Below are 264,374 nucleotides of genomic sequence, written 5' to 3' on the forward strand. Positions count from 1 at the left end.
CCGAGCCCCGAGCCCCCGAGCCCGAGCCCCGAGCCCCGAGCCCCGAGCCCCGAGCCCCGAGCCCCGAGCCCTGAGCCCTGAGCCCTGAGCCCTGAGCCTGAGCCCTCAACCCTCAACCCTCAACTCAACCTCAACCCTCAACCCTCAACCCTCAACCCTCAACCCTCAACCCTAGACCCTATACCTAGACCTAGACCTAGACCTAGACCCTAGACCCTAGACCCTACCCTACACCTAGACCTACCCCTACACCCTAGACCCTACACCCTACACCCTAGACCCTAGACCCTAGACCCTAGACCCTACACCCTACACCCTAGACCCTACACCCTAGACCCTAGACCCTAGACCCTAGACCCTAGACCCTAGACCCTAGACCCTAGACCCTAGACCCTAGACCCTAGACCCTAAACCCTAAACCCTAAACCCTAAACCCTAAACCCTAAACCCTAAACCCAGACCCCGGACCCCGGACCCCAAGCCCCGGACCCCAACCCTAGACCCCGGACCCGAGCCCCGAGCCCCGAGCCCCGAGCCCCGAGCCCCGAGCCCCAAACCCTGGACCCTGGACCCGCTAGTAATATTCTTGTGATAGGTCCTGTTCCTGGTCAAAAATATAGTGAAATCACCTTTCCTATTCTTTCCCCAGACCCTGCTAGTAATAAGGATGTTCATTTCTTAAAATATCCCATATACGTAGGTGGAAACAGCAAGAGACGTCTTTCGACCTGAGTTCATGAATCATGTTGATGAGTATATAGTGTTCCAGCCTTTGGAACACAAAGAAATAAGCAGCATTGTGAGGTTAAAGGTAAGTTTATTTGATGACTACCTTTTGCATAATAAGTTTTCATTTTAAGAAAATTTGAAAGATTATTAGTAGACATTTGTTGTTACAGTGTATGTTAAGACTTTTTCTTCGCAATAAGGATTCTAAATGTGTTATTCTTCTTGTTGGTTGAAATTGAGCGTGAAATGTGGTCATGTAGAGATGTTTTGCCTTTTGTAAATGTTAAGTATTTTGATTTTTTAACTGGAAACTTTCTGTTAAATTTATGATAATAGAGAAAAGCTACTGAAAATCATAATATATATAGAGTATTATTAGGATGATCTCATGAAAGAAAATATTACTCTAATATGATTATCCAAATGGAAATTTCATGGAGTAGTAATTCAAAAGGCATTACCTTAATATGCTTATTGTTCTGGGCACAGTTGGCAGTAAGATATCTTTTACTTAATTGAACTACTTGATATATTTCTCAGTCTTGATTGTTCATATTTTTCTTCGGCTCATCATAATATGATTAACTTTCGCTGTTTAAACTGTTTAAGCAGGTAATATTGATAGTCTTCCTCAATTGCTCCCCGATCAAGTTTTGAAGCTAAAGCAATTGACTGTCATGACACTTGCTGAGGCAAACAAGGTATTCTCTGAGATACGAGGCATTGGCTCATGTAAATATGCTATTTTCTGGTCTAGTTTCATTGTAGTGTTTATAATGTGTTTTGTTATTCATCAATCATGCCACTTTTATATAATTTACTTCATGAATTGATGAAACCGGTTCTTTTGATTCCTGAAAAAGGTTAATTTATTTTATTTTCAGAATTATGTTTCCCCTTCCTAATTGAAAGAGATACATGTATATTTGTGGGGAATCTTTTTATGATAATTATTTTATAGGTTTTCAATGTTGGTTGCTTCAAGTTTGTCACTTATATTAGATATCTTCTCCAGGTTCTACCATACGATCAACTAATGCTGGAGTCAGATGTTTGTGCCAATAACTTTGATCCTTCTTTGAAGTTGATTCTGTTAATTTGTTTGTGCCAATAACAGGAAGTAAAACCTCTGATTCTCGATGTTGTTCGAAAAGCAGAACACCTTCTTGTTAATGACCAATAAGCCGATTAATTATTCTGTTTTATCCATGTCCCGATTGTGTTTCTCCATGGAAGGTTTTGCGTGGTTGACAGTCGTTTGCCACTGATTGAGAATAAACGCTTCTCCGCCGTCGTCGTAGTAGAGGTTTCAATTCAGTCACTAGGGAGGCTGTCCACTTAGCTGTGGTTCTGTTGCCCAGTGGTTCTTAGGAGATTTATGTTTTCGAAAACAAAGTGTGGTTATGACATGATATATCTAGGACAAAAATGTTTATGTTATCTGAAATTGTCTTTGATAAATTACTAGTGTCACATGTGTAAGGAATAATGCCTTTGTGTTTCAATGTTCCAAATAGGTGGAGAGGATAGAACTTACCATAGCATTGACCATTTGGCAAACGTAAAGTAAAACTTTGGCATCCATAGGGGTCTGAAAATGGTCGAGAAGGAAACTGAAAAAATGAGTGAGGGAATGTACATAAGCTGTCCATTCTTCATTTATTTGATATATTATTTGAAAAAAAAAAAGTCGTGTAAATCTAGTTGAAGTTTTTTTGATAAAAATATAATCTTCATTCCTTCTTATTTTTTGTTTCTGAATCTGCATGCATTAGTTTGTTTGCACCAAACCTCATCCACATCATGATATTCAATCTAATAATCTATGCTAAGTGGGGTGTGTCAAGGGTACTAAAACCCTTATATTGCTTGAAATGCAATGAGTGAAAAAAAGCTTTCACTTCGTGAAGGTGCAATATTCTATCGATGTTTTTGTATTTATGTGTTTACGCGCACGTGTGTATAACACATGCATTATATGCAAGTGTATAATGCTTTTTTCTGTGCTCATGTTTAAGAAAGAGTTGAACATGTTATTCTGGTGTAAATTTAAGCCTCAGATAGTATGTATTATATTTGGTTTTTTATGAGCACTTTCTGGTTTGTTCCTAACATTTGTGTCTCTGAGTGTTTTATGCATAACTTAAATCAGTTATATGCGATTGCCAATGCATTTTTTCATGGTAACTTGGCAGGCTTAGCAGATTATTGGAGCACTTTAAATGGGTGCTAAAGCATACTTTTTTGTGTGGTTCGTTGTTGGAAATGTTTGGCTATTTGGAGGTAACTCTTCTTCAGGGGATTCAAATTTGCACAGGTGTCAACACTTGCCTGTATAAGTATTATACTACTCGTTGGCTTTTCTCTTATCTGGAAATCAACCGGTTTCTTTGGCTCCATTGCAGGTTATGCGTAATGTTCCTTGTCTTCGGTTATCTCGATTTTATTATGCCCTTTATCCTGTGTCTGGTTTTGGCATGCTGTTGTGGGGACCTTGGTCCAATTAGAGGAGCTTCTTCAGAATGCATTGATTCTCTGCCAACGTACACATTCAAGTTGCAGAAAGATGGTAGTGGCAGCATAAAGAAAATTAATTCTGAAGTTAATGGTGGGGCTGAAGCAGCAGGAGCCGAGAAGGACTGTTCTATTCCACGGGATGATGTTGTAAGTTCAGGAATGCCTTGCTCATAAGATTAATTACTTCTGCTTAATGCTCAAGGAAGCATTATGATTACATACTTCACATTGTTTTGTTTTCAACTGGGCTAAATCTATATTGACAATATGCAGGTTTGCTGCATTTGTTTGACGAGTTACACAGACCATGATGTGCTGAAGGAGCTCCCTTGCTCTCATGTCTTCTATAAAAGCTGTGTAGATAAATGGCTCAAGATGAAAGCGCTCTGTCCGCTTTCCAAATGCATTATTTTGTTGAATAAATAAGGGATACAGTAATCTTCTTATCCTCCGTTCAAACGAGGTAAACTACTTTAAATTGATCTACTTGAAGCTGATACCTTTGATCTCAATTGCTTCCAATCCCTTACTGGTAAATTATGTTTTCCGAAATATCAATAAGTATTATCTTGCTTTATCTTAATTAATGGGAAATTTGAAATGTGAAAGAACAACGGAAGAAACTGATTTATGGATCTAATTTTCCCATTGAAAAGTTGTAGAATTAGTTCAACCATTTGTTTGAATGCTTGGAGATGCGGTAGAAATTTGGCTCTTCCTCTTCTTTTCCTAAAACATGGAATTAGGAATTCATATCATCTAATTTGACCTACAAAAATATGAAGTTTCTGTGAAAAATTACTTATTTTTTATTCTTATGTCGATAAAGGAAGCCTCCATTATGTTCTGGATGCAGTTTGCAATCCTCTGGTTTGAAGCTTAAATCAAATAATGTACGACTACAAATGTTGCCTGTTAAATAATCCGTATGTTAATGTTTTTGGGCAAAGAAGTAGGAATTGCATCTCCCTAACTTCTAGTTTAAGCACCCATCTTTACACGAAAGTAATTTTCGATAGGATTAGGAGAGCAACCCTTAACTGATGGGGCGACACCAAATTGTATTATACTCCAGTAACATTTGATGTGCCCTTGGTACTTCCCTGTTTTACATAATGTTAAGACTCATTTCAACCTCTCACAAAAGCTTAAATTACAGTTGATTTACACACTGCTGTGTCATTTATGTCACCAAAACTTCTGGAATCCTGTCAATACTGCATCAAAAATCTATAAACTTCATTTCCATATCATCCATACATTTTCAAGCAAATAGAAAGTAGTTTACCATTCATTCATTAGAAAACAGGCTCACATTCTTACACAAATATCATCATAGCATATTCTGCTATAGCAGAAAAACTGACATACACATAATCGATAACTAAATACTATAATTCCACCATATAGCTATGGCAAATCCAGATGATGATTTGCTAATACACACTAAATCATAGAATTATTTGATAATACTAAGAAGGCCAGTCTGCTTCCATTGATGGATCTATTGTTCTTCATAATCTCATTTACAATTGCAGGGGTTGCAGGTGCAGTTGTCTCCACACTTGCATCCATTCTCAGCCCCAACTCCCATCTCAGATCCCTCAAAGTGCCTGCATGTATTCAAAAACAGTAAATCAAAAGCTTTCAAAAAAAAGACCATAACTTTGCTCTGTTTTTTATGTAGCTGATACGTACGTTTTCTGGGGTGCCAGGCCAAGAACAAGAGTCTCAGTTGTGGTCCTCTCGTCAACTATGTCGGGGAACATCTTGCATCTACAATATCATAGACAAAAGAAGCTTTAACAAACTTGAAATAAACGATTTTGAAAGGAAACGGGGAAGGAATAGGAGAAAAGAATTACCCTCCACAGCCGTTGCCGCACTTGCAACCAGAGCCGCAGCCACAGTTTCCTCCGCAGCAAGACATTACTTCTATTCTGATGAAATGATTTTTGAAGACTAGTACGGATTTACAGGGCACATAAATCATTAAATTTATACAGAGTGAGCTTCACTGTCAACCGTACACGTGTCATGAAATGGCTTAGTGCACATCCCAAGGGCATATTTTGAAGCTACGTATCCGTGCTCTCTTCCACGTAACCCCCAAAATTATCAACTCCTAGGGTGGGGGTGAGAATGAAAGATACCTGTATGTATCATGTGACTGAGTCTAAGGGAAAGAGGTGTATTAATTTCAATAAATCTAGATATGAGGTGTCACTGTATATATAGATATTGATATTCTCTTGTTTACTTTTTTCTTTATACGTTTCCCTTTTCCCTAGGCGGGGCCACCATGCAATCATGAGTTAACACCATGGATGGTACCAATTTTATTTTTGCTTTGCTTTCTCCTCTCTAGGATTAGAATGATGGAATAATTACCAAATAACTTCTTCCATATGTCTTTCCAAGTTTGGGTAAAACAATATGAAATCAAGTGGAAGAAGATTGTTGTAAAAGATGTTGTAAAACAAAATGAAAACAAGTGGAAGAAGATGTTCATCTCCCATTGGGGGCATAATACCTTACCCGGATTTGGAGGTCAAATACCAGCACTCGCTCATTTTAGTTCCTTTGGATTGGCTATCTAAAGAGAGAAGGCTGAAATAGATGAGAAGGGTAAAAGGTTGAAGCTACGTATCCGTGCTGTCTTCCACGAATCACTCGGAATTATCTACTCCTATTATGCTAGGCGGGGCCAGCATCCAATCATGGCGTTAGCACCATGGATGGTTCCTTGATTTTAAAGACGCGCCTATACGCGAGTCGCAATCAGGTACTGAAGATGGTATCCACTTAGGATGAGATGAGACGAGATACAAGAGAGGCGCGCTTCTGGGCTTTAAACGCCGGGCGACTTTTGATTTTTTTAAAGATATTACTAAAAAGTATAACATATTAAAAAAAAGAAAGAAGATAAAAAAAAAAAAGAATTACAATAGTAAGAAAGGAAGAAGACGGTGAAGAAGATTAGAAAACTCTTTCTTTTATCACATTTTTTTCATTTCTTAACCCTAATATTTTACATATTAATAAACTCAACATTATAACCCAAATTTATAGTTCAACTCTAATGTTTATTTATTTATAACAAACCATTATAACTTCTTCCACCTTTTGTCTCATCTTAACCCAAAGTATATATTTTTTTTAGAAATTTCGTTATTTGATAATACATAATTAATTTTAATTTTTAAAATAATAAAATTAATTACTTAATAAATTTTATTAATATAAAAATTATTATTTTTATAATAATTACAAAATTTAAATTGATAATAAAATAAATTGTATCATTTAAAAATAAATGAAATAATAGTTTTAAATATTAAAAACATTAAGTATAAATCAATAACAATGTAGATTTTAGTGAAAGGGATTAAAATATATTTATAAAAATAAATAAAATAATAATTTTAAATATTAAAAACTTTAAGTATAAATCAATACACTTTATACAAATATTTTAAGAGTTAATCAGTGGATAATGAGTATAAATATACTCGTATAATTAATTTATAAACTTTTTAGCATATATATGTTTATAATATTGTTTTAAATATAAAACATATTCTATAACTAATTTATAAGTTTTTTAGTATAAAAGTGCGTCTAGGTTTCAGAGATTTTTTACGCATCTTGCGCCTTTTAAAACCAAGGATGGTTCCAATTTTTGTGTTTCTAAATCCTTGTTTAAATTCTATAATATTTCTGTAACTCAATTATTCCCCCGCCAGCCACCTTAAGGGATAAGGGTATCCTTCCATTTTCGTTGCAGTCGAGTTCGTCGAAGCTTTGCCGTAGCTCTATATCTGCTTCTTGAGATTAATTAGTAAGGGAAATGTATATTCTTTGCATAGTGTTCAAAAATATCAAACAACGGGGCATGTACCTTGTAATGCACAACTTGCTTCTTCCATCAGCCTTGCTGTCTTGTTCATATTGTCCGTAGACCGTATGATCACTGGCTTACAGTTTACAGATGAGCTTGAAGATAAGTGTTCTGATGCAGACATCCGAGGCTATCTGCTTCTGAACTATAACCCAAATTCAAGCAATTTTTGTTCATAATTCAACATTGGTTGCCATATCTGAAGAAAATGAAAATGCATCGATTGGTTGGTTTCGTGTTTCTTGTATACTATTGGAGATACTTTCGTCTTTACTGAAACTATATTCATACAGTCGTGCATATCCATCTATAGACTTATTGAAAGACGTTCTTCGCTCGACCCCACTGCGGACCAAAGACGAAGAGAAAAGCTTTCTAGACCTTGAATGAAATGATCAACAATGTGCGGTGCAAAACCCTTTCTGGAGGTCTTTGCTTCTCTCCTGCTTCATGTTTTTGGTTGGACACAACGCTACAATCCTGTCTCAGATACCTACTTACATTTGAGTCTAAACAGGCTCTTATTTCATCAATCTATATATATATTAACCTCTTATAACGAAAATGATGTATGTGTGTGAATCTTGTCTTCAAACAATCAATCAATAAATGAGTGTTAAACCTTTTCTTGAGTTATTAAAGACAAAGCTCATACATGTTCGTTGTCTACGTCGTACAACAGTTCTTATTCGTATTAACACGTGCTTTTGGTATGTATTATACGTGTTTCTTTTTAATAAAATTTATATAATATTTCTTGTTGATATATTATTTATTTTTTCCACTTTAATCCTATAATACATTTTTTGAAAACCAAAAAGGTCAAAAACACATACGTAAATTTTAAAAGGATTGGTGCTGCGTTTTTCAAAGGTTGTAAGTTGGAATGAAATATTGGGCAATTGCTTGCATTCTCAAATATAACAATTAACAAATGCTTAAAAAGATGGGAACTTGCAGAATGTGGAATTTAAAAAATGGGGTATTTTGGTCATGTAGGCTATGGAGCCAAGAGCCTGAGATCTGGTCCCGCTTTGCAGTGCAAAGTTGTCCTTTCTCTTGCCCCGGGACTGGGAGGGACAAATATGATTCCTCCATTCCTCTTTCCCTTATGTCCCCTCTACAGGGGAGATAATGTCCAAATCAAAATATCATTTGTCCCTTTCTCTTCTCTTCTCTCTTTATTCATCATCTCTTTTTCATTTTGAGTTTCAAATGCCAAAATCTTACTCTTTCCCTTTTGGATCATCATTAAATAACCAACCTTTCACCATTTTCATACCAGTTCCACCATTCTTTTTCCACCAAGTCCTAGCCATTTGACGATGGCACAAAGGGTACTACGTACTACTAATTTGTCTCTCCTTTGGAAACTTTCATTCTTCTGGTTTTTTCATTTGCTTGTGTTGTAAATGCAGGAACAAGGGTGGCCTCTAGGCCTTGAGCCATTGAATGCAAGAATGGGGTTGGTGAGGAACGCTGATTTCTCTGGTTCCATCTCATTCACCACTTTAATCACTGCTTCTTCCCCCAGCTCCTCCTGCATCTCTTCTTCGGATCTTGATACCCAGGTCAGCATGTTTCACCCAAAATTCTCTTATATAATCAAAACCCATAATCCATATCCCATCATATGTTGAACAAGATGACAACAAAAAGGAAGATTACCGGATTGATTTGTTTAAAGTGGTTTTGTCATGCTTAGGTGTTTTTTTTGGGGGTGGGCCACTTTGGGGTCCCATAGACCACGATCCAACACTTGTTTAAACTCACTTCCTAGCTTCACCGGTTATTCCTGCATGTATCCCATCTTTATTTGTCCAATGTTTAAATATTTTCACTCTTTTATCTCTTTCAAGTATTCGTATTTGATTCATGTTAGACGAATGCATGAATATTAGTATGGATCATCGAGTAGAGTAGTATTTGACAAGTTGAATTGAAATGCCGAGCCGAGGTGGGTTTTGGTTTTGAACAACTTTTGATTATGTTGCAAATGAATGATATCAGTCGACAGGGTCATTCTACCATGACAAGAGCATGACACTGGGGAGCCTCATAGGAATATCGAGCTTTATCGAGCTGTCAAGGACATCAACCAGGAGAAGAAGAACGCAAACCTCGAGAGAAGAGAAGAAGAATTGCAAATTTAGGACCTGGTTTTTCTCTTTATGTTCGAAACTAAGCACCGATGCAGTGGACACAAACATCAAATCTCAGTCACTGGGTCAATTTCTTCAAGTAGAAAGGCGAGCGGCAGCCAACACTTGCACAAGGAATCATCACCACACCAGTGTTTCATATGGACCGGCAGATTTCTTACCTCTCATGCTTACTGCCTATTCACTCTTTGTATCCAAGACTTCTTCACGAAAACATTTATGATGGTTTCCCTTCTTTCTAGTTTGATATTAAAAAGCTAGTTGCAAGGGCTGAACTTTCAAAATAATTAAACAAGGGACAATTATTTTGAATTAAATTAAATAAGGAACTATATAATATATACGATGTTAATTGCATCGAAGTGATGTACTTGACCCTCTCCTTTCCAGGGTAAATACAAGTCGTCATGGGACAATGTCCCATGGAGATTGAAGAGCAGAGAGTTGTATCTGATTGGATAAATGCTGCTAAGTTGAAGGAGAAACAGGCCAGTGCTTACTATGCAGGCCATGATTGTGCAGCAGAGTTAGGTGACAAATTCCCCAAAATAATGGTGTTCGATGGTGTCTTCCTTATCGAGCTGTTTCCTAAACTTGGTGGATTGGTGAACATAGAGCTAGATGACCTGATTTTCTACATTTCATATATGCTCCAAACTGTGACTTGATTTTGCTAGAAAACCAATCCAAATCCCTTGGTTGGTGCTTTAAATTTTGTTTGACCAAACCAGGCTCCCTTATGAAACCAACTCCTTGATTGAACTTGCCCTTTTGTTCTTTGCTGATACGTATCCCGGGAAGCTGCGTTGGTAGCCTGTGTGTTGGAGATAAATGTTAGAAACGGTTGTCTCGAAATCCCACCATTGGTGATCAATGGGACTACCGGAACCTGATCGTGTAGGAGCAATGTTTACCGCATTGTATTCACTGTCTAACCAGATGGATACCGGCAATGACATGGAGATACTATCCAATGGCCACATCCGGTTGAGTCCCAAAGATTTGCTCCACTTTTTCAATAATCTCGACAAGATTGAATACTTACTATTATTCTAATCTCACACACAGATTGCAATCGATGGTGGCCTCCAAACTATTTCAACAAGCCTTGGGCTGTCACTGCTATTTTTTGTTTCTTATCATACAACATAAAAAGGGACTGGTTTCTGTCTCCTCTTGAATAATAATAAAGAACCCCCCCAATTCGAGGTTTTCAACGTAAAAGTGTAAGTTAAATTACGCACTTAATCACTCAACATTTATCTTGTTTCTGTTTTAGTCACCCAACTTTTAGAATTTTAGATTTTATAACCCGATTTTCTATTTTTTTTTTTTTCATCCAGTCCTTAGTTGTTTATTGATAATATCAAATTGTTACTTTTAGGTAATTTTATTTACAAAATTAATCTATATTTTACCATTCTTTTCCATAACCAACATCCTTCACTGTTTTTGACCGTGGTCTGGTGTCGGTACCAAAACCTCTTTCTCCTCTCTATTCGATTTTCTTTTGACATTCACAGAACTCAAATCGAAGTTTCGACCTTATCTTCGTCCATTTACAATTTCGAATATCTAATCATTATGAAATCAAGATATATTGTTTTTCTCCTCTCTCCACCATTCCTTTTCGTACAAATTTACCTATAAAATGCAAACCACATTAGACACTTGACGACTAGATAAGAAAAACAAATTTTAAAAGTTGTATATTTTCCTTTTTCTTCTTTTTTGATATTAATGTAAAAAGAGGGAAAAATGAGAGATTATTTTTAGATCTAAAAATAGTCACTAGATCAAACCCTTTTCTTTCAATTGCTGTCCCTGAATGGACTAAATTTCGGGTCCAATGATCCCAAAATGGAAACAATTCAGCTCCTGTCATTAACAATAGGGTGGGAGACTTCTGCATTATCGCAAAGCTCAACCCTGCAGCACCAGCAGTTGAAAACTGCTTTCCTTAAAACTTTTAAAAAATTCCTACCATTTTACTCAATCTTCAGTATTTCATCCACAAGTCCTCAGAAAACAAAAACAAAAACGGAATCCCCCCAAGCCTCCCCCCTCATTCCAATGTTAAAAATCATATCAAGAGATCTCGAAAGAGATGCAAAATGATTCCATACTTTTTTTTCCCAATGAAATAACAATGTACAGGTACCAAAGATTTAGTTTTACATGTGTTTGGTAGAGGCTATAGTGATACCATTCATCTCTCCGATATACTTTGTTTGACGGTATCTGTTTCCAAAATCCAGTATAATGGTTTGATGGCTCCAGATGCTTTGCAAGAGCTTGAAGATGAATGAATTGAAGAACTTTGCGAGAGATTTCCACCTTCGGGTTGTTTGTAGTAATGCATTAACTTCAGAACATAAGCATCATCATGCAAGTGGAACGGCGTACTGCGATAAACATGAAACAATAAGAAAAGATGAGACTGCCATGGTAAAAATCAAAATTATAAAACAAAAAAGGAAATGGTGTATGTTTTCCATGGTACAATGAAATATACTTGCCTGTTAAAGTCAAGGTGTACCAGTTGCATATCCTCAGAAATCTCAATCTCAACAGTGACATGTGGGCTTCTCTATAAATGGAGGAGAAAGTAAATGAGTAGTTGAAATTAATAACAAACCTGAAAACAAGTTCTCTCAACACATACACACAAACCAAAGCAGTTCGTTATTGTTTATGTAAACAATGAATACAAGAACTTTATACCAGTTGCAAAGATAGAAATACACATACTTGAACCAATATAAATGGCAAGGTAAATCCTTCTTTAGGAGTTGTGTTGTTCTTGGGCATCTGCTGGTTCCGTTTGATTACGTTCTCGAGACCTGCAATCTTTTTATTTTTGCTGACATTTTAGGATGTTTCCGATAAACCCATTTTGAAGAACAAACCACAGTAAGAAAAGATGAAAAAATATCATTTACGAAATGTCTTAAATGGCTCACGAGTCATGTCTGTAGTTCTGTTTTTTTCTCCAACACTAGACCACAAGCAGGTCTTCTATAAATATCAACATGTTGTCTGAAAGTAATAAGAAAATAAGAAAAAGAAAGAGTTACTTGTTCTTCTAAATCTTTCAAATAAGCTGCCTTCCGTGAGACCCTTGTCATTAGTTGAACCTGCATTGCCTGCAGGCATTGAAAATAAAAAGTCATGGCCATCTGATTTGTAGAATAATCTTCCTCCTGTGAATTCATGTGTCCACGGTGACATGTGCGAGCTCTATAAAAATATGTTGTTACATTCCATAGCTCAGTAGATTATCAACCTTAAGTTCTTCGAAATCCTTTGTTTGTGTAGGAGAAAGTCCCTTCCACCTGATTTCTTTCTTCTCACTCGTAACAATATCCATTGCCATGAGTACATTTAATGCATCATACACCCGCCGCCGAACATTCTTCTCGTGGAACTGAAAAACCAAAATGCTTACTTGTTTTTGCAATACATTTAAGAGGCAAGCATCGGATGATTAAAGAATAGGAACTTAAAATTCATAGGAACTAAACCTCATCCATAGATCATGCTGTATTAGTCTGAGAGGTGGCAAACTCTTCTATGATTTCATCTGCATCCTGAGAATCATAAACAACTCAACTCGTGAGATTCATACTTGGTTATAATAGAAAAGGAAATCATCGTCTCTCAGCAAAGAAACTGGTAAGACTGCATATTCCACTATTCTAGAGCATTATAACAATTTCTCGATTGATAAATTACTTGAAAGATGTAATTCCAGTTTCAAGAATGCAACATGAAACCATATATATTCATGTTTATAAGAAAGCTAGAGTGATCAAGTTACCATCTGCTTGGAAGTTGGAACATATAATTGTAAGCATATATATATATATAGCTTCGTACACTCGACAAAATTCTCATTTGAGTCGTTATATCACTCACATTCACATGACAAATCTTGAACCTACTCTGGCAATAGACTTGAAGAGAAAACATATACTACCAAAAATTTAAATACATTATGTGGTGCTCCCCTTACTCTCCAACTTCTTGCAAACTGATAAAAGTCGTTCAAGTCGATCAAGACGAACATGGGATCCAAAAGTAAGCCATCAGTTGTTCCAGAAAAAATTTATAACGTACACAAATTGACCTCTAAAACTAATTTGAGAGAAGCAAAAGGTAACTGCCAAGATTTCTTATATTTCTCAAGGAATGTATAAAGAATTTGACATATATTTAAAAATTATCAAGTAAAATAGATCAAATTCAACTTATTATATAAAAATCACTAACCCATAACACTGAACTGGCGCAGGACCCCACCAGGCATTCTTGATACCTTCTTCTTCCGTGTACTGGTCATTTTGAAGGAAAATCAACAACAGAAATTTGAATATCACTTACTGGCTGAAGTGTTACATATATAGACACTAAAACAGATATAAGAAAAAACCGATTAAAGCGAGAGCAAAGCAATAAAAATAATCAAAATGTCAAATGTAAATCCCCCGTCACCAAGACCAGCAGCGGCATTCTTTTGCTCGACTGCTGATTGATTCATCCTATGAGAAGTTGGAGTACCAACCGGACTCTGCTCGCCATAAGGACTATCTTCTAAATGTGGGTCGTCCACCATATTCACTCAATAATTGTAACTGCAAAACGAAGCTAACCCAAAATTATCAAAGCAAATAAAAATCAATCAACGCAAGAATTGGCTAAAAAAAACGACTTTGAGCTAACACTCTGGTTGTAATATTTCGGAATCCAATGTCCACATTTTTTAACCCAGTCTATGACTATATGCCAATGATGAAACTTTGCACAATTTTTAGATTCACATCACGTAAAATTTGTGAAATTAAAATTACCCCTATAATATTTGTTCACATTACTTCAATTTCTAACCCTTTCTGGTGGAGTATATACGTCAATTTCTACCTATTTTTCACGAGTTATTGTATTTTATAAATTAATAATATCCAATAAAATAATGACTCATATTGTATCCTTATTGATTAAGTCAAATATTACGTGTATTGTATCACGTGAAATCGAATATTGAATGATGATCACATTAAGCACTACATGGTGGGGGGCGTTCCGCTATGAATCATGTCGTTGAAATGTTCCAATGTCAGTGTCATGGGATGCTGCTTTGGAGGATTATCCCATCTTATAAAATGCAGGTCATGATTTAAGGTTGTGTTGTGATAGTCTTTGTGATTGCAGACTACGGTGTGGAAGTAGCCTTCCTGAGATGACGGGAAGTTCGTGTAGTGCATGAGGAGTGAGCGAGGAAGATTATCCCATCCCCGGATGCAGAATTCGAGAAACGATTTTGTCAGTACCACCCATTCAGTTCCTGGAGATGTATATAAAAATTTCAGGATATAGCATGGGGTAAAGATTCATGAATACACTAGATATGCTATTTCCAGATACAATATGATACTTCCAACGCACGGCAATCAAATTTTTTACTTATCGACTATACTGAATAGCTAAACAAAACTAAAACCGCCATTTACTTCCATCACAAGCTTATGGATCGGTATCCAATGTTACAGAAGGATCTAGAAACAGTCTAGTGAACATGTCTAATTAGCAGGCTTTTTTCTTGTTATATTAAGATGGCCTGATGAAAACCATATACCAATCTTCAATGCCAAAACTAAGATCAGAGAATCTCAATCTTTTCTCTAATGATCGTTCATTTACCGTATCCACGTCTACTTAAATCGAATGAAAACCATATGCAACAGCCTTCAGCAGGCTTCTATAGACTCTCTAATAAGTGTCAACTTATTTGAGAACTTTCTAACAAATAATTGTAGAGAACGATGAGATATACAAAAATAACTTGAACGAAGCGGGCAATGACCTTTTCTCCTTAGCTCAAAAGACATCGGATTTATTCGAATGATATAAGCCCGGATCTATAATGATTGGTCTTGCTCTTTGGTATCTGCAAGCTAGAAACAAAGTCGAATTCGAAGAAAGCCGTTTAGAAAGTGGGACAACATGAATCGAATTCTCACTCTTTCCAGCCAATGCTACTCGTATGCTCGAGGAAGTCGAGATCCCTGGGCAAATACGAAAAGATTTGCACAATATCTGGGGGGAAAATAAGCAATCAGCAGCAGGACTACTGGAACATGACTGGGCCTGTCAACTCAATCTGTTATAATTTTTCTCCAAGAGAGTGCAAAATCAAGAGTTGCTGCACATGCAACTGCAGATGGAATTGATTGTTAATTCACAGCAGGAGACAACCTGGAACCATGCAGTTAATTGCCCAGTTTCGTCAATGGCAAAACCGTCAACGGTGCATCCAATTTAAAGAACATAAACTAGAGGCGAAAAAAGCTTGAACTTAGTCATAGATATACTATAAGCAATTGCTTTCTCCTTTTCGACAATCGTTTCAGGCAAACATTAACACCAAATATATATACTATAAAAGTGTCTTTACATCCCAAGTCCCCAACTGTTAAGTTATCGTTGTAATTATAAATACACACAAATGATACTAAGTGCACCATGGTTCCATGCTCTATCACCATCAACCACTGCTAGAGTTCCATCAACATCATCAAAATCCTACTTATTACTATAAATATCAAGAATATTACTATATTTTACTCTCATTTCAGTTCATTCAACTCCGAACTATGGATCCGGAGCTTAACTGGATTGGCTCCTAGTTTCAAATCCCGATATCTGTATTTCCCTAATATATATACCTATTATCCAATCATGTTTTAAAATAAATACTTTTATTAAAATTCAAATAAATTTATCATCAATTTATAGTTTGATTTATATTTATAATTAATAGAATAATTCGATTTGTTATTATTCAACAGAAATGTTATTGAAGAGATGATTAAGGTACTTCGTATTTTTGTTTCACAAATCATTGATCAAATTCATAACCAAACTTAATTGTCCTATAGATTGAAGTGAAAGTAATGTAATGTGTGTGCACTTGACCCCATATCTAAGCAATCCATGCTGTGAAGGTATTTTAGATTTTAAGCATACCTAACACCTACCAAAGCAGGACAGGCAACTGACATCAAAACTAGATTTGAACCACAACAAAAATTACAAGATTCTTAATATCATAAAACCATCTTCGGATAGAGTGTAACCAAAGATAGAGCAACAAACCCCAAAAATGTTCATTTAAATCCGATTACGAAACAACAAAAGGAAAACATAAAACCAACAACTAAGACACCGGAACAGCAGACGAAAGATATCAAATAAGATTCTTAGTCGACTTCCTCAATCTTTGGGCCAGCACCGCTTCCACCAGCTGGGACATCATCATCCATGCCGCCACCCATGTCACCGCCAGCACCCTGGTACATCTTAGCAATGATGGGGTTGCAGATGCTCTCCAACTCCTTCATCTTGTCATCAAATTCATCTGCCTCAGCGAGTTGGTTGCTGTCCAGCCATTGGATGGCTTGCTCAATTGCATCTTCAATCTTCTTCTTATCTTCTGCAGAAAGCTTGGCACCAATCTTCTCATCCTTCACTGTGTTCCTCATGTTGTATGCATAGTTTTCCAACGCATTCTTTGACTCGACCTTCTTCTTGTGATCTTCATCCTCCGATTTGTACTTCTCCGCCTCCTGAACCATCTTCTCAATTTCTTCCTTTGAGAGTCTACCCTTGTCATTAGTAATTGTGATTTTGTTCTTTTGTCCTGTGGTTTTGTCCTCCGCAGACACATTCAAGATACCATTGGCATCGATGTCAAAGCACACTGTGATCTGTGGAACACCCCTGGGAGCAGGAGGGATGCCAGAGAGCTCAAATTTACCAAGCAAGTTGTTGTCTCTGGTCCTTGTTCTCTCACCTTCATAGACCTGGATCAACACACCAGGCTGGTCGTCGGAGTAGGTAGAGAATACCTGTTCTTTCTTGGTCGGGATGGTGGTGTTCCTTGGAATCAGAACAGTCATCACACCACCAGCAGTTTCCAAACCAAGTGACAATGGGGTGACATCCAAGAGCAGGAGATCTTGCACCTTCTCATTACCCTCACCACTCAATATGGCAGCCTGGACAGCAGCACCATAGGCAACAGCCTCATCAGGGTTGATGCTCTTGCAGAGCTCCTTTCCATTGAAGAAATCCTGCAAAAGCTGCTGAACCTTTGGAATTCTAGTGGAACCACCAACAAGAACAACATCATGGACAGAGCTCTTGTCCATCTTGGCATCCCTCAAACATTTCTCAACTGGTTCCATACACTTCCTGAATAGGTCCATGTTAAGTTCCTCAAATCTGGCACGGGTAATGGTTGAGTAGAAATCGATACCCTCGTACAAGGAGTCAATCTCGATAGTGGTCTGGGCAGTGGATGAAAGGGTTCTTTTTGCCCTCTCACAAGCAGTCCTCAACCTCCGAAGAGCTCTGGGGTTACCACTAATCTCCTTCTTGTTCTTTCTCTTAAACTCCTGGACAAAGTGGTTCACCATTCTGTTATCAAAATCTTCACCTCCAAGGTGAGTATCCCCAGCAGTGGCTTTCACTTCAAAGATACCCTCTTCAATGGTTAGAAGAGAGACATCAAAAGTACCACCACCAAGATCAAAGATCAATACATTCTTTTCACCGACACTGGTAGCTTTCTTGTCAAGACCATAAGCAATGGCAGCAGCCGTGGGTTCATTGATAATTCGCATGACATTAAGACCAGCAATGACACCAGCATCCTTTGTTGCTTGACGCTGGGAGTCATTGAAGTACGCAGGGACAGTAACCACAGCATTCTTAATTGTAGACCCAAGGTAAGCCTCAGCAATTTCACGCATCTTTATGAGTACCATTGAAGAGATCTCCTCAGCAGCAAACTGCTTCTCTTCACCCTTGTAAGTAACAACAATCATTGGCTTGTCACCAGGTCCAGCGATGACCTTGAATGGCCACAGTTTCATATCACTCTGAACAGTTGTATCACTGAATCTACGTCCAATCAATCTCTTTGCATCTGTATAGCCAAAAAACACATTAATTCATCAAATTCAAGTGATAACAAAATCACAGAAAAGACTAACCAGAAGAGTTCAATCTATCATAAGTATGAATATTAATCCAATCGGAAAAGTACCTAGATTTACAAGTAACTAAATTCAAAAGATGCAGATTCACAACATATAGTAAACAATTCGGGCTTTAAAGTAATGCTGTTCAAATCCGACAGATCTAAACTGGCTATAAATAAAATGAAAATTACAGTATAACTAACCTAATAAGAAGTCGAAGTCACATTCAATAAATAATCATCAGCACCGCGGAGACCATAATACAAAAATCTAATCTCAAGCTACAACAGTTCTTAATAAATCTAAGCTCAAGCTACAGCAGTTCTTAGTAAATCTAAGCTCAAGCTACAGCAGTTCTTAGTAAATCTAAGCAATCTTATCTCGCAAGTTCAGATCTATATCTTTTTACTTAAATAAAAAACCTTTTAGCATAGATCTTACTAAAACTAACCAGGGATCGAACCAGAATACAAGATCTAAACAAAGAGCTAAACAAAGCTCAATATTACTAACTATAATAACAGAAAGAAAGAGAACAAAGTCAAAGATTACCAAAGACGGTATTGATGGGGTTCATGGCGACCTGGTTCTTGGCTGCATCACCGATCAAACGCTCAGTGTCGGTAAAGCCGACATAAGACGGCGTCGTTCTGTTACCTTGATCGTTGGCGATAATCTCAACACGATCATGTTGCCAAACACCAACGCAAGAATAAGTGGTTCCGAGATCGATTCCGATGGCTGGACCTTCTCCTTTACCGGCCATTACTTTCTACCTTTTGTTGTGTCGACGAAAAGAATATAAAAAAGAATGAACGAGGAAACAGTAAACTAAAACGAACCAAAGAGGAGAAACAGCTAATGACAGCTAGGGTTTCAAAAGGCAGAACGAGGCGGGAATAAGTTGCATTATAAAGAGGTATTTCTAGATTCGAGAATGTTCTGATCCCTGGACTGTAGGAACCGTCCGATCATAGAAATTATTTCAACGGTCCCAGATTTTATGTAAGAAAAGGCCAAGTTTCTTATGGCTGTTTCTCATTGGACCGTCACTGTCCAGGAAGATTCAATAAAAGAAAAATGTGTTAACGAATAATTAGTTGGTTTAGTGGGATAAAGTATTAGATCACTTAAATAAAATTAGAGGTTTAAATATTGACGATTGCAAATGAAATAACCTGAGTTAGGAGGGGCTCTCTTGTCTTTCCAATATCCGATTTATATTAATCGATCAGTAGATCAAATATAGGTAGTTATGACAAAAAAAATGTACTTTTTTTGGCTTCGTTTTAAAAGGACATTGTACAAGTTGTGAAACCTGGAAATTACGAAGAAAATGCTGAATTATTTGAAAATGTGCGAACACTTAATCTCTAATTTAATTAACTTTTAATATAATCTCTGAGTTTTTTACCTACCTTAATCTTTGAACTTAACAACCTTATCAATTTAATCATGAACTTAAATTTTTAAACATTTAAATGACATAATGTAATACTAGAATAACATGTCATCAAAAGAACTAAAATTACAAATTTATAGATCAAATTGAAAAAGTAATTAAATTTTTAGATTAAGATAGACAAAAAAATGACCGATTAAGTTTAGAGAAATTATCAAATATAAGGATTACATGTTTATCTCCTAAAAAGAGGCTGACAACACAAGCCAATAAGAACAATTTTGACTCCTAGACTCTAACCATCAATGATCTGGGCTCATTTGAGTCCCACCATGTTTTGGTCCAAAGTGAAATTAAGGAACTTTGGTAGTCACTTGGACCAAAATCTTTATAAAATTAAATGATGGTGGAAGGAACAAAAACTAGGGAAGGTAGAGAGCCAGGGCAGTAACGACGGCACCGCCGGTTTCGGCTGAGACTGTGTAGGACCAAACCATTCCTTGCATAAGATTAGCCGGCCCGGGACATATGTCCTTAATCAAACAATAATGCTTCTCCATCTCCTTTGTTGATTCTATCATCTTACCTTATGTGTTATTGTCGAGGTTTGATGAATACTTATCAACATGCATTATTTGAACAAGAAACACTTGAAAACATACACAACATTCCTGGTTGAAGATGGGGGTGCCATTTTAACTTCCGCAGGGCTTCAAACCTACGGCTCTCAGCCTCTCACCGGACCCCTTTACAAGGGAGGCCAACCTGCATGACTGCAGTTTGAATCTAGTCTCATGCAATAAAGCTCATTTCCTGTAACCCCACAGACCGTTAAGGGTAACCAGATCCGATCCGGGGTGTCACATTTGGGCCACCGGAGCGACCACTGTAAAAATAGTGGAAAATTTAAAACTTTTATTGAAACGTGTAACTTATAAAATCAGTTGTCACTATTTTAAAAATAAAACAGATTTCCAGACTCGTATATAAATCAAAATACAATTACATGCCCCCTAATTACATGTACCATACTCTGCAACAACGCCGGATGAACTCCCTTACTAAAGTCGATAGATGCACTGATACAATTCTTTTAACTTGAAAAGGTGAGTAATAGAGTAAGCTTTGGAAAGCTCAGTAATACAGAACTACCAGATTATGTTGATGAACGTGCAGATACAGATAAATATATATTTCCTTATTGTTTCCGAACATTGACAGATTTTTTTTATGCTGAGCAGAGATCCTACTGATATTTCAGGTGGTAACGGACAATGAGCTTTCAGTTCAGAGAAATATTTCTGATGACTGAGTTCAGGAGATCAGAATAGGTTTTCTAGTGTGTTTCCAAAAACCATGTAACTTTTCAGATCTTTTTAAAACATATATATATATATACCCCATCCGTCACGAACAAAATGTGTAAGTTCCCCAGAACCATACAACCCGTCACATCCAGTAAGGCCATGAGCACACAGCCGAGGAACCGGTAGTAAGGCCCTGAGCACACAGCCGAGGAACCTCCAAGTAATCTTCCTCCAACAATACCCCCCCAATAAAACATGTTCCGTCCGTAAACGGATATATCAAAAATCAAAACATAATTCAAGTCAAGTATCATATCAGAATCCAGGTCATGTATCAGATTAGAATCCATGTCAATATCATATCAGAATCCAGGTCAGGTATCATAACAGAATTCAAATTTGAAATCAGATAAAATATTCATGTAATTAGGGAACACACCAGAGTTTACAGGTATTATTTAGAGGTATTGTATCAGGCAGAGAAACACAGTTCTTCAATATGTCGATTGAATGTTGGAATTTAGAATCACTATTGGAAGAGTTCATTAACTGACAGAATCATCAGTTATTCAGAATATGAATTATCAGGATATTATCTTATTCGGACAATTTCAGAAGTTGTATGTAACCAAAAGGGTATTCAGAATCCTTTACATCCATGTCAATTGATCGGATAATCGAACAACTTGAGAACGAAGATTCAGAACCTTAACAATCTATGTCGACTGGTCAATTCATTTTCCTTATAGGGTATTTACTCTTTAATACCACAAATTCTTGTCCGTAGACCATTTTCGGAATCATCGCTGAATAAATCTTCCAATGTCTTTATTTCATTTCCACGCTTCCACAATATCATGAAATGCTGACGTACGTGATTAATTTGTTCATAACCCATTGTAATTGTACACTACGTAAACTCATCAGAGTTTCCAGACTTATCCAAATCACTTATTAAATCCTCAGTCATTGAGGATACCTAGTTCATTTAGCAGTCATGTCCATTCCAGTTACTTCAGGATTTTCCAGAGTAATTCAAACGTTCCTGAATTTCAGATACATGTTGTACTTCCATTCCATTCAATTTGGTCTTCGTGGTTGATTTGTCGAACAAACATCCAATTCTTAGTATTGAATACGATCTAGAGCTGAGCTGAATACTTCCAAAATTTATCATCGAGCCAAACTTGAGAAGACGAACACATGTTCCAGTAATAACTATGCCATTCAGGTATTGACATAGCTTTAGGGTTGATCTATTCACTTAAATTGTTTTCCATTACCTTTAAAGGTAGTCCAATACTTATGCTTACTTGGATTCCTTAATTAATCCAAGACATTTACTTAATTTAGGCCATAAGGGTATTTTGGTAATTTTGATGTTCAGTTTTATTCAATTCATTTCAGAGCTCGAGGATATTCAATCATTCCTGAGCTTGGTGATATTCTTGAGTCATTTACATTACAGGGGTATTTTGGTCATTTTACAGATTCAACGTATTTCAATCATTTCATTCCGTCCGATCTTACTATTAAATTCAATCTTATCATTTATTTCAGTCCTTTCAAACAATTATGACATCATAATACCCCCGATAAATTACTCTTCAAGTATTTACTCATTATTCGAATATTTTCGGGTCAAGTGTCTTCTCAGATTTTACAAACGGAAAAATCAGGAATTTTCCTGAACTAAGTCAGGATCTTAACAATCAAATCCGTACTTAATCGAGTTAAGTACGAATCCCCAAAGTATTTTCTCATTCAGCGTTAACTGGGACTATTTTACCTCTCAAGGGCATTTCCGTAATTTCTTAACCAGATAATTTCGATATTAGCTCTTAACGAAAATAATTATAATTTAGAGATCCTATGATCAATTGCTTTCCCGAACATTATCTTATCTTGAAATGATTCCTTAATAGAATTCTAATATCTTGCACAAACCCTCTAGGGTTAAAAACCGGTTATCCAAAATATCCAAGTAAAACTAACATTTCTTATGCACATCAATATTTTTTTATCAGATCAATATGTCTGTAAAAACCTCTTATCCAACTTCCATATTCCAATATTGTCTTTTTATAACACAAGGGTATTTTCGTAATTTTATCCTACCGGAGTATTCTCATAATTTCTCATCCAAATACCTTTAACATTTAACCTTTGATGAAATAAATTATAATCACAAATCCAGGTTGATTTCTTTATCACTAAGCACATAACTTGTAATTTAATTCTAACAATTCCTTAATTTCTTATAAAAGTCATCTGAACCATAATCAATTAATGAACCTTTTTACTGTATTCAGATCGAGTGTAGAACTTCATTAATTAGACATATGAGACCAAACATTTCTATTCATGCATTTACCAATACCAACATGTTCTATAAAGCATAAAGAGATAGTAAAGTATTACCTCGATTTTCGTACAATACTGATCGACCATAAAATTCCATTCGAACGCCCTCGATCTTGAAATCATCATCTAATATTTCCTCGGATCCATATCAACATAAATTACATAAAAAACGGAGCTTAATTGCGATAAACAGATCGAATCGGGTGATAAATCAGTGAAAAATAGCTTACCGGGTTCGAATTTGGCGAAACGGACTTTGGATTCGGATTTAGGACGTCGAAAGCATAAAATATAACTTTTCGAAAATTTGAAATTTTCGATCAAAGTCAACGGGTTTGACTACCAATTTCAAGGTCTTCGGGTCTGAATTTCGAAAACCGAACTGCGGAATCGGATTTGGAACGTCGAAAAATGTCAGGATAGGTATACTCGGTCAAAGTCAAAGGTCGTTTAATGCCGGTCAAAACCGGTCAAAGTTTTGGTCAACAGTGGTCAACGCCGGTCAATGGTCAACGGGTCGGGTCGGGTTATGACCGGTCAAACCGGTTAACTATGCACCAAAACCGGTCAAACCGGTCATTTGGACCATCCCCACGCGTAGTGGCGGCGAGTGGGGGCGCGTGGGTACTGTTCCGGCAGCGTTAAATTCTCAGAAAAATTTCTAAAAATTATTTTGAGTGATTTCGAGATACTTACAAAGCTCGGTTCAAATTTTTGAACGACGGAGAGCTCGATTTCAACAAATCGAAACTTTGACCGTTTCACCTCCTCACGCGCCGCCGTCAACAGAGACCAAGGATGACACTGGCAGACTCGGAACGATGCAAGGAACATGATGGTGCGGGAGGTGTCGTAAACGGATGACCCGATCGTCGTGAATCGATGAAAAACCAACTAAAACCGAGTTATTACCGACGATACTTCCGACTGAAATTAACGACGAACGGCGACGATTCACGACGAAAGGTTTTAGGGGTTTTGTTCATCGGTTGATAACGAACACGATGATGGTTTCGGCTCGTCGATCGGAGGTCGGACGACGAGTAAATCGGAATTGAAAGTTGGTTCATCCGAGAGGAAAAACTGGAAAAATTTATGCTGATCGGGGAGTTTATAATTCTCTCCTATAGAAATTGGCTAAATTAATAGTTTAGCCATTAAATTTTCTGCACTTATTAAGACGGTCTTCAACTTTGAAAATTTTCAATTTAATCCTCAATTTCTTCCAAAATTTCAATTAAATTCACCACTTTATAATTTTTAAATTTAACCCCTAAATTGGGTGTTACATTTCCTGAGTCAATAATCCCCTCAAGGAAACACCAGAGAAAGGAAGACAAACAGCTGAATTCATATATGAATAAAAAACAAAGTGAAAACTCCAATAAGACCATATTTATTCAAATTGGTGAAGGTAACTCATACAAAACTGTAACAGCATCTGAATTCTATTATAGGAAAGCCTCAAATGCTATCATCACATGTATCGATTGTCACATACTATTTCGCGTCTACAGACAGAAAATGATTAAAAAGAAAAATAAGTAAATTTACAGTCACTGTGGTCCATGCACTGCAACTTCTTCATTGCAACAACAGTCCAGAATCCGCCTATAAGCCCTTTTAGCTGCTCCCTCTTCTTTCAATAGCTTAAAAGGCCTATGCAGCTAGCGATCTATAAATGACTTATTCATGAGGTTGACAGCATCGTCCATGAATTGCAATAACAGTAGCAAGTGACCAAATGAATCATGAAATATTATCAGATACCCTTTTTGGGGGTAAAACTAACAGTAACGGAAGCCCGAGTTATAAATTACTTCACTAAACAATGCCTTTTAAACCAATCATTTGTGGGCTCCAGACCCATGTTACTCGGACTTCATTTGTCAAAGATATGACCTCCCAGAGATCCTATATATATATATATATAAACTTAGAAAAATCTAGTCATACATGTGGTGGATACATACTCGTATCCGACATTCACATCTGATTGCAAGTAACATGTCTGAACTGCCTTAAAATGCCACAGCATGACATATTGGAACAATCCCATTTCCAACTGCCAAGCCTCGGTGTTAAAAACAAAAGCTATATGAATGTCTTGGGCCTATTGGCTACAAAAGATATAGGTTTCTACATCATCACACAAACATCTCCATCTCAACACTTCAAAGCTTTTCTAAATTGTTTTTATCGATTAATTTCAAATTGCAAATACAACTTTACTATAAAAAATGGTCATTAACGCCAAAAGTTCCTTGTAATGGATGCAAGCGACATGATAAGTGGATTATTCCATGTGTGCTAGAAAGAGAGCGCAACAAATTTTTCACCTTTCCAAGCAACTTTAGTTCTTTACCGATCGGTTCCAAAAAATTTGTGTTAACTTCAATCAGCCATACCTGCCAATATCGGAAAGAGGAAGCAATTAACAAAAATGTGTAGCAGGCAAGGTTTACACCTCAGACACGCAAAGAAGATATTTTCTTATAACATTACAAAGGTTAATCAAATGATAACATTAAAGATAGATAAATTTAGGGAGACCTAGTCGCTATATGATCCAAAGTCAACTATAAAGAGGAAAAGGACCATGAAACAAAGGTTGCGAACACAACATACAAACATGCCACAAGTCTGTGCAGCTAAAACCAAATGCAACAGCCAACAAGACGTCTTCAACCGGCATACCACAGATAAATCCTTTCGTGGTAGAAGATTACTTTTGGAGTAAATAAGCTCAAAATTCCTCAACCGTTTCATATAAACCCCAAACCACAAGGATTCCCCTTAATCGTACTTAAGCAACTAATACTAATTGTCATAGATGATGATGATAAATTGATCAGAAACCACCTTTTGCGTTAAACTATCCCCAAAAAAGGGAAAATAAATCATATTTTTGCCAAAGGAATGAAAAAATACCTTAAGACCAAGTAATCTATCTAATAGGTGCAATCTGGCCTGGGACAATGCATTCGGGTCCAGCAGCTTCCACAATGGCCTCTGTGGCTAACCCACTTTCTATAGGATCCGAGTACTGCAAAAATCTCACTTCTTAAAACAAAAAGGCTAAAGGGTAATAGACTTAATTTTCCCGTATCATATTTTTTTTTAAATTTAACCCTTAAAATTAATCAATTACAATATTATATATCTCTTCCACTCACTTAAAACTCTAAATTATAATCAATAACCCTTAAATTATAATTTTATTATCTTTAAGCACTAACTTAAGGTTTATAATTTATGATTTTAAGTAATAAAAATAATATAAAATAATATAATTAAATAAATTTATGAATTAAATTACGAAAATAGGCAAACGTTGCCCTTTTAAGTCTAAAAAAATAAAGAAAGAAAACACAGTTGATTATAAAAGCGGTGACCTTCATGACGGCGATGACATAACTGGAGTTAGGTGTTTGTCGTAGACGAAGAACAAAGGAATGGAGGATTCTGGGAATTGATTTTCCAGCTGAGACTCGCCATGGAACATCCTTCTGCAACGAAGCTCCTCCTTTCTTCGACATGATTTTTCGTTTTTAGTTGTTTTTGTTAAGAATTGAAACGAAATAAACTCTGGGTTTTGGTCGAATCTTGATTGGATTAAGATAGTGATAAGAAATGAATGGAAATTAGTAAATTAGAGAAGCTGTGGAAAGTGTGGATAGCTTTCTTCTCACCAGGTTTCTAAACTGTAGCTGATCGAAGCTGCTTTTGGATTTATTTTGAGGATATGACGAATACGATATTTTGCATGGATTTTATAGCAATGGTCGAATCGATTTGATCGATCGGAAGAATCGAACGACGTCATAATTATTTAAAAAATTAAATAAAAATATCAAAAATATTTAATAAAAAACAATTTTTTATATTACAAGTCATATTCAAATATAAGTTAAAAACCATAAAATCAAGTGAAACAAAATGATTTAAATTAACTACAACATAATATTTAAGGTAAAACATATTAAATAATAATTATATAACTATAATTAAAAAATAAATTTGTGGTTAAAAAAATCATAACAAAATGATATTGTTTGGTTTAATTTTTTTTAAAACAATCTCATATGGCTAAGAAACATAGAAGAGCATCCTAAAAGTCTAAAGAGTAAAAATATGAGAACAAAACAATCTCACATTGCTAAGAAACATAGAAGCGCATCACAACTAACTTCTATAAATAATAGAGGTAATTTGACATTCAAAATCATGGAGTCTTTTGGTGAGCATTGAGTGAACTATTCTTTCACTTCAATTAAGCTCGAATTTTAGGCTTCAATCGAGCTTCTAATTTTTTTTTGAGTTCAATATTATATTTCGAATTTGAGTTGAACTTGATAATTTTTAGCTTGTGAGTTTGAGTTGAGTTGAGCTTACTTTTAAAGTTTTCAAGTTCGAGTCGAGCTCAGCAATACTCGAGTTCGACTTGGCTCGTTTAACAAACGACGTTGTTTGGTTTAATTTTTTTTTTAAAACAAAAATCCCGATTTTTCCAAATTTTTTCCGGTTTTCAGCCGGTCTGGTTCGAACGGTTCAACGGTTCTGACCGTTTACTAATAGCGGTTCAACCGGTTTAGATTGAACCGGACTAAACAATAGTTCCTCGTTGAACCGACCGATCCGGTCCGATTTTCAAAACAGAGATATTTTGAGTGTATGGGCTTCCATTTCATAAATATTTTTTTAAAATATATATTAATTAAAAATATTTATTAAAATGATTTACAGATAAATAATTAAATTAATATCAGTTGTAAAATTAATTTTTAATAAAACATATTTTATTTCTAAATATAATTATAAAAGTAATTAAAAATATTAAAATTTTGTATGAAATATTGAAACGTATTATGGGTTAGTATTTATTTATATAAGTCGCTATTAATCAGAATTGAAAATAAAAATCTAATGATTAAAATAGGTTTTCTTCTATTCTTTTGAATTCTAAGTTTTTGGTTAGACAAAAAACAATTGAAAGAACATCTACTCCCATTTATATGCTTTACAAAAATTAATTTGGAATTACCATGTATCAATTATTATTTTTATTAAACAATTACCACAATTAATTTAGAATTCAATATGTTCCGTTTTCCATGTAACTATAATCTTTAATTTAGATGGATCCAACATAAATGTAAACATAAATATTTAAAAAAATGAAAAATAAGATAAGCTTACTATGCATATTTGCAATGAGAATGTCAGGTTTTACTGTGTCGTTAAACCAACCAAACCGATGCATGTTAATATCCAGCATGTCTGATTTTTGTGTAAAGAAGAACAAGAAAATACGAGTTGTTCCTCAAAATCATTTAATCTGCAGCATGTTGCTAACAAACCCCAGACATTCTTAACTAAAATCGTCCGCGCTCCGTCTGGGGTTATCGTCGATGATCGAATTCAGACCAAAAATATATAAAAGTCTGAAAAGAAAAGAAAAAGAAGCGTACCATCAAAATTGAGAAGGGAACAGCAGAAGAACCCTTAACCGGAAGCTGAGCATTTATGGTGTAGAAACCAGCTCCGATGGATGGATCAGCTAGACTTTCATAGCCGCCGCTTCTTCCTCCAGCTTCTTCCATGCCATTTCTCGCTGCTCTTCCGCCTCTCCGGCTCTGGCCGTTTTCTCTTGAAGCCGTCTCTCGCACTCGTCAACTAATCTAGAATCCATCTCCACGAACATCTTCCTCACATTCACAGTCAACCCGTTAACTTCCGGATTCCAATGACTTTGGATATTCTTCTCCAGCGCCTCCAACACAATCGGTAAGACCACCTGCCGGTTCTGGGAGATTAACCCCACGATGCGCTCACTGTTCCAGAAGAAAAGGGCTCTTTCTGCCACCTGGAAATTACGGCTATTAACACAGCGTGCAATTCGTCGGAAGAGAGGAACCATGCAACGCTGGAACTCGGTGGAGTGCATCGCTTCGAGTACTTTCTCAAGCTCCCCGAGAAAAAGAACTTCCTTTTGACAATTAACCACCGGCCAATACCTCAACAACCCTTTAACAACCACATCAGCCAGCTTATAATCCTTATCCACAAACTGAACCACGCAATAAGATAATTGTTGATGATACAGAGAAAGCTGTTTCAGTTTATGCAAAGGGATCAGTGTTCTCACTAGGAACAGCTTGTGTTCTTCTTTTATCGGCACGGAGAAGCCATTGATGACACTTCCTAGAATCTCTAAGAGTTCTCCGACTCCGCTGTGCCTCTGGGATTCGTATATAAACCTATAGAATATATTGTTTATGCCTTTCCTGATGCATGGACGATGCACCACGAATTTACCATAAATCCTATGGAGAACCGTTTTCAGAACCAAACAAATCAATGAGCTTCAAGACGAAGGTCTGATCGATGTATCGCTTGGCAGCCTTGGTTTCTGTATCTGAGGAAACAACGTACCTCAAGAGAAGCTCGTACACAATCTGTAGATGCTGCCACGCGGGTTTCCAATAGTCTTCCTCTTCTTCGGGATCTCCGCCTTCCGATGCGTTGGTCTCGTGGGCCGGCGGCGGGAGGGGCCGGAAGATGTTGATTCCCACCATCTTGATCATCTCCCCCAGGCAGGCCTCCGTGATCTTGCTCATGCCGGTTTGTATGAAATCCACGAGCTGGTTAATTCTTTCGTTTTAAAGTTGGTTTTGATTCTTGAGATGATAATAAAGCTTAAGTGAAGCTTAAGGTAGCTTAAAACTCTAAGATGATTAAGTTAGAAATGATTAAAGATGAGAGGTTTATAAGTGAAATCTTGGAAAAGAGTTAGTAATTGAAGTTGAAAGCTAAATTTGACTTGTCAATAGTTGAATTAAAAGATATGAATGCTAATAATGTTAATAATGATAGGATTAATAAGAAAGATAATGAAACGATATGGATATGTATGTATTTATGTTTCGGTGCATAATATGTTTTATAGTTTAATATGATTACTTGAAGTGTGCATAGTAGGAAATGGTAATGAAATGTTATCTTTAAGTTTAGTTATGTCTCACTAAGTCATCGACTTAGCGTGTGAGTGTTTCACACGTAGGTTCCGGAAAGCAAGAAGAGAAGTTAAGAGGAGCAATACAGGTCAGCCTCTCCTCTACTATGATCAGATCAGATAAGAGTTTTTGAATCACATGTATTTTGTTTATTGAAAATAGTTTACATGTAATTAATGTTTTGAATTATATACGCTCTGATCAATTTTGAAGATATTTTATTTGTAATAATATGAATTATGAAATTTTATTTAATGTAATTCGATTTTTTTTCATATTTGTATACAAGTATAAGTTTTGAAAAGTCAATGTGACACCTCGGACTCGGATCCGGGTCGGATACGGGTTGGGGTGTTACAGTTCTAATGATATTTTGGATATTTAGAAGTATTAAGTTGAGATAAGTTGGTTTGGATAAGTGAAGTTTAGTTTTAAGGCATGAAAGGAGATAAAAGTGGGAGATTTTGGTAAGTTTTGGTTAAATTTCGAAATCAAAATGGTAATTTCTGGGTAAGGATATCAGTACTAGAAGAACAGTACCGATACTTCAAAGTAAAATTAGTTTAAATTCGAGGATCAACATCGGTACTGATTGAAGGAGGTATCGATACTGAAATGGGGGTATCGATACCAATGGTAAGGTATCGATACCATTATCAAGTTTGAAATTCCAGAATGCCAAAATGGTATCGGTATCGAAGTGGGTATCGATACCATAGAAGGGAAGTATTGTTACTGTAGGAGAGGTACATATACTAATACGCCTGAAATGATGAACTAAGTGTTTCTTTCGGCTTAAGTTATTATGATTGGTTATAAGCAATATGAATTGTGATATTCATTTTCGATTGTTCTTGTGTAGACATTGAACCAAGACAAATTCCGGACAACTCAACGTTATAGATTATCGATCAAAAGTGATAAGGATTTCGTTTAAGACTTTTGTGAGGCAAAGGTGAGTGCAACTCATTTGTTTTTGTCGTAACCGTCTTTCGGTTTGGGCCCCAGAATTGGGCTTCGACTTGAAAAATGTGGATTGGAGTCGCCACCGACCACTTTAAAACGAATTTAGGTGGGTCGGACACCATCTTACCTGATCTGCGTTGTACCAAAAACGTGTCGGGTTCGGGAGTCGGTTACGGCCAAGGAATGATTAACACCCTCGAACCTCCCTTTCGGTACCAATTATTTTACTGGTTGTCTTTATTTGCGAAAATTAAAATTAAAATTTAAAAGCATTCGATTCGAATTGTTTACTTTTGATAGATTTGAATACCCTTAAAAGATAAAAATGTTAGATTCGTAGCGGAGTATGAAATCGAATTAGGATAGCAAGTGTACAAACGTGAGAATATTAAATAAAACAAGAAAAATGGAAAATAACAAAACACGTAAAAAGATAAAAAAATAATAAAAATAAACAAAATGAATAAAATGTTAAAAAACAAAAATACAGATAAAGGAAAAAATTAATGGAGTAAAAATAAAAATAAAAAAGGGTAAAAGAAATTAAAATGAATAAAAATAATGTGTACATATAAAGTAGTATTTACTAAAACAAATAAAAATAATAAATATATAATACTAAGTAAAACAAATAAAAAATAAAGATATACATAATATTAAAAAAATAATAGAAAAAATAAAATAAAGTAAAAATATAATATATATATATATATATATATATATATAAATAAAAACAAAAATAAAATATTAAGAATTTATATATATAAAAGTATAAAATATAATATTAAGAAGAAATATATATACATAGTAAATGGAGAAAAGTTAATACATTTATACATATTTATATATATATAAAATGATATAAGATATATATAGAATAAATAATATAATATAAATAAATAAAAAAACAGAGGAATATAGTAAATAAATAAAAAAATAATTAAATATATATATATATATATGTGACGAAATTAATAAAAAGTAAAATTAAAGGGTAAATTTCAAGGTAAATTAAAGATTAAAATTGACTTAGGGGAAATATTAAATACTTTTAAAAAATGAACATGTCTCGGGTGTAGATCTAGGTTTGAAACTTCGAAACCTCACCCTTTTTTGGTCATCGGCGCGACCCACGCTTTGGGTTATTCGAACCAAATCTCAAGAAAAATAACATGCACATGCGAGAAATGAACGAATCAAGATAAAAAAAGATGTTACATTTTATTTCCTTTTCGAATCATTTACAATAGCTTTGCCTTTGTATTTTCCGTGCTTTCCTCTTTATTTTGTGTGTAAATCGTGTCTTACAAATGGGGAGGATTACATGTACTTATAGTGAAAAAAACTAACTAACAATAAAATCCTAATGCAACTAGACTCTTTGCTCTGTTGTTGCACGTTTGCTGGTGTGGTTGTTGCTTTAAAAGATATGGTGGTGGAAGAGTCCTCTTAGAAGAGGAACTCTTGCTAGTTCTATCTTTTAAGAAAATTGGTGTCTACAGCTGCCCCTCTTTGTCCTTTTTTGTGGAACAAAAAATAGGACAAAGATAAAAATACACAAATTTTCGTTCAGTGGAGTTGAAGAATAACTCCCTGTCGAATTGAGTTGAGGATGGCTCCTCCTTCGCGAAGTTGAGTCAATCTTGAAATGATTTGAATCAGAATGTGGCTTCTCGTTGTAGTCCACTTTGGTCTTCTTCTCGGTTTAAAGACCTTGACTAAAAATTTGACTGGAAAGTAATCTCTTGAGTCCACAATGTGGTTGATATGCCCTCGAGCTGAATAAAACCGAACTCAAAAAGTCTTCGCTGACAGATAGTTTTTCCCGACTTAAGCTATACTGACGGAAAAAAGGCTTCTTACTACTAAGGCACGGCTAACGCAGATCTTCTTCTTGGCTTGAAAACCTCGATTGCAGCCGGACAATAGTGTGATTGAGGTGTTATCGAGCTGAATGGAATCAAACTCGACAATTTTATTGACATATAGCTCTTCTTGCCTTGAGTTATGTTGTAAATGATGTTCCTTGGAGCTGAGCGTAGTCGAACTCGAAGGTCTTTTGGTGACAGATAACCCTTCTAGCCTTGAGTTATGATGTAAATGATGTGCCCTCGAAGCTGAGTGTAATCGAACTCGAGGGTTTGGTGTTTTAAGAGAAACATTTTCAAAGGTTTTTTTTTGTGTTTCAAGAGAAACAATCTCAAAGGTTGAAGTTTCAAGGAAAACTGTCTCAAGAGAGACAAAACTTGTTTCAAGAGAAACTGTCTCAAGAGAGACAAAAACTTCCAAAAGAAACTGTCTCAAGGGAGACGAAATTTGTTTAACGTAGAACATATTCAAATATTTTGTTTCAAAGGAAACTGTTTTCAAAGTTTATGCTTCAAGAGAAACTATCTCAATGGAGACAAAATTTTGTTTCAAGGGAACATATCTCAAGAGAGACAAAATTCATTTCAATGGAAATGGTTTTCAATGTTTATGTTTCAAGGGAAACTGTCTCAAGGGAGACAAGATTTTGTTTCAAAGGAACCGATCTCAAGAGAGACAAAATTCATTTCAAGTGAAATGTTTTCAATGTTTATGTTTCAAAAGAAACTATCTCAAGAGAGACAAAACTTAGTTCCAAAAGAAAATGTCTCAAGGGAGACAAAATTTGTTTCAAGGGAAACATATTTGTTGAAAACATTTTGATATTTCGATATAACAAATTAAGTTAAATGAATTTTAAGATTTTCCAAATGATTTTCTAAATATATTCGATATAACTATTCGAATATCAAAACATTACTCCAAATATTTCAAAAATCATTTTTAATCCTTACTCAAGTGTAAAATTAAGTTTTAATCTTAAAACAATTTCAAAATAATTTTACAAAGTATTTCGAACCATTTCAAAGCCAACCAGATTGCTCAGAGGGAACCGATTACCCCCCAAGGGGGTACCGATTCCCCCCTGAATGGTTTGGCTCCGAGATTTCCAGTATGCTCGGAGGGAACCGATTCCCCCCAAGGGGGTACCGATTCCCCCCTTGTATAACGGTCGAAATATTTAAATTTTACACTTAGAGAACCGATTCCCCATAGGGGGTACCGATTCCCCTCACGCTCTAAGTTGTTTTATTAATTATTTTCACACTAAAACGGCTATATTATATTCTCTAATCATACCAAACGTTCAGAAGTGATTCAAGGTGTATTTAAGCAAGCTTAGAAGCCATTGATCAATAATAAGAAACATCAAGCAACTAGAATCAAGAGAGAATCAAAGAGAAAGCATCAAACCTATTGTGTTCAATTATATTTATTCTTGAGTGTTCTTTCTTTGTTCTAGAATTATGCAAACATATTTGCCTTGTGAGGTTTTTCTTGTAAGTTTGCAAATTTGTATTTCTCTTTGAGAAAAGAATGTTCTCAAGAATTGGGGTATATTCTTGAGGGAGTTGTAAGGTTATCTCTTTGGCCTCAAAAGAAAGAACAAATTAGTGAATTTTTTGGAAAATCCTTAGTGTGGATAGCTAAGGTAGTGGACGTAGACTTTGTTGATAAAGTCGAACCACTCTAAATAGATGTGCAATTACTTTTAATTTTCTGCAAAAGCTTCCACCAAAATTTTTAATTGCCAATTCACCCCCCTCTTGGACGATTCCATCAATCGATTAACTCAACAATTGGCATCAGAGCCTAACTTATTTGAAGGTTTAATCTCCTCTTGAGTTGATTCGGGAAGAGTTATATCGATAATCAAAGTCATCAATGGCCTTAGCTTCAAACTTCGACTCCGGTCTCGATTCGATGCCCGTCAACAAGTCTCCTTTCTTCAATGGGGCTAACTATGCCTATTGGAAGAATATAATGATGTACTTCATTAAAGCAAGTGACATGGGAGCATGGAATGTCGTAGAAGAATGATACTTCAAGCCTCTCACTCATCAAGATTATGGAGTGAATGAGAGACAAAAATGTTCCAGCTCAACTCCAAAGCCATCCATATCATATTTTGGGCTCTTGGACCAGATGAATATGGAAGAGTTTCATCTTGTACAACCGCCAAAGAAATATAGGACAAACTTCAAGTCACTCATGAAGGTACCGATGAGGTAAAGAAATCTAAAATTAGTATTCTAACGCATAGCTATGAAAATTTCAGGATGAAACCAAATGAAGATATCAAAGCTATGACGGATATATTTTCAACGATTGTCAATGGTCTCAAATCATATGGAGAGATCATTTCAAATGAAAAGCTTGTGAGGAAGTTAGTCTACTCCCTCCCAAAATCGTGGCAATCAAAGAAGACGGCAATCATCGAGTCTAAGGATCTAACATCCTTAACTCTTGAAGAGCTAATCGGTTCACTCTTCACTCATGAAATAATGCTTGAAGATGAGGTGGACCTTGATAAGATTGAAGAGACACCAAAGGAGAAGGAGAAGAAGAAAAACATTGGAGTTGCTCTCAAATCCTCAAAAAATGAGAGTGATTCGGATGAAGATGACGATGACGAGGAAATGGCATTGTTTGCCAAACGGTTCAGAAAAATGATGAGACCTTACCGAGGAAGAAAATTCAAACGAAATGAAGGCCTCAAAAATGAACCAAAATAAAAGGACTCGATTATTTGCTACGAATGCAAAAAGCCAGGGCATGTCAAATATGATTGCCCACAATTGAAGAGAAAGGGTCAATCAAAGAATAAACACAAGGCTCATGTGGCTACATGGAGCGATGAAGAAGGTTCCGATGAAGAGGAACAAGAAGTAGCAAACTTGTGCTTGATGGCATTCGGGGAAGATTCTAAGGTAACCTCTAACTCATATGATTTTGATGATTTATCCTATGATGAGCTATTAGAGGAATATAATGGGTTGGCTTTGGATTATGAGAAATTGTTTTTAAAATATAAAAATGATGTTTCAAAATTGAAAAATGAAAATAAACTCATATCCAAAACCAACAACGATCTTGAAAGTAAAATCAAAGATTTGCAAATCAAACTAGAAGAGTTTGAAAAGAAAAATTTGGATTTGCAAAATTTACTTTCAAAGGTCAATAATGATCATCAAAAGAAAATTGATGATCTTAAAATTTCTTTTGATAAAGTTGGAACAAAATGTTTTGAAAATGGAGAAAATTCAAAATCCAACTTTGTTAGAAAAAGTTTTAAAAACTACACTCATAGAGGTCCCCAAAGAACCTCTAATGGAAAAATCGTTAGAAGTATATGGGTTCCTAAGGAGCTCATTACTACTAAAGATAAGGATATCCTACACAAATGGATACCTAAGGGGACTAGGATTTTGGAAACTAATGAATATGGGCCCAAAAGAATTTGGGTACCAAAAATCAAAAATTAATCTATGTTTGTAGGGAAAGGAGCATTGCTACAAGGCACGGGAAACAAATTCAAATTCATGGTACCTTGATAGTGGATGCTCAAGACACATGACCGGAGACAAAAGCCGGTTCATTGAGCTAAAGGCCAAAAATGGAGGAGAAGTGACTTTTGGAGACAATTCAAAAGGTCACATTGAAGGTATTGGTACAATAGGTAATACCTCTTCCATACAAATTAAAAATGTTTTATATGTGAATGGATTAAAGCATAATCTATTGAGTATTAGTCAATTATGCGATAAAGGATTCAATGTCTTATTTGAAATTAATGGTTGTAAAGTCGTTGACATTGCATCTAATCGGATTATGCTTGTTGGTCATAGAATAGGAAACATATACATGGTGCATTTAAATTCTTTTGATATGACTAATTTATGCCTAGTTGCTAAGGATGAGCATGATAGTTGGTTATGGCATAGGAGACTAGGACATGCTAGTATGAGTGTTTTGCAACGGTTAATTCAAGGAGACCTAGTAAGAGGGTTGCCTAAGCTTAAATTTGATAATGATAAAATATGTGATGCTTGTGCTAAAGGAAAACAAAAGCGAGTTTCTTTTAAATCCATTAATGATGTATCAACTAGTAGAGTTTTACAATTGATCCATTTAGATCTTTTTGGGCCAACTAGAACTACTAGCTTGGGTGGAAAACAATATGCATTTGTCTTGGTAGATGACTATTCTAGATATACTTGGGTTCTATTTTTAAGTACTAAAGATGAAGCATTAGAACAATTCATCACATTTTCAAAAGTAATCCAAAATGAAAAAGGTTACTCTATAACTAGTGTTAGGATTGATCATGGAACTGAATTTGAAAATCTTGGATTTACTGAATTTTGTAACTCTAACGGTATTAGCCATAATTTTTCAGCACCTATAACCCCTCAACAAAATGGAGTTGTTAAGAGAAAAATCGAACTTTAGAAGAAATTGCTAGAACCATGCTTTGTGAAAATAATTTGCCAAAATATTTTTGGGCGGAAGCCACAAATACCGCTTGTTATGTTATAAATCGAGTAATGATTAGGCCAATTTTAAAGAAAACTCCATATGAAATTTTCAAAAATAAAAAGCCTAACATTAGCTATTTTCATCCTTTTGGATGTAAATGTTTTGTTTTAAACAACGGTAAAGAGAACCTTGGCAAATTTGATGCTAAAAGTGATGAAGGAATTTTTTCTGGGTTATTCCTTAAATTCTAAAGCTTATCGAGTATTTAATAAAAGAACTTTAGTTGTAGAAGAGTCTATACATGTTGTTTTCGATGATAATCCCCTTCCGAGGAAGGATTCTTGTGTAAATGATGATGTAGGTGTTATAAATACAAATGACGTTAGACATGACGTTGGAGAACCATCATCAAGGGAAGAAACGAAAAATGAGGAAACTCATGATCCTCTTGAGAATCCAACCATTGAAGAAAGGGAAATATCTTATCCAAGAGAGTACAACTATGTCAAGGATGGTGAAATTATAGGTGATCCATCCAAAGGGGTAACAACTCGATCTTCTCTTAGAAATATTTGTAATTATGTTGTATTTATCTCATGCATAGAGCCTAAGAATATTAAAGAAGCATTAAACGATGAACATTGGATTATGGCTATGCAAGAAGAGTTAAATCAATTTGAGAGAAGTAAAGTATGGACATTAGTTGAAAGGCCTAGCAATAAATCTACTGTAGGTACTAGATGGGTATTTGGGAATAATCTTGATGAGAGTGGTAATATAGTGAGAAACAAGGCTAGACTTGTTGCTCAAGGGTATACTCAAGAAGAGGGCATAGACTATGATGAAACATACGCTCCTGTAGCTAGGATGGAAGCAATTAGAATGTTATTAGCATTTGCATGTTTTCATGAATTTAAATTATATCAAATGGATGTTAAAAGTGCATTTTTAAATGGTTTTATAAAGGAAGAAGTGTATGTGGAACAACCTCCAGGTTTTGAAGATTCAAAATTTCCGGACCATGTTCTTAAATTGACAAAAGCTCTTTATGGTTTAAAACAAGGTCCTAGAGCTTGGTATGAAAGATTGTCAAATTTTTTAATTGAAAAAGGTTTTTCAAAAGGGAAGGTTGACACTACATTGTTTTTAAAGCATAAAGGTAAAGATTTATTAGTAGTTCAAATTTATGTTGATGATATAATATTTGGTTCTACTAATGATGTTCTTTGCCAAGAATTTTCTAAGATAATGCAAAGTGAGTTTGAGATGAGCATGATAGGGGAGCTCTCATTTTTCTTGGGACTCCAAATAAAGCAAAGAAAAGATGGCATCTTCATCAATCAAACTAAGTACGTCAAAGATATGCTCAAGAAGTTTGGACTGGAAAATAGGAAACCTCATGACACTCCAATGAGCTCTTCAACAAAGCTTGACTTAGATGAAGGAGGTAAATGTGTAGATGTTAAATTATATAGGTCAATGATTGGCTCTTTGCTTTATCTAACTGCAAGTAGACCAGACATTATGTTTAGTGTTTACTTATGTGCTAGATTTCAATCATGTCCTAAGGAATCACATTTACTAGCTGTTAAGAGAATCTTTAGATACCTTAAGGACACTCCTAGTTTAGGACTTTGGTATCCTAGAGACTCTAGCTTTAGCTTGCATGATTTTTCTGATGCGGATTATGGAGGATGCAAATTAGATAGGAAAAAGCACCTCCAGTACTTGCCAATTCCTTGGAAATATGCTGATTTCTTGGTTTTCAAAGAAACAAAATTGTGTTGCATTATCTACCACTGAAGCCGAATACATTTCAGCTGGTAGTTGCTGTGCACAAGTTTTATGGATGAAACAACAACTTTTTGATTATGGAATTGAAGTAGGTACTATTCCTATCAAGTGTGACAATACTAGTGCTATTTGTCTCACTAAAAATCCCATCCAACACTCTAAAACTAAGCACATTGAAATAAGACATCATTTCATTAGAGACCATGTCACTAAGGAAGATGTAGTTCTAGAATTTGTTGATACTTTGCACCAATTAGCGGATATCTTTACAGGGGAATCGATACCCCCTGGGGTTCTGGTTATACACAGGCAAAACCCTTCAAAAATCCTCAAACCCTCATCTTCTCTTCCTTGCCGCCTATCACTCCTGTTCTCTCTCAAATCTCCATTTTTGCCTCAAATCAACGACATTAACGGAATTCACTTCAAATATCATCTTCTAAACTTGTTGGAATCATCACAAACGTGCAAACTTCATCTAATCTCACTCAAATTCGAAATCCTTCAAGGTATTTTTTTCAAAACTTCTATTTCATCAATTTATGAACATAGAACTAGTTTTAATTAGTTCTAGGATGAACTTTAGATCGGGCATTGATTGTTTAGTGATTATAATCTAGATATCACAACTAATTTCATAAAAAACACAAGAATTTTCCAATTTTTTTTTTAAAATTTTGAAATAAAAAAATTGTTGATTTTCAAATTATTGTGTTTTGATTGAATTATGTTGTTATTATAAAAACTATACGTATATTGTTTCTCAAAACCGTATTTTTTAAAAGTATTCAAAAACTTTGCCATTAGGATTGATTTAAGAACCTTGAAATATTGAGGACTCAATTGAGTTTTGGGATTGATTGAATTGCATACATGTGTTTTAAATTACAGGTTATCCATTTTATTCCGATTTCCTAAATCATGTCCAATCCTAAACGTGCTAGGTCATCATCTAGTCGCTCACACCGTCAACCAAATTCACCTCCAAATCCTCCTCATATTCCAATTTCTAATCATAATCCCATTGATCCTAACTTGACTATCCAAAATTCGTGTTTCAATCATCCTGGTCCTAGAAATTATCGTTTTTGGTATTATCAATATTTCGACTCTTACAAAATCCGGGAAGAACGTATTCCTTCTCGTCAAGCTATGTTAGCTATTAATTTTAAATATCTTCCTCTTTTACAAGAGTGGAAATTTGAAAAACACTTTAACCTTGAACCCATCATTTATCATCAACTTGTTCGTATTTTCTATTCTAATGTCATTTGTGTTAAAAACCAAACTGAAACTGAAACCATAGGAATTCGTTCCTACCTCCTAGGACAATTCTTATATATTGACTTGGCTTACATAGCTAATACATTCGGATTAGATAACGATGATATTTCAAATGAAAAACAGGTTTTAGGATCTCATTATAAAAGAAGAGATAGTGCGAGTGTCTTAGACCTTCATGAACGTTTTCTTCATCTAATGATTTCTTGGTGGTTTCGACCATCCGGAGGTCGTTATTCTACTCTTAGAGCCTTAGATCTTTGGTGGTTACATTGTTTCGAAAATAATATTAAAATTAACCTACCTCAGATTATTTTTGCTGAAATTGTTGAAGCCGTAAATCTTGTTCCTAACAAGAAACTTTGTTCATCTTTAGTTTACGGTTATATTTTGAGTAATCTGTTTTCCAAAGATGGGCTTAGAGTCGGTCTAGATGCCGTTTTTCCCCTTAAGAAACAAATTAATCTTCTTTCCTTAACTAGAGCGGGATGGATTAAGGATAAGGAAACCGGTGAATGGGTTCAATCTTCTGCAAATACTTCAGGAGCTAGTTCTTCACAAGCTCCACCCGAAGCTGATGAAGATCTCGAGCTTCAGCAATTAATGCGAGACATCGATGAAGCCGAAGATGAGCCTGAGTAGCCCGAGAAGCAGCTCGAGGAGAAAGCACAACAAACACATCAAATTCCTCCATATTTTCAATCCTTTATGGAGACATTCGACTTCCGATATGCTACCATGGATTCGCGCTTTAATTCTATAGAGTCCCATTTATCCACAATAGGAGCTCAATAATTAGCAATTCTTCGGGAGATGCGTGCAAACAATGAAGCAACCAATGCACGTATTAATGACCTCACTCACAAAATGGCCGCTATGCGAGCTCGTTTTCCTCCTCCTAATCCGGATATGTGATTCTGTGCTTAAATTTAAAACTTTGAACTAAACGATTATTGCTTCAACTTTTTGGATTGTTTGATTTTTGTGACTTTGGATTTGTTTGTTTGAATTTAAATATTTTCTTTTGATGGTTTAGTTAAATTTATTGCATCATTTACATCATTATAGCAATATGACCAATTTTGCCATGTCACATTAATTATGAATATTGATTATGAAACTAATGGCTAACGGTTTTATTGCTTGTGATCTTAAAAGCTTAAAATATAATCAATTGGTTAAATAATTTCAAACACTTGTTTAAATTCTTTAAAATGTCTTTTTGATTTAACAGAAAAGGGGAGAAGTGTTAAATGTGTTTTTAAATGATAAATGGGAGAAATGTTAAAGTAAGGGGGAGTAATTTCAAAACTTGATTTCAAAATCTTAAAAATTACTAAAATGTTTTGTTATGTCAAAAAGGGGGAGATTGTTGAAAACATTTTGATATTTCGATATAACAAATTAAGTTAAATGAATTTTAAGATTTTCCAAATGATTTTCTAAATATATTCGATATAACTATTCGAATATCAAAACATTACTCCAAATATTTCAAAAATCATTTTTAATCCTTACTCAAGTGTAAAATTAAGTTTTAATCTTAAAACAATTTCAAAATAATTTTACAAAGTATTTCGAACCATTTCAAAGCAAAAATTCCATATTGCTTAGAGGGAACCGATTCCCCCCCAAGGGGGTACCGATTCCCCCTGAATAATTTGGCTCCAAGATTTCCTGTATGCTCGGAGGGAACTGATTCCCCCCCAATGGGGTACCGATTCCCCCTTGTATAACGGTCGAAATATTTGAATTTTACCCTTAGGGAACCGATTCCCCATAGGGGGTACCGATTGCCCCAACGCTCTAAGTTGTTTTATTAATTATTTTCACACTAAAATGGCTATATTATCTTCTCTAATCATCCCCAATGTTCAGAAGTGATTCAAGGTGTATTTAAGCAAGCTTAGAAGCCATTGATCAATAATAAGAAACATCAAGCAACTAGAATCAAGAGAGAATCAAAGAGAAAGCATCAAACCTCAAGTTTGAGCATTTCAAGCCTATTTTTTCATTCAATATTCATTTTGCTTTCAAGAACACTTATTGTGCTCAATTGTATTTATTCTTGAGTGTTCTTTCTTTGTTCTAGAATTGTGCAAACATGTTTGCCTTGTGAGGTTTTTCTTGTAAGTTTGCAAATTTGTATTTCTCTTTGAGAAAAGAATGTTCTCAAGAATTGGGGTATATTCTTGAGGGAGTTGTAAGGTTATCTCTTTGGCCTCAAAATAAAGAACAAATTAGTGAATTTGTTGGAAAATCCTTAGTGTGGATAGCTAAGGTAGTGGACGTAGACTTTGGTTGATAAAGTCGAACCACTCTAAATCGCTGTGCAATTACTTTCAATTTTCTGCAAAAGCTTCCACCAAAATTTTTAATTTCCAATTCACCCCCCTCTTGGCCGATTCCGTCAATCGATTAACTCAACAAGATTCAAAGATTTGTTTCAAGAAAAACTATCTCAAGAGAGACAAAATTCATTTCAAGGGAAATGTTTTCAATATTTATGTTTCAAGAGAAACTGTTTTAATGAAAACAAAATTTAGTTCCAAAAGAAAATGTCTCAAGGGAGACGAAATTAGTTTCAAGGAAAATAAATTCAAATATTTTGTTTCAAGGGAAACTGTCTCAAAAGAGACAATGGTGAGCACGATTTCCTTCATCGTGAAGTTGAAACCGTGGATGGCCCCTTTGTCGTGAAGTTGAAATCCAAGTAAGTTGTATTGTTCAGAGTCCAATATCCTCCGCCGTGAAGTTGAAATTGGCTTCGAGCAAATTACTCCCGAGCAAATTATGTTGCTTTGAGTCCAATATCCTTCGTTGTGAAGTTGAAATTGACTCTGAATGAAATTGGAAAGTTATTTGTCGACAGACAGTTGCCTCATTCGCTGTGAAATTGAGCAACCACCATCAATTTCTGAATGTGCTTTGAATCGAGTATCTTTCGTCTTGAAGTTGAAACTTGACTCTAAAGCTACAAAAATTATGTATGTGAAAAAAATGATGCTCCAAAATGCATGCATAATGAATCAGTTCTTGTTTTATTTTTTATCTGCTGGTTCCTGCACGTGGAGGAAAGACCTTTGAAGATTTGATAATTCACATCAGGATATTGAATTCCCAAAGATGCCCCAATATTCGATGTTGAATCTAAAAAAATGCCCCAACATTTGATGTTAAATCTCAAAAAAATTCCCCAACATTTGATGTTGAATCTTTAAAGATGCCCTTATTGTTCCTCATTTCTTGCTTCAGCATTGATTCTAAGCATGAGCTTTGTGTTTGAGGGCCACATGTCATTTACCAAGATCCACTATAGAGAGATTGTCTTGTTTTAAAAAATGTTTTTCTTTCTCATTTATTTTCAAAGTTCTGAAAATATCGAAAAAGAGTTTAGAAAAATGTTTAATCAAAAGTTTTGAAAGTATTGCCCTTTTCACGGTTTTACAATTGAGACAAATCATAAAACTAGAGATCATTGGATATCAAAGAATTAATTACATTGTTAATCATTCAATAAATTATAGCTATTTGACACGTGTCAAGATCAAATCTATTTTTGGGAAATGGTTAAGTAAGGAAATGATAAAAAAGTTTTTGTTTGTTTGATGCTCAAAGGTTTGATGGGGTAGCTTGCATGCTCTTCTATTGGAAGTGTTCTCCGATTCCCAGCTTTCTTGGTCACTCTCGGATTGTGTGATGTCTTATCAAGGAATTTGTGCGATCGCCTCAGTTGCCCAATTTTTGTATTCGAGTCGTCTTTTCAGGTTTTCAACTCGAATCCTCCTCTGGTTTCAAGACGTCATAGTGGGGGACATTGTACCCAAATCGACTACATCCTGGTTCGAAATCGGGACCGATGGGCTTGCATTGACTGTAAGGTGCTACCTGAAGAGGCATGTGCATCACAACACAGATTGTTGGTTTTGGTGTTCCGCGTACGCCACGGGCGGAACACTCATAAAAGGACTAAACTAGGTAATCCAAAGATACTTTGGAAGAACTTACATGGAGCGACAACTGATGACTTTAAGAGTAAGGTTTTGTCTCATAAGGGTTTTGGAACTACAAACTCAAATAATGCAGATATGCTATGGAAAAATATGGCAAATTCCATCAGAGAGGTGGGTAAAAACACCCTTGGGTTATCGACAGGGAGGGTCAAGGAACATAAAGAATCGTGGTGGTGAAACGACGAAGTACAAACTAAGGTGAAGACAAATCAAATTTGCTTCAAGGAGTTTCTACAATACAATGACGACGAAGAAAGATTGAGAGCTAAACAAAGATACAAGGAGGCAAAGCGGGAAGCCAAGAATACAGTGGCTAAAGCAAAGGATAAGGCATACGAGGAAATGTACAAGAGATTAGACACCAAGGAAGAATAAAACGGCATTTTCAGGCTTGCAAAATCCAGGGAGAATAGGAAAAAGGATCTAGGTAGCATTAGGTTTATCAAGGATAACAATGGTGTTCTTTTAGTGAAAGATCATGATATTAAGAGGGTTTGGGGTAATTACTTTCTCGGATTATTTAATAACGGTGCCTCTCCCTATAGAGAAAATATCGTTGATGGATCATCCGACCATCATACTACGGCCAATGACTTCCCTACAAGTAGGATTGAGATTGAGGAAGTCAAAATGGCTCTTAGAAAGATGGGGAGGGACAAAGCTGTCGGTCCAAATCAAATTCCTATCACTGTGTGGTTGACCTTAGGAGAAGATGGAGTTAAGTGGTTGACCAATATCTTTAATATTATTTTAGAGATTTCCAAGATGCTAGAGGAGTGGAGAGAGTCTACGGTGATACCAATCTATAAGAATAAAGGAGATCCCCAACGTTGTGGTAACTACAGAGGCATTAAACTACTCAGTCATACCATGAAGCTATGGGAAAGGGTGATAGAGGCTAGGTTGAGACAGATTACTAGGATTTCGGAAAACCAATTTAGCTTTATGCCAGACAGGTCTACTACGGAGGCGATTTATCTACTTCGACGGCTTATGGAGAAATATAGGGAAAAAAATAGAGATCTTCACATGGCGTTCATTGACCTTGAGAAGGCGTATGATAGCGTTCCACGCGATACGATATGGAAGACCTTGGAAATGAGACAGATCCCAACTGCTTATATCCGGGCGATTCGTGATATGTATTGTAGATCTACTACATATGTCAGGACTACAGTTGGCGACACCGAGGCTTTCCCGGTGGAAATTAGACACCACCAGGGGTCTGCTCATAGCCCTTACATCTTCGCCTTGATTATGGACGACATCTTTTGTGCGACACCAGACGGTGTTCCATGGTGTATGCTTTTCGCTGACGACATTGTCCTAGTTGCTGAAACAAAAACTGAATTGGATAGTAGATTGACTTCCTGGAAGACTGTTTTGGAAGAAAAAGGTCTAAGGATCAATATTGAAAAGACAGAGTATTTATGTTCAAACTTAAGTGGGAACCAAAACGATGAAGATCTAGAATTATGCATAGAAGGACACGTTCTCCCCACAAGGGATTGTTTCAAGTACCTGGGGTCTATGATACATAAAGATGGGGGTATAGATGATGACGTTACACACCGTATAAAGGTGGGATGGCTAAAGTGGAGGGCTGCAACTGGAGTTTTGTGTGACAAGAAGGTACCTCTAAAACTTAAGGGAAAATTTTATAGAATGGCAATAAGACCAGCGCTACTGTATGGATCAGAATGTTGGGCAATCAAGAAGGATCATGTAAGGAGGATGGAGGCCGCAGAAATGAGAATGCTTCGATAGACATGTGGTAAAACTCTGTGGGACATGACACCAAACTCTGCAATTAGGATATCCTTGGGGGTGGTTCATGTATCCGAAAAATTGAGAGAGGGAAGACTACGGTGGTTTGGGCATGTCCTTAGGCGACAAACGTCGGATACGGTCAGGAGGGTAGAGTCGATTACACTCGACGGTGCCAGAAAGAGAGGATGGCCAAGGAGGAAGTGGGTAGACTGCTTGAGATCTGATTTGAAGGAATTAGCCCTTACCGAGGACATGACCTCTGATAGAAAAGTATGGAGACTTAAGACCAGGGTAGTCGAGTAGTGTGGGTCACAACCATAGGGTGTAGTATCTCAGTCTCCTTTTAATGCCTTCGTAGTAATCTCCATGACTTCTACTTTTTATACGCTTCTGTTATTAGATTTTATGAAGGCTTAGAACTAGGATAACGGAGTAGTGTTGCCTTAGTTTAGGTTTTAAACCATTTGACTTTATTCCTTCTCGTAGCTTGCTATCGCTGACTCCTGTGTATCCTTATCTTCAGTTTTCCTCTTTTTATATGTAAACTGGGACTTACGTTTCTATCTATAAGCAGAGATTTTTACGCAGGGATTTATTTGCAGGGATTTACTAACCATTACAGACGCAGATATGAAGACAGCATATGAAGACTATTCAACTATGTATTTATTGATTTATTTATGCAGGCATTGTATCTTATCTTTATTTTTAATTTTCTTAGTGCCGGAGGTCTTCCACGGAAGCTGCTCTCAATCTGGCGTTGGGGGCAGCCTACTACCCCACCTCCCCCTTACCTCATTGCATATGGGAATAGGGTTTTGTTGTTGTTGTTGTTGTATGCATTAATTACACTGTTTTTTGCAAATAACGATTAATCCTGATGGGCGGGATGAAATTTGAAGATAGTCTATTCTGTTTAGAAATCCATGTATGATTAGAATAGACTTTTAAGACACATAACGTAGGTCATGGTTCATGGTTATGAAAGAAAAGAATAAAAGGCCCAAACAAGTGTTTAAGGGTGATTGAACCAATGATCAATTCATTCTGATGTCTTCAATCCTGTCTTGCCCAATTTGAATCTGCTCGTATGTGTCTCTCTCTTGATGCTCTATGATCTTCGAGTGGAATGATTCAGTGGTTTAAAAATGATTGTGCTTGATCAATCTCATTTGATGCTCTATGATCTTCGAGTGAAGTGGTTCAGTGATTCGGAAATGATTGTGCTTGATCAATCTCATAGTTTGAATCTTGATGCGTCGTTTGAATCGAGAGAATCTTTGCATATGCATCTTGTCTTCTTTTTTCTTCAATTTTCCTTTGTTTTTTCTCTTTTTATTTTCTCTTTGCTTTTTTTCTCTTTTTGTTCTGATTGAATCTTCGCAATTGGCATTTGGTTCACCTTTCGGTATCTCATCTGAATCAATGTCTTCACTCATGCGAGCAGATTTTTTTACCTTGCCCCCAGTGTGGAGGGTGATCCTTGGTTAGGGTTGAATCAGAAGAAAAATATTATAGGCTCAAAAGGGGACACAAGGGATATATTTTTCCTGTTGTGAAGGGATAAATAAATAAAGTTGTTCATCATTTCATACATAGAAGTCTTCACAGAAGATGTATCCCCAGGGGGATAGATTTTCAGGATTAATTTTATTCACATGAAAACAATGTAATTAACGCATGATAAAATTATTTCGAGTGAATTCTTCTTTTTGCTTCTTGCTCCCAACATGTCTCAGTGTTCAGGCTCCTTGCGAGATGCCCCAAGATGTGTCTTAGAAGAATGCTTATGTTCAAATGAACAACTCAATGCATTGGGTTTTAATGATATAAAAATGTCAATTTTGAGTCTAAAAAGACAATGGTGTGACTTTATTGACTCAAAGAAAGGTATGGGTGTATCAAAAAGATAAAGGCATTGTTTAAAAAAATTTCAAAATGAGGTAATGTCAAAATTTGGTCTTTTTGGTAATGACCATGAGTTATTTTGGTAAAGAATCAAGGTATTTTATTTTGGGGTTTGAGACAGGATAAGAAAGGTCTAATCTTGCCATATGTCAAAAATCTATAATTCTTGAAGAATTAAAAGAATCCTTAATTCATTTAATATTCGAAGAACTAAAGATTAAAATTTGTTCAATTGCTCCACCTTAGAAAGTAGCATAAATTCAATCGTTTAAAATATTAAGCAAACATGAAAGATCAAAGACGTGTTCAAACAAAACAATCCTCTAAGTGCAAATGATATATGCAACGCCCCCTTCTTCGGCTGTCCATGCCCCTGAATCCATCAGGTTTTAGATCTTGCGCTTCAGCGCCTTATAGTTCTCAGATGAATGTTTGGAGCATCCTATGTGGCAACTGCAAACATCTTCAACATCGTAGCCCTTAGGATATGTGGACTCTTTTCTCAGATCATCCTGGCAGGATTAGTCGTACAACCAGCTGATCGGGCTCATTCGTTGTGATTTCAGTTTTTTTCTTTTGATGTTACAATCTTGCTTCCATGTGGTTAAAACCACTTCATCGAATTCTCCATGAAGAAATTTCATGTTTATGAAAATGCTTAAAAAATGAAATGTAGATGCAAAATGCAAAAATGCATGAAATGTTTGAGGCATTGATCCAAAAACATGTATGTTATTATAAATAATCTTTATTGGGACAAAAGTGGTTTATCTTTTAAGAGACAATAAACATATTTAAAGGTATATCTGGACTAAATCCTCTAGACCCTGAAACAAGTTGACTAGTCTTCTACTTTCGTCTGTCACCAGTTGAATGCCCTGTCAAACTGCTCCGGCTTCTCTGGCTAAATCGTACAAGTGACGAGATGTTTTTTGTACTTGTTCCCAAAAGTATCAAATGACTGCATCTCTGGCTTTCATCCTTTGCTGAATCGGAAACTCCATTGAAATCCTCCATCAATGGGATTATCTGAAGTTCATTTGCTTGTTTCTTGAATTTGTCGACAATGACTTCCAATTCAGCTATCATTTTGCCATCTTGTTCTTGTTATCTTTGAATGGACTCTCGAGGTTAGTAACTTTTTTTCTCGTCTTGCCCCTGCCACCTTTGTCAACCATAGCCGGACCCCTGCGTTTTTCACCTCTTGTATTACAACCCCTTTTTCCATTAATGCGAATTATTTATGTTTTAACAAACACATTTTTGATGGATCAACACCTCTTTCGAATGATGCAAATGATAAAAAAAATGCCAAAGAGCAAAAATGAAAGGAAAAAGTTAGTGAGATAAGGATAATAATAATAAAAAAATGATGAAAATGAAAAGTCCTACCCCTCATGATATACCCCACATGCTTATTATTCCTACCTGGACATGATCTCTATCCCACATGCTAATTTCAAACAAATCCTAACCGCATATTTGTTTAGTTCGCATGCTTTGAACAAAAAATAAAGCAGGAAACAAAGCAGCCCAGGGTTTGGAATGAAATTTTGGGGTGGGCTCTAATTCTCCATAGTTTCCCGGTTTAGGTTCTAAAAACGGTACCCGAGTTCTCCTTGCTGGTGCCCCCTTGGGCTTGCCAGACCCTTAGTCCTAAACCCTTCACAGGCTTGTGTGGACTAAGTTAAACTCGATAGGACACATTCACTTATGTCTATGTGGAGAATAAATTCACACGCAGACATAAGATATATGAATCCCGAAAGCTACTTGCTAGGCCTATGCGGTGAATAAATTCACACGAAGGCGTCGCTTTCACCCCCACTTAAATAGGGTTCGGAGCTCATGTATAGAGCCTTAAGTGAAAAACAAGCTTTGAAGGCTGAAATCATTAGAAAACCATTAGTACAACTATTTACTCAAAAATAATCAAAGGTAAATAATTGAAATCGAAAAAATAAATTAAAATTAAAATTTACCATTTTCACATAAAAAGACAACCAAAAATTAATTATGGCCTGACTCACTTACCTGTCCCCAAAGGAGTCGCCAAGCTGTCATAACCGTCTTTCGGTTGGGCCCCAGAATTGGGTTTCGACTTGAAAAATGTGGATTGGAATCGCCACCGACCACTTTAAAATGAATTTAGGTGGGTCAGACACCATCTTACATGATCTGCGTTGTACCAGAAACGTGTCGGGTTCGGGAGTCAGTTACAGCCAAGGAAGGATTAGCACCCTTGAACCGCCCTTTCGGTACCAATTAATTTATCGGTTGTCTTTATTTGCGAAAATTAAAATTTAAAAGCATTCGATTCGAATTGTTTACTTTTGATAGATTTGAATACCCTTAAAAGATAAAAACGTTAGATTCGTAGCGAAGTATAAAATCGAATTAGGATAGCAAGTGTGCAAACGTGAGAATATTAAATAAAACAAGAAAAATGGAAAATAACAAAACACGTAAAAAAATAAACAAAATGAATAAAATGTTAAAAAACAAAGATACAGATAAAGGGAAAAATTAATGGAGTAAAAAGAAAAATAAAAAAGGGTAAAAGAAATTAAAAGGAATAAAAATAATGTGTACATATAAAGTAGTATTTAATAAAACAAATAAAAATAATAAATATATAATACTAAGTAAAACAAAAAAAATAAAGATATACATGATATTAAAAAAATAATAGAAAAAATAAAATAAAGTAAAAATATAATATATATATATATATATAAATAAATAAAAACAAAAATAGAATATTAAGAATATATATATATAAACGTATAAAATATAATATTAAGAAGAAATATATATACATAGTAAATGGAGAAAAATTAATACATCTATACATATATATATATATATATATATATATAAGATATATATAATAAAAATAATATAATATAAATAAATAAATAAAAAACAAAGGAATATAGTAAATAAATAAAAATAATAATTAAATATATATATATATATGGGACGAAATTAATAAAAAGTAAAATTAAAGGGTAAATTTCAAGGTAAATTAAAGATTAAAATTGACTTAGGGGGAATATTAAATACTTTAAAAAATGAACATGCCTCGGGAGTAGATCTAGGTTCGAAACTTCGAAACCCCACCCCTTTTTGGTCATTGGCGCGACCCACGCTTTGGGTTATTCGAACCAAATCTCAAGAAAAATAACATGCACATGCTAGAAATGAACGAATCAAGGTAAAAAAAGATGCTACATTTTATTTTCTTTTTGAATCGTTTACAATAGCTTTGCCTTTGTATTTTTCATGCTTTCCTCTGTATTTTTCGTGCTTTCCTCTGTATTTTGTGTGTAAATCGTGTCTTACAAATGGGGAGGATTACATGTATTTATAGTGAAAAAAAACTAACAATAGAATCCTAATGCAACTAGACTCCTTGCTCGGTTGTTGCACGTTTGTTGGTGTGGTTGTTGCTTTAAAAGATATGGTGGTGGAAGAGTCATCTTAGGAGAGGAACTCTTGCTAGTTCTATCTTTTAAAAAAATGGTGTCTACAGTTTTATATTAGATTTGAGGGCGACTTGTGATAAACCAACCTCAGAGTTTTCGATCGAAAACCTTCCAATTTGTTTTATGTTACATTTTACAATGTTTTATTTAAGCTATATTACTTAAGTTATATTTTGATGTTTATGTGTACATGATTATGAAATGTGACATGTGAATATGTGTATACGAAAATACTCTATGTGAAAGTGCTTATGTGAACAAGATACACTTCGAGTAATGAATGATAAATAAGTATGTGGTTAACACCTAAGGTATATGTATTAGGATTAGAGGTATAGTTGGTATGCTAAGAGTCGAGGGTTCTATGTGGTCATTCGGGATAAATATGTGGCACTTCGGTGCAAATTATGTGAGATGTGGTGACAGTATTAGTGCGCAACCTCAATGTACTCAAATACCTAGAGTTATCAGTAATATACATTGGGCCTTTGAAAACAAAGTTATATTAATCGAACAATGTATAAAAGTATACATTCTTGTTATGAAAAACAATGTAAATCCCTTATGAAATGTTTCTATGAAATGAATAAAGATTTCGCTTATAAATTTTTTTATTTTGGTTCGTACTTGCCTCACTAAGTCAACGACTTAGCGTGTGATTGTTTCACAGTAGGTTTGAAGAAATCAAATGTTGAAGATAGTCGAGGATATCATACTCTCGCAAAGATCAGATCCGAACAATTTAAATGTGAGTTCTTGTTATTTTGTAAATAGTTGACATGTACTACAAGTTTAAATTGAAATGATCTGATCTATTTTGTAAACTTATATTTTTGTATTTTTGTAAATTATTAAAGGTTATTAAGATATGAATGTGATTTTTTATTATTTACTTTAATTTAAGGGTTCCACCATTTTATTACAAATAAAAACTTAAATTTTCCCTATTTTTTAGAGTAAATGTTTTGAAAAGTCAATGTGACATATTGGATTCGTATCTGGGTCGAGTACAGGTTAGGGTGTTACAATGCCCAATTGATTTCTAGAACCAAACATGTTTGTATCGCATCTAGGGGTGTGCAAATCTGGTTGGGTACACGATTACCGGGTACCCGCAACATCTGGGTCAGTGATTTCTCGGCCCGTGTCTCGACCTGGATGTTGTCGGGTACCCGGTACCCGTTTTTTTCATTTTCAAATTATTAATTTTAAAAAAAATACATAAATTTAAATGTTCGAAACTTCGAATTACATACTCCAACATCCGAACATAAAATTTAAAAGTTCGAAATACAAAATCTAATAATCCATCATATAAATGATCCATTATATTATATATATATATATAATAAAAAATAAAAAACTAACCGGGTACCCGGGAAAACTCAATTTTGTGACCCGGACCCGACCGGGAAATGTCGGGCAGGGTACCCGGCCCAGTCGAGTAATTTTTTTAGAAAATTAAGAGTTAGTTTGATTAATACATTAGTTTAATAAATGCACTAGTTTGATTAATAAACTAACTTTATTAATTAACTAAATGCATGAATGTAGTAGTTTATTAAATGACTAGATATGAACTACTTCCCTAAATGAAATACATGCTTAAATGCAATGCATGTTTTAATGAACAACATACTTATTAAATGCAATGAATGTCATGCAACTAATAAAACTCATACAAATTCATGCAATGAATGATATTATATGATAAACATATCCTAAGAGGTAAATACAAACATATGATAAAATATAGTGCATAAATGAACATATATAGGATGAAGTAAGGTAGAACTTCATTTGAATCACCCTTAGTGAACTTCATTTGAATCACCATTATGAACTTCAATAATTTAATAAGATCAAGAAGAAAGTTACCGCTGATTGAGATCACATCATAATTTCTTCGAAATAAAGTGTCTCCGATTTGGAAACATGTTTGAATGAGGGCAACGGTTCCACGGTGGTCATCGGAGGGAGGTGTGGTAAACCATCACGGGGACTCGGTAATTGGCCTGATCCGAATGCACCGGGTCCGTTTACAAATGCATACGGTATGTCCGATTTGGAACGCTTCCGCTACCCTCCTTTCCTAAAATTCTTGAACATTTTGGATCAAAAACAAATCAAAGGATCCGATTGGTTAATCGATATAGAGATTAGTAATTGGATGATGGTGATTTTTGAGTTTTCAGTGGAATTGCTTGCACGGAATCATTCTTCGTTCATGGATTGAAAGTCTGTTAAAAATCATCCGATCAACTAATCAAACAACGGTGACGGTGACAGTTTAACGATCATTTCAACTTACCGTACAAGGACGGTGACGGTGACGTCTTTTCTACACGTTTGCTTAGAGCTAAGAATCGGCAAAATCCGGAGCCCACGAACGGGAATTCCACGTGGAAGTGAAAAGGGCAACCTATAACTTAAAATTTTCGAAGAAGTACCGAGTAAACTAACCCACTTTTATTATACAACAAATAAATATAAAATCCAATGAATAAATAAGTTGTACGTTTATTGAAAATGGCAACTAAAAACAACACACTCAAAAACCAAATGATATCCATTTCTCTTCTTCTTTTATATATTTTCCCCAGGCTGTTATTTAAGTTCATCATAGAAGCTAGTTCCAACACTCTGGTGTCAAGCCATGGTTCCTCTTGGGGTCCTTGCAGTAGTCATAAACCATATGGTATCTTTGAACCCATCTCATTGCTCTATATTGTTGTCCGGTTAGCCCGCCGGACCGAAACGAGGATACCGATATCGGCCTACACCGAGGTGAAGAGTAAGCCGAGCAACCGCCGGCTTTGAAACCGGTGAACTTTGCAACAAAGGGTTGGTAATTGTAATCAGCCTTGTATTTGCCGTCTTCAGTTGCCCATGAAGAGGCATCCCATATCGAACCATATACCCACATTGGCCTCAGAGGAAATGTTTCCGCGCTCTTCCTTGGGTATCTTCTTATGGGCACATCATCCACTAGGAATCTAATCCACAAATAATCATCATTTCTTTTTTAATATTACCTTTTTATACAAATAATACCGAAACCAAAATCTGATTTTAGAAAAATTATCCACCCATTGTGAGAGAAAAAAAACCTCCATCATTAAAGAGTTAGTAGAAACTTACATGATCTCTTTGGGACTCCAAAAAATGGCGTAGTGATGGAAGTTTTGAGTTGGATCGAACCAAAGATGAAATTTCATTTCCCTTCCGATGATTTTGCCATCTCCACTCCCTCTGACATACACGTTTGTTTGTAAAGTATAAGGTTTACCAAATGTTGTTCCAAGGAACTCAATGTCCACCTCATCATGAAATCCTGGATGAACTTCACTATTTGATAACTGTCATGTGTTTGATCTTTTGATTATCAGAGATCAACAAGTATATACAAAAATAATCAAGACGTAATTAAAATAAGCATAGAATGAATTCTCACGTAGAATGCTGTAATGACCCCTGCAGTATAACCCGGATGAACTTTGATAGAAGCTCCAAAATAACCCGAACGAAATGGTCGGTTTGACTTGAACCCACTTCCTAAAACACCAAAAACTCAGATTACAACAATCAAATATGTACAGTTATAGTCTAGTTCAATAGTGGTTATATAAAAATAAAGTTTTTAAATAAGAGTAAGAAGAAGAACCTGAGGTTCTATCAAGCCAGATCGTCAGTGCATTTTGATCCAAACTCTGATGGTTAAAACCCCAAAGGCTTTTAAACGCATAATGGAAGCTCATCGGCCTAAACTTAGAGCTCGGCCAGTAGTCCGGCGACGGTGGCCACTCGGCATTTGTCGAAGGAAACGAAAGAACAAGAAGAAGTAAGAGAAACAGAGCCATTAAAGCTTTGAAAGAGTGAAAGGGAAACTCAATATGAGTGGGGTAATTTCACAATGTTTCGGTGAGTATATATAAATGCCGGGGATGTGACTTATAACACGAAAAAATTTCGTATTCATATTGTTTATTTTATCGTATCATAATAGACTTTTTGTGTTCGGGTTTTTGTTTTGTGTTTTTGAATCTTCCAATTGCAAGATCTTGCGGGTCGCACAGTGATTTTCAGACAATCTTGTGAATGAAAATTTTGAGCAGGGGTGAAAATCTGAAGCCCTTAAATGGAGTGGGGCATCAGATATATTGCATGGGGACTTGTGTTTGATTTTGAGTGAGTGTCGGAAAGAGTATTATCGGTAAAATTGATGTACAAATCCTTGTATTATATTTACAATGTATTTTGATTTTTTGTATTTTTAAAAAGGCTTAAACGTCTAAAAGATGCCCAATGTAAACCTTTTTTATAGTTTAGTGCTTAACGTTTTTTCGTTTCAGTTTAGTGTCCAACGTTTCATTCCGTAATTCAGTTTGGATCTGGTTGTGACGGACAGTTAATTATGGTCGTTAAATGCCACATGGCATTTATTTAATATTAAAAAAATAAATTTTATAATTAATATAATAATAAATTAATTAAACCTCTCTCTTCCCTTTCTCTCTCTTCCCCTTCCCCCTCTTCCCCGTCACTCTGCAACATCCCTTCATGCCTCAACTTTCCCTACTGTTATTTCTTCTTTTCATACTCCAAAGCTCTCCAATTGAACCCCGAAACTTCCATAAACAATGAATCATTTTACTGCATTAACCCCGAAACCTTTTCATACACAAAACTTTGTTGGTCCGGTGATGATGCAACCACGATTATCGGAAACAAAACACGGCCATAACTGGTCGATTCGACCTTCCACACATGAGCCCGACAATGAGAATGAATTGAACGGTCAACGGTAGTGTAACACCCATAACTCGTATATGTCTCGAAATACGAATTATAGAAGTTACATTAATCTTTCAGACATTCCTTGATTATAATTGCTTAAATTTTTTTATTCCTTTTTAAAAAATTTCTATTTCAACTTAAATTTTTTCCTTATTCCTATAAAATCATAAAATAATATTTGATCATTGAAGACGAAATAGATTTCAAGCAATAATTAGGCAGTCTAGTGTTGTTTCATAACTATATAAAGTTGCCTAAATACTACTTAATTTAAAATCCATTTAAAACATAACGTTTATACTATTCATGCATAAATACGATTATAACTAAAATTAGCCAAGTTTACTATTACAGTAGTTTACTATTACAGACCATTTTAAAATAAATTCAATAAAACATATATCAGGTGTAATGTACATACCACTAATAAGTCAAAGATAGGATGTCTTATTGCTTTTTTAGGTAGGTTTCACTTCCAAAAGATGCTCAGAAAGCTCCACACTTCACGTCATTTTCTATATTCGAACATACGCATGAAAATCATCACGCGCTAAGTAAAACTTAGTGAGACAGTAATATAATTAAAGTGATATAAAACATAAATTCCATAAAGTATAAAACATAAAAATGTAATTTAAATAAAAACATTAAAACTTTCAAACCAAGCTAGTCAAGTCGTTTTCTTCTTGAAAACCTGAAAGGCATCATCTCATGATTTTATCAAAAATCATGCAAATTAACATCAAATATCATAAACAAATCATGTTCTTTTAATTTGAACATATTTCAGAACTTTCATTTCAATTCCATATTCCTTTCTTTCATATTCTTGTCATAACTTTCACATTTACTTTTATAGTACAATGTATATGTAAGAGAATATAATGTACGTGAGTCAGACGAGTGTACGCAATAATCACTTTAGTGCTATCATCGTAATCCGAATATGCACTCCAAGTTCATTCATATCACTTGCACCAACAGTGCTACACAAAATGTACACAAATGTATCAGATCATAAGCATCATCATAATCACTCCACCTCATGGCATGTCAATTGTACCTACGACTCTCAATGCAACATACAATGGGTTTTCAAATTATATCTTATTCGTTTCATAATCAATATTTCAACTCAGAATCATTTTCCAATCATTCTCATAAAAATCATAATTTGGGTAGTTCATACCCTAAACATTCATAAGACTTTATATAAATATTATGAAAACAATTCGTACTTAAAATAGAAAACATACTTTAAATAATACAAAGTTGACTTATCACAAGTCGTCCTCAATCAAAGTAGCTAAATAAATAAATAAACTGAATTCACTTTGATACTTTATTAATAAATCAAAATATAAGAATCTCTAAGCTTTAAAATTAATCATTTGTTTTCAAATGTTTTAACTACACAATTTATCAAAATTTCATATTACGACAGTTTGTACTACATTCAAAGAAATATTATTCTGTATTAATATACATACTTAAAAATTATTTTGTTCATACCACCGAAAACTAGACTCGAATACGAATCAACCATATAAGTCACTCCATCTAGTTCTACTTGTACAATTTATAGTAAACTTTCGAAATTGACTTACAAAGCTGTTTTGAACATATTTTGCTGCTCTGTTTTCTGACATATCATCGATTAAAATTCATATATCTTTGAACACTACTCAAAATCATTAGCCGTTTATTTTAAATAAAACTAAATTGATATACGAATTCATCGGTATAAATATCATCATCTAATCATTTTCGTATAATTTATAGTGATTTTCTAAACTTACTGTTCAAATCTTGAATTCTAGGCACTTTCCTCAATTAACTTCCTTAACTCATTCCATACTTCTATTACTTACCGAATGAACATATAGGTTTGAATCACAATTCACATAACATTAGGAGTCACTTATTAATGTATTAACTCCGACATTGGCTCATCGCAAGCCAATGTTTGTTTGATAACATAAATACAAATTAAATGCACTCACCTTGCCTTATTATCGAACCTTCTCCACGATAATCTTCTCAATCCCGCATCTTTTCCTTCCCTTTTTTAGTTACTTGGATCACTAGATTTATCATGGTTTGACGACATTATATAATAACATCAAATATTAAATTATATGTTAGTATCAAACTAATAAAATCTAAGCTTAAATATTAATTCAATAGAAACAAAAATCGATACTTAAATCAATATAAAACTAAATCATATTTTTCATCAAAATTTCAAATTTCTCAAAATGCTTATTCGATCTCATAAATATTTATTTCCACTATCAGCCCTTCAACTTACGCCAAATACACAATCAATCCATTAATTATGAATTATTTCTAAAATTCACCTTATATTTTCCATTAAATTCATAATGATCATTCACTATGATCATTGCACTTTAATTTCTAAAATTTCAAGAACCTTAATAAAATTTCCAAATCAACACTTTAGCATTCAAAAACTTGCAATTCCATCCCAAAGCTTCTTAGACTTTTCGAATTTAACCATCCATCTATATAAACTTGTAATTTGATCCCAACTCAATAATTTTAACTCAGGAATCAGCATGCTATTAAAATTTCCAGAATTGTTCTATTTTACCCAAATGATACTTTAACATTTAATAAACTTGCAATTGAGTCCCTAAAATATCAAGACCTTTTGAATTCCACCCTCAAAATTTACCAATTTGTAATTTGGTTCCATCCATCTTTCTAACTTAGAAATTCCTGCATTTCAACATTAAACTTCAACATTGAACACCCCAAATTAACACACTTATGCAATAATGTCCCACAATTCTCAAAACTTGGAAAATAATCCTTTTCCTATTTCAAGCTTCCAAATTGACCTCCAAATCACATTAGAACACATCTAATATCAATAATAGACCATAGGAAAATTTTCCATATTTTCCCCTATGGCCGAAAATCATAAAGTAACTAGGGTAAACTTTCCATTCAATTTCAAGCATGAATTCAACCTCCTAACATTAAATTCATGATATTTCAATCATCACAACATCAAAAATCAAAATTCAATCAACTCTATAAACCCTAACCATGGCCTAACATGATTTAAGCTTCTACACTTGATTTTAATCATCACTCATGCTTTAGAAATATTCAACAACTTTAATAACATAAAAATCTTCCCTCAAATCTTCAAAATCAAACATGTTCTTCAACCACCCAATTCATGAATCTCAACATCTAAGCATCATTTCCATAAAAAAAAATTATACCAAATGATAGAGAATTTCAAGAGGATTAATTCTCTATCTAATAGCTTAGTCCAAAAATCAACCATAAAGCTTTGAAAATCAAAATAAAATTCTCACCTATTTGGCTATGGAGCTCACGACAATTGCTTGGGGAAGATGATGATTTTTTCTTGATTTTTATCAAGAAATTATAATTTAAAACACTTGGTGCTTTCTAATAAAGTTGAATTTAAAATTCAATTTATGAGAAATTCTAATTTCACCCTTAATAAATTATGATAATTATCAATTGACATTGAAATATCTCCCATTAAAATATACCATAGTCAAAGATGAACCAATTTGGCTTTGACTTTCTACTTTAGCCATACAATTTTTGAAAATTGCATTTTAGTCACTAAATCCCACTGTTCGACCAAAACTGAAAATTTGACTTCAATTCCATTGATTCATACTAAATTTCACTAATCTGAAATATGGACATGATATTTCGAACCCTTATCTAACATCCTTCAATTTTTGTGAAATTCCAGTTCGATCCGATTATCAAATTTCTATACAAGACTTTATCGATTTATAGCTTTTAATACAAATCCCGTATAGAAAATCTGATTATCACGAAAATTCTTGTTTTAGGCAAAATTGTTCATTTACGGCTAAAATATATAACTTTTTAAAATTACATTTTTGGTCTCCTAAACTTTGACAAAGTTTATACTTTAGCCACCAAACTTTTAAAACTTATAAAATTTGGGGTATTACAGGTAGCATAGCAAGAATAACGGAAGCACACATGTGTGAAATCAATGTTGTCGAAAGATGGTAGTAGCACCCCAACAAGATATAACACACCAGTTTATTACCGAGAAAAAGTGAAAGATGATCGAACGACCATGCGAGGGAAAGTTCGCAACGTGGGAACGATGGGGCGATGTATGGCTTCGTTGGTAATGAACTATGACGTGAACGGCGTAGACCCTTTTGAAAGATGGGAACGATGCATGATGGGAGAAGGAAAACAAAGAAAGAATAATGGTTTTACCGATGATGAACCATTGTTACTCAATTGATGAACTTTAGTGCCTACTTGGTGGAGTTTAAGCTCTTCTTCCATGCTAATAAAGCTCAGCCTTGGTCATTAATGGAGTTAAAAGCTTCACCGGTGATGAACCATTGTTACTCCAAGGCTCCCCGTGGAAGTCCGGTTACCGACCAGATTTTAACCCTAATGAATGTTGAACCGATTGCATGGGAAAAGAGTGAAGGGGAAGATAGGGAAGATGAGAGAGAAAATCGTTTTTTTGTTTTGGTTTGAGGAAGATGAGAAGATAAGATGGAAGAGAAGAAAGAGGGGGAAAATATTTTTTTAATATTAAAAAATATGTCACGTGGCATTTTACGGCCAAAATTAACGATCTGTCACGGTCATACTCAAACTGAATTACGGAATGAAACGTTAGACACTAAATTGAAACGAAAAAAACATTAGGCACCAAACTAGAAAAAAAACATATGTTGGGAACCTTTTGACGTTTAAGCCTTTTAAAAATGGGTGGCATACGTTAGAAAAACGAAACTCATCGTGGCACTATTCTGTCGGTAAAAGCTAATTCGAGCTCTCTAATAATAATAACATATTAAGTTTTTCAAGCAAAAGCATGCATGTACAGCTTGTTTTTATTTTGGGTATGGGAGACAATGTATTTATGAGTGTTATCGAAGGTGTTGGACTGCTGGCCTTACTGGAAGCAACTTACAAACAATATGCTGAACATACTGTTTAAATCCCACATCATAGAGGTGTGAAGGCATGCGGCGAGAATCTGGCTATAAAATCAGCGGGCTTTAGTATAGGCATGACATACTTTTCTCGGCCTCTTTGCTATGATCAAGCATAGTATCTGTTCTTATCAGTTAAATATTTGATTTGTAGGCCTTTGGCTCACATGATATTATATTTATATTTTGAGGGGGAGAGCCCGTTTCAGTTCCTTACTACTGGGGCTTTCGGGCGTTGCACTGTTGTTTGGCCTGGCGCATCCCACCCAATCCAAGTTCAAATAGTTTTAGTAGACGTTTGTTTACTGTAACACTGTAAAAACAATGGAAATAAGCCTACGAAACAAGTGTCATAGGATAACATTTTCGATATATGATCTCAATATCTATGGAAAACCCAGAAGAAAAGTTGAACATATTTATACTAGTCGTGCAGATGTGTATTATCTATGGATAAGTAATGTACAAACACATACTTTTTTTTTTGGATAAGTTAAAATTTTATTATTCAAAATAGCAAAAAAGCTACAGAATACAAACAGGGTCCAAAACAAAACAATACATACAAATAATCAGCAATCAACTATTCCCCAATGGTTGCAAAGAGAGCTATCCTCAACTCTTTTAAAAATCCTACCTCTAAGTTGTAAACTAATTACATCTTTAACAGTCTTTAATAATTCACTAGCAGGCCTTGAGCGACCTTGGAACATACGTTTGTTTCGTTCCTCCCAGAGTAAGTAAACCAGAGCATTAAGAAGCAGCTTCATGATCGTTGTTAGCATAAATTTACCCCTCCATGTTGAGCATGCCCTCTCCACAAAGGCATCCTAAGAGAAGACTGTGAACTGCAGACCAGAAAGAGAAAAAGCAGTTTCCCACAGAAGGGTAGCAGTAGGGCAATGTAAAAAGAGATGTTCTCTAGTTTCCAGTTCAGTATTACAAAAAACATATAAGCAATCATTAATAAGACCCATTCGATGAAGCCTTTCTTTGGTGCGGAGTTTATCCAGAAAAGCCATCCAAGTTATCAAACTATATTTAGGGATATGAAGGGGAAACCAGATTAGTTTCTGCCATGAGACTTTAGGCCTTATCACCCGAATAGAATCCCAGATTGAACTAGCTTTGACGATACCAGAGGAAAAGAGATGGTGCACTTCTGGTCTCAATTTCAGAAATTTCTTAAGACTCCAACTAGCAGAGGAGTTAATTTCAACAGACCAGAAGTCTTTGCCCTTGAAAGCGTAATTGTTGAGCCAAGCAACCCAAACGGATCCTTCACCCGCGAGGATTTTTTTGATTAACTGGATCATGCAAGCTTTATTCCAGGACTTCATGTCCTTAATACCGAGACCTCCTTCAGATTTCAAACAACATATGTTATTCCAGCTAACCCTAGCTCCTATAACAGCTTTGTCAGACCCTTTCCAGAAGAAACGAGAACATAATTGTTCAACTTTTCTCAAGACAGAGATAGGGAGAAAGAGTTGTTTGTACCAGAAGTTAGTAATAGAAGAAAGAACAGTTCTAATAAGCTCCAACCTACCTGCGTAACTAAGCATTTTACTAGACCAGTGATGCAATCTAGATTTGATATTGTCAATGAGGATCACACAGTCCTTTTCAGAAACTTTTCTAGTAAGAAAATGAATACCTAAATATCTTACTGGAAGGGAGCCATGTTTAAACCCTGTGATTAAAGTTATATTTTCAATAGCAACAATGGGCATACCAACAACAAAGAATTCACTTTTAGAAGCATTCAGTTTGAGACCAAACATTTTGTAAAAATAGTCTAAAACACTAGTCACCCCTACAACCGATTCAACACAACCTTTACAAAAAATAAGAAGGTCATCAGCAAAGGAAAGGTGAGTCAACCCAATTTTTTTACATTTGGGATGGTAGCTAAACACACCTTTGGTAGCAGCCACATTGAGAAGCCTGGAGAGGATGTTCATGGAGAGGACAAAGAGAATAGGAGAGAGAGGGTCTCCTTGTCTTAGGCCTTTAGCTCCTTTAAAAAACCCTGACAAACTCCCGTTAATGGATACATATAAGCTAGCTGTGGAAAAACAAGTTTCGATCCAGGTGGAAAAAATATTTGGAAGACCGATAGCTTTTAAAATAGTATAGATGAAGTTCCAACTAAGGAAGTCAAAAGCCTTATGGAGGTCTATTTTCAAAGAACATCTTGGAGATAAAGTTTTCCTACTATAGCCTCTAACAAGTTCCTGAGCCAGAAGAGTATTTTCAATTATGCTTCTCCCTTTAACAAAAGCAGTTTGATTAAGAGTAACTAAATCAGGCATTAGACCAGTCAATCTTCTGACGAGAATTTTGGTGATGGCTTTGTAAACCACTGAGCAACAAGAGATTGGTCTAAAATCCTTAACCTTACTCGGATTTGGAATCTTAGGAACCAATGCAATGATAGTGGCATTAAAGGCAGGGAGAATGAAGGACTCTTGAAAGAAATGAGAAATTGCAGCAGTGACATCACCTTCTATGATAGTCCAAGTTGTTTTGAAAAATAAAGGAGAGTAGCCATCTGGACCAGGAGATTTATCATTACCTTGGCAGAAAAAAGCTTCTTTAATTTCCTCCTTAGTGACAACATTCACTAGGGCAGCAGCTTTATCAGCAGAATAGAAACTTTTATTAAGTCCTTTAACAAATTAGGATTAGTATCATTAACAGCAGAATCAACAGTGCCTAGCATTGTGGAAAAATATTTATTGACCTCATCAGAAATATCATCAAAGGTTTCAAGCCTATTGCCTTGGTCATCTAGGAGAACTCTAATAGTATCTCTTTTATTTTTAAGAGCAACAGCAGAGTGAAAAAATCTGGTACATTTATCCCCCTCTTTCAGCCATTGAACTTTAGCTTTCTGTCTAAAAAATAAGGTTTCAGCTTCCTCAAGAGATTTCAGCTCATTTTGAAGAATAAGCTCTTTTTCTATTCCCTCCTCACCTCTAAGGGTTTTAAGCTGCTGAACCTCTAAGTCAGTTTTCAATTGTTTAACCCTGGCGGAGAGGTCACTATAGCAAGAATTGTTAAGGGTTTTTAAACTGACTTTCAGTCTCCTAAGCATAGTGAAAAGAATCTGCATTGGGTTACCGTAAGATAGTCTAAGCCAGGAGTCTTTGACAATATCTTTAAAATCAGGGTGATGAGTCCAATAGTTGAAGAATTTAAAAGGCTTAGGTCTATTAGCTTGAATTTCCTTTTTGAGCCAGACTTTAGCAAGACAATGGTCAGAGATGCCAGGGGCAAGAAATTCAACATGAGAATCATGGAAGGTGCTCGCCCATTTAGAGTTAATTAAAACTTTATCCAGTTTACGAGCAAGAAAAGTATTTTTTTTGTTTATTGCTCCAAGTGAAAGAAGGCCTAAAGAAAGGGTGATCAAAAAGTTCAAGAGATTGGAGAACATCTTGGAAATCTCTTATATCAGAAGAAGATAGAGGGCCAAGGAGGTCACTATCAGAGCTTTCATTAGAATGGAGAATAATATTAAAGTCTCCTCCAAGAACCCAATGGAGGTGACCTACAAAAGACTCAAGATCATGGAGATGCTGCCAGAGGAGTCTTCTAGTAGTGCCATCATTATTACCATATATAGCAGAGATTACAATGGGATAGTTTTGATAAAGGCCTTGAATTGTAATACACTGGTCTGAAGAATGAAAAACCGAGAAATTTAAATATTTTTTCCAAGCAACCCAAATCCTACCATTTAAGGCAAAATCATAGTTATAATGAACATTCCAGTCAGAAAACTTACTATCTATTATAGTAACAGATTTTTCAGCTTTCACTCTAGTCTCTAGAAGACAGAAAACATTCACATTATTATGGATTGCTCTTCTTAAAACCTTTTCTTGTTTTAGAGGACAGTTAAGTCCTCTTACATTACAAAAAGCTGGAATCATTGGGGATTGGCGTTTGAACTACCCCCTCCACTACTAGTAACATTTAGATTTGAGTTATCAATTTTATTTTTCTTTTTCGACTTTAATTCCTTGACTATAGCAGCCACTCCTTGAGAAGAAGCTCTAGGTTTTCTTTGATAGACAACTAAGTTAGGGGTGAGTTCCTCAACATCATTAAGAACCTGAAATCTGTTTGTTGTAACTGGTAATTGTTTTTTTGTTTTTTCTTTAGGTGGCCTGCCCCTTCCCTTTATAGGAATAGTACTAGACTCACCCTTTACTCTTTAGTAGAGTATCATAAGGAGCAGAAGAAGACTGATTTTCGGGCTGGTTTTCTACTTGAACATAATTTTCCTTTAAAAGTTCCTCAGCATTAACAGTAAGAGCATGAGAAGTAGTAATCTACTTCTCACAATAGACTGTTAACGCATGATTATAGTCAACCACAATAGAATCAACAATATTACTAGAGTCGGATTTAATAATTGTGCTAGAATCAGATTCTTTACTTGAAGGTAAGGCATCTTTTTCTTGTAATAATTCTATTCCACCTACAGTAGGTTCTGAATCAGTCTCTTTAGTTATGTGTTTTTTTTTCTTCCAAACTTGAGATTTGACATGAACTGAAGTTTTAGACTTAATGTAGCCCTTATCACTATGGCCAAAAATTTTACATGTTTTACACCGGACTGGCATCCAAGGGACCTCTACCACAATTGAAGCTTTATTCCCATCCTTAAGTTCTACTTCAACAAAGTTAGGAATTACATCATTAGCTCCTATTTCCACGCAAAGCTTTGCATACTCAAGGTGAGATTTTCCTGCAGTAACAAAGTCCATGGAGAGGGGTGTTCCAATAGCACTTGCAACATAGCTTAGACCTAGACGAGAGTATAACTCTAAAGGGATATTATAGAGGTGAACCCATATAGGTAAACTAGAGAGATCAAAACTAAGTTTTTCAAGGTTTGGCTCCCATTTTCTTAAGATTAGATGTTTGTTCAATACATGCCAGGGTCCATTTTCTAAGATCCAATCACGAGCTTTTACAGAAGAGAATGAAAAAACAAAGAGGTTATTCCCAGCATATCTTACCTGAACGCGTTCTCCTACGAGGGCTTTACTCCACAGATTATCCATGAGTCTTTGCATCGAGGAGAATCTTGGGGTTGAGCCAAGAATTTATCCCACAAGCGACAGGTTCCATTCCTGAATCCCTGCTTCGAGCACTTCCCATAGGGGTTGAACAATTTTGACTCCGTTGCAAACCCTAAGGGGGGGAAATTCGAGGTCGTAGCCCGCTGAACACCCAAATAGTTTTCTCCAATCCATAGGGATTTCGCAAGGGAAGCAGAATGGGAACGAGATGAACAGAACGGTTTGAAAAGCACCGAAAATCAGAGAAGAACGACGGACGAACGGCGAAGAAACTCAGGGCCGTTAGCCCAGCTAACGTGCACTGATAGAGACTCTTATCGTGCGCCGAGAGACAAACAATACTTGAATCTAGGTATCAGATTAGTATGATCTTCGACCACTCATGGTGTTGGAACGTACATGTTTCAGGCATGAATTTGTTTTCAACACCCGCTAATGGGGAAATAATAGTACCGAATTGGTTAATATCAATGATAAGAAATATACATACCATGCTTTTGGTGAAGATAGCATCGAGCTTCCTTGCTTTTCCTCCCAGCTGCTGAAAGAAAGATGAATGAGAGATTTAGCTATCCGACTTGGTGATTAGATTTGTCATGCCGACTGATTTCATTTTGCAGCTTCCATAGTTAATTTGTAGAATGGGATCAAGCACAGCAACTAGATTCGGCGTACCTCTTTAATTCGTTTAACTTGCTTTCTGATTTGATCAATTCCTTGTTTGCATCAGCTTCTGTGAAAGCACCTTTCTTGGCATCTTGATTTGCTCGGCGTAGTTGACTTAGCATGGCCATCGCCTTACAAGATGCAGACAGTGGGTAGGTGTTTGGTTACAAAGCCTAGTCCAATCAATCATTTACTGGTGGATGACTTTAAGGTATTGTTGTTCCCTTTAGAGGGGAGAAGGGAGAAGTGTCATAAGTAAATACATGCTTCAAATAGAAATTTCTACTGTCCGACAACGATAATACAGGTGGAATAGTTCCACCCTGAGCTCCGTTGTACATCACCGTTCTACAGTTCCAATGCCGTGCCAAGAATCAGCTCCTCTTTAAATATTTTGAGGATCAGAAACAATAACAAGCAGAAGCTGAGCGACGCAATTACATCTGCAGCTCAAACCAGTATCATTTAATTAAATAATTGAATGAATTAGCCGAATCAGTTTTAATATCGAAATTTAAATAATTAAATTATACCGTTATTATTTAATCAAAACCAAAATGATTAAATAAAGAAAAAGGTCCAATTAGAAAGCGAGCAGTGCGTAAATCGGTACTCGAGAGCGTGGTGTGTTAGTATCTTTTAGTTTATTTTTTTATTGGCTTAGGGAGTTTGTTTTCTGTTGAATAAAACCATTCAACGTTAAATGTTAAACCGTTTAGCATTCAGCGTGTTTGATTCTTACATCTAAATGAAGACTATGCGAATGAAAAATCAAAACACTGCTGAATGATTTATCATTAAAATACATTCTGAATCATTAAGCACCCGATATTTTATTATAATACTTATTTTTTCATATGTTTTCTTATTAAACAATCATATATTATAATATAGTAAATCATTATGAAAGTAAAAATGAAAATATTCATAATTCAGATTGTACATTCAGAACTATTATCAAACAACATGTCACATTCAGAGCCAATTCATACAGAGCCTTTGAATCATTCAGGCCATTGAATCATTCAACGCTTAATTATTTTATTTTATCAAACAACTCCTTAATATCAAAATAAGTGTTCAAATTATATCGTTTTTCACGAACATATGTCTAAAATATTTTTTGACTCATCCGGTGCCTAACATTACAAATGTTATCACTTTAGGTGTTCGGGTCATCTACGGTGTTAATTTCCTCCGTTAAATGACATGTGTCATAATCTGGTGATTTTAAAAATTTTATTTAAAAATAAAAATCATATATTTTTTAAAAAGAAAACATAAATTTTTTTGAAATAATCTCAAAACTTTGAAAACCTTCGTTTCAACATCATTTTCCGTTTTACGAAACTCCACATGACCTCACTTCTCCTGGCCACCAAAACCCATATGAAATCGTGATCGATTGACGGCCAATTGACATTTTATACCTCGCAAACCTAGGATGAAAATTGCGATTCTGATTGTTAATCGATGGTAACTACGACTACGTATAACTAGAAGGATGACAGGGAATACATCGAAGGCAATGATCATGGTCGGAAAGTGCAACAACGATGGGTTAAGATTAGAATTTGAGAATTTTTGGGATTGAGGCTTTTTATAATTTAAGGGAAATTAGTGTTTTTTTTATAAATATAATATTATTTTTAATATGTTTTTTAAAAACTAAATTATAAAATCACCATATTGTGACATATGTCGTTTAACGAGGGAAATTAACGACGTTGATTGTCCAAGTACTTAAAATATTAACGTTTGTAACGTTAAACACCAATATGAGTTAAAAAATAATTTAGGCACCTATTCGTAAAATAAATGTATAGTTTGAGATCTTATTTTGGTATTAAGCGTTTTTATTAGTTGAAACAAACCGTTTTCTAAATGCTTTATAAATAAACACAAATGAACTTTTCACTGCATCGACCTCTTCACTCTCCCCTCTGGACTCTTGATTTTGCCTAAATTCCCCTGATTTTCAGTTTATCAAGTTCCCCTAATTTCCCTCCCTTTCCACTCACCCTTTTTCTTCGAAACTCTTATAAACCTCTAGGAAAGTTAAAGTCTTTGTTGTGGGGTTCGTTTTGTATTCGGTTTGATTCGCTTCGCTTCAGAATCTGGCTTTGTTTCTTTGGTTTCGGCTCAAATTGTTCTCTTTTTCCTTCAAATTCTTGGATGTCTGGTAAGGCTTCAAATTCTGCTATTTCTCTAAGACTTTGATTCTTCTTTGTTTGTACGAGTAGAAAATTAAGTCCACTTCTAGGGTTTCTTGGAATAAGCTGCCTTTCTTTGTTCATATTTACTTGTTTCCTGAGAAAATATAGACTGAATGATGTTCTTGGGTTTTATGAGTAATTAGTTGGGGATTATTGGCATGAAAGAAAAGATAGTGTGAGAATTTTGAGGGGAGTAAAAAAAAACCTGTTAAATTTGATATGAGTTTTTGAACATGAACAATGGAGGTGTGGAGAGTACAAAAGATATGAGGAAGGGTGAAGACGTACCTGGCTCTTCGTTGGGAATACCAAAAGCTGATGATTTTGGGAGATCGGTTTCAAAGATTGCCGTGGCGCAGATTTGCGAGAGTGTTGGTTACCAGGGATATAAAGAGTCTGCTTTGGAGGCCCTTGCAGATATCTCGATTCGGTATCTCTGTGACTTGGGGAAAAATGCAAGTTTTCATGCTAATTTAGCTGGTAGGACAGAATGCAATGTGTTTGACATAAGGCTGGCTTTAGAAGATTTGGGAGATTCACATGGGTTTCCAGGTGCTTCGGAGATTGGTAATTGTCTTGTAGGCTCTGGCATAGTTAAGGAAATAGTTCAGTTTGTGGACACGAAAGAGGAAATCCCATTTGCTCAGCCGGTGCCCAGGTTTCCAGTTGTTAGGAGCGGGAAGCTGATTCCTAGTTTCGAGCATATGAATGAAACCCCACCTGGAAAGCATATCCCAAGTTGGTTGCCGGCTTTCCCTGATCCCCACACTTATAATCATACACCTATGTGGAATGAGAGGGCATCGGATCCTTGTGCTGATAAGATCGAGCAAGCACGGCAGCGGAGAAAGGCTGAGAGAGCTTTGCTGAGGTTGCAACAGAGACTGGTGTGTAATGGCTCTACCGGAACTTGTGCTTCCTCGGTTTTGGATGCTAAAACGGAAAACATACAGGAAGCTGGAAGTAACCCCTTTCTCTCTGCCCCACTGCAACAGGGAGAGAAAGATGTTTCAGAGGTTGTTTTGCCAGCTAAGCTTTCCAATGAAGTGAGCAAGGGCGATCATATTTCTTTGCTGGATGCATTTGTTCCTGCCATTGATGCAATGAAAACTGGCCCATCCGACAGATTAGATGGTGAAAAGACGTTCCTGCCTGAAAAAAGGCCTAGCGTTCAATTCAAATTCAAAACTGGTAAGAAAATCTTGGGTGAGTCACTAGATTTGAGCTTGCAGAGAAAGGGTGAGAGGAGCTCAACATTCCTTTTGCCCGATGACGAGAGGGACGATAAGAAAAAGAGAGCTGAGTTTATACTTAGACAGACTACAGAGTATCCCATGGAACTTAACCAGTCTTGAAGTGTATTTTAGGTAGTTCTTTCTCGAAATCTCGAACTTTTTTTTTCTGGTAAGCAAACATTTTAGTGAGGTGTTGTAGCGTTATCCTTGGATCATGTTGACATGGATTGTAATCACACTGTTGGGAGACTCACTCTAACAGATTTTAGGGGGTATGAAAGCTACTGTTTTGACATCACTAGCTCTAGTTTCATTTAATTCATTGGGAATGATTCTTCACCATTTGTGTTGTACTGAATACTGACGTTTTATATTGGAATTATGCACCGAAGTTTTTCTGCCTAACTGTATTCTTTAACCGACATATCAGCATTTAAAGTTAGGCCAATTGGTGCTGTTAATAAGCTCCTTCTGATGGGAAATAATCCATGTTCTTGATGTTGGTTAAAGACGGATGGATTCTTCGATATGCTCGAACCCGAATAATCTATTATAGTTGTGAAAAACACATGCCTTTGCGTGCACTTGTTTATCTGAAGTATATTGATTTACCGATGCTAAGAATGCTCAGAAGCTGTAAAATGATGTCTTTAAGTTCACCAGTGTGAATTCATGACTTGCATGCTTCTGTTATGAAATAGTCGGTGCCTAGAGCAAACTTCGATTGAAGCCATATGCATTCTTGTTCAGCTGCATATTGCTAAATCGATAGATGGTGAATATCTTCGATATTAGCCGTCATTTTCGAACACTAAAACTTGAAAGGGTGCTCCTCTGCTCCCTCTATCTTGTATTCCTTAAACATGTCTCTGTCCTCTAGGTTTTGTCTGTAATGTGAACTTATGCATGTATGTATGAGAGAGAGTTAAATGTTGTCCGGACTTAAAAATAGAGTTAACCCGTACATGACGGCCATAATAATATTTTTTTAATATTTGATCATTCAATTTTAATATTTTTCAAGTGAACTTTTAAATTTTTTGAATAAATTTATGTAAAATCCGAAAACTTTCTTCTTAATCCTAATTTTTCAGATTTTCTTTAATTTATTGAGGTCGAAATATTTTTTTTCAATTCTAATAAATGGGGAGATTTAGGAAAAAAGAAATCAATATATCTTGATTCTGCGATGGATATTGTAAATTATATTAGATATTGTAATATTAGTTCCGATTGAAAATAAACACAAAATATATGGATTCATAATGAACTTTTACAAACAAGCACACATTGGATAACAAATTTACAAGGACCAAATTGAGAAGCCTTCAAAACTAGCAAATAGGGAGAGGGCAACCGTTCCATTCTTTAAGACATTCAAGCATTGGATCGATGATCTTCCCTTGGCACATGGCAACGAACACCTTGTCAAATCCCTCACCAGGTGACTTCACATTTTCCCCGCTTAGCAGCCCAGTTCCGAGCTCTTCCCTCACGAATTTATACAATGGATAAGATCGGCAGTGATCTTGTTCGGGATTGCCGGCTTCCCATTCTCAATCGAAACCCTCGAGTTCTCAACCTCCTTCGGCAATACGGCCTTTAGTTCCTCTTCAAAAGCCGTAATCTTTTGGAAGATCGATGTGCTTGCGTTGTTCTCATTGTCACCGTTTCTCAATGCATGCTCAACAAATACTTGCCTCAACTTTTGCACCAACGGATACTTAGCGCTGCAAGGATCGTCGATGTATGCAAAAACATATTCGCAGTCCACGGCTTTGAGTAAGTCCTTCTCGCCGAAGGGTGAAGCTCGCCGTTGGGGCCAGTCGTCAGGATCTTCTTAGCTACTTGGCTCACGGTGTTCTTCACTGTGTTCCTTAAGTTCTCCTCTAAATGTCTCAAATCAATAGCTTGGCAAAGCGCAACCAAAAACGTTGACGACATAAGCTTCAAGATATCAATGGCTTCGGCAGCTTTCCGGGATGAGATTAGCCCCAAAGAGTTCACATCTTGGTTGTGCTGCTCGGCGCTTTGAACATGGTTCGTGACTGGATTAGCCAAGAATTGGAGCTCAGAACAATAGGAAGCCATTGCAATTTCGGCACCTTTGAAACCGTAATCGAGACTTGGGATTGGACCGCCGGAAAGATTTGATGGGAGACCGTTGTTATAGAAATCATTAACGAGTTCCGAGAATTGAGCGAACATAAGTTTTCCTATAGCCGCAAAAGCCAATCGAGCATTGTCCATTGAGACACCAATTGGGGTACCCTGGAAGGCGCCACCATGCAAGGCCTTGTTCCTCGAAACATCAATCAAAGGGTTATCATTGACGGAGTTAATCTCTCTTTCGATTGATTTGGTTGCGAATCGGATCACTTCAACTTGTGGACCAAGCCATTGCGGAGAAGTCCGTAAAGCATATCGATCTTGTTTCGGTTTCTGCAACGGATCCATTTCATGCAATTTCTGAGATGCTTTAACATAAGAGCTCCCTTCAAGGATATGTTCCATTATCGCAGCAGCCTCGATTTGTCCAGGATGATGCTTCAGTTTATGTGTCAAATGATCCGTAAACTCGGGTTTACCATTCATTACTTCGGCAAAAATTGCAGACAGAATCTCAGACAAAACAGCAAATATGTTAGCTTCAAAAAGAACCATGGAAGCCAAGCCCGAACGGACAGCAGTGCCATTGACAAGGGCCAGCCCTTCTTTAGGTTGCAACACGAAGAACCCAGAATCAATACCGGCAACACGAAAGGCTTCCTCAGCATTAATGGATTCTCCGTCGGGTCCGATTACCTTGGAATTCGGCCTACCGGTGAGCAAACCAGCAATGTAGGAGAGCGGGACGAGATCGCCGGAAGCTGTAATGGAGCCACGAAGGGGCAAACATGGGGTAATGTTGTGGTTTAAAAGCTTAGTGATGGCTTCCAAAATCTCGAATCGGATGCCAGAGTATCCCTGGAGGAGAGTGTTGATTCTAACGAGCATAGCTGCTCGAGTTGCTGAGTGAGGAAGTGCGTTGCATGACTCAGTTCCATTGCCGAAAATCCCTGCATTCAAGAACCTACAGTGGCAGCAAACAAACAGAACTAAAAGTATTCTTATCAGACAAATATAAAAATATAACTTCTCACGTTTTTTTAAAAAATATATGGAAAAAACAAAAAATAAATATATTTGTATTAAAGATGCATCTATATAGGACAATCACCCACCGGTCTAAATGTACTATAAGTTTCATGCAAGGATAGTCAAATTACTCAAATTTAACGGGTCGAAACTCAATCTCGTAAGATTATTTTTTTGAGTAAATTACATGTTTAGTACCTATATCAGTTTAGATTTTTTTTGTACTTAAATTTTTAATTTTTTAAATTATATCTAAAATTTAATTTTTGTTTCATTTTAGTACCCTATTCAAAATTTAACATTAAAATTTTGAAGTATAGGTACTAAAAGAATTAAGTTTTTAACAATAGGTACTGAAATAAAACAAAAACTAAAAATTAAGTATGATTTTATAAATATTGAAAATTTAAATACTAAAACGATTAAAATTGATAGTTTAAGTACTAAATGTATATTTTACCCTATTTTTAATTTGGATTTGAGATGAATTTTAGGCTTAATACAAAAATAGTGCCTAAACAATGCATTGAGAAACGTTTTAGTACCTAAAGAATTTTTCGTTAAAAATAAGTGTCTAAAGTTTTCTCCGTTATATTTTTAGATGATTATCGTTAAAAAAACTGTTAACTGACTCGTGTCATGCCATATTTTTTTTTAAAATAAAATATTATTTAAAAATATTCTTTTAAAAAAATTTGGACATGACACGTATTATTTAATGATTTTTTTTAACAATAGTCACCTAAAAGTGTAACAGAAAAACCTTTAAAACACCTATTTTTAGCGAAAAAATCTTTAGAAACTAAAAATTAATTTGAGTATAATTTAAACAGTTATTTTTATATTAAGCATAAATTTTATGAAAAATAAAATTGAAATGGGGATAGAATTAGATTTTGCATAATTACCATAATATCATCATGTATTTTTTAATTAATCATTGATATTCAATCTATTTATTGATTAATTAATATCACATACTCTCCTAACTAGATTTGTTTCATTCGTAAACTTCATGATTCAAACACTTCAATATGAAAGTATTTTTTAATTAATTCTTAATATTCGATCTATTAACCGATTAATTCAAATTCGATATTATAGAGCAAGGACAATGTTTATACATTGTATAATTAACTTTAGTGTTATCGGAAAACAAAAATGGTAATGCTAGTTAAGTACACCAAACTTAAAAGGAAGTTCATTTCAACTCACCTAATTAGCTCCTTTTGAAGCGCGGCGCCTTGATTGGTCCTCCGATGAGAAGTGGCGCCGAATCCAGTGGTAACACCATAGCTATCGGTGCCTTTATTCATCCCATCAAGAACCCAATCGGCGCTCGCCTTCACGGCGGCTCTCGCATTATCGGAAAGTTCACATTTGACGCCCGAGTCGCGCGTGGCTATCGCCGCCACCTGAGAAATCGTCAGCGTCTCACCGCCGAGTTTCACCAGTGACCTCCGATAATCAGCCACCATGCGTTTCACTTCGTCCAGATGACTCCCCTTTAGTGAATTCGCCGCGAAGCCCCAGTTCAAAGGATCGGAGCTGCCGTTTGTAGCGGCGGCGGTGCCTCTCCGAAGAAGAGCCGTTGTGAGTGACTGGCCATATTAGAAACAGGAGTGCGTGGTTTCAAAGAGGATATGCAAATGTATCAGCTCAGAGGAAGGATTTTTTTTTGGCTTTGGTTTTGTTTCCTTCCCGAATTGGAAGGGAACGAGAAGCGGTTTAAATAGAAGAGAAGAGAAGGGAAAAGAGACAGCAAAGGAACAAGTGGACTCGGTTGGTGGAAGAAAAATATTAAGGCTAAACTATGCATTTAGTACCCTAACTATCAGTTTAATCTGTTTTAGCATATGAATTTTTATTTTTTTTAAAATCATACATATTGTTTAGTTTTAATATCATTTTAGTACACCGCCATTAAAAATTTAACGGGTTTAGTATCTAAACTATCATTTTGATCCGTTTTAGTACCTAAACTTTCAATTTTTTTAAAACTTAATGTTAAATTTTGAATGAGGTATTAAAATGAAATAAACACTAAAGTTTTTAATGACGGATACTAAAATGAAATAAAAATTAAATTTTAGGTAAAATTTTGAAAAAATTAAAAATTTATATACTAAAAAAAATAAAAATTAATAGTTTAGATACTAAACGTATAATTTACCCAAACATCAATAAAATTGTGTTAGTTGATATTCAATAGAAAAAATTACCTTTTCTGAAACCAACTTTATTACTTATTATTTTTAAATAACTTTTTCTTATAAAATCATCGATCAAATATCAAATAGGTTACGGTAAATTTCTCAAATCGGTTTATTTTATTTATAATTTATTCATAACGTTATAATTTAAATTGTTGCATTTATTTAAATAATTTAATGTTTCATCTTATTAAATCAAATTATAGATAATAATAACTTCTTTATTTAATCTTAACTCAAACTGAAGTTACAAATGTGAGTTTAATTGGCTTGTGTTTATTACAATTAATGGATGTAAAAAATATTAGGATTTAGGAATAGCATATTAGAAGCTATTGAACTACATTAAACTTACATTTATTATTAACGAACTTTTAAATATTATAAAATAATTATTAAATTGAATGAAATGTTATAGAATTGTTTAAATAGTTTGACAATTCAAAATCAGTTAAAATATGATAATAATATTTTTAAAATTATTTTAACATAAAACTATGAGTTATAAAAAATATATAATATATTTTAAGTACAATATATGATACGATAAAATACAGAAACAGAATATGAATATGGACAGGTATACACAAAATTGAAGATGGGCGTGGTTGGTAAGAAATTAACTGGAAATGTTAGCATGCATGAATCTGTTAACTTTGCATTAAATAGTTTTCAACTTATGAGATAGAATTTTGCCAAGTGTGCAATGCTTACAAATTTGACCCAAAGTACGAAGTTGCGTCACATTTGGGACACGTCCTATAATAAGACAATTATTAAATTTTATCTCAACGTACGAATTAATGTAAGATTTTATGTTGGGATAAATTTAATTTGTAAAATTTTAAGGAGTGAACTTAAATTTATAAAATTTTAAGAAGAATAAAAATAAATTTTCAATAAAAAATACATATTATAAATTGACACTACTATGTATCATATTATTAGGAAAAACAAAACTAAATTTAATTTTTGTAAAATTTTAATTCGACTCAAATTTTATAAATTGGATTTAATAATTTTTATATAAAATCTAAATCATAGAATAAAAACCATCAACTCAATTTTTTAACTCCCCTTGATTTAATACTCTCTAATATTTACTAATTATGTTTCTTAACGACTTCTACCAGTGTATATATATATATATATGTGTGTGTGTGCATGTCCGTATGTTTCTTAAAAAAAATTAGAAGATTAAATATATTTAGTTGGTTGGTCAAACTACTCATTTTTTTCTCTAATATTTATTTAGGTCATGAATTCTATTAGAAATATTTTTGAGTATTTCATAGGTAAGATTAGGATTAAAATTAAGAATTGGTATAAAATTCTTTTTAGAGAAATGCTTGTACTTTCGTGGTTTTGTCGAATCTAAACATTTAGTGGTTCATTTATTAAATTATAAAAAAATGTTAAAATAACATTTTTTAAAAGGATATAAAATCGTCCCATTTCTAATAATTCCTCATATAATAAGTAAATAGAAGTAACTAAATAATGGAAAATGTAAAATAATAAAACAACAACAATAACTAAATAATAGAAAATGATGGTTTTTAGCTCAAAGGGAAAAAATAAAACAGAATAATTAACAATCCTTCCTAATCATAATTTTTTTTCTTTCTATTTTTTTAATTCTTTCTTTTTGTTTGTTTCTTAGGAAAAAGAAGGAAAACCCATAAATATTTGCATGAAATGGATTCAACTTTGCAGTAAAAATTTTCCTTCATATATAAATTTACCTGAAACTTCGTAAAAATTCATGGGAAACGCCACGAGTAACGAAGTAAATGAGTGTCGAAGGAAAGACATCCGACGAATGGTCGACAAACCATATCTAATGCCGCCTATGGGGCAATCGGAACTCATAATCAACGCCAACCCATACATCTTCGTCGACAGGACGCCATACACGCCACAAGATCACCAGTATTCCCCGGGGTACCACTCGTCCCATTATCCCATTGCGCTAGTCAATTGGGTTGATTATCCTCTATGAAGCACGGGTACGATAAAGGAGTTCGTTTCAAGTGCCTGATACGTTTCCGGTACGGGGACGGCTGGGGTACGTACCGGAGACGTGTCACGTTGGCAGGGTACGGTTGATCGAATTCGGGGACAATCAAAGCGTATCTGGGGATGTTTTAGGGACGTCCCCAAGGGTTAATTTTGACAAAAAGTACATAAACCGCAAATGAGACAAAAAAAGAGACAAGGAAATTGAAAAGAAAAAAAAACGAGTGAACGAGTTGTGCAGACAATGATATGGTATGAAAATAAGTAAATAACAAACAAAAATGGAGAATAAGGGTTTATAAGCATGCGAAACAATGTTTACTGTAAATGGAGAAAATAAAAGGAAGAAGAAGCGGCCACGTGGATAGAAAATAAATAAAAGGAAGAAAAGTGTCGGGGAGAGTTAGAATAGGATTTAAGGAATTTTTGGTATAATTGCCAGTTGATCCCTCATCTTTCTAGGTCTTTCGAATATGGCAACAAGTTTTATAGTATTTTTAAATTAAACACTAAAATTAATTTAGTGGTTTGGAAAATTTTCTCAAATGTTAGGATTTTAATTATGGTTAAATTAGGGTGTTACACCAATTTTCTATGAAGTATTGATTTTATTTGTAATTTTTTTATATCTATTTATAATTTTAAAAAATTTATATGTCGTACTTTATCATCCCCGTACCTTGTATTTTTAAAAATTATCGTTTCTCGTCTCTGTATCCGTCCCCATATTTGTATAGGTTATCCTTATGGGCAAATGATAGTGTCGCCGACACCGGTGCCGTATGTAGAGCATCAAGAGGTGGTGACCGTAAAGAATGGCGTTAATTTGAAGAAGGGAAGTTTGAAATTGGCGACTGATGAGAAGAATCCTGGCAAGTTTCTGGTTACGTTCATGTTTGATGTTACTGCTCCCGGAAGGTATTCGGAAAAAAAACATTTTTATCATTAAAAATTTAAAATTTGTTGGTTTGTTCATCTCCTATGATCCACAAACAGGATTATTGTCGTTTCTTCGCGAAAGAATGTGAAGATTGTAATCTGATACCGACGAGGGAAAATATTCTTCCATCGGTAACTTTTGCTTTCGAACAAGATGTAGGATAGAAGTTTCGACAGCCATCAAGAACAGGGATCAATTTCATCCTATTGGAGGATTCAAAATTACTGAAAGTAAACGATGAAATCTATCATTTGATGGTGAAAGTAGAGGCATTGTCGGTCGACTAGGTATTGGCCGAAGGGTGGAATTATCAGCTGACTCAGGCGATGTTCGAGAAGAGCACGGTGGTGAAACAAATACTGTGGGTGAATGAGATGAGATATGAGTTGGTAATATTGACTGCAAAATCACACCGTTAACACTGACTGAAAAATTAAATAAAAATAAATAATTCGATCAACCGAAATCGTGTCATGGTATAACCATTGCCTTAGAAACGAATTCGCCCCGATGTGTGTAATCGCTCCAATAGACGGATCGTCCCTTGAAGTTAACACAATCGCTTCAAATATCGTACACCCGGAACCAGAGTGGATTGCTAGTGGTACTGCTCCTCACTAGAAATAATCAGAAGCTTAGAAAACTTTGAGAGTATTGAGACATTTTTTGGTGAATTGAGAAGTTGTAATAGCCTATCTATTTGTAGGCTTCACATTAAGGGAAAATTTTTGTCTGAAACCGTTGTAACCTCACAAATGAATCTAGCCTCAAATCAGTCCAGGTTCAGGTAGTAACTCTCAGCCTTTTGTAACTCTAGGTAGTTAACTTTGTATCTATTGTAATTACTGAGTAACTAACACAAACATTCTTTCACAATTGCACTATAAAAATTTGAATCTTTCACAATTTTCTTTAAAAAGATAGAAACCGCGCGGACGTGTCAGAGACACGTATTGCCACAAGCCACGAGCACTAGCACGAGCATGAGCCGAGACGAGACGAACGGACGGTGGAACGGCGGTGCGCGAGAAACCCCCTTGTTCCCTATCACTCAACAAAGAAGTGGAGAATGTAAACCTTAAATACCCAATCCCAATGTATTTCCACTCAATGTGGGATTGAGCATTACCAACATTCTCTCACTAACGCGAAAGAATTCTTCTGAAACTCAAAAATACTTTTTTCAGAAGAGCAATAGCAAGATTAGTTGCTTAAGCACTAGTGAATGTATCTTAAACTAGTACATAGTGATTATGAGCAATCCTTATCTCGCACAAGTGAAACTAGTCTTGAACTTTCTAAGACAGGGGTAAACTCATAACACACAACTAACCCCTTCATCCACCTGAGTCCTCGATGAGTAAGATATACATATACAAAAGTATATATTTGGCCACTTATCTTAGGATTCTAGTTAGTGTACTAGAAAAATGGCCCATCATTTTTCATAGAAGGTGACTAATCTTTCTCACTTATGTATGTTATTTCATCAAGTTTATATCGACATAAACCATCCAAAATCGGGCTATGAAATAATTAAGAACTTATACAACAGCTCAACCTTACAAAGGGTATGGTGACTTTCTTCAAGTTCACTATAAGTGAACCACCCAAACTCTGGGATAAGAAGTCATTAAGAATAAATAAGAAACCTCATTATTCGATAAATTCAATAAGTCCTTCTCACTAGGACCATCCAAATCCTGGGTATGAATTTATTAAGAGTAATTAAGCTCAACCTGGGCATGTACATTATTCGTCATAGGAATGTGTAGACACCCCCCATTTCATCCATTCATTCGTTACATATGTATATAATAAACATATTTTACAGGCCCAAAATCACATGTGTGGCCCAAACACACCCAAGTCCCACGTGACCCAACACACTCCAGCAGCCCACTGTGCGAAACCCTAGCACTCCTTCACTCATCCACAGCACCGCAATGAGGGAAACATGTCCCAGCTGAGAAGCCCTCATGCAGCACGCCTCCTTCCTCGCAAGTCCTCACCGTGTACGCCTCTCCAGCAGTCCCCGAAACGTCTGGCAACCGAGACTCATGCTCATCATCAACAACCAAAGCAACAACCCAACATTAGACTTCTATTAGGATTTAAAGATGTAATCTAAAAACATATTTTTCTTTTGCTATAAATAACATGTAATCAACACCATTGTAACAGAGGGGGATTACACAAAATAAAAGCAGAAATTTCAAGCAAATATCAGAGCAAAATCGAAACTTTTTTTTTTTTGAGTTTTTGAAGAACTAAAGGTAAAGTTCGAACCTTTCCTCATTTTTGGTTGCTTGCATGTCGTTTTCCTCGTGTGTTCTTGATTCAAATCCCAAAAGGAGAAGTCTTTGGCCGATGAAGCGAAGCGAGGCCCTTTTTCGAAAAACTTATCTCCAGATCTAGCCCTCGGGATTTCGATTTTTAAGAAAAGTTTTGATTTTTTAAAAAGAAGGTACGAAAAGCTTTTAAAAAAAAACAAAAAACAAAGATTTTTGCCGCGATGAACGGCGGCAGTGAGGCGGCATGGGGACCGGATTCTGGGAATCACAGCGCCTGTTATCTCTCGGATGAATAAAACCAGAAAAAAAGGAAGGGGAGGAGACTCTCGTATGGGAGAAGAGAAAAAAAATGAGATTTTCCTAAAAAATTAATTTTTATACTAAAGCCATCATGCTTCCAAGATCCGTTTCCAACCCGCGTGTCGACCCTTACCCGAATCTGGACCCGCATTTTTTTTTAAATGGGGATATCTTCATTCGGCCCTTATATGTTTTTAAAACTTCTATTTTGATCCCCAAATCCGATTTTCAAATCCAATTTCCTTTTGATTTCGGCCCTAATCTAGGTTTTCTTTCAATTTAGTCATTTTTTATTTTAATTTTAATTTTTTTTATTAAAATATATTTATATATATATATTAATGTATATGTATTTTATTTTAATATCTTTTTTTCTACAAACTAATATTTATATATATATATATATATATATATATATATATGTTACTTTTGATTTCTATTTCTTATTATTATTATTATTTTACTTATATGTATATACTGTTACTTTTTATATTTTACTTATTTACGTGTCTATTTTCTTTTTATTTTTGTTTTCTATTGTATATTTTTATATTCCTTTTACTTGTTTTATTTATTTATTTGCATTATCATCTTATTTTTTTAGTTGTTTATTATGTATATATTAGCGTTATTATTATTTTTTTTATTTTATATATTTTATTCATTTTATATTTACTTTATTTTTCTCAATTTTCTTATTTCATTTGTTTTACTTTATTTTTTTAACTCATATTTTGTCTTTTAGAGAGTACATCTTCAATTAGTCAGAGGTGAGCAATTGGGATCATTATTTTACCTTTTAATTTAAAATTACAATTTTTTTAAAAAAATTTAAGACAACTGGAAATTACATAGTACCGAAAGGACGGTTCAAGGGTGCTAATCCTTCCTTGACCGTAACCGACTCCCGGATCCGACATATCACTGGTAAGACGCAGATAAGGTAAGAAATAGGGTATCCGATCAACCCACTTTTCGTAAAGTAAATGATCGGTGGCGACTCCCAATCCATTTTTCACGTCGAAGCCCAATTCCGGGGCACAACCGAAAGACGGTTGCGACAGCTTGGCGACTCCACTGGGAACAGTAAGTGAGTCAGGCTAAGGTAATTTCCAGTTGTCTTTTTAACGAAAAGGGTAAGCTTAAATTTTGAGGTAATATTTCGATCCCTTTTACTTACTTTTGATTATATTTTCGAGTAAATAGTTGTACTAATCGTTTTCTCATGATTTCAGCCTTCAAAGTTTTTTTTTACTTAAGGTTCTAAACCCGATCTCCAAACCCGTTTTAAGTGGGGGTGAAAGCGACGCCTTCGTGTGAATTTATTCACCGTATGGGCCTAGCAAGTAGCCTTAGAGATTCATATACTTTATGCCTTCGTGTGAATTTATTCTCCGTATGGGCATAAGGGAATGTGTCCTCTCGAGTTTAACTTAGTCCACACAAGCCTGTGATGGGTTTAGGACTAAGGGTCTGGCAAGCCCACGGGGGCACCGACAAGGAGAACTCGGGTACCGTTTTTTTAGAACCTGAACTGGAAGCTATGGAGAAATAGAGCCTACCCCAAAACCACATTTCAAACCCTAGGACATTTTTACCCTAACCATGTTTTTGTTTCTTCTTATTATTTTTTTTTCTTTCGCCTTTTCATATTTACTTATATGTTTTCATTTTACTAACGTTTTTACCTTTGTGTTTGTTTTCTAGCATTTGCATCATAACAAGAGGTCTTTGATCCCTAAAAAGCATTTGCATCATAACAAATGGAAAAAGGTGATGTAATACAAGAGATTAAAAACCCGGAGGTACGACTGTGGTCCGAGAAGACCCAGAAGGAAAAGGGAGACAGTCTTCAAGGAAGCTATATGTCAGAGCTGGTTAATTATGCCTCTATCAGCCTAAAACAGAACAATGTTCAAGAGCTTCGAGACATCTGGGACAGTTGGAAGAATGATCGAAAACAAAAGTTCAGCCAACGGTACGGTGACATTGCACTTCTACTCCAGGTTAAAACTGATGAGCCATTAATCAGAGCCTTGATTCAGTTCTGGAACCTGGGATATAGTTGTTTCACTTTTAACCAGGAGGATATGGTGCCCACCATTGAAGAATACACTGTATTGTTGCATTGTGAAAACATCAAACTAGAGAGAGCCTACATTAAACACATTAAAAGTCAGCCTTTTAAGAATACACTGTCCAGAGTTGCGGGAGTAGACGAAAAATGGGTAATTGACCGAACTCAGCGCAGGGGCAAGGGGGAAGGAATTGAATGGATCCACATAAGGCAATTAATGAAGAACCACCCTGATGAGTGGAAGACTATAGACCTTTTTGCACTAGGTCTATATGGGTTGATTATCTTTCCGAAGACATTGGGTTGCATTGACGCAGCCGTGGTAGAATTGTTTGAACAACTTCCGAGATGAATCAACCCCGCACCGACCATCTTAGCCGAGACCTTTCGGTCTCTTAATCATTGTCGAAGATCTGGTAGAGGTAGGTTCGTTGGGTGTATTCAGCTCCTTCAAGTCTGGATTCACAGCCATTTCTGGAAGACTAACGGGGTCGCCTACCGCCGATTTAGCACCACATATTCACCTTTAGGGGAGTTCATCACAATGAAATGGCATGAAGGTACTTCAAAGGAAAAGTGGATGAAAGTTTTTACACATCTTCAGGATCGAGATATTACCTGGAGAGCCCCCTGGTTGTTCCTCGGTGACGTTCTTTTTCGATGTGAGGATTCTGATAATACTATAACTTTACTCGAACTTTGGGGTGCAGTTGGGTATGCTCCATTGTTAGCACTAAGACAGTATGGGGCACGTCAGTTTGTCCTCGCAACATACGGACTAATTAAATCAGAGTTTGTATATAGCGGTGACAGCTATAAGAAAATGATCAGGGAAGCATCTGAGTCATGGAAGAAAGTATTTCGAATGGATGTCGTTGCTTCCAGAGACATGCTTACTCCGGATTATGTGGAGTAGTGAAGATTGAGAAAGAATGATAACGTCCTGGTGCTAGACTGTGAAGATACTCGGACTATGGAAGAACATCTCAGGCATGTCCCTTCCGAACTAAAAATAGCCAAGGCAGAGTTCGAAGCTGTGAATAGTGAGCTGAAGCAGAGGATTAAGGAACTTGAAATTGAACGTTATCAATGGAAACTCGAGGCTGACTCACAGAAAGATAAAGCAGACAAACTAGAAAGAGAACATAAAAGAGTCCGTTTTGAGCTTGAAGACTTGAGAAAGGGGTATCAAGATACGGTCAATGATAACTTCAAGTTGAAAGTGTCTTATGAGTACTGGAAAGATGAATCTCATAGCTTGAAAAGAAAGTTTGAGGGGCCTGATGAGAGAGCCTGGAAAGAACAGATAAAAACTGCCCAAAGACGCTTAGTAGACAGCCAGCATCAAAACCAACGCTTGAAAATCTAGACGGCTGATCTGGAGAAACAACATGAGAGAGATGGTAAAACAATAGCTGAGTTAGAAACTATTGTAGATGGGTTCAAAAAGCAAGCGAGCAAGCTTCAGATAGTACCCTTCGACGGAGGTTTGCAGTGGCGTTTCCGTTGGGAGCAAGCACAACAAAGGGTAAAGGCCAGAGACGCAGTTATCCGAGACTTCCTAGATCAAGTACAAAAGGTAGCTCGCCATCTACATGGCCTAGCAAGGGAAGCTGGAGTGGTTCGACAAGGTATACAACCAGTGACAAATGAAGGAAGAAGACTTGTCAACCTATTAGAAGCTGTTTGGGGTTTAGAGGATTTAGTTCGAATGTACCTTTGATTATTTTTATGTCTCTTATAAGATAAAACATTTTTGTCTAAATAAAGATTATTTATAATAATGAACACTTTTCTAGATCAGTGCCTTTAAATCGCATACATTATGCATTGCATACTTTTCATTTTATATTTCATGTTTATTTTTATATTTTCCATGTTTTTACATTCATATTAACTATCAGAACATGTCTCAGAAAGGGAAAGAGAAAACACCAAGATTACCACCAAATATTAAATACGCATCACCCACACAATACCCGAGCAAAGAAAAGACAAATGGAGGCCAGAATGGAAACTCGAGGAGAACATGGTAAGACTATAAAAAGAACTGGAAGATAAGATGGCTCAAAACAGTCAGAGCACTCTAGAGTCCATCAAGAAAAACCAGGAATCCTTGGTCGACCAATAGTGGCCAATTATCATGTTTACAGCAAGCTAGTGCAGTAGGGGGAAGTCCTTCCGAAGGGGTAACCATATCATCAACCTCTCAGGTGATTATGTCACCCGAGATCTTACCCAGACCACAAGAAAATTCTTCTGCTGTCAAAGGAAAAGCACTATCTGCTGTAAAGGTGCAAACTTTCAAAACTAATCCTGATAATCATCCGGATGATTACAATATCCCGGATTTAAATGAAGATGACAAAGCGAAAAAGATGGAAGAGAAGATCAGGATGATAGAAGATCGAATGAAGATGGTCCAAGGGTACCATGATTATTATGGAGTGGACGCAAGGGAGCTGAGCCTGGTTCCAGATTTGGTTCTTCCACCAAAGTTTATAGTTCCTGAGTTTGAGAAGTTCGATGGGAACAGCTACCTATCAGCCCATATCACTATGTTCTGTCGGAAGATGACAGGATATGGAGGGAATGATCAACTCCTGATCCACTGTTTTCAGGAGAACCTATCTGGTTCAGCTATCCGGTGGTACAATCAGCTCAGCCAAACTCACATCAAGACATGGAAAGATTTAGCTAAGTCTTTCCTAGAACAATATAAACATATCAATGATATGAGACCAGACCGGGTTATGCTGCAAAGCCTGGAAAAGAAGCACAATGAGAGTTTCCGACAATATGCACAGCGATGGAGGGATTTGTCTGTGCAAGTTCATCCACCCTTGGATGAAAAAGAGACTAGAAAGTTGTTTATACAAACCCTGAAGACACCTTACTTCAGACACCTGGTGGCAATTACATATGGAGGTTTTTCAGATTTAGTCATGGCCGGTGAAATGATTGAGTTGGCCATTAAACAAGGAAAAATCGAGGGAGGAGACTCTAGTAAGAAGCCTTCCATGAAAAACAAAGACCGAGAGATCAACAATGTCAACACTTATAACGTCAACAAGGGTGTTACAGTCTCAAGCTCAAAAACCACTGCAACTGTACCATCTGGTACTTCCACCCAAACTCAAAGAGATCCAAGGAGGGAAAGGGAAAGAGAGCAATTCGATCCCATTCCCATGACATATAAAGAGTTATATCAACAACTCCTCGACACACATGCAATTTCACCTTACCCAATGGATCCGATGAAGCCCCCATATCCGAGATGGTATGACGAGAACGCAAACTGTGAATACCATGGTGGTGTGCAAGGGCATTCGATCGAAGGTTGTCTCACATTCAAGAGAGGCTTGTACAACGAATGCGGAACAAAAATTGAATCCCTTGCCTAATCATCCAGAGACCGGAAATAATGCAGTCATCACCAAAAATGGCAGGAGAATCAAAACCAATGTTTCAGAAGTCAAAGCTCCTTTGGCTTTGGTATGGAGCCAAATGGTAAAGGCATGGCTTCTTACACCGCAATCGTATCTAAAGAATGAAGGTGGTAATTATTGTTGTTACCATAATAAAGAGGGGCATAAAGTGCAAGAATGCTCCGAATTCAAGACATTAGTCCAGCTCATGATGGACTAGAAGGAGCTGGAGTTTTACGAGGAAGTTCAGGATTCCCCGGAAGCAGACATTTGTGCTACTGAAGGATCATCAGACAAGAGATTCGGCAGGGGTAGTCCGTTGATCATTACCCCTAAGGCAAAGATGACAACGACAACTCCACAAGCAAAAGTGGTGATTACAGCACCTTGACCTTTTCAGTACAAAGACAATCGGCAAGTGCCATGGAAGTACGGATGCCAGGTAAGTACTTCCAAAGGATGTGACAACAATGTGGGGCAAAAACAACTAGAGTCCTTCAAGGAAGATGTATTGGCTATCAATGAGCCTATAAAGGAGGAAGAAGCTAAAGAATTCCTCAAATTTCTGAAGCATAGTGAGTATAGTATTATAAAACAGGTCCACAACTTGCCAACACACTCTTCAATATTGGCACTCTTATTAAACTCAGAAGCACATCGGGAGGCACTGTTGAAGGTTCTGAATTAGACATTCGTGCCACAAGACATACCAGTCAGCAAGATGGGTCGACTGGTAAATAATATTCAAGCTGATAATCTCATCTCATTTTCAGATGATGAGATTCCATCCGGAGGAAGAGGTCGAACGAAGGCATTGCACATCACTACCTACTGCAAGGGCCATGCTCTGCCAAGTGTATTGATCGACAACGGATCAGCCTTAAACGTGATGCCTCTAATAACATTGAAAAGGATGCCAATAGATACCTCATATATGAAAGCCTGTCAGAACGTGGCCCGAGCATTTGATGGGACCAAAAGAGAGGTTATTAGTAAGATGATGCACCTATGATGTCGAGTTTCTGGTAATGGATATCATTCCTTCCTACAACTGTCTTCTGGGAAGGCCATGGATTCATCAAGCTGGTGCAGTACCATCCACACTGCACCAGAATGTTAAATTTGTTATTGACGGGGCCTTAGTAATCGTCGATGCTGAGGAAGATATTGTGGCAAGTGTGACCACGGAGGCCCCATACATCGAGGTGGACGAGGAAGCGATGGAGTGTTCGTTCCGCTCCTTAGAATTTGTGAATGCCACCTTTGTGGCAGAAAGAAGAAGGATTCCTAAACCCCGACTTTCCAAGTGTACCAGGATGGAAATCATGCAAACATTGGGACGAGGTGCCAAGATTGGAAGAGGGCTTGGAAAATTTCTACAAGGAAGGATTAATCCAGTCCTTCCTATTTCAAAGCCAGACCGATTTGGGCTTGGCTTTCAGCCCAGTTACCATGAGAAGAGAAAAGAAGTTTAGAAGAACCGAGAGAGAAGACTAGCCAGGTTGACTCGAAGTGAACTTCAATGGGAGACCATGACATTCCCGCCTCTTTGCCATACATTCAAGTCAAGTGGTTATATGTTTGAGACCACATTGTCAGACTTAGAAGAGGATTTGGAAGATTTGAGCATCAATGTTTTATCCACTGGGAATGCTGATGACACAGTTAGATATGGGATATGCCCTCTGCCACTTGGGTTCGTGCCTAGCCGTTGGTCGGTCGAAGAACTACCTGTGGTTTACAAGAATCTTTCAGAGTAATATTCGAACTATCCCTATTCGCCTATACCCGGGGCAATAGGTGATCTTTTGTAAGGGTTAATAAACATTATGTTTGAGTTCAATAAAAGATGAATTTTTCTTTTCTCATGGCAAACAAATTTTCCTTTGTTCCTTTTTGAATTCATTGTCTATCTTCTTCATTTTGATACTCCGTTTCCACTTTCCCTCAAATTTAATTCTTGATTATTTCGTGTGGGATATTTTCCTCTCACACATGCACATTTTCACTTCTTTCAGATTCCCATATAATAATAATGTAGGCACTAATGATCCTGATCCGGAGTTGGATTTTGAATCGGCCATTTGCCTCAGAGAATTTGATGAGTGCGACACTGAAGAGGAGTGCAATTTGCCTACTGAATTGTTGAGAATGGTAGAAAGAGAAGATAAACAAATACTGCCCCATAAAGAGACAATCGAAATCTTGAATCTGGGTATTGAGGAAGATCGAAAGGAGGTTAAAATTGGTACGACTCTTTCGACGGAAGCAAGACAAAACCTGATAGTCTTACTTCAAGAATACAGAGAGGTGTTCGCCTGGTCGTATCAAGACATGCCTGGATTAGACACAGATATGATAGTCCACAAACTACCAATTAAACCAGAATGCAAACTAGTGCAGCAGAAACTGAGAAGGATGTGACCAGAAATACTCCTTAAGATCAAGGAAGAAGTTAGGAAGCAATTTGATGCTGGTTTTCTTCAAGTGGCCAAATATCCGGAGTGGGTGGCCAATATAGTGCCCGTGCCTAAAAAGGACGGGAAAGTACGCATGTGTGTCGATTACCGGGACCTTAACAAGGTAAGTCCCAAGGACAACTTTCCCCTACTACACATAGACACTCTGGTGGACAATACAGCCGGGAACAACTACTTTTTCATTCATGGATGGATTTTCGGGGTACAATCAGATCAAAATGCATCCCGAAGATATGGAGAAGATAACTTTTGTCACGATATGGGGAACTTTCTGTTACAAAGTGATGCTTTTTGGATTAAAGAATGCTGGGGCAACATATCAGAGAGCTATGGTGACCCTGTTCCATGACATGATACACAAAGAAATCGAGGTTTATGTCGACGACATGATTGTCAAGGCACAGACCGAAAATGAACATGTCGAGCATTTGAGAAAGCTATTCCAAAGATTAAGGAAGCTCCAGCTTCATCTGAACCCTAGCAAGTGTACTTTTAGAGTAACATCCGGGAAACTGTTAGGCTTCGTGGTAAGTAGAAAAGGCATTGAGGTTGATCCTGACAAAGTTAAGGTCATCCAGAATCTACCTCCACCTCGAACACAAAAGGAGGTCCGAGGTTTTCTGGGCAGATTAAATTACATAGCTCGGTTCATATCTCAGTTAACTGATAAGTGTTATCCAATCTTTCAACTTCTCCGAAAAAATAGCCCTGGGTCATGGGATGAAAACTGTCAGATTGCATTCGAAAATGTGAAAGAGTATATGTCTCATGCTCCTATCTTGATGTCCCCCATCCCAGTCAAACCTCTGTTCTTGTACCTATCCATATTCGAGAACTCAATGGGGTGTGTCTTGGGTCAACATGACGAGTCTGGAAGAAAAGAAAGAGCCATCTACTATCTGAGTAAGAAGTTCACCGATTGGGAGGTCAGATATCCTCTCATCGAGAAAGTTTGTTGTGCTTTAGTCTGGGCTACAAAAAGACTCAGACAATACATGTTGTATCACACCACTTGGTTGATTTCCAAGTTAGATCCTTTAAAATACATGATGGGGGTACCTGCTCTATCCGGATGGTTAGCCCAATGACAGATGCTATTGTCCGAATTCGACATTGAATACGTGAGCCAAAAAGCAATCAAAGGAAGTTCCATATCGGATTTCTTAGCAAGCAGAGCCAATGAGAATTATGAGCCATTAGACTCTGATTTCCCAGACGAAGGCTTGATGGCTTTATCCTTAGAAGAAACAGGTACTTCAACAGACAGTTCCTGGAAAATGTACTTCGATGGGGCATCTAATGCATTAGGACATGGCATCGGGGCAATACTGATCTCTCCAGAAGAAATTCATTATCCATTTACCAGCAGACTGAACTTCGATTGTACCAATAACATGGCAGAGTATGAGGCCTGTGTCTTGGGAATTCGAGCTGTACTGGGGCAAAATGTAAAGACCTTGCGGATATACAGAGATTCAGCATTAGTAATCTATCAGCTCTGCGGAGAATGAGAAACCAAAGATACAAAACTGATAGAATACCGGAAGCTAATACTGGATCTGCTCGAAGATTTCGATGAAGTCACTTTCCACTATGTGCCAAGAGAAGAGAATCAAATAGATGATGCTTTGGCTACCTTGGCAGCCGCATTTAAAGTTGGCAAAGAGTCTGAGATGATGCCAATTGACATGCAGTCGTATGAGTACCCAGCTCATTGTTACCAGATTGAAGAAGTAAAAGACACAAAGCCTTGGTACGATGACATTTTGCAGTATATCAAACATCGAAGCTATCCAGAGGAGGCAATTGAAACCGATAAAAGAACCATTAGAAAGATGGCAGTTGGGTCTTGTACAAGAAAATCCATAATCAAGTTCTGTTAAGGTGCGTCGATGCTGAAGTGGCAAAAATGATAGTGGAAGAAGTACATGACGGAGTTTGTGGAGCACATACAAATGGACATATGATATCGAGACAGATAATGACATGACGGAGATAAAATAAATGTTCCACCACATCCGCTTCATGTCATGACGTCACCATGGCCTTTCTCTATGTGGGGCATGGATGTAATTGGACAAATCCATCCAAAGGCTTCGAATGGTCATCGTTTCATCCTTATAGCTATTGATTATTTCATTAAGTGGGTAGAGGTTGCTTCCTATGTCAGTGTCACTCAATCTGTTATCTGTAAGTTTTTGAAGAAAGAAATCATATGTCGGTATGGTTTACCTGAAAGGATCATTACCGATAATGCTACAAACTTGAACAATAAAATGATGAAAGCTGCTTGTGAGCAATTCAACATAAAACATCACAATTCTACTACCTACAGACCAAAGATGAATGGTGCAGTACAAGCAGCAAACAAAAACATTAAAAAGATAGTGGAGAAAACAACCGAGACCTACAAGGACTGGCATGAGAAGTTGTCTTTCGCTTTGTTCGCTTATCGAACCTCAGTACGAACCTCGACTGGGGCAACTCCATTTTCACTAGCTTATGGAATGGAAGCAGTATTGCCCATTGAAGTAGTAATTCCATCACTACGGGTCTTAACAGAAGTCAAACTAGATGACGCATAATGGATGCAATCCAGATACGATCAGCTTAATCTGATAGATGGAAAGATACTGAAAGCCATTCAACATGGTCAAATCTATCAAAAACGAATGATTCGAGCACATGACAAGAATGTACACCCAAGAATATTCCATGAAGGAGATCTGGTGCTAAAGAGAATTTTGCCAGTTCAGAAAGATTTCCGAGGAAAATGGACGCCAAATTGGGAAGGAACCTATGTCATAAAGAAGGCCTTTTCCGGAGAGGCCCTTGTCCTGGCTGAAATGGACGGACCTGACCTGCCACATCCCATCGATTCAGATGCAGTCAAGAAATACTATGCTTATGATGAAAACCCGAAAGGGCGTCCTAAGTCAGAAAAAAAATGTTTAGGGTGAAAACCCGAAAGGGCGCCTTAGATATAAAAAAACAAAAATGTGAGTTCAAGGTGAAAACCCGCGAAAGACGTCTTACAACCAAGGAAGGATACAAGTTGAAAACCCAAAAGGGCGATTTGGATAAATCAAGAAACCCAGACATTTGAAACTCCCCGGTATCTGAATTTCCGCAGACTCAGCGAGTCAGAGAAAGGTTGCACTCTCCTGAAGATTGTCGCATTTTTCAAAGATCCTTTGGCAAAGGCTGTATTCAAGGTCACCTAACGGCTTTTCAGTTCAGAAATGCCCACATTATTGAAATCTAAGACATTCATTTATACCTCATCATGTCTTCATCCTCCAAAATATTTGTCGTGTATTATTTGTTCTTTTTCCCTCATGAATAAAAGACAATCCTTTTCTCTACACCAATTCCTTTTGAGCATCTTGGATTGAGCTTAAACTTAATGATTTATTCACTCGTGCAAAATATATTCGTATATTACTGCACAAAGATTCATTGAAAAACATAGGTACTTGGAAGCTGATCAGTGCTCATGCATATACTTGAGATGGTAGAGAGGCGGTTCTCGGATCAAGGATAAAAAAACATCAGATTTGAACATTTGAAGAATTCAAGACCAAGGGTCGAAATTTTCAAAATTCCATACAGACAACCAAAGATCGAGATTTCTCTCCAGATCCCCATAACTTTTTCAAGTTTTAGCCAGAGTCAATTTTAACTTCGCGACGAAGGGTATTGAACTCACAATTTGCTCGAAAGTAGATTTCAACCTCACAATGAAGGATATCTAGCTCTAAGCCAAACATCCACGATTTCAACTCCACGACGGAGGATATCACTCCAGACAACGCAAGTTCAACTTCACGACGAAGGGACCGCTGGTTGTCAACAACAACTTCCCAATTTCGGGGCCAATTTTAACTTCACAGCGAAGGATATTGGACTCCAGACAATGCAAGTTCAACTTCACGACAAAGGGACCGCTGGTTTTCAACAACAACTTCCCAATTTCAGAGCCAATTTCAACTTCACAGCGAAGGATATTGGACTCCAGACAACGCAAGTTCAACTTCACGACGAAGGGACCGCTGGTTGTCAACAACAACTTCCCAATTTCGGAGCCAATTTCAACTTCACAGCGAAGGATATTGGACTCCAGACAACTCAAGTTCAACTTCACGACGAAGGGACCGATGGTTGTCAACAACAACTTCCCAATTTCGGAGCCAATTTCAACTTCACAGCGAAGGATATTGGACTCCAGACAATGCAAGTTCAACTTCACGACGAAGGGACCGCTGGTTGTCAACAACAACTTCCCAATTTCAGAGCCAATTTCAACTTTACAGCGAAGGGTATTGGACTCTAGACAACGTAAGTTCAACTTCACGACGAAGGGACCGCTGGTTGTCAACAATAACTTCCCAATTTCAGAGCCAATTTCAACTTCCCAGTGAAGGATATTGGACTCCAGACAACGCAAGTTCAACTTCACGATGAAGGGACCGATGGTTGTCAACAAAGTTTCATTCAGAGTCAATTTCAACTTCACAGCGAAGGATATTAGACTCGAGACAACACAAGCTCAACTTCACAGCGAAGGGGTGACTGACTGTCAACAAACAATTTCCCAATACCAGAACCAATTTCAACTTCACAGCGGAGGATATTGGACGCGGAATAATACTTGGATCCCAACTTCACGACGAATGAGTCATCTATAACACCACAACATCAAAGTCTTCAGTTCAAGTTTCACTTTCACGACGAAGTATCTTGACCAGAAGATGATTCAGAGGCCACTTGCCAAAAGATTTGAGCTCGTTTTCGACTTCACGACGAATGAGTTCGTGCTCAGAATTTTCCAGTTTTGACTCAACCTCACGACAAGAGAGTCATTTCATGATTGACAAACCAGTTTCAACATCAGTTTTCAACTCTACGACAGAGGACATTCGATATGGATGAAATATGTGTCTATTAATCTTTGCTCCATTTTCGTTACATAATAATAAGCAAAGAGGGGCAGCTGTAGACACCCCACATTTCATCCATTCATTCGTTACATATGTATATAATAAACATATATTATTATTTTTTTACAGGCCCAAAATCACATGTGTGGCCCAAACACACCCAAGTCCCACGTGACCCAACACACTCCAGCAGCCCACTGTGTGAAACCCTAGCACTCCTTCACTCATCCACAGCGCCGCAATGAGGGAAACATGTCCCAGCCGAGAAGCCCTCATGCAGCACTCCTCCTTCCTCGCAAGTCCTCGCCGTGTATGCCTCTCCAGCAGTCCCCGAAACGTCTGGCAACCGAGACTCATGCTCATCATCAACAACCAAAGCAACAACCCAACATTAGACTTCTATTAGGATTTAAAGATGTAATCTAAAAACATATTTTTCTTTTGCTATAAATAACATGTAATCAACACCATTGTAACAGAGGGGGATTACACAGAATAAAAGCAGAAATTTCAAGCAAATATCAGAGCAAAATCGAAACTTTTTTTTTTTGAGTTTTTGAAGAACTAAAGGTAAAGTTCGAACCTTTCCTCATTTTTGGTTGCTTGCATGTCTTTTTCCTCGTGTGTTCTTGATTCAAATCCCAAAAGGAGAAGTCTTTGGCCGATGAAGCGAAGCGAGGCCATTTTTCGAAAAACTTATCTCCAGATCTAGCCCTCGAGATTTCGATTTTTAAGAAAAGTTTTGATTTTTTAAAACGAAGGTACGAAAAGCTTTTAAAAAAAACCAAAAAAAAGATTTTTGCCGCCGATGAACGGCGGCGGTGAGGCGGCATAGGGGCCGGATTCTGGGAATCACAACGCCTGTTCATCTCTCGGATGAATAAAACCTGAAAAAAAGGAAGGGGGGGAGACTCTCATATGGGAGAAGAGAAAAAAAAATGAGATTTTCCTAAAAAAAATTAATTTTTATACTAAACCCATCATGCTTCCAAGATCCGTTTCCAACCCGCGTGTCGACCCTTATCCGAATCTGGACCCGCATTTTTTTAAAAATGGGGATATCTTCATTCGGCCCTTATATGTTTTTAAAACTTCTATTTTGATCCCCAAATCCAATTTTCAAATCCAATTTCCTTTTGATTTCGGCCCTAATCAAGGTTTTCTTTCAATTTAGTCATTTTTTTATTTTAATTTTAATTTTTTTTTATTAAAATATATTTATATATATATTAATGCATTGTTAGTTTTTTTTTAAATAAATAATATTTTATTATTTATTTTATTATATATATATGCGTATATGTATTTTATTTTAATATCTTTTTTTCTACAAACTAATATTTATATAAATATAAATATATATATATATATATATATATTACTTTTTATTTTCTATTTCTTATTATTATTATTATTATTATTTTACTTATATGTATATACTGTTACTTTTTATATTTTACTTATTTACATGTCTATTTTCTTTTTATTTTTGTTTTCTATTGTATATTTTTATATTCCTTTTACTTGTTTTATTTATTTATTTGCATTATCATCTTATTTTTTTAGTTGTTTATTATGTATATATTAGCGTTATTATTATTTTTTTATTTTATATATTTTATTCATTTTATATTTACTTTATTTTTCTCAATTTTCTTATTTCATTTGTTTTACTTTATTTTTTTAACTCATATTTTGACTTTTAGATAGTACATCTTCAATTAGTCAGAGGTGAGCAATTGGGATCATTATTTTACCTTTTAATTTAAAATTACAATTTTTTTAAAAAAATTTAAGACAACTGGAAATTATGTAGTACCGAAAAGACGATTCAAGGGTGCTAATCCTTCCTTGACCGTAACCGACTCCCGGATCCGACATATCACTGGTAAGACGCAGATCAGGTAAGAAATAGGGTATTCGATCAAACCACTTTTCGTAAAGTAAATGATCGGTGGCGACTCCCAATCCATTTTTCACGTCGAAGCCCAATTCCGGGGCACAACCGAAAGACGGTTGCGACAGAATAGATAGGGAGAAATGTATATTATGAGTCTTTTCACAGTTTTGTTTGACCACATTAAACTTAGATAACTACGTTAGGTATCCACCATGAATTCCTCAACCAATGGGCTTTAGACCCATCCCCCTCGACGAATCTAGGACCAACTTCTGGCTTAACCCTTTGGTAAGCAGATCTGCTAGGTTCTTTTCTGACTTCACATACTCTAAGGAGAGTACTCCATTTCTTATCAAGTGTCTAACAAATTCATTCCTTATGTGAATGTGTCTTTTCTTACCATTGTAAGCTTGGTTCTTTCCCACACATATCGCAGCTTATGAATCACACAGTAAGGAAATAGAAAGAGTCAATCTTCCCTACAACGGAATTTATGCTAATAAATTTCTAAGCCACTCGGTTTCTTGCCCAGCTAAGTCAAGAGCTATAAACTTTTACTACATAGTGGAACGAGCAATACAAGTTTGCTTTGCAGATTTTCACGAGATTGATGCTCCATCCAAAGTAAAAATATACCTGATTGTAAAGATTACTTCATCATTGTCAAAAACCTAGTTGGCGTCACAATATCCTTCCAGTACCACAGGATAGCAAACAAACTCAAGTTTTCAGTCCATTGTACCCTTAAGGTACTTAAGTAAGCATCTGATAGCAAACCAATGCTCACCACTCGGATTATGGGTATATATACTAAGTCCACTCACAACGTAGGCAATATTAGGTCGAATATAGTTCATTAAGATCATTAGGCTCCCAATCACTTTAGCATATTCAGTTTGGGAAACGCTACTTTCTTTATTCTTAAAGAGATGTATGCTAGGGTCATAAGGAGTTCGAACAGGGACAACATCAAAACTGTCAAATTTCTTTAACACTTTTTCAATATAGCATGTTTGATTTAAAGAAAATCTCTTTCAGTTCTGGTGACTGTGACTCCTAAGATTACGTCAACTTCTCCCAAATCAGTAATCTTAAATTTATTAGACAATAAATCTATTGTTTTGTTAATAAACTCAATGCTAGTACTAAAAATCAACATGTCATCAACATACAAACTTATGATGATGCAATCAGCACCAACCATCCTCGAATACATGCATGCATCCGAACCATTCACAACAAAACCAAAACTAAGGATAGTTCTGTGAAATTTCTCATACCACTGTTTAGTAGCTTGTTTGGGGTCGTAAAACGATTTTTTAAGTCTGTATATTTTGCCTTTCATGCCAGACACCTCGAAACCAAGAGGTTGCTCTATATAGATCTCATCATCTAAGTCTTCGTTCAAGAATGCAATGTTTACATCCATTTGATGTACTTGCAACTTGTGAATAGAGGCTAAAGCAAATAATGTCCGCATCGTTGAGATTTTCGGTACGTGAGAGTAGGTATCGAAGAAGTCTATACTGAACTTTTAAGTGAACCCTTTGACGACTAGCTTTGCCTTGTACCGTTGAATAGAACCATTTGACCTCAAATTCTTCCGGAAGACCCATTTGTTGCTGATAGTTCTAAATCCCTTAGGCAAGTCAACCAATTCTAAAGTATGATTAGATATTATCGATTCTAGTTCATCATTGATAACGCTTTTCCAAAAATTAGCATCGATAGATCATATAGCTTCCTCATAAGTCTTAGGATTGTCATCTAACAGAAATATTTGAGCTATAGGATCATAAAGAGAGTCTAAATCATTTATCTCAGAAATAAAGAAAGTTATGAAATCTGGTCCAAAAGAGGTTTCAGTTATTTGTCTTTTACTTCTTTTAGGTTCGAATTCAATTTCTTGAGTAGACCTAGCAGGTATACTAGAAGAAGTGGATGGAAAGTTTTTTATTTGTGTTTCTTCATTCAATTTAGGTTTCTTTAAAGGAAAAGAATCTTCAAAGAAAAGGACATCTCTCGACTCACAAACAAAATAGTATTGTAGAAGCATGAATCTGTATGCAACATTGTTTGTAGCATACCCTATGAACACTACATCAACGATTTTAGGTCCGATGATGGACTTCTTAAAATTCGACAATCCTACTTTAGCCAGACACTCTCACACTTTCAGGTATTGTAGGTTTGGAGCGTATCATTTCTACAACTCATATGGAGTATAATCTAATTTCTTATGAGGTACTCGATTTAAAATACAATTTTCCGATAGAATTGATTCCCCTACATGTTTTCAGATAACCCAAAACTTATCAACAATGAGTTCATCATCTTTTTTAAAGTTCTAATATTCCTTTCGGCTATATCATTTTGTTGATGAAAATAAGGTGCTGAAGTTTCGTGAATTATGTCATTCTTCTCACACACCTCTTTTAAGAAATTTGATTCATATTCACCACCTATCTAAGATCTAAGTCGTTTGATTTTCCTATCTAACTGATTCTCAACTTCTGTCTTATAAATAAGGAATAAGTTTTCAGCCTCGTCTTTAGTTTTAAGGAGATAAACCTTTGTGTATCTCGAGTAATCATCTACAAAGGTCATGTAGTAGTTTTTTCCTCCTTTACTTTCAGTGTTTCTAAAGTATGCTAGATCGGTATGAACAAGTTCTAACAATTCATTCTTTCTCTTAGAAATAGTCTTAAAGTGAGGTTTAACATGCTTGGCTTCTACACAAATTTCACATTTGTTAAAGTTAATTAAGTCTAGTTTAGGCAGAATATTCATTTTCATCAATTTCTTTAAACCATGAATGTTTAATATGTCCTAATCTAACATGCTACATATCAAAAAATTCAACGATATAAGTAGAAGTGGTAGCTTTATTCTCATTAAGAGTTTCTATGACAAATAAACCCCCATTTAAAAACCTTTCCCAACATAATCATCGTTTCGAGAAAGTACAAGTTTATATACCTCAAAAACTAACTTAATGCCTACCTTATTCAGAAGCCCGCCACTTATTAAATTTCTACACAAGGCATGTGCATACAAAACATTATTTAAAGCTAAAGTTTTACCGAAAGTTAGCTTGAGTAAAACTTTTCCTTTGCCCAACACTTCAGAACTACTGGAGTTCCCTTGTACACTCGTTCACCTCCGTTCTCATCCTCAAACTCGGTGAAAAAAATATTTCCTTGCGCATAATTGTTTGGAAGCGCCAGTATCAACACCCACTCAGAACTGTCCTCCACTAGGTTGACTTCGAAAACCACCACAGCAATGATGTCATCATCGTTCTCTGTAACATGCATATGTGGTTTGTTGTCATTCTGGCGATCTGAGCGATGTTGGCATTGGTAGGCTTTGTGACCATCTAGACCGCAAACATAACACTTGAGCTTCTTTCCATCAGATTTGGTATTTCATGGCTTTTTGAAATTCACGCCTTTCTGAGGTTTCACCTTTTTGTTTGGATTCCCTCGTTTCATGGTCTTTTTGAACTTAGACCCTAAGACACCACCAGTTCCAACCAAGTTAGACTTAAAATACATATTACTAAAGGAACTTGCAACCTTATCCTTTAGATGGTTGGCATATTCGATCTTCATGGGGCCCACCTGCTCCTCAAGTGAAATATATATCTTTGTATGCTTGCGATAGTCAGACCAGGACTTGGGTAGCTTTTTGATGAGGACATTGGCTTGGACTACTTCACACATTTGTATTCTTTCGACAATGATATCGGCCACCAGATTTTCATAGTCATGGACTTGATCTATGATTGGCTTATCGTCCATCATCTGGAATTTGAGCCATTCTCTGACAACGTATTTCTTTATGTCTGCATCATCAGCACCGTACTTATTCTCTAGAGTGTCACAGATAGCCTTGGCGCTTCTCTCCTTAAGGAACATGTCAAACAATTTGTTAGAAATATGGCTGAGAATGTGTCCTCTCTCCGTCTTGTTGTCATTGTCGTATTTCTTGGTGGTAGCGACAGTCGCAGTAGTAGCGACTAAAGCAGCATCAGACAGAATTACATCAGTATTGTCTCCAGAAACTGAGGTGGTAGGCGGCATGGAAGGTACTGGCTTAATCAATACGTAATCCAGGTTAAGCTGCTCGAAAAATATTAGTATCTGCTGGGACCACCTCCGGTAATTCTTTTCATCGAGTGCATCGAGCTTGGAAAGGTCGAGGATCAGCTTGCTCAAAGGTGATGTCATATTTACAGTATATGAATTCATTTCTAAATTGTTGATAATATTGACTGCAAAATCACATTGTTAGCATTGACTGAAAATTAAATAAAAATAAATAGTTCAATCAAACAAAACTGTGTCATTGTATAACCACTGCCTTATAAATGAATTCATCCCGATGTGTGTAATCGCTCCAATAGGTGGATCATCCCTCGAGGTTAACACGGTCTCTCCAAATATCGTATACTCAGAACCGGAGTGGACTATTGGTGGTACTGCTCCTCGCCAGAAAGAATTAGAAGCTTTGAGAGTATTGAAAGATGTTTTTTTGGTGAATTGAGAAGCTGGAATAGTCTCTCTATTTGTAGGCTTCATGTAAGGGGTAAAATGATCCAACGTAAATTAGATATAATTCTAATTTAATTTCTACATTAAAATTTTGTCTGAAACTGTTGCAACCTCATAGATGAATTTGGCCTCAAATCAGTCCAGGTTCATGTAGTAACTCTCAGCCTTTTGTAACTCCAAGTAGTTAATTTGTAACTCTTGTAATTACTGTGTATCTGACATAATAAATAGCTTTGAACACAGGTGAAAAAAACATCCAGAATCATCCAACGTTTATTGTTCTTTCAGAGAAAAATTCCTTATGAATTTTCTCTAAAAGATAGCAACCGCGCGGACGTGTCGAAGACACGTATTGCTTTACGACCATGACCACGAGACGAGACGGGACAGACGACATCAGAGCGCAAAAAACCCCTTGTTCTCTATCACTTAACAAAGAAGTGCAGAATGTAAACCTTAAATACCCAATCCCAATGTATTTCCCACTCAATGTGGGATTGAGCATTACCAACATGAGCTACAGGAGATATATGGGATCGAAAGTTCAGTCGGTGATGATGTGGGAAAACTGAGGGGAAATACTGCCTTATTTGCCTTCCTGAGCCACGCCACATAACCGTTATGCCCTGCAGACACATGGTAAAATGCTTTAGGCAAGAAGGCATTAGAAAATAACCAATATAACCTCGTATTTTTTTCAATGTGGCGTTTCGACTCAGAAAATAAATCTTATGTGATCGTTTGACCAATTTTTTTGTCTTTGACCGATACTGTGTTGACGTGACAATTCACAATACTGACACGACAGTCTATGGTGTTGACGTAGTAGTCCATCTGTCATGTTTGAGTTACCAATTTAGCTCATCTGTCATGTTATTCGTCACGTTATCAACCACGTAAACTGTCACGTTAGTACCGTGAACTGTTACGTCAATATCGTAACGGTCAACGATGAAAAACATTGATCAAATGGTCATATTGAGTTTATTTTCCGAGTTAGAAAGTCACATTAATATCTTTAAAAAAAATACGATAACCTCTAATACCTTTTTGTCCATGCTTTAACCTATTTTTGGATTGGAATTTGGAAACAATTCATTTCCTCATCTTATTTTCATGTGCTGGTTGTGCAGTGCATGTGCAGCTTGTGCGCAAAGATTTCGAGACACCACACAAATCGGTGCCCCGTTTGTCGGCAACCAGTCGAGAGGCTGCTGGAGATCAATCCATGCATCACACAATAGCATCTGATTTGTAGTGTTCAAAATTATGGTTTCGTACTCTCTGATGCAACAAGGGCATGTCATGTATTTTGGTTTCTACTTCTTTTGTGTGTTATTACATGTCTGCGTCTATTTGCCTAAACCAACAACCTTTAACACTTTGGTTTCTAATCGTGAAAAAGATTGTAATTTCAATCATCAGCTTCTTTTATGGTTATCCTCATAACAAGCAAAAACAAGACATTCAACAAACTTGGCCCCTTCGTAAAAATTAAAAAAATATGAAAGCTAGCTAGGGTTGAGTGGGAAAACTATCCAAATGGATAGAATTATGTTTGGTTTTATTTACTGTTATATAATAATTTATAATTTTCTAAAATAGATCCGAATCAAACCGTTATTATTCTTATCCCATGTTCTAAGCTCAAATTAAATTTCGTTAATTTCATTTTTTTAATGTTTATATTTGGTTCACCAATCAACTAATTTGAATAGAATATTGTATAAAAAGAGTGTCGAAATTTGAACATATTATATTACTACTTGAAAGACATGAAATCTCATTCAACTATATTAACTTATAATCAGTTGCTTTTCTTTCTTTATCGTAAAGCAATATCTCCCCATTTGATTGAAACATCTTAACCCCCAAAAAAGAACAAAAAAATGTACCCTTCCACCTAACATTTACATTGACAACCATCTCCTACGCGCGCGCGTGTGTATATATATATATATATATTCAGTTCAAGAAACAAAAGCAAAGCATAACAAAAGACGAAGAGCCTAAAGGAAAATGAGAAAGCAGTTAGTGTTTATCTTTGTTTTCCTGATAATCTTCTTCCATTGTCATGAAACTTTAGCTCAAATAGCTCCGGCGCCGCCGTTAAAGGTGGACAACATCACATCCATCCTCGAAAAAAGTGGCCAATTCACCACTTTCATTAAGCTGTTAAAAGCCACACAGGTGGCCGATCAACTAAATAACGAGCTGAGCACCCCCAACCCGAACGACGGGCTAACGATCTTCGCCCCGGGTGACAACGCGTTCAGTGCGCTCAAACCCGGGACGCTGAACTCGCTGTCCGACCAAGACAAACTCAGCCTGGTTCAGTTCCATATTCTCCCCACGTTGATGTCGACGTCGCAGTTCCAAACGGTGAGCAACCCTTTGCGCACGCAGGCGGGTGACGTTAAGAGCGGGAAGTTCCCGCTCAACGTGACTTCGGTAGGGAACCAGGTGAATATAACGACCGGCGTGGTGAACGCGACGGTGGCGAACACCGTGTACTCCGATCGAAGGATCGCGGTTTATCAAGTGGACCAGGTCCTTCTCCCGTTGCAGATCTTCGGGACGACTCCGGTACCGGCGCCTGCACCGGATGTGCTCGACAAAGATGTTTCGGTTCCGAGTCCGAAAGCTTCTAAGGGTGCTGACACTGATTCTTCTGGTGCAGTGAGCTTCAAATTTCATCACCTGGCAATATTTTCTCTTGGATTTGCAGTTTTTGGGACAATCTTTTGGGGACTTTGATTTCTTTATTTGCATGGGATGCACGTGTTATTATCGTTTGTAATTTGTGATCATTTCGTATGATTAAATATATTAATTCTTTGTAATATATTCTCTCATTATCTTTATTTCACGATATTTCGATTGAGGATCGATTTTAATATAGTTCGTTATCTTTTATCATATTATACAAAGAGAGTACTTGTTTGATTGGTTTTACTAAAAGTAAACAATTCAATAATACAAAGACTGATTTGAATTAATCTCCACAATAGAAGGACCAATTAGATGCTTTCACAATATATGATTCATTAATGGTAATTATTAGTGGGGCTGTAAATGAGACCAGACATATCGCGGGCTATTAGAGATTGATTCGATAAATATTAGACTCGAGCTACTTGATACTCAACTCGAAAAGCTCATGAGTAGCTCAAAAATATAGTTAAGTTTAAGGATTTTTTTTTCCATTTCGAGCCTTTGCAAGCTTTTACGAGCTTCAGTTCATGATATCGAGTTCTAATGGAACTTGAAAATTTTAAACTCGCGAGTTTTCGAATCGAGCTCGACTCAACTCGTTTACAGCCCTGATTATTAGTCAAGTGAAGCCCACTGGAATGGTATATGAAATCACTGAATTTCTAAGCTAAGCAATATTGCTAACTTTTCTTTTCTGATCAGCTTCCTTTATCTATCAGTATGTCTTAATCATATTCTCGTGTGTTGTCTAGTAACATGCACGAACAAAAGAAATCTAATTTTACTCGATTGCCACTGACGTTATATATTGCCCGTGGTGTGGATTTCAACTGTGTGATTAACGAGGATTTCAGAGTAAATTGAACCCATGGATTTTCATTTGGAGCATCGATTATTAATTGATATCTAGCAGAGTGAGACGTTAAATTTTTTAAATAATATTCATGATTTGAATTCTTACATTATAAAAAGATCAAACTGAATTAACTCGTATAATAGACCTATACAGTACACAATTAATTTTTTTACTAAGGGATAGAATTTAAACTTGGACAAAGAGAAGCCGAGATCCTAAGTTTTCTAGGTGGCTTATTCTAGTTCCACTTAAAACCAAGAGCATTTTAGCGATCCGAGTTTTTGAAAATATATTATATTAAGCTAAAAGGTTTTAAGTTTCACTTAAAAAAAATTAATATATTTATGTGTTGCTCAATTTAAACCTTCTAAAATGTTCAACTTGAAAAGCTCGTGAGCAGTTTGAAAATATAATATATTAAATTTTATTTTTTTTAAAATAAATTATTAGCATTTATGTGTTGATTTTTTTAAATGCAGTATAAGGTTTTCATATATTTAAGGTTAAGTTCGAGTTTGAGGCTTTAATCTAGTTAAGTTTAAGATTTTTTTTTATTTTGGAGCTTTTACGAGATTCAGATCATGATTTCAAGTTCGAGTCGAGCTTGAAAATTTTAGACTCACGAGTTTTTGAGTTGAATCGAGCTTCAATTTATAGTTTTCGAGTCGAGTCGAGTCAAGCTCAGCAATACTCGAGCTCGACTCGGCTCGTTTACAGCCCTGGATCCGAGACCTCGTTTTGTCCATCTTCGACCCCCAAGTATTTTATCCATCATAAGTTGAGCACAAGTTTAACTTAGTTTTATCGATCAAGCATTTTTGGACTGTGTTTTATCGATCCAAGCATTTTATTGATCATAAGTTGAACATACTCTTGCCTTCAGCATACTAGTAAATGATATTTATGCTTGAGTTCGAATAACATGCAATTTAACTCTTTAAATTTTCATAGGGAATTTACAAGGGGCTGTTGTATTAAAAATTAACAAGTATATTTGGGAGAGGTTGTACCTTAAGAAACTCTTGGTTGTTCTTTGGCAAGGCTCTTGAAGCACGATCGTTGATCCGAATAAAAACTGGTATCCTAGACTAATTAAGAAAGGCATCCATAAGCCGGAAGTAATTTCCGAAATCGCTGCATAAGTGCAAGATGAGAACCAGTTATCGATCGTTTCGGAGAGTGAATTTATTTCAGCAATTGATGTTCAAGAGTAGCTTACCAGTCTTCTGATGTACGAGTGTTGTCTGGTTTTTAAGGAACTTCATTTGATGTGATCATGTTCAGAACCTCGGACTCATGAGCTACATCAGTCATCCGGTGCTGCAAGTGAAACCACCTTGGTATCTTTAATTCGAGAGCCATTCACAACCAGTCTAGGCAAACCTCTTCCCCCGATTTTTTCTGCAGAACCAATGCCCTGAGCCTTTGAGTAACTTCCTCGGTCGGTTTTTCGGGAGGGTTTATTCTGAAGTTTAAGGGATATGCCATGGCTTAGTTTGGAGTTTCTTGAAGCACTTTGTACCTTTGTTGCAGCAGATGTTGATTGTTGAAGAGTTCTAGGAGGTGCCTTGTTTGAGCCACCTCTTGGATTAGTGCTTTTTGCTCCAGTTTTAGGCATGCTAATAGGTGCTTCTGGCGGGGAAGGTACACTTAGAGTTCGACTGTGTCTAGATTGTACCTGCCTTCATCACAAATTCACATTGGTTATATACTAGACCAGCAAAGCTAGTTAGAGCTAAAAATTTGTTCATTCAGTTGTAGAATAGTATGCTTTTGTTCTGGAAAAATGAAAACAGTTTCAGCCAAAGTCACTTCCCATACAGAACAGATCGATTTCCAGAAATAAGAACTAACCCCATTGGAAAAGGCAAGTTTTGTTGATGGCGGTCGAAGGCCTGAGGATGTTTTCATCGCAGCTGGATGAAGTCTGGTACTTCCATCCGAAACTCTTCTTTTACTTTCATCAAGTGAACCAGTAACCTCAGCACCATTTCCCAATGAGGGCCGGCGTGTTGGATGACTCCGAGAATCTGAAACTTGCTGGGCATCACTATCTGCAACGAGTCCTTTGAGAGAGTCAGAACCAAGGGTATCTTTTTCAAGCTTAGACCTTTTATTAGCAGTAGACGTTGATGACGCAAATGATGACTCCGACGACCATTCACCGTATGAGCTAGCAACAGACATACTGGAATGGAACTTGATAGGAGACTTCAATAAAGTTGAGAGCGCTGAAGGTCCTGCTCGACTTTTACTAGTGGCTGCACTTTTGGATGCATTGGTGGTAGTGTAACCAGAGGAAGACAAGTTAACTAAGCTGGAGTCATTATTTTGTTTAATCATATCCATGGAAGAAATAGAAATCATGGAAGAAGATAGGGAAGAAGATCCAGAAGATAATGTAGTCCTAGGCACAATATTTCTTGAACCATCCAAAGCAGGAGTTTTTGATATTGTGGTCCCTCTACCTACAACATATAGAAAACATGAGCAAGAAAGTCGAGAACCGTCCTAGACCGTCACAACCACATCCTTGCACCAATTATCGTCATCTAAAGAAAGTGTAGTTTGAATTACCTGTCACACTTTTTGCATCCTTTTCTATTTTGATATACTTTGCACCCAAGGAAGCCCCCTTGCCCTGTACCTTTGGTGTCTTATGAAGAGATGAAGTTGATACTGCACTTCTACCAACAGACTATAGGGTCCCAGTTAAAAACAAAATCAGAATTCGCAATGAATATAACTCATGTGGTAAAGCATATTCAACAGTAGCAATAAGTGGATGTTTATAGGCATAATACATGCCTGTGAAATTTGAGGTCGGGCAGGAACCTGCTTCCATGTCTTCCCAGGATCTTTCATAGCTGTGTTCTTCTTAGGAGCAGCTTTCTGCTTCACCTGAAACAACGACATGAAGTCATTGGAGAAACAAAACAAAGGGACTAAGTAATGAACATTTCTTGAATGTACCTTGTCCCGATTAGAATACACTAACTTCGAAGCTGAAAAGAAAAGGAAACGGAACTTTCGGTTTGAGATATTTCTTCAATCATAGCTAACAAACTATCAGGTATCTAAACGTGGTATGGTATAGACCAAAAATAAGAACTGATGTAATATAATTTTATGTTATGCTGACTCTTGTAAATATCAGATACTAGTACATATGCACAGCATTAGTATATTCAATCGTTTCTAGGAGTTATATCCTTGTATCAATGTTCGAAAAAACGAATGGAGCAACATAGATGATGACACATACATTGCCCCATCAGATCATACATCTTCCCATCTAAGAGAGAATTGATATTCTATGGAGTTATATTTTGTGGTATCAGAGTAAACCATTGGGTCAGACAAGACAATGCAGGTTCAAATAAAGAAAAAGAAACTATACTTACATGACACAATCCTTGATTCTTTTGTTTCCAATTCCTTCTTAACCCTAGAACCTGCATTGCCAGGCATTCTTTTAGATTTCTGGATTGAAGCTCTTCTGTCCTCATTGAGATCAGCCTTGAGAACTTCCCGTCTCGAAATTTCACCGACGGACACTGTCGATGAGTCACAAGATCGGTTCACATACTCTCGGCTGGAGAACTTCTCTGACTCGAGAAAATCTATAAAAACAAAATCAAAACAGGAAATTCCAGAGCCATAAAGCGTTAATCTCAAGTGAAAATAGAAATCGAAGAATTAGTACCTGCACTACAAAAGAAAGAGCTATCCCATGTCATACTTTTGTGTAATTTAAGTCTTCCACTTCCTCTTGTCTCGTCTTCCTCTAACTTTCCATCTAACTTTCCATATTCATCAAAACAGCCTAATCAGATTTCTATAAAATACACAATATCCAGTTTATCCAGAAAAACAAAAGAAATGGATTATTGATCAATGTGAAGCTTTATTCGGAAAGTTTGGTACAAAAATTATCCAGAGAAATCTATGAAATGTGAAAAACTGGCATAATATCTATGAATCGGCAGCTAATTTTTGTGATAAACCGATTAATTCCATTACTAAACCGTTAAATCCATTATTAATTACCGAAAAGGCAGCTAATGCTAATTGGAATTTACATTCAGAAAAGGGGGGAATCCTCTACTGATCAATTCGAAGCTTTATTGGAATTTTTTTGTATGAAAAAAAGTTGAGAACCCAATGAAACATGAAAAATCCAAGGACAAATTATGACAATGATGATAAAGGGAAACCTGAGAACTGATCAATGAAAGGCGAATCAATGAGGCAATCGTCTTCAGACGAAACGTCGATGAGGCTCAGTCCTTTGATATTGAAATCGCTTTGTAACTTACGATCACGCATTTTCGGAAACGGAGATTTACAATTAACAGATCGAATCAAAAGAATTTGATAATGCAGATGGAGAATTGGAGGTGTGACGAGAGCTAAGAGAGAAAGGAAAAGAAGGAAGTTAATTTTGTTTAAAAAAAATTCGGGAAAATTAGGCGGTTCAAAATTATACTATTAAAGGATTAAGAAAAATTAATCATAGAGAGTTGAATGTAACTATCAAAATAAGTTGATGAGTTCATACTTTCTTCCTTTGATGTATCACTTATCTTTTGATAGGATTGTACATGTCTTCTTTAATCTCAATCAATATTTCAAATCGATGGTTGATCAATTTAATATTTAAATCAACAAACCAACTACGTAGATAAACAACCATAACGTTATCCATTTGACTCGGCAATCAACCTTACATTGTTCCAAGTCATATAAAACAGAATGTGCATGAGAAGTTTCCTAACCGATGTCGTTACTGGAATATAGTACATGCTCGCCACGAGCTCAATCCTACGATACCCTCTCGACATTTAAACAATTCTTTGAAAAATGAATCTATTCCAAAGAACGTATGATTGGAAAATAATACTACAAAATAATAGCTTACAAGATAAGATGATGCAGACCGTCAGAGATGTCGGTCCTTCACATAAGATGGATTATTTTGAAACTATTTGTTGTGGCGCCGAATTATGACATAGATTGAGGATTTAGATAATGGAACTTGCAGAAGAATGGCGTGATCTCTAATCAGTTCCTTGCATCGGAACCATCATATGGGCCTGTCATAACAAGTGTTGCAGGATATTAGAACCAATGAAACAACCCTTCTTTGGTATAATTCTTCAAGAGTACAAGGCAAAGGACAAATGCAGTGATTGAAGATGATACATCATAGCAACAACAGGCGAAACTAATAGCTCGGGGGGGGGGACCCCAAAAGAAGCTGACACAAACTTAGCCAGAGATGATGAAAGAATTCTAGTAAAGAAACTAGCAGGAGTAAAAAGGTGTAACTAGAAGCAAATGCAAAGGTGCCAAAGCATGCAGAAAAAATATAGAGAAATATGACACGATTCTTTGGTGTATATGCCATGATTTTTTGGTGTAAGGGTATCCAAATCGAGAGCTCCATATGAAGATAGAGAAATATGTAAAAAAATAAAAAGTGTTATGCATTGACGTGTTAGCACAGTAGAGAGAGAGAGAGAGAGAGGTTACTTGAGAATTCCCATAATTAACGCCTTGTGAGAATGAACCTTGATGAACAAGCTGCATAATATTTCAAATTGAAAGATCAGATAACAATATAGCATAGTTTGAGTAGGCATTAAGTTAATCTATCAAATAAAGGTGGAATGCATGACAATCTAAACAATTAATAAAAAAACTATACTCCACCTGGGCATTTGGGCTTGGTTGGACATCTTTCTTTGCAGATGCATCTCCGCCTTTGGCCGAGCCCTTGGCATCACCCTGTCAATTTACAAACAAAGCCATGTAAGAGAGGTATCCTGGAGGAGACAAGTGAGAGATGATAAAATATTTAATAAAGTTGCAAAAAAAATTGTAGAAAGCCTTAACTCACCTCCATCTACAATGTCCCAATTGACCATAAAAAAGACCGGGATGTCAAAAAAAAAAAAGTCAATCAGTTCATTGAAACTAAGCAGCAAAAGCAGAGAATACCAAAGTATTTAGTCCCTTCGTTGCAAAGAAATTGCATGTAAAAGGGGAAAAATGATGTCTCACATATTTTACCATCCATAAGCTAAATTTCTTTACCAATATTTCATATAGATAAACCTTTCGGTTCTTAAACGAAATTCAATGAACAGATGTATTATGTGTAAGATTGTCATACTCAAATGCCCATTTTTCTCTTAGATGAAACTTACAAATAAGGAAATCCAATTAATTACTCAGGTAGCACAATTAATTAAATAGATATATAGGATAATAACCCTTTTTCTCTTAGTTGAAAATTACAAAATTTTAGATCCGAAACTATTATGACTTGTTTTAGTTACAAAAAAATAAGAATGAAGAGCTTGTAGATAATCACCTCTCTATACCGGGAAAGGTAAATCTTAAGCGGATCAATGTAATCTTCAAACCCCAAAGTTGCCATAGCCCAGAGCAGATCATCCCCGTTAACAGTCTTCCTCTTCTCTCTCTGACACTTATCGCTAGCTCTGTACATCAATTCATGACCAAATTCCCGAATTACACAACAAATTTCACATATAGAGCTGATAAATTCAGCTAGAACAGTAAAGTAAAGAATCTTACTCGCTGGTGATGAAGCTGATAAACTCGGAGACGCACTCTTGAACGGTCTCTTTAGCATCTTTAGCGATCTTACCATTAGCAGGAAGAGCCTTCTTCATAATACGGCTGATGTTAGCGATAGGAAGATACCTTTCCTGTTCTCGCACATTGGATTTCGGGCTATGATCGCCGCTCTCATTACTTCCTCCGCCGCCGGGACTCGACTGTGCCTCCGCCATGGAGAAAACCCTAACTCGAACAAGTCAACGACAATCATAATGAAGGGAATTTAGTTCAAAATCCTTCAATCTCTGAACACGAAACCCTATCAATGATTTGAAAAAGAGAGCTAAATGAAACAGGAAAATCTTACCTTAGTAGAAACGAAACGAAACGAAATTAAAATAAAATAAGTAGAAAAAGGGCGGGAGAGAGGGAGATTGGATAAGGGGGGAGAAAGAGAGGGAATCGGACGTTGGAGAGGACAGGAAAGAGGAGACACTCAGATGAGAAAACGAGTTTTATCAACACCGTTCGTTTTGAGTTTCGCTTTTCTCTGTTAATTGGAGTATGTTTTTTTCCGGCTTAATACCAATATAAGTACCCAAACTATACCTAAAATTTAGAATAGGTGTCTAAACTCTAAACTATTTTTTGATTCATACAGGTGTCTAATGTTACAAACGTTATCCATTTAAGCGTCCGGACTGTCAACGGCGTTAATTTCCCCATTAAGTGACATGATTCACAATCTAATGATTTTGAAAGTTGTTTTTTTAAGTATTATATTCATAAAAAACCGTAATTTCTCTTAAATTATAAAAACCCCTAGGATACCTAAGATCCCAAAATCCTATCCTTAACCCCCGCCGCCCCTTTTCGGCCACGACCATCATCGTCTACGATGTCTTTGCCATCCTCTTAGTCACACGTCGTCGTTGTTGCCATCGATTGGCCGTCGCGTGGGATTGTGCTTTCATCCTAGGGTTCGCATGGTATAAAAAATCGATTCGCCGTCGATTGGTCACGATTTTATGGGGGTTTTGGTCGTGGGGGGAGATGAGGTCGGGTGGAGCTTTGCCGATGGCAAAGGGTGATGGTCGACTTCGGTTTAGGGGTTAAAATGGAAGTTTTCAAAGTTTTTAGGGTTATTTCAAAATGTTTATGTTTTTCTTTATATATATATATATAATTTTAATTCCTTCAAAATTTAAATAATTTTTTTAAATCACCATATTGTGACACGTGTCACTTAACAATAAAAATTAACGTCGTTGATAGTCCGAACACTTAAGTGGGTAACGTTTATAACGTTAAACACCGGGATAAGTCAAAAAATAACTTAGGCATCTCTTTGAGATTTTAGGTATAATTTGACCTTATTTTGGTATTAACCCTTGTTTTTGTTAAACAAAGTGATATTTTCCACTATACTACAGTGTAGACTTGGTTAAAATATCATGACAGTATTAACCCTTTAACAAAGTGGTCTTTTTCCACTATACTACAGTGCAAATTTGGTTAAAACATCCTGACAGTCCCTGCATTATAGTTAAATGTTATATTTAACCAATATATTTTGAAATTGAACAAAATTAATTAATGAACATTTTTAACATTTTAGGGGAAGCCAAAGCCCTTCCTGTTCACCTAACTTAGCTCTTGGCCTATTTGAATGATCATAAAACTAAATGGAACATTGAAGAGAATTAAATTAACCTTGAGCAGTGCAAGACAAGCATTTCAATAATATAATGATCTGTCCAATCAGTTCTGTAAAGTATTTCGTTATCTGTTCTCATTTAAAAAGAAATTACTCCGATGAAATAAAAATGTCACCACCAAAACATAACTGATACAAACAATCGTTCTTGCAAAATTTCTAAAGCGGAACACTAAATTTACTGAGACACGCCCAACCACTTGGAGAAGTTGTCGAACTCGGTGTAATCACTGTCAGAGATCATGGTTTGATACCATGCTTTCCCAGCCGACTTGATTGCAGCTGCTTCCTCCTGAAAGGTCCAACAGACTAGGAAAAAGGAAGAATAATAGGGTCAATGAACTAACATGGAAGTCGAGAAAACATAAATCGAATGCCGGGAAAGATAACTGAAGAATGCCATTATAATTCATTTTGAACACTGACAAGAAAAAGAGACCAATAGGTGCTATCATGGCTCATTTCGGACCCAAGGTCATGCTCAACATAAGGTGGAAATATCAATAGCATATGGCTTTAACTAAATGGTTCAAGTCAGATAAACATATATAACAAACCAATAGTCCTCCCACTACCTATCATTCTCTCAACAAATTTGCTTCAATCGATGAAAATGGAGAAAGAGTCTACTCAAGAACATCCATAAGTAGAACAATCATAAAGTTACCATATGAATAGCTTCGAAGCATGATTTTAAACAGTGTTTGTGGCATCAATAGAACGTCATTGTATAGTACAGGAATCTATCAAAGACTTAAGAAGCAAAAATGGGTTCCATTAGTCATATAAATCACAATCAAGACCAGGAAACAAAGCATCCAAAGACAACATATAACTCCACTGGCATATACTATAATGCATCTGGCTAAACCACAGAAAAGTGCAACTATCAAAATTGAGAAAATCACAAACATATCAGAACATAATCTATATTACTTAGAAATAGGCTTCCTCTTCTTATCAAGCTTCTCCTCAGCCAAAAGAGACATCCTTTTAGGTGTCTTCGCTTAAGGGTTCAACTTCAGCATAACATTCAAGTTCTTGAGGGGATTCTTCTTCATAGATGCCCTCTCGACCTCCTTCTTGACGGGCTTAACGACAGACTGGACCTCATCAGAGACATAATGATCCTAACAAGGTTAGCGTTCACCGTCTTAGAGCGAGGTAAAACGTACCCTTTCTTCTTCTCTGAAGGCTTATCAAATGACCCGTAAATTGAGTCCAGCTTCTCGTATGCAGATTTGGTCCAGAAAACGAACTTTCCAAGGTGTCCAGATAACATGTACTGTTTATAGTACTAAACTGTGGTTACAGTGTGTTTGTCTGTATATATGGTTGTGGTATAGCGAATACAATGTTTCGAACTATGCATTATAGTGTGATTTGTTTCTTAAAAATAATTATGTTCTTAAATTGTAGATGTAGTTGTAGTTTTTGGAAACTATTATGATGCATCCCTTATATTATGTTGCGGCTATAATTTGAACAAAAATCCTCTGCCCCTGCCTTATGTGTGCTCTTCCAGTAACTTTTTTATACCTGTCAACTTTACTTTTCCAGCAAAACTAATGTACAAAAAAAATTATATTTTACTTTATCTTCTACCTTCCAACCCATGTTGTAAAATTCAAATTACTAAAAAACACAGAGAAAACAATGCTTCTTCATACAAACATTCATTAGAAGGATTGATGGCCTCCATTTCAGCGTCAGCTGTCTTGTAGTCGGGGCGGATGTATGTGGCTCCCTAGCGGAGCCACTACACACCCATTATTCGAGAAAAATGTTAAATTTAATTTAATTTGTTAATGAAAATAGAAAAAAATTACATACTAAGTTGGATCCCATTTTTTAATTTCTTGATCCGCCACTGCTTGTAGCTCCAAGATAAGCTCTAGCGTGACCTCCATCTCGCCCATCCCTGACATTTCGTTTCCCCTATGGTGGACACAACTTGAAGCGATTATCAAATGCTTGTTCAAACATTCCAGAGCTACCCTTCCCTTGAGATAAGGATCAATGGCATGATAAATGATTCCTTCCCATGGGATGATAAATAGGATGATTTTATATAAGAATTCACGTACTCAAATTGTACATAAAATCATTTCTCTTTCAACAAGCCAGCAATAAGAGAAATGGGTTCGAATCTGTGCTTTACAACAATAACACAGATGTTGGAGGACTAATATGTAAAAGAAATTTTAAAAAACCGTTATATAACTACCTAACAATCATCGCCGATTTTTTCAATGATTAGAGAGAAAAATCGCGTCATAAAATAAATATAAAAACTCTAAATGCTTTCGATGAGATTACGGAGAAGACGACGGTGAACTGCCCGGGCCAACCGTCCTTAAGAACAAATCCGACAAGTAATTCCCGACATCTTCAGGGTAAAATCTGATGAACAGTGTGACGCTCCTTTCATCGCCGATTGTTGATTTATGGCAATTGAAAAATTTCAATAAACGGCGACGAGCTTCCTTCCAATGGATGCTTTGATCTGGTCTCGGAGCTTCGAGTCGGGTATGACGCATGAAATCTGCTTCAAATACGCTGCTTCGAAGCTTATATTGAATTTCCTGAAACACTGTTTGGCTTCCGCCGGTGTCATCGGCGCAGTTGGATTCTTAGGCAAGGATGCGAAGACGTTTCCGAACGCTAACCGCTCGTAGTTATCCACCAACCGATTCACTTTAGCTTCTTGCTTCACGATCCATTCCTCGCCGAGTAAGCAGTGGAGATTGGACTCATGGACTACAGAGATTACATGTTGGATATTGTTGGCTAGAAATAGGTATGAAACGGCGGCGTCTTTGTAACACTTGGCTTTGCTATCGAGTTTGCAGAGTAAGACGAACATTAGCCACGAAATGCGGGCGGAGATTGCAGAAGCCGGAGATGCAACGGGAATCGGACTGTAAAAGTAGGATTCACGTGGAGGTGATTTCGCCGGCGGTGACCAGTCGAAAATGATGTCGGCAAGAATGTTGCTGTACTCAGCGAAGGAAGCGAGGTATTTCATTGAGTAGATGGTCAGAGGATGAAAATCGCCGCCTGGAACCATCGCTTTGGACGAATCTTTTCGGATTGTGGACTCAAAATCAGATAACAACGACCTCACTGACTCACTGAGTCGAGTCAACGATTTGAGAGCTTGTGATCGAACGGCAGAACTCGACTCAAAGGAAAAGATCGTTTCAATCTCTTTCCGGTTGCCTGAAATAGCCGTGTACATAGCGAGGAGACGGAAACTTTTCTCCGGCGGCCATTTTTTCGCCTTGGCGACGAGTTCGGGAAATCCAAACAGAGCGATGGCGCCTTCTTTTGTAATCTCCGAAAAGCAAGATTCTCTAATGGAATCCGACGAGGAAAATACGAAGTCGCAGAGGATTCTTTCTCCAGGGAAAAGCGACCTCATTGAAATCTCTATGGCTTCTAACCAGTCCTTAATTTTCAAATTCAGTACATCCCATTCTATCTTCTTGATCTGAGAAAATCTTAGTTTTTCGATCCCCAGCTTGTAAATACCTTCATCGATAATCGATTTTCTAATAGAATTATAAATTTGGACGCATTCTTTAGCGTAACCACAAGCGATCATGCAATCTGCTATCAGTTTCAGATCGGACATCGCCATGAAAGAAACTTCTTGTACTTCAGAGATGGAATCCCCGGCGGCGCGGATCTCATTGTCCGGTGAAAAGTTGAAATCGTAATCTGAAAAGCTCGATTTCGTGGAGGTTCGTGATGATCGAGATGAAACCGATTCCGGATCCAAATGGGCACGGTTCATCGATAAAATCTGGTAAAACTCCTTTTGAAGCCTCTTCATTGCGATTTGCAGCAAACGTTGAACTTGAGAGAGCTTCTCCGAACCGGAACCTCGATCATTAAGAAGAAAACGCATGATTTTGTGCAGGTCATTGACGGATCTTATAAAATTCACGGCTTCTGTTTTGCTTTCGTAGAATAGAGTAGTACTTCTAGCGTACGAAGGCCTTTCAACATCCCATTTCGCGAAGATGGTGGCGGCGGCGTCGATGGTTTGCTCGACCGTCACTTCGGATAATGTCCGGCGATTATTCCTGCATAGCAAGGCTAATGAATGTTGTGTCACTGGCCTCCGTAACGGCGGCGCTTCAGGGCTGAAGCAAAGGCTCCGCATTCCTTTTCGCGGCATCCTTCCGGAGGAAAGTTCTTTTATTTATTTTTAAATATAAGAAACTGGAAATTTGAGCCTAAGCTTCCCCTTCTCCGGATGGGATTTTATAGGCGTTTTAGCAAACGGCGTCGTTCTAAATTCTGACTATTCTCACACGCGACCCAGCTAAATTACTTGTACGTCCCCATAAAAGTATCCAGTAAAAAGACATTTAAAAATTTTAAAAATTTTGAAGGCATACTAAAAAAACATTAATTATTATTATTATTTTAAGTAATAGTCAATAGAATTCATTTTAGGATTATTAGAAATAAATTGCATTTTTAACATTTCACTAATTTGAATGACGAATTGTCTATTTTGGACTTGATAAAAAAATAGTATACTTTATAAAAGGACAGTATGTTTTAAATTAGATTTTTAACTAATTTAATAAATATATATTCAGTTTTTATATTAGATTTATTTTCAAAAAAGATACTAAATTTATTTTTTCAAAATAAGAGTACAACTTGAGGAATAATTTGTGGTTGTAAGCAAAAACAAGTTGGCCACTTAAGTTCTAAATGTTGTGGAAAATATAATTTATTTTTATTAATTTCTTCTTGACTCTATACTCCAGACCAATATCAAGTTGAGTGAAGCTGAGCTCTAGCACTTAATTAGGGATAAGTATGGTTGGGTGGGGTGATTTTATTTTTTTGGCTACTTTAAACTTAATTAAGTGATATTTTCATTTGCCATTTGATTTGATTTTTAATTTAAAATTTTTTTAACTTTAATATCGATTTAAATTTTGATACTAAAATTTAACATTTAATCTAATCCAAGATATATATATATATATTTATAATTATCACCTTTATTAGTAGAAATAAACACATAATTTTATATTAAGATGACGAACTTGTAAATTTTTAAGAGGGGTGGGTGAACTCATAAAATTCTAAGGACGAAAATAAATTATTAACAGAAAATACAAAGGAAAAAAATTTAAAATATATGATAATTTGAAATTTTCAGGAAATGACTACCCCGGGACGGACATCCCTCCTAGGTCTATCTTGTTTATCAAATAAAATAGAGATTTATTTGAAAAAAATATGATAAAATGTATAATTAAAATTATTCTTAAATATAAGAAAGATAATTATACGATTATCACGTGTTGGGTCAAAGATGTTCATCTTAAATTTGAACTTGACCCGATATTATGTATAAAAAAAATAACCTACTTGACCTTATTTTTCGAGAAAAAAATTATTCGACCTGATTTAAACTCGTTTAAAAAAACCATCATAAAAATTTAAGTCAAATCGAAACCCCTAGCCTAGACACCATATGTAACTCATCCCCGTACTTAACTCCTAAATGTTGAAAAATTATAACTTATTTGATTTCTTCTTCATCATTCCTTATTACAACATTACACGGTCTAAATGTGATCACAACTTATTCAATATAATGATAAGTCAAATTTAGCTTTGAACAAGTTGGAGAAAGGCAAGTGCAATTTGCACATGTTTATCACGATTTCAACATCTCAGTTTCTTTATCATCTGAAATTAAAAGGCAATTTTATATGAATAACATCCTTTTCTTTATTATTTATGTAAACAGTATTAAAAAATATTTTAAAAAATTGATCAAAATTTTAATTTTTATTATTATAATTTTTTAAAAACAAATAATACAATATAAAAATTTTATATTTTGAAAAATTAAAATCAATGGAGCTAAGATGGAGTCAAATTTTCAATTATAAATTTCAAAATTATAACAGATTCAAATACATCCTACATGACAGCCATAATTTTGAAACGTAAAAAAAGTCTTGATAAGTTAGATACAAGAAGACTAGAAGTACATGAATTTAGCTGTTTGTTGCCGGCGAGGGCTTGATTGGATAACAAGGTTAATGATGATTTAATGTTCTAGGGTTGAATACCCTAATTTATAAAATAAAATAAAATAATTAAAAAAATATGTAAATCTTCAATGATTTGTCAAACGCACCCGGTGGCCGACCCACATTGATATTAGGTAGACACGTATCCACTCTGAATTTTTTTTTATTAATGTACGTGTGTCCATCCTAAAATTATGTAGTGTCCACCCTGAAATTTTATCGTATTCAAAAAATTATATTATTAATATATATGTGTTCACCCTATATATATATTTTTTAAATCCACCACTGAATGCACCTAGCTTGAAAAATAAAAAGAAATCAATTTTTAATACGTAATGTCGTAACCGGTTTTCGACGGGCAAGAAATTTTACTTTGGAGGGAAAATGTGATGCGAATAAATGGTTTAAAATAATTTGGGGAGTCGTCATCGGCCTTTTGGGTCAGGTAGGTCGAATACCTAAAAAATTATCTTTTAAAAGAGTTTTTAAGAAAACATCAGTTAAAAGATAAACTGATCTGCGTTTTAACCAAAAATTCATTCTTTTTAGAAATAAAAAGGGATTCGTGGTCGGTTACGTTTAGGGAAGGATTAGCACCCCTACAACGCCTAAAATTGGTACTTTTTAATTATAAATTGTCTCTATTATTAGAAATTAAAAATTCAAAATATATTTAATTTATAATCCTATTATTTTAAAATTATAATTATGAAAAATATATATTAATAAAATATTTATTTATTTAGAAATATCAGAAAAGGACTTCTAGGTACCTTAAGACAGCTCTTTTCTTCGATATTAAAAAATAAATAATTAAAACAATTAATATATAATTTATAAAATTTATTTATTTAAAAATATCAGAAAATGGACATCCAGTTGTTTTAAGACTGTCCTTTCTTAATATTGAAAAATAAATAAATATTAAAACAATATTAAAATAAGTTAAAAGTAATAAGATTTTAATAAATAAAATAAATATTATAAATATATATATGTTTATGGCTAAATAATAATAATAATAGTAATAATAATTAAAAGTAAACATATAAAATTAACATATAATGAACAAAATTAAAACTATATAAATAAAAATTGAAATTAGTGACTAAATTGTAACTTAATAGAATTAAATACCTAATTCATAATTAATTATTTAAAATTTGATTGACTAAACATGCTATTCTTCTTATTTATTAATTTAGTGACTAAACTAAAATTATATAAAATTCATATATCAAATTAAAATAAATTGAAATATGTTGTTCGGGGTTTAAAATATTAATTATTAAAATTAAAGGACTAAATATGTTATTTATCCTAAATATATTATTTAATATAAAGGACTAAAATAAATAAAATTAAAATTAAAGAACCGAATTAAAAGGATTATAAATTGATTTAGTGACTAAAATGTAAGGATTACAAATTAGGATGGCTGTGGAAAGGGTTTAACTTTTAATTAATTATAGACAGACCCCTCCCCAAAACGGCGTCGTTCGGGGAGGGGTATTTAAGCCCCAAAACGGCTGGCCCGAAGGGCCAGCTCTCATTTCTCACTTTCTTTCCTCTCTCTAAAAGCCGAGAGAGAAAAATTCTCTCTAGCTTCCCTCACCGGAGGGAAGCTGGTCATCGGCAGGCAGCCGTATACCGCCGCCATCCCCGCCGCCGGCCACCGTCTCCGGTGGCCGGAAAGTTTCGTTTTACATGAAAATAAAGGCCTTCTCTTCCTAAGGCCAAATCTGGCTTTAGTTTACCCTAAAAAACTCCTAATCGGAGTAAATCTAAGAAAATACCTTCGGTATTTTCTGTTCTCCGGCAATGTTTGGCTTCCGGCGATGATCGAGGCTCAAAGGGTAAGTTTTCTTTCTTCTCTCTTTTTTTAGTTTCTTTTGTTGCTTCCTCTCTGTCTCCTCCTTTGTAGGTGGGTCGAGGCTTTTATAGCCTCGACGAGATGCTTCTCGGACCGGTCACAAGAGTGAAGGCCAGTGAGTCACCAAACCTATGGTGGTGACTCAAAAAAAACAAGCGACGTGTGCGGCTGTAATGGATCTTCTGGAAACTTTGACGGGGCGTCATGGCAACGGCGGAGCGAAGTGGAGCGGCTAGAAGTAGAACGGCGCCGCGTGGTCCCTAGGGTATCATCACCCTAGGGTTTGTGCTGGATGCGTGTGGGCCGTTGGATCTCTCAGATCCAACGGCTGTGATGCTGAGGCGGCTGGATGATGATATGGAAACCCTAAATTGGTTTTAGGGTTTTCTGATAGGTTTGGGATTGGTCTCTTGTAACTGGGCTTGTCTGGGTTGGGCCGGACTTGGCCTGTTTGTAATAATAATAATAATAATATATAAAATAATAATAATAATAGAAAATGGAGAAAAAAAATAGTATCTTCACGTAATTAATGAAATAGGTTTGTTACATCCCATGCCGATTAAAGGACTAAACAGGAATGGAGAATTTATTAAACAACATGAGCAAATGGTTGAAATATCAAAATGCGTGGTTTATATGAAAATAATATAGAAATGGTTGGTGAGTTAAACAAAAATAAATAAGAGAAATAATACTCACAAAAGAACTTGTGTGTATAAAATGAATTTACTTTACATTAATATAAATATATTTAAATGTATGTATTATAATATGCATTTGAGTTTGTGTTTATTTTTAATTTGATTTAATCGAGTCAGATTTTTAAAAAGAAATCGAGTTTATTTTAAATGATGGGGTTGGATCAAATCGGATTTAGCTTTAAAATAAAAAAATATGACTCGAAATAATATTATAATTGCATCTCATATATTTAAAAATAATTATAATAACATCCATCTCCATAATGTAAAAGTTGCTCAATTCGACGTTTGATACCAATCCTATCTCCTAAACCCTCTTGGGAAATCTCATGTAAAATTATTAATATTAATATTAATATTAAAATTAAAATTATTATTATTTAGCTTTGGCCTTCGAGGAATCTACATATTTAAGGGAAAGTAAGGGTAAATTTCAAATTTCATCATTAAACTTTATTATCTCTCTTATTTTACTCACTAAACTTTAAAAGTTTTTAATTTCTTCAATAAACTTAATACATTGAGTTTTTTAGTCATTTTGCCGTTAAATAATTAATGGTGTTAAAACGATGTTGTTTTTAAAAAAATAAAATTTTCAACAAAAAGACATCATTATGTATTTATATAAAAGCCCATTTATAACGTCGTTAGTGAGGAAACGACTGATTGACTAAAAATCTAAAAAAATCCAATGTATTAAGTTCAACGAAGAAATTAAAAATATTTAAAGTACAGTAAGTGAAATAAACGAGATAATAAAATTTAGTTAGCAAATTTGTAATTTACCCGGAAAAGAGGCAATAATTATAACAAAATTACACAAAAGAGAGGACATGAAATGGGTCTATTTTAGTACCATACTATTAAAAATCTAACGCGTTTAGTATTTAAACTATTAGTTTTGGTATACTTTAGTATCTAAATTTTCAATTTGTTTCAAAACTTTCAATTTAGTACCTTAAGGTTATTTTCAATATGTTTTAGTACTTAACGTTAACTTTTTAACAAAAATATTAAAATTAAACAAAAACTAAATGCTAAATATAATTTTGAAAAAAATTAAAAGTTTAAGTATTAAAAATAGACAAAATTAATAGTTAAGATACTAAATGTGTAATTTACTCAAGTAAAAATAATACTAAATCATAACCCTTGAAACAAACTGCAGGGCAAAATTGGCCCAACAGGACAGACAAGTAAAAAATTGACCCATTAGATCATCTTCAAAAATTATTTTGGGATATACAACATTTGCTACAATGACCTATAACTCATCTCATTGACTTGACAAAATTTAATAAAATATATTTTTAATAGAACTTGTCATCCCAACGTAACAAATTTTGATAAAAAATATATTTTATTAGAATTCATCATGTCGATTTGACGGATTTGAGTAAAAAAAAATTATTTGGACAAATTCATCATGTGAGTGTGACGAGTTTGCCCTGTACTGTAACATTTTTGTTGAACTATGTTTTATAATATTTTGATATAACAAATTAAGGCAAAATGTTTTTGGACTTAATTGAATTTATTCAAAGTTTCAAAAGTTTTCAAAAAATAATTCAAAGTCCAATAAACTAGAATTTGAGCAAAACCAAGTTTTTCACGTACAAAGTATTGATATTGTTCTTACGGTATCAATACTATATGAACAGTATCGACACTGTTCATGTGTTATCGATACCCTAGGTAAGAGAAGTATTGATACTCTTAAGGTAATACTGATACTACCAGCTTGCTAAAATTTCAGAATGCAAAATAGCACCGATACCCAAAGGGGTACCGATACTATTTTACATAGTAGTATCGATATCATGAAAGATAATATCGATACTGTCATGCCCAACGGCTAGTAACAACTAGTTTTATTTAAATATTATAAAGGTAGTACGGGATACTCCCTATAGGAGTATCGATACCCTCTGTCCTAGGCAGTTTTATTTTGCAGATAAAACATCCCCAACGGCTCCAAATCACTCTCAACGGCTAAAAACGGCCACAAACTCATTCCAACATATAAATACAAGTTCAAGACACTTGAAGAATGGTTAAAACACCTATTCAAGCAATCAAACACAAGAGAAGAGCTTTTCACTATTTATTTATATTCTCTTGTACATATTTATGTTTTTGTGAGGTTTAATTTTATAAACACATACCTTTAAGAGGTTTCTTTGCTTACTTCTTTTTACCTTTTGTAAATGAGTTTTGGTTCTAGCTAACCCTTTGAAAAACTAGGGAATTCGTAAATGTTATCTATTTATCATTGAAAAAAAACAAATTAGTTGATTTATTGGAAAATCCTAATTGAGGAGATTAGGTAGTGGATGTAGACTTTTGTTGAGAAAGTCGACCCACTAGAAATTTTTGTGCAACCAATTTCCTATTCCTTTAATTATCTTTACTCCCTAAAATTCTCAAAAGTCAAATCACCGCTATTGGAAATTTATTTTGATTGTCATTTAAGCTTCAACAATCCTAACAATTTTTCGTAGATCCCAAAATAAAATTTAACATGACCTAATGAGCTAATTACTCTAATAACTGCATCATGCACGAATTAAATAGGATCCGTAATAAAAAAAAATTGTTATTCTTTAAAGATTCGAGTTCAAGCATCACACATGTAAAAAATATGAAAGTTCAATATAAAAAAATTTAAGAATTATATTTAAATAAATACGGTCTTGTATTTATTTAAAAAAAAGTGCGTCCCAAAGAGAACGGACCCATTTCGTGTATTCTCTTCGATATCAACCTTTCACTTCACCTTTTTGGGTGGAAAACAACAATCTTCCGGACACTCATTTACTATATTTTCAAATAACATAGAGACGCGTTTTATTTACATGTAACTTTGACATTTATAGAGACAAAAAAAAAAGGAAAAACTTTGACATTTATTTTACACATATATTCTCCATGATTAGAACGTGAATCATGTAATGTGCTTTATTATTTTAAATTAAATATTATAAAAATATTAGACTAAGCTCACATTTGCCAAATATACATATAAAAAAACAAAAGATAAAAAGTAATTGTCGGACGATAGTACATGCATTAAATTTTAGGGTAAATTATGCATTTTGTATTTAAACTTTATCTAAATTTTTATTTTTTTAAATCATACCTAATGTTTAATTTTTATTTCATTTTAATATATCGTCATTAAAAAATTTAATGCGTTTAATACTTAAACTATCAATTTTGATCCATTTTAATATCTATACTTTCGTTTTTTTTAAATTTAACGTCAAATTTTAAATGTAATACTAAAATAAAAAAAATTAACAGTGTAATACCAAAATGATAATTTAAATACTACATAAATAATTTACCCTAAATTTTAGCACTCACTTCAAATTCATTGATCAAAAAACAACAAACCCAGAAAACGCTTTCAACTGTGACACTATTGACACAGTCCTCAATCGTCATTTTCAAACGCATGGTCCGAAAATCCCACCCCTTACACTTCATTTATTATAGCCTTTTTTTTTTATATATATTATTAATATGTCACATATTTATTTAGCAGTTTAAACGAAAATTAATTCAGTCGAATTGGATGGAAAAATATTTAAAAGTTTCCGGGTTCATGGGATTTGTGGGGGGAATAGGGTTAATCCATTTTTTAATCAATGTTTTCTTTATTTTAATTTATTTTTTTATTAATTTTAAATACGACTATATCTTAAATGATTTTTTAACAAATCAAGTGAATGGATTTGTCGGTGTTGTTGAGGTGATATTTTTAATATTATACACTAGGTTTGAGTATGTTTTAGTATCTAAATTTTTGATTTTTTCAAAATCATATTTAACGTATAATTTTTGTTTCATTTTAGCATCTTACTGTTAAAAATTAAAGCATTTAGTACATAAATTATCAGTTTTTGTCCGTGCTAATACCTAAACTTTCAATTTTTTTCAAAACTTAATGTTAAATTTTAAACTGGATACTAAGATGAAATAAAAAACTAAACTTTAAATATCGTTTTAAAAAATTAAAAGTTTAAGTACTAAAACAGATTAAAATTGATAATTTAGGTGTTAAACTAGTAATTTACCCTAAAAAACTACACAGTACGGGAATTTATCTTCGAATTTGAAGAGAGAGTAAAAAGCAAGGAGAGGGAGCCGGGACATGAGGGCATTGCCACGTATACGCAACGTGCCGTATCAAAGCCATGCAATCACGCTTCCCACTGCTTCTTTAAAACTCCTATTCTTTTTCCAGTTGGTCTAATTATGTTCTTAGTCCATGTATTCGTTGTATATCTGAAATTTAGGCTCTGAAATTAGTACTTCATTATTTTGTTTCCATAGAAAATATTTGTTCTTTAATTTAAACTCATAAATAATTATATATAATGTTAGATGGTTTGATAAAATTAGATGTTTTAACTGACATTTCTATAATAAATTAATGATTCTTGAAATAGTTTCTGAAACTATTATTAATATCTTAAAAACCTTTTCGATTAAACATCACGACTTTAAATTTCCCACTTCAATAATTCTTTTTAAAAAAATACCATCTAATCCAAAGAAATGGTTTTTTAAAGGTTTTATCGGTCAATTATTGAAATTAAAATAAGATTACCTTCAAATGTACTAAAAGTATAGGGACTAGGAGAATAATTACACCTTTCTTCGTTTATCAAACATAGAGGCAAAGCGAAGTACCGTTGTTCATCCCGTCTTCCATAATAACGATAAATTTTGAACTAAATTATTATTCAGAACTGCTTCAAGCTAACCTTTGATCTTGCCATTATATATATATATATACACACACATATATAAATGTTAGTTCTTGTCATTGGGCTCCATGGAAGCATTAAGCTTGCCTTGGATCCTCTGCCTTTGCTGCTCCATCTCAGTTGCTCTTTGACCCCTGCCGTTTGTGTAAGCTTCAAAGAACTCCTTATTCTCTTTCTGCAATTCATTCCAAACTGTAACCAAAGACAACACACACACACGTATATATCTATGTTTTCATTGTGTGTTTAATATTTTTCTTAAGAAAAATGAAAGAAGTTATATTAATTAACCTGTTGAAGTAATGACTGGTTTAATATCTGCATGCTTAGACAAAGCTTCCATGCACTCTTCTTTGCTCATGTTGAAGATCAAACACTCTTCTATAAGACGGTGCACCTGCATATAAATCATCAGGGGTGTGAGAGTTTAATGCAAAAAAAGTCGAGATTTAACTTAACATATATGTCTAGTACTTACAATCAATTTAATTAAAAGTAAAATTTAAATTTCATTGATATCGTTGTTGGTATAATAACTTGAAAAATTATAAGTTGGAGTGTGTTGGAGAATTGACGTATTATATTGCATATAGCTTACCATGCGGATATATGAAGCCGAAGATTCACCCATAAATCATGCAAATATTAGTACTCTAGACCTAAGTGCTTGAAGGGTTGAAGCTTGGAATATTTATAGAGTGATTGATCTGAAGGATGAACCTCGGAAAATGAAGGCAAAAGCTTGTAAGATTGGGAAAGAAATTAAAAGAGGAGGAAAGAATCAGTCCAATATCATGAGCTGGCCAAAAGTATTCAATTTATAAGCTAAAAATATGGAAGTGGACAGGGAAGGACCAACATGTGTTTGGGTAGTTTACCTTGTAATTTATTTTTATTAATCCATGTAAATATAAGATAGTATATGTTCAAATAAAACTTTCAACTATTCGACATTAAACATTCATATTTATGTATTTAGGATGTTCGAATCCGGTACTCCAATGAATAACAACTCCTCCTCTATCGTCGAAGTCGCTTGGTTCGTACTATCTTATAAAAACTTTAAATTTTCATATAATTTAAATATTTTATATATGTTATAGTGATATTTTAATTTTATATTATTATTATTTTTTAAAAATTTTAATATATATTTTAAAAAATTATATTCTTGATATATAATTATGTTTTTTTAAGAGTAATAAAACTTTTAATAATATTATTTTATAATATTTAATCTGAATTCAGTTATTAATAAATTAAATATAAATATTTATTTATTTGGTTGTTTTTGAAATTGAGAAAATATATTTACATCTATTTTTTTTATTAAATTAAGATGATTATAAAAGAATATATATCTTAAATACACTCAATTATTTAATAATAAATCACATATGATGGTTAATTTATTCTATAGGTAAATAAATGGAAATTATTGTTTGATGTGATCATAAGATTGTAATAGGGTGTTGGTGGGGTCTATGTCCCCACGTGGGACGACATCTATGATTGGTGGAGAAGAGATGAGGGTAGATTCTGTAAGAAAGCTAGTCCTCTAGTTGTAATCACATGTGCTGACTAGGCCACCCTCCACTAGAAACGTGGGACCCGATCACCCTCCCACTGTGGGGTTGTGGTGATATAGGGTCCCACACTTGCAAGCTTAAAACGACCTGTGAAACTGCCGTAATAGCATCACCAGTTGGTGGGTAGTACTCGCTACCAGACGTAACCTACTTCGATTCCACTACAAAAACTTGAATTAAATTCCGTGGTTATGGTAGTACGCGGTAAATGCAGAAATAAGATGATTGGCATGTTATTGAGAAGTGAAAGTTACTTCTAAGGCGTAGGTGTTAGAAGTTAAATCTAATGAGCCTGAATTACATTGGAAATTGAGAATAACATTCAAGTTTTAAATAGCGATTCATGATTGTGATAGTGTCTGTGAAATAACGATAGTGTTACCTTTCGATATACCTACTATATCCATAATAGCGTCCGCTATGACTGTAATCGCGGTAAACATGACATGATTAAAAACGCGATCACCATTTAAATCCCTGATTCAAGCCTTAGAGAGATTGTATTGTTTTCCGGTAATAACAGTGGGATCCAAACTGAGATTAAAGCCTTTAAAAGCAAACTCTGGTCGAGGTATAGGAGAGAAGAAAGAGAATGGCTACATAAATCTAGGTTGAAGTGGTTTAAGGCTAGAGATCGCCATACAAAATGTTTTCAGTCAACTGCATGTTTAAGAGGTCGGTCAAATCACATCGCCTGGATCCGAGTGAGAGATGAGGTGTACTCGGATCCGAATAAAATTTCTAAGGTGTTATGAATTGTTGTTTTCAGTGATTTTATCTTAGGACAAAGAAGCAATAATATGGTGGGATTTTAACGAGAATTAGGTGCTCCAACATAAGCATACAATCATTTATATCAATCATTAAGTATGAATTAATTATAGTTGATCTAATAAAATAAAACATTAGATGTCGTAAATTATATTAAAGGTTTAAATTTTAATATTATGAAACAAATTATGTTAAAACATAACATAATTATATAATGATCGAATTATATAAAAATGATAAAATTATGTTAAAATGATATTTTAATTAATATTAATAAAAACAATATTAAGTTAAATGATATTTTATAATCAAATTATATAATATATAGTAATATTAATCATGTGATCGAATTAAAGTCCGTCCTAGTAAAATTTATAGCGACAATACGGTATATTAACACGAAATATCGAGATTTAAGTGCATACGGTTTGTCTCATTCTAAATTTGTACTACAAATAGTTGAAATTTTCACAGCGTAGGTATCTTCAAAATTTGGCCAAACATCTGCAAAGAGCGAGTAAAGAATGAACATCAATTATCAAGAGCGACGAGAATTAGATTAAGATTCGATCGGTTTGGATTCGGTTATTATTTTTTTAAAAAAATTGTTGTCAAATTTAGGTTTAAGATGAAAAAATTATGATTTGGAATGAGATTATAATGTAATATCAACTATATATTTAGACATAATTACAACACATCTCTTTGAATTTTTTTCGATTTTTTTAGATGAAATTTTGCATGGGTTTTATTAATTGAAACACATACAAAACCAATCGCCGATATAGACTTCGTTAAAAACTCCCTAAACTTAAATGAAGAAAATAAAATAATTCAATCACGGATCACAACCTGTATGATACCTCCAATAACTGTTGCAAGCGTAGGTGGCACTCAGTAATTTATAAAACTCGCACTTTTATTGATATGAGGCAAAATACGTTACAACAACGTTACTCAATATTACAATATTACAACACTAGTTGTGACTAGTTTACAAACACAACCTCGTATTCTAACCTTTACTCAATTCTCTCATAGCTTTGCTAAGCTTTCAATCATATTCCTAAGCTTTGCTAAGCTTCATCCTATCTCTTTAATAGTTTTGCTAAGCTATTTTTCATTCTTGCTTTTCTAAGTTTTTCCTCATATTCCTTCTCTTTCTCACTTGCATACATTTATATTAATGCTAAAGACATATATTTATAAGGGTAATTAACCTCCTTAATGAAAGATCTAAACATTTCCAAATTCTTCTTGTATTGTCACATGAAGTTCTTGTCTTAATGAAATTCTCTTCCATCATCAATTGTCACATGTTTAGTTCTTAAGTAATTCAATATCATGCTTCGTTAATCAAGAATCTTCTAACTTTTGCCACCTTAACGTTTTCTTAATAATTAAGTATTTCAATGTGTTGTTGCTGCCATGTTTCCATATTGCTAGTTGTCACCATTCTTGACTTTTCAAAGTATTTTGTTGCTAAGTAATTCATATGCTTCTACATTCTTCTTGCCGACATATGGTTGCAAAGTTGAGTTTGATTTCTAACACTCCCCCTCAAACTCGACTTTTCATTCTGAGCTTTTCTCCACTTGTCATCTCCAATCGATTCTTCATTTCTTGCCAAGTGCACGCTGCTGCGGCTATGTATTATTCTTTGCTTTTTCTACATCTTGTAGAGATTTTTGCAGAATTTCCCACGCTTGTTTTGCGGTATTCGCATCAGAAATTTTTTCAAAGGTAGATTCATCTACTCCTTGAAAATAAAGAACAACACTTTTTTCTTTTTTCTGAGATTCCTTCAATACCTTCTTTTCTTCATTGGCCAGGGCTGTTTCTGCTGCTACATTTTCAGGCTCGGTGTAACCATCATCGATGATATCCCAACAATCTTGGGAGCCTAGTAACGCCTTCATTTGAATGTTCCAATTGCCATAATTCATCTTTGTCAATCTTGGGATTTGAGGTTGAATCATGTTGGCCATCTTCTCCACCACGTTAAACTCGAACCAAGCTCTGATACCACTTGTTGGAAGCGTAGCTAGGCACTCGAGTAATTTATAAAATTCGCACTTTTATTGATACGAGGCAAAATACGTTACAACAACTTACCTCAATAGTACAATATTACAACACTACAACACTAGTTGCGCTAGTTTACAAACACAACCTCGCTATTCTAAGCTTTGCTAAGCTTCACTCAATTCTCTCATAGCTTTGCTAAGCTTTCAATCATATTCCTAAGCTTTCAATCATATTCCTAAGCTTTGCTAAGCTTCACCCTCTCTCTTTAATATCTTTGCTAAGCTATTTTTCATTCTTGCTTTTCTAAGTTTTTCCTCATATTCCTTCTCTTTCTCACTTGCATACATTTATATTAATGCTAAAGACATATTTATAAGGGTAATTAACCTCCTTAATGAAAGATCTAGGCATTTCCAAATTCTTCTTGTATTGCCACATGGAGTTCTTTGTCTTAATAAAATTCCCTTCCATCATCAATTGTCACATGTTTATTTTCCAGGTTTAGTTCTTAAGTAATTCAAGATCATGCTTCATTAATCAAGATTCTTCTAACTTTTGCCACCTTAACCTTTGCTTAATAATTAAGTATTTCAAAGTGTTGTTGCTGTCATGTTTCCATATTGCTACTTGTCACCATTCTTGACTTTTCAAAGTCTTTTGTTGCTAAGTAATTCACATGCTTCAACATTCTTCTTGCCGACATATGGTTGCAAAGTTGAGTTTGATTTCTAACAATAACAAAAAACATTACAGCTTAAAAGTACAGACATAACAAAAACCGACTACACAGTACTGGGATAACCAAGAAATTAATCGCACCATACCAAATCAACCCTTCCACAGCTCTGAAATAGCAAGAACCAGACTGCCCATGCAGCAACAAGGAGCATTTCTAGCAAACCAATCCAGATCTACGACCTTTGAAACAACACCCGCGCTAATAAATTGACAAGCTACATATAATTTCATCCTAACCAAATATGATACATACCGCTACCAAGCACCTGCAGTAATAGGATTTTGGAATCACAGCAGCTACTCACAAACCAAATTTCACGAATCCATGGCGAAAAAGTCAAAATGCTCTATATGAAACAGAGCATCTAACCACGATACTTTGAAGAATAGCCTTCCAAGCGAAAGCTTACACTTTCGGTGGAGCTAAGTTTGCCCACATCAATTTCCACACACTGTCCTCAATCTCCCCCTTCACAAGTCGCCAACAAACAGAAATTCTTTGTCGAATACTGACCATCCGGCCATCTCAACTAATGAACTCTATCTACACAATCGGCACTACTTTGGACTCTGTTTAGGACATGCAGAAATTCGATCTAATGATTAACTTCCCAGTTGAAAAGATGCCTTCTGATCTCAATATTCCATTCCCATCTTCCATTTCTCCTTTGGCTAAAATCTTTAACTTTTCCAGTTTTTTATTTTTTTTTTAAATTAGATTTTTATTTTATCAAATAGAATAATATTATATATATTTATGTTTAATGTAAGGTTTTATCCTAAATATTAAATTGGGTTGTAGATAAATTACAGTCTTCTTAAATCTAAATCAAATAAAATAATTAATAAAAGATATAATACTCAAGTTAAATTCAAATAAACTAAAAATTTGATCTAATTTGATGCATGTCAATTCCTAAATATCATGCAATAAAACCCCTCCTTTTGATACTTCTAGCCATAGTGATCCTCCTCCACATGATATAAAGGAGACATTTCAGCCGCTATTTTTCAAAAATTAGGATGTATGTTTTTTTTAATACAAAAGGAAGAGCAAAGCTCAAGAACTATAAATACGTAGGACTGCCTCCATACAAGCCAAGCTAGCAACCTTGACGGGTGGTTCTACTAAGAGCTCGAAATGACCCGAAATACTTCATGCCTTCCTTGCCAAACCATCAGCAACCTGGTTCGAATCACCCAGTCCCACTGCAACTGCTGCTCAATATGCGACTGTAACCCCCTAAATTCAGCTTGGACGTTATGCCAAAATCTAGAAGATTACATATCTTATTCAGAATTTTTTTCATATTTAAAATAACATTTAAATCCATATACAATATAATATGAAATTAGTCATAATAAAAGTTCATACGATAAACGTCCATATATCAATATATACATGTATCAAAAACATCGTATAAAACATATACATAGCAAAATACCGGTAATACAAATATATCGAAACGGGAGCAAAAACAAATGTCACCAAAGTATAACAAAAAGGTATATAAAAATATACAGTGGTACAAAAATAGGAGTAGTCGGTCCTCCTGATGCCAAGTCTGTTAGCCTACGGTCTGCTATTATCTGAAAATGTTAAAATTTACAAAATGAGCTAAAAAACTCAGTGTGCTCCTTACGATGTATAAAAACATACAAATAAAATGCTTCAGTAAAATCAGTTTATCAAACATGTTTTAAAAATATGAACACTACCCCCATCCGATCACCAGAATGTGTAGGTTCCCCAGAACCATACACCCACCTGTACACCCGGTAAGGGTCTTATACAGATAACATAAGGACATGCGTAAGGACTTATCCTGTGCACAAAGCCGAGAAGCCTGCGGTAAGGACTTACCCTGAGCAAAAAGTTGAGGAGCCTGGAGCCTGCGGTAAGGACTTATCCTAAGCACAAAGCCGAGGAGCCCACGGTAAGGACTTACCTTGGGCACAAAACCGAGGAGTCAGCGGCGGTAAGGACTTACAAGTCATAGACTAGGCCTGAGATATTTCCACCAATAATACCCCAATGACAGTAAATAACATGTATGTATTCGAGTGAAAACGATAGTTTAATTTAGTAAAACATGAACATATTTCAGACTCAGAAATCATATACAGAAATACATAATTCAGAGATCATATCAGAAATGTACAGTAAATCAGATATATATAAACAATATTAAAAAAATCAAGTATCGCGTCGTAAAAATATTTAGTATTATCATAAATCTAAAACAATTCAGATAAATATTTTAAAACAGTAATGTAACACCATCAGGAAACACACATGTACCGGTCTGAGTAGTCTAATAAAAAACCTACTACTGAGTTGCCGATCACGATCAGCGGCAACGCTAGATCATACGACTCGAAAAATCCATATCGAAATCCTAATATGAAAAATAATAATAAACCCTATTTAAACATTTTACATATGCCTACGAGTAACTCTCGAGGAACGTAGATCGTGCGGGTCTGACGGACGGGAAGCACCAGATCTAAAAAACCCTCGGTCGGGTGAAATACGAGTATCTTCATAAAAAAATATTCTTGAATCAATTCCATAATCAAATCCCAAATAAATAAGCAAAAATGCTAAAAATATAAAGCATTTTCGGATTATCAGGCTCGATTCGGGCTTTCGATTCAGAATTTGCCAAAACGGATTGCGGAATCGGACTCAAGACGTAAAAAATGGCAAGATGAAGGTTTTCAAAAAATTCAACGTCAGTCAACGGTCAACGATTGACCGGTTTGGGTCGGGTTGGATCAGGTTAGACACGGGTCAAGTCGGGCAGACGTATTGGGTCGGGTTGGCCCATTATCAAGCCATAGTGATCCTCATTCACATGATATCAAAGGAGACTTTTCAGACGCCATTTTTCAAAAATTAGGATGTATGTTTTTTTTAATACAAAGGGAAGAACAAAACTCAAGAACGGGAAACACGTGGGACTACCTTCATATAAGCCAAGCTAGCAGCCTCGACGGGTGGTTCTACAAAGAGCTCTAAATGATCCGAAATACTCCATGCCATCATTTCCAAATCATCAGCAACCTGGTTGCTTTCACTATGAATATACCTGCTTCGAATCACCCAGTCCCACTGCAGCAGCTGCTCAATATGCGACACCAACGAGGAGTTACCCCACAACTCTACATCAAAGACCGAGCAACAACCAATTTTCTGTGAAAACCCAACTCGCCAGGCAGCAGTCGAGTCTCATATCACACCTCTATAAGTTGCCAATCCCGAATCCTTACGCCACCCGTCATCAGTGTTGAGTTTCAACTCCCGATCGAAGGGGCACACCAAACAGTCGAGCGATTAGTTCTTATCCCTTGATCCTGGCGTTATAAAACACGGATTCTATACGCGCAAACCGCTTCCTCCCTCATACGCAGACTACTCTGCAAAATACTTTCAGATGCCACAAAATCTGTATTGAAAATCAGCTGGTTGTGGCGATGTCAGATGCACCAAACTACTATTCCAAAGAGAATATCCCAATCCTCCTCCAGAACCAGAAAATAACGTGGATAGCGAAGGTTCGGGTCCACCCAAGCAACAAGTTCCATTTCTAAAAATTATGCTAACCTTTTCGGTTTAACCAAAACTTTCCAAGACTCCAAAGCAATCGGGCATTCTCGCAAGATGAGAGTTGCTTTCGACCATTAAACCGCATATAGAGCAACTAAGATCTGACGTAAGGTGTCGTCTGCCGTGCTCCTCATTGGAAAGTAGCAGTTTGTGACAAATGGTCCATAGGAGCATCTTCACCCGTGGCAGACCTCTAAAGGCATGAATCATATCCCATGGAGCGGTTCGAGCACCAAACTCCAAACACATCATGGTACAATATGCAGAGGAAACAACAAATCGTAGCTTGGTGTCATGTTTTCAACACACCATATCAGATCCCCCTTCAACAATGAGAGGCCGAACTGTAGACAAATAAGAAATCACCGAATCATGTAAATGAGACGTGATGTAGCTCTAGTTTCATTCGCCTTCAGTCGTAACCAGCTAGTTAACAGTGATCCTTTGGGGACGAACTCCCATCCTCGAGTCATACAAATTGATTAACAACCCTAAGTTACTAAGCCAAGAATCATACAAAAATCTATTTGAGAACCATCACGGAAAACTCGAACTAAGTTACGAAGAAAACCTTCCCAAATGACCAAAAATCCTCGCCAAAGCCGAGAACAAATATTCCTAACAACAACAAAAGATGGAACCAACTCATCAACTCTATATTTTGTACGCAAGATTCGTACCCAAAGTTGATCAGGGTCCGTAATAAGGCAAAATGCAATTTTCATTAAAAACACATTGTTATTAGCTTGAACCCGTTTAATTCCAACTCTCTCCAAACCGGGTGGTTGACAAAGCCGCTCCCAACAAATATGGTGCATAGCCTTTTGCTCTGACATACCGCTCCAGATGAAGTTTCAAATCAATCGCTCAATCACATCACAAATATTTTTCGGGAGATAAGATGTAAGTAGTGTTGAATATTCTAGATGGCAGCTAACATGCATTATTTTATTGAAATAAAAATAGGGTTAATTATAATATTAGTTCCTAAGTTTCAACTATAAATACCCTATCTCATTTAGCTTCAAAATCATCCCAAAATCTTTCAGTTCTCTCTCAAGTGTGTTTTGTAAACACCTGTAATTTTTCTCTTTATTAAAAGATCTGCAGCAGTCCGGAGACGTAAGCACAAATTGGCTGAACTTCGTTATCAATTTTCGGGTATTATTTTTCCGCTTTTATTTCGCATTTCACTAATCTGGTTATAGGGAAATTACTTGTACTCGATTTATTTCCTAACAACTGGTAATCAAAGCTTTTGGTTGTGAATTTTGTCAATTTTTTGCGAGGTTACTATTCATTACTATTCACGTGAATAGTAAATTTCGTGAATAGTAAAATTTTGTCGGCGATACGAATTTGTCGACGAAGGTGTTATAATACACGGTGGTTCGCATAAATTGTCAGAAACGATCCGAAGTAGCCAGATTCGAGTGGGAGCGATGGCTGCAGACAAAGGGAAGGTGAAAATTGTAAAGTTCGATGGTGCGGACTTTGCTTTTGGAAGATGCAGATTGAAGATTTTTTGTACTAGAAAAATCTATATCAACCTCTCTCAGGAAAGCAACCAGAGGGCATGAAGGATGAAGATTGAGCTCTTCTCGACAGACAAGCCCTTGGAGTTATCCGACTGACGTTATCCCGCAATGTTGCTTTCAACATAGCAAAGGAAAATACCACGGCGGGTCTTATGACGGCTCTCTCCAGTATGTATGAGAAGCCATCGGCCTCAAACAAAGTTCATTTGATGAGGCGATTATTCAATTTGTGGATGACGGAAGGGACATCGGTGGCACAACACCTAAATGAACTCAACACAATCACAACCCAGTTGAGTTCAGTGGAAATTGAATTCGATGATGAAGTTCGACCTTTAATTCTCTTATTATCTCTACCAGACAGTTGGAATGCTACTGTTACAGCAGTTAGCAGCTCGTCGGGAAATAGTAAATTGAAATTCGACGATGTTCGGGATCTGGTACTGAGCGAAGAAATTCGACGGAAAGAATCGGGTGAAGCATCAACCTCCTCAGCCTTGCACACGGAGTCCAGAGGTAGAACTTCAGAAAGAAATTCAATTCGTGGTAGATCCAAATCCAGAACGGGGAAAGAAAGATTTTACCTGTTATAATTGTGACAAGAAGGGTCACTTTAAAAGAGACTGTCGAGCACTAAAGAAAAATACCGGCGCACATGAATCTGCAAACATGACAGAGGAGACAGGTGATGTCATGATTCTAAGCGTCAACAGTCCGATTGAATCATGGATCTTGGATTCAGGGGCATCTTTCCAGTCTACCCCATGCCGAGAAATAATGGAGAACTATGTCAGTGGTGATTTTGGGAAGTTCATCTAGCTGATGATGAAACTTTGAAGATCGTCGGAAAAGGAGACATCCGACTAAAGTTGTCAAACCAGACCACCTGGAAGCTGACAGGAGTGAGACATATTCCTGGCCTCAAAAGAAATCTGATTTCTGTAGGACAGCTTGATGGAGAAGGTTATAGTACAACCTTTTCAGGCTGTGAATGGAAGATTACCAAAGGAGCACTCGTCATTGCTCATGGTAAGAAGACTGGTACTCTCTATGTAACCTCAAATTTAGAGAATATCATTGCAGTAGCAGATGCTGATGGAAAATCAAACCTATGGCACCAAAGGCTTGGTCATATGAGCGAGAAATGAATGAAGATACTTCTGTCAAAAGGGAAGCTGTCGGATCTAAAGAATATAGATGTCGGACTATGCGAGGATTGCATTTTTGGCAAACAAAAGAAAGTCAGCTTTACAAAGATTGGCAAGACTCCCAAGGCAGAAAGGTTAGAATTGGTTCATACTGATGTATGGGGACCATCCCCAGTTCCATCTCTTGCAGGCTCACTATATTATGTCACCTTCATCGATGATTCAACAAGGAAGGTATGGGTTTATTTTCTGAAGAAGAAATCAGAAGTCTTTGATACCTTCAGAAAATGGAAGGCCATGGTGGAAAATGAGACTGGTTTGAAAGTCAAGCGGTTGAGGTCTGACAATGGAAGAGAGTACAGAGACAATAGATTCAGAGATTTTTGCGCAAACAATGGGATCAAGATGGAGACAACAGTTCCCATAACACCGCAGCAGAATGGTAGCAGAGCGCATGAACAGAACTCTGAATGAACGTGCCAGAAGCATGAGAATACATGCCGGATTGCCCAAATTTCTATGGGCTGAAGCTATCAACACTGCAGCTTACCTGATCAACCGTGGGCCCTCAGTTCCTTTGGATGGCGGAATACCAGAGGAAGCTTAGAGCAAGAAAGAAATAAACCTTTCACACTTAAGAGTGTTTGGTTGTATTTCTTATGTACACATAAACTCTGCTGAAAGAAGTAAACTTGATGCTAAGTCCAACAAATGCGTCTTTGTTGGTTACGGTGGTGATGAGTTTGGTTACCGGTTTTGGGACTACGAAAATCGAAAGATCATCAGAAGCAGAGACATCATTTTCAATGAAAATGTGATGTACAAAGACATGTCAACTGCAGAATCAAGTAATATCGAAGCTGAAACAAAGGAATTTGCTGAGTTCGAGGAGATTTCTGGAAATGATGTTCAGATCAGTCCTGAAGCAGTTCAAGAGGAAGAACCAGGCACACCATAACTGAGACGCTCCTCCAGAATTCCTAAACCAACCCAACGGTATTCGCCTTCTTTGCACTACTTGTTGCTGACTGACAATGGTGAACCAGAGTGCTATGATGAAGCAATGCAAGTGGAGGATTCAGTCAAGTGGGAGTCTTCCATGAAAGATGAGATGGACTCGCTTATGTCAAATCAGACATGAGAATTAATTGAGTTACCACCAGGCAAGAAAGCGCTCCACAACAAGTGGATTTACAGGATCAAAGAAGAGCATGATGGGAGCAAACGCTACAAAGCAAGATTGGTTGTCAAAGGTTTTCAGCAAAAATAAGGTATTGACTGCAATGAAATTTTCTCTCCAGTCGTAAAACTGTCTACAATCAGACTGGTATTGAAAATTGTAGCTGCAGAGAATTTACATCTTGAGCAGTTAGATGTAAAGACAGCTTTCCTTCATGGTGATTTGGAGGAAGAAATCTATATGAGGCAGCCAGAAGGCTTCATAGAGATAGACAAGAAAAACCTGGTATGCAGGTTGAAGAAGAGCTTGTATGGTTTAAAACAAGCTCCAAGACAGTGGTACAAGAAGTTCGATAGTTTCATGAGTAGCAGTGGTTTTACCAGATGCCAAGCAGATCATTGTTGCTACATCAAGAGGTTTGACAATAGCTTTATTATTTTATTGTTTTACATTGATGACATGCTCGTTGCAGGCTCAAACATGCAAGAGATCATAAACTTGAAGCAAAAATTGTCTAAGCAATTTGATATGAAGGATCTGGGCGCTGCAAAGCATATTCTTGGGATGAGGATAAAGAGAGACACAAAGTCGGGGACTTTGATGTTATCATAGGCTGAGTACATCAACAAAGTACTCTCCAGGTTCAACATGCAAGATGCTAAACCATAAGTACACCTTTAGGTGTTCATTTCAGACTCTCCAAAGAACAATCACCAAAGACGGAGGAAGAACGTGCACACATGGTGAAGGTGCCGTATGCCTCAGCAATTGGAAGTCTCATGTATGCCATGGTTTGTACTAGACCAGATATTGCTAATGCAGTGGGAGCTGTTAGCAGGTACATGAATAATCCAGGCAAGGTACACTGGGAAGCAGTCAAATGGATCCTCAGATATCTGCGGGGTACCACAAACAAAGCACTTTGTTTCAAAGGTTGAGATACGATACTGACAGGCTATGTAGATGCTGACTTAGCCGGAAATGTCGACATCAGAAGGAGCACTACAGGTATGTCTATACTCTAGGAGGAACCGCAGTAAGTTGGGTTTCTCAACTACAAAAGATAGTTGCTCTCTCCACAACTGAAGCAGAATATGTCGTTGTTACGGAAGCCAGCAAAGAGATGGTGTGGCTCCAAAGTTTCTTGGAAAAGTTAGGCAAGAAACAAGAAAACAATGTCTTGTACTGCGACAGTCAAAGTGCTATTCATCTAGCAAAGAATACCGTCTATTCATTCCAGAACGAAGCACATACAATTGAGATATCATTTTATTCGGTCTCTTCTGGAAGATGGATTTTGAAACTTGAAAAGATTAGTGGAGCTCAAAATCCGGCAGACATGTTAACAAAGACGGTGACTACGGACAAACTGAAGTTGTGTTCAGCTTCAGTTGGCATGCTAGAGTAATCAAGACCAGAAAGCTGCTGCATTGATCGAGGTGTGAAGACATATTAAATCAGTCTTCAAGTGGGAGATTGTTGAATATTCTAGATGGCAGCCAACATTATTGAAAGTTGATGGCAGCCGGCTGCTGCAAATTAGAATTCAAAGTTAGGCATTATTTTATTGAAATAGAAATAGGAGATTAGTCCCTAAGTTTCAACTATAAATACCCTAGCTCATTTAGCTTCAAAATCATCCCAAAATCTTCCAGTTCTCTCTCAAGTGTGTTTTGTAAACACCTGTAATTTTTCTCTTTAGTAAAAGATCTGCAGCAGTCCGGAAACGTAAGCACAAATTGGCTTAACTCCGTTATCAATTTTCGAGTATTATTTTTCCGCTTTTATTTCGCATTCTCACTAATCTGGTTATAGGAAAATTACTTGTACTCGATTTATTTCCTAACATGTATAGCACAAGTTGGAATGACATCGAGGACTGCCTTAGCCAGTACAATTCTCCCAGCAAAACAAAGTTGTCGAGCTTTCCACCCAGAAAGACAATCCTGAATTTGCTGGAGGAGATAACCGTATGTAATCGATATGAATCTACTATGGAGTAAAGTCACTCCTAGATATTTCCCCAAATCATCAACTCTAAAAAATTAAAATCCCTGACTAATTTGATCCCTATCTTGTTCAGTAACATTGCGAGAAAAACAAATTGTTGTTTTAGAGAGACTGACCTTGTGTCGGAAGGCCTTGTAGAAACCAGAGAGAATGTTTCGGATAACCTCCAACTTTTCCATAGAAGCCTCAACAAAAAAACAACAATTCATCAGCAAAGAAGCAATGCGACAAAGTAGGTCCATGTCGAGATAAGCGAATCGACTTCCAAAGACCATTATCTATTGGAAGTTGAATGGCATGACCAAGACGTTCCATACAGAGAACAAACAAGTATAGGGACAGGGGGTCACCCTATCGAATTCCCCGTGAAGGTTTAAAATCCTTCATCATCTTCCCATTCCATAAAACATGAGTAGAAATAGTGGTCACACAGCTCATAATTAAATCCCCAAGCCCGGCAGGAATCTTCAAGTCAGAAAGAGTGTCTTCGATGAACGCCCATTCAAGGCGGTCATACGCCTTCTCTAGGTCTAGCTTAATCACCATCCATTCGGAACATCCCTGCTTCCTCTTCATCGAATGAATCACATCCTGAGTGATTATTATATTGATGGAAATATTCCTCCCCAGAACAAAACTAGTTTGGTTCTCCATAACCCACTTCGGAAGAAAAGGCTTGAGACGATTAACAATTACTTTCGAGATGACTTTAAAAAGCACTGTACACAAGCTAATTGGACGAAATTGGGTAAAATTTTCAAGAGTCGCGACTTTCGGAATAAGAACAAGAATATACAGTAATATCCGGAGGAACTACATTGCAATAAAAACAATCACGAACAAAGGAACACCCCATCCCAATTCTTTTGGAAGAACGAGGTATGAAACCCATCGACCCCAGGTGCCTTGTCCGGAGCCATCTCAAACAAACCCGCTTTTATCTCCTCATCACACGCCACATGAAAGAGCAAACCAAGTTCCCAATCAAGGTACTAATAGAATCAACCACACATACAAAAACCATCTCCTGAATTACCTTGTGAAGCAAAAAAATTTCGAAAAAAATGCAATTGCCCCGTTACGCAATAAGGACTGATCAGAACACCATTCATCATTGTCAAGCTTAAGAGACATAATAGGGTTTCTTCGGCGATGAGATTTGGCACATACGTGGTAAAACTTTGTGTTGCGGTCCCCATCTAAAATCCAATGACATCTCGCCTCTTACCTCCACAACTCCTCCTGTTCCAGGATCAGATCTAACTCCATTCTCAAGTTCTTTTGAAGATCGAGCAAAAATCGATAAGGACGCCTGAGAATGGCTCTCTCAATACCTCTAATTCGTGCTATAAGCTTCTTCTTCTTTTTAACGATATCACCAAAAACATCACAATTCCAAACCTTCAAGGACTACTGAAGATTGGAAAGGTTCAGACAAATATCACACTGTGAACTCCACTGGTCAATAAGAAAATCCTTGAAACCCTCGTGATTCTGCCACGAAGGGAGAAATTGAAAAGGGGGTGACCAATACTCGAAACATTAGACTGGGGGCGAAGAAAAATGGGGCGATAGTCCAAACCAAGCTTATTTAATTGATACACAACTGAATCCAAATGAAACCACATCCAACTATCATTTGCTAAGAACCGATCCCATCGTTGATGCAAAGAACCTCGGGACCAAGTAAACTAGGGACCGTGGTAACTCAAATCCTATAGTCCATCAACAAAGACAAAATCACTAAAACCCTTACTCGGATGACTTTTTTTCTGAACACCACATTGCCGCTCCGAACTGTTTATAATAGCGTTAAAATCCCCTCTAAGTAACCAAGGATGAGTAGCCCCGAGATCAAGATTTGTTAGCCGGTTCTAAAGAGAGTTCATGATAGAAGCATTGGGAGAGGCGTACGCCACTGTGGCAAAGATAGACTAATCGAAGTCAGGGTCAATAACCTTAACATGAAAAAAATAATTTGAAATGCAAAGTACCTCAACCGTCGACGACGTTCTCCAAAGTAGCCAAATACCACCACTAAAACAACGAGTTTCAATGTTAAAAGAGTTCTCAAACCCCAATTTACAGATAATATCACCCGTCTGTCTACCACTAACTCTAGTCTCAAGCAAGGCCACCATCGAAGGGTTGACGTCAGTAATAAATTGTCTAAAATACCATCGATAAGAGGGGCTAGCTGCACCTTGGCTATTCCAAATCATACACCCAAACATGGAAAATAAGAAGGCTAATAAGGAGCAACTGTATCCTGCAGTGCACTTGCATCTATTGGGATAGTACCCTCACTGCTGGTTAACAGTATGGTATGGCCTGAATCACCGGTCGGGGGGTCATTATTACGAGATGCACTTCCCGCATTGGCAATTGAAATGGTCACTGAGTGGAGCTAATCCAAAAGTAACGGTTTACTAAGAGCCTTAAGAGTCAGGTTCTTTTTCACTCGTAATCCTTTGATACTCCCCTCATTGTTCTCACTGCCCGACTTTGCCCTGAGCGTTCTAACCTTCTCTCAAGAACCAGTCCATTTCTCGAGTATCACATCATCAATACGCACAACTGTGTGACACCCAATCAGAATAGATGGTTTCTTAACAATAACGTTTAACATACCACCTTAAACCGAATGGACCCCCAAGAAGTTAACGTGGCCAGAGCTAGTAGAAGGATTATTCGTAACCTCACCAAGAAGGCTCCTTGAATTACCCGATCCTCCTCCAGAATGACCTATAACATCTGAGTCAACTCATAAAACGATGTCAACTCGTATAACACCAAATTCGAAGGCGGCACCTCCTACTGCTGACTTTGAAGATTCATATGAGCAGCGTGGTCCTTACTCGTACCCTCATCCTCGACTTCTACCATTTGGAGCACATCAAAGCGTATTTGTCCACCCATACCCATAGGGTGTGAGTTCTGTTGAGCGATGTTCATCCCTTTACCAACGGGCGTTATACGCCGACGACCCTAAGCAATCATCTAAGGTTCATACAAGTCACTACTCGGAGGATTGATATCCATTCTTTGTCTATCACTCGATATTTTCCTCCCATCTGGGACTCCCACAGAATCTTTGTGCAGAGAGCACTGTACCTGAGTATGTCCATATACTCCACAATAGAAACATATATTTTAAAGGCCTTAGTACTCTAGGCGCCGTACAAACCCATCGATACCAATGCACTACAATAACGGTTTGGATAGATAAACTGCCACTGCCAACCGAGCAAACTTCCCTCATTCGCCAACTCTCGTATTATAATCAATCTTTATGACCTTAACAATCTCCGCCGCCGCAAGAAGACGAAATAAATATTTTGAATAATATCTATAGGGAAGTCCGGGTAAACGTTCCACACCATAATGTGAGACAGGTGATCGTTAGTCGTAGAGAAGCTTCGGCTTCACGGTTAAACGGTTAAATATCTTCCAAACACCACCCAAGGACCCTCCGTCAATTCCTTGGTAAAGTCCACTTCCTTCTCAAACCAAGCCAAAAGTAGTCGTTTTCCAAGTCAATGAGTTGGAATAAACCTTGTGGTTGCCACACTGAGAAAATTTTATTCCACAAAGCTTTATAGCCTATCGTTTTCCCCAAAAGCCGAATACCAACTTATGCATATTATGGTCAATCGTATCATAAACACAATCCGAGAAGTGAATCATCGGATATGCCCCACTCCGGTCCATTGAATCGTCCCCTCATGGAATTCAATTTCCTCTTCCAATAATTCGGAAAATAAGGTTCTAAACTGTGTCTCCTCCCCTATCAGCGTAGTCGTATAAGATCTAGTCAAGTTGGCAGTCGGCCGATCAGGCTTCGACAATTGCTTAGAATCATTCAACCTCTCACCATCCATTGAATCCCCCATCACCACGTCCAGACTGCCAGATGGATCAGCACACGCCCCATGCAAACCCTCCGCTTTGAAAGCCAAATGCCCAATCTTCGTCTTTCTCAACCCCGGTTGAGAAGCCACCGCCACAGGCGACCCCGACCATTCTAGTGCCAGTGTGATAGCCACCGAAACCTCCGCCCCATCAGGCGGCTGCAAGATCTCACTCATAAAACGCAAAACCCTATATAAATTAGGTTGTATGCTTAACTCTATTCATTAATATTTTATAATAGAAATATTATTTTATTTAAATCTAAACATTTAGACATGTCAAATTTATGAAGTTATGATGGCGTAGTAAACTATATAAATTTTAAAGATTAAAATTATCATATTCAACGATACATGTATTTTATAATAGAAACATTATTTTATTTAAATATAAACATTTAGACATATCAAACTTATGAAGTTAAGATGGCGTAGTAAACTATATAATTTTAAAGATTAGAATTATTATTATATAATATATATATTAGTTTTGCACAGATTTAGAACGTTGGATGAGTGAAACTAGATGATTTAGATTAACTCTTTGTTTTTCTCAATAAATATCAATGTTTTTAAAATCGGATCGGACCTTGAACCGGTGAAGGTACTGGTTCACTGGTTCAACCGGTTTGAACCGAATTTTATATAAAATAATATTTTTTTTAAATTTTACATAATATTCAAAGCAATATTAATATATATATAACATTTTTTTAAGTTTAAAATATTAAAAGGTATAAAAATATCACAAGTCATAACATATATAAGTTAAAAAACATAAAATCAAGTGAAACAAAATGATTCAAATCAACTACAACATAATATTTAAGGTAAAATATATTAAATAATAAATATAATTATATAACTATAATCAAAAAATAAATTTGAGGCTGAAAAAAATCATAACAAATGATGTCGTTTGGTTTAATTTATGCTAAGAAACATAGAAGAGCATCCCAAAGTATAAAGAGTAAAAATATGAGAACAAAACAATCTCACATAGCTAGAAACATAGAAGAGTATCCAACTGACTTCTATAAATAATAGAGGTAATTTGGTATTCAAAATCATAGAGTATTTTAGTAAGCACAGAGCGAACTATTTTTTCGCTTCAATCGAGCTCAAATTTCAGGCTTCAATCGAGCTTCTAAAATATTTTTGAGTTCGAGCCTTTTCGAGTTCAAGTTTCAATATTATATTTCGAGTTCGAGTTGAACTTGATAATTTTTAGCTCGTGAGTTTTTTAGTCGAGTTGAGCTTACTTTTAAAGTTTTCGAGTTCGAGTTGAGCTCAGCAATACTTGAGTTCGACTTGGCTCGTTTAACAAACGACGTTGTTTGGTTTAATTTTTTTAAAGAAAAAAACAGAACCGGCAGTTTACACCGGTTTTGTTGGTTTTCAACTGGTTCACCCCGGTTTTATCGATTCTCAGCCAGTTCTTTGCAAAACTGGTTTTGAAAATTAACCGGGCCGGACAGGCCACCGGTTCACGGTTCAACCGGTTGAACCAACCGGTCCAGTCCAGTTTTGATAACCATGATAAATATCTTCATATTTACTACTTTTAATCTCCCTATATATATTATTTAGAGTGAGTAGGTGTCTGCTACTATTTTTGTTCGAGTTTAATAATTTTATGCTATTAACACATACATGTCCACCTAATTTTTTTTTTTGAATTCACCTCTCATTATATCATTTTATGTTAGGCTTATGTTTCATTTTTAACATTTCAGTGATTTATTTATAATAATATTTTAATTGTAATTTTTTTTTTTAAAAAAGTGACGTATTTGTAAACGACGAATAATCGAGTGATCTGTGATGCTTTTACCCTAAATCATTTAACGGAACAAATTACAATTACTGTTAGAACAATAACGAAGCAAAGTCTCTTTCTTGAAGCAAAGTCGTCAAGTCAATAGCAGGAATGGCTCTTCATCCCTTGCTTCCTCACAGCTTCAGAAAACTACGATTACTTCAAAATCTGAAATTCATTATCCTCAGCCTATGTGGACTTAGTCCATCGTTTTTTCTTTGCTTCTCTCCATAGATTATCAACTGTGTATTCTCTGCTTCAGATCACTTACCAGAGGTTTTTGCTTGTCACTTTCTCAGTGTTTCGTTCTGACACGCAATTGAAAGATTCAATCTCTGCCGTTTGATCTTCTCCTGATTCGACAAATCTTCATCCGTTAATCTGATCCACCATGGCAGATGCTAACGCTCCCATGGCCGTGAAGGAGATCTTATCTGTAAGTCTTCTCGTTTCACACTCTTTCCTCCCAGTTCTCGTCTCCATTCATTTGCTTTTTTGAAGAAATTTCAGCTGAACTGTAACCAGTAATCGCCTATTATGCTTAATGTAACTTCATAAGCCTTATCAGATATCTGCTTACATCTGTTTGAATCGATCTTCTACAAGTTTCGATGTATTGAATCTCTCTAGTGATCGCAGCGGTGTCATTTGTTTGCAGCTGCAGAGCATTGGTATCGATCCTGATTTCATCACAGTTAAGAACGTAACTATGGAATCTGATAAGTATATTTGTGTGAGAGAAACGGCGCGTCATAGCAGCCTTGTGATCGTAGACATGAACAAGCCGATGCAGCCGCTGAGGCTGCCTATTACTGTAGACTCTACTCTTATGAATCCGAATTCTAGAATACTTGCTTTGAAAGGCAAGTTACTATAATAACTACCAACAGTTAATTATTATTATTTGATGAAGAGAATTGTGTCTCGTAATGGATTCTGGTTATTTGACACTTTTGTTGTTGATCAGAGGATTATATATTCAACTACCTGCACGAGTTTATTCAATTTTTCTCTTTTAATTTTTCTTATCTATTTTTGCTTTATGCTCTCGAGGTTTGGCATTCATTTTTTAGATCCAATACCCGGAACAACTCAAGATCACTTGCAAATATTTTACTTAGAGAAGAATGTGAAAATAAAATCACATCAGATGATTGAACAGGTGAAGATTATTGGACGTCTGTTTCCTTTTCTCTCACCTTTAATTATTGTAACGGTTCCATTACATTCTGAAGTCAGCTACCTGCCTCTTCACATTCTTCTTTTTTCCTTGATAACGAACTTGATTGCATGAACTTAGCAAACTGTTTTTGGCTACATTTTTAGGTTGTATTTTGGAAGTGGATTAGCCCAATATTGCTTGGCCTGGTGACACAGACCTCTGTGTATCATTGGTCAATTGAAGGTTAGATGTTATTCTGTTCCCTTATTGTAACAGAAAATAAGCTTGAACAAGGAAAGGAAAGAATCTTGTTTTCTCATATATCGAATAATACAAGTCTGCTGTATATATATATAAAACTTGTGCTAACCACCTGAATCTAACTGCCATACTAAATCTAAACTGTCTAACTAACAATAATTTATAATACTTATCTAGCATCACCGGAAGCTGTGTTTGTTTTGAGAATTTATTTTTATTCGTTGTTTGAATTTGGTGTTATATTTCTCCTTGCAGGTGATTCCCAGCCAGTTAAGATGTTTGACAGAACAGTTAATCTAGTGAATAATCAGATAATAAACTATAAATGCGACCTTTCTGAGAAGTGGATGGTTTTGATTGGTTCCGCCCCAGGTGTGCCTGAGGTATGTAGTCCCTTATAGGTGATTTATCTTCCTTTATACTGCTAGAATAGATCCTTGAATAATCATTATTAGTTATGAAATTGTCATTTTAGAAAATCGTTTTTGCTGCTGTTATACGATTCTAGTTTTGATATGTGTATCTTGCCTCTTTTAGAGGCCACATTTGGTTAAGGGGAGTATGCAACTTTTCTCTGTTGATCAGCAGCATAGTCAAGCTCTTGAAGCACACGCTGCTTCATTTGCTCAATTTAAGGTAAGTGCATTTCCTCTACTATTTCACAAGATACTACAAACGCTGATCCAACTAGCAGCTTATTGTATATGCTTGCTCGTGTTGGGCAGGTTCCAGGAAATGAGAACTCTTCTATTCTTACGTCATTTGCCACCAAAACTTTTAATGCCGCTGGCCAGGTTACGTCAAAGTTGCATGTGATTGAGCTTGGTGCCCAGCCAGGTCAGTTTGCTATGCTGTCTGTTACACTTTTGCTTTCTCATGTTATTTATGATGTGGAACTGAATGTCTTTTAAACGCATAGTAAAACAGGGAAAGTAAATTAAAGAAGTAAAACAGTTTAAGCAATTGCTAAACATCAACATAACAGCTATAATATTTTCTGTTAATCCTTCAGTCTATTATATTTTAAATATTCTAACAGGAGATTTATTTTGGCAGGTAACCTGTCATTTTCAAGTAAACAGTCAGATTTACTTTTTCCACCGGATTTTGAAGATGATTTTCCAGTCGCAATGCAGGTAGCATACTAGCATTATATCCTATATTTTGATAATTTTTTCTTGAAAGCTGCATGTTGTTGTGCAAACATTAAGACAAGTATATGTTAGTTGGCAGATATCCCACAAATATAGTTTGATCTACGTTGTCACAAAGCTTGGGTTGCTGTTTGTTTATGATCTAGAGACGGCGACCGCAGTATCCAGAATTACGATCAGCCCAGATCCTATATTTTTAACCTCTGAAGATTCAGTGCTGGGTGGGTTTTATGCCATCAACACACGAGGTCAGGTGTTGTTGGCTACTGTAAATGAAGCAACGATAGTGGAATTTGTTAGTGATCAAGTATGTTCTGTGCCTCTATTGTTTTGTATTCTGGTATATCTTAGGTGAGACATGGTTGCGCACTTCTTCTGGTTTCTTTCGTGTTTCAGTTGAACAATTTGGAGCTTGCTGTCAATCTGGCTAAAAGAGCAAACCTTCCAGTGGCAGAGAATTTGGTATGTAGATTGAAGACAGGAATTTAAGACATGCTGTCTTGTTTCTTGATTTACCTTAGTACCAATTTTCTGGCTGTGTTCTTTCGTTCGGCAATGCATGATTAGATCTAGTGTTTGACATACCTGATGTTGCATGTTTTTAACAGTAACATCTCAAACAAGTTATTAATTTCGTTTAGTTAATTAGTCTTGATCACTTTGTTCATTTTTTTACTATTCTAGGATGTTGACTCTTTGGTTTTGGATATTCCAGATTGTCCAGCGTTTTGAAGAATTGTTTGCTCAGACGAAGTATACAGAAGCTGCTGAGCTTGCTGCAGAGTCTCCGCAAGGGATCCTTCGTACACCTGATTCATTAGCCAAGCTTCAGGTCTGATTTTTTTTTTATTCCCTTAATCATACAGGGTATTTGTTTTGATTTTATCCAAGGCATAAATGATAAATCCTCTACTCAGAGTGATCCTGTTCAAGTTGGGAAAACTGCACCACTGCTGCAGTACTTTAGTATCCTTTCAACAATAGTGAAGCTCAATGCATTTGAGTCATTAGAATCATCTCGGCTTGCTCTAAACCAAAACAAGAAGAATCTTCTGGAGACCTGGTTGGCAGAAGATAAACTGGAGTGTAGTGAGGAACTTGGAGACTTGGTGAAGGTTTGATTTGTACTTGCTGGAATTAAAACTTAGTATCATATTTAATTTTTATCTTAAGTCTTACAAAAACTGGGTCTGGTTTCATATTATTGTTCGTTCTATTTTGCCTCCTAATTGCTGCTCTGATTTCGTTGTAGACTGTGGACGATGATCTTGCGCTGAAAACATACATTAGAGCTAGGGCAACTTCAAAAGTTGTTGCAGCTTTTGCTGACCTCAAAGAGTTTCACTTTGACAAAATCTTAAAGAAACTCTTTCCTCAGGTTGGGTACAATCCTGACTACTTGTTCCTCCTGCAAACAATTCTTGGTACACATCCACAGGTTTGTTTCTATTTTATGTTGTCTTTAGCGTTTGAGGAGTTAAGTCATCATATGAGAAATTGGTAAATATGTTACAATGTGTTTAATTTTTAAACCTCTTCGTTAGAAAGTCTCTTTAAGTAAACTTTGATGAATATTCTGATTAAATTAAAATTATCATTTATTGTTTGCTCATCTATAGACATATTGATGAGCTCCCTACATTTGGTTCTCAACAATGAACTCTGTCGTTGTTTTGGTTTCTGTTTGTTAGTCGCTGCCGTTGCGAAATTCAGCCGACCATTTCATCGACATAGAAGATAATGGCATCGCGGAGGGTGGTTCAAGTCGAAAGGTTAAATCTGGATATTACATAAACTCATTCTCCCTATTTTTATGTACAATTTATATATTTAGATTCGACTGTTTTGACTACTGAGTACTGAGCCACTGATTGTTCTTGTTCCTTCTCTATTTCTGGCTTGGTGTTCAAACGGATAGATTTGGATCTTCCTCATTGGCAACTTTGCAATGGAACTTCTATCAACGACTTTCGACCAGCTTGCCTCGGTGCATAAGCCGAAATATGCCTTGGCAGCAATGTTAATGGCTCTCGCAGGTTTGCTCGGATGCACAACGGAGCTAGCTTTTAAGGGTGGAAAGGAAAAGGCGAGATGGAGATGGGACAAGCAGCTACCATGGTTTTATTGTTCAACAGCTACTCCTACAAGCCACAGGCGTTTCGGTAGCTTTGCTGAAATATTTGGATTGGTATGTGCCACACTTCAAAGTATTTCAGCACTTGTGGCTTATGCCTTCTACAGTCGGCACTCTGATAATCCCATCAAGGTCTCGTATTTGCCAATTATTTTCGCAATTGGTCTATTGTTCTCTCAATATCTGAAGGATCGAAGTCGGAAAGTGAATGTGGCTGTTCATGAAGATTAGATTGCATAGCTCTTCTTATGCATATATAGGTTTCATTCATGTAAAATATGACGCAAAAAGGATTTTCTGATTGCCAAACTTTTGTCTGAGTTGGTTTTAGCTGATTCCGAAACAATTGATGTAAATTTTTATAATTTTGATAAACAACGTGATAGAAAAAAATATATACAAGACGGACATATAAAAATTTATATACAATGAATTTATCGTGTTAATTTATGTTAAAATATAATAGAATAATGTTAAAATCTGCTCAAACGTTAAATAAAATAATCATTTTAATTTATTTTTTAGAAATATTTTAATCTTTTTTTTGACGTAAAATATTTTCTAATTAAATTAAAATTATTAATTGACTAATGATCAAAGTTTGTCAATAACGTGACAAGTCTTATGTGTCCAAAATGATAATGTTGCATGTGACATGTTATCATTTATGTACACTTGATATGTGTTATATCATCACTTATGTATACATGACATAACATATCATCACCTATGTACATATGTTATGCGTTACATAATTATTTATTTACACGTGGAATGTATTATTCTATCATTTTAAAAATATGATATGTGTCACATCTTTATCTATGTATATGTGATATATATCGCATTATTACTTTAGATGTATAAGACTTATCATGTTAATATGATAAACATTTATCTTTAATCAACTAATGATTTTTTAACATAATATCATAGTAATGTGTGTTTTGTTTCATCTTTAACTAAATTTGGCATAAAATGATATTAATCAAACTTTCCGTACAAGTGGTATTGAATCTGTAATTCGAATTGTGATTCAAATATTTTAGTAGATAAGAAGGTCGAATCAATCACTTTTAACTGTGTTAATCCGAGCCGTCCATTTAGGATGAGAGAACACACCTCGTGACACTTTCAACCATCAAATTTCATCCATTTAGCAAAAGCATCCACAAAAATGGCAGCCATGCTTCAATTTCTCTTCACTCCATTTTCAAGGTTCTCTTTCTAATTCTTTCACTCTCGCATTAGCAGCATTACTCATTGAAGCTTTCTTTTTCAATTGCAGGGAAATTCGAGGAATTTAAGACCAAACCCACTTCACATCATCCCAATCAGAACGGGGAAACAGCCGCAACCGTCAAGGTCTTTAGTTGTTGTGAACTAAGCGGCGAAAACCCAAGTTTCAGTTCCGGTTTCTAATGTCCGGTTTCGATTGGATAACCTTGGACCTCAGCCAGGGTCGAGAAAGAAAGGAAAGCGAAAGGGGAGAGGTATATCGGCCGGACAAGCTGGCAGCTGTGGGTTTGGGATGAGGGGTCAGAAATCACGGTCTGGTCCGGGTGTTAGAAAAGGGTTCGAAGGTGGCCAAATGTCGCTTTATAGGCGTATCCCCAAATTGAGAGGCATTGCTGGAGGTAATATTTTACTGTGGACGTCAAATCGTTTATGATAATTAGGAAATTTGATGGTTGTTTATGTTGAACTCTGCAAATTTTGGATACACTTAACTAAATTGATCCTTTAAGTAAGAATTTAAGCAAGTTTGGTTAATCAAATGGTTAATCAATGTAAGTTATGTAAGTAATGGTTTGGATTTGGTTTTCATCGTGATATAGTTTGGTTGCGATTGAACTTTGTGCTTGATTGTTTGTTCTTTACGAGCTTGTTTCGCCATAGTAAGTGTTTGCCGAGTATAAACTATTGCAATTGTTCTAAAGAAAAGTTAAGATATTGTTTTGGAAGCTTAATGCAATAAGTGTTATAGGATGTAGAAAATGCTATTTATTTTTCTCATGTTAGATCCTAGAATTGTATCTTACGATGATGATGCTGGTGTGGAGATGTGAACTTAGATGGCATTGAATGAATATGAAAGTTAAAGCCTTTTCTATCAGTTTAAGTGCTTCTTTTATATTAGCTGAAACCAAAGTTCGAGCTTGGTAATCTTTTCATCTCTCATTAGTTCTTATGTTGTGAGGTGTCCTGTCCATTGACATTTTTTCTTCGATTGTCATTTTTCTTACAAGGGGTATGCATGCGGGATTACCTAAATACATCCCGATTAACTTGAAAGACATAGAAACAGCGGAATTTCAAGAGCATGATGAGGTATCATTGGAAACTTTGAAGGAGAAGGGTTTGATCAACCCATCAGGCAGAGAGAGGAAACTCCCTTTAAAGGTACATATGATCTCGGATTTTTTTTGCAACAACTATAGGGACGAGACATGGTGGTTTAAGTCCATGTGTAAGTTTGATAGCCCTGAAAGCAGAAATTATATCTTTATCTTTGAGTAGAAAGCTCAGTTTATCTTATGCATGAATCGTTAATAATGAGAAAAACCAGTTTTGTTATTGATTAATTATGGAAATAATAATGCAATTAGAGTATGCTCTATCAAAAGAAACGTATCCTTCAATTTTGGGGCTCAATCTCGACCGTGTAAGGTTCATTCCAGCTACTACTACTATGCATATGTTGTGTACATTCCGTGGCCTCTTAGACTTTTGGCTTTTACTTTCTCCACCAAAGAAAAACTTATGTAAGGGTCATCAATAATGCTTGACTCATTATGGAATGCAATACCCTGTTTTGTCCGGAATTGGACGATATTCATGTCTATCTATATAGGTACACATATATACTTATGAACCATTAGCCTCTTGACCTCTGGTTTTTCAATTTCCATATAAATCGTGCTTGTTGACATACACATACACATACAAAGAGACATGTACATATATATTATATAAATTTCTGGTTGAAAATTCAGCAGGCTGAAGTCCTATTTCTCATGTTGAATTTCAAAGTATCAATCACAGTTCTGGTTTAGCTTGTTCTTGTTGTTTATCGTTCCGAAATGTGTTTTAAATTCACTAACATTTGTTATGCTGTGTGTTTCACTTTGATTGATTTCTTAATTATTCTGTATTAAACAGTATAAATGGCCATCATGTTGTTTATAAACTAAAAATGCTCATTATTGTCGATTATGAATTGTGTTGAATTAGATTCTCGGTGATGGGGAGCTTAACGTTAAACTGAACTTCAAGGCCCGTGCCTTCTCATCATCTGCAAAAGAAAAGCTCGAGGCAGCTGGTTCCTCACTCACCGTGTTGCCTGGCCGGAAGAAGTGGGTTAAGCCATCGGTTGCCAAGAACCTTGCAAGAGCTGAAGAGTACTTTGCCAAGAAGAGGGCAGCCGCCACGGAAACCGAGTCAACGTCTGCATGAAGGGTATGTATTGATTTGGGCTGACCCGAATTACAAAAACCGTTGTTTCAGACAGAAACCTACTGGATTGCTCGGATAGACAGTTCAAAATAGAATTTTGGCTTCGTCGGAAACTGTTCATTCTGTCATTTACATGGTTACAAGAAACTAAACATGTTAATTTACATTTCTTTTGGCTATCTCTTAATTTTCTTGATTGTTGTCTAATATCACTCTTTTTTACTTTCTGTTGATCTCTGTTTTAGGGTTTATAAATGTCAAATGTCATTGAACTTTAGGGTTTATATCAATTTTACTATGGAGTTTTAAATTGATTCAATCTTAACACTACATCTTAGTTTACATTGGATTGTTAAATCATTAATAGTTGATTCAATCTTGTCATCCTCCCCGCTAGAATTAAGGGTTCCCCCCCCCCCCAAAAAAAATAACTTTTAGTGCCATTAAAAACTGTCACTTTTTGACGTTTTTGTTGTTATCTTATATATCGATAAATTTGCCTTATTGTTCTCTACTACCTCCATCCTATTTTAAATAGTTGTTGATTTTTTTTTTGATTTTTTAAATTTTGACTTTTTATTAATATATTATTAAAAAATATGAAAATATATTAAAAATCAAGTAGTTTTAAAATATATATTTTTATAAAATTTAATTTTTTAAAATGTTTAAAATAATTGTGGTAAAATTTAAAAAAAATGAACTTTTGATTCTAATAAAGGATAATTTTTGTAGGACAAAAGGAGTATTATTTTATCTGTTTAAATTTTTTCAAAATATCTTTAAAAAATCACACACTTGAAAAAAATATCATATTTGGGATTTTGAAGAGTTTAGGGCATTTTGTAGAAAATTCAAGTAGTCATAAACATTCTTTTGGGAATGCGAATAACGTAATTAAAATTAGTTTCATAGAACGATAATCAGTGGAGATTGAAACATTACAATGTCAAATTTTTAGATCCACTTTTCTTGATTTTGATTGAGATTTTGTGAAAATTTAAAAGGAAAAAAGAGGTGTCAAATATGAATGTCTTGATATTGACAATATCACGAACGACTATTAGAGATGAATAAAGAATGATTATTAGTGATGAATGAAGATTAATTAATAACTATGGTGGACAAAATTTTATTATTTACTTTAAATTATATATATAAATATATGATAATAAGAATATGATGATTAAATGAGATAGTTTCACTAATAAATTATTTGGGTTTGGTGCAAGAAAAAAAAAATATTGATTTAGTTTCAATTATAATTGAATTAATTTTTAACATGCTAAAGTAAATTATGAGTTTAATTAAGATTTTCTTTGTTAGTAGCAGAAATTTCAATTATAATTCAAATTGGATAATAAATAATCTAACATAGAAGTTTAATGTATTTACTTTATCATCCAATTCAATCCCCAATCGTCGTATCTACGAACATATCCTCAAACCCCCACATAAAAGCCCTAAACCCTCTACCCTCTAAAACCCTAATCGAACCCCCCCTTTTCCCTCAGTTGGAGTCGTAAGAAGAAAACGATAACGATGAGCTCCTTCGGCAACACCAACAACTTCGACAGCCTGCTGCTTCAAACTCTGATGGGAAGACTCCAAATCCGTCCCCCCTACCAATATAAGCAATTCTTTCCTCGGCCAATCCCTCGAAGACCTCCTTTTCGACGCCGCCAACTTATCGGACTCCGATTCCGACGATGCCGACAAAACCCAACTCGCCAAAGAGGAATCCAAGCTTGAAAAAGATATCGTTCGGATCATCCTTTCGGGGAAAACCGACTCTTTGAAACCCAACTCCAGTCAAGCTGTCAACATCAACGACCACCATATTTGCATCACTTTCCACGAAGAGAATGGATCGGATTATCGGGTCTGGGAGTGGCATGGCCATATAATGTTGTTTGACGATGAGAATGGGTATAGTCCTGAATACATTTATGGGAATTACTTCGAGAGGTTGCAAGGGAAGACGATTGTTAATGGTGAGAAAGAAAAGGAGGTGGAGGAAGAAAAGGAGGATGAGGAGAAAGTTGTGAATTTGGGATTGAGGGAGTTGATTGACGGAGGTGATGATTCCGGACGGGGTCGGATTCTTCATAGGAATATCAATGCCGGCTCTCCTAGGTAAAATTTGATGTTTATAGTGTTTTGAAATCTTTGATTACTCTGCTTCTGGTTTTCCCTTGTTCATATGAAAAGTAGGTCTTAAGCACATTTCTCACCTTTAGTTATAGACTATAGTGTTGATTGTGCTTAAAGATATAGTGATGGCAATGATGCCAGATAGAAATGGCTTTTGGCCGAGTATTAGTTTTGCGAATTCGTGTACTTATGACAGTGCTGACTGTGAACTTGCTGCCGACTATGGCATGTTATGAATCTTTTGCATTTCCAATGCTATCAAACCTTTTTCGTGCTAGTATTCAGAATGAAGGTGTATCTTGTATGTTTTTCGTTCGTTTCGTGTCTTATAATTATAGCACAGACATAGAATGTTTATTGACATTCATCTAACTTGATAACAAAACAATTGGATCATTAAATTTTATCAAAGAAAACAATTGAATCGTTATGCAGGTAAATGAATTTGCATGAACTGTTGACTGCATATATATTTTTCTGATGTTTTATTTTTAAGCTTCAATGAACTTAAAACCTCTGCTGGACACAAGATATGCTAGAAAAGAAGCCGTTGTTTTTGGATCTTAAGAAACAGAGGGCCTATTTGATGTTTTGGCATCAATTTGTTTGATTTTAGTTCCATCTAAACCATGAATGTCTTTTTCTAAGTTCACAGTTTGCATACTCGCATTTGAGTGTGAATTTTACCATTGTTTCCCGAAACCATCTTAGGTTACTATAATAGTCCTTGGAGAATTGTTGTGTTAGCAACTTGCAATGATTGAATGTTATATCCATTCATTTTTTTCCTTTTTCCATTTGAACTTGACAGGACATAGATTGGAAGTTTACATTTGCTTTTATGGTTTCGGAAGGGAAAGGCTATACTCAATGGCTGGTTCAGTTAAAGATCTTCTGGTTGATATCGTGCTGCTACCAATCTACCATGTTGGATCAAAGGATGAAATTTAAGATAAAACAGAACATGTTTTTTTTTTGTATGAAGAGACCTAATTTTGTTTGAGCAGTGTAGTTTCTTTTTTTCTTTTTCGTTTTGAGTTGACTATCAATATGCATAAATATGTTAGTTACATCAATGTTATTTGGGTTTCAATATAAATTTCGAACATGGTTATGTGTCGAACACAAATATGATTAGTTTTTCTCCAAGATTTTCACGTATTTGGAGATCTTTGGAAAATTATATCTTCATATTCATGCTCGTGTATGTATTGGTGTTGGAGTTTTTCAAGAAGAACGAAGAGCTGGAATAAGATAATTTAGGGTTTGTGTTCTGTTTATCTATTTCTGGGAACTGCTTTGCGAAATATAATGGCCCTGCTTACCAAGTAAGGATGGGTGAATTCCACAAGCCTTTTGGTGCGGGCATTGAAAGCAAAATATTATCCACTTTGAGTAATCTTCAGTACAGAAGATTGGCTTCAAATACATTATGTCCCACTTGTGGTTCAATTCATTAAATGTTACGAGTAAGCAAGGTGATCAATCTTGTATCAGTGTACTAATCGAAGAAGTCGCGCAAGAATGGTTATTAAGTTCTTACCATTCAGTTTGTTCTACGAAGTGCGAATGTCGCAGCTCATTTTTCTGGCAAAAGTTGATCGTTGGCATCCGTCTCCCAGGTACTGGATTGAGGAAGCACCGAAATATGTTTGTGACTTTGAAGACTGGGATCGGTTTCGACTCAATGACCCTTAATCTGCTTGAGTCTCGGAGGATTTAAACCATATGTGACTCCGAAGATGATCACGAGCGCTGACATCTCTCTGTTGTTCCTAATGCATTCCTCGCCTTGAAGTTTCACACAGTGGCTCAATCTATTTGGCTGCCGAGAATGTTCTTTATTACTGGTTTGCAGAAGGTATAAGTATTTCATCTTTCTTAATTTCATTTTGCATTCTCTACTAAAAACATATTGAGATAATTACGTTTAAGCGCATTCGAATTTATGATCTCTTGAATATTATAACAATAAAGTTGATAATGTAGCCTCAAAATTTAAAATACATATTTCGTAATAGAAATGGACTAGAAAGAATAAAATTATAAAAAAAAGGATCAGATTCGAAAATAATACATAGAACATGGACCTTTTATAAACGTGACAAAAAATTCAGGGTCTAAGATTTACACGTGAAAGATTAAAATTAGAAATAGAATACCCGCCAGTATCCATAGACATTTTTTAGCGGTCAATCCCTTCATTTCCTCTGCGGATCTCCCTGGCCAATTGCCCTATAAGGCTTTCATTCTTCCCGCAAATCTGGATCGATCCGAAAACAGCAAAAGAAAAGAAAAGAAAATCAGTTTTTTTTCCTCAGAAAATTGAGGGGTTTTCGAAGTGCATGATTTGATAATATGCCTTCGATACCCTTTGAATCGATTTGTCTTCCTCTGATCCCTTTATTGGCTACCTTTCATGCTGGCTCTTGCTCCCGTCGGTTGAAACATCTTGAAAAGAATGATCGACGTGGTAACCTGTGTTGAAGTTTTTCAATCATCCCTTTATTTCTTTTTACTTTTTTTTCCTCCTGATTTTATCCCTTTTTTTATTTTACTTTTCCTTTCCATTGCCCACCTTATCGATTCTTTTATTTTTTTTCTTAAAATAAAAAAGCTAAGGGTTTTGCATTACAATTAAAAGGAATTCGGTTCGCTTTGAGGGGAAAAAATAGGAGGTTTGGTTCGATCTTGAACTGGGGGTTGCTTTTTAATTTACGGAGTTGTTAAGGTCTTGAATTGATCGCAGCTGTCTTAACAAGGTATGCCCTTAATTTCGATCGTTGCAGAATTCTTTTCTGAATAAGCTGTTTGCATTTGTCCAGATTTTCTCTTGGTTATTTGTTTAGAATGTTTCAATTTTTAATTTTTCCTAATTATTTGAAGATTTTCAGTTTGCTCTAGAATTAATTTCTGTATTAGCTTATGAACTTAATGTGTGTTTTTTTTCATTCAAATAGTAATGACGGATTGAGTTTTCCTGTAATATTCGCTTTTTGTTGTCATTGCAGTTATTGGTATCGGAGATGGAGGTATTGGGATCTCGAGAGGTCGGTGACCATAGTGTCGAAAAGCGGCCGGAATTTTGTGCCTGTGTGTGTGAAGATGATAATGAAAACGAAACATATGCGGTTGATTCAAGTGATGAGGATGAGCTACTTGAACACGGGCATGAAAGCAAATCTATTCAAAAGGGACTAGGCAAGTGTGTGTCATTGCCTTCCTTTGCATCCGTCATGCCTCCCGAAGATGATGAAGTCGGAACTGTGTTGCGGCGAATATTGTCCGCCAGTTCTTTGGAGTCAACACCCTACTCTTTCTCGGTCCCTTCGCCTGTAAGTGGTTTTCGTTGCTATTACTTTCTTCTACTGCCTTTGGTTTGTTAAGTGTCACTCGGTCCGTTTTGTTGATCCTTAAACAGACTCCCTCGAAGCTAGTGTCTGCCCTTAAAGGCAGCCGAGAGAAACGAGGTAAAACGTGGAAGAAACGGAGTGTGACATGGGCTTCCGATGTGTATGATCCTCCACCAACATCGTTATTGCACATGATTAGAAACAAGAAGCAACTTAAGGTGAAGAGGAGCAACAACGACAAAAGGAAAATCACAAGGAAAGTGATGAAAGCCAGCAAGTCCTCACATCTTAGTTCCGGCGATAAAGACGTCAAACAAGTCCGCAGAAACAACAACAGCAGCAGCAGCGGGAGTTCTTATAGATGGTACAAACAGCTGGTGGCTGAACTTTGTGAAATAGAATGTTGCTTTTGCCGGTTTGATGAGGAGAGCAGCAGTAATGTTCGCATGTCGATCGTCGGGTAGGAATCCATATCCCGGAAAAGGGCAAGTAGTATTACTTTCCTTCTTAATAGCCGGAACTACGTTTCGGAATCTAGCATGCTGCAATAGTAGACTTCAAGGAATCTGCCATGGCCTTTTTGTCTCCGAGTACAAAGCTTGCTTGCCATGCAAGCCACAATAGTTTATTCAAAAGATATATATCAAATTTACGAATATACTCAAGTAATGTAAATTTATTATTATAAATAATCCAATGATTCCTTTTATTCAAAATTAGGTTTTATTTTTTTAATTGAATATATATTTTTTAAATATTTTAATTCAAAATTAAATATTTTTTTGAATGAATAAGCCTTTGTTCCTCTCTGTTTTTTTAAGCGTGTTCATGCTCATTAAAAAATTTAATTTTGTATGTGTACACTCGCTTAACGTGTGTGAATGTGTTAATTTAGTGTTCACGGACATATTTATTTCACATGTTCAATAATATTAAATTAATATGTTCATGAATATTAAAAAATATTTAATTGAATATATTTGTAAACAAATAAAATTTTAATAATAAATAATAAATATACACATTTATTATTTTCTATATGTAAAATAATTAAATATAAATATTACTAATTATATTTAAAAATAAATAAAATAAACACAAATATTTTCCATCGAAATAAAAGGACCTTTTAAGATGATATATGCTACTAGGCTTTCATTTTTCAAGGTTGTCCATAGGCTTTGTGTGTAGCCTTGATTGAAGATAGGCCATTGCTTATAGAACCTTTTGTGTTGAATGTTGAGTGCCTTTGTGTTCTCTATTTGTGTTTATTTATATGCTCGTCCACATATTCGTTTAGCATTTGTAAATATATTCATTTATATTTTAAAAAATATTAATTTAGATAAGTGAAACTAAATCGAATAAAGGGTGAAATTATGTCACTAGTCCATATATTTTTACTATCTATTCAATTTAGTCCATATATTCATCAATATTTAAAATATAAAAAGTAAAAGGAAAGATGAGAATTAAATAAACTGAATATATTTTTTTATGTTTGTATTCATTCGTTTACTAAATATCCTATAAGTAAATGGCCAGAAGAAAACGGGCTGGGATCCAAAGGGAAATAGAGGCCTAAAACATCGTGTAAATTCCCTGAAATGAAAATGGCGACAAACTGGCCAGAAATCAAGATCGGGAGATAGAGCTGACTAACTCTAACTCTCAATATTTCATAAGGACGCGACAAATCTATGTGTGATGTCATTTTAGCAAAAAATTATTTTCAAAACAAACTATAATTATAATTAATAACATATACACTTATAAAATATATTTCAAAATAGTTTAACAATATTTTTTTGATGATGTGACATCATACGTGGACATGTAACATCACAAAAAGCGTTGACCATTAGTCAACTAACGATTTTTATGTTGCTTCAAAATAAAATGTTGGTAGATAAAATACTCTAAAAAAGTATAAGGTGTAAAGTGACAATTTATACAAATGTTGGGGTTAATTTTATTATTATGCCTACTCAACTCTCAAGCTACAACATTTTTCTTTAAATATGAACCGTTTGTGTTCTCTTCATCTATATGTTTAGCTGCAACCTTCTTTTGTACCAGTACATATACATACACACATGCATACTTAATCAATCAGTGAATGAGATTAACACAAGTTAATATTGAGTCATGGTGAATATATAATTAACCCAGATAGAAATTTATATATATAATACATGCATGATCTCTTCACAATCTGTCAAAGGTAGCTTGAAAAGCCATAAACATGGCTGCCATTTCTGTATATATATGTTATGAGTCATTCTTCTTTAATGTTGAAGCCTCTGGATTGCTGTAATTTAAGAACAACAGCCTCCTCCGGCAGGAGGCGCATTGTACTCTTGCTTTGGGATGTTTCCTTTTCCGACGGTGGACCCTTCTTCCGAAAGACTTGGAACTTCCATAATCTGTTAACATGGATGGAACCAAGATGAAGCTTCAGTTGGACTTGGTCCGAGTCTAATTGTTAAGCCGCCAATTTAGAATTAAGAGGGACTTAAAGAGCAATTGTACCAAAAGAAATGGGGATATACCTTGAGTGCAAGCTCTTCAAAGCATTGATCCACGTTTACTCTTGTTTTGGCACTGCATTCAATGAACGAGCATCCAAGCTCCTTTGCAAGCTCCATCCCCTCTTCTCTACTTACGGCCCTTTCGGAATCCTGACACGCGACAGTTTCTTAATTTCGCTTATGAAATTAATTTTTTCATAGGACTAATTATAATTTTAAGATTTCTTAAGGGGTCTGAAGGGAATTATCATTTTTAGGGGCCCAGCCCCTTAGCTCCGCCCCTGTTTAGAAGTTAAAGAGTATCCTTTTGGAATGACAATCAACAACGCTATAATGTTGCACTGATTGTTCATTTTTCTTTGATGTACTCATATCCGACACATACTCGGATCTAAAATAGCGTGCAGGGTTCGAGAAGCATCGATTAATATATCGGATCGGAAAGAGAAGATTAGACTTACTAGATCGACTTTGTTTCCGACGAGTATCTTGACACAGTCTTGATTGGTAGCATAGAGCTCCACTTCGTTGGCCCAAAAATCGGACAAATTCGTTAACGTTTCTCGCCGTGTTACATCATAAACTGCAACCAAAAGCCAAGATTTACTCGGACTCGGGTGTAAGTCGTCGGTTACCAACATTCGTGTCGGAGTAACATAAGAATTTGAAACTTCCACTAGAATGATGAACTCACCAAATATGATCCCTTGGGCGCCTCTATAGTATGAGCTTTTCATTGCTCGGAACCTTTCCTGTCCAGCTACCATAAGCATTTTCGGTCCAAATATCAATCATACGATCGAAGATTGAAGTAGAAAAATCGAGTTATTTGGGTCAAGTTAGCGTCGATAACAACAAAATCAAAACCCGAAACTCATTTCGACTGATTATTATAACACGAATATGAATATATTATATGTGTGTGTGTTGAATGACTTATATGAGAAAACTTTGACACAATTTGCATTGCAAACAGTTTAATAGATCGAAATTCATGTTGTAGCACGATTGATTTCCACTTTTGAATTTCAAACGAACTTTATTAGACTTGTTTACCGAGAGAAAAATGAGACAGATTCTCATGCTCAACTCCAAAGACTACCATTTTTGTTCGAGCTCGAGTTTAAATAGAGATTTTCGTACTCAAATCTCTGTTCTAACAACAAAAGTATATACGAGACTCACAAGCTACTTGAAGCTCGAGCTTTCTTTAATTGGCTCGTTTACTTGATAAAAAATAAACTCAATTCGAATCGAACTCGAGTAATTAATGAGCACTAACCATATTCTCTTCCATGCAAACTAATGAAGGTTATTATAAGTATAGACAATTGAATGAACTGTATTCTCTCCCATGCAAACTAATGAAGGTAATTGTTAGTATAGACAATTGAATTTGTTAAAGCTTATGATACAAATTTTATTATGGTTGGATTCGAAAAGAACTGCTCTTCGATTTGAGGTACTCCTACGATTCTTTTTCCTACTCTTAGTTTTTCCATTTTAGTGTTTTTCATCGTAAATTATATATTTTTATTACTTTATATAATCGTTTACTCAACGTTATTCGTATAATAGAATTCAGAAAAACTAAACAAATTATAAGACCAAGAATCAAGGGTAAACTATGTGTTTAATATCTAAACTATCAGTTTTGATCCGTTTTAGTATCTAAACTTTCATTTTTTTCAAAAATTAATAAGCGTTTAATTTTCGTTTCATTTAGTATCCCGTCATTAAACTTAACGCGTTTAGTACGTAAACTATCAGTTTTGTTCCGTATTAGTACCTAAACTATCAATTTTTCCAAAACTTAACTTTAAATTTTGAACGGGACACTAAAATAAAACAAAAACTAAAATTTTTAACAGTGGGCGGAATACTAAATGAAATAAAAACTAAATGTTAGACACGATTTAAAAAAAAACTGAAAGTTTAGATACTAAAACGGATCTAAACTAATACTTTAGGTACAAAAAACATAATTTACCCAAGAATCAATATCAAAATCACGAACGAGCAATAACAAAGAACAAGGTTATACACACCAGTATCCCAAATAGTAAGCTTTAACCTCTTGCCACCAACCGTTAACAACTTGATCATAAAATCCACACCTATAAACAAAGGATCAAAACAGAAAAACGAAAACCCAAATGAAAAATTTCACAGCTAAAATGAAATCAAAATACCAGAACTTAACAAAAGAAGAAAAAAAAAGGGTAGAGAAAATCGAACCAATGGTGGGAGCTGTATCCTCCCAAGCAGCTGAAACGAAGCGGACGAGCAAACTACTTTTGCCCACACCCGCGTCTCCGGTCAACAAGATCTTGAACGAAAGATCATAGCTTTCACCCGTTGATGATCCCATTTCGATTGTATCAATGAAGAACAATCTCCAATTTTTGTTTAGAAAAAGAGTCTTTGGGGGTATGAAATGAATGACTTGGTTTTCTCCGAAGTACAATGATAAAAGGAATTTAAATGTAACCCCATAATATGAAGGGAAAGAAAGAGAATCAAAGTATTGTTTGAGAGAGAAGCCAAGGGAAAACGTTGGAACACTTGACCCCAACTTTATTCTTTCCTTTTCCTTTTCAAAATTTGTAATGGTTTTATTCACGAATTGACACTTTAAATTATACTTGAATTTGAGATTTATCATCTCCTACAATTTTAAAAATTTACCTCGTAACATAAAATTTTATATCTGAATTTGAGATTTCGAATTTGAGCATTAGAAAGTCCGAGTGTTACGTTTAACGTCAAATGGTTAAGAATTATATTTGAACGGATATTATCTTGTAATTACCTTATATTAATAAAAAAAATATTATATCTGAATTTAAATTTATCATCTCCTAAAATTTTATAAAATTTTAAAAATTTACCTCGTAACATAAAATTTTGTGTCTGTTTTTAATGTACTATGTATACTCTTTAAGATTTTCGATAGTTAGGGAAGAGAAAATTCAGACCAAAAGATAATGTTTATGTTGATATTCCAATTTTGTGTCCGTTTTTAATGTACTATGTATACTCTTTAAGATTTTCGATATTTAGGGAAGAGAAAATTCAGACCAAAAGATAATGTTTATGTTGATATTCCAATTTTGTGTCCGTTTTTAATGGCTAACGACGGCATCCGTTGAACGACTCATCTTGCTAACCAACATCCCGAACACCTACACCCTGGTAAACATTTTTCAAGAATAGTTCTTGGAACTAAGGGATCAAATACACTCGAATCGCAAGAACATCTCGGGATGTAACCTGTGAGTGGTAAAGATATAAAATGTGCCGATCGTCTGAAACAGAGAGTATGCTGCTGGAAACATAAATAGCATTTGCTTGGATTGTCGGCCAAGGTGCATCAAAAGCCTGCACCATTAGGGACTATGTGAGCACTTTTCCGGCTTCCATGACCGTCCCACGTTAGGCTAAAATCTAGCACAATAGCCTCGACCGGCGTTATGCATTAAATTACGACTCGATTGGCTTGTAACCATAGAGAAAAATGAACCCGGTTACTAATCCGTTTAGAATGAAAATGCAGTCTTGTTAGCAAAACGCGAACCTGAATGGTTAACACCATGTAAGTATCGACTCTGGAGAGAAGATGCTGCAGAAATTGCTTCGTAAAATCTCTTAAGAAGTCCTCGTAATCACTTCTGAAGGGAGAAGTATGTTTCGTGAGAACAAAATAAGAAAGAAAACCATAATTTCATATATTTAAACATCCATTATTGCGTACCGATCGTCGGAGTTAATGCTGTGGGAACTGAATAGTGGCAGCAACCCTTCTATCTCCATTAATGGGGCGAACCGGTTGAGGGCGTTCTATTTATTTTAAAAAATAACAAAAAGAAACAGGAAAGAACAAGAAAGGAAAAAGCATCATTTAGAAAGAAGCATGTTAATAAGCTTCATGCAAAGAAGGGCATGAAAAATAAGGTAAGGTTATCATCGTGTGTTGTGGAATTCGGGTTAATTTCCACCAATAACAGATTCACCTTGAAAACTATACACAACCAATGTGGGACTTTTGCCAAAAACCAACATCGTGAAGGTGCATAATCAAGCGTGGGAGTGTAGCATGTATCTGAACATAGTGGTTAACGTTCGATTAGCTTGATTAGATGTTAAAGGGCGAAAAAAAAGGTACCACGAATCAAGTAGGTTGTTTTATCAAACATGATGAACAGCTCCGATGACATCTTTTATGAAGGATATCATGTGGTTCTATGACCATGGCATTAAGTTTGAAAAAGTATCTCCAAAGAAAGATTCAATGTAAACGGACGAGAGATATGGGAAATTTCTAGACAACTAAACAATGATGCAGGATCAAATAAATGCCAACTGAACAACACAAAGCTCTACAGTACTTAAACAAGTTAGTGAGGTAGCTAAGCAGTTACAGGACCCAAAACTTATAAAAGACTTTTCTTTCATGTCTCGACCATGTGTGGCTTATTCTCTGTCTAGCCCTGGAAGAAAGGGACGGGGGAAGAGTCCACCTACGTCATTATTCGGGGCAGGGATAAAACAAATTACTCGAAAAGATTATTCTCTCTAACAGGAGACAAACTTATGTTCAAACTTCAATATATGAGCTCGTAGGATTTAAGTCGCAAAACAAATTTGATTGTTGTACATCAAGAGGCCATGGATGCATAAAGGAAATTTAAAATTTTCAATAGAAAAACTGGTATACTTTCTTCAAGAAAGAACAGTCGGACAGACATGGAATAGCCTGTTGCAATAATTGTACCACAATTTTCTAGTGCGAGAAAAGTGAGATTGACTTTTCGGATATACAAAATTAAACCACAATGATTTTACTGAGCTTCAGGCCATCATCAGACCGTAGAAGAAAACATCCATAGAGAACACAAGACGTGTGCATATAATTCATGGTATTTATTTCCTGTGTTCTAAATAGTGTCATTTTTAGAAGTAGCCTAGGCGCTCAAAATCGCCATCATTTACCCACATCACTTGATTAAATGATGGCAGTCAAATGACTTCATGAATCAAAGAAACGTGCAAGCATACTTGCGAGAAATAATCAAAATATAGTTCCACAAATACCTTGTGAGAAGAATAGCACATAGGAGAGTGATAAGGTTATCAATAAGGGTATTGATAACATCAATGGGATCATTTGGCAAAGTGAAGAGCCCCAAGGTTTCCTGTAAATATTTTCAGAAATGTTCATGGCTCGAAGTAACTACAGAACAATTTACATAGTTAATATGTTTACGAAAATAAACTGAAAGCATGTAACTTCATAACATGATTTCTTGTTTCAATTGTCAACTTTGGCTCCACAGAAACTAAGGAAGTACAGGCATTCAAAGCAAGAGCCTAGAGAAGAAACCATAAACAGAAAATAAATCATTTATCACATAATTGAGGTAATAGACCATGGAGACTACTATATCATACTATATGAGAAGAAATGAAGATACTTGGCAGTAAAAATGACCTTGACTTAGCAGACCTTAAGATCTCGTGAAGCAGCCCAAACTCTGAACAAAAGTTCAAAAAGCAGAATTTAAAAATGACCTGTAATGGAAACAAAACTCATCTTTAGGCATTACATATCTGAAATATGATACAAGGAATCAGAAAAATGAAACAAGTAAAATGTGTACAAAATCTCACATGACATCACCATCAATGGGAGAGTCTGAAGGGAAATCAATGTTATATTCCCATACTGCTTGAAAGCTAACATAGCAGAAAGATTGTATTAGCATGGGTTAGATAGCCATCATGCTGGAAGTCAAACTCTTGAACAATCACATGTGCATCCAAACTTAACAATAAAAAAATATGTCGGCAAGATTTAAGGTGGTCCCATAAATCACAAGTGTGGCAGCAATAAAACAAATGGCAACAGCTACAAAAAAACAAATTGAAGATAAGCACAAGCAAATTCAATCACGCGGCTAGAATATTTTTAGAAACAAACATGAGGCGGCAACGAGAAATTGAGAAGCATCCAGAGTAAGTTAAGTCGGTTTAGTTTTCCTATATATACGTGTAATTTGTAGCAAAGGGTGTGTGTGAGTGAGAAAAGCAAAGTACGAGTGGGAGAAAAAATTAGAGAAAATTGAGAGAGCTTAGCAAAGCATAAAATAGTGAGGTTGTGTTTGTAAACTAGCCGCAGCTAGTATTGCAGTATTGTAATATTGAGAGTGTCGTTGTAAAATATTTTGTTTCGTATCAATAAAAATTTCTGAGAGTTATAAATTATTGTGAGCCCATCTACGCTTCCAGCAAGTGGCCTCAGAGCTTGGTTCGAGTTCAACGTGGTGGAGAAGATGACCAACATGATTCAACCACAAATCCCGAGATTGACAAAGACAAATTATGGCAATTGGAGCATTCAAATGAAGGCGTTACTAGGCTCCCAAGATTGTTGGGATATCATCGAGGATGGTTACACCGAGCCTGAAAATGCAGCAGCAGAAGCAGTCCTGGCCAATGAAGAAAAGAAGGTATTGAAGGAATCCCGGAGAAAAGATAAAAGAGCGTTGTTCTTTATTTTTCAAGGAGTAGACGAATCTACCTTTGAAAAAATTTCTGATGCAAAGACCGCAAAACAAGCATGGGAGATTTTGCAAAAATCTCTACAAGGTGCCGAAAAAGCAAAGAAGGTACGCTTACAAACTCTCAGAGCTAAGTTTGAGATGCTAAAAATGAAAAAATACAGAAAATATCGATGATTATATTAGCCGTGTGAAAACGGTCGTAAATGAAATGAAAAGAAATGGCGAATCACTCGACGATGTTAGAGTGATGGAAAAAATTTTGCGGTCATTAACACGAAAATTTGATTACGTGGTGGTGGTAATCGAAGAATCAAAAGATTTATCCCAGATATCGATCGATGAGCTTGTGGGTTCACTTCAAGCCCATGAGCAGAAAATAAAACAAAATGAAGATTCTGAAAATTTGGAGCAAGCTCTACAAAGCAAGATGAATGTCAACGAAGGAGAAGCTAGCAGCAGCTACACACAAGGACAAGGAAATCATGGTGGTTATCGTGTAAGATATAAAGGAGGACAAGGAACTCGTGGACGTGGTGGTCGATCATATAGCACCGATCAAATGAGTGAAAGCAATCCAACATCAGGTCGTGGACGAGGATTCAGAGACCGAGGTAGGGGCAGATATCAACAAGGAAGTAAATTCCAGGTACAATGTTATAATTGCAATAAGTATGGTCATTATAGTTATGAGTGTAGATCTGCTCCTAAACAAGAAGAAAGAAATAATGTAGCAGCAGCTGAAGAAGAAAAAATTGAAAAATCTCACGTATTCCTCACTTATAAAGGAAATGAAGAATTCAAGAAAAATATTTGGTATCTTGATAATTGTGCCAGTAACCATATGTGTGGTCAAAGGGAATTGTTTGTGAAATTAGATGAAACAGTCCATAGACGAGTAACGTTCGGAGATGACTCGTACGCAGAAATAAAAGGAAAAGGCAAAGTCATGATTACTCAGAAAAATGGAGAAAAGAAATATATTTCAGATGTTTATTATGTACCTGCTTTGAAAAGCAATATCATCAGTCTTGGTCAACTCCTGGAAAAAGGATATGAAGTGCAGATGAAGAATCGCTCGCTCGCCATCAAAAATAAAGAAGGAGAATTGATAGCCCAAGCTGATATGACTCGAAATCGTCTCTTTACAATTGATATCGAGTCAGGAGAAGTAATGTGCATGAAGACCGCGATCAAAGATGATTCATGGCTATGGCATCTAAGATATGGACATCTTGGATTTTCTGGATTGAAGCTGTTGTCAAAAACAAGCATGGTGAAAGGACTACCAGAGATCAACCCTCCAAATCAATTATGTGAGGCTTGCATCAAAGGGAAGCAACATAGACAAAGCTTTGAAGTTGGTAGATCCTGGCGTGCCCAAAGACTGCTGGAGATAGTACACACAGATATAGCCGGTCCTTTTGACATACCATCACTTGGCGGTAACAGGTACTACCTAACTTTCATTGATGATTTTAGTAGAAAATGTTGGATTTATATCTTGAAAGAAAAGTCAGAAGCGCTGGAAAAATTGAAAGAATTTAAAGCAATGGCGGAAAAACAAAGCGGTCAATATTTGAAGATACTCAGATCAGATAGAGGAGGCGAATATACATCAAAGTTATTTGAAGAATTCTGCAAAGAGCATGGTATCATCCATCAGCTGACAGCCAGATACACGCCACAACAAAAATGGAGTTGCAGAAAGGAAGAACCGCACAATCCTGGATATGGAGAGAAGCATGATAAAAGGCAAGCAACTACCGAGAAATTTCTGGGCTGAAGCAGTTCGATGTGCAGTTTACTTATTGAACCGATGTCCAACAAAAAAGCGTGAAGTATATGACGCCAAACGAAGCATGGAGTGGACAGAAACCAGGAGTTGGACACTTCAAGATTTTTGGATGCATCGCATATGCCCATGTTCCCGAACATACCAGAAAGAAGCTTGATGATAGAGGAGAAAAATGTATTTTCATTGGCTATGATGAAAGAAGCAAAGCTTACAGATTATATAATCCTCTTACAAAGAAGATAATAATTTCAAGAGATGTCGAGTTCGATGAAGCAGACTATTGGAGATGGAGCGAAGAGGAAAAGAAAGTTGAAGGACTATTTTTTGAAGATAAAGATGGTGATCTTATCAATCAAGATGAACAAGATGATGATCAAGATCCTCGACAAAATCTACCATCGTCGTCAAGCAGCAGCAACGATGCCAGCAACATAATAGAAGATCGTGAAGCACCTCCCACAGAACTTCGAAGATCCACAAGAGAGAGAAGAATGCCAGAAAGGTACAACGATTATGAACTAAATAATGTTTCACTTTTCTGCTTGCTTGTGAACAGTGATCCAATAACATACGAAGAAGCGGTTGAAGATGACAAATGGAGGAATGCAATGGATGAAGAAATTGCATCAATAGAAAGAAATGATACATGGGAGCTAACAAGACAACCAGAAGGCCATAACCCAATTGGAGTAAAATGGGTTTACAAGACAAAGATCAATAAAGAAGGAAATCTTGAGAAGTACAAAGCGAGGCTAGTTGTCAAAGGCTATAAACAAAGACAAGGAATAGAATATGATGAAGTATTTGCTCCAGTAGCAAGGATCGAGACCATCAGACTTCTCACAGCAGTCGCAGCACAAAAAGGATGGAAAATTTATCAAATGGATGTGAAGTCAGCATTTCTAAATGGCTACCTAGAAGAAGAAGTTTATATTGAGCAACCACCTGGATACATTAAAAAGGGACATTAAGACAAAGTTTACCGATTGAAGAAAGCTCTATATGGTTTGAAGCAAGCCCCGAGAGCATGGAACACGAGGATTGATGAATATTTCCAGAGAAATGGGTTCACGAAGAGTCCATACGAGCATGCCTTATACACAAAGAAAAATGAAGACGGTGATATCATGATCGTGTGCTTATATGTGGACGACATGATTTTCACAGGAAATAATCCAGGTATGTTCAATGATTTTAAGAAAGCTATGACTAAAGAATTTGAAATGACAGATATTGGAGAAATGTCATACTTCCTTGGAGTTGAAGTGAAGCAAATGCAAGAATGAATATTTATATCGCAAAAGAAGTATGCAGAAGAAATTTTAAGAAAATTCAGAATGGAAGATTGCAAGCCGGTAGCCACTCCAGCAGAACCAGGAGTCAAATTAAGTGTGAATTCAACAAGAGAGCAAGTGAATCCGACGTTGTTCAAAAGCATAGTTGGAAGTCTAAGGTATCTGACTATCACACGACCATACATAATATACGCTGTGGGATTGGTAAGCAGATTCATGGAGCATCCGAAACAAGATCATTGGAGTGCAGCAAAAAGAATCCTCAGATATGTCAAAGGTACAACAGGTTATGGTTTATTCTACACGCATTCAGAAAATTCGAAGCTGGTTGGTTATTCTGATAGTGATTATGGGGGAGACTTAGACGATCGGAAAAGCACAACTGGATATCTCTTTCATATCGGCTCTGCAGTATTTTCATGGTCATCAAAGAAGCAACAAACGGTAGCTCTTTCAACATGTGAAGCAGAATACATAGCCGCAGCAGCGTGCACTTGCCAAGCAATGTGGTTAAGGAATATTTTGAACGAGCTAAATTTGGCGCAAGAAGAACCAACTACAATCTATGTCGACAACAAGTCTACAATTTCCCTTGTCAAGAATCCAGTCTCTCATAGCCGAAGCAAGCATATTGATACAAAGTATCACTTTATACGAGAGCAAGTGAAGAACAAAAATGTGGAGCTAATTTACTGCAGAACTGAAGATCAACTAGCAGATATTTTCACAAAGCCATTGAGAGCAGATATATTCAACCGACTCAAAGAGAAGCTCGGAATGGAAAGTCGAGTTTGAGGGGGAGTGCTGGAAGTCAAACTCTTGAACAATCACATGTGCATCCAAACTTAACAATAAAAAAATATGTCGGCAAGATTTAAGGTGGTCCCATAAATCACAAGTGTGGCAGCAATAAAACAAATGACAACAGCTACAAAAAAACAAATTGAAGATAAGCACAAGCAAATTCAATCACGCGGCTAGAATATTTTAGAAACAAACATGAGGCGGCAACGAGAAATTGAGAAGCATCCAGAGTAAGTTAAGTCGGTTTAGTTTTCCTATATATACGTGTAATTTGTAGCAAAGGGTGTGTGTGTGAGTGAGAAAAGCAAAGTACGAGTGGGAGAAAAAATTAGAGAAAATTGAGAGAGCTTAGCAAAGCATAAAATAGTGAGGTTGTGTTTGTAAACTAGCCGCAGCTAGTATTGCAGTATTGTAATATTGAGAGTGTCGTTGTAAAATATTTTGTTTCGTATCAATAAAAATTTCTGAGAGTTATAAATTATTGTGAGCCCATCTACGCTTCCAGCACATCAGAAGAAGAAATGCATAAGGCATGTGTCACATCTACCTAAACAAAATCATCCAAAGAAGAAAAAAAAGGAATAACAAACACAGTTTTTGTACGTGGGGAAACATAGAAAGAGGAAAATCGACATAAAGAAAGTAACATAAATGAATAAACCTTGTTAAATGAAAAAATAGGTCAAAACTCAATATATGTATGTATATATTTCACCAGCTACACTCCCATATTGGAGCAGAGATTCCGGTGAAGATAAACTATTAATAATTTCAAATGTTGAAGAAGGTTTTGAAGTCAAGCAACATAGGGGGAAACTTCAATTGATAATGAAAGACAAAATATATTCTAACATGAACTCTAACAATATTAACTTTAAAAAGAAAAAGAAAAAGAAATTTAACATACAAGAAAAGATTGAAACATAAACACATTATAGGATTTCAAGAGATCAACAAGGCCACCCCTTGCTCCTAGTCTTATTAAACTACTTAACTATTCGAAAGATAGTGAGGGAACATACATACCATTTGCAAATATTGGCCGATGGGAATCTCTTCCATTTCCAATGATAGGTAGAACCCGTGAAAGTACACCTTTCAAACGTGGAGTGAACCGAAAAGCTTGATTGTATAGAATGAAATGAAAGTACAAAAACTTTCGTTAAACAAAGAAATTGCAGCAACAAAATAGATAATTGAAGTTCAAAAAGCAAAGAGAATCACAGGAAAGTGATTAACCATCAGCAGAAGCGAAGTCAGCAAGTATTTGAACCATAACTGGAAAACCTGAGCTTGGTCCTGACAAATGAAGAAATATTTCTTCCATCATCTGCCAGACCAGGTTAAGCCATAATCAATGACTAACTATAGATAGTTTAATCAACGAACTTGATAAGGAAAAAAGAAAAAGAAAAAGAGATAATAAGGAAATACTTTTCTTCTGACAAACTTACAAATAGATAGAGAAAAAAATGAAAAGCTACGAAGCAAACTGCAAGCAATAAACTTACAAGGTCAGGCAGATGTGAGCCTATAGAAACAAGTAGACCTGCAGCTGCTCTTAGCCAATCTGCATCGAGTTCCTATATAAAAATAAGAAAAACAAGAAAAAAAATCATGATCAATAAGCAACTAATTGCCTTGGATTGATAAGCCACCAAAAAAAGTCAATACAAACTAATATTTTGTTCTCCAAGGACTGAGGAGACACCGTTGATGGTTAGAGCTTGAGACTTTTGGAGGACTCAAGCTACAGTTACCGAGAACACTGTCATTTAGAAGCTTACTGAAGGAGAACCATTGATGCAAGCAGTACGAAAAACAATAAAAATGCCCATGTTACCCAAAGTCGAGGGTAAGTGTGAAATACTGGTTTGTCCGAATACATGCATGCTCATTTGTTTCGAAGTTATTCCATGTCTTTGGATGATCATACCTCTTTATGAACATTTTATATGCATCGAACACAAGTACTTTATTAGGTGGAATGCAAAAGACCTTGTTTGGTTACTTTTTCTCATCGTACTACAAGAATTTAAATCCACAGAACCAATCCAAAGCTGCAAACAGTCATACGACGATATATGATTATGAACAGCAGGGGACCTAATGAGCCCTAAATTCCTACAGGTGGACGTATGCCTTATAATGCTACTTTGTAATGATTTGATAAAATTAAATGATTTTTCTAATTGCTCAATAAATATAATGACTATTATATAATTTTTGAAAGATTAATGAGTAGCTAATTATTTGGACACAGTTTAGTGACCTCCGGTATAATTTACCCTTGTTTATTTTGCTTCAACTGCTTGCTTCTTTTTGCATTTTTAATCACCAAACAGAGAAACGAAACCCAAAAAACAGAAAAATATATCTGAATTGGACTATTCGATTCGCATAGGTTCGAGTTTATCAATTTGCGATTCAGTTTTAAAAAATTAAATATTCAACTGGTTCGATTTCGATTTTTCCATATAAAAATTATTTGAACCGAATTAAACAGAACTAAAAAGATAAAAGAAAATAAATATCCAAAACACATTCATTTTGAATTTATTATAAATTTATATATTTGCACTTGATTTAAGCTTTAAATTTGTTTTTTTTTGTTGAGTTTGAAAAATAATAAGCAGTAAAAAATCATTGAATCAGACCGAACCAAATCGAAAACTGTGACTTTTATACCATTCGATTTTTGTCTCAATTCACATTTTCAAAAACCGATAAAGGACTATTCAATTCATATTTTAGTAAAAAATTAAACCAAACCAAATACACCCCTAATCAAATCCAAACATAATTCCAACCAACAAAGTTCATTGATACAATACATAAAAATTGGCACATCACGCAAAGATAGTTAATGACAAATTGGTTCAAATGTACAAAATTAACTTTAAATTCTTAAAATGACCTTATTCCACATTTTTCTTTTCCTTATTTTAAGAAAGACATTATTTTTAAGGAAGTTCTACCGTACGACAGCCTTAATATACGATAAAGGAAAGACATTATCGAAAATGTTATTATTTTTAACATTTCCTGTAAAAAATTACCTAAAACATTATTATTTCTACTGGAAATGTTATTATTGGGCGCTTTACTGGGTTTGATAATATATCCGGTGTTTTTACCGGATATATTACCAAACCTAGTAAAGTGCCCAATAATAATATTTTCGGTAGAAATAATAATGTTTTAGATAATTTTTTTACTGGAAATGTTAAAAAATAATAATATTTTCAAAAACGCATTTCCTTAGCAGTATATTAAGCTACCACACGTGAGACTTCCCATATTTTTATTAGTTGAAAATGGTCCCATTCAAAATATTTGATGAGTTACAACTTACAATCAGGATAATTACAAGTAAAATAAAATAATGATAGACTAATCACTCCACAATAGGATTTCGCTAAGAACACACTCAAATATTAACCATTTGTTAATAAGATAAGTAAAAAGTACCTAAAGTATACTTATTTTTTATTTAAGTACCTAAAGTATTTTATGTCAAAATAGATACCTAAACTATTAAATCTTTTTCACCTAAGTTCTAAAAAAGTTGACACGTGACATTAATTAAAGAATATTTTAGGTACTTAGATGAAAAATTGAATACTTTAGGTACATATTTTGACAAAAAAATATTTTGGGTATCTATTTTGACCAAAAAATAACTTTAGATACTTATTTTGAATAAAAATACGTTAGATACTTAAATGAAAAATATAATATACTTTAGATACTTATTTGTTATATAGGCCTAAATAAAATTGAAAGAGTATTTGTCATCAAGAGTAAAAAAGATATAATAGCCAAAAAGCCTTTAATATTTGCTTACTTTTCAATTGCATCCTTAAAGTTGTGATGCGTCATCTCAAGAAAGAAATGACCATTGATTGACTATCAATTGAGAGTTTATTTTTGGGGGGGGGGATAAAACTTTAAGGTTTAAATTATCAAATTAAATTTTAGGGTAAAACTAACAAAAATGACTAAACATAGATGTCCTTTTTACCATTATCCTATATTTTATTGAATGTAATTATGTTATATTTTCTGCAAATTTAATTATTGGTATTCGATTTATTGAACGGTTAATTTAAATTAAGTACTATAAGGGTTTATTATGAGGACAATCTTTCTAATCCAGTTTACTCAATTTACAACATCATGATTCAAACCCTTGATTTTCTTAAAGAATGTAGTGTTTCATCTAATTAGACTAATTGGTTGTTATGTACATTTGGTACATGAATTTAATTATTTTAACCAAATTCAGGTATCAAATATGTAACATCTATCAAATTTAGGTACCAAATTGAATAAAAAAATACAGGTACAGCATTATGAAAAAAACTGTCAAATTCATGTACTAAATTGGAAAGAAAAACACAAGTACCGCATTAGAAAAAGTGTCAAAATCAGGTACTAAATGATGCATTAAGCCTGTCCCAAATGTGAATTCAACGGCCCCAACGCAACCGTAACTCCGTAAGTCCGGCTCCAAGTGGCTCAACACCCGTCACAAAAAAGGTAAAGCCCAATGATGATAGTGGCGGCGGGTGCATCAGTTTCTATGAGAGCAAAGTAGAAGATGATAATGGCAGCGAGAGCGGAAATCCATGAGGTATGGCAATATATTATTGTTTTTAAATCTATGATACTCGACAATTTCTGGGAAGAAGCACGAATCGAATCATTATTCTAATATCAAGGTAAAGCTAATTAGATTTGCTTTTACTGTCATGAAATTAGCAATCATTGCATTATTGGGGAAACCAGGGTAGATTCTAGGCATCTTTCATTTCTGATTTCTACAGTGAGTTGTTCTGAAGTATCTTCGAGATTTAAGTGCGGATTCAATCTGAATTTCTACTATTTCGTAGGTTTAATAATGTTTTTTTCAGCTGTAGTTATTGGTTGATCATGGCTTGAGCTGAAGTTAGTTCCCTAGGCTTGTAAAATTATATATCATTTCCTCTAGCTGAAGTTAGTTCTGTAGCTGAAGTTACTCGAATGATTTTGGAAATCAAAGTTTACATTTTTCCATAAAGGAATTACTGGGTAACTCTTAACTTCGATTTGATGCTCATAGTTTGAACTTTAAACAATAATTGTCAAATCTGGGGCTCCATAATTGTGACCCTGCTGAGATTATCCTCCGTAGAATCCAACTTTTACTTTGACAAAGTCCAACTAAACACATCTGCCATGTGAAACAGCCAACAGATGATTGACTATTGAGGTTCATCTCATTTCTGTTTTGAACAGTCTGTTGCCAATGGTCATTGGTTTCATTTTCACAACATTTATCCTCATGTAAAATGGATATAAATGTCAATGGTGAGGGTCCATAATTATGACCCTGCTGAGAGTATCATCCGTACAATCCAGACTTCATTGAAAAGTCTCCCCTATCATTTTCTTATACAAGAAAATGTTTTCTGAATATATAGGTTGAATAGGATAATGTCAAAGTTGGACAACTATTTGATTTCAACTCTACCTCTTGTTGATGTACAAAGCCTTCTCAAGTACATTTTTGCTTCCTCAGTCCTCACCATTGTTTTCCAGAATTTATATCCTTTTTGATCCAAGTGCCTTGATTTCACTCTGGTATCATTAACATGGCTTATTTCCTCTCACTTCTCTCAACTCTTCTTCCTCATATTCTCACCTTCTACTTCACAACCCACCGAGTTCTTCTTCCCTGGATTCAAAAACTTGAACGATCCCAACAACTTAACATTAACAGGGGTGTCACAGATTGAACAAAATGGCATTTTACGCTTAACTAATTACACTCCTCGTTTAGTGGGTAAAGCTTTTTATAGCTCTCCATTTAGATTCAAGAACTCTACCAATGGCCCATCTTTTCATTTTCAACCTCGTTTGTTTTGGCCATAGTTCCCGAGTTTCGAAGGTTTGGTGGTCACGGCCTTGCTTTCACAATCACCACTTCTGTAGATCGCAGAGCACCTTCAAATCAGTATCTAGGAATCCTCAACTCGACCGATATGGGTAACTTCTCGAACCATCTTGTTGCAGTTGAGTTCGACACGGTTCAGGATTTGAGTTTCGAGACATGGACGACAACCATGTCGGTATTGACATAAACAGCTTGCACTCGAATGCTTCAGTCTCTGCTGGTTACTACACCCAAGTTGGTTCCTCAAAGCAAAATCTTACTCTCAAGAGTGGGAAACTAATCCAAGCTTGGATTGATTACGATTCAGTTGAAAACGTCATGAATGTAACGATTGCACCAACTTCTAAAAGACCGACATCTCCCCTCTTGTCTTTTCATGTAGATCTCTCGCCGTTTCTTCAAGAGTTTATGTACGTTGGTTTCTCAGCTTCAACAGGCCATGTTCTTGCTAGCTCTCATATTTTAGGGTGGAGCTTTAAGATCAATGGACAAGCTCAGGCTCTTGATCTATCGTCTTTGCCTTCATTCCCTAGACCACCTAAAAAAGATAGAACGTTAACAGTTGGTGTATCGGTTTCATCTGCTGTTGTCATAATTGCTCTTTCCATTGCAATTTATGTCATTATCAAAATCAAGAATGCAGAAGTAATTGAAGATTGGGAGCTGGAGATTGGCCCACAAAGATACTCTTACCGAGAACTCAAGCAAGCAACCAACGGTTTTAGCGACAAAAATTTACTCGGATGGGGCGGTTTCGGTCGAGTTTACAAAGGAACACTTGGAAATTCAAACACTCAAGTTGCTGTCAAGCGAGTTTCCCATGATTCAACACAAGGTTTACGTGAATTTGTTTCGGAAATTTCTAGTATCGGAAGGCTTCGACATCGGAATTTGGTTCAGCTATTGGGATGGTGCAGGAGAAGAGGCGACCTCCTCCTTGTTTACGATTTCATGGCTAATGGAAGTTTAGATAAGTTTTTGTTTGATGACCCTAAATCTATCCTGAATTGGGACCAGAGATTTAGGATCATAAAGGGTGTGGCTTCTGGTCTTCTCTATTTACACGAAGGATATGAACAAATTGCGATTCATAGGGATGTTAAGGCTAGTAATGTATTATTAGATGATGAACTGAATGCACGGTTAGGAGATTTCGGCCTTGCAAGATTGTATGAACATGGTTCAAATCCAGGGACAAGTCGAATTGTAGGCACAATGGGATATATAGCACCGGAGCTGCCCAAGACAGGAAAGGCCACAACAAACTCCGATGTCTATGCTTTTGGTGCACTCTTGCTCGAGGTTGCTTGTGGGCGCAGGCCTGTTGATCTCAAAGCATTGCCTGAGGAATTAGTGTTGGTTGATTGGGTACTGGAGAAGTTTACGCAAGGTAAGGTCCTTGATGTGGTAGACACTAGGCTCAATGGCCAATATGATGAAGGTGAGATGATGGTGGTGCTTAAGTTAGGCCTAATTTGTTCAAATGACGTGCCTGCGGAACGGCCAAGCATGAGGCAGTTAGTAAGGTATCTTGATGGAGAGGTCGACTTACCAGAAAATTTGATGCCACCAGCTGCATTTGATGGGGGCGCAGAGGGATTTGATGCCTTTGTGCATTCGTTCTCGACCTCATCATCATCCCCGTCATTGGATAAAATGAGTTCATATCCATTCTTGGAAAATGGTAATTTGGGTACTAGCTAGTAGCTAGCTTCGCTTCTATTTCAAGCTCTCCACTTCCTGAGGACAAACTATCTACCATATTGTGTTTGGGACTTTGAGCTTGTATTATATGCAAAACTGTGCAAAAATCTAACCAAAGGGAATAAAAGGAAGTGATTTCTCACACGAACATGATATTTCAATGATATTTTTTCCCTGATCCAATAATTTTGGCCAAATATATTCAATCATTATTCAAAGAAAAATATAAATTCAATTAAAATCAAATCATTCGAATCATTTCTTTTCTCAAATATGAATTCAATGTTCCCAATGCAACTGTAAGTTCTTGTTACCCTAGGAGGATGCAGATGGTGGTGGTGGTGATATTTTTTTCGGCCGGAGCAGACTAGAAGATGATGATGGCGGTGAGAGTGTAAATCGATGAAGTATGTTAAAACATTTTTGTTTTTAAATCTACGATACAACAATTCCGGAAATATCCACAAATTGAATCACTATTCTGATATCAAAGGTAAATCTAATTAGATTTGCTTTTACTGTTTTGTAATTCACCATCATTGTATTATTAGGGAAAACAGGGTAGATGCTGGGCATATTTCTTTTCTGATTTCTACACAGTGAGTTGTGAAGTAGCTTCGAAATTTAAGGGCAAATTTGATTTGAGTTTCAACCATTTTGAAGGTTTTAATTATGTTTTTTTCATCCGTGGGTACTGGTTGATCATGGCTTGAACTAGTAAAAGTATTATCAATTCCTCTAGTTGCAGATAAATGACTTTGATTTGATGCTCATAAGTTGAGCAATAATTGTCAAATGCGAGACTCCATAATTAATGTTTACTTGACAAGTTTCCCCATATCATTGGCTGATACAAGAACTTAATGTCCTCTGAATATATAGATTGATAAATGTGAAACGTAAAAGTGGTGAGAAAGTACCCAAGTATGATATAACTAGGTTATAGAGAAAATATCTACCATAGAAGCCAATTCCAAGTTGGACCAATTGACGGTTGATAAAATAGAATAATGTCAGAGTTCGAGAACTATTTATTTTGAACTACCATAGAAGCCAATCCCAAGTTGGACCAATTGACGGCAGATAAAATAGAATAATATCAGAGCTCGAGAACTATTTATTTTGAACTCTTTGATTAGTGTTTAAATTATACATTATTTTATAATTAATTACTCCTTGATTAAGTAATTTTAGTTGTTAACTTGGACCTTTTCATATAATTGTAGTTGTTAACTTGGGCATTTTAATTCATTTTCGATACAAAATATTGAATTTCAAAAATTATGCTAAGGACAACGAAATCGTGTAATTTTTTATTTTTTTAGATTCATGGCTAAATTAGTGGACACGACTTGGGATATGACACACCCGACATAACATCTAGTCAGTGGATGATGTGGCAATGATGTGGCAGGTGACGTGGAGAAGGAGACTTAGCCGTATTTTAATTCTAAATTAGGATTTATCTTATTTTTATTTTTAGGAATTATCTTTAAGGATTATCTTTTGTTTTGAATATTATTTTCTAGATTTTTTTAGGACTATAAATACCCCATTGGGGTAAGCCTCTAAACATCGATTTTCATTCAAAATTCATTCAACTCTTGTTTCTTTCTTCCTTTATATTTATAAAAGTTTTTCTTTCTTTTTACCTTTCAAGTTACTTTATTTTTTCTTTCAAAATGTCAAGTATTGTTTCTACCATTCTTAGCTAAGTTTTCTATAGCCAAGGGCTAGAGCAATGACTCGATTCTAAGTCGTTAGAATCGAAAAGAGCTTCATACTCTCAAGGGTTACATTTTCAGTTTTCAGAAATCAATGATCGATTCATTTCAAAAAGTACACGTTGGAATTGAATTTTGGTTTCGATTAACAGTTGGGAGGAATGATCGGCTTGTGGCACATTCGTCTTCTTGTGAACACACTTAGCGGCGGTCAACTAAGGAAAACTGAAATCGGGTTAGATTCTCATGAGACGATAGAATCCGAGTCGGGTTTTTCCAGAATTTGAAGGTGTTGAATTAATAAGATATTGCCGCTATTAACTCACAAAGAGTCGAGATCTGAAAATTGATTTTAGATTCTCGAATCATTTGAGAGAAAAACAAGTTATAGGGATTGGACCCTATAGACTGTAACCGGCGTGAGCCCGAAGGTAAAATCCAATTTGAGGATCGATTTAAATCAAGGCAAAAACTTATCCCAAAACTGATTTTTACCAATTGAATTTTATTTTCTTTATTTACTATATTATTTTATTTCAATCAATTTTATTAGTTTACTTTAATTCTCCAATACCCCCTTGAAGCCAGATAAAAACCGAGGAAATCGTCAAACTTCTAGTATCTGTGAATTGATCTCTACTTTTATTATTCTACTTATTCTTATTCATTTTATTATTTTGACATGATCTAAGCCTCGTCAAATACTCATTTATGGTCTATAACCCCAAATTTGTTTCCTTGGAAAATTGATCTCTTTTGCTTTCTTTTTTCTATGCTCATATACTTTGATTCCTTATAGTTTCTTTCTGGGCATTGGGAGATCTATTTTCTGATTTTGAACACCATATTCAGACATCGTTTCCTATTCAAACTTCATCATGTTGTCCTTACCTTCAACTTCATCATCTATTTCTAGTATTTCTAGAAAGAAATATGATGTTTTCTTGAGTTTTAGAGGTCAAGATACCCGCAGAAACTTCACAGATCATCTCTACGATGCTCTGAAACGGAGTGGGATTGTCACTTTCATGGATGATCCAAAGCTGGAGATAGCCGAAAAGATCCCACCACAACTCTTCAGAGCCATTCAACAATCGTGGTGCTCGGTAATCGTTTTTTCAGGAACCTATGCCTCTTCAAGTTGGTGCTTGGAGGAGCTTGCCGAGATTGTTAAACAGAGAAACGAGAAAGGACATAAAGTATTTTCAATTTTCTACGATGTGGATCCGTCTGCATTAAGAAAGCAGACAGGAAAAGTTGAAGAAGCATTTGCCAAACATGAAGAGAGATACAAGGTAGATAAAGAAAAGATTCTAAGGTGGCGAAATGCTTTGACTCAAGTGGCTAACATCAAAGGATGGCATTTAAATAACAGGTAAATCCTTCTTATCTTTTTTCTAGTTTAACTAATTTAATGATTACAAAACCGTTTTTTTTAAATTACATGTTATATATAGATTTAAAATATTTATTCAAAACAACTAATTTTTTTTTCTTTGAAGGCATGAAGCGGAATTTATTAGAAGTATTGTTAGAAAAATATCAGCAAAATTATGTCAAACATATCCAGTTCTTCATGACGAGTTGGTTGGAATCAGTTCACGCTTGGAGGAGTTGTATTCAAAAATAGAGGTTGGGGAAGATGACATCCGCATCATAGGAATTTGCGGAATGGGCGGCATCGGTAAAACAACTCTAGCAAGAGTTGTATACGACCAAATGTCATCTCATTTTGAAGGTAAATGCTTCGTTGCTGACGTTCGAGAAGTTTCAGATAAATCTGGACTCGTTTCTCTACAGAAACAACTTCTTTTCCAGATCTTGCCTGTTGAAGTCTTCGAATTTTTCAATGTTCATGAAGGGAATGCCATAATTAGCCATAGGTTGTCTAACAAAAAGGTCCTTGTTGTTATTGATGATGTGGATAATTTACAGCACTTGAAATGCTTGGTTGGAAGGCATGATTGGTTCGGTTTAGGGAGCAGAATCATTGTAACAACAAGAGATGAACATTTGCTCCAATCTTACCGAGTTGATGATGTGTATAAGCCTTCAGCATTGAATGACAGCGATGCACTTCAACTTTTCAATTTGAAAGCTTTTGATAGTGAGGCAGTACCGAATGATGTTTTCATTGAGCTTTCTGAGCATGTAGCAAAATATGCCAGTGGTCTCCCCTTAGCTCTTGAAGTTTTAGGTTCTTTTCTGTGCGGTAGAGATGTAGCTCAGTGGAGAAGTGCAATCCAAAGACTTGAAAAGGATTCTAACAAAGAAATTATCGACAGACTTCGAATCAGCTTTGATGGATTGGAAGAAACGGAAAAGAATATATTTCTAGATATAGCATGCTTCTTCAATGGGGAGGACAAAGATTTTGTAATGAAAGTATTGGATGGTTGTGAGTTTTTCCCGGATATTGGAATCGATCATTAAGAAGTCTCTACTAACAGTTAATGAAAACAACAAATTGTGGATGCATAACTTGCTACAAGAAATGGGAAGAAAAATTGTCCGGGAAAAATCTATTGAGGAACCTGGAAAACGTTGTAGATTGTGGGAGGAAAAAGATGTCTATCATGTGCTAACGAAAAACACGGTAAGCCATTTCACGAAAATTGCATCTTATATTAATGTTGAAAATGATTTATTTACTATATTTAACCAAAATATTATATTAATGTTGAAGACAAGAATGATTAACATTATCTAAATTTTCACAAGTTTTATCCTATAATTTACCCCCTTTTATGTTTTGTTTTCTTATGTCTTATTGTTGAATGCTTTTAGGCAACGGAAGTGATTGAAGGCATGATCGTTGACAATAAAAGGTAGGAAAACATAAATAAACAGGTATCGATGTATAAATTTCATATTGTTATTGCTTTTTTATTGGCTTAATCAGCATATGGTTATCAGGGAATCGAACAAGATACTCAATATGAATGACGATGCTGTCTTGAAGATGAAAAAGTTGAGATTGCTCAAAGTTCTTTGCCTCTCAAATTGTGATGAACTCAAGTATCTTCCTAATGAACTACGGCTTTTAGATTGGATGGGATATCCTTTAAGATTCTTACCTCCAAGCTTCCAACCAGACAACCTTGTTGCACTTCTGTTACCGTACAGTCGCATTGAACAACTACAGAAGGGAAATATGGTAAGAATTAATTCATAAGATCATTGTTTTCTAGCTTATTTAGGAATATTAACTAAATATTATCTAATTTATTGTTTTTTTCAACAGTCCCTGTATAAGTTGAAAGTGCTCAACCTCAAAGGGTCCGAAAACCTGATGAAGACACCGGACTTTACAACAGCCCCAAATCTGGAAATTTTAATATTGGAGGGTTGTACAAGAATGGTAGATGTTCATCCGTCCATCGGATTTCTTTCGAGGCTTAAACTTTTGAATTTAAGAAGCTGTACAAACCTTAGGAATCTTCCAACCAAAATTGGAATAGAATCTCTTGAAACTTTAATCCTAGAAGATTGCAGAAACCTTATTAGTCTCCCAAGCAGCATAGGTGGATGTAAACGTCTAAAAACACTTAATCTTTCTGGCTGTTATAAAGTTGAAAATTTGCTGGAGAATTTGCATCAATTAGAGTTGTTGGAAGAGCTTGACTTAAGTGAAACAGCCATATTAAAACCGCCATCCTTCATTTTTCAACTTAAAAATCTCAAAGTGTTGTCTTTGAATAGGCTCAAGGGACCATCATCTAAGTTAGGACCAAATCTACCTTCTCTTTTCCAGATATTCCAACGAGGAAGAATCGAGTCTGTGCCTCTGATGTTGCATTCATTGTCAGGTTTGAGTTCATTAAGAGAGCTGAAACTAAGGAACTGCAATCTTGGTGAAGGAGATATTCCTAGTGATATTTCTTGTTTATCCTCTTTGGAAAAACTTGAGCTTGGCGGCAACAATTTCATCAACATACCGGCGTTTGTTAGTGGACTTTCTAGGCTTCAATATTTGGGGTTGTCAAATTGCAGGGAGGTTAAATCGTTGCCTGATATTGATGTTTCTCTAGAACAATTTGCAATTACATCAAAGTTTTGCAATGCAATGGGTGGGACACGGTTTAATTGTCTTCACTGCTACAGATTAGTCGAGAATGTCAATGCATTAACATCGGTGAAAATCTACCTTAAGGTCGATTTATCATTCTTTGTATTTACAGAATCTCATTCTTGAAGAATTATAGTATTTGTTACCAAACAACATTTTATTTTGCAGCGAGGTGGATGTTTAAGAAAAAGTTTGGAAATTGTTGTACCTGGAGGAGAAATCCCAAAATGGTTCGGCCATCAAGCAGTTGACTCCTCAATCAAGATACCACTGCCTAACAATATTTGGAATGATAGTCGATGGATTGGAGTTTCTTTCTGCTGCATTTTTGTCAACGATGACGCTTCAAGGAATGAGGAACTCACATGTGAAGCTGTTATCCATCGTAGGAATTCTGGAAAAGATGGTTCCGATGGATCTGTTTGTCGGAGTAGAAATCCTAGACGTGTCACAGGGCACGGCTGGATTTTTTCTAAAGAATACAACCAGCCCATAATAAAGGACCACATTTATTTATGTTATTTTTCACGTGACAAATTATATCCATTTTCCTTGGAGGATAAATGTGGAGGAAGTGAAACCAAGAATTCATCATCGGATTGCTCAAATCAGGAATTTGATGAACTTCAATTTTCAATCACATCCGATGATTCTCACAAGTGTGTTAAGGTGAAGAAATGCGGGATTCGAATACTGTATCAGAAAGATTTAGAAGATATCAATGAAGCCTCCACTGAAAATGGATCAATAGCTAATGGTCCCCTTGTAAAGCGAAAACGTAATGTTTATGAAGAGAGGGAGGCCGGGTCACAACCAAAAAGGATGCACAAGTTTTTCAATTTTATGATGGGCCGACCGGGTAAGAAGCATTAGTTACGGTCAATTCTATTCACACATTTTCAATATTTTTAGGATATCTATTTTTAATATCTGTACATAGCATATATTTTAAAATTTGAGCTCTATGTTAGATCTGCATTTACAAGCAAAAGAGCTCTATGCTTCTGACAAACACTTTCGTGGCTATCAGGGGGTTGAAGTTGGATTATTGCAAGTATGGTTAAATGGTCGATTGCCTCTGTCCTGTCACTGTATCGTGATGAAGGGAAACAAGGCATGATAAATTTGCGGTTCCGGAAGAGCTCGTAGATGACCAAAATGGCTTGTTCATGATAATTCATTTATTGCAAGTTGAGTTAGATTGCACCATGAAGATGCAAGTAAGAGGGTGGAAATGCTTTTGTGATGTTTAGAGCGTTGTCATCCTCATCTTTGCCAATGTTTCTTCCAAGTAAAACACCAAAATTGCTTGCACCAACAGCATGTTGATAGGAGTTTACACTGCTTTCGTGACACTTAGTGCCTTCTTCTCCGGTCTCACCAATGCCTTCTTCAAAGCTCCAATGCTTATCCGGTGTAAGATTAAATTTACCGATGAGCTAGGAGTTAATGTTTTATGTACCCTTTGAGTCTTTTCCCGAGAAACTAAATGCCATTTTATATAATCTCTTGCAGGCTTCAATAGATACGAGTATTCTTGATTCCGACAGAGCATTCGCCCTAGTCTTTGTTGCAGTGGGTGCAACTGAAGTCATGGCTACAACCGGAATCATGGACTTCATTACATGGAATTTCTCGTTGTCACCATTGTTGCTATGGTAACTTGTAAACTACTTTCAGGCAGACACATTTTCTTGTTGCTTTGCTCCAATCTCATTTGCAGCCGAGCCGAAAGGGTTAACATCTTTGTTCATCAAACTTCAGTGGTATTATATGTCCTCTACGATGTAACTAATTAGAATTAATGGAACTATTTTTTTTCTTGGTACGCATTGATGAATTAGTATTTGAAGTCTTTGATAATTAAAATTTATTATAATTTAAATTACTTTTTTTGTAAAATTTGTAATATTGAAAGAAATTGGAAAAAAATCATTTTGGATTTTGAGCTTCTCAAAGATTGAGGGCCTCATTCGATAATCTGAACAGTAGAGAGGCTTCCATTGGTGAGATAAATGTATCTTGAGACGAAGACCATATGATCATGGTCGATGTAGATCGAGATTCATAAAGTTTAAAAAATTGAGACTGATTTCATGACTTTTGAAAGAGATTCTCATAAATCTAATCCGATGAATTGAATAAGAAGAGTGGTGAATTTTATGATAAAATTTAAAGTTCATCAATCATTGTATATGACAATTGACGATAATTGGTTTAGTCGCACAAAACTTAATTATTACAATCAATTAATTAGGTGACTTGACTGTAACTAAGAAATTTAATGTTTTAATGAGAAAAGAAAAGTATTCAATGTCAGAAAACCATCGAATATTTAATGATCCAATGACTTGTTTGTAATAATCGATTAGTTGAGGTATTTGTTTGTAACTTTTTAAAGTTGAATGAGCCATTTGTAATCATACTGATATTTGAGTGGTGTATGCTGTAGTTTAATTATATTATACCATAATTCAAAAAGGGTAAATTACAAAAATGGTCACTAACATTTGATTAAGTTTTCATTTTCTTATTGATGTTTCAAAAGTAACAAATTAATCATTAACGTTATTGATTTATAACAAAATGATCACTCCACTATCATCTCGTTAAATTGATGATGTGGTAACATTAACAGAAAGTTAGCATTTAGTTTTACTCTTCAACTACTACTAAAACATCAAATAGTCACTCCAAAAACTTCTTAATTTGAAAATAGAAGAAACCCAAACGATTGACGGTTGATTTACAAACTTCGAGAAGAGATACGAGACCGGCGATTTTCAATGGCATACCCGACTAAGAAGAGTAGTTTATAGAGGGATCAAACATCCTTCCAAGAGAGCACAGGAGAGAAAGCTCGCCGAAAAGCCGAAGAAAAGATACATGTGACTAGGAAGTAGGAAAACAAAGATACTAGCCCCTAGAACAACTGTCATGTTCCATCCATATACATCTCAAAGATATACTTGTATTTAGCACTCATGCTCGAATATAAGTGAAAAGAATTAGCAATCAACTTATTATAGTCGGCACTTGTTATGGAATTCTCACTTGAAGAGTGGAGAGTAAGTAAGATAAAACGATATGGGGACCATAACTGAAACAGTAATAGTGTTCATTTCAGACAGTGAAAATTGTTGTTTCAAATTCTTCCTAAAGCAACACCAGAAACAGACAACCTCGAGTTACTGTCTTTCTTTCATGGCGGAAAGAGGGATAATACACCTGCTACTATTACTTGCAACAGTTATTCACTAATTCTCCTTTTGTTGCTTCAGTCTCAAGTGAAAATGTTATTAGCAGATCAAATTTAAAGATTCAAGCAAGAGCTAGCTCACCATTTTCTAGTCATTCGTCAACAATGTTAGCATTCACAGCAACAGTACTGGTCTCATATCCTTTCTCAAAATTAGATATAAAACTATTGTTTTAAAGACCTGTTTGATGTTTTAATAGTATGTTAGGGGTATAATTAAATATTAACATTTTTTTAACGTTGTCACATCATCAATTTAACATAGATGATGATAGAGTGATCCTTTTATTATAAATTGATAACGCTATTAACTAATTTATTACTCAAATATAAGTGATCATTTACGTAATTTACCATTTAAAAAATAAAATAAAATCTAAAATCACTTCAATACTTTATTAAAAAATTAGGATAAACTACCCTCGAACTTTATTATCTCTTCTATCATATTTATCATACTTTTAATTTTTTTTCAATTTACTCACTAAACTTTGACATTGCTCATATTTTAATCACTTTAATTTATTTTATAATTTTTTATGTGACATGGCAGTTTATTATTATTGTATGAATAAATATAGATTAAAATATAATATATGTTTAATTAATTTTTTTTAACTATATCTAAACCCAAAAAATTATATCAAAACCCTTATCCGCACAGCCTCAACCTCGCCAACCCGCCCCTTCCTTTCCGGCGATCCTCCGTCCATGGACACAACACCGAAAAATCCCAGCCGAATCTCTTCTCTTTGCCCAAATCTCTCACCTAACCTACTATTTTCTTCGGTAGCTTTGAAAACCCCCAAAAAAAAACTATTTTTTTCACTATTGTTGAAGTTAAAAGCACAAATTACCTAAAACTTGTTTGTTTTCGTGGTTATCATCCATGAAAATGAAGACCCATGGCCAGTAATTTAGTGAATTTTTTAGAGGAAATGTAGAATAGAAAGTTGAATCCTCTTATAATATCAGATGATGATGGCGGTTGCATTCTCTCGTTCTCAACTCCTTCAAACCTCACTAAAATCAAGCACCGATTATGAAGAAAATCCAAATTCAACTATAATTAAAGGGTCTGCTCTTAAAGACAATGGCTCCGTTGTTAAAAGGAAAACCAGAGGTAGATATGTTTCTTCGCAGTATTTGTCTCCATCTTTATCACCTTCTTCAACAGCGGCAATCAAGATGACGACGAGGTTTCCTTCACCTCTTATTTCTCGTTCCACTAATACGACGACGGCGAGGGGGAACAAAATGAAAGGTGTTGTGCCAGTGGACAGGGGATGGCCGAAAAAAGGGAAAGATTGGTGAGTGAAAACGAGCTGAGTCGATTCGAAAATTCTGAAATAGATCTCGAAAATTCGCAAGTTTACAATTTTCAAGTTTTACTCGAACTCAAAATTCTGAACTGAAGTCTGTGAGGAGCTCGAAAAGGCTCGAAATGAAAAAAATTCTTAAACTTAACTCAATTGAAGCCTCAAACTCAAATTCGAACATGAACCTTAAATACATGAAAATCTTATTATATTTAAAAAAATCAATACATAAATATTAATATTATTAATAATTTATTTTTTTTAAAAATAAAATCTTAATATATTATATTTTCGAGCTGCTCACGAGTTTTTTGAGTTGAATATCAAGTAGCTCGTTTCGGCTCGTTAAGAGCTCGAGTCGAGTCCATTCAATCCGAATATTTATCGAGCCTTGATCAAGTCGATCTCGAGTAGCTCGTGATCTGTTTCGTCTCATTTACAACCCTAGGTAAGGTTGAGGCTGTGGAAGGTAGAGATGGGCACCTGTCAGGTTTGGGTTGGGTTTCGGTTAATTCGACCCGACCTAAAAATTTTACATCCTCCACCCGACTTAATTCGACCCAAAAAATATATATTCTTCATCAAATCCGAATCTAATCCGACTTTTTAAGATAAAATTTGAACCTAATCTGATACAACCTGAAATAATAATAAAATTTTATTTTTTTTAATAAAAATAGAGATTTAATTGAAAAAATAGTATATAAATGGTTATTATTGTAATTATCCTTAAATATATTAGGTAAAATTATATATTTTTTGAGGTTAGATCGGATATTTTTCACTTTAAACTCGAATTCAACCATACTCAAACATTACATTTAAAAAACCTTACTCTAACTCATTTTTTTAAATCCCGACCTGATTGAGTAGTATCGAATCAAAATCCATCAAATTCGAGTCTTATGCACATCCCTAATGGAATGTAGGGTGATGGTTTGTAATTTTGGGTTTAGATATTATTTTGAATTTAGATTTGAATTTAGATTTTTTAATTTAATTTAATATATATTTTTATTTTAATCTACGTTTATGAATATAATAATAATAATAATAATAAAACTGTCACGTCACATAAAAATAATAGAATAAGTTAGAGTGATCAAAATATGAGTAATGTCAAAGTTTAGTGAGTAAATTGAAAAAACGATAAATACATTGAGTAAAATATGAGAGAGAGTAAAGTTGAGTGATGAAAGGTATAGTTTACTCAAACAATTAAAATAAACTCATTAAATTCATTTTCAGTAAAGCTCGATGAAGATGATGATGGCGGCGAGAGTGTAAAAGGAAGAGGTACGGCAATATATTATTATTTTTAAACATATGGTATTCAATAATTTCCGGGAAGAAGCACGAATCGAATCATTATTCCTAATAACAGTGTAAAACTAATGATATTTGCTTACTGTTTTTTTATTCAAAATCATTGTATTATTAGGTAAACCAGGGTAGATATTCGGCATCATTCATTTCTGAATTCTACTCACGGAGTTGTTATGGAGTAGATTCGAATTTTAAGTGCGAATTCGATTCAAATTCTGATAATTTTGAAGGTTTAATTATGTTTTTCAACTTTAGCTACTGGTTGATCATGGCCGGAACTGTTTTCCATTTTTCCTCCGTAGAATCCGGCATTTAGTTGATTAGTCTCCTCTATCATTTTCTCTTACAAGAAATTAATGTTTTCTGAATATATATATATTGATAAATGTGAAACGTAGAAAGTTCTGGTAAAAATGTAGACCATAGAAATCAACCTAAGTAAACTAAAGTAATTGACGGGAGATAGGATGGGATAATACCAACTGCACCAATGCAACCGTAAGTCCATTTCCATGTGGCACAAGGCCCGTCATCTAAAGGAAAAATGCCCGATGATGGCGATGATGATGATGGCATATGTTTCGATGGGTGCAAAGTAGAGGATGATGATGGCAGCTAGAGTGTAAAACCATGAGGTATGGCAATACATTTTTGTGTTTTAATCTATGATATTTGACAATTTCTGGTAAAAAGCACAGATCAAGTCATTATTATAGCATCAAGGTAAAGCTAATTAATTTGCCTGCTGTTTTTTGAGATTTAGAATCATTGTATTATTAGGGAAACCCTGGTGAGTTGTGGAGTAGCTTCGAAATTTAAGTGCAAATTGGATTTGAATTTTGACCATTTTTTAGGTTAATTGTATTTTTCAGCCGGTCGATCATGGCTTGAACTGAAGAAATTACAGGTAACTGATGTCAGAATTTAAGCACTGGTTGTCAAATGTGGGGCTCCATTATTTACTTGACAAATTCAAGTAAACGCAGCTAACTATAGCAATTGACTAGAGATGGAATGTGATGATATGGGAGGTCGAGAATTATTTATTTCGAACTCTTACCAGTCGTTGATGAACAAAGCCTTCTCAAATACATCATTTCTGGTCTATAACCTCAAGTTTGTTTCCTTTCAAATTTGATCTGTTTTTCTCTCTTCTTATGCTCCTATACTTTGATTGTTTATAGCTTCTTTCTGGGTATTGGGAGATCTATCTTCTGATTTCCAACACCAGATTCAGATATATTTTTCCTTCACATACTTCATCATGTCATCATTACCTTCAACTTCATCATCTATTTCTAGAAAGAAATACGATGTTTTCTTGAGTTTTAGAGGTGAAGATACCCGTAAAAACTTCACAGATCATCTCTACGATTCTCTGAAACGGAGTGGAATTGTCACTTTCAGGGATGATCCAAAGCTGGATGCCGGTGAAGATATCCCATCACAACTCTTCAGAGCCATTCAACAATCATGGTGTTCGATAATCGTTTTCTCGGACACCTATGCCTTTTCAAGTTGGTGCTTGGAGGAGCTTGCTGAGATTGTTAAACAGAAAAACGAGAAGGGACATGAAGTATTTCCAATTTTCTACGATGTGGCGCCATCCAATTTAAGAAAACAGAAAGCAAAATTCGAAGAAGCAATTGCCAAACATGAAGAAAGATACAAGGAAGATAAAGAAAAGATTCTAAGGTGGCGAAACGCTTTGACTCAAGTGGCTAACATCAAAGGATGGCATTTAAATAACAGGTAATTCAATCTATTCTTATTTTTTTTCTAGTTTGATTAATTTAATGATCATTACAAAACTGTTGGTTTTTTATTACATGTTATGTATAGATTTAACATTACCAACCATGATATATATAAATTTAAAATTTTTGATAATCTAGTTCCATATTTCATCTAAAGGGCAAGTTGTGTATTTTGATGCTGTAATATAGCTTGTCTTCTTATTCTTTCTTTTTCTTTGCTCCCAAACTATACTATGTTTCGTGATTCATTGAAATCAAAATGTAAAAGAAAAGCTCATTCAAAAGATACCAGCAAAATATTTATTCAACACAACTAAATTTTTCTTTGTAGGCATGAGTCGGGATTTATTGGAGACATTGTTAGAAAAATATCAGCAAAATTATGTCAAACATACCCAATAGTCCATGATGAGTTGGTTGGTATTAGTTCACGCTTGAAGGAGTTGTATTCGAAAATAGAGATTGGAGAAGATGACATCCGCATCATAGGAATTTGCGGAATGGGTGGCATCGGTAAAACAACTCTTGCAAGAGTTGTATACGACCAAATGTCATCTCATTTTGAAGGTAAATGCTTCATAGCTGACGTTCGGGAAGTCTCAGACAAATTTGGACTCATTTCTCTACAGAAACAAATTCTTTTCCAGATCTCGTCTGGTGAAGGCTTTGAATTTTTCAATGTTCATGAAGGGAATTCCATACTTAGGCATAGGTTGTCTCACAAAAAGGTCCTTCTTGTTATTGATGATGTTGATAATTTACAACATTTGAAATGCTTGGTTGGAAGGCATGATTGGTTTGGTTTAGGGAGTAGAATTATTATAACAACTAGAGATGAACATTTGTTGCGATCCTACCAAGTGGATGATGTGTATATATCAACAACATTGAATCCTGAAGATGCATCTCATCTTTTCAATTTGAAAGCTTTCGGTAGTGAAACAGTGTCAGAAAATAATTTGATTAAGCTTTCTAAACATGTTGTGCGTTATGCTGGCGGTCTCCCCTTAGCTCTTGAAGTTTTGGGTTCTTTCTTGTGCGGTAGAGATGTAGCTCAATGGAGAAGTGCAATCCAAAGACTTGAAAATGAATCTAACAAAGAAATTATTGACAGACTTCGAATCAGCTTTGATGGATTGGAAGAAACTGAGAAGAATATATTTCTAGATATAGCATGTTTCTTCAATGGGGAGGACAAAGATTTTGTAATGAAAGTATTGGATGGTTGTGAATTTTTCCCGGATATTGGAATCGATGTTCTCATTAAGAAGTCTCTACTAACAATTAATGAAAACAACAAATTGTGGATGCATAACTTGCTACAAGAAATGGGAAGAAAAATTGTCCGGGAAAAATCTATTGAGGAACCTGGAAATCGTTGTAGATTGTGGGAGGAAAACGATGTCTATCATGTGCTAACGAAAAACACGGTAAGTCATTCCATGGAAATTGTATCTTATATTAAGGTTGAAATTGATTTATTTACTATATTTAACCAAAAGATTATATTAATGTTAGAGACAAGAATGATAAACATAATGCAATTTTTCACAAGTTTTATCACGAAATTATCTCATTTTATTTTTGTGTTTTTTATGTCTTATTATTTCAGGCTACAGAAGTGATTGAAGGCGTGATCATTGACAATAAAAGGTAGCAAAACATGCATAAACATGTATCGATGTATAAATTTCATATTGTTATTGCTTTTTATTGGGTTAATCAGGAATTGGGTCAAGATGGTGTAAAAATTCGCTGAAGAAGCAGTACTGGAAAACTTGCCAAAATCTGGGTTTTTGTTTTTAGGCTTTATATACCAATTGAATCTTAAACTTGGCTTGATTCCCAGTTTGGTCCTTAGTTAAATTACGCCATGTGTCATTGATCCATTAGCTGGTAGGGGCAAACCATTTGCTTTTTAAACCTTTCTTAGTTAACTTTTTTTGGGTAAAACCTTGTGGACAAAACATACTTTCAGGTATAGTGCAGTGGTCTTTTGCTTTTTAAACCTTTCTTTTTTAACTTTTTTTGGGCAAAACAATTCTACCAAATGTCAATGGCACTAACTTACACTTTAAAAGGAAGGTGTATGCCTTATGGGCTATGCTTCTCAAACCGTAGCATTTTTAATTTTGGAAGTCCTTGAAGAATCCTTTCTAATTTTGTACTCGGATGTGTGCGGGATACGCGTGCTTGACAGAAAACAGATAAATTAAGTGCTGGAGCAGCCTTGCTTTTAGGTATTGAGTGCTTTGGTATATTGTAAACTGAATTTTCTTTGTTTTACCCATGGCTGTCAGGGAACCAAACAAGATGCTCAATTTGAATGCCGGTGTTGTCTCGAAGACGACAAAATTGAGATTGCTGAGGGTACTTTGCCACTCAAATTGTGATGAATTCAAATATCTTCCTAATGAACTACGGCTCTTAGATTGGATGGGATATCCTTTAAGATTTTTACCTCCAAGCTTCCAACCAGACAACCTTGTTGCACTTTTGTTACCATACAGTCGCATTCAGCAACTATGGAAGGGAAATATAGTAAGAACTAATTCATATGACCCTTGTTTTCTAACTTATTTTATCCAGATTAACTAAATCTTCTCTAATTTATTATTGTTTTCAACAGCCGCTGTATAAGTTGAAAGTGCTCAACCTCAAAGGGTCAGAAAACCTGATCAAGACACCGGACTTTACAACAGCCCCAAATCTGGAAAATTTGATATTGGAGGGTTGTATAAGAATAGTAGATGTTCATCCATCCATCGGAGTTCTTTCGAGGCTCGAACTTTTGAATTTAAGAAGCTGCACAAGTCTTAGGAATCTTCCAACCAAAGTTGGAATAGAATCTCTTGAAACATTAATCCTAAAAGATTGCAGAAACCTTATTAGTCTCCCAAGCAGCATAGGTGGGTGTAAATGTCTAAAAACTCTTGATCTTTCTGGCTGTTATAAAGTTGAAAATTTACCGGAGAATTTGCAGCAAGTAGAGTTGTTGGAAGAGCTCGACTTAAGTGAAACAGCCATAGTAAAACCGCCATCCTTCATTTTTCAACTTAAAAATCTCAAAGTTTTGTCTTTGAATAGGCTCAAGGGACCATTATCTAAGTTAGGACCAAATCTACCTTCGATTTTCCAGATATTCCAACTAGGAGTGACCAAGCCTGTGCCTCTGATTTTACATTCATTGTCAGGTTTGAGTTCGTTAAGAGAGCTGAAACTAAAGAACTGCAATCTTGGTGAAGGAGATATTCCTAGTGATATTTCTTGTTTATCCTCTTTGGAAAAACTTGAGCTTGGCGGTAACAATTTCATCAGCGTACCTGTGTCTGGTACTGTAGTTTCCAGGCTTCAATATCTTGGATTGTCAAACTGCAGGGAGCTTAAATCGTTGGATAATCTTTTTGCTTATCTTGAACTATTTGCAACTCCATTAAAGGTTTGTAATGCAGCGGATTGGACACAGTTTAGTGGTCTTCACTGCTACAGATTAGTTGAGAATATCAATGCACTAACAATGCTGAAAATCCATCTTAAGGTTGACAATTCTTTCGTATTTACAGAATCTCATTCTTGAAGAATTGTAGTATTAGTTACCAAACAACATCTTATTCTGCAGGCACTTGAATATTTCGGAAAAAGTTATGATGCTATACTACCTGGAAGTGGAATTCCAAAATGGTTCAGCCATCAGGCAGTTAACTCTTCAATCAAGATACCTCTGCCTAACAATATTTGGAATGATAGTCAGTGGGTCGGAGTTGCTTTCTGCTGCGTTTTCGTCAATGATGATGCTTCAAGGGATGAGGAACTCACATGTGAAGCTGTTATCCATCATAGGAAATCTGGACAAGCTGGTTCTGATGGATCTGTTTTCCAGGGTAGAAATCATCGACCTGTCGCAGGGGGCGGCTGGATTTTTTCTAAAAAATATAACCAGCCCATAATAAAGGATCACATTTATTTTTGTTATTTGTCGTGTTGTCGATTATATCCATTTTCCTTGGAGGACAAATGTAGTGAAAGTGAAACCGAGAATTCATCATCAGATTGCTCAAATCAGGAATTTGGTGAACTTCAATTTTCAATCAAATCTGATGATTCCCGCAAAAGTGTTAAGGTGAAGAGATGTGGGATTCGGATAGTGTATCAGAAAGATTTCGAAGATATCGTTGAACACAACGCCTCAGATGGATCAATAGCTAAGGGTTCCCTTGCAAAGCGAAAACGAAATGTTTACGAAGAGACAGAGGCCGGGCCAAATTAAAAAAGGGCGGTAAAGTTTTTCAATTTTATGATTGGTTGACCGAGGAAGAAACCTTAGTTACTGTCAATTTATTCACACATTTTCAATAATTTTAGGATGTTTATATTTAATATTTGTACTTCACATGTGTTCTAAAATATGAGTTAGTTACAGTCAATTTAAGTGTCAAGGTGAAGAAATGTGGGATTCGAATACTGTATCAGAGAGATTTGGAAGATACCAATGAAGACTCCACTGCAGATGGATCAATAGCTAAAGGTCCCCTTACAAAGCGAAAACGTAATGTTTAAGAAGAGACGGAGACTTCGCCACAACCAAAAAGGATGGAATTTTTTTTCAATTTTATGATGGGCCAACTGGGGAAGAAGCATTAGTTACGATCAATTCTGTTCACACATTTTCAATATTTTAAAATATGAGCTCCAAGCTAGAGCTGCATTTTTTTTTGGATAAACCAGAATTTTATTACCCAAAATAGTAAAATTATGCTACAACCAAAACCAATCAGCAGACTGAACAAAATGAACAAGATACAAAAAAATTAGTGGTTGGTTATACAACTCCCCAAGCATTACAAAGGGCAAAATTAGTGCAATTTAGTCTATTAATAGGTTTCCCCCTAAGACGTATACCAACAACTTCGATAATTTCCTTAAGCAAATTGTCGGCAGTACGCGATCGGCCTTGGTACATTCTACGATTTCGTTCTTGCCACAGGAAGTAAATAAAAGCATTCCAAGAAATTTTCAAGATTGTGGTAGTAAGGGATTTCCCTTTCCACGTTAAGCACGCCCGAGAGACCATTACTTCCCAAGTCAGAGCTGTGAAGGTCATTCCATTCAGTAGAAGAATAGATTTCCAGAGATCGACAGCCATGGGACAAATGGAAAACAAGTGATCCCTTGTTTCATTACAGTTTCTGCAATTTACACAAATAGCAGCAGTATTAATTCCCATTTTTTGTAGCCGAACACTGCTAGGTAACCTGTTCAAAATGGCCATCCAAACGATCAGGCTATGCTTCGGTATATGCATAGGATATCAAATGAGCCTGTGCCATTCAACTTTCGGCCGCTGCATCCGAATCTTGTCCCAAATTTCATTGGTGTGCAGTATGCTTGAAGTAATCAGGGGAAAAGCGATGGTCCTCATTTTGAGAATTCGGTTGATACACCAGCTGTTATTTCTCCCAGCTTCAAACTGCCAAAAGTTTTGATGCAAAAGAGCTCTATGTTTCTGACAAGCACTTTCGTGGCTATTGGGGGTGCAGTTGGATTATTGCAGGTATGGTTAAATGGTATTTGCAAGGTTCCAGAAGAGCTTGTAAAATGGCTTGTTCATAATAATTCATATATTGCAAGGTAAGGTAAGTTGGATTGCACCTTGAAGAAGAAAGTGAGAGGGTGAAATGCTTTTATGATGTTTGGAGCATTATCATCCTTATCTTTGCCAATGTTTCTTCCAAGTAAAACACCAAATTTGCTTGCACCAACAGCGTGTTCATAGGAGTTTACACTGCTTTCGTGACTCTTAGTGCCTTCTTTTCCGGTATAACATCGTCAAAGCTCCGATGCTTTTCTTTGATTCGCCTCTTGTTGGGAGGATTCTAACCAGCGTAAGATCAAATTTATGTACCCTTTGGTTCTTTTTTTTCCTTCTCAGAAACGAAATTCCGTTTTATATAAACTCTTGCAGGCTTCATCAGATACGAGTATTCTTGATTCCGACACACCATTCGCCCTAGTCTTTGTGGCAGCAGGTGCAACTGAAGTCATGGTTACAACCAGTGTCATGGACTTTATTACATGGAGTTCTCGCCGATGCCGTTGTTGCTATGGTAGTGGTGAACTACATTCAGGTGGATGTATGTCCTAACCGAGAATTCATCATCAGATTGCTCAAACCAGGGATTTGGTGAACTTCAATTTTCAATCACATCTGATGATTCTCACAAAAGTGTTAAGATGAAGAAATGTGGGATTCGGATAGTGTATCAGAAAGATTTTGAAGATATCGTTGAACACTCCGCCACAGATGGACCAATAGCTAAAGGTTCCCTTGTAAAGCGAAAACGTAATGTTTATGAAGAGACAGAGGCCGGGCCACAGTAAAAAAGGATGGTAAAGTTTTTCAATTTTATGATGTGTTGACCGAGGAAGAAACCTTAGTTACTCTCAGTTTATTCATTCGTTTTCAGTATTTTTAGGATATTTATATTTAATATTTGTACTTCACATATGTTTTAAAATATGTTTTAGTTTCCGTAAAATATTAAAAAAAATTGACTAGCAATCCATTGAGCAAGTGCATACACACATTTACAACCTTTACTCAAGGTATATATACATACATAAATATAATCTTGCGGTTCAATGATCACTGGATTTTGAATGCAGGTGCTTCTAAAGTTGTACGATTCCTTTGAACTCACCGGTTGAAGAAGAGGATCACACATTAAAGACTCCCTCTTAGAAAAAGATAATGGAGAAGCAGAGAAAGACTGAAGGAGCTAAGAAAGTATATCAGCTTGTTTTGATTATTTTTGGTAATATCTCTTTGAAGACTTCATTCTAATGTGGCTTACTATGTTGAGAGGCAGATGTTGAAAATGCGGCTACGTCCGACCAAGTCCTGAATCTTCGAAAGGCACTACTCGGAGCCCTGGAAGAGCTGCTTGATCTGGCTTCACAAAGAAAAGAGCGCTATGTTTCTGACAAGCCCTTTCGTGGCTATTAGGGTATTGCATGTATGGTTCAATGGTCGGTTGTCTCTGTCTTATCACTGCATCATGATTAATGGGAACAAGGTATGATACCTTTGCAAGGTTCCAGAAGAGCTTGTTGATGACCAAAACGGCTTGTTCGTAACAGTTCATATATTGCAAGGTAAGTTGGATTGCACCTTGAAGAAGAAAGCAAGTCTGGGTGAAATGCTTTTATGATGTTTGGAGCATTATCATCCTTATCTTTGCTGATGTTTCTTCCAAGTAAAACACCAAAATTGCTTGCACCAACAGCATGTTGATAGGAGTTTACACTGTTTTCGTGACACTTAGTGCCTTCTTCTCTGGTCTCTCCAATGCCCTCTTCAAAGCTCCAACGCTTCTCTTTGATTTGACTCCTGTTGGGAGGATTCTATCCGGTGTAAGATTAAATTTATCGATGAGCTAGGAGTTAACATAATGTTTTATGTACCCTTTGAGTCTTTTCCCGTGAAACTGAATGCCATTTTATATAAACTCTTGCAGGCTTCATCAGATACGAGTATCCTTGATTCCGGCATACCATTCGCCCTAGTCTGTTGCAGTAGGTGCAACTGAAGTCATGGTTACAACCAGCGTCATGGACTTTATTATATGGCGAGTTCTCGTCACCGTTGTTGCTATGGTAACGTGAACTTCATTCAGGTGGATGAATGTTCTCGTTGTCACCGTTGTTGCTATGGTAGCGTGAACTACAGACAGGTGGATGCATGTCACAAACAAGTCACTTGATTAATTGGAAAAGAAAACCTGTTTTGGATTTTGGGCTTCTTAAAGATCGAGGCTCCATTAGACAATCCAAACGGTGGAGATGTTATCATTTAAGTGATGAAGAATATATCCTAAGATAAAGGCATATGATAGTGATTCAATAAGTTCAAAATTTTTAGGAAGAAGCACGAATCGAATCATTAATATAGCATCAAGGTAAAGCTAATTAGATTTGGTGAAATTCATAATCATTGTATTATTGGGGAAACCAGGGTGAGTTGTGGAGTGGCTTCGAGATTTGAGTGCAAATTTGTTTTGAATTTCTACCATTTTTGATGGTTTAATTGTGTTATTCAGCTGGTAGATCATGGCTTGAACTGAAGGAATCACAGGTTAACCGATGTTCGTAATTTAAGATATAACTGTCAAATATGGGGGGCTCCCTTCTGCCGTAGAATCCAGCATTTACTTGACAACTCCAAATAAACTCATCTAACTAAAGCAAATGACAGAATGGGATAATATCAAAGTTGGAGAACTATTTATTTTGAACTCTACCTCTTGCCGATGTACACATCCTTCTCAAATACACCATTTCTGGTCTATGACCCCAGATTTGTTTCCTTGGAAATTTAGATCTGTTTTGCTCTTTTCCTATGCTACCATCCTTTGATTGTCTATCGTCTGATTTTCAACACCAGATTCAGATATATTTTCCTTTTCATACTTCATCATGTCGTTGTTACCTTCAACTTCATAATCTGTTTCTAGAAAGAAATACGATGTTTTCTTGAGTTTTAGAGGTGAAGATACCCGTAAAAACTTCACTGATCATCTCTATGATGCTCTGAAACGGAGTGGAATCGTCACTTTCAGGGATGATCTGAAGCTGGACCCCGGCGAAGAGACCCCTCCACAACTCTTAAGAGCCATTCAACAGTCGTGGTGCTCGGTAATTGTTTTTTCAGAAACCTGTCTTTTCAGGTTGGTGCTTGGAGGATTGTTAAAAGGGACATAAAGTATTTCCAATTTTCTACATTGTGGATCCATCCGGTTTAAGAAAACAGAAAGAAAAGGTTGAAGTAACATTTTCCAAACATGAAGAGAGATACAAGGAAGATAAAGAAAAGATTCTGAGGTGGCGAAATGCTTTGACTCAAATGGCTAACATCAAAGGATGGCATTTAAATAACAGGTAATTCATTCTATTCTAATCTTTTTCTAGTTTTATTAATTAAAGTGCAAGTTGTGTATTCTGATACTGTAACAGATCTTGCCTTTTGTTTGTTCCCAGACCATACTATGTTTCATGATTCATTGAAAGGAAAAGAAAAGAAAAACTCATTCAAAAGATTTAAGCAAAATATCAAGTAAAGAACTAAATTTTATTTCTTTGCAGGAATGAATCGGAATTTATTGGAGACATTGTTAGAAAAATATCAGAAAAATTATGTCAAACATATCCACTTTTTCTTGATGAGTTGGTTGCAATTAGTTCACGCCTGGAGGAGTTGTATTCGAAAATAGAGATTGGGGAAGATGACACCCGCATCATAGGAATTTACGGAATGGGTGGCATCGGTAAAACAACTCTCTCAAGAGTTGTATGCGACCAAATGTCATCTCATTTTGAAGGTAAATGCTTCATTGCTGACATTCGAGAAGTTTCAGACAAATTTGGACTCGAAACAACTTCTTTTCCAGATATAGTCAGGTGAAGTCTTCAAAATTTTAAATGTTCATGAAGGGAATGCCATAATCAGATTGATGTTGTCGATAATTTACAACACTTGAAATGCTTGGTTGGAACGCATGATTGTTTCGGTTTTGGGAGTAGAATCATTGTAACAACAAGAGATGAACATTTGCTTCAATCTTACCAAGTTGATGATGTGTATAAGCCTTCAACATTGAATGCCAACGATGCACTTCAACTTTTCAATTTGAAAGCTTTTGATAGTGAGACAGTACCGAACGTGTTGCAAAATATGCCAGTGGTCTCCCCCTAGCTCTTGAAGTTTTGAGTTCTTTTTTGTGCGGTAGAGATGTAGCTCAATGGAGAAGTGCAATCCAAAGACTTGAAAAAGATTCTAACAAAGAAAATTGTCCAGGAAAAAATTATTGAGGAACCTGGAAAACGATGTAGATTGTGAATTACTTCCTCGTCGATGTGCTCGGGATCGGGGTTAGCATCGGCATCGAGGCAGCGGTCACGTGGGGATTGGAGGAGGAGTTCGGGTTGTTGATGAGACACGAACGAGTGATAATGGCGATCGAGGAAGTAACGGAGGAAAGCGATGTCGGCGAAGAGAGGAGAAGAAAGGCTAAACAGCTCGGGGAGATTGCGAGTAAGGCCATTGAAGAAGGTGGATCTTCGTATAACAACATGGAGATGTTGATTCACTTTGTGCTTCGACGAACTAAAGAGGTGACTCGAACAAACTCTTAATTCATATGCACATGAGTAACAGTCTTATATGGATTTCATCATTCATACACCAAGCTGCAAGTAGCAGTCTTATCAATATGAAGGCATATAGATATACAACCAATAACTATCTCCGGTCGTTTTCGTCATCCGACCGGAGATGTTTTAGCAGCTAGAAGAATGAGAGCTCGCCGGTGGTAACTACCCCGGAGCTTCTTGTACTTCTGCACAAAGGTCCCGATATCTATTTCCCCATCAAGGAGCTGTCTGTTCAAGATTTCCGATTCCACTTCCGTCGCATTCATTTCATCTACAAGGAAGTAAAACCATCTTTGAGGACTCGCATCTAAATCCAAGTAACGTAGGTGATATAAGATCAATATGTACCTTGCAGCCTATGCATAAACGATGCAGGGGAGTAGAGCTTCAGGGTTTCTTCTATCTGTCTCTCGAGCTCGATTAGTTTTTCCTGAGACGCGGCCAATTCAGTCGTGCGGATAATTCTGCACTGCGATCACACGAAAGAGGTAGAAAATGGTTTTAGAACTGATATACTAACGTTATTTGTGGTTCAGAAAGTCTCACCTGGTTCCTTAGCTCCATGATTTGTGGTTCTTTATCCAAATTGTTCCCTGTTTATTGAAAACATATAAATGTTAAGTTGTCTACCTATGCACATTTCTATATCTGTGAAATTTATGATATTATCATGATACTCAATGGAATAAGAACTCACTATCAAGCTGCATAGTCTCCTTGCGAAGTTCATCTCTTATCTGGTAAAAGAAGTTAATCCGGACGAGTAAGAAACCGGAAAAAACAATGAAATTCAAGGTAACGATCAACACAGTTTTCTCGCCGGATGAATGTCGATTCGAATAAATGGTTCTAAAACATGGCTAAAGTGCAACCCCATCATGATGCCAACAAGGAACAACAAATATAACACTGAGCAAGGCCCTTAGTTAGCGTAGAGCCATGCTCGGATCGGAAAGCACAAACGAAACAATGGAAACCAAAAAGATCCAGCCAACAGGATTTAACAGGCTAAACAGTATTGGTTTAATCCAAATTAAGTTTAAACACAAGATCATCCCCGGTACCCTCAGTATTTCAAGTTAAGTCTTCCTTTCCAAGTCTTTTAAACAGGAACTATTCCACCGAGTTCCGAAACATCGGAACCTTATTAAACATTATCTCCTGACCAGTATGAACATACAGATTACAGAGTACCAATAACGGCTTATCTTCATAATCAGCATTTGGACACAAGAAATGACAACAGCAGCATATGAAAACAAGCAATATGAATCAACAATCTGAATAGCCAGTACCCTAAATATTTCGATACTGGGGTCGGTAATAGACAATCAATCTCACCAAATCCACTGGTTAATCGATACCCCTTGTTATGCTATGGCCAAAAAGCCGAACCGGTAATCTTGAAGACTGGGGAAGTGGACAAGGTTCAAGAAATCAAGGCGATTTTGTTACTTACATTGGTTTGAATCTTAACCTGGTCGACTGACTGTAAGAACCGATTGTAAGCGTCCTTATCAGACAAAAGCTTCCGTAATTCATCGACACTAAGAAAATACGAAAGCAATTAGGACTCAACAAACATTCTTAAGAGGAAATGCAGATGCTTTGCTAGTAACAAGACATAGAACACATGAACCAGACCCATCACCTTTTTTCCTTTAAAAGAGCAATGACTCCAGCAGCTTTAGTGTGTGAAACCGAGTGAGAATGCGACCATTCTGCAGGCCTCGGCAAGTTGAAGCTGTTAGAAGCACTACTACTCGGAGTTGCCGGCCGGGAAGAGCCATCCTGCGGACGTGGCTGAGCTTGTTGCTCGTGTGAATTCCTGCAACATAGTGAAACCAATGCATGCATACCACAAATTATGTCCATGAAAACTCAAAATGCAGTTAAAAATATCGTGGCAGCATTTAACTTTTGACCATGATTTCACAAGTACAACTTTATATACCCGCAAAACTTCTACATTAATGGAAACTCTTAAGCATTTGACAGAGTTAACCCACATTGAAACCCAAACAAAAAGTTGCAGCTGGTGCATATCAAATGACTAGGTGATAGCACCAAAATCACTTGAAATTCATTCTTATAACTAACTTCATGAAAACATATATTGTTTTATAAGCAATGAAAGCAATGAAGTTTATCCCAGATTATAGCTAAAACAAGTTTTATACTATAAATTACAATGACCTAATTGTTCTTAGCACAGATTTTAGTCTTTGATAATCAAAGATCCTCTAAACACCAAAAAAAGGTTGGTAAATGGTGATTCTAAATTATACAATTTAGATTAAAATTCAAGGAAATGGGATTAACTAACATAATAACCCCTAAAAATAAAACAAACCCAGATTAAATTTCACTGAAGCTATAAACAAAATTGAAACAAAAAACAGAGATTGAAGTTAAATTAGTCAAAATCACAGTCAACTTGGGAAAGAAATTAGGCTTCTGGATATCCAAGCAAATGAATAGAGATTGAAGAACTAAAGGAGAAAATCACCTGAACTTGAACATAGCTCAGACAGGTCGACTTGTTGATCGCCGGATAATCAATTAATCCAATTGATCGAATAAAAAAACAAACCGAAAGCTTTGATTGATCCCAATATTCCACAAAAAAGAAGAGAAAATAATACTGTTTGCTTTCATATCGTTTTTCAGTTTTGGGGGTTAAAATGCAAATGGGAGGAAAGATTGGGTTATTTTTTAAATTTAACCCCTTTGTTACACTGGATGTGTCTATATCTTTTTAGGGTAAACTACACGTTTATTACCTAAACTATTACTTGTATTCTGTTTTGGTCCCTAAACTTTATTTTTTTCAAAAGTATACCTAACATTTAGTTTAACTTTCAATTTAGTACTTGTTGTTAAAACATTAACAGAACAAATGATGTGGTAATTTTTTAATTTTTTAATGATGACATGTCATTATCTTATGGTGACATGTCAATATCACTGTTAAGTTTTTAATGGTGGGTACCAAAATGAAAATTTAATTAAACGTTAGATATAGTTTTAAAAAAATAAAGTTTGGGTACCAAAATGAAAAAGTAATAGTTTAGTTATTCAACTTGTACTATTCCCTTTCTTATTTGTCTAGGTTGAATAAAGGGGTAATATACGTTCAAAATACTCTTAATCATTTGATAATGAATGTTCAAATACTGTTGAAGTTGTTGTGCTCGAATCCGTAATCTCTAAAAATGACAATCATCCCTTTAATTATTGATGTCATTTGTTCATGTGAATGGTTTTTTTACGTGTTTATATCTTCTTAACCAATTATTTTGGGGTTAAAATCCAAATGATAGAAAATATTTTAGGTTATCTTTTAAAAAGTAATTAGAAATTTATGTAAAAATATTATAATTTTTTTAAAGCTAATTTGTGAAATTTAAAAGTGTTAATTACATTACACATCCTCAATTTAGAATGATGATCATAATTTTTGAATGAAATTAGAATATTTAAAATTTTGATGACTAATTTAGAACGAGAAACATAATTTAACATTAAATTAAAATATAAAAAAATTTAAAAATCAATTTAGAACGAGAATTATAACTTGAAGATGCGTGATATAAATAACTCAATTCAAAAAGATTATTGTTAATGAATAAGGTAAGTTTTTCATTCTATAATAAGGTAATGGTTTTTTATTCTAAACTAAATTCGATGATTGTTTTAGTCATTTAACTTTTAAAAATTATAAAAGAGTTACTAAATTCGTAAAATTATTATCAAATATCACTATAAAGCTATAATAAGTGTAAACTTTTGATAAATTTATGGTCATTTTGTAACTATTAGATAAAAATAATAATAACTATTTTGTAATATGTGAAAGTTAAATGACCCAGAAAGATCATTTAAGTATAGTTCAGTGACCTATGTATACTTTACCCAATAATAGGGCTGTAAAGGAGCTGAGTCGAGCTCAATACTACTCGAGCTCAACTCGACTCGAAAACTCTAAAATGGAGCTCGACTCGGCTCGGCTCGAAAACTCGCGAACCTAAAATTTCATGTTCAACTCAAACTCGAATCCATGAATTGAAGCTCATAAAAGCTTGAAATGGAAAAAAATAACTTAAATTTAATTCGATTGAAGCTCAAACTCAAACTCAACCTCGAACCTGAACCTTAAATATATAAAAATCTTATATTACAGTTTTAAAAAATCAACACATAAATGTTAATATTATTAGTAATATAACTTTCTTAAAAAATAAAATCTTAATATATTATATTTTCGAGTAACTTGTGAGTTTTTGAGTCGATTATCAAATAGTTCGTTTCAGCTTGTTACAAACTCGAGTCGAGCTCGAGTTAAGTCCATTCGAATCGAGTATTTATCAAGCTTTGATCGAGTCAACCTCGAATAGCTCACGATCTGTTTCGTCTCATTTACACCCCTCCCTAATAATAAACAAAAATAATAAGGGTAAATTACACCAATCATCAATGAATTTTACTCTATCTCATATTTCACCTATTGTCCTTTAAATCCATTCAATTTTATTACTAAACTTTAATACATTTAGTTTTTTTTGTCACTCCACCGTTTTCTCACTAAGGACGTTATAAATTGACTGTTGTATAGATGTAAAACAACGTTGTTTTGGTGAAAATTTCATTTTTTTTTTAAATAGATTCGTTTTAATTCCGTTAACAATTTAACGACGTAGTTACCAAAAAAACCAAATGTCTTAAGTTTAGTGAGATAATTAAGTGGATTTAAAGTAAAATGAGTAAAATATGAGAGAAAGTAAAATTCAGTGATGATTAGTATAATTTACCCAAGAAATAAAGTAGTGGGAACGCTCTGAAAAGGCGCGTAAGGTAATGTAACCTGGCTGTTATTATTACATTCCTTACAGTTGAACTTCCCATGCAAGAAAACACCCTGGACTTTCTCTTAATTAATCACAGTCTCCAAGTAAGGCAAACGAAATCAAATTCGAAAAACGTAACGCCGCTTTCTAGAAAAGTCTCAAATCTTCCATTGGAAACCATTAGCTTTTTTGTTTGGAATTCAGAGAATCTTTTCTGATATACAGTAGAGTAACTACCGGGAGGAGGATCAAATCAATGGCGGTGACGTTACCGGCGTCGATGGTTTCGTTGTACGTCGGGGATTTGCATCCCGATACCACCGACGGGACGCTCTTCGATTCTTTCAATGCGTTCAAAGGAATTTCATCTGTCCGTGTTTGTAGAGATTCATCAACGGGAAGATCTCTTTGTTACGGCTATGTTAACTTCAGTTCTCTTGAGGATGGTGCGTAAGATTTTTTTAATTAATTTTTTAATTATTTTTACTGCTTTTCTTTGATCTCTTACCTGCTCACTTTGGATTTTGAATTTTTTTTATATCAGTTAACTATTTTATTGATTGTATTCAATTAAAAAAAATCTATCGTGTACACCTGAAATCTATTTTTTTTTAATTATAAACTATTTTATCGAAGATGTCCCTTTAAAAATTTATTTATGTCTACCTCCTTCAAAAATTTTACATCGTTCCCTAAAAAATATTTCGGATCCGCCACTGCTATTTAGTGTTTGATTTTTCAATATGTTCTAAAGTGTTCGACAAAAGTATTTTAAGAAAATTCAGTCTTTTTGATTAACTTTTATGTATGGTTCATTGGTTCATGTTTCTCTTTTATGATTTTACTAGCACACTATGCAATGGAGAAGATGAATCACAGTTTGATTCATGGGAAAATGATAAGGGTGGCATGGTGTCTTCGAGATCCTGATACACGAAAGAGTGGAGTTGGAAACGTGTTTGTCAAGGTACAAAACAAACCCTTTTTGTTCTTTTAACTGATATAATCTGAACAAGAGCCTTGGTAATAAAGAAAATGTTAATATTTCTTGAGATCCCGGGTAGAGCATCAGGAATATCAGGGATGTAAGCGTGGTCAAACGGTGTAGAATTTACTATGAACAGATACTCCTTGTACTTACCTCAATTAAGAAAAGTTGATAAAATCTGAAATTCATTGGATTTATTGTATGTTTTCTTTTCAGAATCTAAGTGAATCAATTGATAGTGTGGGGTTGCAAGAGTTGTTTCAGAGGTTTGGAAATGTAATATCCTGCAAAGTTGCAACTTTGGAGGATGGGAAAAGCAAAGGTTATGGATTTGTTCAATTTGAATCTGAAGAATCTGCAACTGCTGCAATCGAGAAGCTTGATAACACCATGATTGGTGACAAGCAAGTGTAATATGAATTTTTCCTTTAAAAAAATTTCATTTCACTTATCTGTTATTGAAATCCATTATTTCAGAAGTTTAATTCTTGTCTTTTTGGTCCCAGATTTGTTGGGAAATTCATGAAAAAGTGTGACAGGGTTTTGCCAAGTCCTGATGTTAAATATACAAATCTGTATGTGAAGAACTTGGATCCAGATGTCACTGAAGAGATTATGCAGGAGAAATTTTCTGAGTTTGGGAAAATTGTCTCCCTGGCTGTAGCAAGGGATAAAAATGGTGCCTCGAGAGGTTTCGGCTTTGTGAACTTCGAATGTCCTGATGATGCCAAGCGGGCAATGGAGTCGATGAATGGATCACAACTTGGTAGGCATACTCAAGTTTAAGTAACATAATTCTAACACTTTGCCTTCATTGATGGCAGAATTCGAACCAAGTGAGGCCTAACACTCTTAGTTTGATGTATGTTTGCATGCTTGTACCCATCAGGTTCTAAGGTTCTATATGTAGCAAGGGCACAAAAGAAAGCGGAACGCGAGCAAATATTGCGTACTCGGTTCGAGGAACTACGGAAGGAGCAGATCATGAAATATAAAGTAAGTTTTTGCCCGAGCTCATTTCTCTACGTGATCATTAATTGTGTTTATTCCTTTCATCATTGTTTATCTTTCTCCAAAATTCAGGCTTCAAATGTTTATGTGAAGAACATTGATGACAATGTTACCGACGATGAGCTGAGAGACCTTTTTAGTCCATGCGGTACAATTACTTCTGTGAAACTTATGCGAGATGACAAAGGAATAAGCAAGGGGTTTGGATTTGTCTGTTTCTCTGCTCCGGAGGAGGCCACTAAAGCTGTCGACATGTTCCATGGTAAGTTAACAAGTTTTTATAATCATTTAGGAAGCTATTCACTAGTGACTTGCATCTCAAGTTTCTTTGTGAATGATCTTTGTCCCGGAATTGTATATCTTTTAGGATATATTTTCCAACGGAAGCCGCTGTATGTTGCGATTGCTCAAAGGAAGGAGGATAGACAAGCACAATTGCAACTTCAGCATGCGCAGCGCATGACCAGATTAGCAGGGCCTTCAACGGCTATTCTTCCCGGAGTATATCCTCAGCTTTACTACACTTCTCCGACCGGCATTGTTTCACAAGTAACTCCGCGGCCAGGGATGATGATGTATCAACCTTTAAGTTTTTGGCCAGGATGGAGGGGTAATGGCTTTGCATTACCAGGCAGACCAGTCTTTCAACCATCACTGCCCATGGTATGCACTCATTCTAGGTACAAACTACTATATGACCTCGAATATATGAGTACTTATTTATGTTATGTCGTAGTTTCCTACTGCTCCAAGACAAATCGGGGCAAACCGGGTTTGGATGAACGGTCCTGCTCTTTTGCATGGTGGTTCTCACCCCTTCACATACGCGCCTCAACCGCAAGAACAGCTGATGCAGACAGTGAACTCTTCGGAAGATCAAAGTAACCAACAGGTTGAACTTTTCCCCCTCTCCCTCTCCCTTTTACATGGATTCACTTGTTATTTATTCTTAAGTCTACGTTGGTTCGACTCTTCATTTTGCAGTGGACTGGGCAAGCTAAATATGTACCGAACGGTCGAGCTCGAGAGTTGAACAAAGGCTCTGATGCGGCACCGGGTGGTTCGAACTCTGTTTCAGCTTTGACACAAGGGAGTGAGATGCTGAGTAGCATGCTTTCTGCGGCTTCACCCGAGCAGCAAAAAGCAATACTCGGTGAACGACTTTATCCCCTTGTTCTCAAGCGCCAGGTAATTATCATAGCCTAGAGCACTTCAGGAATAATGGAATGTAGACAATTACTTGGACATAAATATTCATGTCCAACACTTATATCCATTACATATTCATTATACGAGATTACGAGTACATAACTCTTCAGTGACACTCGCATCCAAAACCAAGTAACATGAACACAGATGTTCCTGAACATATATATTGAGATACGATTATGATTATCGAACACGAATACTTCCTAACCTAACATGTTCCTCTCTTTGTTTTCTCCTGCCTACAGCCTGATCTGGTGCAAAAGATAACCGGAATGCTTCTAGAGATGGACAACTCTGAACTGCTTCTTCTCCTAGAATCCCCAGAATCGCTGGCGGCCAGAGTGGAGGAAGCCATGGAGGTTATCAAGCTCTCAAATGCTAAAATGTCCGGCCAAGATGCCCGTCTTCCCAACTTCCTTTCTACTGGAGTTGCTGTCAACTGAAATCTTGGCTGTCCCAAAAAAAGAAGCCAATCTCAGCAGTAAACTTTCAAAATTTCCCCAACAGTTGTTATTTCTTTATAAAGAAGATGGTGTACTAAAGTTAACCATTTGAGATTATTATTGAAAAGGAAGTTTGAAAATATAAAATGTCTATTAAAAATATAGAATTTGAATTATGTTTACCCTTATTAATAATATGATCTAAAAATTATATCACTTAAATTATAATAAAAATATATTTTATAAAAACTCACTATTAATATTTCAATATATAAACCATGAATTTTATTTACTTTTAAATGATTAAAATAAATTATCTTTAAGGTTGTTAATATTAAATTATTAAAATAAAATGTAAAAGCATAATTTGTTTCCAAAGTCGAAAATAGAAAAACTACAAATCCTAACTCTTGCGGTTAGTTTGAAACCACTATTTATATCGCTATTTTTTTTTATTTTTTACTGGTTTAGAATTTTTTTCAAAATGGACTTTTTAGTTAAAAGTGCATTTAAAAAGCCACGACAAACATTCGTTACTTGTAATAATTGTGAAAAATAAAAATAAATAAAAATAAGTGCACATGATAAAACACAACAAACACTAAATGCAAAGATAATTGAAGAAACGCATTTCTCATGCTTCGCATTTGTTTAATTTAAACTTTACGTATAATTTACGTTTATATTATTATTATTATGAGAAAAAAGATGAGTAAATATATATATATATGTAAAAGTTGAATAATATTATGTGTAAATTACACCACAAAATCATTCAATTATCAACATGTTTACAAACGAGTCATCCAAATTAAAAAGAACTACTAACGAGTCATTTCATTAATCGATTATTATAAATATGTCATGAAATCGTTAAATAATAGATAATCTTTTACATGAATTTTTTTACTGGTAAACTACTATGTTTTTTATTTGACTAACTTTGATTATCAATTTAAAAATTAAGGGAAAATATCCTTAACATTATCGATCCATTCATTTTAGTCTCTAACATTATTGATTCGTATGATTTTAGTCCATCAACCGTTAACTCCAGTTGGATTTTAGTCCCTCAGCCGTATTAGGGACTTAAACAAAAAGGGAGTTAACATAAGTTAATGGCAGAGGGATTTAAATTAGACGGACCAATAATGTTATGGATTATTTACCCTTAATTTTTAAATTAGCGGCTAAAGTCGATCATACCCTAAACAAAAGAGACCATTCACATAGTTTACCCTTTTTTATTCATTAAAAAAATTACTCCTTTTGCCCAGTGTGATGTAAAATAATTCAAAAATGATTGTCATTCAAAGTTAAATTTTATTTTTTTCACTAGAAACTAAAAAGGATAGAAAAGAAAATATGACTCTTTATAGTTATTGAATTTTTCAAAGAGACTATTTAAATGGGATATAATTTAAAAACATAAAAGTGATAAATTTATTGAGATAGGAGTATTATATTAAAAGAGTTACAATCAAGTCAGGTGTTCATGTCTTGACTATCGTATACGATGGTCGATGAACCATAAATTATTTTACCTTAATATTCAACTCGATGCCCTTGTTTAATTCATCATATTATATTTTAAAAAATCTCTCTCAAAAAATATTAAATCACCCATAACTTTTAGACTTCTTGAACGTAAGTTACGCCATCCTCCATTGGAAGACCTCCATTTTGGGATACAATCTCTATCGTTTAGATTGTCAAATGAAACCCTAATTTTCGAGATACCCAAAACCCAAAATGATTTCTTTTTGACTAATTGAGTGACTCGTTTGTGACTTTTTGAAATCGATTAATTAGATGACTCATTTTGTAACCTTTTGAAATTAAGTGATACATCTATGATCTTGATAACAATTGAGTGACATGTGATGTAATTTATCCTAATGATATTATTTTTGTTGCGAAACATTAAATAAAAAACATAAGTTATATCAACAATAAGATGGTTTAGCTAAATGAGACACTAGATTCCTTAAATAAAGTCGGGAGTTAAAATTTCGGTATTTGCAAATGGAGCAAACCAGGTTGGAAGAATCACACTTTTCTTTGTAACACCTAATTTTAATTAGTCGATCAATAAATTAAATAACAAACTAGGTTGAGAAGATTATTAGTCTTTATAGTATCCGATTCGAATTAATCGATTAATAAACTAAATATTAGTAGTTATAAAAAAACATAAGCTGTACAAAATGTAAATGAATTTCCAAAATTTTGAAGTTACGTAATAGGTCAACTCGGCTTTATTAAAGTTAGAGGGAGCACGATCCATTCAAAGACTTACAAATTCAATATTTGGTACCTCCAAATTCAATTTCTTTGACTTACTATTAATCATCACATAACAAACATTAAAATCATGTCTCTGACCCCAAAAAAGAAACAATGTTATGAAAAAAATATTATTAATATAAATTGTTATGATGACTTTGCTTGGGATCTTGCATTTGTTGTTTTTTACTTGAATTAATTGTGGCAATGTTTTATACAAATTAACGAAAATGTTAATATGCAGGGTGGTGGAACTGTAGGTATGGGTCGGATTTTTGGTTAATCCGACCGAATTCCGACCCAAAAATATACATTTTTTATTTGATCTTTGATTTGATTTTTTGAAATAAAATATGAACTGACCCGATCCGAAATAATATATTTATTAAAAATATTTTTTTTATTCAATACAAATAAGTAATTGAAAAAAAATAATACATAGAGAGATATTATTATAATTATCCCTAAATATATAAAGTAAAATTACAGTTTATTTGGTCGGGTCAGCCCATATAGTTTTCACCATAAATCAGAACCGGCCCAACCCGAACATAACTTTAAAAAAACCCAATTCGAACATGATTTTTTTAATAAAAATCTAAATCTATTAGGTCGAGTCGAAACCCGTCAGGTTTCGATCCCGTGTCCTTAGATGGAAGGGATAATCATATTCTCAATGAATTCAAATTATCATATAATTTAATTTTTTATGTAATTTTTATTGTTGATATAATTTTGTGTCTTTAAAATTTTATAACTTTACATCCTTTAAATTTTTAATATAATTTCATAGAAGTTCACACACTTGACATAAAAATGTGTGTTTTTCTTTATTAATAGGTATAAATCAGACACAAAGCTAAGTACAGAGTGAGAAAAGTTCTGATACTTTTCAATTATGATCTCATAATTTTAGGATAAATTATGCATTTAATACCTAAATTATTGGTTTTAATTTATTTTAGTACCTAAATTTTTAATTTTTAAAAACAATATACCTAATATTTAGTTTTTGTTTCATTTTAGTACCCCACTATTAAAAACTTAACTTGCTTAGTACCTAAACTATCAATTTTTGTCCATTTAGTACTTAAACTTTCAATTTTTTCAAAACTTAATGTTAAATTTTGAACGAAAGTGCTAAAATAAAACAAAAACTGAACTTTAGGTATAGTTTTGAAAAAAATTAAAAGTTTAGGTACTAAAACGAATCAAAACTGATAGTTTAGGTTCTAAACACGTAATTTACCATAATATTTATTCATATATCTAATAATTTAATATTTAAAATTTAGGGTAAAGTATACAAATGGTCCCTCGACTATAGGATATTGCTTTATTGAGTCACCCAACTAATAAAAGTTACAAAATGGTTCTCGACTATAGGAAGTTGCTTTGTTGAGTCCCTTGACTATTAAAAGTTACAAAATAGTCACTCTATTATTCATTATATTCCAAACTTGTCATTTTTCATTAAGATTTTGACGGTAGTCAGAGAGCTGTATATTAACCTGCTGACTGAGATATACTAAAATTTGATCTCATAATCTCAAATAACTATCATATCTCAGTCAACATGTTAAAGTTCAGCTCATGCGATCATTAATTTTTTTAATGGAAAAGGACGAGTTTGAAATATAATGAATAGTCGAGTGACTATTTTGTAACTTTTAATAGTCGATGGACTTAATGAAACAACTTTCTATAGTTAGGGGACCATTTTGTTACTTTTAATAGTCAAGGGATTCAATAAAGCAATATCCTATAGTTAAGGGACCATTTGTATACTTTACCCTAAATTTTAAATATTAAATTATGAGATATATAAATAAATATTTTGTAACTTTTAATAGTCGAGGGACTCAATGAAGCAACTTTCTATAGTTGGGGGACCATTTTGTTAATTTTAATAGTTAAGAGACTCAAAAAAGTAATATCTTATAGTCGGGGGACCGTTTTTATACTTTACCCTAAAATTTATAATCCGGGTTATATAAACTAAAAAATAATTAACACCGTCTATCTATAAACACACAGCAGAATTTGAAATAAAACACTTTCGGTATTCTATTAAAGTTCCATTATTCTCTTCATATTAAAAAGAAAACAAAAACATTGACAGAACAACAAAGTGAAATAAAATCTCCATTGCTTTTCTTTAGGGGCATATTCTTTTATCTACTAGAGACCGTCACTCCATTTTTCTAAATCTCGTATGAAAAATTTACGATACAATATATTTGACAAAAAGATTATTATTATCATTATTATTATTATATATATATATATATATATTGAATTAAATATTGATTTCTGATCTATTGATCGACTAATTCAAATCGGATACTATAAAAGCGATGGCGACCCTCCCAACTCAGTTTGCTCCATTCACAAACGTCAGGATTTAAACTTCTGACCTTTACATAAGAGACCTAGTATTTGCCTCATCTCACTAGATTAACTGGTTGTTGGTGATTATTATATTTTTTATTTCCCGTGTTTTTACGTATAATTTGTAATTTATCCTATTTTTATATACAATTTGTTATAAATATTTTATGTAGTTTTATAATATCTTATTTTTTTCTAATATTGATTTTTCCAGAAAAAAGGAAAATCTCATAAAGAGACTCGAAAACTTCGATATTTTCCACATTTACTTTCAACTCTCACTACAAGATCAAAAATTTCTTAATTTATAAAAAACAATAGGTAAACTACACATTTAGTATCTACACTGTTAGTTTTAACGTTTTTTAGTACCTTAATTTTTAATTTTTTAAAATCATATCTAATGTATAGGTTTGTTTTATTTTAGCACCATGCCGTTAAAAGCTTAACGTGTTTCGTACTTCAACTATCAGTTTTGGCCCGTCTTAGTACCTAAATGTTCATTTATTTTCTTCAAAAAAATAGCGTTGAATTTTGAATAGGGGTACTAAACTGAAACAAAAACTAAACTTTAAGTATGATTTTTAAAAAAATAAAAGTTTAGGTACTAAAACAGACTAAAGCTGATAGTTTAGATACTAACTGAGTAATTTACCCAAAAGCAATATTTTAACAACGTGATGCACTCATGCACGTATTTTCCCTTTCCCATTTCTTCAATGGTAAAAGGCAATTAAGTTACCAAATCAAAACTCAAAGCACAATAAATATATATGATATAATTTTTTTTAAATAAAATATATTAAAATAAGAGGGTTGAGTTTTATATCTGAATTAATTCTACTTCAATTTAGTTAATTACTTTTACATATAACAAGAATGAAGAGAATATTCTAAATAAAATATATATTTAAAACTTATTTAATAGATAATTATCAATCACATAATAAATATTTTGTATACAAATTTATTCATTTTATATTCAATTTCCAATCAATATTTTATTTGAATATTATATATATATATTAAAAAAAATTATCATAAATATAGTAAATAAACTACAAAAAGTATTTTCCATTAAAGCATAAATCCAACCCAAAATTTATAAGAAATAATGAAAAAGTAGTTCAAATCAATATACGTGACTTTTATGTCATATTTTTATTAACGGTTTAATATTCAATTGATTAAAATAAAAATAAATATATTATTTAAATTTAATGATGAAAATAAGAGTGCAACGAAAAACGAGTGATGAAATTTATTGTAAGGCTAAGGTAAAAGACTGTGTAATTGAATTTTATTCTTTCTCTTATTTTGTTAATTGTATTTTAAAGTATTTTAATTTACTTACCGAACTTAATACATTTGATTTTTTGGTCATTCAAGCGTTTCTTGACTAACGATCTTATAATATGATTTTTTTTCTTTTATTTTTAATCAGCAAAATAAAAATTTAATAATTGAATTTTACTCTTTTTTTTTATTTCACTCACTATACTTTTAATTATTTTCAATTTAATCACTAAACTTTATGTATTAGATTTTTTTTTGTCACTCCTCCGTTAACAACAAAAATACCACGTCATAACTCCGTTAGTAAGGAATCGACTGAATGACAAAAAAATCTAATGTATTAAGTTTAGTGAGAAAAATGAAATGATTTAAAGTACATCTGCAAAATTTTTAGTTTACCCATTAAACAATAAACTTAGAAATGAGGTTGTTTGTCTCACTACAAGTGATGTGCACACCTAAAAACCCCACTTTCAACAATGGCGCGTGAAGCATGCACTTGATTAAACAAATACCGAGTGGGATACGAGGAAATTGACACGGGAGTTTCCCGGGGGATTTTCTAAAACCTTTCTCTCTCTGCTATTTATACTCTCTACTCTCACTTCTTTCTTCACCAAACGATCAAACATTTTCCTTTTCCACATAATTTTTCGAGAAAAAAACCTTGTTTGGCTTAAAATAATTTCCTTTGACCGAACCAACAACAATGGAAGTCATCGAGACTCAAACAGCTGTTTTAACCTTCGATGTTAACTCCAAGCCTCCGTTCTACGAGAGCGCCGGGCTTTCTCGGGGATCCGAACGGTCCAGTTTTTTCTCAGTGGATAGTCCGAAAGAAGCTAGCGAATCGGATTCCGGGAATACGAATAACAACAGCGGTGGACTCAAAATGCCGTCGCCGTCGATCGACGGTGGATATTCTCAGGCTGGGAATCACGGGGGCGGGGTTTTCCTGGAGACGAACGCGGCGGTTAAGGTGCAGAAGGTGTATCGGAGTTACCGGACACGGCGTAGGTTAGCAGATTCCGCTGTTGTCGCTGAAGAACTCTGGTAAGTACAGAGAATCTGTCTTTCGCGTTGTCTTTAGGGCAAACTATGCGTAAAGTCCCTATGTTTTTGGTTTGCCCAACTTTGTTCACCAATTTAAAAAATTTAAAAATTAAGAGGAAATCATCCTAATATTATTGATTCGTTCGATTTTAGTCACTCTTCAGTTCATTTCCTATAATCTCCCTTTGTTTAAGTCCCTAAAATTGCTGAGGAACTAAAATCAAATAGGAGTTAACGGCTAAGATACAAAAATCGAACGGATCAATAATGTTATGGACTAAAATTAAAAGGATCAATAACATTATCGATCATGTCCCTTAATTTTAAAATTGGTGACCAAATCGATCAGTCAAAAAACACAGAGGACTATCCGGATAGTTTGCTCGTCTTTTTCCTTAAAAAAAGTTAAATATTTTGTATTTATTTAGAACAATTATAGTTATTACTTATCATTTTTAAAAAAATAAAATTTCAGGTGGCAGGTATTGGATTATGCAAGGCTTAAGCGCAGCACGATTTCGTTTTTCAATGATTTGAAACCTGAAACTGCTGCTTCAAGGTGGAACCGTGTTCTCCTAAATGCTTCCAAGGTAATTTTACGATATTCAATTCGCATTAATTATTTAATAGTTTGAATATCGATGGTTATATTTAATTTTTTTATATTTTGTTTAGATCGGAAAGGGATTGTCCGAAGACGCTAAAGCTCAGAAATTGGCTTTTCAGCACTGGATTGAAGCTGTAATTTTTCTTAAATCAAAAATTCATTTTACATTTTGGGGTAAACTATGCAGATAGTCTCCTATGTTTTCGGTCGGACCGATTTTGGTTATAAATTTAAAAATTAAGTGGAACGGTCCTTAATGTTATCGATTAGTTCGATTTTAGTATCTAATATTATCGATCTGTTTGATTTTAGTCCCTTACTTAAACAAAAGGATATAACGAAAATTAATGGTCGAGGAACTAAAATTGAACGGATTGAAAATATTAGGGATCATTTCTCCTTAATTTTTAAATTGGTGACCAAAGTTGGACAGCCCCTAAACATAAGGGACTATTTGCATAGTTTACCCTAAATTTTTATTTGGAATGAAAGTTTATTTTTTTTCTTCGTGAAATGTAGATTGATCCACGCCATCGATACGGGCATAATTTGCATATCTACTACGAAGAGTGGTGCAAAACTGATGCTGGTCAACCATTTTTCTACTGGTAAGTCCAACTTCAACGTTCGACATCGGTTACTCGAACTCGAGTGATTGTCGTATAAGCATACGTATACAAGTCGCATATGTATGAGTACGATATTTGTAGGATACATGTGTTGGACAAGGGTAGTTAACGAAAAACGAAGAGTTGGAGAAATATAGTCACGGGCTTGAAATATTCCGATGGAGGAAAGGGTTGCTTGAGCAGCTAGTTGTTCGTGGGGTTCGGGTGTCGAATAAGGGTATTTTAGCTACAAGCTCAAAATGTCCCGATGGAGGAAAGGGTTGCTGAAGCAGTTGAATTGCTTGCTGAGTTTCTGATTTTTGTGTTGTTTTCCAGGTTGGATGTAGGGCCCGGCAAAGATATTAATCTCGACGAGTGCCCGAGATCGAAGCTCCGACATCAATGCATCACGTATCTTGGACCTGTATGTACCTTCGTATTGTTCGGTTCGATCTTATATGTTTCTGGTATCCTAATGCGTTTCTTGTGTTTTGGTTGGGGAAACAGCAAGAGAGGGTAAATTATGAGTACGTTGTTGTTGAAGGAAAGATCATCCATAAACTAACCGGGAATGAACTCGATACGATCAAAGGATTGAAAGAGGGGAAATGGATATTCGTTATGAGCACCTCGAAGAAATTGTACGCCGGCAAGGTAAACGGTTTAAATCCGAACGGAAATCGCTTGTGCTGCTTTGTGGAAAGTATTGGAAAACTTAAAAACCGCCTTTTTGTTGTAACTTGCAGAAGAAGAAAGGAATGTTTCATCATTCGAGTTTCTTGGCCGGAGGAGCAACATTAGCAGCTGGTAGGCTGGTGGCGGAGCATGGAGTTCTTAAGGTATCGGTTCATTATGTGATTGTGATTTATAATTCGATATCGGTTCCGTTTTAATGAATGGATTGTTATTCAAATTTGTATCCATAGTTAGTCGTTGCAGCTAATTGGCAATGTCGTTGAAGTTCTGATACATTCCTTCATTTTTCAGTCAATTTCTGCATATAGTGGACATTACCGGCCGACCGATGATAGTCTCGATAGTTTCTTATCGATTTTGAAGGAGAACGGAGTGGACCTCGATGAAGTTGAGGTATCTTTCGATCCATCTGTTTTCTCTTCTGCAATAGTCGAACTGAAATTTCGATGTTTCAACGAGGGAAGTGATGATTGTGTTGTACAAATGTTCAGATACGCCGAGCAACTGATGACTCCGATATCTATGATGACGGAAAAGCCAGCAGTGTTGGTAAACCGATTGAATTCTCGATAAGCACAGTGCCAACCGAACCTGAAATCGATGACACATCAAAGAACTTGTCCTCCGAATCATCTGGAACTAATCAAACCAAGACCACAAACACTTACAAAAGGTCTTTATCCGGTGGTCTCCAAAGCCCGAGAGTCGAGGTGCCCGAAAAAGCCATATTGCAGAGGATCAACTCCAAGAAGGCAGCTAAATCGTACCAATTAGGACATCAACTGTCCCTCAAATGGTCGACCGGAGCAGGACCAAGGATCGGCTGCATCGTGGATTATCCCGTAGAACTGAGACAACAAGCACTAGAGTTTGTCAACCTATCTCCGAGAACTGAAACCCCTTCCCCTCTCTGGTCTCCAAGAACACCACGGACCCCTACCACGCCTTTGGCATGCCGGAGTCCTGGTGGCCTTGCATCAACTACATCTCAACCGGGGTCAAATATTGCTAATGCTGATGGGATTTCCGGAATCTAATTGTAATATTCCGTCAGTTTAATCTTTAGGGTTTCAGTTTAAACTGATCTGCTTTAATGTTTGAGGCTTTTAGCTAGTAGTAACAGCCTTATTTTTAGTTAGATCTTCATTGCTTTTCACAGTTGATATTCATCGGTCTTTTAAGGAATCAACAAACTCAGCCTTGGCGTTACGGTACCCGTAATTAGGTTGGTGGTTCGGGTTGATTTTAGATCGGATTAAATTGAATAAAATCAATTCAAAATTTTAAAAAATTCAAGTCATTCAGGTTTGGGTTATGATAATGTCAAGTTTGGACCACGTCTGGTCCAAATCATTCGGTTTCGGTTTAATACTCGTATTTACGGGTTTGAATTAGGCATTGTCATACCACTGGTATGACTACTTTTATTGTTGCCGTCATTGTGGAGGAAGAGGACCAAGATATCGAAGCAGATCGAGTTAGGCATTGTCGTCCTCGTACCACCGGTATGAGTCATACCGTATGACCGCCTTGTCACACGATAATCTACGAAAACCGACCTGATAAATTCAGTTGGTTCGGTCGGTTAATCATGTTAAATATATTTACAAAAACCAGACAAAATAATCCATAAAACCGACTCCACAACAAGAAAAATGGACCAAACCATCTCAACTCAAACCAAACTAACCAATGGTTGAAGTTTTGCCCATTTTAAACCATAAACCCTGAACCCTAAACCGATTCAAACAGAGAAAAGTAAATGCAGGAACCAGAGAAGTCATGACTCATGACAGCAAAACACCCTCTGAGCCACAACCATTGCATTCATTTCCAAGCTATTCTGTTTCACTGTAATGCGCAATTGTTGAGTAAGCCAAGTAGGCAAGAAAATTCTTCTTCAACAGATTATCAGCAAATCCCACTCGAAAGCCGAATTCCTTAGCAGCATACTTAGGACTGTAAACGAATCGAACATTCAACGAATCATTTGGCGTGAAGTTCACTTATGTTTGTTTATTTATTAAGAGAACGAACATGAACAAAATTTTGTGTTCGTTTAATTAAATGAATGAACACAAACAAAAGTCTCGTTCGTTTATTTACATTCGTGAACATTCGGTAATCCGTTCGTTTATGTTCGTTCATTTATGTCAGTATATGTTCATTCGTTATATTCATTCATTTATATCCGTATATGTTCATTCGTTATATTCATTCATTTATGTCCGTGTATGTTCGTTTATATTCAGTCTAATCTTCATACCCATTTAAAATATTAAGACTCAATCATTAATATTTTAAAATATTTTAAAACCCAAACAATTTTAAACTCAAATCAGTTAAAGAAAATGTAAACCATACACATTTAAAACTTAAATAATTTATTTTCATTTATTGTGTTCGTTTATGTTTATTTATTGTGTTTGTTTACGTTTATTTATTATATTTGTTTACATATGCTCATTCGTTTGTGTTCGTTTATCATTTAAATGAATGAACATAAACGAATACAAACAAGCTACATCCCTTAACGAATAAACACGAACGAAAAATTATGTTTGTTTATTTGTTCGATTAAAGTTAAACAAAAGAACATAAATATATTATATTTTTGTTTGTTCGGCTTGTCAGCATTAACCCTATTTTACCAACACATTTAAATCCACATTCTCCACAGGCAAATCTTCCATCATAATCAAGCCACATTCCTTAGCGAATAAACACAAATAAGAAATTGTGTTCATTCATTTGTTCGGTTAAAGTTAAACAAATCTTGTTTGTTCGGTTTGTTAGCGTCACCCCCCATTTTACCAACACATCTAAATCCACATTCTCCACCGGCAAATCTTCCATCTCTTTGATGTGTTGGGAAGATTTGCCGACTGCATATATATTTATAAATTTTATATATAGATCGATTTTCTTGGTCAAATTAATTTAAAAATACAAAAAAATTATAACCAAACAAAAAAATTCCATAGAACCGACTGCATAACAAGAAAAATCGACAAAAACATCTAAATTTGAATCGAACTGACCAAGGTAGTCTCAACCACATGTTCTTGAATCTATGGAGCAAATAGAGAAGTAATGGATATTGAGACCCGAACTCCAAACCTTGAGCAAAATAATATCAATTTCATGAAAGAACGTGTTGCATAAGAAAAGGCAAATCAGAAATTTCTAGAATTAGGACTCAGGAAAGGATAGTCTAATTACTTATAGAATTAGAACTCGGGAAATAATAGTCTACTTACAAGGTAGTATACGTACGAAATACTTTCAACCAATTGACAATGAACGCTCATGCACTTTGTAGACGTCATGCTCAAACCGGAACCTCTTGAGAGAATAACACTCCAGGCTGCTTGATGAGTTCTAGTTTCATCACAACAATTTTTTAGTAAGCTAAATAGGCAAGCAAATTCGTTTTCAACAGATTATCAACAAATTGCACTTGCCAACTCTTTGCTCCAATAAGTGGGTGGTAGGGCACAATGTGCACTCTCAATGACAAGATACCGACATTCATGCGAACGAGATTGAGAGTGATAGATAAACTTTCACAAAAACTGTGTACAAGCATAAAAGCATGCGCTGGTTTTATCTTATCTTTACCGAAAGAAGATGCTAATGCTGCATTGCTAAAAAGCTTAACATGCTACAATCTTGACTGTAAACAGATAAAAAATGAAGGGTAATTATTAATTAATATACAATACAAACTCTGATAGGAAATGAAGAATTGAACTCGATAACAAGAGCATCTGCACTCTGCAGCACATAAATTAGAGCATGAGAAATTACCAAAAAATGGAGTAAATTACATGGCAAGGAGTAATCTCAAGCAGAAGAAACTATAGATCTTCCACTGTACTCACTCAAAAGAATTGAGGATAGACTATAATACCTGATTTATAAATCCGATACCAATGCCAAGAAAAACACGGCTAAGCACATAACGGTTGAAGCATAATCAGTGATCACCAAGGGCTATAAGCCCTGCTACAATAGATCCTCCACTGCACTCTCTCAGGAGAACTGAAGAAGAGAATTCAATGTCAAATTTTCTAATAAAAAAATCCAATAAAACTAAAGAAACATTGCTAACCAAATGAAATATCTGCAAAAAAGAATACAGTTAGAAACTAGGCTAGAACATTTGAAGATTCAAAGATTGATCTTTAATGGTGAAGATCAAAATGCAATATCTGCAAAAAGGCAATCAAACCAAAATTTTTAGCCACATGAAATGAATGTAGGGCTAATCAAGAATAGAATTTCAAGAGGGAAACCTGAGTTTAGTGTACCTGGATATGTCAACATTGATTTGAATTTTTTTTCGAGAGAAAGGCTTTTGAAGGGAAGCAGAGTGAAACATTAGAAGCGAGATCAGGTAGCAAGAAAAGAAACCACAAATTAGATTCCGATGACTTATCAGAAGCTAAAAGAAAAGGCACAATCAAGTACCAGAAAATCAAGTTCCTAGCAAAAAACACATTCTCTCTGCTGTGTTATCTGTGTCTTTTCATTTAGCCTCTAACTAGTTACCGGAAACTAATTACCGGAATCTTTTCTGTTGAAGGTGAACGCTAAAATCACAATAGTTGTTCATCTTGAATGGATCTGAGAAATATAAATCAGATCAGATGAAATCATTGAACAAGCAAAAACACTAACGATCATTTCCAATTTAGAAATCAAATCGAGACCAGCGAAATGTTCTTTCAAACAAATGGTGCATAATTATAAACGAACAAACAAACAAAACGAAATCCCCAAAAGGAATCGAAGTCAAAGAGCTCAGCATTAAAGAAAATTCAGCAGAATCAAAGCAAGAGATGAAAACGAAACTAGTATAATCAGTTATACTCACTGGTTCGATGCGTCAATAGCTGTGAAGTTGAGAGGAGAGCGGCTGTCCGAAGAGTAAAGCTAGATATATAAAGAAATTTATTTGTGAGGGCCTAATTAGGGCAAACGTTTTGGGCTTAATGCCCAAGTAAGGGCTCAAATTATATCTTTTGTGCCGAATAAGTGACTACGTTATTTTTTTTTGTCTATTCATGTGCATAACATTACAAATGTTATCCATTTAGGTGTCTGGGCCGTTAACTACGTTAGTTTTCCCCCATAGTGACACGTCTCACAATTTGGTAATTTTAAAATATAAAATTATATATTTTAAAAAAACACACATAAATTTCGAAATAACCCTTAAACTTTGAAAATCTTCATTTCAACCCCTAAACTCACGCAGATTGCCGCCCTTTGCTATTGAAGAAGCTCCACCTGACCTCGCCTCCCCCCGAAAACCAAAATCGCTATGAAATCGTAATCGGTTGACGATCGATCGACGACAAATCGATGTTTTAAATCCAACGAACCTTAGGATGAAAATCACGATTCCGACGGTGAATCTGCAACAACTACGATGACATATAACTAGGATGATTGAACGTTCATCGTTAAATGATTGAGAATATTTAGAATATATACTACTTCGTACTCATCTTAGCTTAATAAAAAAAGTCAAATTCACCATACGTCTAATTTTAAATGGGTAAACCATCAAACAGCAAACCAACTATTACCTCACTCTTATTTTGATTATTAATTCTTAAAAAAGTTTAATTGTTCACTCAATTTCGATTAATCTAAGATAAATATAAGGTAATATACGTTCAATAATAACTCTCAAATCTTCCTTCGACATTAAATACTTATATCCCTGGTATTCATTGTATTTGAACCCAAAGTCTCAAGAAACGAAAACAATTTTTTTACCATCGTTCTTCACTCAATTTTATGAGATTAAATTTTTGTCACTCCATTATTATTTTCATATCGTATTGGTTAAGTTATATTAGCATCATTAAATGTTTTATTGATATTATTTTTTTATACTCTTCACTTATCGCTCGATCATCATATGTCATCCAAGAATAATTATTAATCGAACAATCATTCATTCTTAAACCATAAACTACCCCTTTTACTTGAGTCCCATCACCTTCATCTCTCATGCCATCCCACTCTAAAAATTCAAAAAATAACAATCATCCACAACGATAAGAGAAAAATAAGGTTAGATTTGTGGATAAGAGAATAGAAAATCAAATCATTTAGAGTCAGATTTGTGGATTTTAGGTGTTTTCAGTTAAACAGACACTAAATTTACATTTAGGAGAAGAAAACGAAACTGATAGAAAATTTTAAGACTTATCGGTCAAATTCTTCAGGGTCAAAATGCAATTGGACCAGCACCATTTACTAGCAGTTTTATTGATAAAACAAGCTTAACATGCTATGCTAATGAGTAATGACCACGAAGCTTAACATGCTAATGCTAATGACCACGAAGCTTAACATGCTAAAATCTTGAGCGCAACTTTTCTGATTACCAAAACTATTCTGATTACCAAAACTATTAACATCAGATAGATAGAAGCAAATACCAAAACCAAGTTTGAAGTCGAAGTTCATCTGTAACTGATTTTGATTGTTTTCAGTTCAATAATTTAGAACTGATCTGAGTTTTCAGATCCATTCAAGATGAGCAGCGAATACGATATCTACTTGAAGGAAATAGATTTTTCTGGTCAGCCCGACGATTGGGATCTTTTCACATTACAATCTGAGATTGAGCCAGTCAAAGTACAATCTGGCGCGAACGGATCAGTCGGTGATAATCAGGAGAACTCGTCGAGCAGAAAAAGAGACCACGGAGTAGTTTATCCTAACTTATAGGACGCCAAAAGAAAACGCCCAAGGAGACAGAGTCAGCGCCGAGGAACTGATTTCGCCGCTGCAAAAACGACTAAGGGAGTCTTGACTTATGCATAGCGCATCAAGGCTCGATTTGCTCAGCGTATGTCAAGACTTCCTTAGTCGTTTTTTCCGGTTCCGCGGGAGTTGACGATTCACCTGTAAAATCGGATCCCCGCGGCCGGCTCTGTCTCCTTGGGCGTTTTCCTTCGGCATCGCATAAGTTAGGAGAAACAACTTCCCGTCTCTTTTCTTGCTCGACGAATTCTCCCGATCATCACCGGACGATATCGGTGGTTCGTTCGCGCCAGATTGAACTTCGAATGTCGAATCCTCAGGCTGTTGAACTTGAAGGCCTCCTCCGGATTGGAATTCACGATCCTTCCAGTAATCGTCAACGCGGCTCATCTCGAACGGATCTGGAAATTTCTAAATCATTCAACTGAAAACAATCAAAATCACAAACGATTGCTTCCGATCCAGATCAAAAATAGAAAGGAACAAGCAAGTCAACGGCACCGAATTATCTTTCAAAAACAAAGGATATAAAACCATAATCTAACAAATTAAACAAAAAGATACGAAACTAAACGAAATGCCTCAAGTAATTAAAGGAACTACCAATAAAGGAAATTATGCAAAACCCAAAGCAAGATAATGATAGTTCATAGATGAATTAGTAGATTCGGTAGAAGCACTTTACTACTTTAACGTATCGAAGAGAAGAGGGGAAATGGCCAGCTGCCGAAGAGTAGAGCTAAGGAGATGAAGTGATTCATTGCTGAGGGATTTTATTTACAGGCCAATCCCCATTTCAGGTTTCACCATTTAAGCAAAAAGATACGAAACTAAACGAAATGCCTCAAGTAATTAAAGGAAGGGTAAAGAATAGTAATGATCACTGAATTTTTCTAATAATTGCATTTAGGTCTCTCAACTTTTAAAACTTATAATACAGTCCTTTAATATTTAGTCTGTTTGTAATATGGTCCCCGATGTAACCGTCCGTTTGATGCCGTTACAATGTCGTTAGAAGATGATGACATGGCATTCCTCCAACATTTAGTCCGTTTGCAATATGATCATTGAACTTTTCAGACGCTTGACGCTTGCATTTAAGTCCCCCAACTTTTAAAACTTACAACACAGTCTTCAATTTCATTCTAAACCCCAAATTCCTTTTCGATCTCAAATTTCCTTTTTCGCTTCTCTCTTCTCATTTCCAGTGCCACTTTTCAGTCGGGAATACATGAAAAATTCTAATATAACTTTAAATTCTGTGAGGTATTGTGAGAGAAGACCCGACCAAGAGACTCTCGGGACCATCAACGATTCAAGGTGTAATGTTAGATACATGTTATCTTACCAACAAATTGCACTTACCTTTTAGATATGTATATGAGGACAGAATGTTAAAGATGGTAGGAGAGTTTTTGATTATTTAGGGGAAAGAAATATGGTTTCTTGGACTTCATTGCTTGGTGGCTATGTTCAGAATGGAATGAACGAGCAAGTTTTGGAATTGTTCTTGCAATGCAAATGGAAGGCATAAAACCCAATCCATATATCTTTGCAATTGTTATTCAAGCTTTGAAAGATGGTTTTATTTGTAACCCTAAGATCGAAACAGTGCTTATGGTAGCTTACAGTAAGTGCAGTGAAAACACTGGAGAAGAAGAAAGTGGAGAAGAAATATACAACTACAATTTAACAATTTCCGGGAAGAAGCACGAATCGAATCATTATTCCTATTAACCGTGTAAAACTAATGAGATTTGCTTACTGTTTTTTGTGATTCAGAATCATTTTATTATTAGGAAAACCAGGGTAGATTGTTAGACATCATTCATTTCTGATCTCAACACACTGAGTTGTTATGGAGTAGGTTCGAAATTTAAGTGCGAATTCGATTCAAATTCTGAGCATTTTGAAGGTTTAATTATGTTTTTCAGCTGTAGGTACTAGTTGGTCATGGCCGGAACTATTTTCCATTTTTCCTCCGTGGAATCCAGCATTTAGTTGACAAGTCTCCTCTATCATTTTCTTATACAAGAAATTAATGTTTTCTGAATATATAAATTGATAAATGTGAAATGGAGAAAGTGCTGGGAAGAATGTAGACCATAGAAACCAACCCCAAGTAAACTAAAGCAATTGACGGGACATAGGATAGGATAAATATCAACGGTACCAATGCAACCGTAAGTCGTCCGTTTCCTTGTGGGACAAGGCCGGTCATAAAAAGGGAAAATGCCGAATACGACGACGACGACGGTATATGTTTTGATGGGAGCAAAGTAGAAGATGATGATGTCAGCGAGAATGTAAAACCATGAGGTAAGTCAATACATTATTGTTTTTTAAATCTATGATATTTGACAATTCCTCGGAAGCACTGATGGAATCATTATTCTAGCATCAAGGTAAAGCTAATTAGATTTGCTTATTGTTTTGAAATTCACAATCATTTTACTATTAGGGAAACCAGTGTGAGTTGTGGAGTAGCTTCGAACCTTAAGTGCAAATTCGATTTGAATGTCGACCATTTTTTAAGGTTTCAATGTGTTTTCAGCTGTTGGTCATGGCTTGAACAGAAGAAATTACAGGGTAACTGATGTTCATAATGTATGCAATACTTGTCAAATGTGGGGCTCCATAATTTTGACCCTTCTGAGAGTATTTACTTGACAATTCCAAGTAAACGCAACTAACTAAAGCATTTGACGGGAGATAGAATGGGATAATTTCTGAGCTGGAGAACTATTTATTTTTGAACTCTACCTCTTGCTGATGTACAAAGCCATCTCAAATACATCATTTCTGGTTTGTTTCCTTGGAAATTTGATCTGTTCTTCTCTTTTCATATGCTCCTATACTTTGATTATTTATAGTTTCTTTTTGGGTATTTGGAGATCTGTTTTCTGATTTTCTACTCCATCTTCAGATATATTTTTCTTTCTCATACTTCATGTCATCGTTACCTTCAACTTCCTCATCTATTTCTAGAAAGAAATACGATGTTTTCTTGAGTTTTATAGGTGAAGATACCCGCAAAAACTTCGCAGGTCATCTCTATGATTCTCTGAAACGGAGTGGAATCGTCACTTTCAGGGATGACCTGAAGCTGGACGCTGGCGAAGAGATCCCGCCACAACTCTTAAGAGCCATTCAACAATCGTGGTGCTCGGTAATTGTTTTCTCGGAAACCTATGCTTTTTTCAGGTTGGTGCTTGGAGGAGCTTGCTGAGATTGTTAAACAAAAAAACGAGAAGGGACATAAAGTATTTCCAATTTTCTACAATGTGGATCCATCTGGTTTAAGAAAACAGAAAGAGAAAGTTGAGGAAGCCTTTCTTAAACACGAACATAGATTCAAGAAAGATACAGACAAGATCTTAAGGTGGCGAAATGCTTTGACTCAAGTGACTAACATCAAGGGATGGCATCTAAATAACAGGTAATTCATTCTTTTCTTCTCTGTACTTTCTTCTCTAGTGACAAACATGATGGGATGGCATCAATCCGTCTAATTGTTGCTTTTTTGTTTGCTCCCATACTATACTATCTTTCATGATTCATTGAAATGAAAATGGAAAAAAAAAAAACTCTTCCAAAAGTTATTAGCAAACTATTTATTCAAAACAACTAAATTATATTTGTTTGTAGGCATGAACCGGAATTTATTGGAGACATTGTTAGAAAAATATCAGCAAAACTATGTCAAACATATCCGCTTTTTCATGGTGAGTTGGTTGGAATTAGTTCACGCCTGGAGGAGTTGTATTCGAAAATAGAGATTGGGGAAGATGACACCCGCATCATAGGAATTTACGGAATGGGTGGCATCGGTAAAACAACCCTCGCAAGAGTTGTATACGACCAAATGTCATCTCATTTTGAAGTTAAATGCTTCATTGCTGACGTTCGAGAAGTTTCAGACAAATTTGGACTCGTTTCTCTCCAGAAACAACTTCTTTTCCAGATCTTGTCTGGTGAAGTCTTCGAATTTTTCAATGTTCATGAAGGGAATGCCATAATTAGCCATAGGTTGTCTAACAAAAAGGTCCTTGTTGTTATTGATGATGTGGATAATTTACAGCACTTGAAATGCTTGGTTGGAAGACATGATTGGTTCGGTTTAGGGAGCAGAATCATTGTAACAACAAGAGATGAACATTTGCTCCAATCTTACCGAGTTGATGATGTGTATAAGCCTTCAACATTGAATGACAGCGAGGCACTTCAACTTTTCAATTTGAAAGCTTTTGTTAGTGAGACAGTACCAAATGATGTTTTCACTGAGCTTTCTGAACATGTTGCAAAATATGCCAGTGGTCTCCCCTTAGCTCTTGAAGTTTTAGGTTCTTTTCTGTGCGGTAGAGATGTAGCTCAATGGCGAAGTGCAATCCAAAGACTTGAAAAGGATTGTAACAAAGAAATTATCGACAGACTTCGAATCAGCTTTGATGGATTGGAAGAAACGGAGAAGAATATATTTCTAGATATAGCATGCTTCTTCAATGGGGACGATAAAGATTTTGTAATGAATGTATTGGATGGTTGTGAGTTTTTCCCGGATATTGGAATCGATGTTCTCATTAAGAAGTCTCTACTAACAATTAATGAAAACAACAAACTGTGGATGCATAACATGCTACAAGAAATGGGAAGAAAAATTGTCCGGGAAAAATCTATTGAGGAACCTGGAAATCGTTGTAGATTGTGGGAGGAGAAGGATGTCTATCATGTGCTAACGAAAGACACGGTAAGTCATTCCACAGAATTTGTATCTTATATTAATGATTTATTTACTATATTTAACCAAAAGATTATATTAATGTTAAAGACAAGAATGATAAATATAATGCAAATTTTCACAAGTTTTATCATAGAAATTATCTCATTTTATTTTGTGTTTTCCTATGTCTTATTCTTGAATGCTTTTAGGCTACGAAGGTGATTGAAGGCATGATCGTTGACATTAGAAGGTAGGAAAACATACATAATCATGTATCGATGTACAACTTTCATATTGTTATGACTTTTTTAGTGGCTTTAGGGCCCCTGAGCTATACTCAAATTCTCATTTCTCCTGTAAAGTTTTTTAATGTTAAAGACAGATGTATGTGCCTGTGAATATTAGTTCTAGTTTCTTAAGGGCTATGTTTTTCTAACTGTATGCATGTTCAGTTCTTATGAAGTTTGTTTCCATGTGTTTTGAAAGTCCTTGAAGAATCATCTCTAAATTTCTATTCGGATATGTGTGGGATACGAGTGCTCGACAGAACATAGATAAATTAAGTGCTGGAGCAGCCCTGCTTTTAGGTATCAAATGATTTGGTATATTTTGAACTGAATTTTCGTTGTTTTACCCATGGCTATCAGGGAATCGAACAAGATGCTCAATTTGAATGTCGATGCTGTCTCGAAGATGAAAAAATTGAGATTACTCAAAGTCATTTGCCTCTCAAATTCTGATGAACTCAAATATCTTCCTAATGAGCTACGGCTCTTAGATTGGATGAGATATCCTTTAAGATTCTTACCTTCAAGCTTCCAACCAGACAACCTTGTTGCACTTCTGTTACCATACAGTCGCATTGAACAACTATGGAAGGGAAATATAGTAAGAACTAATTCACGTGACCCTTGTTTTCTAACTTATTTTATCCAGATTAACTAAATCTTCTCTAATTTATTATTGTTTTCAACAGCCGCTGTATAAGTTGAAAGTGCTCAACCTCAAAGGGTCCGAAAACCTGATCAAGACACCGGACTTTACAAAAGCCCCAAATCTGGAAATTTTGATATTGGAGGGTTGTATAAGAATAGTAGATGTTCACCCATCCATCGGAGTTCTTTCGAGGCTCAAACTTTTGAATTTAAGAAGCTGCACAAGTCTTAGGAATCTTCCAACCAAAGTTGGAATAGAATCTCTTGAAACATTAATCCTAAAAGATTGCAGAAACCTTATTAGTCTCCCAAGCAGCATAGGTGGGTGTAAATGTCTAAAAACTCTTGATCTTTCTGGTTGTTCTAAAGTTGAAAACTTGCCAGAGAATTTGCGGGAACTAGAGTTGTTGGAAGAGCTCGACTTAAGTGAAACGGCCATAGCAAAACCGTCATCCTTCATTTTTCAACTTAAAAATCTTAAAGTTTTGTCTTTGAATAGGCTCGAGGGACCATCATCTAAGTTACCATCAAATCTACCTTCTCTTTTCCAGATATTCCAAAGAGGAAGGATCGAGTCCGTGCCTCTGATGTTACATTCATTGTCAGGTTTGAGTTTATTAAGAGAGCTGAAACTAAAGAACTGCAATCTTCATGAAGGAGATATTCCTAGTGATATTTCTTGTTTATCCTCTCTGGAAAAACTTGAGCTTGGCGGTAACAATTTCATCAGCATACCTGTGTCTGGTACTGTAGTTTCCAGGCTTCAATATCTTGGATTGTCAAATTGCGGGGAGCTTAAATCGTTGCATGGTCTTGGTGCTTCTATAGAACCGTTTGCAAATCCATCAAAAATTTGCTATGCAGTGGATTGGACACGGTTTAATGGTCTTCACTGCTACAGATTAGTTGAGAATACCAATGAATTAACATTGCTGAAACGACGTCTTAAGGTCGATTATCATTCTTTTGCATTTACAGAATCTCATTCTTGAAGAATTATAGTACTAGTTACCAAGCAGCATTTTATTTTGCAGGCATTTGCATATTTAAGAGAAAGTTATGATGTTGTAATACCTGGAAGTGAAATCGCAAAATGGTTCAGCCATCAAGCAGTTGGCTCTTCAATCAAGATACCACTGCCTAACAATATTCAGAATGATAGCCAATGGATCGGAGTTGCTTTCTGCTGCATTTTTGTCAATGATGATGCATCAAGGGATGAGGAACTCACATGTGAAGCTGTTATCCATCATAGGAATTCTGGACAAGCTGGTTCTGATGGATCTTTTTTTCGGGGTAGAAATCCTCGATGCGTCACGGGGAGCGGCTGGATTTTCTCTAAAGAATATAACCAGCCCATAATAAAGGATCACATTTATTTTTGCTATTTGTCGTGTGACAAATTCTATCCATTTTCCTTAGAGGATAAATGTGATGAAAGTGAAACCGAGAATTCGTCATCGGATTGCTCAAATCAGGAATTTGATGAACTTCAATTTTCAATCACATCTGATGATTCTCACAGAAGTGTTAAGGTGAAGAAATGTGGGATTCGAGTAGTGTATCAGAAGGATTTGGAAGATGCCAATGAGCACTCCATCGCAGATAGATCAATAGTTAATGGTCCCCTTATAAAGCGAAAACGTAATGTTTACGAAGAAACCGAGGCTGTGCCACAACCAAAAAGGATGGAGAAGTTTTTCAATTTTATGATGGAACGAACGGAGAAGAAGCATTAGTTACAGTCAATTTTATTCACCACTTTCAACATGTTTCAAAATATGAGTTGGTTTCTTCCGAATATTAAGTTGACTACGAAAGCAGTAAGTGCATACAAACATTTACAATCTTTACTTGAGTTATATATGCATACATAAATATAATGTTTTGCAGTCTGATGATCATTGGATTTTGAAATGCAGGTCCTATCTAACATAGAAATTCTCGACAGACTCTGAATAAACTTTGATGGATTGGAAGAAACGGAGGAGAATATATTTATAGATATAGCATGCCTCTTCAATGGGAAGGAGAAAGATTTTGTAATGCAAGTATCGGATGGTTGTGAGTTTTTCCCAGATATTGGAATCGATGTTCTCATCAAGAAATCACTTTTGAAAGTTTATAAACACAACAAATATTTGTGGATGCAGTCTTGCTACTAGAAATGGGAAGGAAAATTGTCAGGGAAAAATCTATTGAGGAACCTGGAAAACTTAGAAGATTGTCAGAGGAAAGACATGTCTATCATACGCTAACGAAAAACACTGTATGTATGTGTGTGTACATAAAATATAATTATATCTCATCAAGCATTTAGTCATTTTTAAGAAGTGATATGGATTCAATATTGATAGACTTGTATGATATGTTTTTAGTCCACGGAAGCGATTGAAGCATGATCATTGACAATAAAAGGTAAGAAAACACATACAGAGGTATTGATGTATATCGCTAATATTGTTATTGCTTCCAACCAGATAACCTTGTTGGAATTCTGTTACCCTACAGTGTCATTGAACAACTCTGGAAGGGAATAATTCGTCTGATCCTTGTTTTGGGATGAAAGATTAGAATTTGATTTAATATAGAAACATAGCAACAAAAATGAGCTTTCTTATGTTTTCTCTTCCATCTCTGTTTTATTATTGTGTTCAACAGCCCCTGTATAAGTTGGAAGTGCTCAGCCTTATAAGATCCGAAAACCTGATCAAGACGCCAGACTTGGCATCAGCCCCAAATCTTGAAATTTTTATATTTGAGGGTTGTATAAGAATAATATGTTCATTCGTCCGTTGGAGTTCTTAGGAGGCTTAAATTTTTTAATCTAAGAGGCTGCAAAAGTTGTAGGAATCTTCCTACCAAAATTGGAATGGAATCTCTTGAAACCTGAAAGAATTCAGGTTGCTCAATGAGTCAAAGCTTTCCAGAGATGGCAAAATGGGTTGTCTGAAAACTCTTAAATTTTTCTGGTTGTTATAGATTAAAAAGTTTGCCATGTCTCATAGGTGGGTGTAAGCGTCTAAAAACTCTTCATCTTTCCAGTTGTATAAAGTTCTGTTTTTGAATAAGCGCAAAGGCCCAAATCTACCTTCTCTGTTCCAGGTGTTCCGAAGACGAAGAATAGAGTCTATGCCACTGATGTTACATTCGTTGTCAGGTTTGAGTTCATTAAGAGAGCTGAAACTAAGGAACTGCAAACTTTGTGAAGGAGATATCCCTAGTGATATTTCTCGTCTGTCCTCTTTGGAAGAACTTGACCTTAGTGGTAACAATTTCTTCAGCATGCCTTCATTTCTTACTCGACTTTCCAAGCTTCAATTCTTCGATTGTCGAATAACAACTTGTGCAATCTTTGTGAAGGTGATATTTCTAGTCTATCCTCTTTGACGCATCTTGATCTTAGTGGTAATTTCATCAGAATACCTGTCTGTCTTGCTCGACTTTTCAAGCTTGTATTTCTCGAATTGAGAAATTGTAAGGAGCTTAAATAATTTGCCTGAACTTACGACTATAGGAAGTGTGTACGCCAATGGTTTTGCTTCTCTGGAACTAGTTTCAAATCCGTCAAAAGCATGCAATTCAGTGAGTTGGGCGCAGTTTAGTGGTCTCCACTGCTACAGATTGGCTGAGAATATCAATGTATTAACATTGCTGAAGAAACATCTCAAGGTATTTGCAAGTTCAAGAAATGTATTTGATATTGCTATACCTGGAAGTGAAATCCCAGAAAGGTTCAGCCATCAGAGAGTTGGCTCTTCAATCAAGGTACCACTGCCTAACAATATTCGGAATGACAGTCGATGGATTGCAGTTGTTTTCTGCTGCATTTTTTAACGGTTTGGCCGATTCTCTTGCGAAATGTGGACTGCAGAAAATGAACATGTTCAAGGCTTGGTGGTAGCAATGCCGTTTCTGCTTCAGTTCTGCGGTTTTTCTGCTATGACATCTTCTCTGGTCTCACCAATGCCATCTTCTAAGCTCCAATGCTTTTCTTTGAAAAAAAACTTCTAGCGCCGCCTAGGCACCGAGGACGTAAGCACATTGCCGAACCTCGTAAAATTCTCGTGTTCTTTCGTTTTCTTTACCCGTTTTCGTCAACAGCCTCTTGTTGGGAGGATTCTAACCGGTGTAAGATCAAATTTATCGATGAGCTAGGAGCTAACATAAGGTTCTATGTACCCTTTTGAGTCTTCCATAGAAACCAAAATTCTGTTTTATGTGACAGATACGGGTATTATTGATCCCGGCATACCATTTGACCTCGTCTTTGTGGCGGCAGGTGCAACTGAAGTCATGGCTACAACCGGAATCGTGGACTTTATTACATGACATGTTCTCGTCGTCGCCGTTGTTTCTATGGTAGCGTTGAACTACATTCAGGAGGATGCATGTTCTTGTCACTTGCTTCGCTCAAATCTCATTTGCATCCAAGCTGAAAGACTTTTAACATCTTTATTCATCAAACTTCAGGGGTATTATATGTCCTCTTCAACGGTGAATCAGTATTTAAAAGTCTTTAATAATAAAAACAATTATTATAATGAAAATTTAGGGTAAATTATGCGTTTAGTACTCAAATTATCAGTTTTGGTCCGTTTTAGTACTTAAACTTTTAATTTTTCAAAACAATATTTAAAGTTTAATTTTTGTTTCATTTTAATACCCGTTGTTAAAAACTTTAGTTTTTGTTTCATTTTAGTTCTCTTGTTCAAAATTTAACGTTAAGTTTTGAAAATATTAAACATTTTGGTACTAAAACAGATCAAAACTGATAGTTTAGTTATTAAAAACATTAAATTTTTAACGACATAGTGCTAAAATAAAACAAAAACAAAATTTTTAGATATAATTTTAAAAAATTAAAAGTTTAATTATTAAAGCATACTAAAATTGATAGTTTATATACTAAAAATTTTAATAAGGAAATTTCTACGAACAAAAATATAATATATATAATTTAAACTTTTTTATCTTAATCATTTAATTTTACTCATTCAGCAATTCAAAAATTAAATAAAAATTATGAATTTTGTAATGTATAAATATATATGGCTCTTAAAATTAGTGAAATTGTATAATAAAAGTTGAGCAGTAGATAAAATTTGCACATGCATTACTGTCCACCTATAGTGCTTTCCACAAATGCCAAAAGATAATTTCACCAGTAGTTCTTGTTATTTATCCGATCACCACATAAATTATTTAAAATATAAATTCCACATAACGTGTATTAAATTTTACAAAATTTAAAAGATTGATCAATTATTAGGGGAGTTCATTTTTTATTTTAAAATAATTAACCAAGTGAATTAAATTAGTTCATTTAATTCAGTCAGTCATCGAATTATTTCATGGACTTATTAATATTTTTTTAATATTCGGTTAACGGTTAATTTAGTTCAAAATCGGTTAATTAACCGAATTTATTGAATTAACCAAAATTATTAAATATTATATATATTAATTATATATTTTAAGCTCAAATTAAAAATTAAGACCAAATTATTTTTTAATCACACTAGACTCATTAATTTATTAACACTTAATTAAATTTCAACCAAAATAAAAATAGTTCTATTATATTCAAATTAATAATTACAGAAAATTATAAAAAAAATGGTTAATTCAACTAACCGACCAAAATAATCGAACTTTATTCCGATTATTATTTTCAAAAAGTTTTGTTCAATGAACAGTTAAAGAAAAAATTCAGTTAATTAAATTAATGATAATTCAGTTTGATCGTTGATCAAATTAATCGCGTAAACACCACCTATCAATTACTTCAAACAAAGAAAGAGCGAATAATTAATGGTATTACAATTATTATAAAGCATATAATTGTGTTAAAATAATATCTGGAATTAATTTTTGTATGTTTATTTAAACACTTAATACATATCCGATCAATTGCTCGATTACCCAATTTCTCACTATGGAATTATCAGAGCTTCATTTCGTTTTGATTCCTTTAATGTCCCCCGGCCACCTTTTACCAATGGCCGACATGGCTCGCCTCTTAGCCATTCACGGCGTCACCGTTTCGATCGTCACCACACCTCTCAATTCCCTCCGTTTTGCCTCCGTCATCGAACGTGCCGTCGCCTCCGGCTTCCGGATCCGCCTCCTCCACATCCAGTTCCCGACAACCGATTTCGGCTTACCGGAAGGCTGCGAGAACATGGACCAGCTCCCTTCCCGCGACTTAATCAAGAACTTCTTCATGGCGGCCGCCGAATTACAACAACGATTCGAAGAGCTTCTCAGCGGGTTAAGACCCAGACCGAGTTGCATCGTCTCCGGTAAGAATCTGCCGTGGACGGTCAAAACAGCTCAAAGTTTCAACATCCCCAGAATTTTCTTCGACGGAATGGGTTGTTTTCCGTTCACGTGTACTCATAATATAGAGCTCTCGAAGATCCATGAATCGGCTTCGGAGTTTGATTCCTTTGTAATCCCCGGTTTGCCTCACGAAATCAAATTAAAAAAAGCTCAGTTGCCTGAAAATTTAAGCCAAGGCTCGAACGATTTGAAGAATGTAAGAGATAACATTCGAGCGACGGAGAATATTAGCGACGGAATCGTCGTCAATACTTTCGAAGAACTCGAAACCGAATACGTTAAAGAGTATAAACGAGTTAACGGCGACGATAAAGTGTATTGTATCGGCCCGGTTTCAGCCATCAACAAGCTGAGCTCCGACAAAGCAGAAAGAGGCTCAAAACGGTGTCGTTTGAATTTGAAACTGAAGACATGGCTTGACTCGAAGCAACCTGGCTCAGTGATTTACGCTTGCCTCGGAAGCATATCGGGTCTCACAAAACAGCAGCTTTTGGAGCTCGGGTTAAGCCTGGAATCATCGAAGAAGCCATTTATTTGGGTCATAAGAGAAAACCCGAAATCAAATGAATTAGAAAACTGGATTTCAGAAGAAAAATTCGAAGATCGTATCAAAGATCGAGGGCTTATAATCCGTGGTTGGTCCCCACAGTTGTGGATCTTATCACACCCCTCCATTGGAGCTTTTTTGACGCATTGCGGATGGAATTCGACCATGGAAGCGGTTTCGGCCGGCGTGCCGGTCATCGCGTGTCCATTGTTCGCCGAGCAGTTTATCAACGAGAGATTGCTCGTCGATGTGCTCGGGATCGGGGTTAGCATCGGCATCGAGGCGGCTGTCACGTGGGGATTGGAGGAGGAGTTCGGGTTATTGATGAAACGTGAACGAGTGAAAATGGCGATCGAGGAAGTAATGGAGGAAAGTGATGTTGGTGAAGAAAGGAGGAGAAAGGCTAAACGGCTTGGGGAGATTGCAAATAAGGCCATTGAAGAAGGTGGATCTTCGTACAACAACATGAAAATGTTGATTCACTTTGTGCTTCGACGAACTAAAGAGGTGACTCGAACCAACTCTTAATTCATATGAACACGAGTAACAGTCTTATATGGATTTCATCATCATACACCAAGCAGCAAGTTGCAGTCTTATCAATATGAAGGCATATATATATATATACAATCAACAACTATCTCGGGTCGTTTTCGTCATCCCACCGGAGATGTTTTAGCTGCGAGAAGAATGAGATCTCGCCGGTGGTAACTAGTCCGGAGCTTCTTGTACTTCTGCACAAAGGTCCCGATATCATTGCATCTACAAGGAAGTGAAACTATCTTCGAGTACTCGTATCTAAATCCGTATAACGTAGCTAATATACTATTAATATGTACCTTGAAGCCTATGCATAAACGATGCACGGGAGTAGAACTTCAGAGTTTCTTCTTTCTGCCTCTCGAGCTCGTTTAGTTTTTCCTGAGCCGCCGCCAATTCAGTCGTTCGGATAATTCTGCACTGCAATCACACGAAAGAAGAATGATTGTTAGATGCTCAGAAATCTCACCTGGTTCCTTAGCTCCAAGATTTGTGGTTCTTTATCCAGATTGTTCCCTGTTTATTGAAAACATATAACTGGGAAGTTGTCTCCTTGTGCACATATCTCTGAAATTTGTTGCATTATCATGATACTCTGTGGAATAAGAACTCGCTAGCAGGCTGCATAGTCTCCTTGCGGAGTTCATCTGTTATCCGATAAAAAAGTTTATTCCGGACGAGTAAGAAACCGACGAAAACGATGAAATTCAAAGTAACGACGAGCATGATTTTCTCGCCGTATGCATGCCAGTCTAAACGGTTCTAAAGGTTAGCTAAAGTGCAACCCCATCATGATGCCAACAAGGAACAACAAATATAACACAGAGCAAGCCAAAAGAATTTAGGAGGCTAAGCACCATATAATTATTTACGATCGCATGTTACGTATCCAAATCCAATTCGAGGATCTAAAATAGGGAATATCAGTGAGATAACAAATGAGTATTATCTTGATCAGTCATGCGACGTTAAATTGAACTCTGAGAGAAAATAAACGACAAATGATGGAAAAATAAAATAAAACAAGGTGTCAAAAAACAGAGAATAAACATATTATGAAATCAGAGAAATTCGTGCAATAAAGTCAGAATTATTAAAAACAAAGATGAAAAATAAAAAGAAAATATCGACGATAACAACTAGCATCAAGACAGGTATCGTTGCCTGCTAATGAAAGGAAGAAAAGGACCAAGACAGAGAAAATAAGAAAGCAAAGCGCTAGGGTTAATTATTTTCACCTATATTTTCACAAAATATAGGCGATAACAACTAGCACCAAGACAAGTGTCGTTGCCTCGAGAGGTTTCGGTTTTGTGAACTTCGAATGTCCCGATGATGCCAAGAGGGCAATGGAGTCGATGAATGGATCAAAACTTGGTAGGGTTTCTTTTAAAATGTTTTACCAACTCTTCGTTTTACGCATATCCGGCAATCATGCAAACTCAATAGTTCTCTACATGAAAGAAAGCGGAACGCGAGCAAATATTACGTAATCAGTTCGAGGAACTACGGAAGGAGCAGATCATGAAATATAAAGTAAGCTTTGCCTGAGCTCATTTCTCTACATGATCATTACTTGTGTTTATTCCTTTCACCATTTTCTATCTCTCTAAATTACAGGCTTCAAATGTTTATGTGAAGAACATTGACGACGAGCTGAGAGACCTTTTTAGTCCATGCGGTACGATTACTTCTTCAAAACTTATGCGAGATGACAAAGGAATAAGCAAGGGGTTTGGATTTGTATGTTTCTCTGCTCCGGAGGATGCCGCTAAAGCCGTCGGCACGTTCCATGGGAAGTTAACAAATTTCTATAATCATTTGGGAAGTTATTCACTTGTGACTTGCATCTCGAGTTTCATGCCTTACTGAATTTGTGAATGATCTTTGTCCCGGATATCTTTTAGGATATATTTTCCACCGGAAGCCGCTGTATGTTGTGATTGCCCAAAGGAAGGAGGATAGACAAGCACATTTGCAACTTCAGTATGTGCAGCGTATGGCCGGATTAGCAGGGCCTTCCACAGCTATTCTCGCTGGAGGATATCCTCAGCTTTACAACACCTCTCCGACCGGCATTGTTTCGCAAGTACCTTCGCGGCCAGGAATGATGTATCAACCTTTAAGGTTCTGGCCAGGATGGAGGGGCAATGGCTTTGCATTACCATCCAGACCAGTCTTTCAACCATCACTGCCCATGGTATGTATTCATTCAAGGTTCCTATACAACTACATTAGAGGCACAAACTACTTTATGACTAAAGATATATGAGTACATTTATGTTATATCGTAGTTTCCTACTGCTCCAAGACAAACCAGGGCAAACCGGATTTGGATGAACGGTTCTGCTCTTATGCAGGGTGGTTCTCGCCCCGTCACATTCATGCCTCAATCGCAACAGCTGACTCAGGCAGTGAACTCTTCGGAAGATCAAAGTAACCAACAGGTTGAACTTTCTCCCCTCTCCATCTCCCTCTTACATGGATTCACTTGTTATTTATTTTTAAGTCTACGTTGGTTTGACTCTACATTTTGCAGCGGACTGGGCAAGCTAAATATGTACCAAACGGTCAAGCTCGAGAGGTGAACAAAGGCTCCGATGCCGCACCAGGTGGTTCGAACTCTGTTTCAGCTTTGACACAAGAGAGTGACATGCTGAGTAGCATGCTTTCAGCGGCTTCACCCGAGCAGCAAAAAACAATACTTGGTGAACCACTTTATTCCCTTGTTCACAAGCACCAGGTAATTTCCATAGCCTAGAACACTTCAGGAGTAATGGAACATAGACAATTACTTGACACAATCCAACATGCGAATCTTCGTTTTATGTCCCTGAACATGGAGAATCCTCCCTGAACATGTATATCGAGATACGATTACGATTATCGAACACGAATACTTCCAAAGCTAACATGTTTCTCTCTTTGTTTTCTCTTGTCTACAGCCTGATCTGGTGCAAAAGATAACCGGAATACTTCTAGAGATGGACAACTCTGAACTGCTCCTTCTATAAGAGTCCCCAGAAGCACTGGCAGCCAAAGTGGAGGAAGCCATGGAGGATCTCGAGCTCTCAAATGCTAAAATGTCTGGCCAAGATACCCTTCTCCCCAATTTCCTTTCTGCTGGAGTTGCTGTCAATTGAAATCTTGGCTGTTTATGGCCAGAACAGTTGTTTCTGGATTAACATTTACGTAATGATTTTACAAGATGGTGTATTAAAGTTGTTTATGAAGAAAAATTGAATTGAAAGTATGGTTTTCAGAATCGAACCGGTCAGCGAACCGCAGTGCTACCGGTTTACTGGTTCAACCGGTCAGATCGGTCGAAAGAACCGGACGACGTCATAATTAATTAATTATTTAAAAAAGTTAAATAAAAAATACCAAAAACATTTAATAAAAAACAGTTTTTTATATCAAAAGTCATATTCAAAGTAAGTAATAAAATATATAAGTTAAAAACTATAAAATCAAGTGAAACAAAATGATTCAATTCAACTACAACATAATATTTAAGGTAAAACATATTAAATAATAAATATAATTATATAATTATAATCAAAAAATAAATTTGGGGTTAAAAAAATCATAACAAACTATATTTTTTTGTTTAATTTTTAGAAAAAAATCTTACATGGCTAAGAAACATAGAAGAACATCACAAAAGTCTAAAGAGTAAAAATATGAAAACAAAACAATCTCATATGGCTAAGAAACATAGAATAGCATCTCAACTGACTTCTATAAATAATAGAGGTAATTTGACATTCAAAATCATAGAGTCTTTTGGTGAGCACAGAGCAAACTATTCTTTCGTTTCAATCGAGCTCGATTTCAGGCTTCAATCTAGTTTCTATTTTTTTTTTGAGTTCGAGCCTTTTTGAGTTCAAGTTTCAATATTATATTTCGAGTTCGAGTTGAACTAGATAATTTGTAGCTCGTGAGTTTTTTAGTCGAGTTGAGCTTACTTTTAAAGTTTTCGAGTTCGAGTCGAGCTCAGCAATACTCGAGTTCGACTCTTCTCGTTTAACAAACGACGCCGTTTGATTTAATTTTTTTTAGAAAAAAAAACAGAATATCGGTTTTCAACCGGTTCATGGTCTGGTCTGGTTCGAACAGTTCACAGCCGGTTCAGCGGTTCCTTCCGGTTCACTAGTAGCGGTTTAACCGGTGTAGAATGAATCGGACCAGACATCGATTCCCGGTTGAACCGACCGATTCGGTCCAGTTTTCAAAACACTGATTGAAAGGATTAACTAAATATGGATTTTTTTGCGGATTAACTATGGGTAAATTACATATTTAGTACTAAACTATCAGTTTTGATATATTTTATTACCTAAACTTTCAATTTTTTCATAATTATACCTAAGTTTAGTTATTTTTTTCATTTTATACACTTTAGTTAAAAATTTTAGTCTTTGTTTAATTTTAGTACACTCGTTCAAAATTTAGCATCAAGTTTTGAAAAAAATTGGAAGTTTCTATTAAAACGAACTAAAATTGATAATTTAGATAGTAAACACGTTAAATTTTTAATGGCGGGGTACTAAAATGAAATGAAAACTAAATATTATGTATGATTTTAAAAAAATTAAAAAAGTTTAAATATTAAAACGAACTAAAATTAATAGTTTAGGTACCAAATAGATAACTTATCCCGAATTAATTGATAAATAAACCAAATATTAATTATTATAAAAAATTATTGTAAAACAGCATACAAAATAATATAAAAAAGTTAATATGAGGTTTTAAATAAATTAAAAAAAAATGGCAACACTATACAGGCCGAAACACTCGGCCCGTTTATTAATTGATTTCGGCATTTTTCAACTATATATAAATAACAACGTCGATAGGGTTTCTTGGTAACAAGAGCAGTTAGCAGAGCAGCAGACATGGTTCTCAAGTACGCTCCGTTGTTTTCTTCCTCTTATTTCTTTCAAATTTATTTATAAATCACGATTTAGTGGTCTATTGTATAATTTACCTGAAAAAATATGGATCTGCCTTTCATTTCATTTCATTTTCTTTTCTTATATTTTAGTTTTCTACTTCTTTCTTCCTCCCTTGTTTTTATTAGGATATGTTTATATGTTAATTTCAGTGTTAATCAGTTTTGTGATGTTGAAGCTCTTCATTTTCAATCGGATACCTGTGATATAGGGATCAGCTAGTTTATTGAAGTTAATAGCTCTGAACTAACGAAAATGAGGGTTTAATGCCTGCTGTAATTTGGTTTACTGAACATTATAAGGAGACTAAGGCACTCAGTTAATATCTTTCTGAAATAGATCTGTCATTTTCTGGTCTGGCTCGTTGAATGGTTTCTGTAAATAATTTTTTTCTTGTATACTATGTTACCTTCAATTTGGTTTGTTGAACATGGATGCTTCAAGAAAAAAAATTATTGGAGCACCCTAGATTGGAATGCAAGTTTCTTACACGGATGATTTAGGGGGGGGGGGAAATTAGGAGTGAGGGAATAGCTTGTGAGTTAGAAATGAAAAATTATTTGTCTTTTCTTAATTGTGATATTGGCTGTTACTTTATTGTGTATGATCTAGTGATAGGTTAATATTTTGTGTAGGGATATATCAGGTTTGGTATTATCCATTGGCTTTCTTTCATTATGCCAAAAGTTTGTAATTTGAAGTTCCCGAACCTTGTGCTTATTTTTTCCCCAATTGCTTTCATGTTAGGACCGAGCTTTGTCGGTTTAGTGGTGCCAAGATATACCCAGGGAAAGGCATCAGATTTGTTCGTTCTGATTCTCAGGTAGAGTTACATCCAACTCAGGGTCTAAAAGGATGGTAGTATTTGTACTGGTTAACAAAATGTGTTTTGCATCTTTGCTCAGGTTTTCCTCTTTTCAAATTCGAAATGCAAGAGGTACTTCCATAACCGTCTGAAGCCATCAAAACTTACATGGACAGCCATGTATAGGAAGCAACATAAGAAAGTGAGTGTCAACTTAGCGAACGCAATTTCATTTCAGTAGATTGTGTTTCTTTTAATTAGATTACCGATGAGTTTTGAAGTAATTTCATCTAGATTAACAAGTAAAATCATGTATGAGATTCCCATTTTATTTATGACCTCTACTGATTAAAGTTTTATTGGATTAATAAATAGCTTGCTTATGAATTTTATAGTTTTCATGCCTGTTATATTTATTTTTCTGTTGTGTACATGCATGTAGGATATTGCTCAAGAGGCTGTTAAGAAAAGGAGACGCACCACAAAGAAGCCTTACTCCAGATCCATCGTCGGTGCCACCTTAGAGGTTATCCAGAAGAAGAGGAGCGAGAAACCCGAAGTTCGTGATGCTGCTCGGGAAGCTGCACTCCGGTATGTGGTTCTTTCATTTGACATATAAGTTTAGTCTATTCTTTCGTGTTTGCAATTACCAAATTTTGACCCTCGTTATGCCGCATGTTGTACAGAGAAATCAAGGAAAGGATCAAGAAAACCAAAGACGAGAAGAAAGCGAAGAAAGCCGAAGTAGCGGCAAAGCAACAGAAGACACAGGGCAAGGGTAACATTTCGAAGGGTGGTGCACCGAAAGGTCCCAAGCTTGGTGGTGGTGGTGGAAAGCGTTGAGTCGTAGGGTTATTATCACTTTTCCCTACCCTGAGCAATATGTAGTATTTTCATATTGACATTAATGTATGGTATGAATTGCCTTGGTTATGTTTTTGCTTTTATGCTTTATGTACCGTTTCGTGTACTCGGTGTTGAAGTCAATTTATCAAGTAATATTATGGATTATTTTTTTAATTTAAAGTTTTTGTTGTTACTAAAATCTTTTTGAAAGTATTTGTATTGGTTTTTTTTGGTGTTTTCTTTAATTAAAAAAATCATATTTTAATAAATAAATATTTTTTTAAATAGTGTAGGATGATTATAAGATAGTATATATTCATAATTTTTAACCATTAGTAATACACGTATTCTGTAGATATAGCTATGCACACATACTTTGTAAGTAGAACAATATTCCTATTAATCACTAAAAGTCTTATTAGATTTATTCTAATAATAAATATATTTTGGTGTATAACAACGTGTTGAATATTCATTTATTAATATATTATTTCAATCTTAATTTATTTAACTACTTAAAATCTGTATTATGTGTAGTTATTATTTATTAATTTAACTATTGTAAGTCTTTATACATTTTTAAATTCCTGTTCAAATTCCAACAAATTTAAAATGGGAACATAAATGATAATTGAAATTAATTAATATTATGATATTATAAATAATTATATTTAAATTTAAATTTTAAATAAAAACATTTAATTTTAAAATTTAATTTGATCATATTAGGTAAAATTTATATATAACATGATAGTATAAAAAAAATTTGTTACCCTCAAACTTCAAGGTTTCGCCTCTACTAATTTAGATTAATTCAGGTCATACACCTAGTTTTAGAGGTTAGACTCCCAACGGGGATTTTCTGCATACATTAAGACTTAAATCTGAGGCCTTAATTGATATCAAGCTACTTATCACTTGAATTAACCCTTTGGTTTGATAGTATAAATCTTTTATTAATTTAAATTTATTTGATTTGATTTAATTGAATATTTAATCCTAAATAGGGGTTGAATTTAACCATTTTAAAAAATTTGGGTTGAAATTTCAGTGAAGGGCCCATGAAAAAGCACGAATTGAATCCAATTTTATTTCATGTCCCAGGAGAAACCCGGATGTCGATCCATACGGTACACGGGTCCCCCCCTCGTGCCGATCCGTTCCCAGCTTTCACCCATTACTTAACGGAACCGTCTCTACCCCCTAACGTCTTCCGTTCGAATCCGTTCCTCTTTTCCCTCTTAACCTAACGTCCGCCTATGGCTTCTTCCGTTGACGACGAGTTTTCTCTCATCGACGACCACGATACTAACCCCGGCCACCACCACCACCACTACCATCCTTCCTGCGCGCAGGTCCACGCGCCACCATCCGATAATCACAACGCCGACGATGACTCCGATTCTGCTTTCCCGGTAGCCAATTTCGGTACCAACAACAACGACAATAGGAACGCTGCGTCATCTGATGCGAGGATCGAGAAGAGGAGGGATCAAGAAGAGATAAACGACGGAGTTTTTAAGAGATCGAAGCAGTCGGCGTCGACGGAGTACCGGAAAGACAGAGAAGAATGGAGCGACACCGCGATCGGGTGTTTGTTGGAGGCGTATATGGAGAAGTTGACTCAACTGAACAGAGGGAATCTGAGAGGGAGAGATTGGGAAGAAGTGGCGGTCGCGGTCAGCGAGCGGTGCGAGAAGCAGAGCAAGAGTGTGGAGCAGTGCAAGAACAAGGTTGATAATTTGAAGAAAAGGTATAAGCTTGAGAGGCATAGGATGAGTGATGCGGCATCACGGCGAGCCATTGGCCTTGGTTTAAGAAAATGGAAGAGATTGTTGGAAATTCTCTTCCGGCGAAAGCGGTGGCTGATGAAGATAAGGGCTGCTCTTCTCCGGGAACCGCTGCCAGACAATCCAAAAGGTATATTTTGATACCATTCCATATCTGGTTATGTGCTAAGGTTTCACTAGGATCCAATGTAGCCTGGGAATAACTTGAGAAATGATTGTTTGTGATATTCAAATTTGTTATCTGCTAAAGTAAAGCGGATTCGAATGTATATTTCTGGTATATTATCTGCTTAAGTAATGTATATTTTGATAATGGACACCCAAATTCCAAAGGCTCAAATCTGCACACTTTCAGAAATCTTTGACAACTGCTAGACTATTATTTGAGCCTTCATACTCATATAATCCATTAGCAATATTAATAATCAGGAAAAATGTGAGCAAACATTCTCGGTTTCGCACTTTTATTGAGTTCGTTTGAAATGATGCTATTCTCTAGTTGTTCAAGTAAAATACTAAAATTTGAGCCTGTATTTGATTTTATCGCTACATTGTACTGAATTCGTTTTTGAAGTGTTCTACCTCTTGATAGTTCCTGATTCTGGCTTGTAATGATGTTGATGCCTTCTTTGTTGTTTGATTGGCAGATATGCTTTAGCCACACCATGCCCTGTAGGACAGATTACCATGAAATCCAAAAGTCCTAAGTGGCGCAGAGTGGTATTCAAATTAGTGGTGCAGCTCTTGCTTGCACTGGTCCTCTCAATATCGACCCTAAGGTTGACCGTGAGTTTGTTATATAAAGTTTGAAACTCGGATGATATTGTTGTCAATTTGCATAAATGTGGTTTCTTTCTCATTATCAGGTGGCAATGTTGATTGCTAGGGAAGTTGCAATTGCATGCCGCCTCGGTGTAGAGGTAATCTTCACTGCCTTTATCTCTTATGATTGCGGAGTTTGCAATTCTTTTAAGATGCAATATTTTTTGGTGAAATTCCAGGTAGCAATCGTTGTTGGAGGTCGCAATTTCTTTTGTGGAGACACATGGGTTACTGCAACAGGTTTAGATAGAAGTACTGCATATCAAATTGGGTAATGTTTTCACTTCTTTACTCACGATGGATGATTACATACCAAATTTGTTTTAATCTTGAACCATATAATAGAAGAGTATAAAGCCTAAACTTGGGCAGACTTATAAGACTAAGCTTGCTGATATATAGATGTTTGATAGTTTTATATTTCCCGGGTTATGATCATAAGCAGATACTTTTTGGCCATTTTTGGTAATGACTTAAGTTGGTTGGTATATGTAATATTTCTTCTTGTAAGTTGCATGTTGCTTAGATTCAGGCATAAGTATAGGAGACGAATAAGTGTCTGACACGGGTATGCTTAACTTCCATGAGTATTTGTTGGACATAGGTGTTGGAAACGGGTATTTTGGGAAAGATAAACAGTTAGAGTAAGCATATTATATCCAATAATCGGAATCAAATGATGGGTTCACAAGAAAAGATTTTAGCAAATGATTTTGTTTGTCATGTGAACTTTCGATCTTCTTTGTGTGCTAATAAGAAAGTCATGGGCTAACATATATCTTCATATATGATTATGAAACTAATCAAAACCATGATCCTGCAACTTACTGCAGCATGATGGCGTCCGTGATGAATTCTATACTGCTGCAATCATCGTTGGAGAAGATAGGAGTTCAGACCTGTGTGCAAACATCATTTTCTGTGCAAGAGGTTGCAGAACCATACAGTCGGCAACGTGCCATACGTCATCTTGAAAAAGGTAGAGTTGTAATATTTGGTGGCATTGGTGCTGGCACTGGAAATCCACTCTTTTCTACCGATACAGCTGCAGCACTTCGAGCTTCAGAAAGTATGGTCGTGTCTCTCTGGTTTTCTACAATTCAATCTCTTGAACCATACGACTCTCTTTTCTTTGTTCCCCTTCCATATCTGAGCTGGAACGCTTATATGCATGCAAACACTTTTTTCTTTCCTTTTTCTTGGGGTTCTCGACATTTGACTTATATACTGCTTTCTCTTCAGTTCAAGCCGAGGCAGTTGTTAAAGGTACGAATGTCGACGGTGTTTACGACTGCCATTCCCAGGACAACAATGCTACCTTTGAGCACATCTCGTTTCGAGATTTAGTCTCAAGAGGTGCCACAGCCATGGACATGATGGCATTGACCTTCTGTGAAGAAAACGGCATTCCTGGTTGGTATTCTTGTAGAAATCACGCTTCATGTTTGTTGTTCTGGGTTTTTATGATTTGCTTCCGAAATATTTTATCGTTCTTCATTACCAGACAATCGATCCCCTACGAATTAAATCCATTTACTTTGGCACAGTTGTGGTCTTCAACCTTCTTCAGCCTGGAAACATCTCGAAGGCAATATGTGGAGATCAAGTCGGTACGTTGATCGATCAAACTGGAAGGATAAGCTGATCCGGTGCTCAAGTCCGATACGGTTAATGTACTCTAGTAACAACAAGCGTTGCGTAGTAGTTCAGCTGTCGTGTTTCTACAACTGAGCCTTCGATCGATTCTTGACCCGAAGATGCTGCTGCTGTAACATCCGGTGGCCAGGTTTTATCGTTAGCCTGCAATGTCCGAAAATCAGTAATTTCGTATGGTGCCCATATTTACTGTATTTAAATGCATAAAAATAGTATCAACTTATTGAAAAATCAGCTGTGGAAGATGGTTGCAGCGATGTACCATTACAGATTCATAAGGACTCAAAGTGATACTGTGAGATTTTTCTGTAGATTAGAATTACAAGTAGCAAGTTGTCATTGCCTGAAACTTACTATTGTTCAGAAATTCCATTATTTGCAAATTTGAAGATGCATTTCTCAAATTGCTAACAATTTTTATCATTGTTTATTTCGATATTTTCGATAATTACGACGTCGAGAACTATATTACTCGAACTTTAGGGGTCTTTAGTTTAAGCAATTACATCTGCAGAATGATTGTGTATCGTTAATAAAAGAGTAAACGGACTGATATTATCTTATAATCGCCTCAAATTATATATATGAAAATGCCAATTAAACTATATTTTTGAGTTGATCTTGTTGGAACATATCAATATTTTGTTTTTACTACAAGATTTTATTCTCTCTAATACACAATTATATATATATCAATTCTTTTATTAATCTTGCTTGATTTGTACCTTAAATCATGATTTGTCTATATTTGATTAATGTTAATAATTCATAAATAAATAACATGTATATTTAAATTGTAAATTATTAATATTTGGGATTCTACCAAATGCCTTTATAGATAAATGCAACTTTCAGTGATGTATATCAAAGTTAAAGGACCACAAAGTAAAAAATAGTAATTATTACCAAAATTAAGGACTACTGTGTTAAAAATAGTTATCATTACCAAAATTAAGGACCACGAAGTAAAAAAATGAAAAAGGCATGTCACCACCATTGACTAAATTAGTAATTATTTGCAAAATTAAGGACCACAAATAAATTTATATTTTTTTTCGAAAATAAATTAATTTTATAAAAACGTAAAGCTATTATCATGTAGATAAAGCAAATATGTTAATTAATTGATGTTATATCGTAATACCAAAATATTCATCTAATTGTTGACTAAACAAATTGAATCGAAATTGAAAATATATGCACGAATCAACTTATCTCTGTGATTAAAAGAATTATTGTTGTTTCTAAATGTCAAGGGTTCGAGCATCAATAATTGTAGCAGAATGATTGAGCGTTCATTGTCAAATAATTGAAAGTATTTAAAACAGATACTATTTTATAATCACCTTAACAAAGAAATTTAAAATATATCCGATAAAAATATCATATCAGTATTTAAGTTATATTTTAGCCTCTCCTATTATAAAAATTAATCCATGTATAATAAAAACTGCTATAATAATTTTGATTTATTTCCTCTTCAAAATCAGTACTTTTATTCTTTTATAATAATTTGTTGGAATTTGGGAAGTGGGCTTTTAGTTCAAATGTATGCTTTCTATCAAGTATTTAATAAATATTTAAATAATATACTTACTTTTTGAAATCAATAGAATATTTGGTTTAATTTTTTATTCACCAATTATCAACAAATTCAATCTTGTTTCATTTGGGTTGCTCTTCTTTTTCATATATTTTAGGCTAAACTACGCATTTAATATCTAAACTATTAGTTTTGGTCTATTTTACTACCTAAACTTTCAATTTTTTCAAAATCGTACCTAACGTTCAGTTTTCATTTCATTTTAATATCCCGTCGTTAAATACTTAACACGTTTAGTACCTAAACTATTAGTTTTGGTCTATTTTAGTTCTTAAACTTTCAATTTTTTAAAATTTAACGTTAAATTTTGAATAAGAGTATTAAAATGAAACAAAAACTAAAGTTTTTAACGGTGTGATACTAAAATAAAATAAAAATTAAACTATAGATATTATATTGAAAAAAATTAAAAGTTCAGGGTGATGGAGTTGGCCCGTTATAAAATATTGCTGATTTTTTACTCGTTTTAAAATGGGTCGACCCGCAAGGCATAAGGTGGAAAACCCAATTTCACGTTAAAAAGGCTTTTGAAATTGCCGGAGGATTCATTAAAGAAAGGATGGAAAGCATTGGAAATGGAGAAGACGAAGGACGAAGGACGAAGGACGAAGGACGAAGAAATGACTTTTTGGATGTTCTTTTGGAGTTTTGTGGTGATGGCATAGAGGAGCCTTCTAAGTTTTCTGCTCGAACCATCAATCCAAGGACATTAGAGTGGGCAATGGCCGAGCTTCTCCACAATCCAAGGACACTAAAAGCCGTCCAAGCTGAATTGAGGGACAATCTAGGCCACAATGGGAGGAAACTTGAAGAACAAGACATCCAAAACCTACCCTATCTCCAAGCAGTGATCAAAGAAACCCTAAGACTTCACCCACCCCTCCCTTTCCTAGTCCCTCGCATGGCAATGGACTCTTGCAAGATGTTGGGTTAGTTTTTGTCAACGTTTTGTCAACGTTTTTGTCAACCCTAATATATATATTTTATTTTATTTAATAAAATAATATAATTAAAAAATCAGAGAGATAATATAAAAATTATCTCTAAATAATAAAGGTTTTACGAACCCGTTGTGGAGGGAATTTGAAGATCTTTTAAACCATTAGATCTAATTACCGTTACTAACACATGCAGGGGAAAATCGAAATGATTTGGATCAATCGAGTCGAGTCGGATTTAGAGTGATATACAATATCCTCAGCTGTTTTAAGGATGTCATTATGCTGATATATGATAAAATTATTAATATGTTTTATTCTATGAAATTATTTAAACAATGTCAAATGTTCTATTATTTAATTATTAATTAGAGGTCTTCTTAAATAAACCCGATTCGATGTCCTCTTCAATTACTAAAACATGTACTAAATGTAACCCTTGGTCCGGTTCATTTAAGTTGGACCATTTGAACCAAACCGGTCGGGCTAGACAAATAGATGGGTCCATGAACAACTCTACAATAAAAATTACTATTTTATATAGTGACTTGTTGCTCAAGAAAAATATCTCAGTGCTTGATATGACAAATTCGGGTCTAAAACAAATCTACATTATCAAAATAACTCAAATTCAAGGTGCTCTTCGGCAGCTTTACATTCCAAATAATTGTTCTTTGTTTCAAGAGGCATCATGGCCGGAACCCTGAATTCATATAACTCGGGTAGTTCCGGTGGGACAGCGCACCGTATCAAAGCCCAATTCAAGCCTTCGAAGAAAGGGTGTTGCTTGATCTCGGCAGCTCCCTTTTTTGATCCCAGACGATTCTCGGGTTCCTTTTCCAACAGCCCTCGGATGAGTTCCCTTGCTTGGAAACTAACAAGAGGACTGTCCGGGAACTTAAGGCTTTGTAGGATGACATTGGCCAGCGTTTCGTCGTTCCCTACACCTTTAAACGGCGTCTTTCCGTAGAGAAGCTCGTAAAGAAAGACACCGTAGGTCCACCAATCAATGGAAGCTCCATGCCCCTCTCCTTTAATGATCTCAGGGGCTAAGTACTCATGGGTTCCAACGAAGGAATTGGATCTTGCATCGGTAGGCTCAGCCACGAGCTGTGGCAACGATCTGAGACGGGAAGCAAGGTTCGGTCTTGCCGTCTTTGTTTTTGCAGCAGCAGGCAATAACTTAGGACTGAAGCATCGCATTTGACATGAGTGTTCAATGCAGAAGGGTTCGGTGCAGCCAGATCCTCCACACGGGCCGGATATCCTTGCAGGATCCAGAATCGATGAAGATTTCAGGAGAATTGGACTAACCATGCATCTAAGCGAAAGGTCGAAATCCGTGAGCATTATGTGGCCATCTTCTCGAACGAGAATGTTTTCTGGTTTCAAATCGCGGTAAATAACTCCAAGCATGTGCAAGTACTCCAAAGCAAGAAGGACCTCAGCTACATAAAACCTACATATAAAACAATATAAATATAACCAGTTCGGGTATCGAAACATATCGTGCTTTAGATGTTCAAACTAAATGAGGACCCGAAACATACAAGATCAAAAGATAATTCAAATTTCAAACCTGCATTTTATCATTTAAGCATCTTACCTAGCTGCCGGCTCAGAGAAACATCTCCCGGGCTGCCTTTGCCGAAGGACATGCAGGTCCCCACCCGGACAGTACTCCATAACCAAACATGATAAGTTATCTGATGTGAATTGTGAAAATAATGTAGGTAGAAAAGGATGATCAAGCATCCTTAATATTCTCTCTCGGTTTGGGCCCTCGTCATTTTCTTCCTTCTTGCCAAATACTCGTTGTCCATGATCTTTAATGCGAACAAGCAGTTTGTGCCGATAAGCTCAGCAAGATATACTGTCCCGATATCCCCACAACCGAGCTTCTTTAAAAGATTGAAATGTCTCAACCCCAGGATTCCATCCTGCATTTTAACGTGTCGTATGGCTTCCCACCTTACGTCCTTTGACATGTGAGGTCTATTCGCACAGCTAGACCGGCTTAAATTGCTGTAATCACTGATGCTCGTGCTACTACTATCACCAAGGCTACTCGGACTTTGGGAAAAGTCTCCCTTGTTTCTCGAGTTTGCGCTCTTGTTAGCCCTTGGAATTGGGGCTTGGCTTTTGTTAGAATTGTTTTCAGCCAAGGTTGGTCTGCACACATCGGAATTCACATTACTCGAGTTAACTTCATCACTAATCCCGGATGCAAGCAAATTCATGGAATCTTGATTAGACTCATTACTTGAACCCTTCATAGAGCATTGGCATCTCTGACAAACTAATTGACTCGTAGTGGAACCCAAGCTGCTGTTAACACCGTTGGAAGTATTAACGGCACTAGTGGCAGAAGAGGAACCCGGCTTTATTTTCTTCTTCACCAAACTCTTGTTCCGGACAACTGTTTTGGTCACCCGGGGTGCATTTCTCGTCATCCTGGTTACCTTGCTGCCATTCATTGAGCTAGAAGAAGCAACAGCATGCAGACGAACCTTTCGTCCCGACTTTGGTGTTGATGCTCGTTTTGGTAACTTTGTTGAAGCAGGCACAATATTTTCAGGTTCTATGGTATTATTATTGGCATATGAACGAGGTGTCGAAGATGCAACAGTATGCTTCTCTTTCGGATGAAGCTCAGCCTTTGGTGCGTTAGTTCCAGCTTTTCTCAATGCAGAAACATCAGTTTGATTCGATGTAGAAACTTCGGTGCTAATTTGAGTCATTGCACGAGTAAATCGAGGTGAATAATTAGTACTTCTGCTCAATGGCTTCACCTTGGGAGCATGAGAAGAAGCTGATTTGCTTTCTTCAGGCACCAAAGATATTTCAATGACACCCTGCTTACCTTCACCTCCGGAACAACCGGATCCACTGGAAGATTCAACTACAACTGATTTGAACAAATTTTTTATCCTTCCAGCTTCAGATACCCCGGGAGAACTAATTGATATCGATTTCCTTTTCATAGCAGCCATTTCAGATGCCTTGGAAACACAACGATCCCTCAAAGCCTGTTTCAGCGACAACGGCTCCGAGCCACCTATTCTCGGGGACTGGGGCATCCCCTCCGCAATCGGCTTTTTCAATGCATTTCCCTTTAAGGAGCTTGAGCTTGCACCTCCTTGGTACGAAACACTCAAACCTTTTGGACCTTTAAGTTTGATAGACTCGAAAAGCCGAATAATATCACCTTCAAGAGAATCCTTGTATCCCGGTTTCGATACAGGCAGCTTCCGATCTTTTTCACCTAAACGCGATCCTGAATGCGGTCGGAATGACCCTGTAGATTGCCGTACCGGTTTCAACTCTTTGCCAGCTTCAACGATTTCACAAGTACCATCATATGAACCCATTTCAACTGCTACAGAGTACAAAAATCTCTCAGTTGTATCCTAAAGAAACAGTACAATACAAACCTCAGCCTCCTAAATAACAACACGGATACATACATCCATCCATCCATAAATACATATATACCATACCATACCTACATACATACATTGCCAATAAATTTACAGAAACGGTAAAGTTTTCGGAGAAAATCTTTCAAAATCACTAATTACAACAAGTACCTAAGTAGATTTCCTTAAATTCATTCGATCTCCTTAAATTCATTCGATCTCGAGTATCTATTATCATCATCTGCTGCTGAATCTTATGATGCTTTAATTTAAAATTTCACTATGACCACAGATGAACTAGTTAAAATAAGTAAAAATGAAAACAAACCCAGAAATTTGAAGCTCAAACATGCTTAAAACTTTCTTTCAAGGATAAAATCTAACCCAAAACCAAAGAAAAACAGATCCAAAACCCCAGCAACAAAGAAAGAAAGAAAAGGCAGAAACCGTACCTTAAGGGAGAGGAGGGAAGTTGCATTGGTGAAAAGATTTTTGGGACCAAAAATGTATGAAGTGAAAGTGATAAAGAAATTTACAAACAGACGGTTCAGAGATTGAAAAGTCTGGCAAAAAAAATCAAAGGACGAGAGTGGGTTTACAGAAGAGAGAAAAAATCCCGAAAGCAGAATGGGCAGAAAGAGTACCCAGAAATGTATGCTGTTTCCTCTTAGGCACTTCGATTATAGTAAAGTGGGTCTCACGTAATAGGGAAGGAAGGGGAAACTGATATGAAAAATTAAATTCAAATATTTTGATTAATATCAAGAATAAATATATATTCTTTTATTAATATAGCATATATTTTAAATTCTTTAGATTATTGACAATAGACATTCATATATGGTTCATTCTTATTTCTTTATTGGTAAAAAACTTTGTATGGTTGGCCTTAATAAAATCAGGGTTGAATTTTTGCTTTACCCAACTCCACCTAAAATATGTATCTTCTACCTAAATTCGATTTGACCCAAAAAATATATATTCTTCACCCGATTCTAATTCGATCTGAATTTCTAGAGTATAAAATAGATCTGACCTGATCCGATAGAAAATAAAGATTTAATTAAAAAATATTTTTTAAAGAAATAACAATATTATTCTCGGGTCGGGTCGAGTCGGGTCAGAGTTTTTCACCCTCTACTTGAACTCGACCCGACTCAATCTCATCCCTTAAAAAATCCAACATGGTCTCAAAATATTTTAAAAAATCCAACCCTATCGAATTGGATCAGATCGAAACTAGTCGGATTTGAGTTAAATTGTCATTCCTAAATAAAATCATATAGTTTTCATCTTTCTGAAAAAATCTTAAATTATAACAATAATCCCTTAATTATTTAAAAAGTATTATTTATTTTTATTAATCTAGGATACATACAATATTTTATCGGCTCAAAGATATCTCTTAATCATTTGATATTAAATGCTTGCATCTTGACATTCCTAATTCTCAAATATGAGACTTCAGAAAAAACAATAATTTTTTTACCATTAAAATTGTTTGATTCAACAAACATTGATCTTTAAATATTCATTATTGTATTCTAATTCAAGGTAAATAATTGTTATTTTTATGTATTCTTTATTTAATAATGGTTTTTATTTAATTAACTTTGAAAATTCAAATAATGTTTTAGGGAGTTACCCTTCAATAATTGGGGAGAAAATACAATGTCAGAGCTGGCCCGAAAGGTTTTGGGATTCACATTTTCCACTCTGCTCAAAACACATTTCCTTTTGGCTCCTTTCTTTATCCAACCACACAAATTTATTAAATACATTTTATTATTTATTAGGAAATTATTATTATTATTATTATTATTATTATTAATTGTGTAAAAATATAGTTTCAAAAATTCAAACCAGTAACATGTTATTGTCGTTTAATAACAAGGCAACTTGAATAGCCGAACTAATGGTCATTTTTTAACAAATATAAATAAATATTACGTGGAAAATTCATGCTCGACGAACGGTGATGAACACCACTAATGATGAACACCATTAATTTAATTTATAAAATTTAAAATTCTGAAGTACTAAACATATATTTATAAATTAGTTAAAAAAATTAAAGACAACTTAACAGTGATCATTTAAATATTACATTTTTTCATTTTGACAACTATTTTTTAAAATCAGGTCATTTAACTATTTAAATGCATTCAATTAAACCACTTGCCGTTAATATTTAACAGAGAAGCTGACATGGCAGTTAAAATATTTGATATAATTACACATTTGATCATTTTACTTAAATATTCTATCAATTTGGTCCTGATTTTAATAAATTAAAAAAAGAACTTAACCCTTCGACTTTGGCTTAGGAACCCCAACATAATATAAACTATCAATTTGGAACAAAAAACTATGTTTTGAATTAAAAAAAAAGGTTAAATTCAAGTACCTAATTAGAGATTAAAATGAAAATTATCACATTCAACATTAAAATCAAATTCAAGTATCAAATTGAACCCAAAAAATTAAAAAAAAAAATGTTACTCTAATTTTATGGGTGCTTACGAACACTCCTACATCCAACAATTCATCTAAATAGTTTTACATCAAGAATATCAAAATGTAAAAAATAAAAAATTATGAAGTCATCGTTCTTGTATTGCAAAACCTCAAAGTTTCAACATTGACACGGATGAAGTTCAATGTTTAAACACCAAAACAATTGTACAAGCCTCAATAGAAATCTTAAAAAATACAAAAAAACTCATCAATCTATTGTGGCCTTGCTAGGAGCAGATTTCAACACTCGATTTCTATGCGCATCAATGAAAAAGAAAAGATTTTTATGTGCAATTTATTCATTTCACTTCTTCATTTTAATAAAATAGTATCAAATTATACACGAGATTAATCACTGTGGGTGATAATTTTTTATTTTAATACTTAAAATTATATTTATTATGTAACCAAAATATATTTTTGGTTAGGATTTTGCTTATATTTATTTCTTTTTCCTTTTTAAAAATATATAAATTGTTTTCTTCATTTTATTCTGTCAAATTCATCAATAATTTCAATGTCGATTCCTTTTACCTAGCAAATGATGACTTTTACAATTATTGTTCAAAACAACCTATTTCCCAAATCAATTTCTCAAGATCCAATGTCGATTCCTTTTACCCAGTAAATGATAACTTTTACAATTTTTGTTCTTATTACTAGCTTTGAGTGTTAAATTTATTTTAATTTATTAAAATTAGGATCAAATTGATAGAATATGTAAGTAATAATGATAAAATGTGTAATTATATCAAATATTTTAAATATCACATCAACTTCTCCGTTAAATATTAACGACAAGTGACTTAATTGAATACAATTAAATAGTTGAGCGACCTAATTGACAAAATTTCAAAATCTGTGATCAAAATGAAAAGGGACAATAGTTAATTGATCACTGATATATTTTACCCTTTATTTTAAATAATTTACCTTTAATTTTTAATTAATTTATAATTATACGTTAAATCTTTTAGAATTTTAAATTTTATAAATTAAATTAATAGTACTCATCATAGTGCAAAAGAATCATTCATAATATGTACCATATGATTTTATTTATTTTATTATCTAACATTTATATTAATTACAATTTATTTAAAAATAATTAATCATTACTGTATTTTAAAAAAATACGAAAAAAATTATTACTAGAAAAAAACATGTCGCCCACGCTATCCTTCCCCCTTAAGCATGCCTACGCATGAAGAATTAAAGGAAGATTTTCATTAATTATTATTATGAGTTCTGTTATGATGGGGAAAAAATACATGTAGGTAAGTTTTGCTATTAAGAATTGTTGATGAAATGAATGATCTTGTTGGTAGTGAGTAGTTCACTTCTTTTTTATTTAAATGAAGAATTTCAATTGATGAAAGAAATATTATTAAATAGATATTGGTGAAATTTGAGGCATATTTATAACGGTATTTAATATATATATATATATATATATATATTAGTTGTAAAATTATCATAATTATCATGTAAAAGGTGTTATTCTTCCTATATTGTAAAAATCTTCATTTGTAATTTTATTTGTTACTTTTCTTAGAATCAATCCGAAAGTTTATTTTCTTTTTAAACAAAAATACCGTTAGAGCTCAAAAGTTATATATGTCGGGTCAGACGTAAAATTTTATGCTAGGGACGAATCTCTAAAATTTTAAAAGGAGACGAATTTATTAAATTCTTGAATAAAAAATTTAAAATATGAAGTAATTTTAAAATTCTAGAGGGTGACTACCTGTTCGCTCCTTTCAATCCATCCCTATTTATATGAACGAACCTGAATGATATTCATGTGTGTGAGACTCTTAAATTTAGAGGTGATACGACATGTCACAAAATAAATAAATAATTGGACGGATTTGGTTAAGACTGAAATAATTATTAATTTTAGTATGGCGAAAATAATAGTTGTATTATTTAAAAGATAACAAAATATAAATATAAATTACTTGAAAATTTTATAATAGATCTTATTGGACCACAAATATTCTTCTTGTGAACCATCATATTCACACATGTAATGCCCACTCCCATAGTAAAGGGATGGTTCGTGTTTGTCTTTGCCTATTAAACCAAGGTATGTACGACTTTAATGTGCAAAAATCAAAAAATAAAATCACTTTTAGTATGGTACCACCCTATGCCACTAAAAAATTAAATTGAAGAAGAAAATTTTCTTTAATAGAAACAACTAATTTTATTTAAAATATGAAACATCTCAAATTTTAATAAAATTTTTAAAATCACAATCTTAAATTAAACATATAATTAGAAAAAAAAATCTATAATCATTTAAACAAAACTAGTAACTTAAGATTACATAAGGACCATATAAATAAAGATTAAATCTAACAAAAAAAACTCGAACAAAGATAGATACAAACAGATTTGATCGCATCGGCAAACGAACCACAAAAGGAGATCAAGCTGTTGAAAGACTACCGACAAACTAAAATCAGACTTGAGCGACGTGAAAAGATATTCACGAACGCAAATTGGGTATCCAAATCCAATATGAGGGTCCAAAGCAGAGAATATCACAATATATCATATAAACGTAATCTTGATCAGTCATGTCAATGTCAAATAAACCCTTAGAAAAAATATAAATAAAAAACGGGCAAAATACCAAAAACATACCAAATAATATAAGAAAATGTGGTATAAAGACAGATGAAACGTGCAACACAAACAAACTTATTGAAGAAAAAAAGATACTAAATAGAAAAGAAAAATAAAATAAAAATATCGACAGTC

At 35.4% G+C, this 264,374-nt stretch overlaps 26 protein-coding genes and 12 pseudogenes across 31 annotated transcripts; 21 read left to right on the top strand and 17 right to left on the bottom strand.

Moving 5' to 3' along the window:
• Positions 1-2,951: 2,951 nt before the first annotated feature.
• Positions 2,952-3,672, top strand: LOC120183931 (E3 ubiquitin-protein ligase At1g63170-like). The gene is made up of 3 exons (XM_039188519.1): positions 2,952-3,046; positions 3,135-3,393; positions 3,520-3,672. The coding sequence occupies exons 1-3, from the start codon at positions 2,952-2,954 to the stop codon at positions 3,670-3,672; spliced, it is 507 nt and encodes a 168-aa protein (XP_039044450.1).
• A 1,084-nt stretch (positions 3,673-4,756) lies between these two features.
• Positions 4,757-5,223, bottom strand: LOC120183898 (metallothionein-like protein type 2). The gene is made up of 3 exons (XM_039188488.1): positions 5,112-5,223; positions 4,945-5,022; positions 4,757-4,859 (listed from the first exon to the last, which is right to left on the bottom strand). Exons 1-3 carry the CDS (start codon positions 5,174-5,176, stop codon positions 4,769-4,771), a joined length of 234 nt encoding a protein of 77 aa, XP_039044419.1. The 5' UTR covers positions 5,177-5,223; the 3' UTR covers positions 4,757-4,768.
• Positions 5,224-8,472: 3,249 nt separating this feature from the next.
• Positions 8,473-9,532, top strand: LOC120183863 (uncharacterized protein At3g17950-like). Its single transcript, XM_039188466.1, has 3 exons — positions 8,473-8,484; positions 8,566-8,718; positions 9,158-9,532. Exons 1-3 carry the CDS (start codon positions 8,473-8,475, stop codon positions 9,530-9,532), a joined length of 540 nt encoding a protein of 179 aa, XP_039044397.1.
• A 1,885-nt stretch (positions 9,533-11,417) lies between these two features.
• On the bottom strand, positions 11,418-13,110 carry LOC120183926 (transcription factor-like protein DPA). Its single transcript, XM_039188514.1, has 6 exons — positions 12,834-13,110; positions 12,596-12,736; positions 12,387-12,455; positions 12,061-12,159; positions 11,829-11,899; positions 11,418-11,714 (listed from the first exon to the last, which is right to left on the bottom strand). The coding sequence occupies exons 1-6, from the start codon at positions 12,840-12,842 to the stop codon at positions 11,519-11,521; spliced, it is 585 nt and encodes a 194-aa protein (XP_039044445.1). The 5' UTR covers positions 12,843-13,110; the 3' UTR covers positions 11,418-11,518.
• Positions 13,111-16,408: 3,298 nt separating this feature from the next.
• Positions 16,409-19,245, bottom strand: LOC120183925 (heat shock cognate 70 kDa protein 2-like). Of its 2 annotated transcripts, XM_039188513.1 has the most exons (3): positions 18,906-19,245; positions 16,541-18,298; positions 16,409-16,505 (listed from the first exon to the last, which is right to left on the bottom strand). In XM_039188513.1, exons 1-2 carry the CDS (start codon positions 19,117-19,119, stop codon positions 16,569-16,571), a joined length of 1,944 nt encoding a protein of 647 aa, XP_039044444.1. In that variant the 5' UTR covers positions 19,120-19,245; the 3' UTR covers positions 16,409-16,505; positions 16,541-16,568. The 2 variants fall into 2 exon arrangements, with proteins under 2 accessions (XP_039044444.1, XP_039044443.1); XM_039188512.1 differs by having other exon boundaries at positions 16,409-18,298.
• Positions 19,246-24,787: 5,542 nt separating this feature from the next.
• Positions 24,788-27,178, bottom strand: LOC120183900 (annotated as a pseudogene).
• A 1,808-nt stretch (positions 27,179-28,986) lies between these two features.
• On the bottom strand, positions 28,987-41,525 carry LOC120183864 (annotated as a pseudogene).
• Positions 41,526-54,587: 13,062 nt separating this feature from the next.
• LOC120183856 (probable xyloglucan endotransglucosylase/hydrolase protein 32) lies at positions 54,588-55,926 on the bottom strand. Its single transcript, XM_039188462.1, has 4 exons — positions 55,675-55,926; positions 55,465-55,565; positions 55,152-55,369; positions 54,588-55,006 (listed from the first exon to the last, which is right to left on the bottom strand). Exons 1-4 carry the CDS (start codon positions 55,868-55,870, stop codon positions 54,640-54,642), a joined length of 882 nt encoding a protein of 293 aa, XP_039044393.1. The 5' UTR covers positions 55,871-55,926; the 3' UTR covers positions 54,588-54,639.
• A 5,978-nt stretch (positions 55,927-61,904) lies between these two features.
• On the top strand, positions 61,905-62,088 carry LOC120183938 (annotated as a pseudogene).
• A 4,077-nt stretch (positions 62,089-66,165) lies between these two features.
• Positions 66,166-66,903, bottom strand: LOC120183865. Its single transcript, XM_039188467.1, has one exon. It carries the CDS (start codon positions 66,901-66,903, stop codon positions 66,166-66,168), a length of 738 nt encoding a protein of 245 aa, XP_039044398.1.
• A 2,619-nt stretch (positions 66,904-69,522) lies between these two features.
• LOC120183902 (transcription initiation factor TFIID subunit 8-like) lies at positions 69,523-71,336 on the top strand. 2 transcript variants are annotated; one of them, XM_039188492.1, is made up of 2 exons: positions 69,523-69,769; positions 70,050-71,336. In XM_039188492.1, exons 1-2 carry the CDS (start codon positions 69,763-69,765, stop codon positions 71,156-71,158), a joined length of 1,116 nt encoding a protein of 371 aa, XP_039044423.1. In that variant the 5' UTR covers positions 69,523-69,762; the 3' UTR covers positions 71,159-71,336. The 2 variants fall into 2 exon arrangements, with proteins under 2 accessions (XP_039044423.1, XP_039044422.1); XM_039188491.1 differs by having other exon boundaries at positions 69,523-71,336.
• A 935-nt stretch (positions 71,337-72,271) lies between these two features.
• LOC120183854 lies at positions 72,272-75,854 on the bottom strand (annotated as a pseudogene).
• A 2,533-nt stretch (positions 75,855-78,387) lies between these two features.
• On the top strand, positions 78,388-102,567 carry LOC120183866 (annotated as a pseudogene).
• Positions 102,568-103,303: 736 nt separating this feature from the next.
• On the top strand, positions 103,304-104,108 carry LOC120183905 (fasciclin-like arabinogalactan protein 11). The gene has a single exon (XM_039188496.1). It carries the CDS (start codon positions 103,343-103,345, stop codon positions 104,078-104,080), a length of 738 nt encoding a protein of 245 aa, XP_039044427.1. The 5' UTR covers positions 103,304-103,342; the 3' UTR covers positions 104,081-104,108.
• A 5,471-nt stretch (positions 104,109-109,579) lies between these two features.
• Positions 109,580-112,009, bottom strand: LOC120183899 (nuclear transcription factor Y subunit B-10-like). Of its 2 annotated transcripts, XM_039188490.1 has the most exons (8): positions 111,853-112,009; positions 111,501-111,728; positions 111,274-111,403; positions 110,797-110,802; positions 110,610-110,684; positions 110,430-110,480; positions 109,925-109,990; positions 109,580-109,864 (listed from the first exon to the last, which is right to left on the bottom strand). In XM_039188490.1, the coding sequence occupies exons 2-7, from the start codon at positions 111,716-111,718 to the stop codon at positions 109,955-109,957; spliced, it is 516 nt and encodes a 171-aa protein (XP_039044421.1). In that variant the 5' UTR covers positions 111,719-111,728; positions 111,853-112,009; the 3' UTR covers positions 109,580-109,864; positions 109,925-109,954. The 2 variants fall into 2 exon arrangements, with proteins under 2 accessions (XP_039044421.1, XP_039044420.1); XM_039188489.1 differs by lacking the exon at positions 109,580-109,864 and having other exon boundaries at positions 109,871-110,034.
• Positions 112,010-113,300: 1,291 nt separating this feature from the next.
• Positions 113,301-114,484, bottom strand: LOC120183867 (annotated as a pseudogene).
• Positions 114,485-115,322: 838 nt separating this feature from the next.
• On the bottom strand, positions 115,323-117,430 carry LOC120183862 (annotated as a pseudogene).
• A 9,214-nt stretch (positions 117,431-126,644) lies between these two features.
• Positions 126,645-127,395, bottom strand: LOC120183923. Its single transcript, XM_039188510.1, has 3 exons — positions 127,233-127,395; positions 126,926-127,031; positions 126,645-126,826 (listed from the first exon to the last, which is right to left on the bottom strand). The coding sequence occupies exons 1-3, from the start codon at positions 127,263-127,265 to the stop codon at positions 126,681-126,683; spliced, it is 285 nt and encodes a 94-aa protein (XP_039044441.1). The 5' UTR covers positions 127,266-127,395; the 3' UTR covers positions 126,645-126,680.
• A 14,202-nt stretch (positions 127,396-141,597) lies between these two features.
• Positions 141,598-143,387, bottom strand: LOC120183869. Its single transcript, XM_039188468.1, has 4 exons — positions 143,241-143,387; positions 142,475-142,558; positions 142,143-142,238; positions 141,598-142,059 (listed from the first exon to the last, which is right to left on the bottom strand). The coding sequence occupies exons 1-4, from the start codon at positions 143,385-143,387 to the stop codon at positions 141,598-141,600; spliced, it is 789 nt and encodes a 262-aa protein (XP_039044399.1).
• Positions 143,388-147,041: 3,654 nt separating this feature from the next.
• Positions 147,042-152,088, top strand: LOC120183909 (clathrin heavy chain 1-like). 2 transcript variants are annotated; one of them, XM_039188500.1, is made up of 14 exons: positions 147,042-147,412; positions 147,616-148,138; positions 148,303-148,381; positions 148,655-148,782; positions 148,937-149,035; positions 149,125-149,236; positions 149,456-149,535; positions 149,633-149,860; positions 149,950-150,015; positions 150,269-150,385; positions 150,471-150,668; positions 150,806-150,991; positions 151,245-151,325; positions 151,472-152,088. In XM_039188500.1, exons 2-14 carry the CDS (start codon positions 147,884-147,886, stop codon positions 151,916-151,918), a joined length of 2,076 nt encoding a protein of 691 aa, XP_039044431.1. In that variant the 5' UTR covers positions 147,042-147,412; positions 147,616-147,883; the 3' UTR covers positions 151,919-152,088. The 2 variants fall into 2 exon arrangements, with proteins under 2 accessions (XP_039044431.1, XP_039044430.1); XM_039188499.1 differs by having other exon boundaries at positions 147,635-148,138.
• A 709-nt stretch (positions 152,089-152,797) lies between these two features.
• On the top strand, positions 152,798-155,161 carry LOC120183922 (50S ribosomal protein L15, chloroplastic-like). The gene is made up of 4 exons (XM_039188509.1): positions 152,798-152,905; positions 152,976-153,324; positions 153,939-154,090; positions 154,922-155,161. Exons 2-4 carry the CDS (start codon positions 153,219-153,221, stop codon positions 155,141-155,143), a joined length of 480 nt encoding a protein of 159 aa, XP_039044440.1. The 5' UTR covers positions 152,798-152,905; positions 152,976-153,218; the 3' UTR covers positions 155,144-155,161.
• Positions 155,162-156,571: 1,410 nt separating this feature from the next.
• On the top strand, positions 156,572-158,416 carry LOC120183919 (annotated as a pseudogene).
• Positions 158,417-159,872: 1,456 nt separating this feature from the next.
• Positions 159,873-161,242, top strand: LOC120183917. The gene is made up of 3 exons (XM_039188506.1): positions 159,873-160,059; positions 160,309-160,632; positions 160,719-161,242. Exons 2-3 carry the CDS (start codon positions 160,324-160,326, stop codon positions 161,112-161,114), a joined length of 705 nt encoding a protein of 234 aa, XP_039044437.1. The 5' UTR covers positions 159,873-160,059; positions 160,309-160,323; the 3' UTR covers positions 161,115-161,242.
• Positions 161,243-162,832: 1,590 nt separating this feature from the next.
• On the bottom strand, positions 162,833-165,651 carry LOC120183924 (ras-related protein RABC2a-like). The gene is made up of 6 exons (XM_039188511.1): positions 165,420-165,651; positions 165,230-165,298; positions 163,876-163,941; positions 163,643-163,764; positions 163,203-163,331; positions 162,833-163,076 (listed from the first exon to the last, which is right to left on the bottom strand). The coding sequence occupies exons 1-6, from the start codon at positions 165,550-165,552 to the stop codon at positions 162,969-162,971; spliced, it is 627 nt and encodes a 208-aa protein (XP_039044442.1). The 5' UTR covers positions 165,553-165,651; the 3' UTR covers positions 162,833-162,968.
• A 655-nt stretch (positions 165,652-166,306) lies between these two features.
• Positions 166,307-168,946, bottom strand: LOC120183870 (protein SHOOT GRAVITROPISM 6-like). Its single transcript, XM_039188469.1, has 7 exons — positions 168,852-168,946; positions 168,688-168,715; positions 168,480-168,551; positions 166,936-167,021; positions 166,759-166,852; positions 166,455-166,562; positions 166,307-166,366 (listed from the first exon to the last, which is right to left on the bottom strand). The coding sequence occupies exons 1-7, from the start codon at positions 168,944-168,946 to the stop codon at positions 166,307-166,309; spliced, it is 543 nt and encodes a 180-aa protein (XP_039044400.1).
• Positions 168,947-179,259: 10,313 nt separating this feature from the next.
• On the top strand, positions 179,260-181,406 carry LOC120183911 (annotated as a pseudogene).
• A 1,566-nt stretch (positions 181,407-182,972) lies between these two features.
• LOC120183907 (TMV resistance protein N-like) lies at positions 182,973-199,117 on the top strand. The gene is made up of 6 exons (XM_039188497.1): positions 182,973-184,379; positions 195,066-196,164; positions 196,347-196,387; positions 197,035-197,275; positions 197,364-198,272; positions 198,354-199,117. The coding sequence occupies exons 1-6, from the start codon at positions 183,883-183,885 to the stop codon at positions 198,999-199,001; spliced, it is 3,435 nt and encodes a 1,144-aa protein (XP_039044428.1). The 5' UTR covers positions 182,973-183,882; the 3' UTR covers positions 199,002-199,117.
• LOC120183916 (TMV resistance protein N-like) lies at positions 185,437-235,835 on the top strand. 2 transcript variants are annotated; one of them, XM_039188505.1, is made up of 3 exons: positions 185,437-185,600; positions 234,532-234,772; positions 234,861-235,835. In XM_039188505.1, the coding sequence occupies exons 2-3, from the start codon at positions 234,545-234,547 to the stop codon at positions 235,809-235,811; spliced, it is 1,179 nt and encodes a 392-aa protein (XP_039044436.1). In that variant the 5' UTR covers positions 185,437-185,600; positions 234,532-234,544; the 3' UTR covers positions 235,812-235,835. The 2 variants fall into 2 exon arrangements, with proteins under 2 accessions (XP_039044436.1, XP_039044435.1); XM_039188504.1 differs by lacking the exon at positions 185,437-185,600 and adding an exon at positions 196,924-196,954 and having other exon boundaries at positions 234,485-234,772.
• LOC120183914 (TMV resistance protein N-like) lies at positions 186,261-188,898 on the top strand. Its single transcript, XM_039188503.1, has 4 exons — positions 186,261-187,157; positions 187,242-187,932; positions 188,104-188,489; positions 188,589-188,898. Exons 1-3 carry the CDS (start codon positions 186,297-186,299, stop codon positions 188,109-188,111), a joined length of 1,560 nt encoding a protein of 519 aa, XP_039044434.1. The 5' UTR covers positions 186,261-186,296; the 3' UTR covers positions 188,112-188,489; positions 188,589-188,898.
• LOC120183918 (vacuolar protein-sorting-associated protein 37 homolog 1-like) lies at positions 204,906-207,604 on the bottom strand. The gene is made up of 7 exons (XM_039188507.1): positions 207,450-207,604; positions 206,592-206,768; positions 206,400-206,487; positions 205,638-205,677; positions 205,487-205,533; positions 205,289-205,409; positions 204,906-205,211 (listed from the first exon to the last, which is right to left on the bottom strand). The coding sequence occupies exons 1-7, from the start codon at positions 207,461-207,463 to the stop codon at positions 205,048-205,050; spliced, it is 651 nt and encodes a 216-aa protein (XP_039044438.1). The 5' UTR covers positions 207,464-207,604; the 3' UTR covers positions 204,906-205,047.
• LOC120183912 (polyadenylate-binding protein 7-like) lies at positions 210,020-213,438 on the top strand. Its single transcript, XM_039188501.1, has 10 exons — positions 210,020-210,233; positions 210,636-210,754; positions 210,992-211,185; positions 211,282-211,541; positions 211,665-211,771; positions 211,859-212,048; positions 212,154-212,449; positions 212,523-212,678; positions 212,771-212,974; positions 213,241-213,438. Exons 1-10 carry the CDS (start codon positions 210,044-210,046, stop codon positions 213,436-213,438), a joined length of 1,914 nt encoding a protein of 637 aa, XP_039044432.1. The 5' UTR covers positions 210,020-210,043.
• Positions 220,106-223,441, top strand: LOC120183913 (IQ domain-containing protein IQM3-like). Its single transcript, XM_039188502.1, has 9 exons — positions 220,106-220,464; positions 220,940-221,054; positions 221,140-221,205; positions 221,591-221,679; positions 222,016-222,103; positions 222,187-222,333; positions 222,426-222,518; positions 222,667-222,768; positions 222,867-223,441. The coding sequence occupies exons 1-9, from the start codon at positions 220,121-220,123 to the stop codon at positions 223,410-223,412; spliced, it is 1,590 nt and encodes a 529-aa protein (XP_039044433.1). The 5' UTR covers positions 220,106-220,120; the 3' UTR covers positions 223,413-223,441.
• On the top strand, positions 232,020-234,138 carry LOC120183871 (annotated as a pseudogene).
• Positions 235,836-240,748: 4,913 nt separating the features above from the next.
• On the top strand, positions 240,749-242,693 carry LOC120183872 (UDP-glycosyltransferase 73C3-like; the record flags this gene model as incomplete). Its single annotated transcript, XM_039188471.1, has 1 exon — positions 240,749-242,693. A coding segment is annotated over one exon (1,491 nt), but the record flags the coding sequence as incomplete, so codon positions are not given.
• Positions 242,694-242,951: 258 nt separating this feature from the next.
• On the top strand, positions 242,952-245,394 carry LOC120183873 (annotated as a pseudogene).
• Positions 245,395-247,134: 1,740 nt separating this feature from the next.
• LOC120183921 (60S ribosomal protein L24) lies at positions 247,135-249,050 on the top strand. Its single transcript, XM_039188508.1, has 5 exons — positions 247,135-247,163; positions 247,957-248,032; positions 248,115-248,216; positions 248,457-248,605; positions 248,701-249,050. The coding sequence occupies exons 1-5, from the start codon at positions 247,153-247,155 to the stop codon at positions 248,855-248,857; spliced, it is 495 nt and encodes a 164-aa protein (XP_039044439.1). The 5' UTR covers positions 247,135-247,152; the 3' UTR covers positions 248,858-249,050.
• Positions 249,051-250,050: 1,000 nt separating this feature from the next.
• LOC120183915 lies at positions 250,051-253,498 on the top strand (annotated as a pseudogene).
• A 2,785-nt stretch (positions 253,499-256,283) lies between these two features.
• LOC120183908 (serine/threonine-protein kinase D6PKL1-like) lies at positions 256,284-261,960 on the bottom strand. Its single transcript, XM_039188498.1, is given in 4 exon segments — positions 256,284-257,128; positions 257,276-257,432; positions 257,435-259,112; positions 261,950-261,960. Coding segments are annotated over 3 exon segments (2,607 nt in total). The 5' UTR covers positions 259,041-259,112; positions 261,950-261,960; the 3' UTR covers position 256,284.
• Between the last annotated feature and the right edge of the window lie 2,414 nt (positions 261,961-264,374).

Source organism: Hibiscus syriacus, unplaced genomic scaffold (genome assembly GCF_006381635.1).
Source record: "Hibiscus syriacus cultivar Baekdansim isolate YM2019G1 unplaced genomic scaffold, ASM638163v2 tig00112852_pilon, whole genome shotgun sequence".
Lineage (NCBI taxonomy): Eukaryota > Viridiplantae > Streptophyta > Magnoliopsida > Malvales > Malvaceae > Hibiscus > Hibiscus syriacus.

Bases quoted from the DNA above. Each gene is read 5' to 3' on its own strand.
- LOC120183931 (XM_039188519.1), top strand. From the start codon at position 2,952: ATGGGTGCTAAAGCATACTTTTTTGTGTGGTTCGTTGTTGGAAATGTT. The intron at 3,047-3,134 runs GTGTCAACACTT...GCTCCATTGCAG, and splicing joins GGGGATTCAAATTTGCACAG to GTTATGCGTAATGTTCCTTG. The intron at 3,394-3,519 runs GTAAGTTCAGGA...GACAATATGCAG, and splicing joins CTATTCCACGGGATGATGTT to GTTTGCTGCATTTGTTTGAC.
- LOC120183898 (XM_039188488.1), bottom strand. From the start codon at position 5,176: ATGTCTTGCTGCGGAGGAAACTGTGGCTGCGGCTCTGGTTGCAAGTGC. The intron at 5,023-5,111 runs GTAATTCTTTTC...ATGATATTGTAG, and splicing joins TGCGGCAACGGCTGTGGAGG to ATGCAAGATGTTCCCCGACA. The intron at 4,860-4,944 runs GTACGTATCAGC...GAATACATGCAG, and splicing joins GGCCTGGCACCCCAGAAAAC to GCACTTTGAGGGATCTGAGA.
- LOC120183863 (XM_039188466.1), top strand. The intron at 8,719-9,157 runs GTCAGCATGTTT...GAATGATATCAG, and splicing joins CTTCGGATCTTGATACCCAG to TCGACAGGGTCATTCTACCA.
- LOC120183926 (XM_039188514.1), bottom strand. The intron at 12,456-12,595 runs GTTGATAATCTA...CAATGCCTGCAG, and splicing joins AGGATTTCGAAGAACTTAAG to GCAATGCAGGTTCAACTAAT. The intron at 12,160-12,386 runs GTAACTCTTTCT...AAAAATAAAAAG, and splicing joins TGAAAGATTTAGAAGAACAA to ATTGCAGGTCTCGAGAACGT.
- LOC120183925 (XM_039188513.1), bottom strand. From the start codon at position 19,119: ATGGCCGGTAAAGGAGAAGGTCCAGCCATCGGAATCGATCTCGGAACC. The intron at 18,299-18,905 runs GTAATCTTTGAC...TTGGCTATACAG, and splicing joins CCCCATCAATACCGTCTTTG to ATGCAAAGAGATTGATTGGA.
- LOC120183856 (XM_039188462.1), bottom strand. From the start codon at position 55,870: ATGGCTCTGTTTCTCTTACTTCTTCTTGTTCTTTCGTTTCCTTCGACA. The intron at 55,566-55,674 runs GTTCTTCTTCTT...TTGGTGTTTTAG, and splicing joins CTGGCTTGATAGAACCTCAG to GAAGTGGGTTCAAGTCAAAC. The intron at 55,370-55,464 runs GTGAGAATTCAT...AACACATGACAG, and splicing joins GGGTCATTACAGCATTCTAC to TTATCAAATAGTGAAGTTCA.
- LOC120183865 (XM_039188467.1), bottom strand. From the start codon at position 66,903: ATGGATAATCTGTGGAGTAAAGCCCTCGTAGGAGAACGCGTTCAGGTA.
- LOC120183902 (XM_039188491.1), top strand. From the start codon at position 70,037: ATGAACAATGGAGGTGTGGAGAGTACAAAAGATATGAGGAAGGGTGAA.
- LOC120183905 (XM_039188496.1), top strand. From the start codon at position 103,343: ATGAGAAAGCAGTTAGTGTTTATCTTTGTTTTCCTGATAATCTTCTTC.
- LOC120183899 (XM_039188489.1), bottom strand. From the start codon at position 111,718: ATGGCGGAGGCACAGTCGAGTCCCGGCGGCGGAGGAAGTAATGAGAGC. The intron at 110,481-110,609 runs GTGGAGTATAGT...AATATTATGCAG, and splicing joins AACCAAGCCCAAATGCCCAG to CTTGTTCATCAAGGTTCATT. The intron at 110,035-110,429 runs GTAACCTCTCTC...TACCAAAGAAGG, and splicing joins TTAATTATGGGAATTCTCAA to GTTGTTTCATTGGTTCTAAT.
- LOC120183923 (XM_039188510.1), bottom strand. From the start codon at position 127,265: ATGGGTGAATCTTCGGCTTCATATATCCGCATG. The intron at 127,032-127,232 runs GTAAGCTATATG...ATTTATATGCAG, and splicing joins CGGCTTCATATATCCGCATG to GTGCACCGTCTTATAGAAGA. The intron at 126,827-126,925 runs GTTAATTAATAT...CTTTGGTTACAG, and splicing joins ACCAGTCATTACTTCAACAG to TTTGGAATGAATTGCAGAAA.
- LOC120183869 (XM_039188468.1), bottom strand. From the start codon at position 143,387: ATGGTGGCCTTGCTTGAGACTAGAGTTAGTGGTAGACAGACGGGTGAT. The intron at 142,559-143,240 runs GTACTTTGCATT...AGCCATTCTCAG, and splicing joins GAACGTCGTCGACGGTTGAG to GCGTCCTTATCGATTTTTGC. The intron at 142,060-142,142 runs GTCGATGGGTTT...ATTGCAATGTAG, and splicing joins CTCCGGACAAGGCACCTGGG to TTCCTCCGGATATTACTGTA.
- LOC120183909 (XM_039188500.1), top strand. From the start codon at position 147,884: ATGAAGAGAATTGTGTCTCGTAATGGATTCTGGTTATTTGACACTTTT. The intron at 149,237-149,455 runs GTCAGTTTGCTA...TTATTTTGGCAG, and splicing joins TGAGCTTGGTGCCCAGCCAG to GTAACCTGTCATTTTCAAGT. The intron at 150,016-150,268 runs GTATGTAGATTG...TGGATATTCCAG, and splicing joins TTCCAGTGGCAGAGAATTTG to ATTGTCCAGCGTTTTGAAGA.
- LOC120183922 (XM_039188509.1), top strand. From the start codon at position 153,219: ATGAGGGGTCAGAAATCACGGTCTGGTCCGGGTGTTAGAAAAGGGTTC. The intron at 153,325-153,938 runs GTAATATTTTAC...TTCTTACAAGGG, and splicing joins ATTGAGAGGCATTGCTGGAG to GTATGCATGCGGGATTACCT. The intron at 154,091-154,921 runs GTACATATGATC...GTGTTGAATTAG, and splicing joins AGAGGAAACTCCCTTTAAAG to ATTCTCGGTGATGGGGAGCT.
- LOC120183917 (XM_039188506.1), top strand. From the start codon at position 160,324: ATGGAGGTATTGGGATCTCGAGAGGTCGGTGACCATAGTGTCGAAAAG. The intron at 160,633-160,718 runs GTAAGTGGTTTT...ATCCTTAAACAG, and splicing joins CTTTCTCGGTCCCTTCGCCT to ACTCCCTCGAAGCTAGTGTC.
- LOC120183924 (XM_039188511.1), bottom strand. From the start codon at position 165,552: ATGGGATCATCAACGGGTGAAAGCTATGATCTTTCGTTCAAGATCTTG. The intron at 165,299-165,419 runs GTTCGATTTTCT...CTTTGTTTATAG, and splicing joins GGATACAGCTCCCACCATTG to GTGTGGATTTTATGATCAAG. The intron at 163,077-163,202 runs GTATATCCCCAT...CCATGTTAACAG, and splicing joins TTGAAGAGCTTGCACTCAAG to ATTATGGAAGTTCCAAGTCT.
- LOC120183870 (XM_039188469.1), bottom strand. From the start codon at position 168,946: ATGCTAATACAATCTTTCTGCTATGTTAGCTTTCAAGCAGTATGGGAA. The intron at 168,716-168,851 runs GTGAGATTTTGT...ACTTTTGTTCAG, and splicing joins CCCATTGATGGTGATGTCAT to AGTTTGGGCTGCTTCACGAG. The intron at 168,552-168,687 runs GTCTGCTAAGTC...TTTCTTCTCTAG, and splicing joins CTGCTTCACGAGATCTTAAG to GCTCTTGCTTTGAATGCCTG.
- LOC120183907 (XM_039188497.1), top strand. From the start codon at position 183,883: ATGTTGTCCTTACCTTCAACTTCATCATCTATTTCTAGTATTTCTAGA. The intron at 196,388-197,034 runs GTAGCAAAACAT...CATGGCTGTCAG, and splicing joins GTGATCATTGACAATAAAAG to GGAACCAAACAAGATGCTCA. The intron at 198,273-198,353 runs GTTGACAATTCT...CTTATTCTGCAG, and splicing joins TGCTGAAAATCCATCTTAAG to GCACTTGAATATTTCGGAAA.
- LOC120183914 (XM_039188503.1), top strand. From the start codon at position 186,297: ATGAAGACACCGGACTTTACAACAGCCCCAAATCTGGAAATTTTAATA. The intron at 187,158-187,241 runs GTCGATTTATCA...TTTATTTTGCAG, and splicing joins CGGTGAAAATCTACCTTAAG to CGAGGTGGATGTTTAAGAAA.
- LOC120183918 (XM_039188507.1), bottom strand. The intron at 205,678-206,399 runs GTAAGTAACAAA...TTCTTTTACCAG, and splicing joins AGGTTAAGATTCAAACCAAT to ATAAGAGATGAACTTCGCAA. The intron at 205,212-205,288 runs GTACATATTGAT...ACTTCCTTGTAG, and splicing joins GTTTATGCATAGGCTGCAAG to ATGAAATGAATGCGACGGAA.
- LOC120183912 (XM_039188501.1), top strand. From the start codon at position 210,044: ATGGCGGTGACGTTACCGGCGTCGATGGTTTCGTTGTACGTCGGGGAT. The intron at 211,186-211,281 runs GTAATATGAATT...TTTTGGTCCCAG, and splicing joins ATGATTGGTGACAAGCAAGT to ATTTGTTGGGAAATTCATGA. The intron at 212,679-212,770 runs GTTGAACTTTTC...TTCATTTTGCAG, and splicing joins AAGATCAAAGTAACCAACAG to TGGACTGGGCAAGCTAAATA.
- LOC120183913 (XM_039188502.1), top strand. From the start codon at position 220,121: ATGGAAGTCATCGAGACTCAAACAGCTGTTTTAACCTTCGATGTTAAC. The intron at 220,465-220,939 runs GTAAGTACAGAG...ATAAAATTTCAG, and splicing joins GTTGTCGCTGAAGAACTCTG to GTGGCAGGTATTGGATTATG. The intron at 222,519-222,666 runs GTATCGGTTCAT...TTCATTTTTCAG, and splicing joins CGGAGCATGGAGTTCTTAAG to TCAATTTCTGCATATAGTGG.
- LOC120183916 (XM_039188504.1), top strand. From the start codon at position 234,521: ATGGCTATCAGGGAATCGAACAAGATGCTCAATTTGAATGTCGATGCT. The intron at 234,773-234,860 runs GTAAGAACTAAT...TGTTTTCAACAG, and splicing joins AACTATGGAAGGGAAATATA to CCGCTGTATAAGTTGAAAGT.
- LOC120183921 (XM_039188508.1), top strand. The intron at 248,033-248,114 runs GTAGAGTTACAT...ATCTTTGCTCAG, and splicing joins TTGTTCGTTCTGATTCTCAG to GTTTTCCTCTTTTCAAATTC. The intron at 248,606-248,700 runs GTATGTGGTTCT...CATGTTGTACAG, and splicing joins GCTCGGGAAGCTGCACTCCG to AGAAATCAAGGAAAGGATCA.